At 36.5% G+C, this 275,667-nt stretch overlaps 6 protein-coding genes across 8 annotated transcripts in view; 4 read left to right on the forward strand and 2 right to left on the reverse strand.

The window, feature by feature from the left end:
- LOC126811235 (vacuolar protein sorting-associated protein VTA1 homolog) overlaps nucleotides 1-1,338 on the forward strand; it is a 13,267-nt gene extending 11,929 nt beyond the window's left edge. The window contains exon 7 of one of the 2 annotated variants that reach the window (XM_050536811.2): nucleotides 1-1,338. This exon is cut by the window's left edge and continues 1,423 nt beyond it. The gene's annotated coding sequence lies outside the window, so the exon portion shown is untranslated. The other variant, XM_050536812.2, reaches the window with a different exon arrangement.
- Nucleotides 1,339-6,427: 5,089 nt separating this feature from the next.
- On the forward strand, nucleotides 6,428-25,283 carry LOC126811197 (uncharacterized). Its single transcript, XM_050536762.2, has 7 exons — nucleotides 6,428-7,266; nucleotides 18,029-18,140; nucleotides 20,033-20,419; nucleotides 21,460-21,516; nucleotides 21,737-21,811; nucleotides 22,120-22,207; nucleotides 23,421-25,283. Exons 1-7 carry the CDS (start codon nucleotides 7,204-7,206, stop codon nucleotides 24,151-24,153), a joined length of 1,515 nt encoding a protein of 504 aa, XP_050392719.1. The 5' UTR covers nucleotides 6,428-7,203; the 3' UTR covers nucleotides 24,154-25,283.
- A 23,489-nt stretch (nucleotides 25,284-48,772) lies between these two features.
- On the forward strand, nucleotides 48,773-108,519 carry LOC126811187 (snake venom 5'-nucleotidase). Of its 2 annotated transcripts, none has more exons than XM_050536749.1 (10): nucleotides 48,773-48,889; nucleotides 87,581-87,913; nucleotides 89,580-89,796; nucleotides 94,225-94,416; nucleotides 94,943-95,140; nucleotides 95,783-95,914; nucleotides 97,139-97,258; nucleotides 99,403-99,555; nucleotides 102,624-102,827; nucleotides 106,874-108,519. In XM_050536749.1, the coding sequence occupies exons 1-10, from the start codon at nucleotides 48,839-48,841 to the stop codon at nucleotides 107,062-107,064; spliced, it is 1,791 nt and encodes a 596-aa protein (XP_050392706.1). In that variant the 5' UTR covers nucleotides 48,773-48,838; the 3' UTR covers nucleotides 107,065-108,519. The 2 variants fall into 2 exon arrangements, with proteins under 2 accessions (XP_050392706.1, XP_050392707.1); XM_050536750.2 differs by lacking the exon at nucleotides 48,773-48,889 and adding an exon at nucleotides 49,058-49,288.
- A 5,821-nt stretch (nucleotides 108,520-114,340) lies between these two features.
- Nucleotides 114,341-202,921, reverse strand: LOC126811207 (sulfotransferase 1B1). The gene is made up of 6 exons (XM_050536779.1): nucleotides 202,330-202,921; nucleotides 160,462-160,673; nucleotides 160,007-160,133; nucleotides 144,267-144,361; nucleotides 143,990-144,167; nucleotides 114,341-114,524 (listed from the first exon to the last, which is right to left on the reverse strand). Exons 1-6 carry the CDS (start codon nucleotides 202,892-202,894, stop codon nucleotides 114,415-114,417), a joined length of 1,287 nt encoding a protein of 428 aa, XP_050392736.1. The 5' UTR covers nucleotides 202,895-202,921; the 3' UTR covers nucleotides 114,341-114,414.
- Nucleotides 202,922-203,194: 273 nt separating this feature from the next.
- On the forward strand, nucleotides 203,195-243,579 carry LOC126809471 (chromatin assembly factor 1 subunit B). The gene is made up of 9 exons (XM_050534079.1): nucleotides 203,195-203,394; nucleotides 213,024-213,153; nucleotides 221,236-221,341; nucleotides 221,989-222,015; nucleotides 239,134-239,245; nucleotides 240,300-240,403; nucleotides 241,864-241,960; nucleotides 242,868-243,134; nucleotides 243,420-243,579. Exons 2-9 carry the CDS (start codon nucleotides 213,031-213,033, stop codon nucleotides 243,577-243,579), a joined length of 996 nt encoding a protein of 331 aa, XP_050390036.1. The 5' UTR covers nucleotides 203,195-203,394; nucleotides 213,024-213,030.
- A 28,264-nt stretch (nucleotides 243,580-271,843) lies between these two features.
- Nucleotides 271,844-273,929, reverse strand: LOC130010710 (uncharacterized). The gene is made up of 2 exons (XM_056098660.1): nucleotides 272,186-273,929; nucleotides 271,844-272,040 (listed from the first exon to the last, which is right to left on the reverse strand). The coding sequence occupies exon 1, from the start codon at nucleotides 273,816-273,818 to the stop codon at nucleotides 272,898-272,900; it is 921 nt and encodes a 306-aa protein (XP_055954635.1). The 5' UTR covers nucleotides 273,819-273,929; the 3' UTR covers nucleotides 271,844-272,040; nucleotides 272,186-272,897.
- Between the last annotated feature and the right edge of the window lie 1,738 nt (nucleotides 273,930-275,667).

Here is a 275,667-nt window from a genome sequence, read left to right on the forward strand (position 1 = left end):
GATCATCATTACTAAAGTTGGTACGATAAGATACATAGTCTCGTTTATCCATTTCTTGATTTAATCATGAATGAGCATAATCGAGTACATATCGCAGGCTGGCGATGACATCGAGAGTTGGTTATGGTCTGGATAAGTTAATTAATGTCAAATGGAAAGACCTGCAGTAGGCAGATTTAGCTCTTGCATAATGTATGTTTAAATTATATATCTTGCAATTAGATAAATCAGCCAAATCGGTGGTCGTTAAATGACCTCTGAAATATTTTGAATATTAACTCGTTAGAATAAACTGGATGGAGGCAAACCACCATATATATAGCAATTCTCTCTCTCCAATTTCTCCCCTTTTGAATGGCAATTTTTGTTGAATTTTGGGTCTAGAATTAAAGAGAGTTTGAATTCACATTTTCTGCTAGGGTTTGGTCAATATTCATGGTTTAGAGGTTGAAGGGTAACCAAGTTCATATATACAGCAGATATATATAATATGCTACTTCAAGTATGTGTAACTCAAAATTTCAGTGGTCAACCCTATACACTTTTGAGCAAAGACAATTCCATTCATTGCTATGTCTGTAGTGGAGAGACTTCAGCCCAACAAAAATTTGGGCAATAGTTAGAGCCGGGCAAAGAGACCAGAATTGCCATTAAATTTAATGAGGAAATTAATGGTGGTCTGCCTCCAGATGTATAATTATAGTTATCTCCCTTTGTTCCTAGTTATTTTATAATAGTACTGTCAGCTTTGATAAATGTTTTTATACTATTTTGTTATTGATATGTCACTGTTTGTTTTTGTATTATTAAGATGTAAATATATGAAATATTAATATACTGATGTTATATTGCAGATACGCTTTCCTGGATATTTCTTACAGCCTTCAAACTGACAAGGATCAGACCGAAAAAACAAAAGGTACAGAATGAACATAAGCTATTCCTAGAATTCTATTAATCTTGCATGGAATATTAAATAACATCCTTGTTTTATAGATAATCAATACAAGTAGCAGGTACAAGTAAGAAAGAAAACTTGTTGTAATTTGTGAGTGTGAAAATAGTGTTATCCATTAAGTTTTTCTATTATGTTAGAATCTATACAATAATGATTTTATGTTGAATGTATAGTTAATCAGTTAATGTACATTATTGGTCAATATATATATATACATATATATATGTATTTAAAAAATACATTATTAACATCTAATTTTATTGTTTGTGCTTATTATACAAATATCATGGCAAGGGGAAGTCAGCATTTTGTCGAGATTTCCCATATTAGTTGCGTTAGGGCTTTTCACTTAAATTTGAAAAATTAAATTATGAAACAAATTAGACAGTATGTATTTTGTAATTTAATCTAAGTAATGGTAAAATTTAAATCACCAAGTTCTTGTACCCGTTTTTGTTCGAAGGATCCCATGCAGACAACAAGGTGTTTTCTACAGGCCAATGGTCGGGAAACTATGCTCTAGATGCTACCCCACACTATGATTATTTCTATCTCTACAGTAAGGCGAGTTGTATTCAGGCCTACATCTATCTCTTCCTCTGTGAAACATACATGTATCTTAATATTGATATGAATTCTATTTGGGACTTTACTGGTCTGTATTTCAATGACAAACTGAACAAGCCATCGCTGAAGCTGATGTCCGGCCAATTGAAAAAGTGATTAATATAGATAACACAAAATTTTTAATTACATATTTATCTTTTAATAAAGCATCGATAATTTTGCTTATCAGTGCCCAATGTGAGCATTCTCACTCAATTAGTATCAAAGTTGTCGAGCTCAAAAGTCTCGACCAATCAAATTGCTCATCAATGAACTTAGTCATGGTAATGATGTACTGAAACTATACTCTGAGTTTGATGTAATGAAACTATACACCAAGTTTCACCATTCTCAATCAATTAGAATCAAAGTTTAATGTCCCAAAACAGCCAGGCAGGAATTGTTCATTATTGAACTTAGTCAAGGTACTGATGTAATGAAACTATAGCTAATGCGCATTATTGAACTTAGTCCAGGTATTGATGTAATGATATACAGCAAGTCTCACTCAATTAGAATCAAAGTTGTAGAGTTCCAAAGTCTCGACCAATTTAATTGCCTATCACTCAGCTTAACCTGAGCCGAAAATGCTCATTATCGAAATTAGTCAAGGCATTTTAACTCAATTTTGCACCATTCCGGGCAGTTGCTGCAATGGAATTAATGCCGACCACGGTTTATGGTAGGTCTAGACGTATATTATTATCACCCCCAAAAAAAGTTAGTCCGATATCCGTACCCAAATGGTTCAAATTGGCAAAAATCCAAAATGGCCGCCAGTTTTGACTGGAAAATGCCAATTTTTATCCACTTATTATAATATTATCGAGTTTTGTATCAAAATATGTCCTTTCGGGGTAGCTGAATCAATTTTGGTCTTCCTACATTTAATTGAAGGCCCTAGGACGCCCTTGGATCATTGTCGGACTTAGTCTATATATAACACTGTCACAATTTTTTCCTCATTTGTAAAAGTATGCTTGATAACGACCAGTGAATACTTGTCGATATAGTGATTGTTATCCATAGAACTGTGTTGTGTTATATTATGTTCAATCGCTAAATGCCATTCAAAGATTATAAGTTTTACTCTGTCCTAAATTCTCTGCCATTAAAATTGATATATCCGATCCTTATTGAACTTAGGCCAGGGATCTTAATTGGGTCATTATTCTCAGCCTCCAATACCCTTTATCTCTCCATCATTTTCGGAATGATGGTGGGCAGTTCATTATCAAATGGTTCACTGCATATCTGACAAAGAGGCGATACTGTATCCATCTGTCTCAACATTTGAATCATTTTGTGAAATAAATTTGCCACGTATGGAAATGGATTCAGTTACCCCGAAAACGTATATTTTGATACCAAACTGGATTATGTTATGATAATTGGGTGGAAATCGGAATTTACAAGCCAAAACCAGCGGCCGTTTGGGATTTTGGTCAATTTGACCCATTTGGGCACGGATTTCGGACTGTGACTTTTTGGGGGGATGATATTATACTTCTAGTCCGACCATAAACCGTGGTCAGCATTTCTATTGCAGCTACTTCTCACACTTATGCTATCTTGCCTGGACTATTTAATAGTTCCCTGCTTTCTTCGAAGGATATGGTGGCTGATTAGTATCATGTCGTTATGTCACACGACATCACAACATTTTAACCCGACATCACTACATTTTAACCCAATACGACATTTTCACCCAACTACACGACATTAAAAATGTATTGTCGCTTAAAAATGTACTGGCCGGTTAAAATGTCGTGATGCCGGGTTGTCTGCCATGCTCCTCTCAATAAGAAACACTGATCCTGGTGTTGGTCAAGGCAGTTCCCCGGGATTTCGCAGCATGGTTTCTTCCTGTCGGTAGTGCAGGATGGAGGACCATGTCTAGCTGTGTAGATGGGGCAAAAACACAAGCTCCCGTGTACACATTGGCGTGCACATAAAGAACCCTTCACATTTGGATTTCGATGAAGAAATGCCGCTGTCCATAGACAATTTCTGTCATCTATGCATTCAGTTTGAATCAATATTGATTTTATTATCTATTCGTGAAATTATGAGATCCTAATATCCAGTATTTAGCTAAGACACAGTGAACATTTTAAAATCAGTACACGGGTTGTGTACTCTCTGGTTTCGGGCGCCATTTGTATAGAACAAAAAAACAAACCATATACTAAGACAATGGGGAAGTAATTAGTAATGGCTGATTAACAAACGACAAAATAACAATAAAAGAACTTAGAATGGACTAAACAGTCGTAAACGACTGTCGTTCAATTTGGATTATTCACGTATTTCACCGAACATAATTGATTAGAAATGACAATAATTTTTCGAAAAATTGAATGGAAATCACTTTATATACACTCATATTACAATAATATTATGCATTTAGACCATTTTTATACGCCCACATTTTCATGTGGACGTATATTGTCGTCGCCCCTGTCCGTCCGGACGTCCGTATGTCTGTCCGTCCGTCCGTCAGTCCATCCACAATTGTTTGTGGACTCTCTACAGGTCACAATTCTTATCCGATTTTGACGAAACTTGAAATATAGGTTTATCCCCAAAAGATCTCGGTTCCTTCGATATTTGCGCATATCGAATCGTAATTTCCTGAATTATGGCCCTTGATTGTAGGAAAAATCACTTTCTTTTTAGCTTGTTCTCTATTCATCTCTCGAAAATGTGGGCGTATCCTGCCTGGCAGCCGCTGGTTATTGATTCTTACAATTTACTTGTGATTTAGAGGGGTTTTTTTTATACAGGTGGAATCACATAATTGATTTTCTTTCAAGATGAATGTACTCCTGTTTCGTTATATTGTAAACGCGTAATCACTTTTAGACTGAATTGTAAACTATCCCAATGTTTATTCAAGCAACCCATTGCGTAGGTTTAGAAAGATACATCTTTAAGGCAAGGCTTGTACACCTGTCACTTAAAGTATGATAAATTGAGAGTAGTTATTAATTTATAATTTTTAAATAATCTATTGTTGCCAAGGGCGTCAAGATTATCTGACACGCATTCTTTCTACAGGGCGAGGTGGTTAATTAAATCAGCAACTATAACAGTTAATATCGCACATGCTGTTCAAGTTTTTATAGAGGAAATCTGAGTTTCGGAACTTTTTTAAATTGATGAAAATTTTGATGGAAACGCAATGGTTTTATTAGAAATGGTTCCACTACTGATGTCTTCCGCCTTACTCCAGCCACAGTAGTGGCTCGTCCTACAGAGTTCCTTTGCGCAATTTTTTAGTGAAATGACTACAAAAAGGTTACTGGCGTATAGCTCCCTTAATTTACACATAAACTGACCCAAAACAGTACTGCACGTATGTGTTGACAATTGTGCGTTTGAACCTATTTGAACTTGCGTAAGGAGTCTTAGACTGTATCAATTGTAACTTTAAACACACAGTTTAACGTTACAAGTATAGTAACTATGGTTTTATGTAAAGAAACAATATTGTTATAATTCATTGCTTACTCTAACCAGGAGCACTCGGGTTCGCTCCCGGTGTTCATTCGGATTTTCGGCGCAGTTTTCCCAGTGATGCTGGACGAGGGGCTTTGCAAGGACAGTGTCTAGTCGTTCAAATGGGACTGAAAATCGGGGGTTTGTGTACACATTGGTCTGCACTCAAAAGAACCATTGACAGTTGGAATTCGAAATATAAGTTATAAGGCTGTAATCCGGGCAAAATTTTCACCATAGCCCAACGTATGGCATAAGCTCGTATATTTAGCATGGCACGTACTGTGCTACAAGCTCTCACTCTCTCAAATAAACCATTTAAAACCGGTAATTCGTCAGTTTGTTGATACTGGACAGTAAGTGGTGTTAACGGGAGGTGAACAATAAGCATTATTGGAAAATATTGCGAAAATCAGAACTGAAACTATATTATATAGTTCGTTCGATTAAAGGCTGATTATAGACTCTTTGTTAATCTGTTTTTAGAAATGAAAATCTGTCTTAGTTAAAATAATCTGTCTATGGTAAAATGAATGTTTAGATATAACTATACTATTTTGTTGCCAACAGTTTCCGTTGGAGTCAGACCATATTACCCTCTATTAAACTTCATAAACTTCTACTAAACGGAAAATGTAACAGTGCAGAAACTGACTAACCAAACATACCTCCTTACTTCATGAACACGCCCTGAAATCTTTCTATAATTACCCAACAACGTCTAGCTTCTTAAGATTCCAAAGTCCTAAGATAACTACAGATCTTTCTGAACTTGCTGTCGGAAATTTAAACAAAACCGGTTCAGAATAAACTGTTTGATAAAATACTCTCATTGTTACCAGTAGGCCTACATCCACGTCGCTGTTATAAATTGACATGTACCTACTGATTATTCTAAATCTGAAAGGATAAATGCTTTAATACTTTTAATCCAAATTAATACCTAAATGCAGTTTTCGAGTTTCTCATGTTTTTAGATTGACAAGGTTATATGCCGCTGGCATGTCTTCCAATAACTAAAAGTTTAGAGTTAGTCAACTTCCTGATTTTAGTATGTCTGCATGTTTAGTGATTTGATTGATAGGGATGAAGTTAAATGAATCATGACTAAATTAAATCCAATTAGCAGATGTACAGAGGATATTTGACATATCAGACATCGGCTATCAGTGATGTACTAACAACATTTTATAAAAACGAGGATACTATGGATCAAAGAATGTGGAACCATTCTTCTCTTGGAGTAAACTTTATATTGTTTAGCTTTATATTCCTTACTATATTCACAGGTTAGTAAACACATACAAAACTTCTTTTTTTTTCCTTTTTTGTTTGAGTGAAGCGACCGGGACTGTACAACGCAATGGACGCTTAGGATCTATTCACTTGATTTGCTATTTGTTGTTCATTTCTTGCAATGTCCGTTTTGTTTGTCTTCTCCTCCTGCACTTACTGTTACATGTCGTATAAATGAAGTTTTATTTTTATCTTTTGGGTTTTTTTTAAAACTGTAGGACGGATTCTTCCCGAATGACTACATTATACTTTCCAAACAAAGTTGGTGACTTATTACTGTCATTTAACTAAATTTCCTCTCTATTATTTGGGGAGTGGGGGGGGGCGAATGGTTAGCGCGTGCGCGTTGTATCATTGAGTCCACTGGTGTGGTTTCGGTTCCCCGGTTGTACAAGACAAGGAGTAGGGTTCCCTTGTCCAACCTCGTGGGTTTTCTCAGAGTTCCCCGGTTTCATCCCACTGCTAAAGACCCCTACGCGCAAGTGAATTATTGAAATAAAATCGAACCATATGTTAGTACCAAAATGACCTAGTTTTTGTCGAGTGGACGTTAATCTCTCTCTCTCTCTCTCTCTCTCTCTCTCTTATTTGATGTGCTTTTACGATTTGTTGTCTCTTCTTTCCTATTTATAGGTTTGCGTTGCTTTATTTTGGAGAAAACCGTTAGTGCCTGTAACGGACCGTGTGCGTCTGTCAACTTAAAATGTCCTGGAAAACATAAAATAGCTATCAGGGAAGCCTTATTTGGTGTTCATCCTTTAGGTCCAATTTGTCCAACAGGCACAGACTGTGAACGAGCCCAGAGTGATATATGTTGTGAGAAGACACCTAGTTCAGATTGTATGATACCCTATCCCGTTGACCGGTTAGAACCACTTCATAAACGTTGTTCAGGAAAGCACACGGTAAATATAAATTTAAACAATCTGTTTTAGAATTATGGCCATAGACTAAATCAACAGATCTCTATTTCAATACAAATAGCACAGGGTCCTTTCTCACAATACCTAGGTAAAGTTATGTTAAAATGTTTTACATGCGCTTTGTGAAACCGGATCCTGATATACTGAATTACCTTTCTCGGTTGTAAATAGTACTTTGTATTATTTATAATATGAGTAATTGACGCTAAATCATCCCCCCCCAACACACACCTACAATATTTTAAAGGGGAGTGTCCCTTAATCTTTTGTTTAATAATCAAATATCAATGAATTAAACAAGATAATAATTTAACAGTATTAACTTAAAAGTAATTTATAACAGTGATGCATGCGGTGCAAATTACTGAACCATTTACTTTAAACGAGGTGGGCAACTCCACCAATATGGTTACGGATCAAATATACATTTTGTAGGTTCAAAGATGTTGAACAAAGTTGTTTTATCGTGTATGGTGGCTGATAGTGGCCATATTAAATCTCGCCCTATTCATAACCGACATCACGACAGTATTGACGCAATCACACGACACTTTATTCTGTCGTAACATCGAGATGGCGACAAAAATATAGCTGTGGATACTTATTACATCATATAAGTAGCAGATTAGAAAAATATAAATAAGACTCGTGCAAAAGAGATAACAGGAAAACGTTGATAATTATTTGTTTGCTCAAAATAATGAAACATTTTGCTTCCAGAAGTGAATTATATTTGGTATTATATTCAAAAAATCTAGAATCACAATAGTAGGACCAAAGTGAGTTAGCTATGTAAATTCTTTGAATAAAAAGTGGTGCCTGGAGGTATCGACCCAGTAAGCATACATTGCCTCGTATGCAACACCCACCGATACTTATAGATGACTGGAGCGATAGTTTAGAAGGGATTTCAGAAGATTTCACATTTGTTTTATTACAGGATGGGAAGGGAATTGTAGAAAGCCTCAAATCGGGTCACAATCTTTAAAATCGCCGCATTGGTGTGGAACGCCACCCCAATAGTTGAAGGAGAGGTTTGGTTTTTTTTCATGAGGTGCGGAAAACGATTCGCAGCTGTTATTGGCCTTATCGCATATTGATCCATTTGGCATCACTAATGGGATCGAGGCCTAGATGATTAAAAATAGGCTCAGTATTGCCTTCAACTATGAACACACACCAGTCATCTATAAGTATTGGTGATTCTAGATTTTTTGAATATAATACCAAATATAATTCACTTTTTGGACGCAAGATGTTTCATTATTTTGAGAAAACAAACAATTAATCAACGTTTTCCTTTTATATCTTTTGCACGAGTCTTATTTATATTTATCTAATCTACTACTTAGGTAAGGTTTTCGAGAAGTGTATTTATAAGTTTTTTTATAGCTTTGTTCTCATTCATGATATATTAGGCTGTCAGAATTAGGCCTGCATCTCACGTTTGTGGCAGAAATGTACGGTGGCTGATAAGGGACATGAAAAATAATATAATTTGTTTATTCACCCAAGTCAATTTTAATATAATTTGTTTTTTATAATTTTCACCCAAGTCAATTTTAATTTTCACCCAAGTCAATTTTAATTTCCACCCAAGTCATTTGTAATTTAATTTGTTTTTTATAATTTTCACCCAAGTCAATTTTAATTTCCACCCAAGTCAATTTTAATTTTTACCCAAGTCATTTGCAATATAATTTCAATTCTGTTGAATTTTTACCCAGCGCGTGATGTCATCTCAATTAGCCTCGTTTCCAAAACACTAATTTTCGCCTGCCATTGGGAAAAAAAACGTGCAGGGGTCGACACAATCTTAGTCGGGATCTGACAGTGATACGTATTGAAATAAAATGAAATGAGGGTTTAACGTCCTACTCCGACTGGGTTACTGAATACAGTATGCCAGAAGGGAAATGTTCCTCTGTCAGCGGCACGACATGAAATTTCAACTGTCAAGAGTTATTTTATATGCTCGCCAATGTACTAGGGGCCTGGGTATTGATATAAGCATGCACCCATAATAGACAACGCTACCGAACATCCAGACATAGAATTTAGCGCAGTTTGTTGGAAAGAGATAACAAAAAACAACTTGGCCTATGTGCACTAATGAATGATGGGTCACACGCATGGCTCTTGACCTTACTACTGGAAACAAACACAGATAGCTTTGCCATGAAATCAAAGGGCCTCTTTTCTTACAGGACACAGAGGGTCTCTTTTCTTGGATTTGGGGCACTTCAACTGGATTTGGTGTTTTCCTTTCAGTTTAATTTTTGGATATTTTCAAATAAAAAGTTTATTACACTTTCCAATATAGGCCTATTTATATAGCAAATCTCCCCAGGGAAGTTCTCGCAAGATACTTGAATCGATATTTAGGTGCGTAACATCCACTCGACACAAATTAGGTCATTTCTGGACTATAACTCATTCATTTCAATAGTCAGTTTGTGTGTAGTGGTCTTTAGTAATGGAAGGAAACTGGAGTACTGGACGAACAACCCTACTCCTTGCCACGTACGAGCGGGAAATCGAAACCACGCCACTTGAATTGTGATGTAATGCACACACGTTAACTATTCGCCCCCCCCCCCTTTCAATTCTGAACATTTAATGAAAGTCAAGATTTCTTCCCTTTGATTTAGAGATCTTGTGATAATTTCAGTCCATAAAGTATAAATCAAATGTAATTACAGGCCTCATTTCTGGCTCTGATACGTTGACAGGCCTGCTTGTGTTCACCTAAAAAGTCATCATGTTATAATATCAAAAATCTTTATTACACTAGTAATGGCTTTTCTGGTGACATATATAATTTAAACAAGAACTAATAATAAAAGTATGAGAAAAATAAATATTTGATATAAAGTAAATCATAATCTATTACAATCTGATACATGTAATTACAGAATGAGAAAAATATCTCTTTAATATAAGGTAAAACATAATATATTGCAGTATGAGAACCAGCGGTTGCCAGGCAAGATATGCCCATATTTTGCAAGAGGTGGATTGAGAACAAGCAATAAAAAAAAGCTATTTTTCATACAATCAGGGGCCATAATCCATGAAGTTATGGTCTGTAATGCGCGAATATCGACATGGACTGAGATATTTGGGATATATATTTTAAGTTTCATCAAAGTTTGCGTCCAACCTCGTGGGGTTTCTCCGGGTCCTCCGGTGTCCTCCCACTGCTAAAGACACCTACGCGCAAGCGAATTATTGAAATAAAATTAAATCATATGTTAGTTCCGAAATGACATAGTTTGTGTCGAGTGGACGTTAAACCCCATTTCTCTCTCTCTCTCTCTCTCTCTCTCTCTCTCTCTCAAAGTTTGCGTACGAGGGGCGACCATTTTGTCCGGCAGTTTCGATCAGATTTTCAGAAAATTCGAACTCAATCATCATTAGGGCGTAACGGTGATATATTCAAACGTTTTTAAATCGGATACAAATTGTGACCTCTAGAGGGACCACAAGCCAATATCGAAAGGAACCTAGATCTTTTGGAGATAAACCTATATTTCAAGTCTCTTCAAAATCGGATAAGAATTGTGACCTGTATAGTGTCCACAAACAAATTATGGATGGACGTCCGGACGGACAGGGGTGACGACAATATACGTCCATATGAAAATGTGGGCGTATAAAAATATCTATTTGATATACGGTAAAACATAATACATTGCAATCTGCTAATTACAGTATGAGAACCATATAAGATAAAACATAATACATTACATTGGAAACGAGGCTAATTGAGATGACGTCACGTGCTGGGTGGAAATTCAACAGAATTGAAATTATATTACAAATGACTTGGGTGAAAATTAAAACTGACTTGGGTGGAAATTATAAAAAACAAATTATATTAAAATTGACTTGGGTGGTAATTAAAATTGACTTGGGTGGAAATTAAAATTGACTTGGGTGAAAATTATAAAAATCAAATTATATTAAAATTGACTTGGGTGAAAATTATAAAAAAAACAAATTATATTAAAATTGACTTGGGTGAAAATTATAAAAAACAAATTATATTAAAATTGACTTCGGAGAAAATTAAAATTGACTTGGGGGAAAATTATAAAAAAACAAATTATATTATTTTTCATGTCCCTTATCAGCCACCGTAGAAATGTGCAAACTAAGCTTTCTCGGTTTTAAATGATAGATTGCACCCAGTAGTGTTACAGAAAAAAACGACCAATCAATTGGCCCAAGGGATTTTTTTTAGAGGCCTCGATGTTTTCCGACGGTCGAATTGGAAGGGTACCAGCCAACTCACTGATTTACCTGGTATCAGACCTGCGTTGTTTTCTTTAGTTTCGTGGAAAATTCGAAATAGAAAGAACGGAAATGGCAACTTCAGATAATTCAGAGAAAAAATGCGTCATTTGTGGTGAAGGGGAGGATAGGGGGAACTATCTCGTGTTCTGTCCATCATGACTGTAGACATAAGTTTAGGCATTTTAACTCAATTTCCCACCATTCCGGACAGTTGCTGCAATAGAAATGCCGACCACGGTTTATGCTTGATCTACACATATATTATCACCAAAATAAAGTCCCAGTCCGAAATCCATGTCCAAATGGGTCAAATTGGCAAAAATCCAAAATATGATCGAGTTTGGTATCAAAATATATCCTTTCGGGATAGCTGAATCCATTTCCATACACATTTTGGTGATTAGTCATACCGCGGAGTCAATATTGGGAAATAATTCCAGAGGCGGTCAGTTTTGGCGGAAGAATTCGAATTTTACAAAATGCCCACATTTGGTGTCAAAATATACGTTTTGGAGGCAGCTGATTCCATTATCGAAACATTTTCTCATCTTGGTAATTAACTAGGTCAAAATATGTGGAAATCCCATTGGAGATTTGGGGATTAAGAGTAGTCGAGTCTGCCTCAGATCCAATACTATGGCATTCATCAAGCATCAGCTAAATTTCATTTAGACACTTCAAATGATGAGACGGAAAGATAACGGGTATTGGATGCCGACAATAATGAGCTGTTTAAGATCCCTGGCCTTAATGAGCGGAGATAACAATTTCAATGACAGAAAATTTAGGACAGAATAAAACTTGGTGTAAAGTCATGACTAAGTTCGACAATGAGTCAAGGGCGTGCTAGGGCCTCCGAATGAGCGTAGGCAGACCAAAGTTAGAGCACTTTAGGAGAGGAGGGAGCAGGATGGTAGAATCGATTTGACATCTATGTGAGCCATGACATACCATACATTGACACTTGGTTAAGGGATTATGATTATCATTAAGTCCTAAAGATCTGAACATGAACATAGTTAGCTGCTATCAAGAACTAAACGACCCGAGAGTAAAGAAAACAGGACTGGTACTCCTGCAGCAAAAAAAAGGGACACAGTGTCTTCATTGAGGTGGGCAATTCCTTAAATATTTAAGGCAACTCTGTCGAAATTCGAGGGCACATTTTCGGAAGGGAGGGCACAGCTACCCTCGCTCCCTCCCCTAAACCAGGTAGCGTTATCAACCATTTCCAGTTTCTGTTGTTTTTGCATTTATGATTGACTACCTGCCCAGCATGACTGCAATGAGATTTTTTGTTTAGGTTACACAGAGTGATGAACAATTTCAATACTAGATGCTTTATAATTATGTTACATGTGCAAGTAATTAATGAGACCAGCCTCAGTGTTGATTTGTAAAATACAACTAGATTAATGTTCAGTCGTCAATTGTCCTGTCTTGGCATGTCTAACAAAATAGGTGTTAACAGCGGTCACCGATTATATCTGTAGTAATGGACCGTCTGCTAGGCTTTCCAACAGACCGTGTAAGGGACGTTGGTCCGCAAAAATGAATTTTAGTACTACGGACCGTCTAACGATGTAGACCTTGATACAGGCTCCTCCACTTCAATATCGTTACACCATTGTGCAATAGTGAAAGTTGCGACATTCCACATGTTATTTTTCACTGAGCTTAAAATCACGACCATAATTTCTCAGCTTAGCGGCCTTATTAAAACCTCCAATACCCGTTATTTTCGGAATAACGATGGGCTGTTCATTATCAAATGGTTCACTGCACATCTGACAAACAGGCGATACTGCATCTATTTGAGTTTCAACATTTGAACCATTTTGTGAATTAAATTCGCCACGTGCTTCAATAGGCATGACCAGCTTCCGTAGTGACCTGGGAATGGCCCCAATCGACATACCCCTACGCCGCTACCGCAGTGAGACATTCCAAATGAAATTTATTTGATACTGGATGAATGTCATTGTATTAGGCCTAAGGTCGGAGTATCATTAATCTCCAATCCCTAATCGGAATCTAAATCCCTAATTTGAACTTCTCCTATATTGACACAGGTGAATCGCTTAATCACTAAATTGTGTACAAATGTGGATAGAGCTACCTCGAAAACGTAAATTTTGACACCAAATTTGACCCTTAAGTAAAATTCGAATTTTCCCGCCAAAACTGACCGTCATTTTGAATAACTCTCAATAATGATTCAGCGGTACCACCTATCACAAAAGTATGTATGGAAATTGATTCAGTTACCCCGAAAACGTATATTATGATACCAAACTCGATCATATTATGATAATTGGGTGGAAATTGGAATTTACAAGCCAAAACCAGCGGCCATTTTGGATTTTGGCCAATATGACCCATTTGGGCACGGATTTCGGACTGGGTCTTTTTTGGGGGGTGATAATGTAAGTCTAGACCGCCGACCATAAACGGTATTTACATTGAAAAAGTTATTTGAAACTTTTTTGCAAACCAGGCAAATTCGGGATTTGGCTGGTACCTATCCAATTCGACTGTCGGAAAACTTCGAGGCCTCTCAAAATTTTTACCTTTGGCCAATTGATCGGGAGTTTTTTTCCAAGAAAGCTTCGTTTGCACATTTCTGCCCCAATCTGGATTTAGACTCAACGACTCCACAGTCTACCAACTTTTAGATATTTATGATCAAATTTCGAAGTCCCTTGACCAAGGTACTGAAGTCAAAGTAATATTTGTTTACATCAGCAAGGCGTTTGATCGCGTATGGCATAAAGGTCTACTACATAAACTAAATGCCATTGGCATAAGGGGTAAACTACTTTCACTTATCGAAAACTATTTACAAAAACGAAAACAGGCAGTTGTACTTAAAGGTGAATATTCCAAGTTAAAAACTGTATCTTCAGGAGTTCCCCTGGGCTCAGCCATGGGACCCCTTCTTTTATCCAAATCGGATAAAAACTGTGGCCTCCAGAGGGTCCACAACCTTGATATACCATATTTTTACACTACCTGCGTACAATTTTTGCCCGATTTTCACGAAATTCGAACTCAACCATCATTAGTGTATAACTGTGATGTATTCACACGTTTTTTTTTAAATCGGATAAAAATTGTGATCTCTATAGGGACCACAAGCTCAAAACGCGATTTTTCGTACAATCAAGGGCCATAAATCAGGAAGTTACGATCCGATATGTGAGAATGTCGAAAGGAACCAAGATCTTTGGGTTATAAATATACATTTCAAGTTTCATCAAAATCGAATCAAAATTGTGCCCTCTAGGAGGTCCACAACTTTGATATACCAGATGTTCACACTATTTGTGTACAAGGGGCGGCCATTTTGTCCGACAGTTGTAGACCGATTTTGACGAAATTCGAACTCAACCATCATTAGGACGTAACGGTGATATATTAAAACGTTTTTTAAAATCGGATAAAAATTATGACCTAAGGAGGGACCACAAATTAAAAGCGTGATTTTTCGTACAATCAGGGGCCATAAATCAGGAAGTTACGATCCGATATGCGCGAATATCGAAAGGAACCAAGATCTTTGGAATACAAACACGCATTCCAAGTTTCATAAAAATCGGATGAAAATTGTGACCTCTAGAGGGTTCACAACCTTGATATACCATATTTTATACTATTTGCGTACAAGGGGCGGCCATTTTGTCTGGCAGTTTTGGTCCGATTTTCACGAAATTCGAACTCAATTATCATTAGGGTGTAACGGTGATATATTAAAACGGTGTTTTAAATCGGATAAAAATTGTGACCTCTATAGGGACCACAAACTCAAAACACAATATTGGTACAATCAAGGGCCATAAATCAGGAAGTTGCGATCCGATATGCGCGAATATCAAAAGGAACCAAGGTCTTTGGGTTATAAACATGCATTTCAAGTTTCATCAAAATCAAATCAAAATTGTGACCTCTAGGAGGTCCACAACCTTGATATACCAGATGTTCACACTATTTGCGTACAAGGGGCGGCCATTTTTTCCGACAGTTTTGGTCCGATTTTCACGAAATTCGAACTCAACCATCATTACGGTCTAACGGTAATATATTCACACGATTTTTTAAAATCGGAATCGGATAATAATTGTGACCCATAGAGGAACCACAAGCTAAAAACGCAATTTTTCGTACACTCAAGGGCCATAATTCAGGAAGTTACGATCCGATATGCGCAAATATCGAAAGGAACCAAGATCCTTGGGTTATATAAACATGTATTTCAAGTTTCATCAAAATTGGATCAAAATTGTGAGCTCTACAGGGTCCACACCCTTGATATACCATATTTCTACACTATCCGCGTACGAGGGGCGGCCATTTTGTCCGACAGTTTTGGTCAGGGGCCATAATTCAGGAAGTCATGGTCCGATATGCGCCAATATCCAAAGTAACCGAGATCTTAGGTGATAAACCTATATTTCAAGTTTCATTGAAATCGGATAAAAATTGTGACCTGTAGAGTGTTTACAAAATTGTGGACGGACGGACGGACAGGGGCGTATAAAAACTACTTGGACGCATTACGTACTATTACAGGCCTTGTTAGAGGCACTTCGCACAAACAACTCTATGCCGAATCTGGCCTTCCATCTCTCAAAGATAGAAGGTATATGCATAAGCTTGTCTTATTTCATAAAATGTCAAAAAATCAAACCTCCGGATATTTAAAGGCCCAATACCACTCTTGTTGTAACTGGATAATATGTCCTAATCTTTATTCCGGTCAACAAATTGTACTACAGTAGAATCTGTATGAGCAGCCACTCCTATTCAGCGACATCTCCTTGTAAGCGTTCCCGTTAAGTTATGTCCGAGATTTGAGTAAAGAATTTTCGTTCGGCGCAAGATTCAACGACGGCCAAATATACCGCTTCCAATGCATCCAACCGTAATATTTAATTTATGTCGGCACAAAAAGCAACGAGATTTTATTAAGAGGCCACTCCCGTTAAGCGGTCAGTTGTGAAAATTCCTTTGGGTGGCTGCTTAATGCAGATTCTACTGTATTTTACAATATTGCAATTAATTGATGATACAAACTTCATCTTAACACACCAAATTTAAAAAATTGGAAAATTCAACTTAATGATTTGAAAAGTCTGACGTAAAGCTTTTCAAATGTGACTTGGATTTAAAAATATTTTTGAACCCTTTGGACAAGTAAAATAGGATTAAATGGATAATTTACACAACAGGTAGGACACTAACACACCTAGTACTTGGCGAAAGTCAGTACAAACTAATCCATTGCAGGATTCGTAACAACAAAAGTACATGTAATTTAAACTTCCATAAATTCCTTATGAATATCAGTGATAACCCAAAGTGCTCATGTGGCCATCAAATAGAGAATGCCGAACATTATTTTCTCTACTGTAATAATTATTCAGCTATCCGCAATGCAACTATTAATAAACTGTCATATGATCAACGGTCTATCATTTGTTTACTTAAAAGTAACAATGATCTTGTTGATGATGTAAACGAAAATATATTCCAGATAGTGCATGATTATTTAAAACTAACAAAACGTTTTGACACATGGAAAATCATCTTTGCGAACGACTGGAATACGTCTCTAGATAAATAAATAATTAATAATTATTCTTCAACATTAACTGTATATCTAATGTAATCTAGTTAGTTGGCGTGGTGGTTAGAATGGCCTGTTACTCATTTATTTATCTTTCTTTATTTATATTGTTGAATTGAACATTCATCGTCAAGAAACAAGTACATTATCATATTCTTGAAATATCACAAGTAAGTAACATAACCATATATGAAGCAAATTTATATAAGCTTTTAGCTTGTTTTTGTACCATATCTTTAAAACTGTAATGTATTTTATGATATTTTATGAATAAATATTGTTTAAACCATATAATGTAATGAGTACAGCTATATTTTTGTGATTTGTAGAAAGAGACTAAGTCGACAAGTCGACATCTCGACGTTACGACAAAAATAACACGATGTTACAACAGAATAAAATGTCGCGTGATTGCGTCAATACTGTCGTGATGTCGTGTTGTCGCGTTATGAAAAGGGCGAAATTTAACATGGCCACTATCAGCCACCATAATCATACCATGTTTACACCTTCAAATTTGCATTTGGTTACTCCAAATTCGAGACATAACAACATTCCAGATAAAATACTATTTTTTAACAAGGAGAACTTATAGAAGTCATAGTAACATTCAGTAACATTGCGTTTGACCTGACTTTATCTAGCTTGATTTTGCTCTCTATTTCCAGTTTGTTTTTAATCTCTCGTTGTCTAGCTTGCTTTATAATTCTACCGCCCGCACCCCCCCCCCCCCCCTTGTTTGTTCTGATTTTACACTCTCTTTGTTTGGCCTGATTTTGTCCCCCTGTTTTTTTACCTGATTGTATCCTATATTTGTAGTGTAAAGTAAATATAGTAGGAAATGAAGATTTAGCTACTGTGTGTCCAGCAACTGGTCCACCAAATCAACATAATACAACATATACTATATTAGATTATGTCTGTGTTAATGGTATGTATAATTGTAAGATGCTTAAGGGCGAATCTTGTGTTTTGATTGGTCAATTAGACACTGTCGATTGGACAATAACACCTCTCTGTTTTAGCAAGGCAATTAACTGCGTATAATTATCACAAAGTAATTTCTTTTTTCATTTTTGTCTGCGATATCACCTCGGTGGAAGCGGACGTAAAATACAACTAACTCACACAAATTTTTTTCATTTTTGTGGTCAATGAACTTCCTGAACTCAAATCTTTATTGACAAATCTTTAAGAAATTCTGCACAAATGACCATCACACATGTTTTATCCAAACACATCCCCGAAAATCAGTCATAAATTAATTAAAACCGTTTTCAGGCATCCTAAATTAATCGTAACTAAGGAGTGTGGACAATTTTGTTTTCTTTTTTACACTCAACAATGTTTACTTAATAAAGTGGAAGTTTTTAAATCACGGTTTGATCAAATTCTTACTACCATGATCTGCTTAATGATAGGCCAATACAAGACATCGCTTAAAAATATAATAAGAGAGCTAGAAAAATGATCTTAGGATATGGGTATTACACAATAACACCCCTCTAAATGCGAAACAGGAAGTGTTTATCTCCTAATTATCACCTCTAATTGACATTAGACCATACTTGTCTTCCTTCTCTTTATTTACAGTAAGTTTTATAATTTTAAAATGTGTTTCTTTCAAATAACGTCCACTCGACACAAACTAGGTCATTTCGGGACTAACATATGGTTCAATTTTATTTCAATAGTTCGCTTGCGCGTACGGATAGGTTGGATAGGCGATCCTACTCCTTGTCACGTGGGCCTGGACGAAATAAATATAAGATTTTAATTAGATTGTATTTATATTATTGATTATCATCAGCTGGAATCTGGTTTAAACCTAGATAACAAACCTTAATCTCTCAACCCTCCGTGTTTCGAGATAAGAGATGAGGCCATTGCCTTCAATGTAGCACATGCGGGAGCGATTCGCACCCGGCATTTGTAAACAAAATTGACAATATTTTTAATCAAAACAACGATTGGTTATTGTTATTTATAATATTTCTGCCACACCCAACTACAATTAAGTATATAATCCTACCTGAAACGGGTACAAATCCCCTCTTTTTAAATCAAAGCGACAGTAGATTGCTTTTTCCGACATTTTAAATTTACGTCTGTAACACATAAAGGTGGGGCCTCGTGTGCAATAGCCAATCAAAGTACCCATTTGATCAGAGTTGCGCAGTAGGTATTACGGCGTAATTATGAACGTCCGAATCAATTTTGATAAAAACAACGCTTGATTTACTTTATTGTCAATATTTGCTGATAAATGAATGTTGTTTCAGAAGATTGGACTGTGTATGTGTAATAAGTACTAATTAATAATACATTAATAAAGAAATTGAGTTTGCCATTTGGAACTAAAGGCATCCAATCGTAGGTAAAAACAAGCACATCAGCATATCTCAGCGTTTTTAGTTACGTTCCCGTAGCTAGTTTGAACCATCCATCTGGTACGACAATTCATTCCCGAAGGCCTGTAGTATTAGTAAACCTTTGGGAAAACGGCTCATAATCTCTATCAACCTATTTCATAATGTTGATTTAACTAAGAAATTGAGAGATGAAATATTACCCTCCTTTCCTGACCTCAATGCTTCCCACCAAATTTGAAAAAAAAACCCTTTAAAACTGCATCCTAAGTCACAAGCCAATTGAGGACGGGCCGGCGGATAGGGTGACGGTATAATACGTCCACACCGAAATGTTGACGTATAAAATGAATTGATTGTAGTGAATAATGTGGAACTTCCATTCAAACTATGTACTATTGGTATATATTTGCTTGGATAACTATTCAGCTTTTACCCTTTACATATATTTCAGATACGTTCATAGCTGATTTCTGTAGTGATAATATCATCACAGTATCTGGTAGAACAGTATTTGCTGCGTATGATGCTAAAAGGGCCCAAACTTGGAAAGATGGAAAACTCTGTACATGTGTGGCACATTCTACAACTTTTCCGGTGGAAAATCCTATATCTGTATTTGTAGTTGATATCAGATTGAATCAAGCCGAGTCTACACAATGTTCTGATTCTATGGTATCAATATCAGCTGGTAAAACTATTAAAGACATTACTTGTAAAAGTGTACACGATCCTGGTTTTCCCTATCCATTTGTTTCCGTATTGAATTCTACAACAGTTGCTTTAGCTCAGTTGGTGTTGAAGAAAGATGTGCCAGATTTTGTTTGGTTGGGTTTTGAAGGTACGTCATGTATACACATATGCGTTGAAGTTCCGATAGGGTTAAAAAAATGTTCCCCACTCGATTTCTTTTTTATCGGAGACTTGGCAATTTATCTAATACCAAAATAGAAAAAATAAAAATTTTCATCGAGCCCTTTCTATAAAAACAGTAAATATTCATTTTTTCAATGTGACTTATCGAATCAATCCAGTATTTCAGATATAACAATCCGTAGAGCAAGTCCTGTCAGTTCGCAGTTTATGTATGCCTTGAACAATATGTTACAACACATTTTAACAGTTTTTTTTAGCGTATTCCGGATGTCTCATGTCGCGCTTATACCCCCCACTTTCCCACGATTTGCTGAAATCAGAGTGAACAGACTCCGATGGCTGGTTACTCCAAAATCCGAGCCCGCGATTGAAGGATTGCCTCTCCGTAGCTGGTAATCGACTCTGGTTCTGATCATACACACACAGAAAAAAAGAGTTAAGCACCCTATGTATTTTCCACAATAATGGTATAGTTTATTGCTTGCCCAATCACTATCTACGTAACACATAAGATCAATACTATATTTAAACCGAAATCAGAGAAGCAACACCTTTGATTTTGTTCTATAGTATACAAAACAAATCAATCACATATAAAATCCAGTGAAGTCGACAGGTTTTTAGATCCCAATCAAAGAAGCTGATTTATTTTAACCTTGGTTGAATAGTGAATTGGGCGGACACACCTGTATAAATATTAGAAATGACTACGCATACATGTTCTTATACAGAACAAAGAATCTGTAACCACAGAAAAAGACAACCCCACAAAACTTTATATAATTCTCCTAACAACTGTTGTCATTCGGGTTTACAATATTTCAGGAGTTTGAACGTAGAGACAATTTGCCATTGAACACGTTTGAATTTAACAGGGTTCTTGTTTATGCCTGAATAAACTATCCCATCGGGTTAAAATTATATTTCCTTTATCATATTCACAAACTTAAAATATGCTACATAAAACATTGCCACAAAGGTTCATTAGTGTTTTATGTTTTACAGCATCCCTTGATGAAGAAATAAGAGTTAGTTGTGGTGTACATGGTTGGAAAAAATCTGGTTTGTATGACTATAAGTAAATAAATAATTAAAAGCTAGCAATTGAATTTTCCCCGAATCTAGTCCTGAAAGTATGCAAGAAAATATGGAACAGATAAACGTTGGCTGCGATAACATACGATCACATTATAATAGTATGTGCAGGAGGACGCATCACACAGTAGTTGAGAAATGTGTATTTTTGTAATTACTATTAAAAGCGTGGAATATATTTTTACAGAAAAATTGGAAGAAATGGTACCAGCAACTAAAGGAGAGGGCTTATCTTTAACTAATAATGATGTTAAGACTAACGGTAGGTAATAATGTACCCCATAAACTATTATTTTATACTTGTTTAAAGGCATGTCTTTTCTATATATCTGGAATTATTATGAGAAGATAAAAATATAAAACCCACGTACTTCCCGGATAGCCTAATAATCGAACTTTTCTCTCACGTTATTTATTCCGATCGGCAATTTTGCGCCGGGGGTGGGGGTGGGAGGCGTTTGTAGAGGTACCGTTTGCTACTCTCCATTAGCATCATATGGGGGTAAATTTGGCTTCTATTTGAACCGAGGAGTTGTTGTAGGATAGTTGAATAGATTCTCTTTTTTGTAGGTCTACCAATAGCAGCCATTATAGGAGGTTTTATTGGAGGTGTTGTACTAACAGCCATCATAGCAGCTATAATTGTATTAGCAATAAAGTTAGTATATAAGTTTAAACATACATTATGCAAGAGCTAAATCTGCCTAATACAGGTCTTTCTTTAGGCCTGAAATGTTATCTGAATTATTAATTGGAAATTAATTAACCTATGCAGACCATAATCAACTCTCGATGTCAACTCAAGGTTGTGATATTTACTGGGTTAGAACCCCATTTGCTGTTCAACTTTTAATTTATTCATGATTTAATCACGAAATGGATAATGGAAACTATGTGTTTTTTTATCGCACCGACTTTAGTAATGATGATCGAGGCTAGGCCGAAAATTCAATCGCTAAAATCTTAGTTCAGAGTGGATCAATTTGACTGAAAGTTACAGCAAATTCCATTTACATTATCTAGTTTTTAACTATTATAGCGAGAACTGCCAGCTCTATCATAATCTCCTATAATGTATCTTTAATTGTTATGTATATGGTATAGTTAATGAAATTAGCGTCTGTCTGTTTCAATTTATAACTTATTCTGATTGCGTTTATGAGAAATACACATTAAAAATTAATCCCTTTGTATTGTCATGGTCGTTGGTTCGTTAGTGGGAGTTGACGTCCTCTTCTAAAGAGGGTGATATCGAAGACAATTATTTCCCAAGAAACTTGCCAGAAGAACCAGTTATGATTGGGTTGGTAGGGACGAGAGTACTTAAACGCACGGTCGTTCCCTTTGAGATACAGTGTCTAATAGGACATTACCAGGACCATTCGCTCCAGTTTAACACGTTGAAAACTAAAGTAACCTTATCAGGACCGCTGTCATGTTGGCTGTCCGCTGGCTGACAATAGGACGACAGGGCTAAATTGTAAAACGTCGCGAAGTTCAGCCTTTGTTTTGCTACCGCCGGCCCCTTCCCCATTAAAATACCCCAAAACAAAGGCACTTTCCAGGGCCACGACTGGGTGGTGTAACGCGTGCGTAACATCATCAGGTTTGTCATTCAATCGCATCTTTGACCCGACGAGTGGGGTCGCCAGCTTCACATCGCAGGTCCCTCCCCCCTCTGCCAAAGAACCTTGCACACAAGCAAATTATTTAAATACAAATACACCCTATGTCAATCCTGAATTGACCAATAGTTTATGTTGAGTAGCTGTTAAACCTCATTCTCTCTGTAAATTTTATATTTAGTATATTCCTTCGGGTTGATTGTACTATTTGATATTTTTGAAATGCATTGATATCTGATATTCCAGGAAGAAAAAGAGAGGGGGGAATCCTGAAACAGATCTGATGGAACCGTATGCCACGATTGATTCAAGTCCTACATCTAGTAACAAGAAGGAACCAAGAGGATCCGTTAAACACGATGAGTTAATGGTATTTGAGGCACCTGCCTGTAATTATTCTCCGCCTTGGGACGTTAAAGGCAATATTGTGAATATAAATAGCGAAGAATGTGCTAATGATTCAGCAGCCTACGTAGATGCGGCGGCGGTGCGCAAAAAGAAGAAAATTGACAAACAGAAGAGTCGTGAATTACCGTTAAGTCCAGCTCAGCAGACGATTGCTAAAGATGTAGAATACGTTGATGTCGGCACTGTTAGGAAAAAGAAATTAGCTGATAGGAAAAGTGCAGCAGCGGCAAAGGAAGCCAAAAACAATCCAAAGAGACAGAACGCCATTGATAGAAAAAAAGCCTCGGAGTATGATCGTTTGAGTAGGGAAACGCCAAGAGAATGCCCTACACCGCCGGGATATAGTCATTTAAGTCGTGAATATATGGATATTGAACCATTCACCTTAGTAAATGAGAATTATATAGAGGATGAAAGTATATATGAAAATAGTGAAAACGTAAACCAAGAACAAACTAACACAAAGAAACTAGTCCCGTCCAAAAACAAAGACTCAGACGGTCGATCGGATTCTTCATTTAAACGTAGTCCTTCACCAGTATCACCTTATGAACTAGAGAAAAACAGTTGAATACCCAATAGTTAGTTTATATACATTACACTTCTCATATTGAGATCATTATTAACTACACAGAAACCAATAAAAACCTCGAAACTAAATCGCCTTATAAACGTTTGAGAAAGTACATTGTATAGGCCAGCAACAAGAGAATCAAATGAGATTTATTATCTCACGTTTTTATTTTATATTTACTATATGACTGCGAGTGCAAATGGAATGATAAGTTGGGTTTTTTCCGCCAACTTTCTCTGTTGTCAAGGATTTATACATGTACATTTAATATGCACAAGAAACGTAATTTTCCCTCCATATTTGTATAATATTTGAGTTGGGTGTTAATACGACTTATGGTTCGCGTTATTTGACATCCGGTCTTTATGTTTTGAAAGATATTGGTAACAGTAACGGATCATGGCGAGAGCAACAGAGGCAAAGTAGGGGTGTACGACTTTGGGGACTCTATAGTCTTGTGGGTAGACCAAGTGTTTCCTATGGGTCACATTCCCCACTCAACGTTACCCGCTCGCTCTGATAAACTAAGAATCGAGGTGTCATCACACTTGTCAAGCTGGTTTGGCAGGAGTCCAGCCAATTGGCGTATGATTCCCCCACAGAGAGACACCTGCGCCGCGCCGTGCAAAAGTGTTTTCGCGATGTTTTTGAAGATTTTTATTCTGAAATCGGCTCTAAAGGTCGTTATGCCTAAACATAAACGCTCATAGTTCTATAACTACATGATTCCTACTGCCCGAGCCACCCACTTTTCAAACCTTCCTGCGGGAGAATCCCTCCTCAGCGACGGTCGCCTTTGGCTGCCCGTGGCCCGGCGACCCCATGATCAACAACTGGTTGGTCGGCCTGTAAAATTAGTCCTGTACGTTATATCACAAAAGTAAGCACAACCAATTGTTGCCAATGAAGAGTTGTAAAGAAATTGAGTTGATATAATAGTAAATGGGTACTGCAGAAATTAAGAGTTTCGTAACACTGCGAGTAAAAAAATACTTGTACAAAAAAATAATTGAAAATGTCCACTATCCAATTCGGCAATAAAATCAGCATTACTGAATCCACCAGCTCATACATTATGTCACGAAGTAAAGGTAGAGTAGCTTGAAATAAATACTTTTATAAATCGTCAACACACATAGTATGTAGTGAATAAACTCTTTATTTAATGAAAAGTCTTCATTGTATTCTGTCAATTCGATTATATAGAAATAATTATTTATTGAATATACACTGTATATATACTATTCAAAAAAAGTAGGGGATATTTGATTTTGGGGGCATAATACTAAAATATGCAAATGACTACGAAAAAAGTCACTATAGAACCTAACAGAAGAAACATTTCCAGTTACATGTGACGCCCAAACGCACCAATAGCTACCGCATGGAATGCAGGTGATGCTTGGGATCATCATGGGGGTCCAACCCAAGATTTGCACGACTCTGACTTTGAATGTTACAGTCATTGTGGCATTGAATTCCAGGGTGGAAACATCAGTTTAATTGTTTTAGTGACCAGAAAACAAATTTTGATATGCGTCGGCTTACCCAAAATGAAAGGTTACGTGCCCTTGGCATGCTACAGATCGGCACAACACAGGCGGTTGTGGCGCGGACGATGAATGTTTCTCAGTCTGTCATAAGCAGGCTATGGTCCAGATACCGTGATACACAATCTGTACAGGACAGACCACGCTCAGGTCGACCAAGGGCGACAACTCAAGCCCAGGATCGATTTATCCGTACCTTGGCCTTGAGAAATCGTGTCATCACAGCAAATCAGATCAGCGCTCGTCTTCAAACAAACACTGGTTTGAGAGTGAGTGGCCAGACGATTCGGAATCGACTGCATAGGGGTCACCTTCGCGCCCGACGTCCTGGCGTGATCCCTTGTTTGAGAGATCATCACATTCAGGCAAGACGTCGTTGGTGTAGGGATCGTCAATACTGGGATAATCGACGCTGGAGCAATGTGATGTTTTCAGATGAGTCAAGGTTCACTGTTGATTTTTTGGACAGACGTAGGAGGGTGTGGCGTCGTCGAAACGAGCGCTTCCAAGACGTTAACGTCATCAGACATGATCGATTTGGGGGTGGTTCTGTTATGGTGTGGGGAGGCATCACTGTTGCTGGAAGAACGGCTTTACATGTTGTTGCAGGGCGTGTTACAGGCCAGTACTACCGGGACAACATCTTGGCAGTCCATGTTGTGCCGTTCGCACGACGTCATGGCCGCCGTTTCATCTTCCAGGATGACAACGCAAGATGTCACAGGGCCAGGATCGTTACAGGTTACCTCCAACAACAGAACATCACCACATTACCTTGGCCAGCACTGAGTCCCGACCTCTCCCCCATCGAGCATGTCTGGGATATGCTTGGACAGAGGTTACGTCAACGTCAACAACGTCCTCCCAATGTCCAAGAACTTGCTGCTGCGTTGCAACAGGAATGGGACAATCTGGACCAAAATGACCTCAGACGTCTCATTAGGAGTATGCCACGTCGGATCAATGCTTGTTTGGCAAACAGAGGAGGGTTTACCCTTTACTGACTTGGTTGTGATGCTGTGGTAACTTTGCTGTTTGACCCCGGGTATCATTTTACCCTTATAATGGTCAGTCTGTGCCTTACTTAGTCTAACGATCATTTGGAATAAATCGATGAATGTGAACTTCATTTCATTTTGTCATTTGTTTCTTCGTCAGTTTCATTAGGTGACTTTAATAACACTTAAAAATCAAATATCCCCTACTTTTTTTTAATAGTATATATCAAGAGTGGAATGCTGAATGAATATTTTTACCGGAGTTACCAACTAAAAAAGGATGCATTTCCTGTACGTCAAGCGGAGCGAGCCAAATTTGGGACGTTATTAGAATAGCAAAATTGTTCATTAAATAACAAAAATAATAAGTGATGTATATCACAAACATCTGATCAAAGCTTTCATAAACTGTGTTTTACAAATTCTGTCATTATAATATATCTGTAATGTGCTGGATAAATGCCTTTCTGTAAGGTACCATAGAGAAGATGAATTTATATAAGATCCCATAAATTAAATGTTGTATGTTTGTATTATGCTAATATTTAAACATACATTATGCAAGAGCTAAATCTGCCAATTGCAGGTCTTTCTTTAGGCCTGAAATGTTATCTAAATTATTAATTAGACATTAATTAACTTATCCAGACGATAATCAACTCTCGATAGCATCGTAAGCCTGCGATATTTACTGGATTAGAACCCGGTCTGCTGCTTCTGATTAAATCAAAATCAGGATAATCGAGACTGGTTTTTTTTATCGTACTGACTTTAGTAATGATGATCGAGGCTAGGCCCAAAATTCGATCGCTAAATACTCTGTTTAGGGTGGATCAATCTGACTGAAATTTTCAGCAAATTTCCTTTACATTATCTAGTTTTATAACTACCAGCTCTTTATCTAATTTCACATAATGTATCTTTAAGGAATAAATATTTTTAGGAAAAGAAATATACCATCCATCGGATATGGCAGGTGGTGTGCATGTTCGTGCGTAGTTTTTCGGCTTTTAGTACAGCAGCTAACTGCCTAAAAAAAACCAGGGAAATCGTTCAAGTTTGGATACAGATATTAAAATTGTGATACATACTTCTTGGAAACTATTTTTTTGAAAAAGCCCATTAGCCATTCGAAAATCAAAGATGGCGACTATTTTCAAGATGCTCGACTTTCAGACAACGAAATAAAGTCACCGAAAATTGCCCTATTTGATTGATCCTTAACATACATTTTAAGTTTGATCTAAATGGGACAAAATTTGAGGGTTCCATAAACTTTGTACAATTCACATTTTGCGTAATAGGCAAGGTCCATAACTCCAGAACAAAAGGTCCTATGCGCACCAAAATCGAACTCCCATAAGATCTTAAAGCCCATCTAAGTTGGACCAATAATTGCGTAAAAGGTAAGGGTTGTGATGAGGTCCTGATAATTCATCGAAATCTATCATTTATTACCATTTTAGGCGATCGCACTTTCTACAATCGTCATTTGGAAACTTATAGAAACCGGGGAAACGTCTGGAAACAATGTTTAGAAATAATTGGAAGGCTCTTTACGGGTTCTATAAAAAGTTAGGGAAAGTTGTGGAGAATGTCTCCACTATATAAGTCGGACCAGACCAGTAGTTCTGCCCTCGCACAGAACTCAACGTTTGTCGCATGTTTCTGTTTGACCCATGTGGTGTGACAAAGTGCTCCATAAATTTCTTCAAATTTTCTGTCATATAAAAGAGAAACGTATTGAACCCCCAGCTGTTTTTGATAATATACGATATTGGCTATTCCCCTCTACAAACTCCTTCATAAGCACGTATTCGCGGTCCTTTTAATGCACGCTACTGGGTCTTGACCGATCTGTAGAATATCTGTCAGTGTTTATACCCACAATTCTAACCCTAACCCTTCAGAATAGTTTTAGCCACAATCCACCGTTGTTACAGCTTCAATTTGTACGTTTGACATGTAATTTATAAACCTAACCCGAACCCTAACCCTAACCCTTAGAGAAGATATTCTCCAGATGACACAATGATCTAGTATTATTCCCTTTTAATTATAGACTTAAAAAATCTCACATGTTATTGACAATGCAATGTAGATATAACCTGTGTACATTTATAAAAGTCAGCGAAATTCATACGATAACTTGTAATCTCCAGATATAATGATGACCGTGTGTGTGAAAACCCAGTTCCTTATAAGATGTGAATATCCATTTTCTCACCTGTTTGAAGGTATATAAGACCCTGTGTTTTCTGTAGTTAAAGAGACTGGGTTAGGAGAGCGGAGACGGGAGTATGGACCCACCCGAGTTCAGCCGCTGCCGTGGCAGAGGGGCGAAATGGTTGTCGTAATATTGTCATCTACCGTGTTAATGTTATTGTTTATGTTCCTGTTCCTGGTGTATTTAAATCCCTGTTAAGTTTATGTTCCTGGTATACTTAAGTTGCTTTTTGACTTATGTTCCCGTTCCCGATGTATATAAATGCTATATTTACTAAACCGATCTTCTGTTATCACTAATGGTGTTGCAGTGGTCTATGTTCTTGATTTATTGCAATTTCGTGCTGTTGCACTAATTGTGCTGTTTTGGGAGAAATTATTTCTCTGTTTTACATTGTTGTTTTGAGAGGCTTGATCTCTCTGTTGTAATCCAAGTTTATGATTACTGTTGCGGATTATACCGATTTAAGGATTATTCATCCTGTCAGTTTTGGATCTTCAAGATTCTGTGTAATTCTGCCAACTTTGGAATTACTACGGCAACGCAGAGAAGACATTTGTAAAGGACTGTCTACAAACTACTGCTTCAAAGCAGTAGAAGCACCGAGAGTAAAGGAGGCCTCAACCGAATACGGGTAAAATCGGACTGAATGCTGTGAGTAATTCTTTACCTTGATTCTGATCAACGCTTTTATACTCGTACTTATACTCATTTGTCCCAATATCATTTTATCATTTGTATATACTATTAAATCGGCTGTTGTGTAGATTTGTCTGATCGAGGTATTGGTTTGCACGTGAATCTGTAAACCACAATAGATAATCGGAGAGTGTAACAATTAATTGTGGGCTTGTCCGGGATGACACCAAATAGCTAACTATCAGATATATCGTCATTTCTCATTTCAAGAAAGTTTTTTGATTAATTTGAACTAAATTCTGGTTCAGTAGATAGGGACATGGCAGGTAAATGTAACCCCGCTGGGTTTTTGAAAGTGGATATTTCTAAGGAAAAACTTGAGATGTTAAAGAAAGATGATGTGGGGGTAGTATGTGAACACAACCCTGAGGTTTCACCCAGTTTGTCGCCCTGGAAATAGAAAAACTGAAACTTGAAGGTGAATTACAAATTGAAGATGATTTGAGAAGAATGGAAATAGAGGAAAAACGACGGGAAAGGAAATAGAGGAAAAAAGACGGGAAATGGAAATGGCACACGAGTTGGAGATGAAGAGACAAGAATTGGATAGTAATATTGCAAGGCAGTGCGTGCATAAATTCATTGAGCATGATGTGAAAAATTCTTCCTAAACTTTGAGAAAATGGCCAAACGCTTAGATTGGCCAACCGAATTCTGGACAATTTTAATTCGGGATGTTTTCGCGGCCTTTTTATTTGAAAATTCCTGCGATTATGAGAAAATGAAAGAGGTTATCTTAGCCGCGTAAGAATTGGTGCCCGATACGTAACTCAAAAAGTTCCGTGACATCCTACGCGACTCTCGCCAGACATATGTCGAATTCGCTCATTCGCTGGAGAAAATATTTGTCAAATGGTATAGATCCCCGAGAGAGGAAAAATCATTTGAAAATCTCAGAATGGCAAGTTTGACGGAGCAATTCAAAAAGCTGGGACTAGAAATAGTCGATGTGCTAAATGTTCCATAATAGACCATTTAACCGTCCTCCGAACTGTAGTTGCACACCTTATTCCGGTGTCAAAAGGGAACCTAGCGGAGAAGGTCCAAAGAAACCGCCCTCAGACGCGCCCAATTGGCGGTCACGTGACACACATTCGCCTCCTAAAATACGGCGATTATCATGACCTCATCATACCTGACGCTCCTTAAAAAGGAGAAAGGTTCAAAATTTAACAGTGAACATTTTACGATAATGAATTCTTTGAGATCCTGAATCATAAACACGAATGATATGCAGTTATTCAAGTTAGTTTTCAGAATAATTAAACCTGTTATTTACATGATTTACCAGTGTCAACAAATGATATAATCCCATTTACACTTAAATTATACTTTAGACAGATAGTCTACAATAATATTGTCTCTTTCTTTTACGTGCTGAATATTCAGACTGTAATGTTGCCAGGCCCCATCGAAAGAATTTTTGGTTTTGATTCTTGACTTTCTCTAGGAACGCCAGTAGCGGAGTTTTTGCTGGTGTATGTTTGGCTTCTGATGTAAATAGTTCTGTCCATCTTCTTGCATCAGCACGGCCCCTTCCTCATTAACGAGGCGACCCGGTGGTCGCCATTTCCTCACCAGGACACCAGATTTTAGATAGTATCCTGATGGGACATTTTCAATCTCTCGTTCTGATAAGCCTGCATCTCAGGGCATTGATTTCATAATCTCGACATTGATGCTCAATAATTCAGATCACCAAAGCCAACAACATCTAATGCCTCATCAACCATCATGAACGTTTCAGACAGCCACACTTCCATTTCAACAGGTATCCACTTAAGCTTTAGCTTTCCTTGACTGAGCACGTATCGTGACAAAGCAAGGATAGATATCGAAATTTCTCACCAGCATCCATCACTGGTTTCAATATGACAATATCATCGGGAGATGGCAGCAGTGTCGACAACACCAATTTCAACTTCTACCGTCACGAGTGGACAGTGACTTCAACCCAGTGACTGATTAGACAATTAGATGGGTACAACCATTATCGTACGAGATCTTACTGGTTGAAATGAACCTCTCTTGTTTTCTGGTAGCGTGACGCCCTCTGGGCAACAGATTCGTAGCTCCGGTCGGCTTAAAACCCTCTCTAGGGAGTTTCCAAGAATCAGTCTTGGCGTGGCCTAACTTACCAAACTTTATCAAAATATGTCGTTTATTAACATTTTAAGCGATCGAACATTCTAGAATGGTCATTAGGAAACTTCTAGAAGCCATAGAAACTTCTGGAAACAGTGTTTATAAATAATTGGAAAGTTCTGGAGGGCTCTAGAAATAATTGGAAAGGCCTAGAATCTTAAAACTATATAAGCCGGACCAGACGAGTCCGAGGGTAGAACTTTCTTAGCACTTCGTACAGAAGTTTCTATTTGACCCACTTGGTCTGTGCTCTCGATTTATTGCCATTTTGTGTTGTTGCACTTATTTTGCTGTTTTGAGAGAAATTATGTCTCTGTTTTACATTGTGCTGTTTTGAAAGACTTGATCTCTCTTTTGTAATCCAAGTTTAGGATTACTGTTGTGGATTATTACCACGTAGGATTATACCGGTTCAAGGATTATTAATCCTGTTAATTTATTTTGGATCTTTAAGATCTTGCCAACTTTGGAATTACTACGGCAATGCCAAGAAGACATCTGTAAAGGACTGTAAACAAATTACTACTTCAAAGCAGTAGAAGCATTGAGAGCAAAGACTTCAACTGAATACTGGTAAAATTGGTCTGAATACTGTGAGTAATCCTGTATATTGATTCTGATCAACGTTGTTATACTCGTACTAATATTCATTTGTCCCAGTATCATTTTATCATTTGTATATATTATTTACTCGGCTGTTGTGTAGATTTGTCTGATCGAGGTATTGGCTGGATCGGAAATCTGTAAACTATAATCGACAATCCTCTCAATCAGCCCAATGGTTAAGTTTCTGTGAAAGAAAGGCCAAAAAATGGCGGCCATTTTAAAAATTTAAGTGTATAACACATTATTCTTATTAAATGACATTTTTTACTCTTAGCTGTCCCACTATTTCCACCAAGCGTCTTTGATTCACGTTGGCTCAGTGAAAACGCAATGCCCCGCTAACCAAGATGTCCTGGGTTGCCCCCGGTGTTGGCCGAGATAGTTCCTCAGGATGGTTTCCCCCTTGTTACTGGTGCAGAGCGAGCACCTGACAAGAAAGAACCTCTAGTCGTTCGGGTGGTACATAAAAACCGAGGTACTGTGTAAACTCCTGACAGTTGGAATTTAAAATAAGAGTGTAGTAGTTCCGCTACCCGGGCAAAATGTCCCTCATAGCTCAATGCATGGCTTGATTTCTAGCAGCAAGCAAATAGTTGGGATTTTATATACATGTACCTTTTGTCATCGATTGGTCAACTTTCGGGTAGTCAAAATCTAGTAAACTACATAACTATATAATTACTTACTTCAACCAAATTTAGAGCGATTTCGTGGTAGTCGTGTCCCGGGCACTGTCTACGGTACTCTTTGATTGAGATCCGGGTATAGGCCAGATCCACTCAAAGGTATGCCAAAATTAAAAAAAAACATCCTCGCTCTCGGAGGGAGACCTCCATGGAACCCCCTTATACCCAAGTACTTTAGGTTTCTTTTTAAAAAAAAGTTCCATGGTTAAAATCAAGCGATTCAGTAGGAAAATTATCGCAAAGTTTACTTTGTCAACTAATTAATTCGAATAGTAAACGTTTTTACAGGTATTGGTGAAAATTTTGTTTTGTTGGTTTGTCCCAATTTGGTTTCCTGTACACACAAAACATTAGAGAACCTGTTGCGAGGAGAGTGTTTATCACAGGAAGGCTGATATTGAAATTTCCAACATTATTACGTACTGATCGATGGGCACCCATTACAAAACTCACTAATTATTATTAAACACAATGCGAAATCTGCACCTTTGACAGTACTTGTGTGTTACACATTTTTTGTAGTACTTGAGGCGAATGAATATATACTCTAGGTTTTATTTGGTTAGAAACCAGGTCCTTCCCTTAAATATGTATCAAGTCTAACATGAGCCATTACGTATTTAGACATAGAGTTATGGTAAATCCCAAGTCTGCCATTGACGCTTTGGTGGAAAGGCAGCAATGATCTCGGAACAAACCCCCCCCCCCCCGAAAAAGAAAACAAACAAACAAAAAAAAACCAAATCATGGACCCTAAATAATACATTACAAAAGTGCAAAACAAATATGCAATCTTCTCAAATGGGAATTGGTATCAGCTGGTCTAGAAAAAAGAAATACCCATAGCCTGTTTGTCACCTGTCACTACTTATAACTTATAGCTAGCTGAAGCTAGATTTCAGATACTACTGGGTAGAAGGAAGCAAAATGTCTGTTTAAGATCAATTACCTACTCAATTATTACAGTCGAATGTGGGGTTCCACAAGGGTCGATCCTGGTTCCTCTCCTATTCCTTATTTTTATAAATGATCCCCCACTTAATATTGAATCAAGTCAGATAGGTTGTTTGCTGATGACAGTACCCTTCATTGTTCACACAAAGATATTTTATCCATCGCCAATAATCTCCAAAATGATCTCTATTTGGTTGCTAAATGGTGTGAAAACAATGGGACGGTAATCAATCCTTCGAAAACAAAATCAATGCTGATTTCATCAAAAGACAAAAGAAATCAGAAAATTCTAACTTTATCATTTCATGGTGAGAAAATTGAGACGGTTACTACCGCAAAATTACTTGGAATTCCAATTGACCAAGGCCTTAATTGGGAAACACAGATATTACATATGTCTAAAAAAAACTTGCATCAAAAGTATTTCCTCTAAATAAGATAAAAGATCATTTACCTTACGAGACAAGAATTTTGTTTTATAATAGTTACATACTACCAATATTTGACTATTGCTCTAATATTTGGGGGAATTCTACCAAAAGTAGATTAGACATCTTTTAAAATTACAAAACAGAGCAGCCAGAAGTGTTCTTGATGCACCAATTGAAACCCCGTCCATCTCTTTATTTACACAGAGGATTTTTTATAATAAAATTGTCTTATCATTCAAAATTATTAAATTTAATACTCCACTTTATCTAAACTCCTATTTTATTGAAAAATCTCTTGTTTCCAAAACTGATATCTTGTTCCTTTCACAGACCAGTAAATCTCTTTTCCTTCCGAAATGCAAAACGGAATCCATGAAACGTACTTTTCATTATTCTGCATGTCTTTTATGGAACAATCTGCCTTTTGATATAAAGATGTGTAAAAATGTTGAAAATCTTAAGATTAAACTGAAAACTCATTTATATTGAACACTGAAGAAATCATAATATTCAACTGATGACATACATATTAGTTTTCGTGTATATTTAACATGCAACTGAATTCTATCTTATTTTGTGTGTAATTATAGTGCTCTTCCTATATTTTACGTGTATATGTTTTGTAGTTTAGGAGTGACTTACTAACGTAAACTTCTCACTTTAAACTGCTATTGCATTTCAAATGATTTTGAATTTATCCTGATATTACATGTATATATGTCTTTGTGGCATGGGGGGGGGGGGATTTATGGAAGATTAGATTTCTTTGCAAACTAAATAAGTTGCCTCATTAAATAAAATTTGTATTATTAGGGTTTGACACAGCGTAGCTTGAGTGAAACACTATTGTTTTTCTTCGGATTATTATTAGGGTTTCACACTGCGTAGCTTGTGTGAAACACTATAGTTTTTGTTAAGATTATTATTCTTCTTATTATTTTTTTTCTTCTTCACTTGACTATATCTCAGAAATTATTTGTCGGATCGATTCGATGTCTTCGGTTTTACTGGGAAAGGGACTAAACGTTTAAAGCTATTTCGAACTTTCTGCGACAATGTTGTCGTTTTTTGAAATATTGGCGTAATATTAACAATAATCATCAGATTTTAAGATTTGATACATTTTGACATAGCCTGAAACAAGGCAAATAGCCACGGTCCTTTAGATATTTTATTTTCGACGAATCTTCGGAGATATTAGGCGCCAAAATTTGAAAATTTAAATTTTAACAAAAAACTTTTTTATTTATGAATACTTTTTTATGGCGTTTTACCCAGAATTAAAGGGACTTGTTCAGTTGCGGAGAAATAAGCGATTTTCAACAGGTCACTTTTCAAGGTTTTTGGTCCATAAAAGTGTCGTCTATTATTTGATTTTCATAAAAAATTTACTGAGGGATACCTAATGCCATTTACGATATCATACAGGTAATTTCAGATTTTCATTATCGCAGGAAGTAACGTCATTTTGGCAAAAACTGTATTTTTAGCCTCTAAAACAAATACTTGTTTGAAGTAAGCGATATTCATTATTCGTGTAAAATTATGATATTTCATTCGTATGGACAGATAGTATTAATCAATACGATCATATTGATATCACAAAATTGTTTCTAACATCTTCCTTTGCCGAGAAATAACCAATTTTGTCAGGATCACTTTTTAAGATTTTTCGCTTTTTAATTTCAGTTTATGGGTTCTGGGTTAATTATTTATTGCCTGATTTGTGTAAAAGAAAAACCCATATGCTCCGTGATGCAAATTCGACCGATAAAAGTTTTTGTCGGCACCGGAAGTGACGTAATTTTACCCAAAACTTAAATCGGCAATTTTGCATGAGTCACTTTTCACGTTATTTTTCCTGTAAAAGAGTCAATTATCGTTCGATTTTCAATTTTCTTTTTAACATTTGATGCCTAATGCCAATTTTGACTAGGTAAAACCAATTTAACATCTCCACTTTTACCTGAAATGACGTGATTTGGACAAAATTATGATATTTGATTCCAATCAACAAATAGAATGAACCCATACGATCATACAGATACCAGAAAATGGTTTCTAACTTGTTCGGTTGTAGAGAAATAGACGATTTTCTATACGTCATTTTTCAAGGTTTTGGGTCTATAAAAGTGTCAATTATTATTCGATTTTAATAAATTTCCACCATGTGATCCTTTATGCCATTTATGATTTCATAGAACTAACTTAACATTTTCATTATCACCAGAAGTAATGTCATTTTGGCAAAAACTGTATTTTTAGGCTCCAAAACATTTTTTTTTAAGTAAGTGATATTCATTATTCGTATAATCTTATGATTTTTTATGATAGTGGACAAATAGAATGAATCAGTGCGATCATTTAGATGTCAAATAATGTTTTCTACCATCTTCCCTTGCTGAGAAATAACCAATTTTGTCCGGATTTACTTTATAAGATTTTCTCGCATTTAAATTTCGGTTTATGAATTCTAGGTTTATTATTTATTGTATAAAAGAAAAGCTAGTATTTCATTTTGGTAAAAACTGTATTTTAAGTCTTCAACACATGTTATTTTGAAGTGAGGTATATTTATTATTCGTTTAACATTATGATATTTGATTCCAATGGACATAACGATTGGATCAATACGATCATATAAATGTCCAACAATTGCTTCTAGCATCTTCCCTTGTCGAGAAATAACCATTTTTGTGAGGATCACTTTTTAAGATTTTTTTTCGCGTTTTAATTTCCCATCAGAAAGTCAGCTAACTTAGCGGTAAGTTAGTAACAAATTTTGTCAGGATCACTTTTTTGACATATGTAACACATGGTAACATATGTATGAATGGAATGATATTGATGGATTTGATTGATTCTGCGTCTATTTTATAGCACGTGTGCAATGCTTATGTGGAAATCTGTTTAACGGTTTCATTGGTATCGGATGTGACATAGGTTCAAGGGTAACGTGGCACCGGAAGTGACATAAGTTCAAGGGTAACGTGGTACCGGTGAAACCCGTCATTACTGCGCGGTAGTTCTAGTTATTCTTATCATTAGGGTTTCACACATAAGTGACAGAAGTTCAAGGGTAACGTGATACCGGCGAAACCCGTCATTACTGCGTCGCAGTTCTAGTAAGGGTTTCACACTGCGTATCTTGTGTGAAACACTATTGTTTTTGTTAAAATTATTCTTATTATTATTTTCATTTTCCCCACTCTTCAGAAACTACTTGTCGGATTGATTCGATGTCTTCGGATTTACTGGGAAAGTGGGTGTGACTTAGAGATTAATGTCATTTCGAACGTTCTGCGACAATGCGAAATGTCCGAAATCGTCGAAGTTGTTGTTTTTTGAAATATTGCCGTAATATTAACAATAATCGTCGGATTTAAATATTTGATACATTTTGACATAAGCCAGAGACAAGGCACATAGCTATGGTTCTTTAGCATGTAATTCTCTTTTCATTGGTGTAAAAATCATCATCCTTACTCATTTCCAAATATCTTAAAATCACCCAATTATTTTTATGCTCTATGCTCAATTATAATAATACTTAGTGCTAAAGTCAGACTTAACATTTCTATGCACTACATAAATATAATATTGAGTGCAATAACATGAGAAGTCATGAGACGGCCACTTCAAATATTGTACAATACAAATAATCAAATATCTGCAGAAACCTTTAACCAGATCAAAATTTGTGACAAATCCAATTTAAGACAGTCCGCATGTTCAAATTATCATAGGCTACACCACAACCTCGCTATATATACGCATAAAATAATCAGCCAGATCGTGGCTGAAAGCGAGTAGTAAGAGCATGGTGGGGTCATGGTAGGAACATGGAAGGCGTAATAGGCAGTGTGGAGAATGAAGTGTACCCGCGTAGCAAAGTCGTGGGGGAAGCGTAGTGAGAGTGGGAGAATGTAGCGGCAGCGAAGGGCTTGCTTCAATGAGCGTCCCTCGGTCGGCAAGAAATAAACCACGCACCCATCACACTCTTGCTACAACTTCAACCTGCGCTCACTACGTTCAGCACGTTCCAATCAAGTTCATACTACGCCCATGGATCATTGCGCGCACCGCATCCTGGCCACACACCCTCCCTGCGACCAGTCAGACGGCGCTACCCGCTCCTAAGTTTTTCGTAAAGCCTCATTCACAAATAATAAAGACTTTCCTATGCGCTCACCACGCGCAAATTCGTCTCAAGTATAAAGGCAACTACGCTCTGAGTACGCGCAAAATCGAGAAATGTTCCCTCTTTTCAAGTCCACACTACGCCCTGAACGAGAAGTCAATTTCTTGCCAACAGAACCACGCCAAGCTCAGCAGCTCCCCTGCCCCCAGCTATTCTAGGGCTTGGCTGCAAGTGATGGAGCTCTGTCGGGACATAACTGAGTGTCGTGCGGGCGTACAGGAAGCCTGGCAAGAGCGTAACGAGGACGTATGGAGCTTGGTTTACGTGTAGTGACAACTTAACATGGAAACAGGTCACAATTTTCGGCGATTATGCGAGTACTTAGAGCAAAGTTGCCGTTGCACTTTAGGTAGTGCGTTGTGAGGTCGTGGCTGGGACGTGATGGCCGAGAAATCACTTTCTAGCCTATTGAGCCACACCAAGCTCAGAGGTCCTTCCCCCACCCCCGTATTCTAGGGTGTGGTGGAAAATGGTGAAGCATGGTGAGAGCATAGCGAGGTCGTATGGGGCATGGTTTACGTGTGGTGGCAACATCGAACAGGGTGAAAATTTCTGCGATTATGCGCGTACTTAGAGTGTAGTTTTCTTCACAGTTGAGGGAGTTTTCTGCATTTCACCGCGGGTTCGCCATGATCTACATAATATGTGCATAGCGAGGTCTTCATTATGTTTGAATATGTTTTACAAGAACCTTCCCTCATCTGCTCGAACCGATGTTTGTATCTCTATATGGTTGCTTGGAAGAGAATTGAACGCGTGGACAGCCGTTAGTTGTTGTCAAAAAGGAATCAACAACCTGTGTGTCTTTAGATAAAGATAGACAGCAAGTTAAACAAAGATTTAATTAATTTGTTAAAGAATAAACGTTATTTAATAAATGGTTTCAAGTTCTTGTTCAGGTTAAAGTTTATATTGTGAAAGTGATACATGCATTTCTTCCTGGATAAATAAAAGATATCTAATAATGCACTGTTTGATTTATTTTGAAGGGTGGGTTTTTTTTGGTAGAATAACAGTTTGGTTACTCCTTATTAAATTCACAATCATTCAGATAACAAATAAGACCCTCTTTTTGCAGGAAAAGTGGTTATCAATGAACAGGGTTAGGCTTAAATTTGACGATTATTTGCCATTTCTCCTTTTTAAACATTTGCTCCCATCACACAAATCCTAAAATATGCATTTCAAGCAGGGGAAAAGAAAGATATATGGAGAAATAGAAAGAAGGATGTGGAGATAGGGTTTTAACTTCACTTAACTCAGACTAGGTCATTTTAGGACTAACTTACGCCACCGTTTTAATTCAATAATTTGCTTGTCAGTAAGGGTCTTTAGCAGTGGGGATGCCGCAGAGAAAACCCATGAGGTTGGACAGTTGACCTTACTCCTTGGAAACTGAATCTAAACACATAATACTTTTAATATGATTTAATTAAGGTTAACAATTTTTTTCAAATGAAAAAAAAAAAAAAAAAATGTACATTTATGAAACATCAAATTGTAAGAAATTAAATTTTGTTTCTAATGCAACTGAATTGTTATACCAATACCTGAAAATAGATATAAAATAGTAAAATTACAACAAGGCTTTTAAGATTTATTCCTACGAAATATTCAATTCAATTCAATAGTAAGTGCAGTGGGGCTGCACCACACAAAATTTACACAAAAACAAATACACGGACAGGACATCATACACAGGAAAAACAAACATAATGACAATTCTTAATAAATAAATAAAATAAATAGATTTTGGTTATTTATATGAAATAATAATAATACATGGTATATATATAATAATAAATAAATACATAAATAAAAATATATTGGTTATTTATATAAAATAATAACAATATATGGTATTATATAATAATATTTGGAAGGTTTCAAACAATAATTGTTTTTGACAAGCTGTATCTTTTTGTTTATCAACTAGTTGGGGTAACAATTTTTGATATGACAGACAGTCTGGTCACTGAACGCATGAAGCTTCTGCATCAGAGTCTATCGTAGACAGCTTGCATAGAAAAAATAAATAAAATGAAATAAACTAAACAAACAAGTGCAAAGGATTAGTTTTCATACCCACCTATAATCTGATACTACTAGTGACAAACATTATTTTTACAATTTAAAAAAGACAGCCTATGTCATATATCAGTGATAATAAATTGGCCCAACATTTCACTTTAGTTTCTATTTGATTTATTCTTTGTTCATACAATATATATAATTCTGCTTTTAAAAAACGTGCGTTCATACGGTTTTATTTATGTCTGTCAAGAATGCCGTTTCTTCGGGTCGGTTTCGGTCCATTTTCTACAGATCAAATAATATCGGCTAAAATTTAATCATTAATATATTATAAACATGAGTAGTTTTATTTTCTAAGTCAAGTTGTAATCGATCTATGTAAAAAAAAAGAATAAGCACATTTTTACGGAATGAAAAGAAATAGCTACAGCGCTCGCCATAGGCGCCCATAATGGATATTCAATTTTCGGTTTATCGCCATGTACCGTTATTTGCTGTATTTTTACTTAATTCTCAATTTAACGCATGATTACGTCCATGACAATTCGGTTTTTAATTTTTTACGAATAGAATATTCTCTAAAATGTCATAAAATCGTAAAATTATGTTGGAATATTCCTACGTAGAGAAATGGAAAATATTTTTAAAATTCTAGAAAAAATCGTTCCACTCACCTGATACGGGACCAATTGTCATATTCCACAGGCCCAACATTCTCCCGAACATCTCCCGCCAAATTACACCATCCGCCAATAAAAATAAAGGTACGGTCAAACCTAGTTTTTGGACCAAATATACTATTCCAAAAAAGTAGGGGATATTTGATTTTGGGGGCATAATACTAAAATATGCAAATGACTACGAAAAAAGTCACTATAGAACCTAACAGAAGAAACATTTCCAGTTACATTTGACGCCCAAACGCACCAATAGCTACCGCATGGAATGCAGGTGATGCTTGGGATCATCATGGGTGTCCAACCCAAGATTTGCACGACTCTGACTTTGAATGTTACAGTCATTGTGGCATTGAATTCCAGGGTGGAAACATCAGTTTAATTGTTTTAGTGACCAGAAAACAAATTTTGATATGCGTCGGCTTACCCAAAATGAAAGGTTACGTGCCCTTGGCATGCTACAGATCGGCACAACACAGGCGGTTGTGGCGCGGACGATGAATGTTTCTCAGTCTGTCATAAGCAGGCTATGGTCCAGATACCGTGATACACAATCTGTACAGGACAGACCACGCTCAGGTCGACCAAGGGCGACAACTCAAGCCCAGGATCGATTTATCCGTACCTTGGCCTTGAGAAATCGTGTCATCACAGCAAATCAGATCAGCGCTCGTCTTCAAACAGACACTGGTGTGAGAGTGAGTGGCCAGACGATTCGGAATCGACTGCATAGGGGTCACCTTCGCGCCCGACGTCCTCGCGTGATCCCTTGTTTGAGAGATCATCACATTCAGGCAAGACGTCGTTTGTGTAGGGATCGTCAACACTGGGATAATCGACGCTGGAGCAATGTGATGTTTTCAGATGAGTCAAGGTTCACTGTTGATTTTTTGGACAGACGTACGAGGGTGTGGCGTCGTCGAAACGAGCGCTTCCAAGACGTTAACGTCATCAGACATGATCGAATTGGGGGTGGTTCTGTTATGGTGTGGGGAGGCATCACTGTTGCTGGAAGAACGGCTTTACATGTTGTTGCAGGGCGTGTTACAGGCCAGTACTACCGGGACAACATCTTGGCAGTCCATGTTGTGCCGTTCGCACGACGTCATGGCCGCCGTTTCATCTTCCAGGATGACAACGCAAGATGTCACAGGGACAGGTTCGTTACAGGTTACCTCCAACAACAGAACATCACCACATTACCTTGGCCAGCACTGAGTCCCGACCTCTCCCCCATCGAGCATGTCTGGGACATGCTTGGACAGAGGTTACGTCAACGTCAACAACGTCCTGCCAATGTCCAAGAACTTGCTGCTGCGTTGCAACAGGAATGGGACAATCTGGACCAAAATGACCTTAGACGTCTCATTAGGAGTATGCCACGTCGGATCAATGCTTGTTTGGCAAACAGAGGAGGATTTACCCGTTACTGACTTGGTTGTGATGCTGTGGTAACTTTGCTGTTTGACCCCGTGTATCATTTTACCCTTATAATGGTCAGTCTGTGCCTTACTTAGTCTAACGATCATTTGGAATAAATCGATGAATGTGAACTTCATTTCATTTTGTCATTTGTTTCTTCGTCAGTTTCATTAGGTGACTTTAATAACACTTAAAAATCAAATATCCCCTACTTTTTTTGAATAGTATATTAAGCCAAACAGTGTTAACTGGCCTCGAGCTTGGTACACGCTACTATGGGCATAGTTGAGATGCAGGGAGGTGTGCAGGGAATTGGATGGACTTCAGTTTTTGTGGTTTTAAGTCTGGTAACTTCATTAAATATAATTTTTTTTTTCATCTGTAAACAAGAGTGAGCAGATTCACAATGGCGGCCGTTTGTTTACATTCACGCTATGGTTGCAAGGTTGAAAACTTTACAAGGCAAATTCAGAATTAAAGACACTTTCTCTTCAATACTGGACCCTAATAACATGTTTCATCCTCCTATGTGGTGATATTCAGCAAAATCCTGGCCCTTTTCAAGATAAAACTCTCAGTAACGCTGTCAACCCAAGAAAACCTACAGGTAAAAGGACACTCCAAATATCCTCATCATGTCAATGCAGTAATGACCACTCCATTTGTAATTTGTGTACACTTCAATCCTTGGCTTTTTTGAATTCTGGAGTTTTAGAAGTTAATTCCAGGCATTCCTGTAGTGATGTAAAGGCTTGCCGTTTATACATCTAAATGCACGTTCACTCCTACCTAAACTCTCTGAACTCCGACTCATTGCTTTGAAAGCAAATGCAGCGGTCATAGTTGTTAGTGAAACTTGGTTGGACGATAGTATTACAAATGAAGAAATTTACACCCAGAACTACAACATCAATAGAAAGGACAGAAACCGGCATGGCGGTGGTGTGTGTTTATATGTCCGATCTCTCAAAAATTATGATCGGGATGAATTTATAGAAAAGCCAACTTTTGCAAATTGGGAAACTTGTTTCAATTTAGGCAATGTTAATGAAGTGTGGTTTGGCTTTAAAAGTACTTTTTTGGAAATCTTAAATTCGGTTGCTCCAGTGAAAGAGGTTAGACTAAAACAGAGGACTGAGCCATGGATGTCATCCACCATTTTGGAATTAATTTCTAAAAGGGATTCGCCTTTGGCACGTTTTAAATAAATCTAAAAATGAATTTGATTACAAAAGTTTTTGTAAAGTAAGAAATAATACACAGAGAGCCATTAAAAGGGAAAATGTACATATTTGAGTAATAAACTGAAAGAACACAAAAATAACCCCAAAAATTTATGGAAAAGTTTAAAAGAATTTGGCTATAAGAAAGGCAAAAAGACAAATAGTAATATTGTAATATCCAATCACTTAACATTGTCAAAAGTACATGTCTAGATGACATTCCAGCTCGCTTTTTAAAAGACGGTGCTGGTGTCCTTAAAATACCCATTACATTTTTGATCAATTTATCCATTTCAGAGAATTCAGTTCCGGATGAGCTGAAATTGGCTAGGGTCAAACCATTATATAAAAAAAACAATTTTCTTCTTGTGATCAACTATAGGCCTGTGAGCTTTCTCAGTATTGTGTCAAAGATTCTGGAAAAGGCTGTTTATATACAACTGGAGACTCAACTGACACATGTTTGATCAGTTTGCTGGATCATCTCAAGGATCAAAATGTTAAAAGGAATTTTACCGGTATGGTCCTATTGGACCTGCAAAAAGTGTTTGACACAGTGGACCATGATATCTTGTGTAAAAAAACTTGAAATGATCGGCGTCCGATCCACAGGATGGTTTCCTTCATATCTTTCCAACAGGAAACAAGTTGTCAACGTTGGTAAAACTCTCTCAGACCCCTTGGACATTTCTTGTGGTGTTCCACAGGGCAGCATCCCTGTTGTTTCTCTGTTATGTGAATGACATGATCATTAGCATACCTGCCCCTTGTAAATTAATCTTCTATGCTGACGACAGTGCAATCATGTTTTCTATTCCAAATCCTGAAATAGTATCTGTAAAACTTAGCGGAGCCTTGCCTTAAAGGCTTGTTTGGTTAGTAGACAATTATCCCTTCATTTAAGTAAAACTGAATGTATGTTATTTGGCCCAAGTAGAAAACTAAAGAAAACTAGTAGTTTTGAAATAGTGTGTAATGATTAAGTCATTCAAGCAACAGATAGTGTAAAATATTTGGGTCTATATATTGATCATTATCTCTCTGGTGAATTAATAGTTAATAATATTAATAAAAAGGTCAATACCAGATTGAAATTTTTATTTAGATATAACAAGTCTTTAACAAAGTATACTAGGAAATTATTAACCAATGCTCTTATACAATGCCGCTTAGACTATGCATGCTCAGCTTGGTTCTCAGGCTTAAACAAATAGCTGAAGAACAAACTGCAAATTATTCACAACAAAGTTATCCGATTCAAACACGGCTTAGGTCCCAGAGATTCAATTACCCCAAATTTGTATAAAGATTTAAATAGTTTAAATCTTGATAATAAATAGAGTCAAGCAAATGAAATTGAGCCATGTTCACAAAATCCTTCATAATGGGTCTCCGGTGTACATGAAAGCCAATTTTCGCTTAGTCAGGGATGCTCATCTACATAGTACTAGATCAAGCATTTATAATTATGTTGTACCAAAATTCAAAAATAATACCCAATACTCAACTTACTACTATTCAAGTATTCAGACCTGGAATGAACTTCCAAACCAACTGAAATCAATAGAGAACATTGCCACTTTTAAGAAAAATGTTAAACAACACATGCTAGCAAAACAAATACAAATGTTTTAGTTTATGTATGTATACTCCAATGTCGTTCATACCTCTTTGTACTTCACATCCCTTATGGTAGACACACATTTCAATATTTATTGTCATATTCCATCCCTCTATGATAACATAACCTGATCCTCCTCCAAGGACCCCATTGGAAATAAACCTAGTTTTAATTTAAGCAGGTTTTTATGGGTTATCCTCAAGAGGCTGGTCATTCATGACATCATTACCTTTTCTCTCATCAAAACTTTCTCATCTTATTACCACGTAACTTATATTACCACCTCTATTGTTATGTTTGATATTTCTCTTGGAAAAATAAATAAATAAATTAAAAAAACACACACAGAGGAAAAAAAACACCCCTTGGCAGCCATTTTGAATAAAAGGCCGGCACCATGTGAAAAATACATTTTTAAAAATTGGTTTTGTCAAATTTGTTATTTTCGAAACATTTCGCTTCTAACACCAGCTTGTATTGTAAGATTTAAAAAAAACCCAAAAAAACCCTATTTATTGTCCCACCACTGAAACGCACTGGTTACAAGATATATCGCTCTCAGAATCTTCCTAGAGACCGCCATATATTGAATTATGTTAATTACGTCATTTCGCTTTGACTGAACCCAACTGCATTGGTTTCTTTTGCAATTTGTTTCGGGTAGAGCTGGGTGATATTTCGGTTTTTCGATATAAAACCACCACAGAAATTAAAACCGTCGAAAATACCGTCTTCAGAAAAATATCGAAAACCGAACATAGGCTATCGCGATATATCGCGATTTTGATTTTTGTGGATGGTGTTTAACATAAATATTTAAAAACATTCTTCCTTTTTATGTTATTTACGACATTTTATGGCTTAATGGTGAATAAATACTATTATAATCTCCAGAGTGTTCATTTCACGAAGTTTGCAAAACCCACTAAATAAAGAGCTTTGTTTTCGTCACATGACTTCTCGCTCACTTTTCCACCTGACCGATACCGTAAGGATTATCCAAGCTTCTGTTAAATTTCTATGCATCTTGATGAATTGTTTATACCGATACTTTGATTTTCCAAAGGAATCATTGATTTTCTGATTGAAATACATTTTAATAAAACTGAAATGTCAATAATGCCAACTACCGGTAGATTGTTTATCATTCAGCGTCAGAAGTGTCATGGAGGTCCATGATCCGAAAAATTTCTATTTGATATTTGACTAAATCAATCGATACTTTTTGACACACTACTTCTGTTTTATAGTTTAATTTAGCATTCTTGTATTGTAAATTAATGCATTTTCAAGAAGGCATACTTTTAATGCGAAAACACAAATTTTCAAGGGTAAATGAATAGCATCCAATCGTACCCGTGGCTATTTTTTACTTTATTTTTGTGCCTCCTTCACATGTAAATATTTTTTTAATTTAAATAAAATATCATAATTAATGTATTGGAAATCAAAATTTTATAAACAACAACATTTGTAAATTCGGTACTGAATTTATGCTAAGAACTTTTAATAATATTGAAAAGAAAGTGTCAAGTGAATACTCCGGGGGTATTTCCAACTATTTATGCATGTTTATTTATATTTAAAAGGATATAAACTGAAAATATCGAGACAGCTGATTCCAGGGAGATCTCCCAGCTCTAGTTTCGGGTTACTTCACTTTTGGCATTAACTTGCCCAGCCTAATAGAATGCACGACTCGATTGGTGATTGCGGGGGGGGGGGGCAAATGGTTAGCACGTGTGCGCTGTATCATAAGGTCTAACTTTGAGTCAACTGGCGTGGTTTCGATTCCCCAGTTGTACGTGACAAGAAGTAGGGTTTCCTGTCCAACCTCGTGGGTTTTCTTGTGGTCCTCTGGTTTCCTCCCACTGCTAAAGACCCCTACGCGCAAGCGAATTATTGAAATAAAATTGAACCATGTGTTAGTCCCGAAATGACCTAGTTTGTGTCGAGTAGACGTTAAACCCAACCTCTCTCTCTCTCTCTCCCTCTCTCTCTCTCTCTCTCTCTCTCTCTCTCTCTCGATTGGTGATTATTAAATGACCATTGTGTCTTTAATATTGGGTATTTGGATTCCATATTTTCACGGCAAGATAATAATAATAATAATAATAATAATAAAAACTTTATTTAATGAGGCAACGTATTTAGTTTGCAAAAAAAAAACTAATCTTCCATAGGTCCCTCCTAAACTACAAAGACATATATACATAACAACATTAACATTGATTGAAATGGAAAATACTGAGTTGGGAGTTTAGCGCCTTTAACATAATATTCTAATTCTGTTTGTTGTTTTAGGTGGAATTAAGCATTGGTGAGGAAATAAATAATTTAAAAAATGAAAAGTTATTTAATTGTTTTCTATAGTATTGACATATCGTAAAAATATCGTAAATTTATCAAATATAATTTATACAACTACAAAATAATAAGATTTAAATTAAGAAAAAGGGATATAATATATTATAACTAAATACTCCTTTTTTACGACCAATACACCGAGAGGGTCTAAGCATGATGGCATATAATAAAGTGCCTTATTAATGATGCATTATATACGATTTAGATAAAGAGCTGTCCGTTCTTGCTATAATGAAAAAGACATAATGAAAAGTGAATAAATTGAAAATGTCATTGAAATTACTTTGTTCTGAGCGAAGTTATGAGTGTTGGAAGAGGTAGCGCAGATTGTTTATTATCATAGTAACGGTACTAGACAAACGAGACGAAGTCTCAATTATCCATTTTATGGTACTTTCAATCTCGCAATCGTTCTAATCCATTTTAATCTCTGTCATCCGATAGTCTAGAGAGTTAATTATGGGCTTGCCGTGCTATTAAATGTCTAAATAATAGTTTTTATACAGACATGTTAACTATATTTGACACATTATAGCTTAGATAACCAAGGTAATCGTCATACTCTGATAAAATAGACGTCTTCATTAGTCCAGTTGGAGTCAACAGTAGATCGTTAAACCCTATTCACTTTCATTTCATTTCTGATCCAATGGAAATTCGTTAACGGTAAACATTGGCGTGTATGTAATCTAATGCAGAAATACTATTGAGAAAAAGCCACGCACGACGCGTGAAGTTTTCGACGAGCGACGTTTTCAGGTTGACATACATTGGCCGAAATGGTACACCATAGAAAGTTAAACATTATGTCACAGAGTAAAAATATTTTTACTCTGTGATTATGTACTGCGCCTGCACCGGGATTCTCATTTCATTTGCACGGATGTTACAAGTAAGTACACTATCAATTTTTGTATAATTCACATGAACGTCTGTATATATATTTACTGGGAGATATTTACTAGATATTTACCGTTGTTTTGATTATGTACTATCGATACTGGGAGATGTTTACTAGATATTTACCATGTGACAAGGACTAAGATCCGGCCCGCGCTCGACATTCTTTCAGTTATACCTGGCCCACTATGAAAAAAGTTTGGTGACCCCTGATCATACTATATAAGTTATACCCATTCGGTTTCAACGCAACAAAAACACTCTGCAGGTGCAAAATAACGACCCGTCAACAGTGAATTGTAATCGGTGCGTTGCTTTCGTTGTGTGAAGTTGAGTATAGCAGCTGGACCTGATATTATAGTCGTGTACATGAAAAATATACATCTCTTTGGTAAGTTAAAGTTGAATATATTAATTATATGCATTAATAAACTGGGATTGGCAGATATAGTGTCATGAATTGAGAAATTTTAAAATAGCATATCTGTACTTAAAGGAGCTAAATCGCTAATATTTGGAACTCAGAAATTGAAATGAAATGAAATGAAATGGGGTTTAACGTCCTACTGTTCTGCTCCGAACTGGGCTAATGAAGACGGGCATACGCCATACAGTGTGGTACGAGAGAAATTTTGCCCGGACAGCGGCACTATGGCCTACTCTTATATCGAATTCTATCTGTCAAGGGATTTTTTACGTGCACGCCAATGTGTACACGGGACCTCGGTATTTCGTCTCATCCGAACGACTAGACAGCTGTCCTTGTCAGGCCCTCCGTCCTGCATCACTGACAAGGGGAACCACGCCAGAAAATCGGGATGAACTTTCTCGGCCAATGCAGGGATCGAACACCCGACCTCCAGGCTAGCGAGCCAGCGACTTACCCACTTAGCCACCTTGATCCCCACTTAGAAATTGACACAAACGCATGTAATAATGTAATATGAATGTATATAAACTGATTTACATTCAGTCCTTTCCATTTTTACTCTAATTTCAAATCAGTTATGTTCGGTGAAATACGCCAGAAGTCTCAATCGAATGGCAGTCTCTAGCGTATGGTTATTCCAGTCTGCATATGAAGCATTCATTGCGCTTATGTCTAGCCTCGTTCTTCGAGTCTCATGTTACAAATAGCGCTGAAGTGCATTATGGTACACGATTCGTGTACCAGTGGTGAAATGTTTATTTTGTCTTAAAGATACTTTCCCAGAAAAGTATTTATCGGGTGGTTATTTTCAATAAAAGTATGTCAAATTTGGTATATATGAAAAATATAGACACCCATTCTTACTAGAAAAACACAGGATTACCCGAAAAACGCCCATGGGGCAAGCACTGGGCAAAATTGTCAGGATATCACTAACTGGCAACCCGACGACTGTTATCTGCCACCTTCTTGTGTGCCAGCTTAAGTGAGGGAGCGGTTGTTATTTCTTGATCAAATGGTTAGGCGGTTTGGGGAACATTGATGGGTATCAACGTACAAAAGACTCTGCAATTAAACGGCGGAAAAAGAAGTTGACAGAAATAATTAAGAATTTACCTTGGCCTTAATATGTATGGTAAATGTACAGTAAGTAATGATAAATACATTCTGAAAAATGGACCCTCCCACAATGAAGCTAAGTTGACAGACATTGCGTCTAACAAAAGCTTACTTATAGCTATAGGTATCCCCGGCGAATACAAAGTTTTGAAAGGGAATTGAAGCAAATTTTTTATAGATTGGTTACTTTGAATATGTTTTTAGTCCAAATATATCATCAAATCACAAAGTTTATATGCGGGAATGTATCTTAAAATATTGGATACCAGAAGCCCATCTTTTACCGGCAAGATCACAACATCAATATTGATTTAAATTGACAAATAATTCGTATCTTCAATGTGGAAAGCTTTGGATGATATTGGTTTAGAGACTTAGCTACTTTAAACAATAAAATAACATATTGTTGTGTTGTGTGATAATTGTGAGATGATAATAAATCTAATTTGTATCTATTCAGCCACAATAACACTTTTGTACTATTTAGAGTTGGTATGGCTCGTCCAAACTCAACTGCATTCATTGAACATTTAAAGTCAACAATATTTATTGGTTGCCCAAACAAAGATACACGTGATAAAGAATGTGTTATCTAGATATAATTTGTGGGGCAAATTCTTTTCTATGGAGTACCATTTGCAACACATCATATTTTTCAATCAATCATTCAAATGGACATTTCCACATTCTGACATACATTAAATCATATAAGCTAGCTGTCTGCCCTCTATAGGCGTCTTCAGATTATATATGTGCTAAATAATATTATCACAACCGTAAAGCTGTACTACTTTGTTTCACGGTAAACGATTAGAAGATAAAATATATGCTGACGGAAATTGATTTCAACACTGGCTTAATAACATTTTAACATTTTAAAGTACTTTTCGTCCGTCTTGGGACTATTCATAAATAATGTTATATATATATATATAATATATACATATATATATATTAATCTAAAACGGAGAAATACAGGCATAGGTTTTATTTTTGTCTTAAAATTATTATTACAGGACCTGGTGTCATATGGTAATTTATACCATGAAACTCGGTATCTGAACACTAAAATATATTTGAACGAAAGTTAAAAGCTTTGAATGTTTGGACTTACAGGAACAATTATCATCTGAAGAATGTAAACATCGCCCTGGGTCCGTATTCAAAGGATATCTCAAGTCTAAGATAGTCATTTAATTACTAGATTTCACTTAAATATACATAACTTCCTGTAAGTTAAGGGTAAGTGGTATTCAATGGCAATGTTAAGCATCAAATTTTCCCTTAAAGTTAAGCTGGGTCCGTATTCAAAGGATATCTTAAGTCTAAGATAGTCACTTAACTACTAGATTTCACTTAAATATACGTAACTTCCTGTAAGTTAAGGGTAAGTGGTATTCAATGGCAATGTTAAGTATCAAATTTTCTCTTAAAGTTAAGCTGCCTTAACTTTTAAGTGTTAGTCTTTAAGTGGTATTCAAAGGCCAGCTTAAGTGAGAAAAATCCACTTAACTTTAAATAACCTATGGGAGGTACCTTAAAGTTAAGTGAGATTATGGTGACTTCTTTTGACCGGAGGACAAATGTAGTAGCAGGGACGTAATGGCGATGTTAACAGTTTTTTTCATCGCCAGCTTTGATGTTGTAGTGCCATAATAATGTACATGGTTAATACCACCGAGATGGTCAAGGATATTTATCATGTTCATTTTGCTTAATCATGTTTTCCACGACAGTCATATAATATAATAAAGTTTAATGCTTTAAATTCATTTGTAAAATTTGACATTGTGATGACATTTCGTTGTAGATTTCAGAAAATATTTATATTACCGCGAAAAGCAAGGCATGATTTATTTTTTACAATTTACAATTCATTCCCACATATACATATTTGAAGTTAGCTGCGGGTGGGCAGTAATATTGATTATAACATGTTCTTGTCTTCGTTTGTATTTACAAATTATATGTAAACCAGTGGTTTACAATTAATTACTTGTGTTACCTATTGCGTTTTAATTGGTAGTATTTATTCGGGTAAAAAATAATGCTACATGCATCTTTCGTACACGCAATGTACCGTCAACGCCAGGCCTTTGAGAAACTAAAGTGTACGTACTTAAACAATGTCTATGAATTTCTGAAATGATGGATTTATAAAAAACACTGAATGATTTGTTCAGTCTAACTTCAGTCAAAGGTATGGTGGCTGTTAGCAGCGATTCTACATTCTCGACTTGCTGGGTTGTAAAAGCGACAAGTTGACAAAATCAACCCGGCAATCGTCGCATTCATTTTGTCGACTTGTCGGGTCAATTCTGTTGACTTGTCGCCTTCGAATTATTCACAACCCACAAATCGACAAAATACTATTCTTTTGCTTTGTCGACTTGTCGACCTGTCGCATCGGAATTCAATCAGTGCGCATGAGCATTCTTCGATTAAGCGTGGCAGCGTGTTATGGCCATTTCATAATCTTTACGAGACGTCAAGGCGAGGGAGCTAGAGTGCGAAAGCGTGAAGGTTCTTAAGTTCAATTCACATGTGTTTTCCGGCGTGTTTTCCCCATGTCAGTGGTGCAGGAAGGAGGGCCAGACAAGGACAGCTATTTAGTCGTTCGGATGGTACGAAAAACCGAGGTCCCGTGTTGGTACATTGGCGTTGGAATTCGATATAAAAGTAGGCCGTAGCGCCGCTGTCCGGACGACATTTTCCTCATAGCACACTGTATGGCGTATGCCCGTCTTCATTAGCCCAGTTAGAGCAGAACAAATGAACGTTAAACCCCATTTCATTTTCAATCACATATCATTTATATGTCGTTATTTGAACGTGTCTGGTGATAATACGTTATTTTGTTAATTAGAAACTATATTGTTTTTATTAGAAATTATATACTTTTTATAAACAAAAACAAACATTTTGGAGATAGACCACGTTTATTTAAACAAGGGCTTAGTTTATCAAGCAAGGTACTTTTTCTGCATCAATGAAGACGGGCATACGCTATGCAGTGTAGGTCTACCATGAGGTAAATTTTGCCCAGGCTGCGGCGATACGGCCTACTCTTATTTCAAACTCCATCTAGGGTTCCATTACGTGTACGCTTACACGGGACGACGGTTTTCCGTAACATCAGAAAGACTAGACACTGTTCACTTCCATCACTTCCATCCCCACTCGCGTCCTGCACCACTGACAAGGTGAAATCACGCTGGAAAAGTCTGGGGTAATTTTTTAGCCAGTATGGCGACAAAAATAAACTTCGGCATAGTTTATCAAGCAAGCTACTTTTCTGCACCAATGCAGTGTGCTATGAGGGAAATTTTGTCCAGACAGCGGCTCCACGGCCTACTCTTATTTAAAATTCCAACTGACAAAGGTTTCATTACGTGCACACCACCGTACATTGGACATTGGGGAAGCCATGCTGGACGCAGACCTGCCGGTTAGAAAACCAGCGATACAGTAAGTTACTCCTAATTTTTGGCAAAAGTCAGGGAGATTTGAAACTGGGATGTGGCCAAGAAAGAGCTTTAGTGTATTCCGTAAAAGTAACTTGCCTAGAAACATCCTAAGAAAAGGGGATTTAAGCTAGCATAGTGTATTCTCAATTATGATAGATGTATTAAAAGCATACATTAGAATACGTCATATCAACATATATAACTGACTCTTCTAAAATATAGATTCCTAATTTTATGGGTCGTTAGCTGCAAATTTAACAAGTCGACAGAATTGACACGACAAGTCGACAAAATGAAGGCGACGATAGTCGGGTTAGTTTGTCGCGTTGTAGGGTTGATTTTGTCGACTTGTCGAGTTGTCGCCTTCACAACCCGACAAGACGACAAAATATAATTATTTCGACTTATCGTGCCGCGACTTGTCGCCTTCACAACCCGACAAGTCGAGAATGTAGAATCGCCGCTAACAGCCATCATACAAAGGTCCTTTATGGAACGCCATTACTGCCTTGTGTGACTATACTTTAGATGATTATGTAGTTTTGTCATTATGAAGTGAATCTATCGTTAAGTGCCCTGATTTTGACATTATATGCGGTCGTTTTGGCATTACATTTCGTGGTTCTGTTATTACAGGTAGTGATTTTGTCATAACATGCCGTGATGTTGACATTACATGCCGTGATGTTGACATTACATGAAATGGTTATTTCATTACATTATCTGCATATTTCATTGCGTGTTGTTGGTTAATTGAGCCAAATGACGTCGAAACCCACCCTTATAACTTATATGGTAATGGAAATTTACTGGAGAAACTTCCCATGAGATATCTGTATTATCAAGGAAGGTTCCATCAAGGGAAGTAATAAGCTCCAGATTTGATTGACTTCCTGTTCTAAGAATAGCTCTTCATGATGTCATCATCGGGATATCCCACGCGGTACCGATTCCCGAATAATAATAAATACATAAGATCAGCGGAAAGGGGGGTTTAAATGACTTGGATTACCACATAATAAATTCAAGTTGATTAATGACATTCTATACACAGTCCGTCCGCGGATAATCTGCTTGTATTGTTTACAGATATATATTATAGCCTATAACACGCTGGTGTCAATTATTCAATATCATCTACACGACTACAGACTCGAGTTCGACATTGATTGACAAGTGTTGATTTTTTCCGTCGATTGACAAGTCGAAAGTAATATTTATATTTTAAGTCACGCGTGTAATTATATGCCTATTGATTCGACTAAGACGCTCAAACAAGTAGGATATCAGAGAGATAGTCGTTAACAAATGTGAAGCTGAACATAGAAAACCTTAAAGAATTGGCAACCAGACAAAGTTGTTTTTATATATAATAATACGGGTAATTTGCAAAAAAAATATGTTATCAGTGAAAACCAAATTCAACCTATTCTTATAAGCTTATTTTTATTATTTGCCATGGGAAAACATCATTTTTTTTTTAAAAAACAGTAATTTTTTTTAAAAAAACGCAAAATATTGTTTCTATTTTCTATTCTTTCGCAATTCAAGGGCTGAGATGACTGGAAATAGCATTTCCAGACTTCTAGTTTTCGAAATTTTCTGGGGGAGGCCACCTGGTCTTTATACTCGCAAAGTCTGACTTTGTCGTTCCTGTCCACCCTTTATTCATGGTCTCTTGAATCCGCCTTTGTAATTTTCCATTTTTATTTCTTATTGTTGACTTTCTTTTAATCAAGTTGGTTAAATAGATCATTTGGGCTAATGTTAATATAAGTAACCTGCATTTAAACTATGACAGGATGAGGCTGATAACCCAAGGTTTGTCAGTTTGTTTGACGATCATCATCACTCCAGTTTGCAAATATCTCAGCAATAACTGAAAACAGGGCTTTTACTTGTTTTTCTAAGGACTGTTAAGCATGTCGTACAATAATTAAGCCCCAAAACAATAACTTTTTCACAATTTCAATCTTTCAGGTACCACAGAAAATATTTTTAAGAATTATGGCTCCATGTTATGCTTGCTATATAATATGGTGAAGCCCCTGGGCCCAGATGCCAGTCAAATCTACAAACCTTAGACGCTACCCTGCAAAAGGCAATGTGTCTTTATTTAAGGAAACAAAATTGAATAGGCCTACTAATTATTGATCTCACATCTCCTACCCATACTGGTCTAAGCCTTTGTGGCTTCTCTGGCAAATTCTAAGGAAACACTTGTCTGCGATATCACCCTATGTGGAAATAGGCATTAAACTTACCCCCTCCCCCACTCCCCATTTAGGATTGAGCATAAAGGCACATCATGAAGGAAAAAAATCACTGGGTGGGGCTGACATCTGAAAGGTTGCTAGCTACAACCAAGTCCGAACCAGATTTTAATGTAAGATTTTTTAAATTTTTCATAATAGTCTTCTTGGATTAAAACCAGTATACTGTCCGTATCTTCAGGACACAACATGAGGGTATTAGACTATTAGAACTCTATTCCCTGTAGTACCTGTCACATCACAAACTGCCTGTAAGCCATGTGTCGTCTCTGTGATTTACATCTTCGTCCTTACCAATTTCTAGGACATCGGTTCGGTACACATTGGCAACAATCTGAATAAAATACAAATCTATATATATATATTTCATTTTGTTCTTTTATACTTTCGATGGCCTACACTACATGAATATCTGACCATTTGTAGTGGAAGGTTGCGTCAGAGGTCATACAAGCGGCTAGTGACTCTATGACATCAGACATTTGATTAACCAAACAGCGTTGATGTTTCTAGCGGGTTACCCACAGTTCCGTGAAATTCACGCCAAAAACTTGCCGTAACACATCACATCACCCAGAACGTGGGTTATATATAACAACTTTTCCAGATCCTAGTGTAGTACTAGTAAAGACAAGTAAAACGAAATTTTGAACTATGAAAAATGAAACGAAATATGATCTGTGTTTTAATCAGATTGCATTGACAAGATCCAGAACTCCTGGCTCTAAACCATACTCTTCAAACCCCTGAAAAAATTAAATTAAACATAAATTATGCAAGACCTAAATCTGCCTACTGCAGGTCTTTCTTTAGGCTTGAAATGTTATGTAAATTATTAAACATACATTATGCAAGAGCTAGATCTGCCTTTTGCAGGTTTTTCTTTAGGCCTGAAACGTTATCTAAATTATTAATTAGACATTAATTAACTTATCCAGACCATAATCAACTCTCGATGTCATCGCTAGTCTGCGATAGTTACTGGATTGGAATCCGATCTGCTCCTCAATACTCGTTGATGATTAAATCAAAAAAATGGATAATCGAGACTATGATTTTTATCGTACCGACATTATTTATTATGATCGAGGTTAAGCCTAAAATTCAATTGCTAAATTCTCGGTTCAGAGTTGGTCAATTTGACTAAAATTTTCAGAAATTTCTCTTTACATTATCTACTTTTTAACAATTATAGTGAGAACTCACAGCTTTTTATCTAATTTCCCATAATGCTATCATTAATTATAAGAGCAAAAATTCTACCAATATTAATACATTCGTCCCTCTGTTAAAGACTTATTGTTCGATATTAGGTAGAGTTATAGAAGTATTCATAAATGTAGCAGAAATCTCGAAAATCGACATAATATATTATCACCTCCCTCTCTTCTAACATTTATGCGAAATGAAGAGGTAGGAGACTCTTAAAAACTTTCATATACTAAACCCTATAATTATTCATGCAACATGCACATATATATGATTACTTTATGATTAACATACAAGATTACATATGATCACAATCTGCATCAATCTGTTCTAAAAACATAAATATCAATAAAAACGCAAATTGAAAATAAAAAAATCGCATGCAAAAGTCCTATGAAAATTCACTAAGCCTAAACACAGAAAACACAATTTATCTTTTTTAAATATTCATGTGTCCTAATTTCAAAACACTATAACACATCACTTCTATTTATAAAGTTCAGGTTTAACTTTAAATTCTGTCACTGGAAATCTCAATTTGGTAAATTGGTAAACCTTTTCCTCTTCTTGGATTTCTTTTGGTCTTTTTCAGCTACCATAGTCTCAAGTTGAAAACTTTCTTTTTCGTTTAAGTATCATTGGTTTGAGACAAAATACAAATTTTATCCGTCAATCAAACATGTCATTGTCATATGACCAAGAATTAATTATTCCTACATCTTATCATTAACTTTTACTATTAATTAAAATTAAGCTTCATTTGATTATTAAATAAACTTCGATGTGTTTCTTTAATTATAAATCTGCAAACTAACTTTGACCTCACCTCTGGACCTTAACTCAGTAATGGACAATTTTATAATTGCGTTTCTGTTTTATAATTCCGGAAAAACAATTACATTATTATTTTATATTTCTCCGTCAGTAATGTGACCTTTTGACCTATTCATTTAGAATTTAGTATTTCGTTTTTTATAAACACTAGCCACTATTACATAAACATTCCTATCAGACTAACACTGACAAAAGTTGAGCTCAAACTTATGACAATACCAGACTATAATTTATTTAGAATAGAACTATGTCCCAAGCAAATGTCTGCCGTTTCATTCACCCGGACATCAGTCTATATTGTATAAACATGACAAAAGCATTTAGCAAATATATATTTAACATTTATTTTACGTTTCTAAAGTGAAATTTAATTACACAAAATTATATACGGATAAAATTTACCGTATATCCTACCCACTTTTCTAAAAACTATTAAACTCATATTAATGAATTTGTGATAATCTCACAATTTCGACGAGCCTAGCTTTAAATACATGGGATTTTAGCATAACCTAACTTTTTATTCAAAAGTTAAATTCGCCATAATTTTGAAACTTGGACTAAGGGTCTCAAAATTACATTAGCTCTACTTAGCTAAACACATATACGAACGACTCTAAAACACAAATGTTAGCAATCTAACCTTTTATTCAAAAACTAAATTACCTAAATTAGTCTTTACTCGACTAATTCCATAATTTTGAAACTATTTAAACACATATATAAACGACACAATAACACGAATTTAACGAATCTCAGTAGAAACCACGGCCAACTTTATCCTTAGTTCTACCGTCTTCCTACTGTGATCCGAAGACAACACCAATTCTTTATTTTCTTACCTATTCCGGTTCCTTATTTTAATTCCTTAGTTATACCCAAAAAAATAATCTTTTTTAACCTACCCCCTTGACCCACTTTAATTTAATTAATAACTCAGGTTTACTATACTTACTACAGGACATGTTAACCTGATAATATACATCCCTAACCAGTGATATTATGTTTATAAACCTGCCAATCAAAACTTATGAAAGACCATATTTTATTCTCCACAGTTGAATTTAAAACACTTATTGTATTTTAATCTTATATTACTATTATTTGATCTGTTAAACAGCTTAACACATTCAATTAACCCAATTTTGCGAATATTTCGACCATTTTTTTTTTCTCCACCAGATTATATTCCACCAAATTTCTTTTTCCCCAAAATTTCTTTTTCCACCAATTTTTTTTCCACCAGATTTCTTTGAAGTACTGGTTCTACGGGTTTTCTTCTTCCAAAATAGCTGCTTACCCTAAAGGTCGAAACTGAGATACGGCACCAAATCAAATATGTAGATTCCCTTGAAAGTTCGATCCTGGCCACGGCACCAAATCAAATATGTAGCACCAAGGGTCTTTTGCCAGACGTGGAGAGCGTACCACGCCAAACCGGTCGCTATATCCTACATATGACCCATGCATCTTTTCTTACTACATAACTTAGCAGCCTTGTGATCGTCCTGTATTTTCACTTGTCGTCTTTGCTTCCCCTTCACGTTGTGTATTTACTTCTTACTGTTTCCTCAGTTAGTTAAGACTTTTGTCTTACCAGGAATAACAATGCAACAGTTCGTTTTTACATTTTATATATCATAGCCCGGATACATAGATACAAGCATAGTACAATAACAGTAAAGTCATTCTCTCAAACCCCATCCAGCAAGACTCGCTGGGGCAAGTCTGCTGATAGAAATTGTTACATATTGTTTCCTTCCAGAATCAAATTGCTGTCTGACGAATTCTCACAAATATGATAGTTTTGTAGCTTTGGGTTTTGGACCTTCAATTATCTAATTGGTCAAATATTATGTAAATAATTATAGAGATTGGTTACTCAAGCCAAATGATGCAATTGGTAAATTTCCATATACATGATATTCTCATTCCCACCTAACCAGCTAATGTTTACCAAATTATAAATCTTTTCTATATACCAATCTGGCATTCAGTCGCTCATTTTGATATAAGTACATATATGTGAATCTAATAATTTGCAAAGATATTAATTAATTCAATGCTACTAATTTAAAGAACAAAAATTCTACAAAAGTCTTACGTTTAGTACAAATAAGGCAAGAACATAATACTAGCAGTAGTTTCATTTTACGTTCACAGGGTTCTTAAAACAATTATTGAGTTGGCTGACGTGCGTGTTTCTAAATTCAATTTCTTGTTCCAGCTTTCTGTTTCGTAAAAAAGTAGCCTTGATTATCCCGGCCTGTCAATCAGACGTAGAATGGTCGGTAGACTGGTTAAACATGCATTATGCAAGAGCTAAATCTGATTATTGCAAGTCTTAATTTAGGCTTCAGATGTTAGAGAAATTATAAATTAGATCTTTATTTAAATAACAAGACCAAAATCAACTCTGTAGACCCACGGATGGCTCGGCTACAGCTCGGATTTAAATAGGATTTCACTAATTGATTAAATCAAATAAGGGGTAACCTGATGAAAATACGTCAGTTAGATCGAGGCTAAATGATAGAGTGTACTTAGCGAGGCCGCTGTAAAGCATTTCCGAATACATTGAAAACTTTACTTGATAATCGAGATATGTAGGTGGAGTTAACGCCTGTCAATCAAACGATCGGCGAAGGTGAAGACACATTTCGCTACCATTTCTAGGCAAATATTACAACGATGATAACTATGTTCAGAAGAAAGTAATTTGACTGAATTTTTTAATATATTCTTCTTTCATCATCTACTTTTGAACTGTTATAGCAAGAATGGTCAACTCTCTATAAAAATCTCCCATAATGTATCTTTAAGCGAGACTAATTTCAAAACAAGGGCACGTAACCTATTTTCTACTCAAAAGTGCCCGGGTGTTATGGCCAACATTTGTAACCATCTTTCAGTCTATTATTTATGAATGGTTAAATGGTCATAGCTTATTAAGTACAGCATGACCGTTTTTTTAGTGACTATAAATGTGCGAAACTGATTTAAGGCTTTGTATATATATATTAATATTGTGGTGTAATTGTCGAGATATTTGGAGATATTTATTTATGCTGGGGCACCCTATCTATTGTATAATGAATCAGGGTTCACTTCGCTTGAAATTAGTCGATATCACCATAAACTAACCCAGTTTAACAAAATGGTGAATTAACTGATTCCATTTGTCTATTCTAGTTCCTCCCAAATACCCGGATATAAACATTCCTGCAAATGCTACATTTTATAAAAATTCTTCCTTACCGCGCGTAATAAGTGACGGGAATAATTTACCCGATCATATGAGATCGTCTATTACGATTAAACATCTTTTAAAGGCCAGTTAACTAATGATGATATTTTATTACCTAAATCTAAAATAATCCATTCTAAACTGCGTCACAATAAAAGTAAATTAAACTACCTGTTCCGGCCGTCAATATATAGAGGGGGCGGGACATTAATTTGTTACACTGTCCATACTAGTTAAATCAATTACTTTCTCTGTTTCTATGTATCTGACACCTCCAAAACATCACACAAAAGCAAGGTAATGCATTAAAAGTGACAACAACTATTAAATTTACTTTCATAGACGATTAATAGCCAATATAAAAATATCGTACTGCTAAATGAATTTTGAAGTGGACATATTATAATTGTATATTACTTATTTTATTAATCAAATTGAAGATGCGTGAGATTTCCATTTCATCTAAAATAAAATTATGCTCCTTTTTCCCAATGAGTGTTTCAATATTTTAAATAAAAGAAACTGTTAATATTAGACCCATATCAAGACAAACCAATCCGCTAGCTAATACGTGACGGTCAATTGAAGTCAAGCTAAAAACGTGATTTTTCGTACACTCAGGGGCCATAATCCATTAAGTTACGGTCCGATATGCCCGAATATCGACAGGAACCAAGATCTTTGGGATATACACATATATTTTAAGTTTCATCAAAATAGGATGAAAATTGTGACCTCTAGAGGGTCCACAATCTAAAAAAAGGGTGATTTTTCGTAGAATCAGGAGTCATAATCCAGGAAGTTATGGTCCGATATGCGCGAATATCGACAGGAACCAAGATCTTTGGGATATTCACATATATTTTAAGTTTCATCAAAATCGGATCAAGATTGTGACCTCTAAGAGTGTCCACAAGCTAAAAACGTGATTTTTTCGTAGAATTAGTGGCCATAATCTGTGAAGTTACGGTCAGATACATGCTAATATCCAAAGGAACCGTGATCTTTGGGATATAAAATGTTACACAATTGACATTATTTAGGAAAATATCACTTAAACATACATTATGCAAGAGCTAAATCTGATTATTGCCCACAGTAAAGAAAACAGTCAAAGACAGAATAGTGCGAGTATAGAAACGGGACTTTGGATCATCAGAAATTAGAAATAATCAGATTTTTTATATAGTTAACTACCACAGCTACGATTTCCTCAAGTCATATTAGATCAATCCCACACTAAGGATGCCAACTGAATGATTGTCGATAAAGTCACTGGTGATTTAAACATAGTCCAGAATAAAAAGTTACGTGAGATTTTGTCCAAAGGACCCAAATACCGGGAACCGCAACCATTTTCATGGGATCAAAATTTCAAACTTATTATGGATGCCGTAGAGGACTACGCCAGATCATGGGCCAAGAGGGAAGATGTTATCTCTGATACTCTCTCAGATTGGACTAAGTCTATCAGTCATTTACTTAAAGATACATTATGGGAGATTTTAATAGAGAGTTGGCCATTCTTGCTATAACAGTTCAAAAATAGATGATGAAAGAAGAATATATTGAAAATTTCAGTCCAATTACTTTATTCTGAACAAAGTTATCACTATTGTAATTTTTGACTAGAAATGGGAGTCAACTTTCTCTTCACCGTCTCCGAGAATAAACAATCGTTTGATTGACAGGCGTTAACTCCGCCTACATAATCTCGATTATCAAGTAACGCTTTCAATGGCTGTGGTTTCAGACGGGGTTGCAATTCAATTCGTATCACATTTATTTTTACTACAAATTAAAAATAAGACTTTTAATATATAGATAAGAAGCGAAAGTTTGAAAGGTATGGACCAAATCAATGAGGCATAATTATAGCCGACTTCTTGTTAGCCTGCGCGTACTCTTGTACTGTAACTGGTAGGCCTGCGTAACTCCCGAGCAGTGATCCAATGGAGCTGCAATTCAACTGGGGTGATGTTAGCTGCGATGTTTATCAATTTCTATAATTTTTCTGTAAACGCAAGTGACAAAAGAGCGTAGCGTATAATATCGACATCCAAACTCTCACTTTAACCACAACTAAACATAATATCAAGGCCGTATACATGTATATCGAACTTTCAATCAAATTGACTGACATGCGGCCTCGCTCAACAGCGGCCTCGCTTCGTACAATCTATCATTTAGCCTCGATCTAAAATTATTTCCGGGAGTATGACGTCAACGTAACGGTTTATCTCCGCTTACGACGCCATTTAAAAATTTAATCAATCAACGAAATCCTGTTTAAATCCAAGCCGAATCCAAGCCATCCGTGGGTCTACAGAGTTGATTTTGTGCTTGTTGTGTAAATAAAGATCTAATTTATAATTTCTATGACATCTGAAGCCTAAATAAAGACATGCAATAATCAGATTTAGCTCTTGCATAATCTATGTTTAAACGAAGAATTTTTTTGCAACGTTTGTTAGTTGATACTAGGCCTAAATCTATTTTCAATGATGTTAGCATTGTCGAAAATCTCAACGCCTTACATGACAATTATGTCATTGTACCGGCTGACAAAGCGTCCAATAACTTAGTGTTTATATGTAAACGATAGGCTATTATTATTATGACTGCCTGTTCAAAGAAATTAATTTCGGGAAATCAATCGACAGTGCTACGTATAAACGCTCTACGCTTAGTAAGGATGAAATTATATCCAATCACAGATCTGTACTCACTTCATTTGGTACTCCATGTGGAGATACCTATACAGATCTGCCCTTGTTATATTGGATACCTAAACTACATAAAAATCCCTACAAGCAACGTTTTATAGCATGTTCATCCCGTTATTTCACAAAACCACTTTCAAAAGTATTGACATCCATACTAACGGCAGTGAAAGGGTATTCAAAAATACTGCGACAAAATATACTCTCGTAGGGGTTTTAATCAAATGTGGATATTAAAAAATTCCAAAGAATTACTTGATGGTTTACAATCTAGATCACTTGCTTCAATCTCATCTATACAAACGTTTGACTTTTCCACTTTGTACACTAAAATTCCCCATAGTAAATTAAAAGCTCGGTTAAAAGACATTATTCACAGTGTCTTTTCATCTAAATCAGGAAATGTTAGATATCAATATTTAGTTGTTAATTACAATTCCACATATTTTGTCAAGAACCATAGTGATTCCAAAAGTAAATTCACCGCCAACAAGATAATCAGATGTTGGATTTTTTAATTGATAATATCTTTGTTGAATTTGGAGGGGAAATTTATCAGCAAGTTGTAGGTATCCCCATGGACACCAACTGTGCACCTTTGCTTGCTGATTTGTTTCTCTATTCCTACGAAGCCGATTACATACAGGCACTTGTAAAATCAAATAAACGATTAGTCAAGCATTTTAATTTCACTTATCGATATATCGATGATGTTCTATCACTGAATAATCCAAAATTTAGTGATTATGTAGAATTCATATATCCTGATGAGCTCGAAATTAAAAACACTACTGACGGTGACAATTGCGCTTCCTACTTGGATTTGCGTCTCGATTTTGACAATTGCCATAAACTTAGTGTTAAATTGTACGATAAACGTGATAATAGCGCCTAACAGGCAGCTGTGTTTAATTATGTTCTCCTGATTTTGATTGTTTCTGTGTGTTTGAAGTATATGTTTGTGATATGCGCTTAGAAACACTTCACGTGTAATGAAGCGCTATATAAATCGAACAATAATAATAATAACTAGATCTGCATAGCAGATATCAAAGCTTTCATATAAACTTCAAAAGGGGTTATTAGAATCTATGAATCATCAACCACTCTGACGGATGTAGAAAGGAATATATTGTTACTAAATCTGTTGTACTGTTTCTTGTTATGGTAAAGAAAACATGAATACAACTATGAGATTTGTATAGAATTGGCATTAATCAATATATTTATTGTTTAATACTACATGTATATTATAGATACAAAGTGAATTAAATGAACCCAATTACATGTACTTTATATAAGCAATGTTTTTTTATTCATCGTTACTTTGAAATCACATTATTTTCATTGATGATAAAAAGGTTGTATTTGTACCGAATCCAAAAAGTATGTTGTATGACATTGCATTATCTGTACCAATTATTTATTTGCAAACCAATATACAATGTTTATTTCTACTCCAATATATTTGTTTCAACCCATGATAGTTTATTCACTCTTCTCACTTAAATACAAGAATAACACACGATTAAATTACTGAAACAAGTAATGCTGGTAGATTATAATTTGATATTGTATACCATTTACTCTCTGTTAGATAAGGCGACGTGGTAATCTGTTAGATAAACATACATGGAAGTATATGTTAGATAACTACAATTTATGATATATTTTAAACCAAGGAAGTGGCCTTTCTAAAAATAAAAAAAAATAAAGGAAAATATATTTCATACAATTGTTATACTGTTACTGTTATCGTGAAGAAACATGATTGTTTATTTAATGTTGTTTATGACAAACATGTAATCATGTACATTTTTTAAATAAGAACAATTATGCTACATGTATGAATAACTCTCAAAAATTATGTTTTCATCAATCCAAGTATTTTTTTATTTGTATTACTTGATTTATACTGAATAAAGATTACACAAACATACAAAATGGTGTTGGCTGTGTGACTGAATTCCTCGTTGAGAAGTGGTATCGGGTGTCCCATAGAGAAGAAGCAAACCCTCCTTGTGATACACTTGTGAACATTTTAAAAGACCCATTTCGCTGTGTTCCAGAAAAATCCCCATTATAGCTAGTGCATTACATGGTTGTTGTTGGGGGAAAGGTGGGTCTTTTCTATTGGCAATGATTTACTTTTTATAGGCCCACATTGAAATGTGGTCGTATATTGTCGTCGCCCCCCTTTTGCTGTTAATATCCGATTGACTTTAAATTTATACGCAGTGTTTAAGGTCATAAGACGAAGAAGCCTTTGATTTGCTCTGCCCAGGCAACGTTCCTGTGCTCCGATTGCCTTCAAATATGCACAGAATGTACCTTGGGATTCTAGCTATCACATATTAAAAATAGAAGAGTGTTGGATTCCGAGAACGTTCAAAATAAATTCAAAACCCGCCCCCAACAATCAAAGGTTTTTTGCTTAAAAAATTGCCGTATTTTATCGAATTTTTATTGTTCTTGATATCTGAGGATTTTTCTCAATTTAGTATGTGATAAATATCACCGGAATGATGCCTCAGCAGTCAAAAAAGGTCAAAATAGGCGATTTCGATTTCTAGTGTCGATACATCGTTACGGTCATTTTAAAAAATTGTCTTTTAAGGATAATGTGTATAGTACCAGTACCTATCACATACGGAAGAGGCGATAAAATCTCTTTGCATTTGCAATTTCAAAATTAATTAAAACCAATATTAAATTCCGAAAATCGTTTTTTTGCTAAAACTTTTTTTTTTTAATCGGATCGAAATGGGAGTAAGGCACAGAGTCCGGGGTGGTAATGGGCGTATTGTGTCCAAATTTCATGGTTTTCGGACAATCGGTGCCGGTGTCACGGCGAAATTCCACTTTTTTCCCCTCATGGAAGCCGTAAATTGACTTGAAGCCAGGGTCCTTGAAGTTGTACAGCTGCACCCGGTGACCGATATTTATTTAACGGGGAATAAGTGATAATTCATATTATAGCAGTAAATAATTAAAATATTTCATAGGGATTATAATAATATCTATATCTTGTCTGGGTACAGGGTTAAAACCAATATTAAATTCCGAAAATCGTTTTTTTGCTAAAACTCTTTTTTTTAATGGGATCAAAATGGGGGTAAGGCACAGAGTCCGGGGTGGTAATGGACGTATTGTGTCCAAATTTCATGGTTTTCGGACAATCGGTGCCGGTGTCACGGCGAAATTCCACTTTTTTCCCCTCATGGAAGCCGTAAATGGACTTGAAGCCAGGGTCCTTGAAGTTGTACAGCTGCACCCGGTGACCGATATTTATTTAACGGGGAATAAGTGATAATTCATATTATAGCAGTAAATAATTCCACTTTTTTCCCCTCATGGAAGCCGTAAATGGACTTAGAAAAAAAACGACGAAAGGCAGGTGACAAGAACAAACGACTTGAACGAATGCAGGTATCACCTTGAAATTTTCAGGGTACCTAGGTACCAACGTGAAAAGTTGCTCGCCGGAATTTAGTACTCATGGTACTTTTGGTTCCAGCGTAGCGCATGCGCGAAGTCAAATCCAGCTAAACTCGAAAACAACCTTGTCGGCACGGAAAACATCAAAGGAGAAATTCGAATACAAAATGATACAATGATTTCACACAACAGGCCAGCTATTAGCCTCTCGATTGACAAGAGTTTCATCGCCCTCCATTCATTATAACCAATGTCATCGTGCCCTAAAGAATCAACAAATCAGCTTGCTTATCTCTGCTTACCCTAGGCAAAAAATGCTCATCTTTGAACTCAATCATGACATTGACCTAGTGAACGCCTACACCAAGTTTGAACATTCTAGCTTAATTAGAAGGAGAGTTCTTGTGTTCCAAAGTCCCGGCCCTTCAAATTGCTTCTATTTTTCATTTTCAATTCAAAATGGTGACCATCACGTGACCGAAATCAAAATTCTGATCCGATAGATTTTTAGGTATTCCTTCCAGGATTCCGAAAATATGACGCCCGAGTCTGTAAGTAAAATAGCAAAAAAGCCTTTTTGATTTTTCACGTTTAAAGATGGTGGCACTTCTGGTTCGATCGACAAACTCCATATTTTGTGTACGAATCAGTAATTACTTGTCTAGTATCGAATTTTTTTTTTAGGTCATTCTGACCTATATTTCGACGATTTTTTTGAAAACTTTGATCCTTAATTTCACCAAGGGGAGATAATTTAGAAAATTTCCAAGGACATCATTGAAGTCGCATTAGCAAGATCTACTAATATTCTAAATTTCACGAAAATCGCACAACTATTAAAGAAGTTGTCAAATTGGTAATAACTTCCGGTTCGAAATGACAGCGACGAATTTTCGAAATGAAAAATCCGAAATTGCAGATTTGAAGTAAATGTTTCAAGATACTCAAAGAAAAAAGAATTAGTAAAATAGGTCAAATAGTCACAGAGTTACAGCATTGTAGGTCAAATGCATTCCTTCGTAAAATTCGGTGATTTCGGATTCGTAAAACGTTTTGAAAATATATTTAATCAACAGCCACCACCCATTTTTGGGGGGATAGGTAAAAGTTTCAGAACGATCCTATGGTTAGATTCTGAGAAATCCGATTTGTGGACAAAACACACAAAAAAAATAACAACTAGATCTGCATAGCAGATATCAAAGCTTTCATATAAACTTCAAAAGGGGTTATTAGAATCTATGAATCAACAACCACTCTGACGGAAGATATTCTCTGGGCTAAAAAATCTTTTTTCTCTCAGCTACGAGAGATACGTAGAATTAAACCGGCCCAGAGCCGACCGTGTTGATACGAAGCCGCTTATTTGACATTGACACATAACTGAAGGTGAATAGGCCTACCCGTCCAGTTAATACAATGGGCAATCTCACATCGGTCCACTAAAGAGAGGCACATGCTAGTCGCCCCCTACTTCCCCAAGACATTTAGTCCAAACCTTGACTCTCATACATATAAACCATTTGGTACTACATGTACATGTATTTCGTACTTATATCATATTAAACCCCTCGGCCGCCATGTTGAATCACACAGTATTTAACGTTCTATATCCTAACATCTTTATGAAATCAACGACAAATCTAAACTTGGGCACTCCAACCATTTTTATTTTTACATCATTCAGTTTTTTTTAAAACAGTAATTCTATCACAAATTATAGTGAAGACTGGACCACTAAACTAGTTACCCATCAGTTTTTCTTTGTGTTAATGCGTTCTACATTTTCAAAGCAATGATTCTTATAATGTGCGAGCCGCCATGACACCGGCGGATATTATAACTTCGATAGGCGAGAAACTTCAGGTAGCAGTTGGGTTTCATCAAATCATATAATTATGCGGTACGGCTTCACCTTTATTTCAATGGGAATTGGTTTATTATATGTGCAGTGCAGTTTTAGGTCAGTTTATGTGTAAATTAAGGGAGCTATACATAGGCCAGTAACCTTTTTGTAGTCATTTGACTAAAAAAAACTTGCGGAAAGGAACTCCGTAGGACAAGCCACTACTGTGGCAGGAGTAAGGCGGAAGACATCAGTAGTGGAACCATTTCTAAGTTAATCCCGAAGTGCGTTGCTATTGTAAGAATGTTTCCGATCCGCTTTTTTTTTGCTGTAGTTTGAGTAATGAGTTAGAGCGTATATTTTGTAGTCAAAAAATCATTGCAAATAGAAGACCTCATCCCCACCACCACCAACCTGTAATACACTAGCTAGCTTGTGTATTTCCATATTCCATTTCCGAGAGATAGATAGAGAACACGCGAAATATAAAGTGATTTTTCTTACAATCAGGGACCATAATTCATGAAGTTACGATTCGATATGCGCAAATATCGAAAGGAACCATATCTTTGGGTTATAAACATGCATGTCAAGTTTCATCAAAATCTTTCACTGTGAAAAACCGGGGCTAAGTCATCTGAAATCAAACAAATTTTACAATGTAGGTAGTGAAAACAAAATGTTATGTTAAGCGTTGTTCGAGGGTGGGGTGGGTGCATAAAATTCCAAATGCAAAGGGTTATTTTTCGTGCACGCCAATATGCACACAGGATTTCGATTTTTCGTCCTACCTAAAAAACTGCACGCAAAGTTAGTTGTCGGGCCTTCGGTCAAGAACCACAGACAAAGGGAGAGAACGGGGACCTCTGTTTTGCATGCCATCCAAGCGACTAGGCACTAATCCTTGTACCATGGACGAGGGGACGGGCGTTTTTCGTCCCATCGAAACGACTAGACACAGGTCCTTGCTAGGCCTTCCATACTTCACCACTGCCAACGGGGAACCACTTTGACCTCGGGTTTTCGTACCATCCAAACGACTAGACACTAATCCTTGCAAGGCCTTCCGTTCTGCAGCAAATGAGCCACGCTGGCCTCGTTTTGTCGTAACATACAAACGACTAGACAATGTTTCATAATTTAGTCATGTTCGCGTGGGTGGGTTGGCAGCAGAATTGATATGTACATGATAGTGACACGAGGAGGGGGGGGGGAGCGGGGTGTACACAAATCACACAAATCAGAGCTTTGTAATACACGCATATACTTGATATACTAAATACACAAATGGCTGAATTTCGAGACATTTCTGGCACTCTTTTATCACATAATGAGAACACTGCATTAATTTCTATATATCAATAAAATATGCCTCAGACCCATTGTTTATTTTTAAATTTGAATTAGACTCGTAACAAAATATATTTTCTGGCAACAAATAGCATATAAATAAAACTAGATTTACTTTCTGATTATTTTTTTTAAATGAAATCATTCCAGGGCTTTTATTGACATTTCAGAAAATGTAGAGTTGGTCCCATGCACTTGAGGCCAAGGTCCTTGAAGTTGTACAGCTGCACCCGGTGACCGATATTTATTTAACGGGGAATAAGTGATAATTCATATTATAACAGTAAATAATTAAAATATCCCATAGGGATTATAATAATATGTATATCATGTAGGTGTGCATGTAGGTTAAAATTGTGACCTCTGTAAATAGGCCCGTTCCTTGCATTTAGTTTTAGAGTTAGGAGTGCTAAAATTGAGAGAGCGAAATGGGGTTGATCGACCACTCGACACAAACTAGGTCATTTCGGGACTAACGTATGGTTCAATTTTATTTCAATAATTCGCTTGCGCGTAGGGGTCTAGCAGTGGGGGGAAACCGGGTGATCCTGAAAAAATACACAGGTTGGACGGGCGACCTACTCCTTGTCACGTACGGAAAGATACCCCAGCAGTCAAAATAGGTCAAAATAGGCGATTTCGGTTTCTAGTGTCGATGCATCGTTACGGTCAGTTTAAAAAATTGTCTTTTAAGGATAATGTGTATAGTACCAATACCTATCACATACGGAAGAGGCGATAAAATCTCTTTGCATTTCCAATTTCAAAATTAATTAAAACCAATATTAAATTCCGAAAATCGTTTTTTTGCTAAAACTCTTTTCTTTTTAATGTGATCAAAATGGGGGTAAAGCACAGAGTCAGGGGTGGTAATGGGCGTATTGTGTCCTAATTTCATGGTTTTCGGACAATCGGTGCCGGTGTCACGGCGAAATTCCACTTTTTTCCCCTCATGGAAGCCGTAAATTGACGCAAGGAGTAGGGTCGCCTGTCCAACCTTGTGGGTTTTCTCCGGGTCCTCCCACTGCTAAAGACCCCTACGCGCAAGCGAATTATTGAAATAAAATTAAACCATATGTTGGTCCCGAAATGACCTAGTTTGTGTCGAGTGGACGTTAAACCCCATTTCTCTCTCTCTCTCTCCGTAAATTGACTTGAGGCCAGTGTCCTTTAAGTTGTACAGCGGCACCAGGTGACCGATATTTATTGAACGGGGAATAAGTGATAATTCATATTATAGCAGTAAATAATTAAAATATTTCATAGGGATTATAATAATATATCATGTCTGGGTATTACAGGGTTAAAACCAATATTAAATTCCGAAAATCGTTTTTTTGCTAAAACTCTTTTTTTTTAATGGGATCAAAATGGGGGTAAAGCACAGAGTCCGGGGTGGTAATGGGCGTATTGTGTCCAAATTTCATGGTTTTCGGACAATCGGTGCCGGTGTCACGGCGAAATTCCACTTTTTTCCCCTCATGGAAGCCGTAAATTGACTTAGAAAAAAAAAACGACGAAAGGCAGGTGACAAGAACAAACGACTTGAACGAATGCAGGTATCACCTTGAAATTTTCAGGGTGCCTAGGTACCAACGTGAAAAGTTGCTCACCGGAATTTAGTACTCATGGTACCGTTGGTTCCTGTGTAGCGCATGCGCGAAATCAAAACCAGCTAAACTCGAAAACAACCTTGTCGGCACGGAAAACATCAAAGGAGAAATTCGAATTTTTGAAATATTCAAATACCAAACATTCGACCATGATCCAGGCTATCCTCAAATGTATTAATTTCGGTAATAGGAGACAGATTCTCTAAGCCACGACCAATTGTGTATGTTTTCAAGCCCATAAATGTGGATTTTTCACTAATTTTCATTTTCATTTCAAAATGGCGTCCATCAGTTGACCTAAATCAAAATTCTAAACCGATAGATTTTTAGGCTTTCCTTCAAGCATTCAGAAAATGTAACTCTTATGTCTTTAAGTAAAATATTGCAAAAGCCGTATGGTCTTTTCACATTTTGAGATGGTGGCACTTCCGGTTTGCTCGACAAACTCCATATTTTGTGTACTCATCAGTACTGTCTTAGCTAGTACAGAAAAAAAATTTCAAGGCAATCTGACCTATATTTCGTCGATTTTTTTGAAAACTTTGATCCTTAATTTCACCCAGGGGAGATAATTTAGAAAATTTCCAAGGACATCATTGAAGTCGCATTGGCAAGATCTACTAACATTCTAAATTTCACGAAAATCGCACAACTATTAAAGAAGTTGTCAAATTGGTAATAACTTCCGGTTCGAAATGACAGCGACGAATTTTCGAAATGCCAAAATCCGAAATTGCAGATTTGAAGTAAATGTTTCAAGATACTCAAAGAAAAAAGAATTAGTAAAATAGGTCAAATAGTCACAGAGTTACAGCATTGTAGGTCAAATGCATTCCTTCGTAAAATTCGGTGATTTCGGATTCGTAAAACGTTTTGAAAATATATTTAATCAACAGCCACCACCCATTTTTGGGGGGATAGGTAAAAGTTTCAGAACGATCCTATGGTTAGATTCTGAGAAATCCGATTTGTGGACAAAACACAAAAAAAAAATAACAATAACTAGATCTGCATAGCAGATATCAAAGCTTTCATATAAACTTCAAAAGGGGTTATTAGAATCTATGAATCATCAACCTCTCTGACGGATGTAGAAAGGAATATATTGTTACTAAATCTGTTGTACTGTTTCTTGTTATGGTAAAGAAAACATGAATACAACTATGAGATTTGTATAGAATTGGCATTAATCAATATATTTATTGTTTAATACTACATGTATATTATAGATACAAAGTGAATTAAATGAACCCAATTACATGTACTTTATATAAGCAATGTTTTTTTATTCATCGTTACTTTGAAATCACATTATTTTCATTGATGATAAAAAGGTTGTATTTGTACCGAATCCAAAAAGTATGTTGTATGACATTGCATTATCTGTACCAATTATTTATTTGCAAACCAATATACAATGTTTATTTCTACTCCAATATATTTGTTTCAACCCATGATAGTTTATTCACTCTTCTCACTTAAATACAAGAATAACACACGATTAAATTACTGAAACAAGTAATGCTGGTAGATTATAATTTGATATTGTATACCATTTACTCTCTGTTAGATAAGGCGACGTGGTAATCTGTTAGATAAACATACATGGAAGTATATGTTAGATAACTACAATTTATGATATATTTTAAACCAAGGAAGTGGCCTTTCTAAAAATAAAAAAAAATAAAGGAAAATATATTTCATACAATTGTTATACTGTTACTGTTATCGTGAAGAAACATGATTGTTTATTTAATGTTGTTTATGACAAACATGTAATCATGTACATTTTTTAAATAAGAACAATTATGCTACATGTATGAATAACTCTCAAAAATTATGTTTTCATCAATCCAAGTATTTTTTTATTTGTATTACTTGATTTATACTGAATAAAGATTACACAAACATACAAAATGGTGTTGGCTGTGTGACGGAATTCCTCGTTGAGAAGTGGTATCGGGTGTCACATAGAGAAGAAGCAAACCCTCCTTGTGATACACTTGTGAACATTTTAAAAGACCCATTTCGCTGTGTTCCAGAAAAATCCCCATTATAGCTAGTGCATTACATGGTTGTTGTTGGGGGAAAGGTGGGTCTTTTCTATTGGCAATGATTTACTTTTTATAGGCCCACATTGAAATGTGGTCGTATATTGTCGTCGCCCCCCTTTTACTGTTAATATCCGATTGACTTTAAATTTATACGCAGTGTTTAAGGTCATAAGACGAAGAAGCCTTTGATTTGCTCTGCCCAGGCAACGTTCCTGTGCTCCGATTGCCTTCAAATATGCACAGAATGTACCTTGGGATTCTAGCTATCACATATTAAAAATAGAAGAGTGTTGGATTCCGAGAACGTTCAAAATAAATTCAAAACCCGCCCCCAACAATCAAAGGTTTTTTGCTTAAAAAATTGCCGTATTTTATCGAATTTTTATTGTTCTTGATATCTGATGATTTTTCTCAATTTAGTATGTGATAAATATCATCGCGGCGCAGCCAACCGCTAGAAATTCCAGAGATTTGGACCACCGGAATGATGCCTCAGCAGTCCAAAAAGGTCAAAATAGGCGATTTCGGTTTCTAGTGTCGATACATCGTTACGGTCATTTTAAAAAATTGTCTTTTAAGGATAATGTGTATAGTACCAGTACCTATCACATACGGAAGAGGCGATAAAATCTCTTTGCATTTGCAATTTCAAAATTAATTAAAACCAATATTAAATTCCGAAAATCGTTTTTTTGCTAAAACTTTTTTTTTTTTAATCGGATCAAAATGGGAGTAAGGCACAGAGTCCGGGGTGGTAATGGGCGTATTGTGTCCAAATTTCATGGTTTTCGGACAATCGGTGCCGGTGTCACGGCGAAATTCCACTTTTTCCCCTCATGGAAGCCGTAAATTGACTTGAAGCCAGGGTCCTTGAAGTTGTACAGCTGCACCCGGTGACCGATATTTATTTAACGGGGAATAAGTGATAATTCATATTATAGCAGTAAATAATTAAAATATTTCATAGGGATTATAATAATATCTATATCTTGTCTGGGTACAGGGTTAAAACCAATATTAAATTCCGAAAATCGTTTTTTTGCTAAAACCTCTTTTTTTAATGGGATCAAAATGGGGGTAAGGCACAGAGTCCGGGGTGGTAATGGACGTATTGTGTCCAAATTTCATGGTTTTCGGACAATCGGTGCCGGTGTCACGGCGAAATTCCACTTTTTTCCCCTCATGGAAGCCGTAAATTGACTTAGAAAAAAAACGACGAAAGGCAGGTGACAAGAACAAACGACTTGAACGAATGCAGGTATCACCTTGAAATTTTCAGGGTACCTAGGTACCAACGTGAAAAGTTGCTCGCCGGAATTTAGTACTCATGGTACCTTTGGTTCCAGCGTAGCGCATGCGCGAAGTCAAATCCAGCTAAACTCGAAAACAACCTTGTCGGCACGGAAAACATCAAAGAAGAAATTCGAATAAAAAATGATACAATGATTTCACACAACAGGCCAGCTATTAGCCTCTCGATTGACAAGAGTTTCATCGCCCTCCATTCATTATAACCAATGTCATCGTGCCCTAAAGAATCAACAAATCAGCTTGCTTATCTCTGCTTACCCTATGCAAAAAATGCTCATCTTTGAACTCAATCATGACATTGACCTAGTGAACGCCTACACCAAGTTTGAACATTCTAGCTTAATTAGAAGGAGAGTTCTTGTGTTCCAAAGTCCCGGCCCTTCAAATTGCTTCTATTTTTCATTTTCAATTCAAAATGGTGACCATCACGTGACCGAAATCAAAATTCTGATCCGATAGATTTTTAGGTATTCCTTCCAGGATTCCGAAAATATGACGCCCGAGTCTGTAAGTAAAATAGCAAAAAAGCCTTTTTGATTTTTCACGTTTAAAGATGGTGGCACTTCCGGTTCGATCGACAAACTCCATATTTTGTGTACGAATCAGTAATTACTTGTCTAGTATCGAATTTTTTTTTTAGGTCATTCTGACCTATATTTCGACGATTTTTTTGAAAACTTTGATCCTTAATTTCACCAAGGGGAGATAATTTAGAAAATTTCCAAGGACATCATTGAAGTCGCATTGGCAAGATCTACTAACATTCTAAATTTCACGAAAATCGCACAACTATTAAAGAAGTTGTCAAATTGGTAATAACTTCCGGTTCGAAATGACAGCGACGAATTTTCGAAATGAAAAAATCCGAAATTGCAGATTTGAAGTAAATGTTTCAAGATACTCAAAGAAAAAAGAATTAGTAAAATAGGTCAAATAGTCACAGAGTTACAGCATTGTAGGTCAAATGCATTCCTTCGTAAAATTCGGTGATTTCGGATTCGTAAAACGTTTTGAAAATATATTTAATCAACAGCCACCACCAATTTTTGGGGGGATAGGTAAAAGTTTCAGAACGATCCTATGGTTAGATTCTGAGAAATCCGATTTGTGGACAAAACACAAAAAAAAAATAACAATAATAATCTTAACAGAAACAATAAGCTTTCATATGTAATATGAAAGCTTAATAATCTTAACAGAAACAATAAGCTTTCATATGTAATATGAAAGCTTAACTAGATCTGCTAAGCAGATATTAAAGCTTTCATATTCACAGTCACTGTCACATGTCATAGAAATAATATGAACAGAAAAAAAAAATCATTATAATGAGTAAAAATTTGGTGAAGTTAATTCGATTTTTCACTGGTAAATAATTAAATAGACACGTGGCATAACTTGACCCGCATCCCATCAGCTATCCTGAAAAATGCTGGAAAAAATAAACAAGTAAATTGTGTTTAGTACTGGGTTAATTAAGACAGGCATATGCCTTTGCTATACAGGATGACATGAGGGAAATTTAGCTTGGGAGGTGTAGGCCTGCAGCCAAAATTTCTAGCTAGCTTAGAAACACAACTCCGCTACACGGTCTTCCATAAAAGAAAAACTATACATTTTTGGAAAGCTTATGATGCCAGGAAGACAAAATCTGGGAGTTCCAAGCAAAATGTTTGCAATTTATTGATTTAGGGCCAGATTAAATTCGTCAAAATTGTCAAATAAATGCTATTTGTGTACTAACAATTCTGAAGTTGACATAAAATTAAATAGTTGGTAAAACACCTCATGCCTTCATCCTTGGCAATGAACAGTTTATTGGACAGATTTTGATGTAAATAAAAATGCTCAAAACACAAATGTCATGGGTGAATAAAGAATTGTGGAAATCCATTAACGGTAAAAAAGAATTATCTCCCTTTCTGTCAAATGCCTGTAATTGATAGACTATCAGGTCTTGTATGAATCATAAGACCAGGTGTGGGCAAACAAGCCCAATAATTATTTTGTTTGTTGGATCTCAAGGGCCTGTTAGGGTTGGTTGTTGGATGTTTGCTCAGAAATTATCGCTTGTATGGAACATGCTAGAGTCGATTTGTAGCATATTCTAGCCAGGGGATATGTTTGACAGTAGTTGAGTGATATGCTTTTGAAATAATGGAGATCAGTAGCACTTTATAAGCATTGAACCACATGATTTTTTTCTACTAAGATAAACATTCTAAACCCACATACATGTTCCCTTTCAATTAGCCACTACAGTATTTTTACAACTGTACATGTAGCTGTGAACTACTATTTCGGATATGATTAATGGTCAAATTACAAACATACATGTAGATATAAGTTATGATTTGAAACATCTTGTATGTCATTGTTCTATTTGTTATATAAGACTACATGATATAAACTTTTTGATAAGCCTCTTTTATCATATTTTGAACCAGTGGAATAAAGAGCAAAGACCTAGAATACATTGTAAATATAATCAGGTTTTTGATCAACTGATCAAAGGAAAATATTGCGAATAAATTTGTTGTACTGCTATTGTAAAGAAATCATCATTGTTTTATTTGATATTTAGAATACACATAATCGTGTATATATTTGAAGTTAAGAGCAATTATGATTAGTGATACCTGTATGACCAACTCTCAAAAGATAATCTCATTAAACCAAGTACTTTTTTTCATTTGTATTAGTTGATTTATACTGAATAAAGATAACACAATCAAACAAAAATGAGTTGGCTGTGTGAACACCTCAATGACAAGTGGTATCGGATGCCTCAGAGAGAATATTCAAATGCTCCTTGTGATACGTTTGTAACACAATTATAACCTAATGTATTACACGGGAGTGGAGTGGGTGGGTCGGGGGGCTTTTCGATTGGCAGGGGACTATTAAAATGGGTAAGCAGAGATAAGCAATTTGATGAAACTTTGTGTATAGTTTCATTACATTAGTACCTTGACCATATTACCTTGACCAAGTTCGACAATGAGCATTCTCTTAGTCAGGATAAGCAAAGCAACTTGATTGGCCGGGACTTTGAATTGGTTGATGCTTTGGGGTATGATAACTTTGGTTATAATGAAGTACTGGAACATAACAACCCAGCTTTTAATTGAGCTAGAATGTTTAAACTTGGTGTAGATGTTCATCAGGTCTTGACTGAACATTTTGAGCTACAGCTTGGCAATTTCATTGGTCGATGCTTTGGGACAAGATAACCTTGATTTCTATCTGACAGAGAGTGATGAAATTTACAGTATAGTTTGATTGCTCGATACTTTTGAAAAAAATATGAAAGTGCGATTAATTAATGTGTCATCTTTTACTTTGGGGTTTTGGCGGGAGACATCAGCCATACTGTTTGCTTGTTTAATATCCCATATACAATATACGCTCGACCTCATTACCCGAACTGGGGTAGAAAAGTGGGATCTTTGACAATGAGGCAATGAACTTGTACATTCTTTTGCAGCTGCACAAGAGGGAACATCAACGCCGGATTAACCATGGTGGTGGGGAGGGGGGCTGATACCGACCGTGAAGCCCCGCAAGGGGGTCGGGTCAGGGGGTTCTCCCGCTAAGAAATTTTAATTGGAGGCCGAAAACGTGATTTCATGGCATTTCAGGCACTTGTGTCGGAGCCATTTAGAAATACCTCCCCCAGAAAAATAAAATTCTGCCACAAAATTAGCCACAATCCATGCGGGTGCTGTGAAATTTCTAGAGGAGGGAGCTGGAACCCATGAGCCCGTTAAATTCGCCACTGTAAATGAGCAGAGCTACATCAAACCTAATTTTGAGTCCCTCAGTGATAAATAACTTGATTCAAAATCGTATTATAGCCCCAACGACGATTTGATGAATGGAGACCGTAACGTTACGACAAAGTCTAACACTGTAAGTACCAAATAGTCATACGAGATATGTGCATCTCATCAAATTCAGCTTATACCATACCCACAATAATGTTACGGAGTCAGTGAGTATAAGTTAGACAATACGCTGACCTTCCACTGACCATGCTTATAATATAAAATCTGTCAATGACAGCTGATTCATTGTTTAGTTTTTTATATGATATATTTAATATCAATAATATATGTATATGCATGCTTTATTTTACTTTACACGACCTCTAAAAATGCCCCAAATCGTAAAAATACGACTTTTTGGATTTCGATCTCCTTTTTTCGGCTACCCCGGACATTTTCAAAAAATGATACAATGATTTCACACAACAGGCCAGCTATTAGCCTCTCGATTGACAAGAGTTTCATCGCCCTCCATTCATTATAACCAATGTCATCGTGCCCTAAAGAATCAACAAATCAGCTTGCTTATCTCTGCTTACCCTAAGCAAAAAATGCTCATCTTTGAACTCAATCATGACATTGACCTAGTGAACGCCTACACCAAGTTTGAACATTCTAGCTTAATTAGAAGGAGAGTTCTTGTGTTCCAAAGTCCCGGCCCTTCAAATTGCTTCTATTTTTCATTTTCAATTCAAAATGGTGACCATCACGTGACCGAAATCAAAATTCTGATCCGATAGATTTTTAGGCATTCCTTCCAGGATTCCGAAAATATGACGCCCGAGTCTGTAAGTAAAATAGCAAAAAAGCCTTTTTGATTTTTCACGTTTAAAGATGGTGGCACTTCCGGTTCGATCGACAAACTCCATATTTTGTGTACGAATCAGTAATTACTTGTCTAGTATCGAATTTTTTTTTTAAGTCATTCTGACCTATATTTCGACGATTTTTTTGAAAACTTTGATCCTTAATTTCACCAAGGGGAGATAATTTAGAAAATTTCCAAGGACATCATTGAAGTCGCATTGGCAAGATCTACTAACATTCTAAATTTCACGAAAATCGCACAACTATTAAAGAAGTTGTCAAATTTGTAATAACTTCCGGTTCGAAATGACAGCGACGAATTTTCGAAATGCCAAAATCCGAAATTGCAGATTTGAAGTAAATGTTTCAAGATACTCAAAGAAAAAAGAATTAGTAAAATAGGTCAAATAGTCACAAAGTTACAGCATTGTAGGTCAAATGCATTCCTTCGTAAAATTCGGTGATTTCGGATTCGTAAAACGTTTTGAAAATATATTTAATCAACAGCCACCACCCATTTTTGGGGGGATAGGTAAAAGTTTCAGAACGATCCTATGGTTAGATTCTGAGAAATCCGATTTGTGGACAAAACACAAAAAAAAAATAACAATAATAATCTTAACAGAAACAATAAGCTTTCATATGTAATATGAAAGCTTAATAATAATCTTAACAGAAACAATAAGCTTTCATATGTAATATGAAAGCTTAATAATGACTTTGACTTTCCAATTGTTAACTTTCCATTTACTAGTAGTAACATTCGAATATCACCAGCTTATGGAGTGTTTGTGTCTCAACTAATTCGTTACGCGAGAGCTTGTTCATTTTATTCTGATTTTTTTTTAAGTAGATCGAGGCATTTGTCATCTGAGCTTCAACTACAGGGATACTTGCGAACTAAACTTATTAAAACCTTTAAAAAGTTTTATGGCCGTCATATTGACTTGATTGGTAAATATAACATGTCTCTCTCGGCTATTATTCTAGATATATTTAATTGACGCGTATACTATCTCCTTGATAATGTCTGTCTACTACATCGTTAACACTGTTCATCACGTGCATTTTGCATACCGATAGTTAATTGGCCAATCACGCTATTTTACCGAGATTTCGCCTAATAGTTTGGATGCAGCTATGGCGGGTGTGGCGCCAGGCAGTGTAAGCTTACTCTTCCGGACACCTGTTACCACTGTTTGTCGTGTATTTTGTACACGGTGAACAGTCCATATGCTGATTACACTGTTTTGCCTTATTACACTATTTTGCCTATACCGTTTTTTTTGTTGTTGTTTTTTTTTTTTTTTTTAGGACTTCGGGTATTGTCTAATGGTTTGGATTGTTCGTACTTGGTTTTATTTTATTTTACTCAACTGAGCGCTAAACATTAATTTAAAATAAAGAAATGAATATGGCGTTGATTTACTTTGCTTTATTAAAGATGCATTATGTAAGATTTAGATAAAGAACTGATAGTTCTCGCTATGATAGTTAAAAAAATAGACAATGACAAATAAATATATTGAAAATTTCAGTCAAACTTCTTTATTCTGAACGAAGTTATAACTGTTTGGATAATATCGGAGTCTCGATTGTCATTGCTACCGTTGTTGCGATAGTATTAGTAAACAGAGTCGCGAGTATCCATTTTTTTAAAATCAAATTATTAAATGACGGCCTTGTTTCAATACATTGAAAATCGCGAGCATCCGATGGTCTGGAGAGGGGATTGTGATCTTGTCATGTGAATAAGTGTTTATATAACAGTTTAGGCCAAAAGAAATACCAGCAATAGGCAGATTTAGCTCTTACATAATGTATCTTTAAAGTGAAGCAGCTTGCCTACAGTCAAATGACCGAAACGTGAAATGAAATGAAATGGGGTTTAACGTCCTACTGTTCTGCTCCTAACCTGGGCTAATGAAGACGGGCATTCGCCATACAGTGTGCTATGAGGGAAATTTTGCCCGGGCAGCGGGGCTGTGGCCTACTCTTATATCGAATTCCAACTGCCAAGGGATATTTTACGTGCACGCCAATGTGTACACGGGACCTCGGTTTTTCGTCCCATCCGAACGACTAGACAGCTGTTTGTCAGGCCCTCCATCCTGCATCACTGATAAGGGGAAACCACGCCTGAAAATCTGAATGAACTTTCTCGGCCAATGCAGGGATCGAACAACCGACCTCCAGGCTAGCGAGGCAGCGTCTTACCCACTTAGCCACGTGATCCCCCTGACCGAAACGTGAAACGTAAAACTACTGGGTCTACAGGATTTCGTTTAATGTACAGTGACAATTGTCAAATACTTAAGTTTTAAAATGAGTGGGTGGGGTAGATGGCTGAACGGTTTAACGCACATATTCTCTGTAATTAAGTCAGTAGTGTGGCTTATGTTCCCCGCTTGTATGTGACAAGGAGTAGGATCGCCTGTCCAACTGGTGTGTTTTCCCCTGTTCCTCCGGCCCCCCCCCCCCACCCCTACCCAGTGTCAAGACCCATACGCGCAGCAATACAGCGAAGTATTGAAATAGAGTTGAACTATCGTACTCCTGGAATGGCCTGGTTTGTGTCGAGTTGACGTTAAATAGAGAATCTGCTACACGTCTTTTTTAACGACACGTTAACATGGAGTTAATGGATCGTTATCTTTAACGGAGAGAAAGTATGTTGCCGTTAAATTTAATGGGGGTGTTGTGCTCCGTTATCTGTTTAACGATGGCATTACTCGCCTGTCAGTCGAAGTATACCCTTAGCAAAAGGTCATAGATTACCAGTGTAATTTTCTATAGAACATTCTAGAGGGTTGGGCGATGGGGGGCTATTCCAATTTCTAAAGGATGAAATTCTATAGTATTTTACAGAATTTGGGGGGCCTGTAGGAAATAATGGCCCCAAATATTCTGCAGTTTCTGTAGTGCAAATCCCATAAATTTTCCAACAGATTTATGCTAAAATTTCTAAAGGAAAAAATAATGTATTCTATAGTTTTTTTTATAGTGTTTTCTGTAGTAAATTCTACAGTTATCTTTTTGTCCTTAATCAAGTTTTGTGAACAGACTGCAAGGGAAAGGGATGTATTTGAACATAGTTTAAAATATCGTGCTGGATCATGTTGGTCAATATCGGACATGCTTTGAACGAGTACATTTTCATTCCAAGCGAAAGTCTGCGGGTATACAAACTTCAGTTTAACTGTGTAGGATAAAGCAGAAAATAACCCGAGAAAAAAAAACCGAGGCCGGCAGGTCGACATTTTTCTTTCGAGTGTTTTTTTCTCAAGTCTTTCTTCCCCAGCATAACCGAAGTCGGGGACGTTATCTTGCTTATAAACCGTCTGTGTTTACATGTACGTAAAGTGAGAGAAAAAAACTTATATCATGTTTTCTTATGAAAAAAACCCCTGGAAGAATAGCCTGTTACGGGTTTAAAGAAAAACTTTCAAAAGAATAACCCCAAATTCCCCTGTATATATTCAAAGCCGCCCCCGACTTTCAGATCGCAAGTTATTCCGGGCATAGAATGGGGACACCTCACTTTCCCTACATCTATTGTTTAGAGTCTAGGTCCACCCAGCCATGACTAATTAACCAACAAAGAGGGTTTAAGGGGATTTAAAGTATAGTCTGTAACAAGTTTGTAACACTTCAACATAGTAAATAAATAAATACATTTTCGTAGTATAGATATTTATAAACAGTTTGATATATAATAAGTACAGATAAATAAATAAATACATTTTTATGATATAAATAGTTATAAACAGTTTGATAAACATGACAATTCACTGTCCAACAAAATTCATAACAGTGTTAAGGTATTCAATGGGCGTCTTGTCACCAGTTATTAATAAATTCTTCTCTTCTACGATTCTCTCATCAAGGCGACGGTACTTTCTTCTTTTGGGAGCAAGTCTGCCCCCAGATTCTATTTGTCTGATGGTTAGTTCTACATCTTCCTGTTCAGTCTTAATCGAGTCTAGGAACTTGTATATATTTGGATGGCCCGGACCAAGCTTCTTTAGTTTACTGATAGTGGGAAGTGTTACCAGTAACATTAATTAGAGTGAGAAGTTTACACCAGTGATACTAATTAATTAAAACAGACTATAGTTCTACACCCACGGTCTGCTAACCTCCTAATCCTTTATCAAAACAATCAAATGTGGGGAAAGTGAGGTGAAACCCATAGAATATGGTTTAATCTCACTGTGCCCCCCAATCAACTGGTGTTATAGGGTAGTGGTGTGAAAATTTAAGTAAACAAAGGATTATAGACTGTATCCTTATTAGTACTGTTCACCTAGTTAAAATTTAATTATTTTAATGATTAAAATATATAAGTTAAGTTCACGTGTTATCGGTTAACGAGTATCTAAATATTATTCACCTACCTTTCATTCAGACAGTACTCATAAATCAATCAAATATATGATTAGAAACTCACTATCATTATATAAGGATAGTTGTCACCCCCAATTACATTATATCTTTTAAAATGGCTCAAGTTCGCATAGGGTTTATTCCTAACTCTCAAGGAGGTCAAAATTTAGTTAATTTGGGGTATAAGTACAGAGTAAAATATACGAAACCCAATAGCACCAGCAGACTTTTACTGAAAATACAATAGTTCAATTGGATAACGGGGGACGATTGCCCCCTAAAAGACGAAAATATAAAAGAGTAGAAGAATCTATTAATGATCTAAAAATCAAACTGTTAAATGGAGTAAAAAGTGCAATTGAATATACTGACGCCATATCACATTTAGTAGGGTTATGATTTATGTTGATACATGTATTTGTTGTTACTTTTATTAAATTTATTGTGAATAAATTTGTTAATTAGTTTAAACCTAGTAGTTTAAAAAAACAGACTATACTTTTAACACCATTGTATTCGATAATCCCCTTGCTTGATTAATCCCCCCATGAGAACAATAGCAGGGGGCACAGTGAGATGTCCCCATAGAATATACCCCAAAGATCAAAGAGTTATACCGTTATAGGTTTATTAGAAATGAAAACAATCACTTAGAGGCATATGTAACTCGATAGACTAATAAACTATAACATTTAATGATGCAATCAGCTTCTGATATTTGGCCGAAGTTTCGAAGGGTATTCTCTCAAGCTCATACAGTATGTGAGTGCTCTGAATTTGTGCCCGTCCATATATTTTTGTACTTCTATTTAACACTTTGTATATTGGGTGAGGTCAAATGTAGTGTTGGAGTAAATAGTCATGACGTAATGCAACGCTAGTATAACTATTTTCCTAACTTTTGACCTCAAATATTGACAGAGGAATTTCGCCATTCGGATGGCAAAGAGGTATTCGCCATTCGTTTTCGTTATTTGCCTTTCATTTTCGTTATTTGCCATTCATTTTCATTATTTGCCATTCTTTTCTTACAATCGAAATTCTCTGTCGTATCACGATATCTGGTCGAGTGGTAATGCTACCAAGCACTTAAAATAGTTTAACTTCGTCCTACAAAGTGAACACACAACATTTTCGTTGTAGTAAAAATGCGAAAATAACTGCTACAACAAACTCTGTTTAACGCAGTGCCACTATGGAGGTCTATCTATAGTCTAGCGGTGACTACCCGAAAAAGTACCAGAATTTATGACCTGTCTACAAAGGGTGTGAAATAAGACAAAATATTTTTATTCAAATATATGGATTGGAAATAAACAGTTCCGGGTCTGCATTTTGAATAAAAGCACAAACAATTTACAAGAATGTTAAGTTTATTATATAAAACGAATGGCGAATAACCATCCTTATCGTTCTAGGATTCGCCATTCGAATGGCGAATATCCACTCCGCAAATAAAGTGTTAAGCCAAAAACGGAGATAAATTACAGCTTTATTTTCATTCAACTGTGGATAAAATTACAAGGTGGTCTCCAGACAACACTAGTGTTACCCGCAACAAATTCAAACATGGCTTCCGCTTATCCTGCTTCGATAATTTCTTGGCTTATTTCTAAGAATTGACACCAACAAATATCAGATTTTGTGTGTTTTGTGTAAATATTGAAGGACTTTTAATATTGAATAATGACATAAGACGAAAAAATAATAACATTTTATGAAAATTAGATAACACTTTACATCTCACTTTTGAACTCGATAAAATGTTAAACCCAAGGGGATAGAGGTAGCGTCCCATCCAGGTGCGGGCGCCCCCCCCCCTCCAATTATTTTGCGGTGGCGAACAATTTGCGGGAAAGGAGAACAAAATATTTTAAAAAGGTAGTGATCCCCGTCGTAATTTACTCCGAAACAAGCCGGTTGGTTGATTGCCCGTCAGTTTGCCCCCCCCCCCCACTTTATGAAAATCCTGGATCCGCCCCTGCCATTGGAGCCCTTGTTGAAAAAAAGGAAAACTTCCATGAGCTGAGATTGGGGAAACACTTGAGTGATACTAGTGTTGGATTCACTTCACTTCAATAATTAAAAGTGAATATAATGTTACATATTTGGTTATGGTCAAAACAGTGAGTCAGTGTTATATTTAGAGGTAAAAAATAAAGTGCTTCCCTAATCTCAGCTATGGAAGTTTTCCTAACATGGGCTCCAATAGGACACTGCCTCTATCCCCGAGAAATTAACACGTTATCGGGGTCTAAAGTAAGATGTGAAGTGTTATCTGAAATGAAATGAGGTTTACCGTCCTACTGAAGACGAGCATACGCCATACAGTGTCCTATGAGGCCAATTTTGCGCGGACAGTGGCGCTACAGCCTACTCCTATATCGAATTCCAACTGCCAAGGGATCTCTTACGTGCACGCCAATGTGTACACAGGGCCTCGGTTTTTCGTCCATCCGAACGACTAGACGACTGTCATTGACAGGCCCTCCGTCCTGCACCACTGACAAGGGGAAAGCACGCCGGAAAATCCCGATGAACTTTCTTGGTCAACACCGGGATCGAACCTGCGACCTCCAGACTAGCGAGCCAGCACCTTGCCCACTTAGCAACCGTGACTCCCTTTGTATAACAACTGTTAGTATCCCCCATACCTACAAAAGAATAAATATGTGACAACCTCTGTGGGCTCGCGACCGTATATTTTGTTTCCTTGCAACCACTGTGGGTTTTTTTTTATTATTTACAGATGAATCCAAGTAACATGGACTTGTTGATATTGTTATTAGTGGTTCCTGTAATCTCTGCTTTTAATCTAACTATCCTTCATACCAATGATGTTCATGCTCGTTTTGAAGAGACTAATAAATACAGTGGACCATGTACAGAAAAAGATCTGAACAAAGACGATTGTTTCGGTGGATATCCTCGCATTATAAGTAAAATAAAAGACTTGAAATCTCGATATCCAAATACACTGGTCCTTGATGGTGGAGATCAGTATCAGGGAACTACATGGTTTTACCACTTTGGCGGAAATGTTACCTCGTATTTCATGAATTATCTTGAATACGATGCCATGGTAAGTCAACTTCTATTTCTTCTTGGTATATATGTATATTATACCCGAAACGCGTATTCCGGAAGTATGGGGTAGATAATTCAAAACGGAGAAAATATATTGTGTCGATCACCAGTTCGACCTGTATGTGAGAGGGTGGTGGTGGGGATATATCCCCAAGGACATTTATGAAATTAGGACGCCCCCCCCCCCCCAACGCGTTTTCCTGCAATTTGAGCCTGTGAATACAGCAACCTAAAAGTGGTCCAATGTAGCCCATCTGAAAAACAATCAACCAATCAATCGATCAGACTGTTGCGTTGCGTTGACATGCATCCAGAAATTTCACTGATGAAACAAATTTAATGATGATGCCCGAAAAACATGTCACGCTTAGAGCATATATATATAGTGACTACTCTATAGAGTAGCACTGGACACTGTTTATTACATTGATATGTTTTATCCATTTGTCAATTTATAGATCTCGATTCCCGAAAAATTTATGACACAAATAATGATCGATGTCGCATAATGCACAGCAGCTTCAGACCAAAATATCATAGGATTTCAGGCACTTTATTTGGCCGACAAAGTTGGACGCTTTAAGGGTTAACTGCATAAAGTTATGAGTTTCCACCACGAAAGTGCTCCTTTCGGATAAGAGTTGCCTCTTTTACCTTTGATATATTCTACGTTTTTATAGATTGCATTTTGAACCTGATACCCATTTATAACTCCAGGGTACGAAAATAGCATTTATCGTGTCCAAACATGTTGAAGCTTTATGATACATACATTTTATATTCCCCTCCCCGCCCCCTCTGTATCCGCACTTGCTATGTTTGACGATAGTATAATGGTATTTAATCTATGTACTTGTACATGTACTACATGAATCATCAAAAGAATAATATTCAAAGTCCATTTTTTGAAAATACTGATTATATAATGAAGACGGCTATAAGCAAATATTTACCAGGGTGTTTTCATAAACTGAGATATAATATCAATTCTTTATCATGTGATCAGCGGTAGACGGAGCCTGTTTTCCCCGCCATGATAGGCCGAGTATTACTCAGATATCTAATTGCATTTTATTTATTACCAATAGTCAATTAAATAAACTTTCATTCTACGCATTTGAACTGTTACCCAATGCATTACGGCGCTAAAATTATTGTGTTTTAGCTTATTTTTTTCCAGACCTTATTGCCGAGAAAGTTCATCTGGATTTTCCGACTTGATTTCCCCTTGTCATTGGCGCAGGACATAGTGTCTGACAAGGACAGCTGTCTAGTCGTTCGAATGGGGCGAAAAACCAAGGTCCTGTGTACACATTGGCGTGCGCGTAAAAGATCCCTTGGCAGTTGGAATTCGATATAAGAGTAGGCAGTGGTGCCGCTGTCCGGGCAAAATTTCCCTCACAGCACACTACATGTATGGCGTATGCCCGTCTTCATTATCCCAACCGGAGCAGAACAGTAGGACGTTAAACCCCATTTCATTTCATTTCCCTGACCTTATTGTGGCTATTTTGAGGGTGGGGGGGGGGAGAAAGGTAAGACCGAGTTTGGGGGTTTCCGGAACTACGGAGACTTTGAGAATTTTGACACGGTTTACCCAGTACCACCATACCCATAAACTCGCCGAAAGGTTAATTAATAATATTGAACTTTTCTTTAAGGCAATAGGTAATCATGAGTTTGACAATGCAGTATCGGGTCTGGTGGCTCCCTTCCTGGAAAAAGTCAATTTCCCTGTGCTGAGTGCTAACATAGATGCTTCTCAAGAACCAACAATGCAGAATAAGTTTAACAAGAGTGTGATATTAACTGTTGCGGGTGAGAAGATAGCTGTTATAGGTTATACAACAACAGATACACCCAGTATCTCTAGTACAGGTAAATAGACTCAAATACGTATACATTATTTCCGTCTTCATTAAAGGGACAGTAACACTCTTGCTGGCTTGAAAGCTCCAGAAAATAAATAATATCTCTATCTAAGTACTAGATGTTTAAGTGTCCTAACTGTTGTGTAAATTATCCATTACACCCTATTTTACTTGTCCAGTGGGTTCGAAAATATTTTTAAATCGAAGTTTCATTTGAAAAGGTTTACGTTAGACGTTTCAAACCATTATGTTGAATTTTTCAAAAATTTTAAATAAGGTGTGTTAAGATGAAATTTGTATCATCAATTAATTGAAATATTCTAAAATAGTCGATTTGTTGACCAGAATAAAGATTGGGACATATTATTCAGTTACAACAAGAGTGGTATTGAGCCTTTAACCCAATCGGAGCAGAACAGTAGGACGGCAAACACCACTCCATTTTATTTATACATTTTTATGCGTATGAATGTGGACGTATTATGCCGTCGCCCCTGTCTGTGGGTGTGTGTGTGGGGGGGGGGGGTATGTGTGTGTGTCTGTGGGTCGCCTACAGTGCGCAATTCTTACTCAATTTTCTTCAAACTTTGTATACTTATTCCTTATACCCTAAGGATGGTCCCTATTGTTTTTGGTGCATGTCAGACCCCCAGGGACAGAGCCACCCCCATTTTTTGTATTTGTTTGTTTGTCGTCTACAGACCGCATTTCTTAACGTACCCTAAGGAACATCCCTATCGTTTGGGGCGCATACCCAACCCCCAGGGGCAGAGCCACGCCCTTTTTCTTTTTGTGTGTCTGTGTGTCGCCTACAGGCCACTATTCTTAAGTGATCATCTTGAATCTTTACATACTTATTCCTTATACGCTAAGGATGATCCTTATTGTTTTGGTACATGCCCGATCCCCGGGGGTAGAACCACGCCCATTTCTTGTATTTGTTTGTTTGTCGTTTAAAGGCCGCATTTCTTAACGTATCATCTCGAAACTTTGCATACTTATTCTTTGTACCCTAAGGAACACCATTATCGTTTCGGGTGCATGCCCAACCCCCAGTGGCACAGCCACACCCATTTTCTATTTGTGTGTCTGTGTGTCACCTACAGGTGACAATTCTTAATCGATCGTCTTGAAAAAATTTCATATGAATACCTTATACCCTAAGGATGGTCCCTATTGTTTTTGGTGCATGCCCAACCCCCATTGGCAGAGCCACGCCCATTTCTTGTATTTATTTGTTTGTCATCTACGGATTTTTTAACGTATCACCTTGAAACTTTGCATACTTACTCCTTCTATCCTAAGGAACATCACTATTGTTTGTGGTAAATGCCCAGCCCCCAGGGACAGAGCCACGCCATTTTCTTTTTGTGTATCTGTATGTTACTTACAGCCTGCAATGCTTAATCGATCATCTTGAAAACTTTTTTATACTTATTCCTTATGCCCTAAGGCTGACCTCTATTATTTTTGGTGCATGCCCGACCCCCTGGGACAGAACCACGGCCAATGTTTGGTTGCCTTTTGTGTCACCTACAGGCCGCAATTCTTAACAGATCCCTTTGAAACTTTGCATACCTATTCCTTATACCCTAAGGATTCCCCCTGTGTTTTTTGGTGATTGCCAAACCCTGAGGGGCCCATTGTCTTTGTGTTTCTGGCAGTTGCTTACAGGCCACGATTCTTAATGAATTGTCTTTGAACTTGGGATATGTATTCCTTATAGCCTAAGGACGATAACTACATGTCCGGACCCGCAGGGGCAGAGCCTTGCCCAATTTTTGTGTTTATCGTTTACTGGTCGGAATTCTGAATGGATCAACTTGGTACTTGGAATATGTATTCCTTATAGCCTAAGGGCATCAACTATTGATTTTGGTGAATGCCCCCCCCCCCCGGGACAGAGCCACGTCCAATCTTTGCCTTTATCGCCCAAAGGCTACAATTCTGAATGGATTATCTTGGAACTTGGTATACTTATTCCTTATACCCTAAGGACGGCAGCTATTGATGTTGTCATTTCAATAACAGGGTGATACCTATTTATATTGGTTCCATATCCAACCCCCCTACGGGCAGAGCCACGCCCATTTTTTATATTTATCGTCTACATGCTGCAATTCTGAATGGATCATCTTGGAACTTTGCATATTTATTCCTTATACCGTAAATACAGCAACTACCTGGGGAAGTGTCACACCCGCTTTTTTATTAGTATTTTGTCTGTAAATTTGGCAAAACAAACCCAACGCCTAGCCTTCTTTGCCTCTGATCATATTACAGGCATTTCATATTTCATTCCCCTCATTTTAAAAAGTACCATATCAATCAAAGCTGGAAAGTGGACGTATATTGCAGCGTTAGCGATGCTTTCGTTTATCTTGAACTTGAGGTATCCACTGATCTTTACAATTGTCATCTTTTCCCCCAAAAAATATCAGTTTAAAAATTAAGGTATAGGATACACCCCCTACCCCGCAATTACACATAAAGCTATAGACACCCTCCATCTTCTCGAGACATGGATTAAAGTTGCCACACTACTCGCCTTTTCTTCTATCTAGTCCTTGGGGTTTGAATCCCGTTAAATATGGTGACATACCCATTACACTGAGAGAAGTTAAGCCTTACTATACTTTAAAGTTGCAATTGCAAATTTTTAAGTTATATTTTTAAAATGTATTAAAATAAAGCCTTAAAGGAGCTTAATCGCTAACATTTGGGACCTAGAAATTGACATAAGTGGGTCGCAACTCATATAATACTGTAATATGAATGTATATAAACTGATATACATTCAATGGTTTCCGTTTTTACTCTAATTTCAAATCAGTTATGTTCCGCGAAATAAGCCAGTAGTCTCAATCGAATGCAAATTTCTAGCGCCTGGTTATTCCAGTTTACATACGCCGTTTGGTTTGGTGCAATATGTCTAGCCTCGTTCCTCAAGTCTCTTGCTAGAATTGGGGCTGAAACGCATTATGGTACACGATTCGTGTACCCATGGTAAAATGTTTATTTTGTCTTAAATATTGGATATCAGAAGCCCATCTTTTTCCGGTAAGATCACAGCATCATTGTTGATTTAAATTGACAAATAATTTGTGTTTTCAATGTTGAAGATTTTGGATTATATTGAGTTAGAGACTTAGCTACTTTAAAATAGATGGTATCCATAAACAGTCCTACCTTGTTAAAGAATAATCCTATTAATCCTATAATTCGCTATTGCCAGCTGAGAAATTGGCAAAAATATCATTTTTAACTTCAAATTCCAACGTTGGAAAATGGCTGCCCCATGTTTTCAATAGCAAAACAGGGGAGGTAATTGTGTTGTTATTTCCTGTGTCATAGATTTTTAAGGGTGGGAAATAATGCCCATGATCGTATAATAGTGATTTGATAACCTATTGAGCTAAAGACATAGAAATAATTATGTTTTGACATTCTTAGAAAATTTGAAATTCTCGCTTTAATGCAATTCACGAACAGTTTCAATAATGCGCGATATTTACGGCAATAATTTGTAGTGCATGCTTTCATTTGTTCGCACAAAAGTTTCGCCAGCCAGTCGACCAGTAGTAGAATGTTTCCTTTATAAATTATGTTGGAAAATGTTTGATAGTCTAGGTTATGGCACGTCATCTAGTAATGATTTATTTCTTGTTACCATGTTTTATTTGACTAAGTTTCTTCTTTCTTTGGATTTTACAATCCCTTGTTCCTTTAAACACCACCCGCCTCCTTCTTCCTGTCTCTCCTTATGTCCATCTTATTTCCCAGTTTTATGTTCATCTTTAAATTAATTGATGATCTGAAGGCAGTATCGGATCTAGAAGCTGTGAATAGGGTGGGGGTGGGGGTCCCAAATCTACGGCGCCACCCACAATCCCACCCCACAATGAATGTTAACAAAATACTGGCTATAATATTAAGCGTTCCGGTAGAACATAGATCGTATTGCCTATATAGTTGTTCGCTAGTCGTTATCCCGCCGGAAAGCAGTTTTATTTAAGTTGATTGTTATTGATTTTGTTATTAAATTTATGTGAACCTTAGGGGCAGTGGCTATAACACTAGGCAATTCAGATATGCAACTGAGCTTTTAATTTTTTTGGACTGGGCCTGAGGGGACTTTGTCTCACGGGGGCGCTCACTTGGTCTCATGGTGGGGGGGGGGGCTTAAATCCACGCTTGTCTGAAGGTGATTAATAACTGAAATAAGTAACCCGTTCCGTCAAGCTTATAATGTAATCCTTATAAGTTTCGAAATACTGTATAGGAATTTAATACGAACAATTAAGTATATTCCATTAGCTATTTATTTCTCAAATGACTACTTTAATCTTTTACATAAGTGAAAGGAATAGTGTTTTTCAAAATTAGAATTGTAACCCAAATATTTTATACCTATACATATGCCTTTTCTTCTCAGGAAAATTGATATTTAACGATGAAGTTGAGTCTGTGAGAAATGAAGTGGCGACTATTAAAGGAAGTCACCCAACTGTGAATAAATTTATAGCTTTAGGACATGCGGGTTTTACAAAAGATAAACGTATAGCGGAGGAAGTAGAAGATATTGATATTGTTGTTGGTGGACATACTAATACTTTCTTGTATTCAGGTAAACCTCCATTGTGGTTACAGTGTCAAACATGTAAAATTTGACCCTTTAAAACAGTATTTATGGAAAATATAGGTCATCAATTAATATCGTTCATACAGGTCAGTTAGACTTTATGATAATGCAGCTCAGAATAGACTTTTATCTATTGCGAGTGTACGTCATATTTCCCAAAATTCCCCACTGACTGATAATCCCAGGCGTAAGATCAGGCGCGTGTCCAGAACGGGGTGGAGGGGGGCAGGGCCCCAAGGCAAAAGCTTCAGTGACGCCCCCCCCCCCCAATCAATGCATACTGTAACTGTTTTGCGAAGCATTGCCGCAATTTTGTTCTCACTCGACTCTTCTCCTATACATGTATGCACCTAAATGAGCAAAAATATTGTCTCGGACCTTCTGATTCTAAATGATTTTTATTTTATTGTTTGGCAGTGGTGGCGGGAAGGGGGGCACATTTCTCAATTCTTGCCCGATATATCGGACAAACCGCTGCTTTCATATTAAGCCTCTATTTTTGTTTTTTTAGGTGAAGAACCGTCAAATGAGAAAAAAGATGGGGATTACCCATTTGTCGTAACTAAAACCAGTGGTAAAAAGGCTGTATGTGTACAAGATTATGCTTATGGAAAATATTTGGGATTTCTTCATGTAGAATTTGATGATGATGGAAACGTGAATACATGGATGGGAAACCCTATTCTTTTAAACTCCTCCATACCAAAAGGTAACCGTTACAAATTACTTTTATTCTAACTTATGTTGGGGTAACCAGCCAAAACCAAGAATATTAAACTACAGGGTGACCCTCCAAAAAAAACAGAACCCATAAAAAAATTCTTGTTACTGGACTTAAACTTCAGTCTGTGTACGTTCATTCCCTAAAGTTTCAGTTTTCTTGATCGCTTTGCATAAAAGTCATCTTCTGTGGCGTTGGAGGCAAACTTTGCACACGTCGCGCAAAATTGTCAATTTTCACCAATCTTTAGAGGGTTGTTCTGGTACACATTATCCTTGAGATAATCTGGTAAATCCCCAAAGAGGAATGTGTTGAGTAATTGACAATTTTGTGCGACATAAGCAAGTTTGCCCCCGAACGCCACGGAGGCCATTTGGAGCATATTTTGGAAAGAGCATGGCTTTTATGCAAAGCGACCAAGAAAATTGAAACTTTGGGGAATGATTGTAAACAGACTGAAGTTTAAGTCCAGCAAATTTCTGGAAATGTTGTATTTGCCTCATACCTGTTTTACTGTATTAACTTGATAACGTTGAGAGAATATTCTACGAAACGTCGCCTTAAATACACTAGTAGCTGTTTTCCATAAGTATGTGTTTTGTTGTTAATTTTTCTATTGTTTCTTGACAGATAATGCCACTCTTGTTGAAATGCGGCCATGGAAACAAGAGATTCAACATTTTAAAAAATCGGTTGTTGGTGAAACAAGGGTTTTATTACAAGGAGATTCTAAAGTTTGTCGTAAAGACGAATGTAATCTAGGTAAGATAAGATAAGATAAGATATTTATTACATCAAGGTGTCCACTGCTAGGACTACAGGAAAAATTAGATAAAAAACATTGATAAACAGTCAATGAAATCAGCACTTTCTCACATTGGTCATTGGCCACAGTTTACTCGCATGTCGTCCAGAGCTCGATCAATGATGCAGCATGATGTGACGGAATTCAGTGGAAGGGAAGGGGTCCGGTCAGGTTCACGAGTTTGGTATCCAGCCTAATCAATGAGTTACTGGCGGTTTCAAAGTTGTGTCGCAAATTTCGTGCAAAAATACTTTATTTTCAAACCATGCCGCGGAGCAGGGTAGAAAATGTAAAATAATGGAAATGGACAGTTTTCTGATTACAACTCCCAGGAATCCAAAAGCACCAGAAACAACCCGAAAAAGGATCAAAATATCAATTCATAAGCCCTGACAACAGGAAATCGCACTGGAAAATCCCGGTTAACTTTCTCGGCCAACACCGGGGCGAACCACGGATCTGCTGGTTAGGTAGCCAGTGCCTTACTCAATGAGTCGCCGTCACCCGCCTATAGTTTATCTATAAAACAAAAGTCGACCACATGAACATCGTTAGCTTGGGTTTGTAGGTTATTTCATTTAGAGGTCAAATAAGGGTTATACAGATACTAACCTTTTACCGTCAATTAGATATTGTGTGGAATGAAATAGGCACGAACAAATTATTTGAAATGTTCCTCATAATAACCCAAATCGATATGGAATGAAATAGGCGCGAACAAATTATTTGAAATGTCCCATATAATAACCCAAATCGATATGGAATGACATTAACTGTATACTATACATCTTTTCTAATATAGAGCAATTTGAATGATCTCTGAAATGAAATGAAATGGGGTTTAACGTCCTACTGTTCTGCTCCTATCTGGGCTAATGAAGACGAGCATACGCAATACAGTGTGCTATGAGGGAAATTTTGCCCGGGCAGTGGCGCTACGGCTTACTCTTATATCGAATTCCAACTGCCAAGGGATCTTTTACGTGCACGCCAATGTGTGAATGATCTCTAATTATTTAATTTACATAATTGCCCATTAAACAGGCAGTCCAATTAATGGAAGGCTAAAGGGCACAAGGTGGACAATTTTTCTGTAATCTTTATAGATATTGCCTACACACACACTACGTAATGCTACAACTGATTGTATATTTGTTTCACTGTATATAAATATCTTATAGGTAATGCTATAACTGATGGCATATTAAGATATAATTTAAATGAGCGGGCGAATGGTACGTGGAATAATGTATCAATAGTATTGATGAATAGTGGTGGTATCCGATCACCAATAGAACAAGGTAAGGTGCTTTTCGTATGATAAGAACATTTATGCCGATCCCAACTAAAAGGTGTTCGCCATACGATTGTAAATTATGTATTTGCGTGTTAGAAGGTACAAAAAGTATTGTGCAGATTTGTATTATAATGCAAATAAATTGTAGCTGTTACAAGGATAAAGTGCCGGGCGCAGGACCGCCGGATGTGGTCAAGGTGAATCAATCTGGTTTTGTTTTCTCGTAATGTAACGTATTCTTCACGGCGATGGAGTGAGGCCCCAAGGAAACTATAGTTGATCCGAGAGCCAAGAGCTACCCAATCCGCCCCTGACCCAGCGCACTCTCAGCCTTATTTGTCTACGTGGCTGATAGATCTTCATTGACAAATGACTGAGGCTATTGAAGCATGTACGTTTGTTTTGTTTTGTTTTTTCGTGGACCATTTCACAGTCTTTCCACCTGTTTAAAGACACATTATGTAAGTTTTAGATAAAGAGCCAATCTGATTCAAATACAGATCTATATTTCGTTTTGTTTTTTTTACTTTCGATGGCCTACACTACATGAAGATCTGACCAGGTGTACTGGGAGGTCGCGTCAGGGGTCATACGAGCGGCTCTTGACCCGATGGCGTCAAACATTGATCAATCAACCAGCGTTGACGTTTCTAGAGGTTTACCCACAGTTCCATGCAAAGCACGCCAAGAACTCGCCGTAACAGACCGTGTCATTGACTAATTCCTAACATCAACTAGAACGTCTGTTATATAACAAGTCTTCCAGGTCCTAGTGTTGTGAAGACAAGTAAAACGAAATTTTGAACTATAAAAAACGAAACGAAATAGGATCTGTGTTTTATTTTAATCAGATTGAAAGAGCTGGTCGTTGTTGCGATAATAGTTCCAAAATAATGCAAAATGAATATATTGAAAATTTCATTCAAATTACTTTATTCTGAGCCAAGTTATCACTGTTTGTAGTTTTGACAAGAGGTGTGCATTGATTGTTTATTGTCGTAACCACGGTACTGGTTTATTCGAGGCTTAGCCTCGCTTCCCTATTTCTAAATTAAATTATTAAATGACCAGACCGTTCTAATCTACTTACGAGCGGTTGTTATGCAAGGTACGCCCATATTTTGCAAGAGTTGGACACAGAACGAGCTAAAAAAAATAATGTGATTTTTTTGTACAATCAGGGGCCATAATCCAGGAAGATATGGTCCGATATGCGCGAATATCGAAAGGAACATTTTAAGTTTCATCAAAATCGGATAAAAATTGTGACCTCTAGAGGGTTCACAACCTTCGTATTACATACTTTTACACAATTTGCGTACAAAGAGCGGCCATTTTATTTGTTGGGCAGTTTCATTTCAATTTTCCCGAAATTCGAATTCAACCTTCATTATGGTGGAATGGTGATATATTTAAACGGTTTTTAAAATCGGAAAAAAAATTGTGACCTCTAGGGAATCCACAAGCTAAAAATGCTATTTTTTGAACAATCAGGGGCCATAATCAAGGAAGTTACGTTCAGATATGCACAATTATCAAAAGGAACCAAGATCTTAGTGTGTAACGGTGATATATTCACATGTTTCTTTTTAAATCGGATAAAAATTGTGACCTCTAAATTTTGTACAATCAAGGGCCATGTTTCAGTAAGTTACGATCCGATATGCGCAAATATTGAAAGGAACCAAGATCTGTGGGTTATAAACACGCATTTCAAGTTCCATCAAAATCGGATCAAAATTGTGACCTCTTGAGGGTCCACAACCTTGATATACCAGATGTTTACACTATTTGCGTACGAGGGGTGGGGTGGCCATTTTGTCCGAGAGTTTTGATCCGATTTTCACGAATTTCGAACTCAACGAACATTACGGTGTGACGGTGATATATTCGATTGTTTTTGTAAATCAGATAATAATTGTGACCTCTAAAGGGACCAAAAGCTAAAAGCATGATCTTTCGTACAATCAGGGGCGCAAATATCGAAAGCAAACAAGATCTTTGGGTTATAAACATGCCTTTCAAGTTTCATCAAAATTGGATCAAAATGTAAGTGTATCCTAATACATCATAATAGGAAAGCCTTTGGTGCTTATCTGGACAGCCTAACAATATAATGTTAATTGGTTTGGGGTTTTGTTTTTGCAGGAGACATCACAATTGAACAAGTTTTGACTGTTATGCCCTTTAGAAACACGATTGATCGACTAGATATGAAAGGTGTCCATCTTAAAGCTACTTTAGAACATAGTGTGTCACTATATGGACCTGATTTAGCGGGGCGATTTCTTCAGTTCTCGGGTAAGTAATAAAATATTGTGCAAACTTCCTTTAAGAGTGGTAGCATACATGTTTTGTCAATTAGATTGATTTTAACATAGCTTAAAATCCTAACAGGTGTAACACTTTGGTCCTTGAGACAATTTTGGTTCTTTGCAAAATTGTTGCTTCACTCTGTCTATAAAGCCAAATCACATGTACTTAATGAACATGAATATATAGTTATATATAAAAAGCAGTGATATTTTGGTAAAATCATAACCATTGACAAGATATCCATCAAATTCTGGCTGTTTATTGACCTATGGTTGGTAGACCAAATAAGGTAATGTCTCCTCCTTAGTCGTGTGAAATAAAGAGGTTTATTCCATATATGGGATGGAAATTAACGTCAAGGTTATCGAAGACCTGCAGAAATTAGGGGGTATAAATTAGGGTGTAGAGCAAGTTGGATCAGAGCTCATTCAGAAATTCCTAGCAGCCATTATTATTGGGAAACCTTCAAAGCCATTACAACTTGGCAATAAAGTTGTAGTCTTGTTACGATCACGAAGAAACAAACACAACAATAAAAGAAGTCCGATAGTACTACACAGGCAACAATGGTACACTCATCATTTGTTTCCTTCAAAATTATAAGGCTTATGACATATGCTTGGCCGCTAGTTTGACCAAATTTGGAAGGATGTGCTTTATTAGGGTTATTTTTATACGCCCACATTTTCATGTGGACGTATATTGTCGTCGCCCCTATCCGCCCGGACGTCCGTCTGTCCACAATTGTTTGTGAACACTCTACAGGTCACAATTTTTATCCAATTTCAACGAAACTTGAAAATAGGTTTATCTCCCCAAGATCTCGGTTCCTTTCGGTATTGGCATGTATCGGACCGTAGCTTCATGGATTATGGCCCCTGATTGTACGAAAAATCAGGTTTTTAGCTTGTGGACCCAATAGAGGTCGCAATTTATATCTGATTTTGTTGAAATTTGAAATGTTAGTTAATAGCCCAAAGATCTTGGTTTCTTTCGATATTCCCTCATATCAGGCCGTAACTTCCTGAATTATTGCCCCTGATTGTACGAAAAATCACGTTTTCATACGCCCACATTTTCATGTAGACGTATATTGTCGTCGCCCCTGTCCGTCTGGACTTCCGGACATCCGTCCACAATTGTTTGTGGACACTCTACAGGTCAGATCTCGGTTCCGTTCGATATTGGCATGTATCGGACCGTAACTTCATGGATTAGGGCCCAAAGTTTATAACCCAAAGATCTTGGTTCCTTTCGATATTCACGCGCATATCGGACTGTAACTTCCTGAATTATGGCCCCTGATTGTACGAAAAATCATGTACAAAAATCTGACCAAAACTGACGGACAAAATAGCCGCTTCCTGAATTATGGCCCCTGATTGTACGAAAAATCAGATTTTTAGCTTGTGGTCCCTCTAGATGTCACAAAAATCGTGTGTTTAGCTTGTGGTTCCCCTAGAAGTTACAATTATTATCTGATTTACAAAAATCGCTGTTACACCGTAATGTTGGTAAAGTTCGAATTTCGTGAAAATCGGACCAAAACTGCCGGACAAAATGGCCACCCCTGTGGACCCTCTAGAGGACACAATTTTGATCCGATTTTGATGAAACTTGAAATACATGTTTATAACCCACAGATATTTGCGCATATCGGATCATAACTTCCTGAATTATGGCCCTTGATTGTACAAAATTTAGAGGTCACAATTTTTATCCAATTTAAAAAAAAACGTATGAATATATCACCGTTACACACTAAGATCTTGGTTCCTTTTGATAATCGCGCATATCTGAACGTAACTTCCTGGATTATGGCCCCTGATTGTTCGAAAAATCGCATTTTTAGCTTGCGGATTCTCTATAGGTCACAATTTTTTTCCGATTTTAAAAACCATTTAAATATTATCTTCAAAAAAAGTTGGGGATATGATAAATAGTCATGGACACTTGACATGCTTTGAGAGTATGTTCACAGATGAAGAACTTATCGCCCCAACAGAACCACTGAGCTGCATGTTCGACACGCAATAGCGCCATACACGTGGGAGGAGTTCATTGTCAAATTTGACACTTCAAGGAAGGGTTGATGAAAACTGACGTTTGTTGGTTTATCCTATCCATGTTTGCTTACCTATCGGTTCTTGCATAAGATTTACTGTTTAGCGTATCATTGCTTTAGTGTGTTACGTTTAAGTTGATCAGGAGACGTGTTCGTCGAAGTCAACGTCAACCGACAACACTGCAAGAATTGGCCGTGGCACTACAAGAGGAGTGGGTCAGATTGCCCCAAATCGTGATTGGACGGTTGATTAGGAGCATGCCACAACGAATTGCTGAATATCTGAGGAATTGTGGAGCAATTACTCATTATTAAGACAAAAATCAAAAATGTCCATTTTCACTTTTGACAGTGTATCTCTTTGCGAGTGAAATAGGGCCGTCAGATAAGTCGCCCATATGAACTGTTTATGTTCATGTGTAGGCAATTGGCATGTTATTAACATACACTGGTTACCTGTAATAAAAACAGCAGTGCATTTCCGCAGTTTTGTATTGTTTCTGATTATCCCCTACTTTTTTTGAAGAGTATATATCACCATTCCACCATAATGAAGGTTGAATTCGAATTTCGGGAAAAATGAAATGAAACTGCCCAACAAAATGGCCGCTCTTTATACGCACATTGTGTAAAAGTATGTAATACGAAGGTTGTGGACCCTCTAGAGGTCACAATTTTTATCCGATGTTCCTTTCGATATTCGCGCATATCGGACCATATCTTCCTGCATTATGGCACCTGATTGTACAAAAAATCACATTATTGGAACATACGTCGTTTGATAAATGGTTATTAAAAATATTTTGGTGCATAATATATTGAAATCGATGGATTTCAACCAAATTTTAATATGGTCTTATTCAGACTTTTTTTCAAATGAGGTTGTTTGGTTTCATAGCGCTGCCCAGTCAATCAAGTATGAAATTCTGGGGGAGTGGCTATATATTGGTATTGAAGCTGATTGAGCTAGTTTGTATTAATATTTCAGGTCTAAGAGTAAAATATAATGTATATAAACCTGTAGGACAACGTGTTATTAGTGTTAAAGTCCAGTGCATAGAATGTGACGTTCCAGAATTTGAAGATCTTAATGAAGACAAAGTCTACAGCATACTTATTCCGGCTTTTGTGGCAAATGGCGGCGATGCTTACGACGTAATTGTAAAAAATAAAATGAATCACATTGAAAAGGGTAGATACAATTTTCAATTATTCCACTTGAATATTTCGGATGTGTTCTCCTACATGTTATCACTCTTTATCCATTCTGGGGGTGTTTCACTGAGCATATGTTTACTGGTACCTACAGCTAGACAGGACCAATTTTAACGTACATATAGGCACGAACTAGCTACGAGAACGTAACTAAAAACGCTGAGATATACTGATGTACTTGTTTTTAGCTACGATTGGATGCCTTTAGTTCCAAGTGCCAAACTCAATTTCTTTATTAATGCATGCACCATCTTAAAAATAAGTTAATTTTATACTATTAGTACTTATTACACGTAGGCAGTCCAATCTACTGAAACAACATTCATTTATCAGCAAATATTGACAATAAAGTAAATCAAAATTGATTCGGATGTTCATAATTACGGCATATTACTACTGCGCAACTCTGGTCAGATTAGTACTTTGATTGGCTATTGCACATGAGGCCCCGCCTTTATGTGTTACAGACGAAAATTTAAAATGTCGGAAAAATCAATCTAGTGTCGTCTTGATTTAAAAAGAGGGGATTTGTACCCGTGTCAGGTAGGATTATATGCTTAATTGTAGTTGGGTGTGGCAGAAATATTATAAATAACAATAATCAATCGTTGTTTTGATGAAAAATTTTGTCAATTTTGTTTACTAATGCCGGATGCGAATCGCTCCCGCATTTGCTACGTTGGAGTTAATAGGGCCAACTCTTATCTGGAAACACGGAGGGTTGAGAGATGAGGTTTGTTACCTAGGCACGGACGTGCTTCGAGAATCATAAATTCGTGCTTTGAAAAGATGGTATGTATTCCTGTGAATCTGAAAAGATTGCATGAAGATATTTAAAGCATGTGTCAATTTGCAATCATTGTTATCATCAGTCAGTCAGTCACTGCGTTTGATTTCGTTTAAATTTCGTGTTTTGTATGAAAATGACTAAAAATAAAGCTGTTGATGACGTAAGTAGTCAGCTGCAGATTACAGTAACGGTTCATCTGCTTTTGGACTGCCAATGATACCGATAGGCTACGCAGCTATAAATTCAAATCTGTAAAATATGTAAATTTTTATACAGCCACAGCTTCACATTAATTTGTGCCTCTATTTTACCCGTTTTAGATGTTGAGGATCAAAAGATCTTGGTTGTAATTCGATTTTGGTGCAACTGCTTGGGTTATGGCCTTGCATACACAAAGCGTAACAAAGGTTGTGAGCTTTCTAGTGTGATGAATTGGGAATATGGGAGCACGAATCCTATCGATAATCAGCATTCCCCGACCTTCAGTTCTGGAGTTAAGCACCCTCAATAATCTTGTGGAAGCGATGGAGGCTATCGTTTTAACCGTGTTTTTTTTGTGCAAAATTGGGGTCACGAGACGACAAACCCCATCGATATTCAGCGTTCATGACGTTCCGTTCTAGAGTTACCAAACTTTTGCAAAAACCATGTGAACGCGATATAGGCTACAGGTCCATATTCGATGTAAGGCATGGGTACAATGAGAGGGTGAGCTCTATCGTTTTTCACAGTTCCTTGTTCATCTCGAGGTATCGTATATGGCAATCGCTTGTTTGGTTGTAAATGTAAAAGTGTAAGTGTATTGATAATTCAGGAAGATTTTATTCCACTTTGTGGGCCTTTGTTTTGGTCACGACTAATTGGTCACAATTTCAGCAGGTTTATTCTGACATAATAGAGCTGATAAAGGTGATGGAAGAAGCTAAATTGAGCCTGTGTGGGAAATCGTGAGTCACGTTTTGGAAATTTTGTCGGAATCCAAGGGGGAAATACCCATTTAAAAAAAACAAAAAACAAAAAAAAAACACCTCCGGACACCGTGCTTCGGCAATAAAACCTTAAAATAGGCCCTGCAGCTAGAACATATATAATGGACGTTTCTCATTTTATGGTCGGGGCCTGCAATGGCTCACTAAACCAGCGGCTGCCAGGCAGGATACGCCCGCATTTTGCAAGAGATGGATAGAGAACAAGCTAAAAACAAACAGGATTTTTTGTACAATCAGGGGTAATAATCCAGATGCGCAAATATCAAAAGGGACTGAGATCTTTGGGATATAACGATATATTTTAAGTTTCATCAGAATCGGATAAAAATTGTGACCTCTAGAAGGTCAACAACCTTCGTATTGCAGTTTTACAAAATTTGTGTACAAAGAGCGGCCATTTTGTTGGGCAGTTTCATTTTGATTCGAATTCAACCTTCATTATGGTGGAATGGTGAAATATTTAAAGTAGCTAAGTCTCTAACTCAATATCATCTAAAACCTTTGACAATGAAAACACAAATTATTTGTCAATTTTAATCAACATTAGTGTTGTGATCTTACTGGGAAAAGATAGGCTTCTGATATCCAATATTTAGGACAAAATAAACATTTTACGATTGATACAGCGCAATTTGTAACAAGCGACTCGAAGAACGAGGTTAGACATATTCCACAAGTCATGTCAAACGGTGACCCCATATTCTTATCTGGGGAGCATGCGCAATAAATACTATCCGGGTAGACTGGAATAACCAGACGCTATAGATTGCCATTCGGTTGAGACTTCTGGCGTATTTCGCCGAACATAATTGCTTTGAAATTAGAGTAAAAACGGAAACGATTGAATGTAAATCAGTTTATTTACATTCATATTACATTATTATATACGTTGTGACCCATTTATGTCTATTTGTAATTAGCGATTTAGCTCCTTTAAACGGTTTTTAAAATCGGAAAAAAAAATGTGACCTCTAGAGAATCCGCAAGCTAAAATTGCCATTTTTCGAACAATCAGGGGCCGTAATCCAGGAAGTTAAGTTCGGGTATCTGCGATTATCAAAGGGATCCAAGATCTTAGTGTGTAATGGTGATATATTCACACATTTTTTTTAAATCAGGTAAAAGTTGTGACCTCTAGAGGGACCTCAAGCTAAAAACGCGATTTTTCATACAATCAGGGGCCATAATTCAGGAAGTTACTATCTGATAAGCGCGAATATCGAAAGGAACCAAGATCTTTGGGTTATAAACTTACATTTCAAGTTTCATCAAAATCAAAAGAAAGTTGTGACCTCTAGAGGGTTAACAACATTGATATACCATATTTTTACGCGCTATTTGACTACGAGGCACGGCCATTTTGTCTGTCAGTTTTGGTTCGATTTTTACGAAATTCTAACTTAGGGTGTGATGGTGATATATTCAAATGTTTTTTTCAAATCGGATAAAAATTTTGACCTCTATAGCGTTCACAAGCTAAAAACGCGATTTTTCGTACAATCAGGGACAATAATTCAGGAAGTTATGGTCCGATATGCACGAATATCGAAAGGAATTGAGATCTGTGGCTTATAAACATATATTTCAAGTTAAACCAAATCGGATAAAAATTGTGACCTCTACAGTGTTCACAAGCTAAAAACGTGATTTTTCGTACAATCAAGGGCCATAATCCATGAAGTTACAGTCCGATACATGCCAATATCGAACGGAACCAAGATCTTAGGGTGATAAACCTATATTTCAAGTTTTGTTGAAATCGGATAAAAATTGTGACCTCTAGAGTGTTCACAAACAATTGTGAACGGACGGATGGACAGGGGCGACGACAATATACTACACATGAAAATGTGGGCATATAAAAAGCGGTCCCTGATTGATGGACTGTTGGTTGAAAAAGTTCCCCAGATTTTTGCAGTAGGGTTTCCTCTTGTCAGTCGGTGCAGGACGCAGAGCCTGGTAAGGGCAGTGTCTAGTCATTCGGATGGAATAAAAACCGAGGTCCTGTGTACACACTAACATGTACGTAAAAGTTCCCTTGACAGTTGGAATTCGAAAAAAGTAGGCCGTAGTGCTGCTGTCCAACAAAATTTTCATCATAGCACACTGTAAGGCCTACACCAGTATTCATTGTCCCAGTCGGTGCAGAATGGTAGGACGTTAAACCCATTTCATTTTACTTTCATACTGACATGGACCATATTATGAAGATGATCCAATTGAACTAAGTTCATTTCATTTCAGGTGATTTGGATGCTACTGTATTTAACAAATACTTAGAGAAGTTTTCCCCTATTATACAAGGTCTTGATGGTAGAATAGAGTTTGAAACTGAGAATACTGAAAAACGCTGCCCAACAAATGCTGCTCATAAATCATTGACATATTGCACATTTATTATACTAAGTATTGTTATATCACTATACTTTCTTTAATAAGTCAAACATAATACAAATTTGTGAATTAAGAAGGGACACTTGATGCTCCCATCCCTTCCTGGGATCCAGCCGTATCTTTGTGAATATTGAATTTGATCCATTTGTATTGTTAAACATTTTTATGTTAATCTATGTTACTTAATCAATAGACAATAGTCTATTGTCGAGGAAAACAATACCATTAAATATTTATTTAAAACTGTGTTTAGATATAGATAATAGAGATAAGGAAGATATATAAATAAAAGTAAAACAACAGTAAATGTAATATTATACTACACCTGTATACAATAAGAAATTCAAGCTGCCTTTTCCTACTGTCTGTCATATTATATTGATTTGTAAAATAATAAAGTACATTAAAATATATTTTTATGTCATATCAACTGAAAAGTGTATCCATTATAGGGCTGTAGAAATATACCCTTGAATCAATATATAGCCAACATTTTGCTTAAACAATATATTGTGATACAATTATATGGCAATCTTTAAATGGAAGATAATTGTTTTCATTTCCGCAAATATTCAAGTCTTTTATTTTCAAAATCTCCTTAATTTTGTGAACAATGTCTCTCTGCTGATAAAAGAAAAGAGTCATCATCATTTAAAGATACATTATGGGAGATTTTTATAAGGAGTTAGCCATTCTTGCTATAACATTTCAAAAATAGATGATGAAAGAAGAATATATTGAAAATTTCAGTCAAATTACTTTATTCTGAACATAGTTATCACCAGTGTAATTTTTGACTAGAAATGGGATTGAATTACATCTTCACCGATTCTTAGCATGGCCGATCGTTTGATTGACAGGCGTTAACTCCACCTACATAATCCCTGCTGTCTTTTGTCTGCTGTCATCATATCCGAATTTGTGTTTTACCTTTTTGGATTTTTATAACAATTGGACAAAATGAGTGAGAGGGTAAATTTTCATTCTTACTTTTTAAGTCAATTGAATATAGGACATAATGTTATAATACAATTATGATAAATCTATAGGTATAGGCTACACCAGTGGTGTTGTGCCTATTGCAGTAGTGGGGAAATAAAAATATTTTTATTGATATTATTAAGACAGAAGACCTGTCCGTCTGTATTAGTCATCACACGGTCTCCAGGAATTGTATAATTTGTCATTATCTGTGTTTAGTTTATTGCACTTTAAACAGTTTAGATGTCATTTCTTAAGGCATCGCTCAACAGCGGCCTCGCTTCGTACACTCTATCATTTAGCCTCGATCCGGGAGTATGACGTCAACGTAACGGTTAATCTCCACTCACGATGCCATTTAAAATTAAATCAGTCAATGAAATCCCGTTTAAATCCAAGCTGAATCCAAGCCATCCGTGGGTCTACAGAGTTGATTTTGTGCTTGTTGTGTAAATAAAGATCTAATTTATAATTTCTATGACATCTGAAGCCTAAATAAAGATTTGCAATAATCAGATTTAGCTCTTGCATAATAAGGTATGTTTAACATATTATTGTTTGTTACTGGTGTAATAGGTCGTTTGAAATAACCACAACAATAACCTAAATATGGGTCATCCCATGTCAAGTGGGCCTGGGGTGGGAAATCAACCCGCTCGAAAAAATCTGGAAAAATATATATATTATTGTACATGCAAAAATTTTGAAAAACTAGAAACTGTACAAAACTTGTGGTCTGTAGCCTAGCTTAAAAATTGATTGAGATACGGGCATTTGAGTTTCATGAGTTACCGATAAGTTTTCGAAACAAAATATGTATCAATAATTTACTCGAGTTTCAGATATCCTGTTTTTACCTTTCTAGTCAAGATATACAGTCCAAATTTGGTAGCGTTAGAGAACTTTGTGTGTAGATTACGAATCTGCAATCAGATGACCGATGACTGGTAGGGTTTGCATGCTACTTGGCCATGAAAACCGAAAATAATTTGGTGTAATTTTATATCTTTTGGATTTTGTAGTGCTGTAGGGGCTAGAGGGTAATAGATATAGACCCATATTTTGGCCTTTCCAGAGATTGCCGGTGGTACTACATAAGAAACGTATGAGAACGCACCAGTCTACACTAGATTCCCAAAAAATTGGCCTCGAATAGGGTTTTAGACACAAATTTTCGAAAATTGTCTCGTATTTTCGAGCCAATAGAACCCGTTAGATGCGGGTAGACTAATCACCTGAATTCACTTACAATCACCGGAATTCACATATAATCACCAGAATTCACTTCTAAAATCCCCGATTCCTGTGGAGATATCAAAATAGTAATTCGTTACATTATAATGTATTATACATTTAAAGACCACTTAAGATCAAAAATCTAAATTTCATGTAGGTATAGCCCATGGTTACTATATCAACTTTACGGCAAGTTCACACCAATCTGATTAAAATTAAGTCGGCTGTTAACGTTTAAGTGTCCAACAAGCCAAAACGCTTTTCGATTTTTCAATTACTACCTTAATCCAGTTGATTGGCTGGTGACGTCACAGGCACTACACATAGGATATACATTATCTATACAATATCTCACTGTCTGTACAATATAGCACTATCAATACACACGGCAAGTTGACAAGCGTCGATTGACCGTCCAGTTACCACGTGACTGGCCTAATCATAATCACCGAATTATCATCTTTGATTGGTATAGATTAGACATTTGTGATTGGAATATTTTAGAGTGAATTTAAAATGCCGTATCATGCCGTAGATCAATTTAAGCTGCCTTTGTTTAAATAGGCCACATGTCAAATGAAGATGACTCAAGAAATTAGCGCATTTACCGGTAATTTGGATAACCCCGTAATACTTGATATCCCAAACTTAAGTACAGAAATACAAATGGTGTCAGTCATTTGTTGATATATTCATTATTAGCTATATATAATAATAATAACCATTTCTATACATAAAGAACAGCTTTTATCGTAACTCCATTTGAAATTTACAGTGAATATGGAATTTTCCGATGACTATGCATAACATGTACAATAGATCGCACTGATTTCTCTGCCAATCAACGCTGGGAATCGTATTTCCATTTACCGTTCCATGTACTACGGGTGTAGTAAATGAGGTTAAACTTCGGCGCGAAAATTGCACGGGATCATACGTTGAGTTCCTGGTGCCGTTTGGTGAGTGATTAAACTGTCAATGCAATTGTAAAATACTTTTATTATAAAGATAAACGATGTTAGACATTATAACATAATCATATCAAACGTTTATTCATCCATCAATTAAATGATGTTTAAACGCCAATCAACAAATAATACGAGGCTACTTCATTACAAAAATACCGGTGAGCAATAATTATTGGGTAAATAATAATTATAAACAACTGATGAGTAAAACTTAATTATTTTATTCAATTAATATGTGTGTGTACGATTCTACCATTAATTCGTTCGTGAGGTATTACGCACACGTTCCACTTAGAGTGATGTCTTTGATCTGGCCGGTGTAAAAAAAAAGATAATTACCTAATCAACATTCTTAATCCCACAAACATCCTCTGCTAACACCAACGTGTAAATTAATTTATGACCCATGTCTGTATAACTTTTATAGTCGGATAGATTAATTAAAGACAGATATTAACGACACTACACTTTATGTGGAAAAGCGAAGTGCTCGCAGTAAAAACAACATAGCTGGACCTGTATATTATTTACATATTAAAAGTTTTCGTCCAATAAATTCCATTTTGTAAAAATTTAATTAAGAGTTCAAAGTTTAAAAGTTGTAGGCACTCTAAATTGGATCTTAAATTAAAATGAATTACAAAACAAATTATTCCGCAGTCAATTTTTTAAAATTAAATTAGGGGGATTAAGGAATCCTTCAGGCATTAAAGAATACACACGCCGGTTGTATAAAGGTAATTAAGGTATAAACATTCCGAATATGCATTCGGTCGCTGTGACGTCACTGGCATCTGAGGGGATTAAGAGTGTTTTCGATAATTGGCAAAGTCGTTTTTACGGGAAGTCTATTTTTACGACTTTGAGTGAAGATAGCTGAATTAATTTCCACCAGCTTGGCGTGAACTTTCCGTAAAGAGAATATAGTAACCACTGGCTACACGCATTAAAAAGATTTTCCCCCCATCTTATGTGCACTTTAAAATAAATTAGTTTTGTGGGAGGAATCGGGGGTTTTCGAAGTGAATTCCGGTGATTATATGCGAATTCCGGTGATTGTAAATGAATTCCGGTGAATTCTGGTGATTAGTCAGGCCCGTTAGATGAGCACCTAAACTTCTGAAACTTTGTGTGATTATAGTTTGTACTAATATCTCCAACGTATATTAAAGCCATTCTTGTCCCATGCCGTATATTATTTACATATTAAAAGTTTTCGTCCAATAAATTCCATTTTGTAAAAATTTAATTAAGAGTTCAAAGTTTAAAAGTTGTAGGCACTCTAAATTGGATCTTAAATTAAAATGAATTACAAAACAAATTATTCCGCAGTCAATTTTTTAAAATTAAATTAGGGGGATTAAGGAATCCTTCAGGCATTAAAGAATAGACACGCCGGTTGTATAAAGGTAATTAAGGTATAAACATTCCGAATATGCATTCGGTCGCTGTGACGTCACTGGCATCTGAGGGGATTAAGAGTGTTTTCGATAATTGGCAAAGTCGTTTTTACGGGAAGTCTATTTTGAGTGAAGATAGCTGAATTAATTTCAACCAGCTTGGCGTGAACTTTCCGTAAAGAGAATATAGTAACCACTGGCTACACGCATTAAAAAGATTTTCCCCCCATCTTATGTGCACTTTAAAATAAATTAGTTTTGTGGGAGGAATCGGGGGTTTTCGAAGAGAATTCCGGTGATTATATGCGAATTCCGGTGATTGTAAATGAATTCCGGTGAATTCTGGTGATTAGTCAGGCCCGTTAGATGAGCACCTAAACTTCTGAAACTTTGTGTGATTATAGTTTGTACTAATATCTCCAACGTATATTAAAGCCATTCTTGTCCCATGCCGTCTAGATATTTTTTCGATTTTTTTAAAATCTGTGTTTTGGGTCAATCTATGTCAATTATCACCCAATGAATTAAACAGTAGGCTACCCACTTCGAGTTTGCTAAAATATGGTTTATATGCTTATTAGGGCTGAAAACGCTGATATTCCAAATGTTAGCTTGATCCGACTAACGATTCCAAAGATACGGTCCACCCGTATTTTCGAGCAAATAGAACCCGTTAGATGAGCGCCTACAATTCTGAAACTTTGTGTGATTATAGTTTGTACTAATGTCTCCAACGTATCTTAAAGCCATTCTTGTCCCATGCCGTCTAGATATTTTTCTGATTTTTTCAAATCTGTGTCAATTATCATATTTTCGAGCCGATTGAATTCGGTAGATGAGCAGCTAAAAATCTGAAACTTGGTGGAATTATAGTTTGTACTAATGTCTCTAACATATGTTAAAACCATTCTTGTTAAACCGTATCACTTCGATTTTGCTGAAATTTGGTTTATATGTATATTATGACTGAAAAAGTTGGTATTCCTAATTTTAGCGTGATCCGACAAACAGTTCCCTAGATACGGTCCACTCCATCGGCTGTGTTTGGTCTCGGTACGACATTATTAAGTCTCCTCTGAATTTCATCCCAAATATGTTCAATCGGGTTTAAGTCTGGACTAAGGGTTGGCCAGTGCATAACGTTGACAACGTTCTACTGTAGGAAGTCCCGAGTAACTCTGGCGGTGTGGGCACGGGCATATGTTAAAACCATTCTTGTTAAACCGTATCACTTCGATTTTGCTGAAATTTGGTTTATATGTATATTATGACTGAAAAAGTTGGTATTCCTAATTTTAGCGTGATCCGACAAACAGTTCCCTAGATACGGTCCACTCCATCGGCTGTGTTTGGTCTCGGTACGACATTATTAAGTCTCCTCTGAATTTCATCCCAAATATGTTCAATCGGGTTTAAGTCTGGACTAAGGGTTGGCCAGTGCATAACGTTGACAACGTTCTACTGTAGGAAGTCCCGAGTAACTCTGGCGGTGTGGGCACGGGCGTTGTCATGCTGGAAAACGCCGTTTCGATGACGTGCGAAATGTGGTATGACGTGGGGTCTGAGAGCTTGATCGATGTAGCGCACTGCTGTGATGCCACCACCTCTCCCTGGTCCAAGATTTTGGAACACCACAGGACCCACTCTCTGGTTCAGGCCGATTCCATCCCAAACCATTATGCTTGGACCTGCCCATGAGTCTCGTTCCATGACACATCGGTCAGAATAACTCTGGCCACGTCAACGCCATATTCTGGTCCTATCATCTGCAGTTGATACGCAATACCGACTCATCAGTGAACAGAACAGTTCTCCATTGCCTGTGTCGCCAGTTCTGGTGCTGTTGGGCAAACTGTAGGCGTTCACGTCGATGACGAGGGGTGAGGATCGGTCCAAGGTAAGGTCTACGGCAATGGATGTTCTCTCTGGTGAGACGTCGGCGCACTGTATCGGTACTGATGGGTCTTTCGTGTGTTCCCACTCTCTGACGTGCTGTCTCAAATGCCTGTGTGAAAGGATTCTGCGCGTGCTGTCGCACAACATGGCGGTCTTGTCGCCTTGTGGTAACCCTTGGTCTACCAGTTCGGGAGCGATCATCCGTGGTGTTGGTGGCCCGAAAGCATTGCTGAAGCCTGTAGATGGTCCGAACATTGACCTGGAAATGATTGGCAATGGCTTGGGTCGTGTTGCCAGCGTCGAGTCTTCCAAGAGCCTGGTTCCTCTGAGCTGTTGTGAGTCATGGCATGCTTCAGACGTTGTAGTGTAAATGATTCAACCAGGTATGGGGTGCATTTTATAGGGCTGGAACCAGGTATGGGGTGCATTTTATAGGGCTGGACCCAGTGAACATCACATGCAGCATGAGTTACATGAAAATCACGGAGAACACATTACCATCTCAGAAGTCAGGTTACGTTTTTGAGAACATTTTCTGGGTTCAATTCTGTGTTTGGGTTTGGGAAGGAGCCTTATTGCTCAGGTAAAGTTGAAGATGTGGTCACAAATATACAATAAAAACATTTGGCAAGTTTTATGCAATACATCTATTCAGAGTAACATACCAACCTGACGTATCTTTTGCTGCTAGCATATATTTTTTCCAGATTTTTTCGAGGAGGTTGATTTCCCAAATTTCTGAAAATTGACCCACTTGACATGGAACGACCCATATATTTTTAGCTCATACAATCCTTTTATATCAGAGATTCATGTTCTAAATGTAATAAAACAACAATCATTAAAAAATTTATTTAATAATTCAAACTAAATGTATCTCATTAAAGATTAGAAATTATAAACACCTATATCATTTGTCTTCAAAAACCAAAGATGAATTTCCTAGTTTAGTATCCACCATTTTATCAATGCTTTCAATCTGGTCAGTGGTTAATTCATTTTTCCAATCACCTATTATACCTGTTAATATAAAAAGTATAGGTAATATGTATAATTCCTTTACTAAGTGTCAATTTGTACCATTTGGTTGAATATAAATATTTAATTTGGTGTTTAATAGTCTCATACCCTAATCCAGATCACTCCAAAACAAACAGCCACTATCAAAGCCTTAAACTACTGAATTATTGAAGTAACAACTTTTTAAATTATGTTGAGTTACTAGTTAAGTAATCAATGTTCTACGGGTATACACAATAACTTTACTGAGGGGTAATTTGTTGTATGGCTTGCTATTTTTTTTTTCTTTAGAATCTTTATTCAAATAAACAGTACTAAAAATTACATAAAAAAAATAAAAATCAATCAAAATATCACAGTTTAGATTATATATATATAAATATTGCGTATGATACAAATGATTATAATAAGCAATATTTATAAAAACTTAAATGAGGGGATTGAATTATGGACACTAACAAAGGGGTTCGTCTTAAAGGTATTAATAAACTTATGCCTTTCTTGTATTTTAAGACAATTATGATAAATTATTTTAAGGTGGTCTTTCATGATTTTACTAAACAACAGGCAAATATCAGCATTATATGATTGGCTATTGAGAAGTTGTCTGCTTTTCATTATAGGCAGTCTTGCTACAGAGAACATTAAAATCAAGGAAGTGTTATTTTGTTTTCCTTTTGATCTAGGGAAGTCAAAAATCATCCTGGTTTCGAATTCATTAGTACTGTAGCCGGTATCTTTTAAAGATAGGTTCCCAGAAAGGTATTTATCGGGTGGTTATTTCCAATAAAAGTATGGCAATTTTGGTATACATGTGTATGGAAAGTAGAGATATCTAATCTTACTAGAAAAATACTGGATTCCCTGAAAAACACTCATGGAGCGTATACAGGACAAAAAAGTAAGGGTTCCCCTAATCGACAGCCCGACGATTAGGAATACCTGCACGCGAAGGTTGCACGCGAAGATTGAGCGCTTGGTGTACATGTTGATGATTTTTATGAAGAGTTAGACATACAACACTTTCTGAGGTAAAAATCACGGAAAAAGACGTGGGCAGTGGATAATCCGTATTTAATTAGCATTCGATATTTGTATATGCAATGAATTCTCCTCCGACTTCACCCCCGTTGCTATAGGTACCGAGAGATGTAAGTCACGTGACACAAACATGACTTCTTTTGACCGATTTTTATAGCAGGGTATTCCTTGGCAATTACAATGTTTTGAGAAGGAGTTGAAGCAAAATTATGATAAATTAATTAGTTTGAATATGTTTTTAGTCCAAATATATCATCAAATCACCCAGTTTGTACGCGGGAATGTATCTTTAAGTAATAGGTAAGATTATTGTTCAGAAAGGTTAGTAAAGGACTACAATTAGTATGGCATTTTAATAGACAATGTGCGAGATCTTCAAGGTCTTGTTTGCATAGGTTACACAGAGGACTCAGTATTTTACCTATTTTATACAATTTCGCATTAGTCCATATAATGTTATATATAATTTTATAATCATTATCTATCGACTCGTAGCCTTTCAAATTAAAAAAGACAGACGACCAGATTGTATCCCAATTCACAATAAAAGTAAAACCATCCAGTAAGTGATGCATGTTGGCATTTCATATAAGCTATTTCTCATTAATGATTATGCCACCTTACTTTTAGATTAATAATACCGATTATTTCCATACAATATTAGGTGGTTCTAGCAGATGTCCGTTCCCTTTATGGTGAGTTATGATATTAGTTCATTTATAGGGTATAGATTGCACAATATTCCAAAAATTCAGGACAAATTTATGCCTTTTATTGCGATCAAGACATGTATCAACAATATTACCTACTTGTTCTTCGGATAGAAAATATTATATGAAGGCGAGCATATATCAGAAATCTTTGTCATACCACACTGGATTTTTTTTTTTTTTTTTTTTTAAGAGGGATTTTACTATTGTAAAACAAAGACTGGTTCAATATACAGGGCGCCCCCCCCCCCTCAAAAAAAAACCCCAGAACCCATAAAATTTTTATTAAATCCTACCAAATTTCTTGATTTTATCCAATAGATTTCTTTCTTTTTATTTTAAAAAGGGACTTTACTATTGTAAAACAAAGATTGGTTCAATATACAGGGCGACCCCTCCCAAAAAACAGAACCCATAAAAATTTTATTAAATCCTACCAAATTTCTTGATTTTATACAATAGATTTCTTTTTTTTTTTAAAAAAGGGACTTTACTATTGTAAAACAAAGATTGGTTCAATATACAGGGCGAGCCCCCAAAAAACACCAGATCCCATCAATTTTTTATTAAATCCTACCAAATTTCTTGAAACTTGCTGGACTTAAACTTGAGTCTGTGTACGATCATTCCCCAAAGTTCAGTTATCTTGGTCGCTTTGCATAAAAGTCAGGTTTTTTCCAAAATATGCTCCAAATGGCCTCAGCGGCCCTGGAGGCAAACTTCGGGTTATCTGGTACATATTATACTTTCCAAGCAGGAATGTGTTCGAGTAATTGACAATTTTGTGCGATATATACAAGTTTGCCTCCAGCGCCGTGGAGATCATTTGGGGCATATTTTGGAAAGAACATGACTTTTATGCAAAGCAACCAAGATAACTGAAACTTTGGGTAATGATCGTACACAGACTGACACATCATTAAGTCCAGCATATGCTCGACTTTTGTGGGATTTTTTTTGGGGGGGGGGGGGGGTACCCTGTAGTATTTAGGTTATCACCTACATATACACATATACTAGTATTGTCAGATTTTCTTCTTAGATTTGCCCAAGCCGACAAAATGCCTTTACAAAAGGGAGGCAATTCATTTAATTTTGAATGGAGATTTTGGAGTATAAAACTGCTTAATTTTTATATCAAAAGCCCTTAAAATCTTCTACCTTAGGGCCGAGCAACTAACTCAATATGCGTGATACGTTTTCAAAGAACATAAACCCCTCAGTGTTCATCTGGAAATGGAGACCGGCGTACCAAGCTGTATTATAGGTGTTTGGATAAAACCAGACTTTTATTTTATAAAAATAACGTGTAGGTATAATTTACCTTTCGTTATCAAGTACAGCACATGAGTCATGCACTGTATAGACCTCTAAAGGAACGGCAGCGAAAAAATTGACCCAAAATCTTAAAAGGGTTACATGTCCAGATAAGTGGTTTTGACGTTCATATCCAAAAGCCTCACTATTTTGAGCTGAAATTTTGAGGCAAGGTAAATACACCATTGCTCTACATTTTGGCGCTTAAATTTCATACATACAGACTTTTATTTCTGATATTCTGTTAAAATCTGGATGGTCCCTTTAAATGCCCACACAATTTGAAGAAGTGGATTATGTAATTTTTCCATGTACACTCTAAATTTTATCCGGGTATTTACCTATCCAATACAGTGTAAAGGCACCCTTTTTGCATTTTATGTTCGGAATATTTTACCCGCTTTGTTTAAAATGCCCCATAACAGATCTTTTTTTAATTAGGGGTGTCTTACCATGCCATAAAAATTGGAACAGGGTGCTTTGAATGTGATTTTCAGCCCAGGTTGGGATACTAATAACGTGGATAGAATTAGGGAATTGATAAGAACAGCTTTCCCTTTTGTAGACAAGGTGGTCATGCAGCGTTGTGTCATCAGCGTGTTGAAGTATAAAGGAAGTAAATTTGGATCCCAGAAATGGAATCCCAAGCACCCTTGTATTTAATTTGAGCAATCTATTTAAAAGTTCCACAGAGAGGACATATGAAAGGGCAGATTCACGGACACCCTTGGAACCGATCTATTAACAGAGCAAAATAGAGATAGATGCCCGTTTGTTTTGACACAGCTTTGTATTTTGTTATAAAGTATTTAAATGTTCCCAATGAAGGTGTCACCAAATCCATATCTTTATAATAATTGGATCAAATAATTGTGGTTCACCCAGTCAAAGGTATGGAAGCCTATAACTACCATTCATAATTTCTACTTTTCGCCCCTTCAAAACAGGAAAGTCGAAAAGTAGAACTTACGACAAAATGTGAGGCGACAGCACGCTATACAAGCCAAAATCCACCCGAAAATAAGAAATAATACACTGCGATAATAGCATTTTGGTTTGTGTACCGTCTTGTCGACTTAGTTATATTTTTGTATTTATTGATGTCAGTAAGAAACGCCAACACGCATACCAAGCCATAATGGAAATTGAAAAGTAGAAATTAGGAAATAAACACATGCAATATTGGCGACCTATCATGATGGCTTATTGTAGTACTGTCGACTTTTTCGAGTTTCGCCTTGGAAGTCGTTGTAGTCTCTACATTCCTGGGCACATCTGAATACATGCAATTCGCGTTAACAAAATAGTCTGTATGATAAAGTCTAGTATTGATGGCGTTATCAGCGACCTATGATTTTGGCTTGCTGTCGTGCTGTCGACTTTTCGGGTGAACACTCTTTCGTAGTCACGCAAATGTGACAGGAAATATCAAAGGAAATAATTTGAACGACTGGAGGCAGACCACATTGACTAGCACATAAATGTTAAAACACGTTTTCCTGCTATTCCAGACAATGAGTTTAAAGTAGAACAATATAGCCTTATTTATATCGCTACCTTTGACAACCTGATTTTCACCCATAACGCCATTAATCCCCCACCCCCACATATTCAAAAAGTGAAGAATTTTTCTATATATACCCCCGCCCCAACACACACACATCATATTTATATCTTAGATTGGCTCCCACAGCAGGATTTCCTTTTATTTAGATTGGCCCCAAGACAAGATTTTTTATTCAGATTGGTATCACAGCAGGATTTTCTTCATCGGCCACAACAACAGGATTTTCTTTAGGTTATCCCTCACGGCAGGGCATTTGCTCAGATTACCCCCCAGTGTGATTTTTCTGTAGATTAGCGCTCAAAGCGCGATTTTGTAATGATTGCATGGTCCCGTCTATTTATATTTTTATAATAATATTAGTATTTCTATGGACCCAATGATTTTATATAGATTGCCCCCTCACAGCTGCATTTTTATTTGGCGCTCCCACAACAGGAGTTTTCTTTAGATTATCCATCACATCGGGAGTTTTGTTCAGTTTGGCTTTCACAGCAAGATTTGCTGTGAAAGATTTTTCTTAAGATTGGTGCCCACACCATTATTCTCATAAAACATGCCCTTGAAATCTAAGAACCCCGACCATCAGAGACAAGTTGAACAGGTTTGGCCTTTAAAAGTAGTAAATCTGATGTATGAATGTTTGGCCCAGCAGAATTTTTTGTGAGAATAGCCATCAAAGCAGAATTTGAATTCAGATTGGTTCCCACAGCAGGAATTGTGGTTAGATTACTCATCAGAGCAAGATTTTTCATTAGATTATCCATCATATCAGGAATTTTCCATCACAGCAGAATTATTCAGCAGAATAGCCACCAAAGCACAGCAGAATTTTCTATAGATTGGTCCCAACAGTAGGGATTATTCATCAGAGCATAAATTCTTCTTTAGATTATTCATCAGAGCAGGAATTTTTGTTAGACTATCGTTTAAAGCAGAATTTTTCGTCAAAATAGCCACCACAGCAGACTGGTCCTCACAGTAGAATTTTCTATCGATTGGTCCCAACCAGGGCTCACACTGTCGGTCACCAAAGTTGCAATTTGTGATAAAAATATGCAAGTGGTGATTAAAATTTGATTTTGGCGATAATGTTTTGCGGTACTGGCGATTCTTTTTGGGAATTGGCGGAAAAAAATCTTCAAATTCTAATTGTATTTATCCTGGATTAACCATTATTAAATGTCAATCACATGGCGGGATACTTTAAATTAATCAACTGGCTGATAATCCGGATCCCGTCAATGAAGGGAGGGAAATTCGGTTTAACGTCCACTCGACACAAACTAGGTCATTTCGGGACTAACATATGGTTTAATTTTATTTCAATAATTCGCTTGCGCGTAGGGGTCTTTAGCAGTGGGAGGTAACCGGAGAAAACCCACGAGGTTGGACAGGCGACCCTACTCCTTGTCACGTACAACCGGAGATTCGAAACCATGCCAGTTGACTAAATGACAGGCCTTATGATACAGCACACATATGCTAACCATTCGGCCATCCACCCCCCCCCCCCTCGCGTCAATGAGTAATACTAATCAGTTGTCTTGGATTAATGATTAGTTGATTGATAATTGCCAATGATATATATAAAGCCTATCTAAAGTCATCATTTACTCCTAATGATTAAACCAAGCGGTGATTATTTGATGTTTCGTCTTAAAAAGAATGGTAATACATGTAATCAAAATGGCCGACAGTTCCTTTTGAAGAGAATTAATTATTTTGATAGCTGAATTCCGTTTACAGTGGTTTCATATACGGCATGTAAAATATACAAGCATGCATATTGGATATCATTATTTCAAATTATATTATTACCACTGGTCGAAAACGAAAGAACGAATTGAAAAGTGATGATTTTTGAGCGAGAAAACAGTTCGCCATATTACCGTCGCCAAACAAAATGCTCTAAAAGTTAACGACGGGTGGAATTGTAAGCATCTCTTACAAATATAATTGAAATTTATATCATTCTATCTGGGATTCTGATATCTCTACGGTACCTGAAAATAACAATTTGCCCCATTGTACACGCAACACATACATTTATAGAAAATTAATTGGCAATCCCTGGATGAGATTTGACATGTAAATACTTAAAATACTGAAAATATATTATGCAGACTTGTAATAATATTGCTATAATTTTTGCTCTTGAAATTAATGATGGCGGTATATTTCATTAATTAATATCTTTGGCAAGTTGGTAGATTCCCACATATGTGGAATTGTACTAAATCAACTTAGTCTGTAATTGACATATTGTTACATAAAAAGAGCTATTTAACCAAAACAGGTGTCTATAAAATACCCCGAGATTACACGTGAGTGGAATTATTCTAATTGCATCATTTAGCTTAAAGTAGCCAATCATATCGTTAATTGCACAGGTTCAGGGCCATGAACACGCTTATTTATGGATTCCAGAGAGGTTCCATCTGAGTTCCTAGACAGCCGGGAGGCTGGCTAGGGTTGAGAAATAGTTTTAGCTAGCTAGTATTGTTATATATTATGCTTGTATCCATATATGTATTCGGCTATGCGAACTGTTGCATTGTTATTCCTGGTAAGACAAACGTCTTAAGAAAACCATTAAGAAGTAAATACACAACGTGAAGCAGAAGTAAAGACAGCTAGAGACTAATTCTAGACGATCACAAGGCTCCAGAAAAATGTATGGGTCGTATGTAGGATGTGGCGACCAGTTCCCCTAATCCACTCTCCACGTCAGACAAAAGACCTACGGTGCTACATATTCGATTTGGTGCCGTAACGCAGTTTCGATCTTTAGGGTAAGCAGCAAATTTAGAAGAAGAATACATATTCTATTTGGTGCCGTGCTGAAGTTTCGACCTTTGGGGTAAGAAGTCACTTTAGAAGAAGAATACATATTTGATTTGGAAGACGTTAAGAAGAAAAAAAGATCTGTACAATTCAGCAACAGAGGAAAATTTTTGGTGGAAATAGTCGCAAAAGTCGGTAAATACATTTTGTTTGGTAAATTAAATGTGTTAAATTTGTTTACAGACCAAATAATATTAATTTAAAGTTAAAATCTGATTAGAATCTAAATATTTAAAATTTAACTGTAGGAAATACATTATAGCCATTCATAAGTTTTGATAGAAAGGTTTAGTAAACATATAATATCATGAGTTAGGTATGCATATTATCGGGTTAACATGACCTGTAGTAAATTTGAGTAAAGTTAAAGAGAAAGTTTAGGGAGTAGGTTTTAAAAAAAAATGTTTTGATATAACTAGTAGGAATAATAATGATAAATGATAAAGAAACGGAATAGGGAATAAAATAAGGAACTAATGTTGTCTCCGGATCGCAGTAGAAAGACGGCAGATCTAAGGATGAAGTTGTGAGTGATAAACTCTAGTTTCCTAGTTGGCCGTGGTTTCTACTGAGATTCGTTAATTTTTGTTTTTGTGTTGTTTCGTATATGTGTGTTCAGCTATATAATTTTGAGGCCCTTAGTCCAGGCCTTAGAGTTGTTGTAATTTAACTTTTGATTAAAAAGTTTGGTTATGAAAGAAAAAATCCCATATAATTAAAAATAGGGATGTAGGTTATAGTTTTCCTGGGGAAAAACTAAAAATTAACGGCTCGTTAAATTGTGAGATTATCGCAAAGTCATTAATACGAGTTTAATATGAGGTTAAAGTAAGAATACGACACTTTTTAGAAAAGTGGAGGTATATTTTGTCCGTATATGATTTTGTGTAATTAAATTTTGCTTTAGAAACGTAATATAAACGTTTAATATATTTTCGCTAATTGCTATATTGTATTCATTTATTAAATGTTGCTTTAAATTGTTAACAAAAGATGATTAGAATGTGTAATTTGACATTAGGTCGGATTATTATAAACAATAGGTTCTAACACTGTGTTAAATTTGACTGTGTAAAAGTCACAATATATAGGATAAAATGGGATGTCATTCAGATAGTGGCCATTTCTGTGTGTCATCCTGGCTAATGTAATAATAAAGAGAATGTTTATATAATGTGGAATGTGTTCTAGGTGAATGAAATCCCCCTCTCATCCTAGCGCCCGAAGGGCGTGATGGATGAGAAGGATTATATGAATATATAGCCTGAGGGCTCGAGGATTTATATTGCATATTTCTCATTGTTCTTTCAAACCATGCACAATCGCTCAAACTTTAAAGGCTAAAAAATAGCTCACCGAATCGGCGTGTATAAACACGTGACCACGCTCTATATAAACGATCACAACACTTTCAGTATTGTCTTTTTAAAGATTTGTTGACAGCCGAATATATTTCTCATTGTTCGTTCAAACCATGCACAATCGCTCAAACTTTAAAGGCTAAAAAATAGCTCACCGAATCGGCGTGTATAAACACGTGACCACGCTCTATATAAACGATCACAACACTTTCAGTATTGTCTTTTTAAAGATTTGTTGACAGCCGAATATAGCACAGGGAGGGCTCAAGGGAGGGAAGATAAATCCTCGAGCCCTCGGGCTATATATTCATATAATCCTTACCATCCATCACGCCCGAAGGGCGCTAGGATGAGAGGGGGATTATATTCCATATATGCCCTTCGGGCATCTCAGATTTATATTGCATAGTTTAAAGGGTTGTCAACAAAGGAAATAACAACTAAAACAAATTAGTAGTTCATTTATTATTTATTCCGCAGCCAGCATACAGAATTCTCAAAGATAAATTTTGCAATGGATACAGCGTACCCAAATAATTTACTAATATTGAAGCATTCCAAGTAAACAGATATTTATGGAGTTACAGAGAATCAAATAATGTTTTTTACCCTATAAGGAAATTGTTAGACATATCTCCTAAGAAATTTATAAAACTACAGATGGATGAAATGAATTAATTTGTTGTCCACAACACCAAAAATTTCATCTTCTCCAGCTAGGCCAATGCATACTGTTCGTAGTAGATGGCCGCCAAGAATTAAGGATGATATTAGCAGATTGCTTTGATATTCCTCTATTATAGAAGGATTGCCAGGTATCCTGCATCCTGTTAGATATAGATTTTTCCCTCTAAGAGAATGTAAAGCACCATTGTGGCTTAAACGTAAAAAGGTTCTTGCGAACCGGTAACCGAACTGGGTCGGCTGTGAGCATTGATAGTAAAATTGGATACCATACAGGAGTTGACCAGCCTGGAATGATTATGGCTGCTTGATCTACTGTTTTGAAATACCTTTTCCAGAACCATTGATACATATATAGAAAAAGCATTGCATGCTAGAAAAAAAGGTCTGGATGTCAAGAAACATTTTTCTAAATGTCTATTAAGTCTGGAAGCAAACAGATCAACATCATGTATGAAAAAATGATTACAAATCTTTTATTAAGATATACTCGTTTAGCTTAATTCCGTTGAACTAGAAAATATTCTAGACAAAATGTCAATCACTACATTAGATTTACCAACAACATGTTTGGCTGACAAAAAGATTCCTTTTTTCAAAGATCAAAGCCCAACTTCTTTAGACAATTCAAAATGATTACCAATATAACCACCCTGATTATTTATATAAGTAATACAAAAGTATTATCAGCCTGGATACAAATGTGTATAAAAAACAAATATGACCACAGACAGATCATTGAATATTACTCAAACTCCTAAATAATTTATATAGTTTCCTTGCTCTTAAAGATTTCAACGGCCATTGCTTTGGAATTTACCCTGCGGGCACCCCATCTATATGGGAAAGCATCTGATGTTATGAACCATTTATACATGTATACTAGGTGGATGAATATAAAACCCATTATATATAAACCTTAGATATCCACCATTCTATTTCCAAAAACATTGCCTGAATATGAATGATATCATTATCACAGCTGAATAATGGATAAATATAATGCAAGTATAATAGCAGTTCTACTAAAGGAACACTGACCAATAAATGATGGCTCATATGAATTAATGAATTTGAACTAAACAAAATTTCCTCAGCTATTATTTATTTTAGAAACTCTCTCATATGTCAACAAGCTTGATAACTTTCTGTATTAATTATGAAGCCTAAAATACTTAAAAGCCTGTACATAGCAGATAAAGAATCATCTATAAAGTATGTACATATAATGTTCTGTTTCCTGAGCCAAGCAAACAAAGGTTTGAGAATTTTTGTAAAGATACATGTATGTGTAACTGAAGAAAGACCAAAAGGTAAACATGTAAACACATAAACTTGATCTCGCCATTTGAAACGTAGATATACTATTAAAAAAAAGTGGGGGATATTTGATTTTGGGGGCATAATACTAAAATATGCAAATGACTACGAAAAAAGTCACTATAGAACCTAACAGAAGAAACATTTCCAGTTACATGTGACGCCCAAACGCACCAATAGCTACCGCATGGAATGCAGGTGATGCTTGGGATCATCATGGGGGTCCAACCCAAGATTTGCACGACTCTGACTTTGAATGTTACAGTCATTGTGGCATTGAATTCCAGGGTGGAAACATCAGTTTAATTGTTTTAGTGACCAGAAAACAAATTTTGATATGCGTCGGCTTACCAAAAATGAAAGGTTACGTGCCCTTGGCATGCTACAGATCGGCACAACACAGGCGGTTGTGGCGCGGACGATGAATGTTTCTCAGTCTGTCATAAGCAGGCTATGGTCCAGATACCGTGATACACAATCTGTACAGGACAGACCACGCTCAGGTCGACCAAGGGCGACAACAGGATCGATTTATCCGTACCTTGGCCTTGAGAAATCGTGTCATCACAGCAAATCAGATCAGCGCTCATCTTCAAACAGACACTGGTGTGAGAGTGAGTGGCCAGACGATTCGGAATCGACTGCATAGGGGTCACCTTCGCGCCCGACGTCCTCGCGTGATCCCTTGTTTGAGAGATCATCACATTCAGGCAAGACGTCGTTGGTGTAGGGATCGTCAACACTGGGATAATCGACGCTGGAGCAATGTGATGTTTTCAGATGAGTCAAGGTTCACTGTTGATTTTTTGGACAGACGTAGGAGGGTGTGGCGCCGTCGAAACGAGCGCTTCCAAGACGTTAACGTCATCAGACATGATCGATTTGGGGGTGGTTCTGTTATGGTGTGGGGAGGCATCACTGTTGCTGGAAGAACGGCTTTACATGTTGTTGCAGGGCGTGTTACAGGCCAGTACTACCGGGACAACATCTTGGCAGTCCATGTTGTGCCGTTCGCACGACGTCATGGCCGCCGTTTCATCTTCCAGGATGACAACGCAAGATGTCACAGGGCCAGGATCGTTACAGGTTACCTCCAACAACAGAACATCACCACATTACCTTGGCCAGCACTGAGTCCCGACCTCTCCCCCATCGAGCATGTCTGGGACATGCTTGGACAGAGGTTACGTCAACCTCAACAACGTCCTGCCAATGTCCAAGAACTTGCTGCTGCGTTGCAACAGGAATGGGACAATCTGGACCAAAATGACCTTAGACGGCTCATTAGGAGTATGCCACGTCGGATCAATGCTTGTTTGGCAAACAGAGGAGGATTTACCCGTTACTGACTTGGTTGTGATGCTGTGGTAACTTTGCTGTTTGACCCCGGGTATCATTTTACCCTTATAATGGTCAGTCTGTGCCTTACTTAGTCTAACGATCATTTGGAATAAATCGATGAATGTGAACTTCATTTCATTTTGTCATTTGTTTCTTCGTCAGTTTCATTAGGTGACTTTAATAACACTTAAAAATCAAATATCCCCTACTTTTTTTGAATAGTATATATTCGATGATCAAGACAAACAGGAATCGAAAAATAAGTCTCTTTAATATCAATGGATGTTAAAAAAATCATTCCGTTTAATAGCCTTAGGGCAATTGCCAGTGTTTCCTGCTTAAACAGTTTTTTTTTTTTTTTAATAATAATAATAATAATATAACTGTATGCTGATGATACAGAATTGATGGCTTTCTTAAATATCATTTAAATGACTTCCTCATCCATTAAAGACATCTGTTTATGATTAAAAGGCAGGCTATTTGGAATGAGTTGAATTAAAGTCAATCTTATAACCACTAACAATATTCACTGATCTGAGGTAATAGTGGCCCAGTAATATATAAATTTGTCCAGCATAAAATATTTATTACTTTCCAATGTCTAGTGGTAGTTTTGGCGAGGTAATGTGCCTCTCGCCCTGCTCCAGTTGGAGATGACAGCCATTGAAGGGCCTGACGGAACAATCCAGCCGGACAAAGTGTCAACAACAGGCCTTGTTGTTAAAATTATTGGGTGCTACCTTTTGCTGCGATATTTCCCAAGAAATAATCTATGCTTCAGAGACAACTCTAAATGGGCCTTTCCTAAGGTTATGATAGAATCTACAATAGAGGACTACCTCAGGGTCAAAATTTTTATTTAAAAGAGGTATCAGAGGGCATAAACCCAGACATAACAGTTTTAGAACCTCCTGAAGATAACAATCCTGAGCCGCTTAGGGCAGGGCATGACAAATATCCTGGTCCAACAAAGGTGGCAACAATCTCTTGCATTTAACTGATAGAGGATAGTAGAATGTCAATTACTTTTTCTCGACTCTTTTTATTGGTATCTTGGTTGATCACAGAATCATTAAAGACATCATCACCCTAAAAGATTTTGGGGATGTCAAACTTAGTTTCTTGTGTTTACTCCATGAATTCATCATACAAACTTTGAGGATCCATGATATCTAAACCTGATCCATTATTAGTTACCGGTACTTAAAATGTTATTGTATACTTTTTATCTTCATGATGTACTGATACCGCATCTTCAAAACCATGTCATGCAGGTCTATTAGCCGACCTAACAGACTGATGAACATCAATTACCATCAAGACTTTGATTTTAAGATGGATTGTTATATTAAATTAGTGAAGATTGGACATCAAGGAAACCTAGTTTTGAAGAAACTCAAATTCATTTTTATCTACTAAAATGCCACCACCTGAAAATATTACTTGCATTATGATTTAAGCCTATAGCAGTGGCTGTTGTAAACATCCGGTTTATTCTCGATTGTCCCACTCATGGGGAATATATTATAATCTCTTGTCTAAAAAAGCCGTATAATAATTACGACATTTAAATCTAGCAAGTTTGCGGTTACATTATGATCATTTAAAAGATCTGCCTCGCAGAATCCCTAAAAATCGCTTTCCTCCATATAAAGAGTGAAATTTAAAGTCAACACTTCGTGATGATCGCGACTAAAAACAAACAAAAAAACCGGTGAATCAGCGATTCTACCTCATACCTGTCGATGAAAACGAAGGTAGATAATATAAATGGACCTAAAAATACAGGTCCATGATAAACCATAAATGATCAACACACATTGAACAAAATGGAAAGAAAATTTAAGAACATGATAACAGCGTTATCACGAACACACGAATGTGCACGGTCTAGATCAAAAGAGAAAAAGACAATACTGAAAGTGTTGTGATCGTTTATATAGAGCGTGGTCACGTGTTTATACACGCCGATTCGGTGAGCTATTTTTTAGCCTTTAAAGTTTGAGCGATTGTGCATGGTTTGAAAGAACAATGAGAAATATGCAATATAAATCCGAGATGCCCGAAGGGCATATATGGAATATAACTGCAGTCGTTTATTTGGGACACAGTTCTATTTTGGATAAATTATAGTCTGGTATAGTCATAAATTTGATCTCAGCTTGTGTCAGTGTCAGTCTGATGATAGGAAATGTTTATGTAATAATGGTTAGTGTTTATAAAAAACGAAATACAAAATTGTAAATGATTAGGTCAAAAAGGTCACATTACTGACTGAGAAATATAAAATAACAATGTAGGGATTCTAAAACAGAAATTATAAAACATAAACGTAATTATAAAATTGTCCATTACTGATCGAGTTCAGGTCCAGAGGTCAAAATTAGTTTGAAGATTTATAATTAAAGGGACACATCAAAGTTTATTAATACTTAAATAAAGTTAATTTTAATTAAGAGTAAGATTTACAAATAATTTTTCGAAATAATAACGTTAGATTAATATCAAAATAAAGTTTTAAAAATAAAGATTTAGGAATAGTTAGTTCTTGGTCTGATGGCAATGACATGTTTGATTGACGGATAAAATTGTACAACCCAATCATACTTAGAAGAAAAAAAAAAGAAAGTTTCAACTTGACACTATGGTAGCTGAAACAGACCAATACAAATCCAAGAAGAAGAAATGGTTTACCAGTTTACCAAATTGACATTTCCTGAGACAGAATTTAAAGTGAAACCTGAACTTTATAAATATTACGTGATGTGTTATTAGGACACTTGAAGATTTAAAAAAGACAATTTGTGTTTTCTGTGTTTAGGCTTAGTGAATTTTCATAGGATTTTACAGTGATGAACTTTTTGGAGAACTTTTGCATGCAACTTTAGACTGTTGATTTTTGATTATTTGTGGGGTTTTTTTTTTCATAGCTTTGTTTTATGGTATAGTAATCATTTATATTTGCCTGATGCATGAATAATTATAGGGTTTAGTACATGGCAGTTTTTAAGAGTCTCCTACCTCTTCATTTTGCATAAATCTTAGAAGACGGGGAGGTGATAATTATATATGTCGATTTTCGAGATTTCTGCTACATTTATGAATACTTATATAACTCTACCTAATACCGAGCAAAAAGTCTTTAACAGAGGGACGAATGTAATATTATTGCTAGAATTTTTGCTCTTGAAATTAATGATGGCAGTATATTTCATTAATTAATATTTTTGGCAAGTTGGTAGATTCCCACATATGTGGAATTTTACTAAATCAACTTAGTCTGTAATTGACATATTGTTACATAAAAAGAGCTATTTACCCAAAACAGGTGTCTATAAAATACCCAGAGATTACATGTGAGTGGAATTATTCTAATTGCATCATTTAGCTTAAAGTAACCAATCATATCGTTGATTGCACAGGTTCAGGGCCATGAACACGATTATTTATGCGTGATAAACGTTGGTGCTATATAAGATATCTATTTGAACCTTTCAAGTCAGACTTCCATTGGATTCCAGAGAGGTTCCATCTGAGTTCCTAGACAGCCGGGAGGCTGGCTAGGGTTGAGAAATAGTTTTAGCTAGTATTGTTATATATTATGCTTGTATCCATATATGTATTCGGCTATGCTATATAAAATGCAGAAGCGAACTGTTGCATTGTTATTCCTGGTAAGACAAACGTCTTAAGAAACTGTAAGAAGTAAATACAATGTACACAACGTGAAGCAGAAGTAAAGACAGCTAGAGACAAATTCTAGACGATCACAAGGCTACAGAAATATGTAGTAAGAAAGATGTATGGTTCGTATGTAAGATGTGGCGACCGTTTTTTTGAATTCCCGCTCTCCACGTCAGACAGAAAGACCTATGGTGCTACAGACTGCAGTACGGTTAGGCCGTGGTGTGAAATTTCTAGCTAGTTTGCTTCTGTTTTTCCGTGGCAGCATGTTTTAGGTGAAAAACCAGCGGCTGCCAGACAGAATACGCCCACATTTTGCAAGAGATGGATAGAGAACATGCTAAAAACAAACAGGATTTTTTGTACAATTAGGTGCAATAATCCAGAAAGTTATGGTCTGAAATCAAGGGCCATAATTCAGGAAGTTACGTTCAGATATGCACGGATATCGAAAGGAACCAAGATCTTTGGGTTATAAACTTACATTTCAAGTTTCATCAAAATCAGAAGAATATTGTGACCTCTAGAGGGTCCACAACATTGATATACCATATTTTTACGCCAATTGTGTACGAGGTGCGGCCTTTTTGTCCGGCAGTTTTGGTCCGATTTTCACGAAATTCATACTCAACCAAAATTACAGTGTAACACTAATATATTTGAACGTTTTTTTAAATCGGATAATAATTGTGACATCTAGAGGGACCTCAAGCTAAAAACACCATAATCCAGAAAGTTATGGTCTGAAATCAAGGGACATAATTCAGGAAGTTACGGTCAGATATCGAAAGGAACCAAGATCTTTGGGTTATAAACTTACATTTCAAGTTTCATCAAAATCAAAAGAAAACTGTGACCTCTATAGGGTCCACAACCTTGATATACCCTATTTTTACGCTATTTGAGAACGAACGGCGGCCATTTTGTCTGACAGTTTTGGTCTGATTTTTACGAAATTTGAACTCGGCCGTTCTTAGTGTGTAACGATGATAAACTAAAAGGATTTTTTAAATCGGATAAAAATTATGACCTCTATAGGGTCCACAAGCTAAAAATGCGATTTTTCGTACAATCAGGGGCCATAATTCAGGAAGTTATGATCCGATATGCGCGAACATCAACAACAACCGAGATCTTTGGGTTATAAACTTATATTTCAAGTTTCAACAAAATCGGATAAAAATTGTGACCTCTAGAGGGTCCACAACCTTGATATACCATATTTTTACGCTATTTGAGAACAAGGGGCGGCCATTTTGTCGAACTCAGCTGTCCTTAGGGTGTAACGGTGATATACTAAAACGATTTTTTAAATCGGATAAAAATTATAACCTCTATAGGGTTCACAAGCTAAAAACGTTATTTTTTCATACAATCAGGGGCCATAATTCAGGAAGTTACTGTCCGATATGCGCGAATATCGAAAGGAACCAAGATCTTTGGATTATAAACTTTCATTTCAAGTTTCAACAAAATCGGATAACCAGCGGCTGCCAGGCAGGATAGGCCTACATTTTCGAGAGATGGATAGAGAACACTAAAAAGAAAGTGATTTTTCCTACAATCAAGGGCCATAATTCAGGAAATTACAATTCGATATGCGCAAATATCGAAAGGAACCGAGATCTTTGTGTTATAAACTTACATTTCAAGTTTCAACAAAATCGGATAAAAATTGTGACCTCCATAGGATCCACAACCTTGATATACCATATTTTTACGCTATTTTAGAACGAAGGGCGGCCATTTTGTCTGTCAGTTTTGGGCCGATTTTCACGAAATTCGAACTCAGCGATCCTTATGGTGTAACGGTGACATGATAATACGTTTTTTTAAATCGGATAAAAATTATGACCTCTATAGGGTCCACAAGCTAAGAACGCGATATTTCGTACAATCAGGGGCCATAATTCAGGAAGTTACGGTTCGATATGCGCGAATATCAAAAGGAACCGAGATCTTTGGGTTATAAACTTACATTTCAAGTTTCAACAAAATCGGATAAAAATTGTGACCTCTATAGGGTCCACAACCTTGATATACCATATTTTTATGCTATTTGAGAACGAACGGCGGCCATTTTGTCTGTCAATTTTGGGCCGATTTTCACGAAATTCGAACTCAACCGTCCTGAGGGTGTAACAGTGATACAATAATACGGTTTTTAAAATCGGATAAAAATTATGACCTCTATAGGGTCCACAAGCTGAAAACGCGATTTTTCGTACAATCAGGGGCCATAATTCAGGAAGTTACTGTCCCATATGCGCGAATAAAGAAAGGAACCAAGATCTGTGGGATATAAACTTACATTTCAAGTTTCAACAAAATTGGATTAAAATTGTGGGCGTATAAAAATTGTGACCTCATAGGGTCCACAACCTTGATATACCATATTTTTACGCTATTTGAGAACGAGGGGCGGCCATTTTGTCTGTCAGTTTTAGGCCAGAGATTGCCATTCGATTGAGACTGGTGTATTTCGCCGAACATAGCTAATTTGAAATTAAGAGTAAAAACGGACACGATTTAATGTAAATCAGTTTATATACATTCATATTACATTATTATATACGTTACGACCCATTTTTGTCGAGGTATCGACTTTTGTCTGCATTCAGTAGATTCGGTTTTGGTTTTTCCTTCATTTGTGGGGTGCGGACTTTGTGCAAACCGGTACCTGCATTGTTTCATGCGTAATGACTCTGCCTGCCGTCTGAGTTTTATCTTGCGTGGTCTTGACTGGGTGGAATCCGTTTTAATGTAGTTGTTGAAAGTTACCATGGTACGATAGTCATGGAATCTCGAGATTATATTTAAACTGGTTACTTTGTTTAAAAACATACCTTCATATTCATCTGGTAAACACTGGGATAAAGCTAAACCGTAATCTTGGAACTTGAGGCCCATTTAATTTGTTAGGGATAAACTCCTTCATTCATTCATTTATTCATCTATTTATTTATTTATTCATCTATTATACGGTTGTCAGAGAATACAATTTGTCTAATAAAACTTTTAGAATAATAAATAATCGTTTGTTTTCTCTGAATTGATGTTTGGGGCAAACCATTGAGCATCCAGTATACGAATCCCTGCTTCTTTTGAATAAACCCACAGTTGAAGGTTTTGTGTCTGGTGAAAAGGACGGGACTTTATTTTGCATTTATTTAAAGTAGCTAAGTCCGTAACTCAATATCATCCAAAATCTTCGACATTGGAAACACAAATTTTTTTGCAATTTAAATCAGCATTGGTGTTGTGATCTTACCTGGAAAAGATGGGCTTCTGATATCCAATATTTAAGACAACATTTTACCATTGGTACACGAATAGTGTACCATAATGCGTTTCAGCGCCATTTGTAACAAGGTGCTCAAAGAATGAGGCGAGACATATTCCTCAAGTCATGTCAAACGGTGATATCATGTTCTTATTTGGAGAGCATGCGCAATAAATAATATCGGTGTTGACTGGAATAACCAGACGCTAGAAACTGACTTGCGGTTGAGACTTCTGGCGTATTTCGCCGAACATAACTGATGACAATTCACAGTATAACGGACACGATTGAATGTAAAACAGTTTATATAAATTCATATTACATTATTATATGTGTTGCGACCCATTTGTGCCAATTTCTAGGTCCCAAATATTAGCGATTTAGCTCCTTTAAGCTGAGGGTCGGGAACCTACATTTTTGCTTATAAGTCCCAAGATACTACATTTCTGACGGGCTTGTCCTCATATTTATATGTTGGCGAGTATGGCGGTATATTAGATTCAAAATTTTAACATGCTATCGTCTAATTTCTAACCTCCGTTCATGTAATTTCTAACCTTAATTCATGTAATTTCTAACTTCAATTCGTGTAATTTCTAAATTAAGACAATGTATAATCCAACTTCTTTATTTGTTCAGTGTAAATTTTAATTCTATTTCATCTTATTTCTATTATTTAGACGAAAACATCTTCTTCATTGATGCTTTACACGTTTAGAATTTTTACACTTCTGCCTAGCAACCATCATTATGGTGTCGCCACTGCGTGCTCATTTGGTGATTGCGCACCTGGTAGGGACCATTATGTTTATATAAACGACTCGCTCTTCGCCTGGTTGGTGGTTGGGCGGAGTGTTGAGAGAGAGAGAGGGAGAGAGAGAAAGAGAGAGAGAGGGGGGGGTTAACGACCACTCGGCACAAACTAGGTCATTTCTGGACTAACATATGGTTCAATTTATTTCAACAATTCGCTTGCGCGTAGGGGTCTTTAGCAGTGGGAGGACCCGGAGAAAACCCACGAGGTTGGAAGGGGACCCTACTCTTTGTCACGTACAACCAGGGAATCGATGGTGAAATTGAAAACAACATCGAACGTGAAATGGTTGGTAAATACTACTTCAAATAAAAGCCAAACAGCATTTTTTTAAAAATTTTCTTGGAGACAGTTAAGCCATCAATAATATTTATTTACTGTTAATCTGTATTCTATTACTACTCTAACAAAAATGATAAACTTTTTCTTGATATGGTTCAAGGATATAAATTTAGAAACCTCATATTGTAGGGATGAAACGGCCTTTAAAGGAGACTGGGATAATCTGTTCATGTGGAAAGCGATGAAGTTTTTATTTCTGATTCCTTCATTACACCGACCTGACTAACTTTATGGTAGTTTTTTTCCAAAAATATTTTATTCAAGTTGCATAAAGCAATACCGAAATTCATAGATAGCGGTTTATCGTCCTACTTTTCTACACCATCCAGGCTAATGAAGACGAACTTACAGTGTGCCATGAGTGAAATTTAGCCCGGACAGCGGCGCAACGGTCTACTTTTATTACGAATAACAGCTGCAACGGTTTTCGTCCGACCCGAACTACTAGACATTGTATATGCCTACAATAACGGCAACCTCCGCAAATCACAAGGACAGAACTAATAATGTCAGAAATATAATAAAGCGTAGTTTTGCCAGTGTGTATACTAGCTGACGATGTTATATAACCCATAGACATATATTTTTTTATGATATAACTGATATATTCCGGAGTGGTTCTCTCTCCCTTGTTATTGATACAAGACGAGGGTCTGGCACGGACAGTGGCTAGTCGTTCGGGTAGTATAAAGAGATATTTTTAGAGCATTAAAAGAATAATTTATAGATCAACAGTATATGAATAGTAATTGGCTTAACTGTAAATTAAAAATAAAATAAAATTCTCCAAATCCTGCACTTGTCTTTAAAAAAATTAACAAATACTGTTTAGCTTATATTTAAAACAGTATTTGCAAACCATATCACGTTCGATGTTGTTTTCAATTTTTACACTCCGCCAAACCATTCAACCTGACGAAGAGCGAGTCGTTTGTGGCAACATAATGATACCGCTCAGTGCTCAATCGCCAAATGGAGCACACGGTGGCGACACCAAACGACGTCATAATGACGGTTGCTAGGTAGAGGTATCAAAATTCTAAATTTGCTCGACGTTCATGATTAACATGTAAAGTGACAATGAAGTAGACATTTTTCGTCTTAATAATAGAAATAAGACAAAACAGAATTAAAATTTACACTGAACAAATAAAGAAGTCTTAATTTAGAAATTACATGAATTGAAGTTAGAAATTACATGAATTAAGGTTAGAAATAACATGAACGGAGGTTAGAAATTAGACGATAGCATGTTAGAATTTTGAATCTAATATACCGCCATAGGCGAGCTGCGTAAGATACATTTTTGCCAGTCATAAGCCCCTAGTTACTACACATGTATTTAAAAATATGAAAACCCTGAATGGATTTTAAATTGATAGTTTTTACACCAGTTTTCAACCTTTAATCCAAAAGGTGTGAAAATGAATGTATGATTGGAAAAGACATATCTGTTATGACCTTTGTCTTTTACAAATCAGACAATTAATAATAAATCTAGAACCCCAAAATTTAATTAGCAGTGGGCAGAACAATTTACCCATTACTACCCCATAAGCCAATACCACCCAATACTAATTAAATACCACCACATTATTGTGAAAAACTAACATATATAAAAAAAATTGAGTTAATTCCAGGAAAGCTTGTAAAAAATGTAAAGCAAATTGTGCTGCCAATGTCTCGCTATTCCAGTTATCACCCTTGATCACCCAATACTTACAAACATTAACCCATACTATCAAAGATAGGTTGCCTAGGCAACGAAACATATGCCCATAGCAGCTGTCAACAGGAGTTGTCACATATTTTTACTTTTTTTGGTAATGAAACATTTATAATACACTAAAATCGGATTAAGGGTAACAACTCATTAAGTAATTATCAGAAAATCATTAGAATTTGTTTGGCTTTTATAAAGTTCTGCCTCATGCTAACGTTTAGTATACAAAACATTTAATATCATGGATTTTGCTGTTCAAGTTATCAAAATTCATTGAAAATCAATATACTTGTTCGTCTCAAGACCTTAAACTCTGTGTATCAATCTAAAGTCAATCGGGTGATAACTTTAGCCTCTAGAGCATCCACAACATTTTTCAAAGTGATCAAGGGCCATAACTTTGGCAGTAATAATCGGAAATCGTTGAAAATCAATAGTCTTCTTCAACTCATGCCCTTAAACACTGTGTATAAATCTAAAGTCAATCGGATATTAACTTTAGCCTTTAGACAAAATATTTTGAAGTGATCAAGGGCCATAACTCTGGCAGTAATTATCAGAAATCAGTAAAAATCAATAGGCTCCTTCGTCTCATGACTTTAACCCGTTAACTGCGTAGGGCGTTATGTAACGTCCTGGACAACTGCCACTCACCATGTGTAGGACATAATATAATGCCCTGGAGGTATTTTCCCCAACCTATTCTTCGAACATACGATTGCAGCATGTGTAGGACGTTATATTACGTCTGGTTGAGGAAATCTAATTGAAGGGAGACAACTCTATTTACCGTTAATTTTAATATGGTTTCCGACTACTATAGTTTGTATTCAGGAATACAAAGGTCCAAAAATGACGTTTTTCGTCAAATTAATTACACAAAAGGGGGTAGTTAACGTTTTAAAAACTACACAGTTAAGGGGTTAAACACTGTGTATAAATTTAAAGTCAATTGGATATTAACTTTAGCCTCTAGAGTGTCCATAAGCAATTGTGGATTCCGGCCAAGCGGCCGGAGGCGATGAAAAAATACAACTACATTTTAATGTGGGCGTATAAATGTTAATCTATTTCTGTAAAATATTGGGTCAATACTACAAGTAAATGTGATATTTGAATAACGACATGTTTGTGGAAAATAAAAATGTTTGCAGTTTTTATAGGAATTAACTCATTGTTAAAACATGACGTCACCCTTTGATGTTTTTAACCAGTATATAAGGGAATGTACGCTTTTCTTAAACAATAGTCTATTATTTATAAAACTGTCCAACAGGTTTACCAATAATAGACACCTATCTGAAAAATGAACATGTATTTTGGGATAATTTATTCTCTGAACAAATTAAATTACAGAACTTGAAATTACTTTAGAACCTCATAGTTAACGAAATGTCACATGACCAAATGTTGATTTCACCTGTTTGTCTACATAAAGAATTCCACTTAAATCCGTCCGTTATACATTGTACGCACTTGTCCGTTTAATAGTACATTCGGCACTAGATCGATGATACGTTTTTATACTCCCACATTTTCACACCTTCTTTGTGGACATTCTACAGGTCATAACTTGAAATATAGGTATATATCCCAAAGATCTCGGTTCCTTTCGATATTGGATTGTATGGGACCGTAACTTCATGGATTATGGCCCCTGACTGTACACACTAGAGGTCACAATTATTAGCTCATTTTGATGAAACTGAACATGTGTGTTTATAACCCAAAGATCTTGATTCCTTGCGATATTGGCGCATATTGGACCGTAACTTCCTGGATTATCGATATCTAAATCATTTTCGTGAGCAGCCTTTCCATCACAACTTGGACAGCTATTATTCCCCCATATCAAGAACATCACAATTTTTACGGCTATTATCTTCCATATCAAGTACATTACCAATGTAATCAGTATCCAAATGCTTATCACATATATTCTCATTATTAATATTTGTTTTCGACTGTGTTATAAATGTGTCGTCTCCATGTCAAATATTTTGGATTGTCTGTGTATGCTTGCATTGTATGACTGGAGTGTTTTGTCACATGCATTCATGGTTCATTCCCATATCGCTGACTCACAGAGGTTTAGGGGAAAAATTTTGGTAGACGTTATGGGAATGAGTGGCCAAGAACAATAGACCCAAGCTGAAGGATAAACCTCATTAAGCAGATAATTTTGGGAGCATTTATTTTTTTTTTATTTATAATACATAACATAACACAATTTTAAATTTTTGCACGCAGTCCAACATAGTCGATAAGCAGACTGGAATTTACCGAGCAGTGAGTTTCGAGTGAGATAATCTATTATTTGAGATAAAATGATCTTTTCAAGCAATTTTGCTAAAAATGAAATATTTGACACTGGTCTATAACTTTTGAGTGCATTACGGTCAAGACTTGTTTTTTTAATCAGAGGTCTTACAATGGCCTCCTTACAATCATCCGGAAAAATACCAGAGGAGAGCACATCATTTATAATAATCGTCAAAGCCGGTGCTATTTCATCCAGACACTCTTTTAGTAGTTTTGTAGGAATTGGGTCCAGAGCACATGACTTAGACTTCATTCGACGCACCACTGATATTACATCATCAACATTCAATGGCTCAAAAGCAGAGAAATTACACTGGGGTGGGACATCAATGTCAGTGTAAGGGGGGGGGGGGGGGAGTCAACAACCTTTTCACGAATTTTAATAATTGTTTCTGCAAAAAAGTCAATAAAGGTCTGTGGTAAAAATCAATTTCAGTGAACTATATTAATAATGACTGGTCCCTGCCTCATTAACGCTTTTAATCCGTTTTAATCCAATCAAAGGGTGCCGTGGTCGACTTTCCAAAACTCGGCGAGTCGGCGATATGGGAAGACCCCGCATTCATGAGCATGTGCATGTTGTTTTAAGAATATATCCAATATTTTATGGCTTGTTGTTTTAGAAAACTATCCATTATTTGTATCTCTATGGTGCTATGTTTTAAGTTTGATAATAGCCTCAGACCGTCCATTATGTAAATAGAAAGAACAACTTCGGGGGTATTTACATAATGGACGGTCTCCGGCCATTATCCATCACTTATTGAAGTAATTTTGAAGGATTCCGTGAATTTTGGATAATAATCAGGAGTATATGGTTGTATTTTGTAGTAATGGCTTAGAATTTCAGAGGCTTGACCCTGGTACTGATACTATAAAAATAGTCTTATCCAGTTTATCGTACAAACATTTTGCTAAAACCGTGAATTAACTCAATTTTTTTGAAGAATTCAACCGCTATGTTAGTTTTTCACAATAATGAGGTAGTATTTAATTTGCATTAGGTAGTATCAGGTAAATCGCCCTGCCGACAAATTGTGGCTAAAAAAAGAACAATTGTTCATATTTCTTTTCAGTTAACACTACCATTGAACACTATCTAAATTGCCATTAATATAAAAAAAATGCAAATTTTCAGAATGTGGCATTTAATATATGCAAAGATTTATCAAAAGTCTAAAAACTGAAATACCAAAGTTGTGGGACACATCTTGCTGCGGGTCTTGGCTATGCTAAAATGTATCAATTGTTAAAATCGAAAGATTATTAGTAAAATGACAGCAGTATTTAATAAAAATAACCAGAAAAATTTGGTAATTAGAAAGAGATTAAAACAATCCAACAAGTAGTTCCTGATATAAGCAATCTCTAAAAAAATGATTAAAAAAAACCAATATTTTTTCCATTGACAAAAGGCATGCACCATAATAGACTGATGTTTGTTCAGGCCTTCGTGTGAATAAATTCCTGGAGAGTCAAAAAAAGGCTCTCCTGAAATTGGAACCAGCAACTGTCAGGCAGGATACCCCACATTTTCGAGAGATGGATTGAGAACAAGCTTAAAAGAAAGTGAATTTTCCTACAATCAAGAGCCATAATTCAGGAAATTACAATTCGATATGTGTAAATATCGAAAGGAACCAAGATCTTTGGGTTATAAACTTACATTTCAAGTTTCAACAAAATCGGATAAAAATTGTGACCACTATAGGGTCCACAATCTTGATATACCATATTTTTACGCTAATTGAGAACTAGGGGCGGCCATTTTGTCTGTCAGTTTTGGGCCGATTTTCACGAAATACGAAATCAGCCATCCTTAGGGTATAACGGTGATATAATAATACGTTTTTTAAAATCGGATAAAAATTATGACCTCTATAGCTAAAAACACGATTTTTCGTACAATCAGGGGCCATAATTCAGGAAGTTACGGTCCGATATGAGTGATTATCGAAAGGAACCCAGATCTTTGGGTTATAAACTTACATTTCAAGTTTTAACAAAATCGGATAAAAATTGTGACCTCTATAGTGTCCACAACCTTGATATACCATATTTTTATGCTATTTGAGAACTAACAGTGGCCATTTTGTCTGTCAGTTTTGGGCCGATTTTCACGAAATTCGAACTCAGCCGTCCTTAGGGTTTAACGGTGATATAATAATATGGTTTTTTAAATCAGATAACCAGCGGCTGCCAGGCAGTATACGCCCACATTTTCGAGAGATGGACAGAGAACAAACTAAAAAGAAAGCTATTTTTTGTACAATCAGGGGCCATAATTCAGGAAGTTACAGTCCGATATGCGCGAATATCAACAGGAACCGAGATTTTTGGGTTATAAACTTATATTTCAAGTTTTAACAAAATCGGATAAAAATTGTGACCTCTATAGGGTCCACAAGCTAAAAACGTTATTTTTCGTACAAACTGGTGCCATAATCCATGAAGTTTCGATCCAATACATGCCAATATCGAAAGCAGCCGAGATCTTTTGGGGATAAACCTATATTTAAAGTTTCGTCAAAATCGGATAAGAATTGTGACCTGTAGAGAGTCCACAAACAATTGTGGACGGACGGCCGGACGGACTGACGTTCGGATGTCCAGACATACGGACGTCCGGACGGACATGGGCGACGACAATATACGTCCACATGAAAATGTGGGCGTATAAAAATTATAATGCGATTTTTGTACAATCAGGGGCCATAATTCAGGAAGTTACGGTCCGATATGCGCGAATATCGAAAGGAACCAAGATCTTTGTGTTATAAACTTACATTTCCAGTTTGAACAAAATCGGATAAAAATTGTGACATCTATAGGGTCCACAACCTTGATATACCATATTTTTACGCTATTTGTGAACGAAGGGCGGCCATTTTGTCTGTCAGTTTTGGTCCGATTTTCACGAAATTCGAACTCAGTCGTCCTTGGGGTGTAATGGTGATAATAATGTTTTTTAAATCGTATAAAAATTATGACCTCTATAGGGTCCACAAGCTAAAAACTCGATTTTGCGTACAATCAGGGGCCATAATTCAGGAAGTTACATTCCGATATGCGGAAATATCGAAAGGAACCGAGATCATTGGGTTATAAGCATACATTTCAAGTTTAAATCAAATCGGATAAAAATTGTGACCTCTACGGTGTTCACAAGTTAAAAACGTGATTTTTCGTACAATCAGGGGCCATAATCCATGAAGTTACAGTCTGATACATGCCAATATCATAAGGAACCGAGATCTTAGGGTGATAAACCTATATTTTAAGTTTTGTTGAAATCGGATAAAAGTTGTGACCTGTAGACTGTTCACAAACAATTGTGGACGGACGGACAGGGGCGACGACAATATACGTCCACATGAAAATGTGGGCGTATAAAAAGGGAAAATCGCTCTCCTGAGAAAGCTCTCCTGAATCTCTTGAGAAGAGCTTTGTTAGCATTTGTGATAAAAGTCCCGAGATTTTAATTCATTTTGAAACCAACCAGTCAGAATTGGGTCAAATGAGGTCTTGGTAAGAAATATGGTAATTCAAAGCTCTCGTTTACTTTAATATAACCAGACTTCAACAAGTTCAAGTCAGTAATATTCCTGAATAGATTACTGTCTTCGTTTATTTGATGGATAAACGGATATCATCAGTCAATCGAAATTAGGATTTGGCCAAAATAAACTGATACAACACCACGACATTTCTTCATATTTAAAACACAAATTATTGTTTTTGTCTATCATGTAACTTACAAAGTTTTCATTAATTCGTGGATGAAAGACAAGCGGCACATAATGATCACTTGACAACCATAATTGAAATTGCTTTATATAAAATAAAATTCTGTACGACTCCGCATAGCCTTAAATAATAAGGACAATATTTTTTAAGAATAAGTCCCTGTCAGCATGTGCATAAAATAAAAATGAATAAAACTAAAAAACTATTTAAAACTAAATCTAGCTATGCTGGTTTATTGACCTAATTCCAACCAATGCATGTCACGTGTTATCGGGAATCTGAAAGCATTGAGAGAGAAGAGAAATGGGGTTTAACATCCACTCGACACAAACTAGGTCATTTCGGGACTAACATATGGTTTAATTCTATTTTACATAATTCGCTTGCACGTAGGGGTCTTTAGCAGTGGGAGGACCCGGAGAAAACCCACAAGGTTGGACAGGCGACCCTACTCCTTGTGACAGACAACCGGGGATTCGAAACCATGCCAGTCGACTCAATGACAGACTTTATGATACAGCGTGCGCACGCTAACCATTCAGCTACCCCCCCCCCCTGAAAGCATTGAAGATCTTGATGGAATAATACATATATATTATTAATATCTAACTCTCTGGATATCCCGTGTTCTATCAGGGATTATTCAATGAATATTTAACTTTAACTAACAACAGGTCTGTGAAACCATAAAATGCATTATCCAATTATTATTTTAATATCTACCTAGAATTCGTACGGATCGAGGGTCGAAGACGGGGCACGATGCACGAGATTCATGTCTTCCTTTGCCACGTGGTTTATTATTACAAAGGAAACTTACTGGACCTGTTATGAATAACCAACGAGCTTGTATTTTTTTTTGCAGAATTATCAAAATTACAGTTAAATGTGCTAATTACTCGGATTATGAACCGGATGGCCGACTCTCACTAACGTATGACTGTTATTGTAGCAAATTGATTGTAGATATTGACAGTATTTTTGTTACCGGTATAATTTCCCTGATTATTTTCATTGAGGGGAGTCAATTTAGACATTGAGGAGAGCTTTAAAAAACACACCTTGACTGACATCCAGGCGCGTCCAGGAGAGCGAGAGCGAGAGCGATCGTGCTCCTTTTACGTGAAGGCCTGTGTGTTCAAAGTAAAGGCTCCTGAGATATGGTCCTGAAATAAAAACAAAGGATAGGGAGGGCAGGATCCATTTCAATATCCAACTTCTTAACTTTGTTTGGCATGGACAAAAGAAAAGAATCGTCAGTATGACAGAGTAAATTTTAATTATAAGGATGTGTGTTAGATATGTGATCTCCCAAAATCAAAAGTGGTATCAGATGTTCTGGAAAGTGTATGCATAACCTACCTTTTCTAAGGAATTCTTTATCATCTTTAATACCCCATCCTTTCATCCAGGAGTAATTAGATGCTGGATTATTTTTCATGGCATCAAATTTGGTACATTCAACTATTAGTTTTATTTGTTGATCTGTGAGGGGTCTATTTAAAAATAGGGATAATTGTTGTATCACTGATGAAATATCCTGGAAAATATTTCAACCAGCACGTTGATTATAAAAGATAATCAAGATATACAAAATATACTCTAAAACTGGAAGTGATTATGAAAACTAGTAGCTAACCTTTTTCATGTCTTCATATTTAATAAATAAAATATTTTCCTCGTCTTTAATTTTCCAGGCTTCTAAAACATGTTTTGACCAGGGAGAATATATAACTGTAAATATAATAAAGATCTAAATATACAGATAAATAAAACAATCACAATAGTATCACCCAGGGTTAAATAGACCTGCTTATCAGTCCAACCTTCGATGATGGGTTGTATGTTCAATCTAGTTGGGGATATAAGATTGAACATGCAATAATTGAACAACTCACTTCTTCTTTGTATACTTCTATATATTGGCAACACACAACAATAATAATATAAATATACAATAATGACCCATTGGCTGGGTAAGTTAATAAGGAACAGCATCTAACAAATAACTTATCAGAGACCTGCCCTTCAATATGTCCTCCTGCCTACCACCCCTTTGTTCTCAATAAACAATTTTCAGGACTTTTATACCTTTAGCTTTGTTTCTTATAGCCCGTTCAGACGCTTAAGTTGAATTGGTTTAAAAACCCCGGGGATCGTTAAACCAGTTTAACTTAAGCATCTGAACGCACATGTGGGGCAAATAAACCAGTTTAAAAACTCCAGCTCGCGACCTGTCTTCGAGAAGGCTTTTTATTTTAAACTGGTTCATCTTAGCCGTCTGAACGGGTTGGCTTAAAAAACCCAGCTCCAGCTTGCTTTGAGCATGCGCAGTACGCAGTCAGTTACATTCCTGTGAAAATATCGGGGTCAGACTGTGCCAATGTTATCTAAAGCGTGCGAGAATCGAATAAAGAATATGAAGCTACCCATGAGCAATTAACTCTAACCTCCGACCGAAGAGGTCAGAATAGTTAAACTGGTTTGGCTTATAGTATGTGTGAACGCAACACGATGTTGTCTTAAAAACCCCAGCAATAAGCGTCTGAACGGGCTATTAGTAACCCTACTTTATAATCCTTAATACATTAATGTCTACTGGATTAACTGGACAATAGATAATAATTTATGAAACAATGTCTCTCTAATATAATTACAAAGTTGACTTTGATTAGGCTTCTGGCTGATAAATTGGGTTATTTCACATATCGACCGATAGTATTAGGGTAATATTTGTCTTACACACTGACATCAATGTTAAATCTATCCTAATTGATTTCACCTATAAGACAATTAGACCGGGAGCCAATTTTTTCCTATATGTTATCAATGCATATATATCTGGTATCATCAGAATGTAAATCTGCCGGGTTTCCGGTGGTGGGTGTGGTATTCCACGCCCAAAATGCCATGCACCCCAACTAGGCTAGATTAGCTCAAAAGTGTACCACATGAAAATCGTACAGCAGTGTACCGTACATCTTCAGGTGTTACAAAAACACTCTAACAGACATTTCTAGTGGTGGGTTACCCCTGACAGAGCTATGTAATTGTCAGACATTTGTAGTGGTAGTGTATCCTTGACAAGAGTTATCTAATTTCCAGTCCACAGCTAGGCTAGATTAGTTGAAGTCTGTACCCCTTAAAACAGCTTTGGAGTTGTTCAGTACTACCACAGGAAGCATGAATGACCACTGCCAGACAGTTTGTGCGGTGGGTTACCCCTAATAGACACACCCAAAAATACCACGCCCCCAACTAGGCTAGATTAGCAGGCACTGTTCCCGTGTTCTAAAAAATTAAATTTTTAGCCAGGATGCGTAGAATACTAATACCTAAGAATTATTTAAAGCTAGTCAAAGTGAAGAATTTATGCAGAAAATATTTAACAAGGATTTAATGTACTCGGAAATTTTGGATTGAGAAGAAGAAACAAATGATAAAGGCTTTTCAATTTTGAGTGACAAGACGTCAGTGAATGTGCCAACAATGTCTTGCCCATAAATACCTTACGCAGACATTAGTGGGCTTTGATTTTTTTTTTTTAACAGTTGGTCAGTGTGGCGGAATAATAAATATGATAGTGAGCGAAAAATCCTGTGTGCGCTGAAAGATGAGTATATAAGATGTCTAGATTTGTCTTGGAAGTAAGCAAAATAAAATGATGAATATTACCCATCGAATTCCATATCTAGTTATGGCAAATTTTTCACATTTATGGACTGATGAAGAAACTAAGTAACATGGACTGGCAAAGTTTGTCGTCCTTATCGTTTCACAACAATGTAAAAAAAAGTGAATAAAATGTTAGAAGAAAGAATTTGTGCCCTTTTTCATTAAAGAGCCCATAAACCTGTTTTGACGTCATGAGAGGGTGATATCTGATATCGACCCTAGGGTGTTGGTTACTGCTTTAGTCAAAATATCTCGACACTGTTTTTCTTTGTTTTTAATTTCTTCTTTCACTGTTTGTTCAATTTTGTCTTCATTTAATACACTAGTTGTACCATAGTCAGGCACTTCATCTGGTTCTATATTGATATCATGATGCTCTATCAGCTTTAAGAACAAGTTAACAATTATATTGTTTTCGTCAATATGATCACTGGTTAATCTTGTTGACTCCTCTAGATCATTAGTAGCTTTTGTAGTTCTGTTATTGTCAGTGAGCATCTGATCCATCCAATCCAATATTACCAAATATTTTTCAGCAAAATGAGACAGTTTTTCTAATTCTTGCATGTTTTTTGTGCATGTCCTTCCCATTTGATCTTGTAGTCACGGTTATTGCGATTCTAAGCAGCTTTCCATTTTTTTCATCTCATGAATATATTCTGCTACTGTTTCTTCTCACTGCTGTTTCCTTCTACATACTTCTTGTCTATAATTAACAATAACTTCATGACCATATTCGTCCTTAAAGGCAGTTTTCAATTCTTTAAAATCCATTTTTATCGTTTTAGAAACTGATTGAAACCACACTGATGCTCTGTTTGTCATGAATGAAGAAAAGAATTCAATCTTGCTGTCCTATGTTACATTTAATATTTCACATGCAAATTCAAACTTCTGTAGCCATTTTGTTGGATTTTCATGTCCTTCATCTCCAGAAAAATCCAATTCGACGCCTTCAAACATTATATAGTAAATCATCTGGTGCTCCATTTGAAGTTGCAATTATCTCCTTTGTCTTGATGGGGGTGTAAGACTCAAAGAAACACTCACACAGCTTGAGAGATACTCACAAATCGACTCTGCATCTCCACCATATATCACCCGGGGTTTGATAGACCTGCTTCTGGGTCATTCCATGTCAAGTGGGCCAGGGGTGGGAAATCAACCCCCTCAAAAAAATCTTGAAAAAAATATATGTTATTGTACATGTAACCAGTGGCTGCCAGGCAGGATATGCCCACATTTTCGAGAGATGGATAGAGAACAAGCTAAAATGAAAGTGATTTTTCCTACAATCAAGGGCCATAATTGAGGAAATTACAATTCGATATGCGCGAATATCGAAAGGAACCAAGATCTTTGGGTTATAAACTTACATTTCAAGTTTCAACAAAATCGGATAAAAATTGTGACCTCTATAGGGTCCACAACCTTGATATACCATACTTTTACGCTATTTGAGAAAGAAGGGCGGCCATTTTATCTGTCAGTTTTGGGCCGTTCGTCACGAAATTCGAACTCAGCCGTCCTTAGGGTGTAACGGTGATATGACAAAACGTTTTTTAAATCGGATAAAAATTATGACCTCTATATGGTCCACAAGCTAAAAACGCGATTTGTCATACAATAAGGGGCCATAATTCATGAAGTTACGGTCCGATGTGCGCGAATATCGAAAGGAACCGAGATCTTTGTGTTATAAACTAACATTTCAAGTTTCAACAAAATCAGATAAAAATTGTGACCTCTATACAGGGTTCCCGCGGCTTCGTCAAACATTTTTTCAATGATATTCAAGAATAAATATACGTCAAATTCAAGGATTTTCAAGGACATTTTTTAGCCTAAAAGTTACAATTTTTCATCTTAAAAATAACCAAAACATTACCAACTATCGTTATAATCTCATATTTAAAAGGAATTGAAGACATAAACTTTTTTATTATTATTACAGATCGAATTTCAGCACACTGGACAAACTCCCGCCATTTTTAAAACAGAGTTATTTCCCTTTTCGACTCGGACCACAGTTAACTGATTAAACTAAAGTACGAATAAAAAGTAGTACAGTTTATTGACGTTAATTTGCCGATTATTAATACGTTTATTATTGTTTTAATAGTTTTTCAAGTTTAGCTATTTGTTCATCTATTTCCGTAATTTCGGCCTTTTTGGCTCTTGCTGCCCTGCGAAGGGCGTTCGACTCAATTAAAAGTTTCTTGATGTCACGGCTTTTTTCCGCATTATCTGCCTTCTCGTCCGCCGAAGCTTCCAGCGTAATAATGTCATTTTCAAGGCATTTCTTTTTCTTTTTAAAGTCAGTAAGTTCATCTCCAATATATTTTCGTTTTGAATCTACTGTTGACTTAGCATCCTCTTTCTTTTGGTCATCCAGGTATTGTCTGTATTTTATTCGAGCTGCACTAGCATATTGAAGGCACTGGGGCGTAACTTCAAATTTGTCCACTCCGCCAATTAAATGTACATGATGCACAATATGCCTTCGATTTATTATAGATTTTTCCTGCATATTTTCCGTTAAAATTTTTGCATTAAAAGAAAACCCGCGTTCTACTCCAGCTTGTCCGTGAGATAAGATCAGCAACATCTTGAAAAGTTTTTGCAAATTTTTAAAATGTTCAAGATGTCTCATTAAAAACAAATCTAACGAATCACTGTTAAGAGCGTCATAGTTTTTAAATTCTAATATATCCAATTGAGACAAATTAGACACATAGTTAATAAAATCATCATATTCAGACTTTATCAAATCACTTGTCGCCTCATCTAATTTTTTGGCTGTTATTAATACTGTATTTCAAGGATGTGTTTAAATTGTGTCTTTGCTATATCCGGAAGATTCGCTATCCATTTAGGATGCAGACACCCTAGATTTCTGGCCATGGCATATGTAATAGGTGTTTTTGTCATTAAATGTTTAACTATATGTATTAACTTATTCTTGCACTGGATTCTACAGTCCAAAACGTCCCTTTCGGATACAACTTTTCCACTAATTAGTTTCCGTAGTTTTCCATCAGCCTTAAACCCGATATCGATGTCTTTATACATGATATGATTATCTACTTGTTCAACATCAATTTTAAGTAAATTACTGATATTTGTAGTGGTTTTTAGTACAGACGATTTTACAAAACGCTTCATCAACTGTTTAATCATTGATTCTATGTGAGTGCACAAAAGTGGTACTAAGGGTCGTTCACTCTGAAATATTTGCAAGAACGGGGTCATTAGGCTTATTACAGTCAGGAAAAATGCTAATTTAACAAACATAAGATTATCCTTATTAATACCATAGCGCACAACTTCAAATGATTTACTTTTATATGATTGTGTGGATTTATCTTTTATATATTTTACAACTCCCAATCCTGACTTTTCAACCGAATTTTTAAAAGCATTGTGCACTGTATGCAACCAACAGCTACCTATGTTAATCAGAGAGTCTCCGAAATTCGAATTAAGTAATCTAAAAAGTTTCCAATTAACAGTTGGACCATCCATAGAAAGTTGTAAAAGATTACTTTTGTTAAGCCCGATATCGTCGACACATTTTATTAAAACGGGAAGAAGATCTTCAGCCTTGCCATGTCCAATAAATTCGGAAGTTAAATAATGAGAAACCACGCAATTTGATCCATTATCCCACAAGCGAACATGAACATCAACCTGCTTTTTCTGTAAACTTTCATTATGTGATTCATCAAACATAATGACGTAATTTTCGACACCGCGTACCAATGTTTTTAATTTGTCTTGTATGTAGGGACCAATACCAAAGCAAACGAGATAGCTAATTTTATTTTCGCCACATGTAAATTTCTGGGCAATTAGGCTGTCTGGAAATGCACGTTGAAAAAATTTGTCTATATCTGTGCAACTGTTATAACTATAATGTGACGTAATACATTTTACGGCCCATAAAATTTCAGCAGTTAAAACGGCATTGCCAGTGACATATATTTGTGTCTGGCCACTTGTACCCGCTTGGCCGGTTTCGGCAGGCCGTGTTAAGACAGTATCTATTTGTGGTTGTGCTGTTGCAGGGAGAGAGGTTTTCCTTTCTGTAGCACTAGCAGCAGCTGTCGACTTGCAGCCTGATGCCGATGTGAAACTTATAGTCATATTTAATGACGTAGCTTTCGTTAATTTGATGTGTTTTTCACTCTTTTCGTGTGAACGTACAGCGGATATACCCATTTTCTAGATACTGAAACTCTTCTTGCATATGCAGCATTTCGCTTGATGAATGTTTGTTTCATCGCGACTTAGCCAGTAATAGCTATCAAGCCACGGAGTTTGAAATTTGCAAGACATGTTTTATTTTGATTCGCCCGAATGAAACAGGTTTGATATATTCGGCCGAATATTTATTCAGGCGAATTATATTCGCCTGGTGTGTCCGCTACGCCGAAGCATTCGGCCGAATATAGAATTCATTAGCCAATCACCACTCATATCGAGAAGTCACGTGATAGATTGAAGACATAGACGCCGCCATGTTTAATCATGTGACGTGAAAGGTGATGCAATCGGCAGGTTGAATCGGGCGAAGCATTCGGCTAGTGTGTCCACCCATTCGGCCAAATAAAATTTGGCGCCGATTGATTCGGCTGAACGATTCGGCTAATGTGTCCACTGCTTTACTAGTATTACCAATTTGAAACAAAATTAAGGATCTCAACTGAAATTCAAGGATATTTTCCTATTTCCGTGAAATTCAAGGATATTCAAGACCTTGAAAATGAAATTTTAAATTTAAGGATATTCAAGGATTTTTAAGGACCGCGGGAACCCTGCTCTAGGGTCCACAACCTTGATATACCATATTTTTACGCTATTTGAGAACGAACGGCGGTCATTTTGTGTGTCACTTTTGGGCCGATTTTCACGAAATTCGAACTCGACCGTCCTTAGGGTTTAACGGTGATATAATAATACGTTTTTTTAAATCTGATAAAAATTATGACCTCTTTAGGGTCCACAAGCCAAAAAACGTGTTTTTACGTAATGTCAGGGGCCATAATTCAGGAAGTTACGGTCCGATAACCGCGAATATCGAAAGGAACCGAGATCTTTGGGTTATAAACTTACATTTCAAGTTTCAACAAAATTGGATAAAAATTGTGACCTCTACAGTGTTCACAAGCCAAAAACGTGATTTTTCGTGCAATCAGGGGCCATAATCCATGAAGTTACGGTCCGATAGATGCCAATATCGAAAGGATCCGAGATCTTAGGGTGATAAACCTATATTTCAAGTTTCATTGAAATCAGATAAAAATTGTGACCTGTAGACTGTTCACAAACAATTGTGGACGGTCGGACGGACAGGGGCGATGACAATATGGGTCATTCTACGAATTAGCTCTCCTTTCATGTCACTTCCCTTTTGAAGTGAACATCAGAAATTGGTATAATTTAATCTGTTGTTTTTTTCTTCCACAGCATCATCAAATATATATATAAACATTGCTTGTTAATGACTAGAGAAGCCTAGTGGAAACGTCGATCAGTAATAAGCAGTAATTGTAGTCCATAGAATTGTGACCTGTATATTTAACATTTATTTAAGAAAACAAAATCAAAATACCAACACTAGATAATGTCCCGGCTTAGATTAAATCGGATTTAAAATAGGCTATCATTTCTGTCCACACGCAGCAAAATGGAGGCCGGCTTATTACATTTTAATTCAACATAATATTTGTAAATACTGCGGGGAATTAAATCAATTTTGGACCGATATTCCTTTTTGAGATCGAGCTTTTATAATATTACTGTTGGCAAGGTATTGCTATTAATGTATGACTATGTTGGCATTTTGATTTGTGTTATATATTAAAGACAATTTAAGATAATTCAGTGTTGATCGTCTTGTTTTTTATTACTTTGGTCATTGCTCAGAATAGAAATTATTGAATGACTTGGACCCCAATGCCAAATAAATTTATGTTGTTTGTTGGGGCCTTGTAAAAAAACAATCGAAATGTTCAATGAGCATACGCATTTTAAGTTTCCATATTATAAAATGCAATTTGAACGTCATTGCCGCGAAAAACTTCATTACCGCGAGTCTAAAATAAGACTTTTGTCATTACCGCGAATGACAGTCTCGGGTAGGTTTATTTTAAAGGTATGAAGTGTGATCAATTAAAACGTATAAGTTTGTGTGATTATTGTCACCTTATTCCTGAAAAAAAAAAAAGAAATATAATATCTCTTGTTTTCAACATTTGGGAACGTTTTGAAATTCCTCTATTTTGAAAATGCAGAAGCTCATGTTTTTCGTTTGCTTTTTCTGATTCGTGTATACACTTTTATTTAAATCTTTCACGTTGTTGTGTACCCTTTTTCGATAGTATGCTCATATTCTTTTACATTTTGTCCAAGAGTAACGTTTAATGAAAAAAAAAAATGAAATAAAGAAAGTTCGCGGTAATGATGAAACTCCCCGAGTAGTAATGACTAATAAGCCCAAAACTTGGAAAAGTTGCGTAAATTAACCGTGCCCACATACAAAATTATTCACTCGAATAATAAATCTGTATAATTAATAACAAACATCAACCATTTAAATATATTTTAATTTTACTTTGTCGCCATCAAAAGGAGAGCGAGTTCATAGAATGACCCATATACGTCCACATGAAACTGTGCAAAATTTGTGCTCTGTAGCTTGAAAATTGACTGAGATACAGGCATTTGTGTTTTATGAGTTAGCCATGAGTTTTCGGTCAAAATGGGCGTGGTCGCTATTACTCAAAAGACCATAACCCAGTCACCGATAGGTCAAAATTGCCGGAATAAGTATTTCTGGAATGGGAAATAGGATGTCTTGCTGTTTGAATCATAGTTATCTATCTTTAGGTAAGTCTGCGGCGGGTTACTGTGTATCATCAGAGCTTATCCATGAACATAATCCTGCTTTAAGTGCAAAGACACCGATTTTCAGTCTCAAGTGTGAATATTTAAGTTGATTTTACATGTCACATGATCAAATTCAAAGTCAAAAAACTAAAAAGGTTCTCACTCTTTCAAACACATCTGGGTGTCTAATATATACGTGTAGATTTAGAATCCCTGTGGAATTCCCATTCCAGAAATACTTATTCCAGCACTGGGTACTGGGTTATAGTCATTTGAGTAATGGTGGCCACACCCATTTTGGCCGAAATCCCCAAACTTGGGTGGACCGTATCTCAGGAACTGTTAGTCGAATCAAACTAAAATTAGGAATATCAGCTTTTTCAGCCATAATAAACATATAAACCAAATTTCAGCAAAATCGAAGGGTGTATGGTTTAACTCATTGGGTGATAATTGGCATGACGCAAAACACACATTTTGAAAAAATCAAAAAAATATTGTGATGGCATGGGACAAGAATGGCTTTAACATATATTGGAGACATTAGTACAAACTAAAATTACACCAAGTTTCAGAATATTACATGCTCATCTATCGGGTTCTTTCGGCTCGAAAATACAAGGCAATTTTCGAATTTTTTTGTCTAAAACCAAATTCGAGGCCAATTTTCTAGGAATCTAGTGAAGACTGATGTGTTCTCATATGTTTCTTATGTAATACTACCGGCAATTTCTGGATAGGTCAAAATATGGGTCTATATCTATTGCCTTGTAGTTCCTGGAGCAGTACAAAATCCAGAAAATATACAATTACACAAAATTGTTTTCAGGTTTTCATGGCCAAGTAGCATGCAAATCTGTCACCTGTCATCTAATTATTACATATTTTATTTAGAAAACTTATCGGTAACTCATGAAACTCAAATGCCCGTATCTCAGTCAATTTTTTAAGCTACAGATCACAAATTCTGCACAGTTTCTAGTTTTTGCATGTACAATAACATACATTTTTTCCAGATTTTTTCGAGGGGGGCGATTTCCCAAATTTCTGAAAATTGACCCACTTGACATGGAATGACCTTTATCAGTCCAACCTTCGACAATGGGTTGTATGTTCAATCTAGTTGGGGGTTTAAGATTGAACATACAATAATTGATCACTAACATCTTTGTATAAATGTACTTCTATATATTGGCAACACACAACAATAATAATATATATATACAATAATGACCCATAGGCTAGGTAACTTAAAGATACATTATGGGAGATTTCAATAGAGAGTTGGCCATTCTTGCTATAACAGTTCAAAAATAGATGATGAAAGAAGAATGTATTGAAAATTTCAGTCAAATTACATGTAATTTATTCTGAACAAAGTTATCACCATTGTAATTTTTGACTAGAAATAGGGGTTAACTCTCTCTTCACCGTCTCCAAGAATGGCGATCGTTTGATTGACAGGCGTTAACTCCACCTACACAATCTTGATTATCAAGTAACGTTTTCAATGGCTGTGGTACCGTTAGTCTATTCGGTTTGAGATGTGGTTGCAATTCAATTCCTATCACATTTATTTTTACTACAAATTGAAAATAAGACTTTTAATATATAGATAAGAAGTGAAAGTTTGAAAGGAATGGAACAAATCAATGAGGCATAATTATAGCCGACTTCTTGTTAGCCTGCGTGTACTCTTGTACTGTAACTGGTAGGCCTACGTAACTCCTGAAGCAGACAAATAGGAAACAGTGATCCAATGGGGCTGCAATTTAACTGGGGTGATGTTAGCTGCGATGTTTATCAATTTCCATAATTTTTTCTGTAAACGCAAGTGACAAAAGAACGTATAATACCGATCAACATCCAAACTCTCATTTTAACCACAACTAAACATTATATCAAGGCTGTATATATTGAACTTTCAATCAAATTGACTGACATGCAACCTTGCTCAACAGCGGCCTCGCTTCGTACACTCTTATCATTTAGCCTTGATCTAAAATTTCCGGGAGTATGACGTCAACGTAACGGTTAATCTCCGCTTACGACACCATTTAAAAATTTAATCAATCAATGAAATCCTGTTTAAATCCAAGACGAATCCAAGCCATCCGTGGGTCTACAGAGTTGATTTTGTGCTTGTTGTGTAAATAAAGATCTCAATAATTTATGAAACAATTACAGAGTTGACTTTGATTAGGCTTCTGGCTAATCTATAATGGCTGGGACCTCAAATTAACTATGCTCTAATTCTACCTGGACATACATGTAATGATGGCCAGAGTTAAAAAAATTTAAGCCAACAGTGAGGCTGATGTGTCCCGCCGAAATCCCGAAATAAATAGATGACACATATTAATTAATTGCACGTTTATCTTTTTCAAAAATATCGAGCAATCAAACCGATTATCAACTATACACTAAGTTTCATCACTCTCTATCAGATAGAATCAAAGTCAAAGTTAATCATTGAACTCAGTCAAGACATTCACCTAATGAAAATCAACATCAAATTTAAACATTCTACCTCAATTAAAAGCAGAGTTGCTATGTTCCAAATTCTTGACCAATCAAATTGTTTAATGCTACTTAGCCTAAGCTGAAAATTTTCATCATCAAACTTGGTCAATGTATTGATATAATGAATCTATACTCAGAGTAAGTTTCATCACTCTCACTTAATTAGAAATAAAGTTATCGTGCCCCAAAGCATCAACCAATCAAATTGCTTATCTCTGCTTACCATTAGCAGAAAATTCTCATTTTTGGACTCCATCAAGGCATTCACCTAATAAAGACCTACACCAAGTGTGAACATTGTTGCTCAATTAGGAGTGTTATTGTGTTCAAAAGTTTCGACCAATCAATTTGCTTATCGCTCTGCTTACCCTGAGCAGAAAATATTCATTATCTGACTTAGTTAAGGTATTGCTCTAATGAAACTATTCACCAAGTTTGATCACTCTCACTTTAGGCGGGTATAGATAAAAATGCACCTAGAACAAACTGCAACAGAAATCATTTCTTTGGAAACTGTTCAGTTTTGGCCATTATCGGTCTTGGGGAAATTTGCATAATTAACATAAATCCAAGAGGGTCACCGAAATCTCTGAAACTGACCTATAGGAAATCGATACTCGCGAGTTCAAAAATGCCAACATTTTTTATCTACGACCTAATTATTTCCTCATAACGTCATTTTGATGGCATTACGTCGTTCTCATTGTGACATCATTATCAAAATCTAATGTAACTGCACTCAGAAAACTGCTGGAAACCACAGACTGCTGTACAATTTCTATATAAGAACACATCTTGACCCAAACTGAAACTATACATCATCGTTCATCTATAGCCGGGACCTACGATGGTTCAATGGGTAAGATGTTGGCTCGCTTACCTGGCCTGTAGTGACACAGACTTCACTCAAATTTGAAAACAATCAAGAATATAACCCACAGAAACCATTGTGTAATTCCAGCATGAGTCATGATCTGCTATATATTACAAGAAATATGGATGTAAGCATATTGTAGTAAAATTTAATTATACAAGCAACCACATAGGTGAAATGTATCAAAACCAGCGGCTGCCAGGCAGGATACGCCCACATTTTCGAGAGATGGATAGAGAACAAGCTAACAAGAAAGTGATTTTTCCTACTATCAAGGGCCATAATTCAGGTAATTACATTCGAAAGGAACTGAGATCTTTGTGTTATAAACTTACATTTCAAGTTTCAACAAAATCGGATAAAAATTGTGACCTCTATAGGGTCCACAACCTTGATATACCATATTTTTACGCTACTTGAGAACGAACAGCGGCCATTTTGTCTGTCAATTTTGGGCCGATTTTCACGAAATTCAAACTCAGTCATCCTTAGGGTGTAACGGTGATATAATAATACGTTTTTTTAAATCGGATAAAAATTATGACTTCTATAGGGTCCACAAGCTAAAAAAGCGATTTTTCGTACAATCAGGGACCATAATTCAGGAAGTTATGGTCCGATATGCACGAATATCGAAAGGAACCGTGATTTTTCATACAATCAAGGGCCATCATCCATGAACTTACTGTCCGATACATGCCAATATCGAAAGCAGCCGAGATCTTTTGGAGATAAACCTATATTTCAAGTTTCGTCAAAATCGGATAAGAATTGTTACCTCTAGAGTGTCCACAAACAAATTGTGGACGGACGGATGGACAGGGGCGACGGCATAATACGTCCACATGAAAATGTGGGCGTTTAAAAACAGGTAGTCTAAAACTAAATGCTCTGAGTCAATTAAGAAACGTTTTAGTATTCAATAGAATCGAGGCATATTGATGTAGTACGCCATTAGCTAATGGCGCTGAAACCATTTCTATCACACAGCCGGGCACAAATGGAATAAATAATGCCGCAAAAGCTAAGCAGGCTGATTGCATGTGACAAAATCCTGCTGACATCGATGACATTGGATATGAACTAGTCAGTCACCCAGTTCTCTATTCGATGAGTTTGGTCAAATTCACAACTTGCTGATGCACTAATGCGATGAATATTCACTATTCCATGGCTACGTTAACTGGGAGAAAGATACAACTTTTGGGAAAATTTCTTTGCAATAAATAAGCCACATTCTACAACATACCATCCGGTCGTAGTTTTCGACAGCTATAACTATAATGGCCCCATCCACTAAGGACACCACACACTGTCTTGGAAACAAAGGCAGTATAAGATCCACAGAGGTTATTGGACTTGATTTTTTTTATCAAATGAAGTAAACAAGTCTAATATTAAACTTCTAGCTGAAGTGATGAGGGAACATAATATCGAAGTTAAGGAAGTACGAGCAGATACTGATGTTTTAATACTTACAACAGCAGTAGAATTGGCACGCTACGGGCCAACGCAGGTCCTGGCAGAAGATACAGATGTTTTAATATCGCTATGTCATCACACTGGTAATCTGGAGTCTTGGATTCTAATTATGAAATCTGGTCACCAATCCATAAACATAGTAGCATCATAACCAAGCTTGGAACAGAAATGTGTCAAATCCTTCCCTTCCCTTCCCACTCTTATCATCACAGTTACGTCATTTTGGTCACATATTAACAAAGAGTTCAGCTACAGGATCTGAGATTGTTGATGCAGGTGAGACAGTACTGATTTATGGTAGGAAAGACGATGAAGAAAGTTTAAACATATTGCGTTGAAGGAAGTGGTCAGAGAAAGTTCTTCACCTATACAGGGGGTTGGATAGCCGAATGGTTAGTGCGTGTGTGTTGTATCATAAGGTTTGTCATTGAGGCAACTGGTGTAGTGTCGATTCCCTGGCTGTACGTGACAATCTCATGTGTTTTCTGCGTGTCCTTTGGTTTCCTCCCACTGCTAAAGACCCCTACGCGCAAGCGGATTATTGAAACAAAATTGAATCATATATTATGTTAGTCCCGAAATGACCTAGTTTGTGTCGAGTGGACGTTAAACCCCATCTCTCTCTACTCACCTATACAAATACAGTCTCTACTTCAACTGAAGATGCTGCAGAATATCACAGCTACCGAGTGTACCAGCAGATTCAAACCTGGACTAACGCTGCCACAGAAATACATCCAGAACATTGAGGTTGACAACTTTCGAACGAAAAATACGTTGCAAAGTGCCTGAATCACTGCTGAAAATCATACGTTGTAACTGCAAAGAGGACTGTAATTCCAAGTGATGTAGCTGTTGTAAGCATGGTTTGGCTTGCGCTGCTTAGTGTGGTAAATTTACGGATATGGTGATAAGTGGTGATAAGTTATACCTTTGAAGATGTGGGCGATATTTTCTATTTTTTAAAGTTTTGTTCTCATAAGCTGGCCCTGGAAACATCAGATGTGATTTATTTCATTGATATTTCTATATTCTGGAAATAAATAATAAGCTGCCGATTTTATATATTTTTGTTTTCATATTCTAAGTAGGTAGACTATTCTTATCGGCTTTTATTGGATGGCCATAGATTAAATGAAATGAAATAGGGTTTAACGTCCTACTGTTCTTGCTCCGGCTAATGAAGACTGGCTTAAACCATACAGTGTGCTATATAAGGAAAATTTTGTCCAGACAGCGGCAGTACGGCCTACTTTTATATCAAATTCCAACTGTCCAGGGAACCTTAATGTGCACGCCAATGATAACGATGTCACAAAGACAACGACTTAATGCCGTCAAAATGATGTTACAATAAGATCGCAGGAAAAAAACTGTCAGCATTTTTGAATTCGCGAGTATCAATTTCTTATAGGTCGGTAATACATTTATTTGCACTAAAGTCAACCGTTTCGGAGATTTCGTCGATTTTCTGGTCCACTGGTGGCCATCTTAGATTTATGTTAATTATGCAAATTTCCCCAAGACCGATAATGGCCGCTTTCGTTATGGGAGTACTTGAGACCATACCTGAACAGTTCTCTACCTACCTATTATGTCCAAAAGCATCAACCAATCAAAATGCTTATCACTCTGCTTACCCTTAACAGAAAATGCTCAATATCCAACTTAGTCAAGGTACTGATGTAATGAAACTATGCACCAAGTTTGATCACTCGCTTAATTAGGATCAAAGTTACCATGTCTCAAAGCATCAACCAATAGAAAATGTTCTTCATTAAACTCAGTCAAGATATTCACCTAATCAACACCTACACCAAGCTTGAACATTCCAGCTCAATTGTGTCCCAGAAAGTGTGACATCAGACAGACCCTTTGTAATAGTCCACTGCCCTCTTTGAAAGGCAAGGTACAAAAATAATACTAGTACTTACTTTTGTCATCCAAAAAACCATCAACAAAATCATTGAGATTACCAGAATAATTGATAAGTTTTAGCATCTTAAAGAAATGGTAAAATGATACAACAGTGTCTTTAGCATTTCTTGCAACATAGACAATCTGAAAAGAAAGTCTCAATTCTATGAAAGAGAAAAAACAAACTAGGTCATTTTGGGACTAACATATGGTTCAATTCTATTTTAATAATTCACTTGCACATAGGTTTTTTTTAACAATGTGAGGACCCAGAGAAAATCCATGAGCTTAGGCAGGTGACCCTACTCCTTGTCATGTACAAGTGGGGAATCGAAACCAGAAAGAGATAAGAATATAATTGCTTAAAAATTCTAATAAAGTACATGCATCATTCATCAAATATCTGTAGATTTTTTGAGACTAACAAGGATCACATAATTGAATAAAATATAACCCCAATATGTTAACAAACCTTTGGTTTCTTATCTTTAATCTGTTTGGGTAAAAATGACATAGGCAGATGAGATTTGATAATTCTTGGCGATTCCATAGCAGTCACAGCTTTAAATCCTGGATATGCATATTCAAAAAATGGTATTCTTTCCTCAATAATTTTACTTCTTGCTTTTACTATATCCAAATCATTCATAATCAAGTATACAATTTCTTCCATCCATGTTGTTCCTTAAAAATACAAGATTATTGATAATTACTCACATTTGACAATTCTTTATTGAAAAGTAACTTACTGTTAGAATTACAGCCTTCTTTACATCATAAGTTTTGAAAACAAGAACAGTTCATTGCTTGATTCTTAAGTTCCTTTAATCTAAAAACTATTGGGCCAAACATTATAAGTTTGTGTATTCCCACGATGGCACCGTTACAGAGCGTGACCAAAATTAATCCTTCCCATGAAGGCACAGATATGGACTTGTTGGCTTTCATTTGAAGAGAGGCATGTTGTTATTAGGACCCAATTAAGGGTGTTGAAGATTTTATGAATTTATGTTCACTAATGATGAAAATCATCATATCATCCAAGTATTGAATATGAATCTTATCACCAATTGGCAACTAATGATGAATATCATCATATCATCCAAGTAGTGTTCACATATTCGCTCACTCTCAATCAGATCCAAACATAACTGAATTGGCTGACTGCGTAACAAGCGAGGGTGAATGTGCTACTCATAAGTGGAACCACTACCACACAGAGGAACACAGAACCAACAACATTCTGGAAGGATGGCATTCAAGGATCAAGAAGCTATTTGTTAAAGCTCATTCAAATTTTTTTTTAAATGATCGCATTTTTACAATAAGAGCAAAATATTAATGAAATTAGAATCGTACAGTATGCTAGGGGCCAGGAACCACCTAGGAAGAGACATAAATATGCCCAAAGCCAGCCCCAGGGATTAAAAAGTAGACATGAAGAAGAGGAATTAACTTTAGTCAAGTATTTAGACAGGGTGTCTTATTTAGCGAAATTAACTTAATTTGTTTTTATTTCTTAAAGTCATATGCCAAACATGTTAAAATGTTAGTTAATTAGTCACATGGGGGTTGTGAAAGTGTAAATTCTTATCATAACAATCTATAATTTTTATCCATTTTAATTTTAATGCCTGAAAACTGGATTCCCATGAAGGCATCGAAAACAACATCCTTTAACCCGTTCCGGTCAATAAACCTATAAGTTATTAGTCTACATCAAATAGCAGCCATTTTTATACACCCACATAGAAAAGTGGTCGTATATTGCCATCGCCCCCGTCCATCCGTCTGTTGGTCCATACATCATCCACAATTTCTTGTGAACACTCTACAGGCTACATTTATCATCTGATTGTTTTGAAATTGATATATGTTGTTTACATAGTGAGATGAAGAAGCCTATTTAATTTCCGTTAATTTCTTCTGGAGTTTATGGCCCTTGTTTCATTTGTGTGCTCCTTGTGAAGGACTAAAGTTATCATCCGATCTGTATGAAATCTATATGCATCATTTGAATTAGTGAAGCGAAGAAGATTATTGAATTTCAGCAATTTCTGTTAATTATGTCTAGAGTTATGGCTCTTGTTTTACTTTGTTGAACCATGTGAACGACAAAAGTTATCATCCAAACTGTATGAAGTTTATATGCATAATTTAAATTAGTGAAACGAAGAAGCCTATTGAATTTCAGTAAATTCCAATAATTATTTCTAGAGTTATGGCCCTTGTTTCACTTTGTTGAAACTTGTGAACGCTCTAACGACAAAAGTTATCATCCGATCTGTATGAATATGCATCATTTGAATTAGTGGATTGAAGAAGCCTTTTGAATTTCAGCAATTTCTGTTAATTAAATCTAGAGTTATGGCCCTTGTTTCACTTTGTTGAACCTTGTGAACGACCAAAGTTATCATCTGATCTGTATGAAATTTATATACATAATGTAAATTAGTGAAACAAAGAAGCCTATTGAATTTCAGCAATTTCCGTTAATTACTTCTAGTGTTATGACCCTTGTTTCACTTTGTTGAACCTTGTAAATGCTCGAACCCCAAAAGTTATCATTCAATCTGTATGAAATTTATATACATCATTTAAATTAGTGAAACAAAGAAGCCTATTGAATTTCATCAATTTCCGTCAATTACTTCTAGTGTTATGACCCTTGTTTCACTTTGTTGAACCTTGTAAATGCTCGAACCCCAAAAGTTATCATTCAATCTGTATGAAATTTATATACATCATTTAAATTAGTGAAACAAAGAAGCCTATTGAATTTCATCAATTTCCGTCAATTACTTCTTAAGTTATGACCCTTGTTTCACTTTGTTGAACCTTGTGAACGCTCAAACGACAAAGGTTATTATCAGATCTGTATGAAATTTATATGCATCATTTAAATTAGTGAAACGAAAAATCCTTTGAGAGTTATGGCCCTTGTTTTACTTTGTTGAACCTTGTAAACACTCGAATGACAAAATGAAATGAAATGTGGTTTTATAGCACGTCAGCTCCAACCGGGCTATATTGCGCCAAACATATGGTGAATATTATGAGACAGGCTAAATTATATCACAGAAAAACATTATATGCATAAATAAAAACAATATCACAGTTAGTAAAATTAAAAATAAAATACAACTTTTATGCATATAAATATTAAAGATGGGTTCCCGCGTACAAACTGGGTGATTTAATGGTATATATGGACTAAAAACATATTCAAACTAATTAATTTGTCATAACTTTGCTTCAAATCCTTCTTAAATATTGTAATTGCGAAAGAATGTCCTGCTATAAAAATTTGATCAAACCAGGTCATAATTACGTCACGTGACTTACCTCTCTTGGAAGTCAGAGGAGAATTCATTGCATACATCAGACGATGTTGTCTTTAATCGCTTACTATTTATTACAAATATCGAATCCTAATTAAATTCTCGGATTATCCACTACCCGCGTCTTTTTGCGTCATTTTTATCTCAGAAAGTGTTGTGCATCTAACTCTTCATAAAATTTATCAACTTGTACATCAAGCGCTCAATGTTCGCGTGTGACCTTTGACATCACGCATGCAGAAATTCCTAATCGTCGGGCGGTTGATTAGGGGAACCCTTACATTTTTGTCCTGTATACGCTCCATGAGTGTTTTTCGGGGAATCCAGTATTTTTCTAGTAAGATTGGATATCTCTACTTTCCATATATACCAAAATTACCATATTTTTATTGAAAATAACTACCCGATAAATACTTTTCTGGGAACCCATCTTTAAATACAAAAATGAAATGATATATATATATATACATACAATTAAAATTTATGATAAATTCCTGTCTCTTTTAAAAAGTCTAACACTTTATCGTATAAACCCGGTTGGGCAAACATGTAATGCAATGACTGACAACAGTAAAAATCCAATCATATGTGACCCCCACAGCATACTGAGTCACAATGAGGAAATTTTGAAAATTGAGTTATTGATATTTTCACATTCTCCAACTCATTACCTTCAATTTGATGTATAGTTTGTTTCAATTGGGCAAAAATTGACTGAGCTGTGTCCATTAGAAGCTACCCAACTCACAAAAGTAAGTTTTGAGAAAAAGCAAGTCAAAGATTTGGTATGTTCCAAAACAAAATCCCATAGCAACCAGGCCATTTATCTGCTGTTTTGTCGTTGAATATATCTTTCCATGGGTTTTCAGGGGTGCTGAAGACGAAAATCGTAGTAAAAATTTGATCCGACTATTTCCGCAATTTATTTGCTATATTTTGTCGTTTAATATGTTTTTTATTTAGGATTTCAAGGGTGCTGATGACGAAAATCGTAATAAATGCACTCCTTTCGTAACGAAACATCCACAACACATACAGCATAATATTCACATGATAGTGTTATACTGAAGAACAATCTATACATTAGTAGTCTGTTGTGTATAATATAACTTTAGTAAGATTAACTTAATCTTAATCTCATCAATTAATTAGCACCAGCTAGTGGACGGGAGATTAAGATTGTTGATTGGATAATCATCAAAGAAGCCGCAACAGCTCTATGCGTGTTCATGTAACAGGTGAATTAAAATAAGATATTGCGTGTACGATAGGGTCTATTATTATTTTCAGGTACCGTGACGTTATCAAAATATGAGTCCTTATAGAAATGTCAATTTCATAGTCAATGCTTACGTTCACTTTCGTGCATTTTGGCTTTGATGTAAATATCAACATTATTCAGAGGATACTCAATGGCAGACTCGAGAATCGTCGCATTTCGGCTTGTTGGTTGTTCTCATTTTTTGACCCATTGTGAAAAGAGAATTTTAAACAATAATATCCCAAATGCATTCCATACTTTTCATGCCGAATGAAGAAGCGACGGTAAACAGAATTCAGCTATCAATAAAATTCTTTTCGAAATGAACATTATTGGCCATTTTCTTTATTTCCATTTAAGGCCTATAGATTATTTTTTTAAAGATGATATTAGAAACCAAACAATCAACGCTTGGATTAATTATTCGGAGTAAATAATGAGTTGTCGATGACTTTATCATTGACCCGTGACAGTTGATTAGTAATAGTATTACTCAATGACACACACCCGCTTGTCGATTAATTTACATCATCAGCCACGTAGTTTCGATTAACACTCAACAGCAAAGAAGTTGTGTGGACAGCATGGCAACAGGCGGAGTTTATTTATATTTTTGGAGTGTTTTAAAACTCGATTGTATCTGTTCAAAATAAATTCGACAATATTTTGATCATATTTATAAACTAGAGATGCTCCGCTTTACAACGATGTCAATGGTTATGCAAGAGGAATGACCGGTCGTCCCACTGCGAGCGAAGAAAAAAAACTAATTTCGCAGAGAATTTTAAGAAATAGGACAGATTTAAGAATACGGTACACTTACAAAACGTTCAAATACAGGTGTTTTAAAATGTTTTATTGCTATTTTGATCTTCTGTGTCAATAGATAGTATATTTATAGACTCATTTTTGTGAAAATCTCAATTTCGTTCAAAATCAATATTTTCACTTATTTTGTCTTTATCTCATTATTGATTCTCGCGCATTTCGACTCATTTAGATGCGGCAGGTCACATATATCCTTGAAATGCTTGCACTCAATCAAAATATGGTTAACTGTCAAAGGGATATGAGAGCGTTCACATTCTGGTTGAGGATCTCGCTTTAAAATTAAAATATGAGTTAAAAAAGTATGACCAATGAGAGAGCGACACAAAACAACTTCATCCCTCCTGTTGGTTCTATAGGAGCTTGACCAGTCTCCTAAGAGAGGCTTAATATGATGAAGTTTGTTTGTGTCTGCAAGATTCCAAGACCGTTGCCAGCGGTCCTATATAAAAAAGTTAATGGACGATTTAAAATCGGTGAAAGGTAAAAGAAATTGTGACATGGGAAGATCTAAAGCAGACTTGGCAGCAGCGAAGTCTGCTTGATCATTCCCTTTAATAAAAAACATGACTGGGGGGCCAGCAAAAGACAGTCTCCTTGCTGTTAAACTCGTGTGATCGTAGCAGATGATAAATGTCTGCCACCAAAGGGTGTACAAGCTGCTTATTATTTATTGCCTGTAAAGAGGACAAAGAATCAGTAAATATAATGTGTTTTAAAGATGAAGAGGATTTAAGGAACCCCAAAGCCTAAAAGATGGCCTGGAGTTCAGCAGTAAATATGGAAGCATAGTCAGATTCGGTTTGTTACATAATTCCCATCCTCGGCTTTTCGGGTAGAAATCATGAAATAAGCTATATTTTGTAGGTTTTGATGTTTGATTACAAAAAAACAATGTTGACATTTTTTCTGAGTAGGTCTTCATAGTATGGGACGCCATTATTTGAGGGTAGCCATTTTGCGATAATATTCCAACTTATTTTATTATTTTCACCTTATTTATAATGTTATCGACATATCAACTGTGATTTGGCAATGTATTAATATTGGCATGGTTCATGACTATACTTCAGATTGTTTTCCATCATTTCAGTATGATATTTCCAAGATGGCGACCATTTTTGGCGGGAAAATCGGACGATGTGCTGATTTCGATTAAGTAGTAGTGCTTGGTGTCAAAATATATGTTTTCGGGGCCACAGATTCCATTCCTGACATTTACAACCTTGTAAATTGATCACATGTTCATATACTTAGCATATTTCCAAGATGGCGGTCATTTTTTGGCTGGAAAATAGGACGATGTGCTGATATTGATTAAGTAGTCGCCGTTAGTGTCAAAATATATGTTTTCAAGGGCACAGAATCCATTTCGGTCAGTAACAACTGTGTAAAATGTTTATTTTGCACATTTACAATATGACGGCCATTTTTGGTGGGAAGATGGAATGATGTGCGGATATTGAATAAGTAGTCGTCTATGGCAAAAAGATATATTTTTTGGGGAGCAGATTCCATTTTTGCCATTTACAACTGTGTAAAATTATCACATGTTCACATATTTAGCTTATTTAAAATATGGCTTTCATGTCCGGCGGGAAATGGGACGATGTGCTGATTTTGATTACGTAGTCGCATTTTTGTGTCAATATTTGTTTTTCGGGGGCGCAGATTCGATTTCTGCCATTTACAACTGAGTGAAATGGTGGTATGTTCACACATTCAGCATATTTTTGTTCGTGGCAGGACGTTTTCTAAACACATTACTGTAAAGGTTTCTGAATCCAATTCTGCTATGTATACATGTAAGCTTGTAGCATGTTCCTGGAAGCCAGTGCTGAGTTTACCCATTAGGTATATTATCCAACAATGTAGTAGTTGAACTCCAGCGCAATATCATTCCACATGTTCGTTCTACATTCATCTTGGAAGTCAGTTGATAAGATAATCTATGCTATGAGGGCTTCTTAGCAAGTATTTCATTTACAGCCAAGTCCCCACCACTATCATCCACGTTGCTGCCAGGCTGGAACGAAGCTCCTGGCCATATGCTTGCTACGCTGTTACGACCTTTTTGTATATATAGGGAAGATACTGAGCCGCGTCCATCAGCTCCAGTCTAGCACCCAAAGAGGAAACCTCAAGAAAACTATGAAATGTTCTTGATTGCTTGACTATTGGTTGTTTTCTGCTTTGAATGTGAATGAGGACGGGTGAGCATGGCACAGTCTCTATAGGCGTGAAGAGAGAACGCCTTACGCCTGGTAGGCATGTCACTGGAGTGTGGTGAGAAAGTATCCCGGTCTGACTGGTAACGGTGAGATCATGGTGGGAACACTTTTCGCGCAGCCAGATCTTGGCAATGGGCGTAGAAAGATCTTGAAGTAAGCGCTTGGTGTGGTTGTTGCAGGTGCATGATGGGCACGTGGCGTAAGCACCACGCTGCCGCTATGCTCTTTTTGCCTTCATGCCAGGAATAGGCTTTACTTTCCCAGGAAAATCGATGATAAATAAATGCTAATAATTAGTTTAGAAAACGTTCCACCATCTTGGAAATATGCTAAATTGGTGAACATACGACCATTTTACCTAGTTGTATATGACAGAAATCGAATCTGCCTCCCCGAAAAACATATATATTGTCACCAACGACAACTACTTAATCGAAATCAACCCATCGGCCGATTTTCCCACCACAAGTGGCAGCAATATTGGAAATATATTAAATATGTGAACATGTGATCATTTTACAAGGTTGTAAATGTCAGAGATTGATTCTGCGCCCCCGTAAACATATATATTGTCACCAAACACTACCACTTAATCAAAATCTGCACATCGTCTCATTTTCCTGCCATCTTGGTAATATGCTAAGTATATGAACATGTGATCATTTTACAAGGTTGTAAATGTCAGGAATGGAATTTGTGACCCCGAAAACATATATATTGACACCAAACACTACTACTTAATCGAAAACAGCACATCGACCGATTTTCCCACTAAAAATGGGCGCCATCTTGGAAATATCATCATGAAACGATGGAAAACAATCTGAGATATAGTCATGAATGCCGCCAATATTAATACATAGCCAAATCACAGTTAATATGTCGATAACATTATAAATAAGGTGAAAATAAAAAATAATTTGGAATATTATCGCAAAATGGCTACCCTCAAATAATGGCCTCCCATACTGTGAAGACCTACTCAAAAAAAATGTCAACATTGTTTTTTTGTAATCAAACATCAAAACCTACAAAATAAAGTTTATTCCACGATTTCTACCCGAAAAGCCGACGGATTTACATTAAGATCGGACTAGCAGCGGGAGGAAGACGAACAGAAATGATCTCAGATGGCGTGACAGTAGCCGAAGCTACCCGATCGCCATCTTTGGAACCATCTGTATCAATTGGAGCATAATCACCATAATTAGACCTTAATTCTCTGAAGAGAGACTGAAACACTGCGAACTAGTATCTTTCTTTTTGTTTTTTGTAAGATCGAGATCGATCTTGGGAGGAGATATAGACCATGGAGGTGTCTCAAAAAAAGGGGTCTTCGCAATACTGTCTTGACTGATACCAGCCTGAGACAAAAGGGGTTGAATGCGAATACCGAATGATGGAATAACATTAGTTTTCAGTAAATATAGATGTTCATGATAGGGTCTAAATATGGTGTTAAATGAAATATGATGAGGAAGATATGCAATATTTGTAGCAAACTGCAGTGCAAGTTTATCATGTCTGTCGTGCAATGAGGGCTCGTGTGCCTCGACGTATAAACTCTGCACCGGAGATGTTCAGAATGCTGCTAAACTGATTCTAAGTCCTTGGTTATGTATGGTGTCAAGCTCTCTGAGATAAGACTCGCGGGCTGACCCATACACAATACACCCATAATCAAGTTTAGATCTTATTAATGCTTGATATAATCTGAGCAGGACCTTACGGTCTGCTTCACAGTCAGTGTTTGATAAGACTCTCAATATGTTGAGGACTTTCAGACATTTCTTCTTGAGGCTTTTGATATGGGGGATAAATTTTGTTTCATCTACAACTGGAATGGGGCTTCCATCCAGTGTAAGCTCCGGATCAGGATGTAAACCTCTTTGTTGACAAAAGTGCATACAAACAGTCTTGGATTTCTAAAATCGAAATCCATTGTCAGTTGCCCATGGTTGAACAGAATTCAAGCAAATCTGCAACTGACGTTCGATTGTCTGCATACTTGTCAATCCATAACACATCTGAAAGTCATCAACATATAGGGAGCCATCGACCCCACGTTTAAGGCACGTTGGTATGGTATAGAAAAAAGAGTGCTAGATAATATACTTCCCTGAGGAAATGGGTCAGAGAATATTGATCCCAAACGAACCTTAAACGACCTATCTTCTAAGAAGTTTTTAATAAAGATAGGTAAGCGACTAAGCGACCCCGCTGACGGAGGTTATGCAGGTCGCGCATGATACCATATTTCCATGTGGTATCATAGGCTTTCTTCAGATCAAAAAATATAGCAACTAAGTATTGTTTATGGATGAAAGCATCCCTGACAAATGTTCCAAATCTAACGAGATGATCAAGAGTGCTCCTTTGGGACCGAAATCCGCATTGGAGGTCTGTAATGAGGTTTTTGGACTTAGGTACCAAACAAGCCTTTGATTGATCAATCTCTCCATGGTTTTGCAAATGCAGCTAGTTAAAGGGGCTAAATCGCTAACATTTGGGATCTAGAAATTGACAAAAGTGGGTCGCAACGCATATAATACTGTAATATGAATGTATATAAACTGATTTACATTCAATGGTTTCCGTTTTTACTCCAATTTCAAATCAGTTATGTTCGGCGAAATAAGCCAGCAGTCACAAGCGAGTGCAAATTTCTAGCGTCTGGTTATTCCAGTCTACATACGCCGTTTGATTTGGTGCAATGTGTCTAGCCTCGTCCCTCGAGTCTCTTGATACAAGCGCATTATGGTACACGATTCGTGTACCAATGGTAAAATGTTTATTTTGTCCTCAATATTGGATACCAGAAGGCCATCTTTTCCCGGTAAGATCACAACATGAATGTTGATTTAATTTGACAAATAAATCGTGTTTTCAATGTCGAAGATTTTGAATGATATTGAGTTAGAGACTTAGCTACTTTAAAGCGATCGGAAGATAATTGGTAGGATTCTTAGGATCTTTATCCGGTTTAGTGATTATTATTGTGGCTTCATGCCACGAAGGAGGGAAATTCCTATCAACCCAAATCCGGTTATAATGATCTAATAATATTAAAAGTGTAGAAAAAGGTAAATGTTTTAAAATCTGGTAGTGAATTTCATCTGGACCAGTTGCAGTATCTCGAGTTCGTTTAAGAGAATCACGGAGTTCAGATTAGAAAACTTTTCATTATAACATTCATCATTACGGGACTTAAAATTAAGTCACCTTTTCTCCTGCTGATGTTTAATGCCCTGAAAGGCATCAGAGGAGAAATTTGATGATGAATTGAATGGGAAAGTAGTGGCCAGAGAATTAGCGATAACAGGAAATTTGGAATTATCAACATTTAGATGGTTAACTGATAATGCACTACTTTTACCTTTAATTCTACGAATCCTATCCCATACCGATTTGGAAGTGGTACAGGAATTTATCCTTGAGAAATAACCTTGCCATGAAGACTTCTTTGCTTGGCGTATGGTTCTACGGGCCTTCGCCCGGAAAATTTGGTATGCTGCAATATTTTCCATGGAAGGGTGATTCTCAAGGCGTCTTAAAATACGATCACGCTCTTTAAGAGCAGATTTTCAATCGTTATTATACCATGGTTTATTGAAAAGTTTGGGCTCAGTCGTGGTCTTTGGAATCACCTGCTCAGCTACATCTTGAAGAATTGAAGTGAATAAGGCCATGGGCTCATCTGCATCTTCTAACTCTTTTGCATCAAAGGAGAAGAGACACAAAGATTCAAAAAGAGCCCAATCAGCCTTATGCAACTTCCACCTCTGTGGCCTTTCAATGGTCACATTCACTCTCCATGTAAAATCCTGAAACAGGACCGGAGAGCAAATGGTTAGATCAAGGTAAGAAAAAGAAGCTGTGGCAGGATGTAGATAAGTAGGCGAGTCATCATTTAATAAACACAAATTATTAATGTTAATGAAGTCCGCTATTTGTTTACCTCTGTTATTATCATCTGGACTTCCCCAGAGTGAATGATGACCATTGAAATCTCCCGTAATTATAAACGGGAGGGGAAGTTGTGTAACAAGGTCATCAAGATCTCTGGGGTTCAGATGTAAACTAGGTGGTAAATATACAGAGCAGAGTGTAATAGGAATATGTAGAGTCACCCTCACTGCAACTGCCTGTAAAGGCGAGTTGAGGGCAACTTTACTCTGCAGAATATTTTCATTAAGGAAAATGGAAACACCACCGTGTGCTCTACCATCATCGTTAGGAAAATGATAGTAGGCAACAAAATGTCTGAGTGTTAAGACATCTGAATTCTTTAAACAACAGTGCTTCACGTTTGACGCGAGCGATCGCTCTCGCTCTTCTCGGCTCGCGCAAACATCAAAATAGAAGAGCTTTTTATCACTCTCCTCCGAGGATAAAATCGCTCTCGTCATATTTTACATGTCAAAAAACGAACCCCAAACTGCAAAGAAAGCCCATGTAACCAATCCTCGAATAATTGTCCAATGGGAATTGTGTTTCTGGCCCACAGGAAAATATCGCTAAATTTGATTCAGGGTGCTGGAAATTAGTGGAAACATATGATGCGTCTAGTAAATATTTTTGTTAACGTGAAAATATTCCTTATTTTTATTGTATATAATGGCAAACTCAGTAGCACACTAATAAAAGGTAATACATGTTTGTCGTTGAGGTTACCGATCCAGCCACTATATACTATAAAGCATGCAATATGCAAATAAGATTGTTTGATTCGTGCATGCATGCTGTCAGCCAATAGCAACAGTAAATTTTCCCGCGGTTAGACCCCTCTAACCAATGAAAAAAATAGTTGTGTAGCGAACATTCAGCCATTGTTTTGAAATTTCCTCTTGGTTGAATATGGTCAACAAAACAATGATTTTGTCGAATCAGAAAATAATTATTGAACCTTAAAATAAATACGTACAAAAAAGAAAGAAAATAGATACAGTCAGAACAGTTTTCCAAATGTTCAATTGATCACGTACGCAGTTGCATCGACGATTGCAAGCTTCTCACGCGATTTTCTATAATTTTCAAAAAAGAAAATAATTTACATAAATAGAAATAAATATAGAGTTTAATCAGACAGGCCTCGAAATGTAGCTTTAGTAACTGACCTGTCATTTATAATAATTTTCCACGTCACTCATTATCCATGCACACAAACACGATTAAATGGTTTTGATTCTTATTTTGATCCATGTGAATATCGTTCTTAATTTTCTTCGACATCGGCAGGACTAAAAATACGCGCGAATCGCCGCACTAGCTGTAAGTCTTGATGTGAATTCCGCTTAGTAAAACATGCGTCCCAAATCATGGTTTAAGTTTAAATTAGAGGTCTATGACCCTACCGTTGAGAAATGTGTAGAATTCGGATTCTAAAATATCGGTATAAAATGGAATAACAAACACGTCATTGCACCTGACACTATACTATTATTAATCTCACATTCCGACTTATTTACGCTAAAAATTATATACATGTATGTATAAAATACTCTTTGGACCAAATTGTTTAATTTTCTCAAATTGTCCTGTAAATTATAGTAATTATACATAAACTTCATTTGCGAACATTGTTCTGAATTTTTTCAATGGACACTAAACGGGAAACATCGAATTGTTACGGTGCAGACTTTGTGAAGATCTGACAAGTTATAGCGATAGGTCACGTCAGGGGTCAATAAATGGCTTCATCTGTGGTCAAAGTATAGTATGAAATACATGAATGGTCCTTCTAAATAATGGATTGCTCCTCTATTTTGAGTTGAGAAGTGCTATTTTAGCAGGAGCGATTTTCAGCTGTTGTAATTTTAGAAGAGCTTTTTATGGCTCCTCTATTTTTTTTAAACGTGAAGCACTGAAACAAGCTGTTATTTTTCGTACAATCAGGGGCAATAATTCAGGAAGTTACGATCCGATATGCATGAATATCGAAAGCAACCAAGATCTTTGGGTTATAAACATGCATTTCAAGTTTCATCAAAATCGGATTAAAATTGTGACCTCTACAGGGTTCACAACATTGATATACCATATTTTATACACTATTTGACTACAAGGCTTGGCCATTTTGTCTGTCAACTGAACCATCCTTAGGGTATAACGGTGATATATTAAAACGTTTTTTTAAATCGGATAAATAATTATGACCTCTAGAGGGTTCACAACCTAAAAACGTGATTTTTCGTACAATCAGGGGCCATAATTCAGGAAGTTACGGTCCGATATGCGTGAATATCGAAAGGAACTGAGATCGTTGGGTTATAAACTTACATTTCAAGTTTCAACAAAATCGGATAAAAATTGTGACCTCTATAGGGTCCACAACCTTGATATACCATATTTTTACGCTATTTGAGAACGATGGGCGGCCATTTTGTCAGTCAGTTTTGGTCCGATTTTCACGAAATTCGTACTCAGCCATCCTTAGGGTGTAACGGTGATATACTAAAACGTTTTTTTAAATCAGAGATCTTTGGGTTATAAACTTACATTTCAAGTTTCAACAAAATCGGATAAAAATTATGACCTCTATAGGGTCCACAAGCTAAAAACGTGATTTTTCGTACAATCAGGGGCCATAATTCTGGAAGTTACGGTCCGATATGCGCGAATATCGAAAGGAACTGAGATCTTTGGGTTATAAACATATATTTCAAGTTTAAACCAAATCACATAAAAATTGTGACCTCTACAGTGTTCACAAGCTAAAACGTGATTTTTCGTACAATCAAGGGCCATCATCCATGAACTTACTGTCCGATACATGCCAATATCGAAAGGAACAGAGATCTTAGGGTGATAAACCTATATTTTAAGTTTCGTTGAAATCGGATAAGAATTGTGACCTCTAGAGTGTTTACAAACAATTGTGGACGGAGGGACAGGGGCGACGACAATATACGTCCACATGAAAATGTGGGCGTATAAAAAGTTTATTGTAAACAAATAGCTTAGGGATTAAATTTTTGAAATAAGATTTGAACTTCATTAAAATTTGGTTTAAGACCACAACAATTCCATTGTATACTATTCAAAAAAAGTAGGGGATATTTGATTTTTAAGTGTTATTAAAGTCACCTAATGAAACTGACGAAGAAACAAATGACAAAATGAAATGAAGTTCACATTCATCGATTTATTCCAAATGATCGTTAGACTAAGTAAGGCACAGACTGACCATTATAAGGGTAAAATGATACCCGGGGTCAAACAGCAAAGTTACCACAGCATCACAACCAAGTCAGTAACGGGTAAATCCTCCTCTGTTTGCCAAACAAGCATTGATCCGACGTGGCATACTCCTAATGAGACGTCTAAGGTCATTTTGGTCCAGATTGTCCCATTCCTGTTGCAACGCAGCAGCAAGTTCTTGGACATTGGCAGGACGTTGTTGACGTTGACGTAACCTCTGTCCAAGCATGTCCCAGACATGCTCGATGGGGGAGAGGTCGGGACTCAGTGCTGGCCAAGGTAATGTGGTGATGTTCTGTTGTTGGAGGTAACCTGTAACGATCCTGGCCCTGTGACATCTTGCGTTGTCATCCTGGAAGATGAAACGGCGGCCATGACGTCGTGCGAACGGCACAACATGGACTGCCAAGATGTTGTCCCGGTAGTACTGGCCTGTAACACGCCCTGCAACAACATGTAAAGCCGTTCTTCCAGCAACAGTGATGCCTCCCCACACCATAACAGAACCACCCCCAAATCGATCATGTCTGATGACGTTAACGTCTTGGAAGCGCTCGTTTCGACGACGCCACACCCTCCTACGTCTGTCCAAAAAATCAACAGTGAACCTTGACTCATCTGAAAACATCACATTGCTCCAGCGTCGATTATCCCAGTGTTGACGATCCCTACACCAACAACGTCTTGCCTGAATGTGATGATCTCTCAAACAAGGGATCACGCGAGGACGTCGGGCGCGAAGGTGACCCCTATGCAGTCCATTCCGAATCGTCTGGCCACTCACTCTCACACCAGTGTCTGTTTGAAGACGAGCGCTGATCTGATTTGCTGTGATGACACGATTTCTCAAGGCCAAGGTACGGATAAATCGATCCTGGGCTTGAGTTGTCGCCCTTGGTCGACCTGAGCGTGGTCTGTCCTGTACAGATTGTGTATCACGGTATCTGGACCATAGCCTGCTTATGACAGACTGAGAAACATTCATCGTCCGCGCCACAACCGCCTGTGTTGTGCCGATCTGTAGCATGCCAAGGGCACGTAACCTTTCATTTTGGGTAAGCCGACGCATATCAAAATTTGTTTTCTGGTCACTAAAACAATTAAACTGATGTTTCCACCCTGGAATTCAATGCCACAATGACTGTAACATTCAAAGTCAGAGTCGTGCAAATCTTGGGTTGGACCCCCATGATGATCCCAAGCATCACCTGCATTCCATGCGGTAGCTATTGGTGCGTTTGGGCGTCACATGTAACTGGAAATGTTTCTTCTGTTAGGTTCTATAGTGACGTTTTTCGTAGTCATTTGCATATTTTAGTATTATGCCCCCAAAATCAAATATCCCCTACTTTTTTTGAATAGTATATAATGGAATTGGCCATTTTCAGGGAGGTTTAACAGGACTTCTATGATGTTGTTTGGGTTCATGTACTTAAACAACAACGTCCATAAGATTGTCCTGTATACCGAACCTGTTAAAGGTTCTGACAGGATCCTCGTCACCCTTCCTACTATGTAATTTTGAACCTCTAGGAACGCCTTTATCAGAGCGTTCCTTGTTTTTATCGGTTCTGGGTGGATTTCCACCAACTGGCTGAGGAGTGGGGGGCAAATCTCCTCAATCTCAGACTCCCCAGACTTATTAACAGTCTGGGTGTTGAGAGAAACTTTTACGGGTTTTGGAGGAATGGTAGGTTTCGGTTGTGATAAGGATTCCGTCGCAGCTGGAAATTAGAAGGTGTTTGACAAGCAATGGAAGTAGTCTTCGGCTTGACTGCATTTGCAAAAGACATTGCAAATGTTGGGGTTATAGCCTCAACCAACTTCCTTGCTTCAGGGTAAGGTATGTTTTTTTCCGTTTTCACTTGCTGAACTTGTTTTTCTTTCTTCCATACTGTGCACTCTCTAGAATAAGCAAAATGAGGCCCTTTGCAATTAATACAGTGGTGGTCGAGCTCACAAGATGTACTTTCGTGACCATCTTGTCCACATCGAGCACACACCGCTTTCCCCTTACACATGTTTTTACTGTGTCCAAAGCTTTGACAATGAAAGCAACGCAATGGATTTGGGATGTAAGGGGTAACTGGTATGGCAAGAAAACCAGCTTTGATCATTCTAGGAAGATCTGGTTTATCAAAGGTCAGGATGTAGGTGTTTGTTTAAATAATAATACCATTACGTCTGATAGAAATATATTATGTTTGACGTAGATAACCCATTGTGAGGCGAGATTTTCAAGCATCTCTTCCTCACAGCTGCCTTCTAAATCCTGAGACCATATAACACCTCTTGAAGAATTAAGAGAGTTATGCGGTGCTACTTTGATAGGAATGTTGGCTAAAGTTTTATGATTTTAATAATGACGTAGCGTGTGATTCTTTAGTACATTCCACTAACAAAGAACCATTTCTCATTTTCTTGACGCGTTTGGGCTCACCAGCTAAGCCAGCAAGACCTTTAGCAATCAAAAAAGAAGACGTTTTACTAAGATTTATATCGTTGGTACTTTGTATGACCAGAAATCTAGGCCAGGTTCGGGAAGTTTTGATTGGTACATTACTTGGTTCCAAATCCTCGGTCGACATATGTTTTGTAGCACGTGTCTTTTTTGTTTGGGAAGCCATGAGTGTAATTTTAAAGATTCATCCTTGTCTGCTCTCCAACCACCAAAGGGTTGCAATATCCATACAGGCTACTGCGCTGATATCCTACGAGGACAGACAGGGATATACCTAGACAAAGTAAAGATTTAAAATTTTACTCTACCTTGTTGACCGAATCCGCTGCTTTAGAGTAGGCACGCACCTAGGACAGAATAGTGGAAAAGATGCACTTACTCCTGTCTAGGTGAATTGTGGGCCGAAGCAATGTGTTGCAGAGAAAGGACTTGCAAGCCAAATCTCCACTCCACTCTCCACCGACACAGGTTGCAACGCACTGCAAACACGTTGCCCCATTACAGGGATCCTTTTAGTCGCCTTTTACGAAACGCAGGACATACAAAGGGTATATTCTTATCACCCCCTACAACCCAGGGGGGCTCGAATGACAAATAATATCATCTGATCTGTATGAAATTTATATCCATTATCTAAATTAGTAAAACGAAAAAGTTTGTCGACTTTCAACAATTTCTGTAAATTACTTCCAGAGTCAAGGCCCTTCTTTCAGTTTGTAGAACTTTTTTAACCCTCAAATGACGAACATTACAAACTGATCTGTATGAAATTGTCTTGTAAATTTCCCCCATTACCTACAAAGAATAAATATGCGACAACCCTTGTCGACCGCTCAGACGATTTACCTGCTGTGGGCGTATGTTTCGTTGCGAATACAGTTAAAGATGTATTATGTAAGATTTAGATAAAGTGCTGGCCGTTCTTGCTATAAAAGTTCAAAAATAGATAATTCAAAATTAATTTATAGAAAATTACATTTAAATTACTTTATTCTGAGCGATGTTATCAATGTTTGAAATTTTTACATAGACTGTTTATAATCGAAGCAACGTTACTTGTTAAGCGTCACTCAGTCCTGCTTCTCCATTTTTAAATCAAATCATTAAATGGCGATCGTATTTCAATCAATTTAAATCTGCACCATCCGATGGTCTAGAGAGTTTATTATAGGCTTGTCATGTGAATAAATGTCTACTGTCTGTTCCAGATGACACTACGACACAAAAATCGCTTGCCATTTCTTCAATTTTTAAAAGATAGTGACATAACTGGAATTGCGATTCCATTACTTTCTTACACGAGGGAACTAATTTCAGATCAAGCTATATAAATCGTTGTTTGTTTCATCATGCTACTGAACATCAGAAATGTTTGAGCTAGTCAGTGGCGGTGCCAGCCGTGGGTGATTGGAGGGGCAATGCTGGGGCAAAGTCAAGGTTCAGGGGGCAATGGCACAAGCTTCAACTAGGGGTAGGAGTAGTTACTTTAGTAACGAAAATATGAGAGCCCTACCTGCTCGGGTAGGGGGGCCTCCCCAGAAAATTTTGAAAAACAAGTTGCCGGAAATGCAGCCTGGCAGTATTTCAGGCACTGATCGTTGAGGTTAAGTGTCAAACGAACGGACTTGCGAATCTCGACGAAGCCCACTCACGAGCGTCAAAGTAGGGAGTCCTTACAGAGGGTATGGGGGACCTCCCAAGAAAATTTTGAAAAATAGACTGCCGGAAATGCTGTCTGTCAGTATTCAGTCAGGCACCGATCGTCGAGATAAATAGATCTTACCAGATACCGTCCGTTGCCTGATCACTAGTTTATCCGACCTGAGAACAAAATGTCAAACGAACGGACTTTCGAACCTCTACGAATTCCCCTTGTGAGCGGCAAACTAGCGAGTCCATTGGGGACCTCCCTAAGAAATTTTTTGAAAAATAGACTGTCGGAAATGCTCTACAACATGCAAGTTTATGACTGAGTGGGGATGTGGGATTTATTCACCGTAGAAGGTATTGATTACCGAAACGTATCACAAATCCTTTTTTTTATTTTCTAAAATTATTGGGGGGGCAAACAGAGGGCAGACCAGATTTATGGGGGGGAGCCGCCACTGGAGCTAGTTATCTGGAATAGTCCAAGAGGGCGGGATCGCTGGTTTGGCTTTAGGCCGTTTCTGCCTACTTGGATGTTAAGGAAGTTGTTTCGGCCCAACAGAATATAACTTTTATTTTTCCGGGATCCAAGACCACAGTTGTTTGTCCAACTGACTTGAGTATTTAATTGGCTCCTAGGGCTGTAGTGTTTTGATATTGATATAAACTACATACAAATTTTATCCTGAACTGACCCATAATGAAAATTATGCAGTGGACACATTAGCCAAATCGATCGGCCGAATCGTTCGACCGAATCAATCGGTGCCGAATTTTATTCGGTCGAATGGGTGGACACACTAGCAGAATGCTTCGCCCGATTCAACCTGTCGATTGCATCACCTTTCACGTCACATGATTAAACATGGCGGCGTCTATGGCTTCAATCTATCACGTGACTTCTCGATATGAGTGGTGATTGGCTAATGAATTCTATATTCGGCCGAATGCTTCAGCGAAGCGGACACACTAGGCGAATATAATTCGGCCGAATATATCAAACATGTTTGATTCGGGCGAATCATTCGGCCGAATGACAGTGGACACACTAGGCGAATTTCGTCGCCGATTGATTCGGCCGAATCATTCGGCTAGAGTGTCCACCGCATTAGGAAGGAGGCAATAGGTGTACACAATAATAACTTGGTCCATAATAAACAAATGTATGCAAAAGTCATCGCAGGTTGTATAGATATTCCTTTGCTTAAGACTTTGCCTTGAGTTTAGACTGGAGTGATGATCAGACTAATTGTATATGTAACCTAATTTCTCATCAACAAAAGTAAAATGATATTTAAAAATATTACTTAGACACGTCTTAAATCAAGGACCATAATAATAATGTCAGGCGCATTATCGCCCGGTTGATGCTGACATGCCATTAAAAATCATTTCATTTTATTTCTTCAATCGAGGTTACGATTGCAGAACACAGCATGTGTCTGTAGATGGTCTCTGTTATTATATAATTTTGTCGTTTTCCAGTTTTGTATATGGGTCCTTCTTTAAAGCGGATTTTACAGAAGTATTTAATGCGTAGGCAGTCTCGCTTTTTGAACTTGTATATCGTAAATAATTCTGTTTCTCAAAATAACTACATAATAGTTTTTGATACATTCCTTGACATCTTGCGTAATTTTCATCTTGAAATAAAAAATTGTAGATAACAATAATTAATTATTGTAGGGGTTATATTTTCTAAAATTCGCTTTTTTTTTCTTTTCTAACATAATATCTGAAACATTTCTTGTGTGCCTAAATCATAAAAATAAAATATTCATTACTGTTATGCGAAACTGTTGTCCAATAAATGTTATGTGGGGAACATTTGATACCGATGCAACACTATGAATATCTATGATCCAATGAAATGCGAGGAATATTAATATACCAGCATTTATTTTGCAAAAAAAGGTTTAGAAACAGCTCAGAAAACTATCGAAAACTATAGCTGCGATGCAGCCATGACGGGTTTCACCTGTGCCTGTTATCCTTTAACTGACGTTACTAACATATTCCCATATGAGCATTATACACGCGTTAACAATTTACACAAAAAGGCCATTATGAAAGCATGTTGACATGTGGAACCTTTACAAAGTGACCAATGCGAAATCGGCCATTTCTTGGCAATGGTTAAAGTAAGAAATATTTTGTATCTACACATAATTACGTAAAGGAAGTTAGTAAACTGTAATATTAAAGGGTATCAAATAACACTCTTTAAGTAAAAAAATGTTGGCTTTTTAAGGGTTGAAAATATAGTTTTCTTCAAAATGACTATACATAGATGTGTTGAGCAAAAGAACGTAAAAAGGTACTTTTGGACAATTGCATCAAGTTATAAACTATCTTTTGATGTATGTTCGCATTGATTTGTGCTTTTCAATGACTGGAATTAAAGATTTAAAATTTAAATAAGTAAAGAAACAGGTACATTTGAAATAAAAGTTTGTTTAATAAAGGTTAAAAGTACAAATTTTGCCAAAATGACGTCATTTCTAATGATAACCAGCAGCTGCCAGGCAGGATACGCCCACATTTTGCAAGAGATGGATAGAGAACAAGCTAAATACAAATGGGATTTTTTGTACGTACAATCAGGGGCAATAATCCAGAAAGTTATGGTCTGAAATGCACAAATATCAAAAGGGACTGGGATCTTTGGGATATAAAGATATGTTTTAAGTTTCATCAGAATCAGATAAAAATTGTGACCACAACCTTCGTATTGCATACTTTTACACAATTTGCGTACAAAGAGCGGCCATTTTGTCGAGCAGTGAAATATTTAAACGGTTTTAAAAATCGGAAAAAAAAATTGTGACCTCTAGAGAATCTGCAAGCTAAAAATGCGATTTTTCGAACAATCAGAAGCCATAATCCAGGAAGTTACGTTCAGATATATGCGATTATCAAAAGGAACCCAGATCTTAGTGTTTAATGGTGATATATTCACATGTTTTTTTAAATCATGACCTCTACATGGACGGCAAGCTAAAAACATGATTTTTTTGTACATTCAAGGGCCATAATTCAGGAAGTTACGAGAGAGAAATGGGGTTTAACGTCCACTGGACACAAACTAGGTCATTTCGGGACTAACATATGGTTTATTTTTTTATTTTAATAATTCACATGAGCGTAGGGGTCTTTTAGCAGTGTGAGATATTGAAAGGAACCAAGATCTTTGGGTTTCAACTCTCATCAAAATCGGATCACAATTGTGACCTCTAGAGGGTCCACAAGCTTGATATACCAGATGCTATACACTATTTGCGTACGAGGGGCGGACATTTTGTCCGGCAGTTTTGGCCCGATTTTCACAAAATTCGAACTCAATAAACATTATGGTGTAACAGTGATATATTCGAACGTTTTTCTTAAATCGGATTATAATTGTGACCTCTAGAGGGACCACAAGCTAAAAACATGATTTTTAATAATAATAATGGATAATAATTGTGACCTCTAGAGGGACCACAAGTTAAAAACATGATTTTTAATAATAATAATGTGAGTTTTTATTGAGCGCTCATTCCATTACGTAAAGTAATGCTCATGGCGCATATTTGGCTCTCCACTATCAAACTTTAATCATAGGCTGTTAGAAATAGGTGTGTCTTTAACTGTGACTTAAAACATTCTAGACTTTTTGAGTTCCTAATGTTGTATGGTAACGAGTTCCAGAATTGAGGCGCACAGTGAGCAAAACATCGGTGTCCAAAAGATTTAAGCCTGAAAGTTGAAACTGCAAGTTTTTGTTCATTTTGGGATCTTAAAGATCTGGATGGCGCATAAGGAGAGATGGTTGATGATAGGTAGATAGGCGCAGCTCCTCGTAGACATTTAAAGGTAATACACATTAACGTGAACTGTATCCTGCTCTCGACTGGTAGCCAATGCAGGTCTTTTAAGTGTGGAGTGCTTGGGGAATACCATTCGTCAGTGTTATGGGATCAAAATTGGTATTTAAGACGTGCACAAATTGTGAACGACCAGTGAGATATGTGACAAACCACGAGAGAGCTGTATTTTCAATACCAAATTCTATGTTCAATTTACGGAGAAGTACAGTTGGATCGATAGTGTCAAATGCTGCTGATATGTCGAGGAGTACAAGAGAGCAACAGTTACCCTCATCTATAGCTGATCTGATCCCATTGACAACATGCAGAAGAGCAGTCTCAGTGGAATCATTTTCTCTATAGGCAGACTGAAAATCGTCCAGTAGTGCGTTGTTGAATAGACGCTCTTTTAATCTTCTGTTAACTGCCTTTTCAAGAATTTTAGACACAAATGACAAATTTGAAACGGGTCAATAGTTTTTTAAAATTTCAGAGTCTAATGTTGGTTTTTTAAGTAATGGCTTTACTATTGCTGTTTTAAATACTTCCGGAAAAGATCCTGAAAGTAAACTCTTGTTAATAAGTAGGGTGATAACAGGAAGCAGAACATCAAGGGATTTTAATACAATTGAAGTTGGTATAGGATCTGATGAACATGTAGATGCTTTAGAGGATCGAATGATGTTAGAAACCTCATTCTCTGTGAAGGTTTTTAGCTCACAAAGAGTATCGCCAGTGAATTCAGAAGGCACATCTTTTACAACCCCTGTTTGAGTACTACCAAGTTCTTTCTTGATTTTATCAATCTTTTCAATAAAGAACTGGTTGAAAGAATCGGCAAGATCCTTTGGTGTTTCCATATTCTTACACTCTTTGGGAACGAACGGCGGCCATTTTGTCTGTCAATTTTGGGCCGATTTTCACGAAATTCGAACTCAGCCATCCTTAGGGTGTAACGGTGACATAATAGAACGTTTTTTTAAATCGGATAAAAATTATGACTTCTATAGGGTCCACAAGCTAAAAACGTGATTTTTCGTACAATCAGGGGCCATAATTCCGGAAGTTACTGTCCGATATGCGCGAATATCGAAAGGAACTGAGATCTTTGGGTTATAAACTTACATTTCAAGTTTCAACAAAATCGGATCAAAATTGTGACCTCTATAGGGTCCACAAGCTAAAAACGTGATTTTTCGTACAAACAGGGGCCATAATCCATGAAGTTTCGATCCGATACATGCCAATATCGAAAGCAGCCGAGATCTTTTGGTGATAAACCTATATTTCAAGTTTCGTCAAAATCCGATAAGAATTTTGACCTCTAGAGTGTCCACAAACAAATTGTGGACGGACAGGGGCGACGGCATAATACGTCCACATGAAAATGTGGGAGTATAAAAATGGAATCCGATTTGTTGTGAATGTCGGTAAGCAAGGAAAAGTCGTTTAAAAATGATGAAATAGGTGATTTATTCTTTTTGGATACTGGTGGCCTGTAGATACAGATCAGTGTAAGTGATCTGTTAAGAACTTTGACATTGCAGCTGAACACCACCAAAGAGTTTAAATTAAGCTGTGAACAGTTGGTTTTAACGTTGATTGCAGTTTTGTGAAGAAGCGCAATACCACCACCCCTTGAGGTGTCACGAGGATGATGTATGAAACTTTATGAAGGCGGCCTAAGATATAGTAGCCTCATCACCAGCAGACTTTAACCAGGTTTCGGTCAAGACTAAAATGTCAAGGTCATTATCAATGAGAAGATCATATATCTCAAGAACCTTATTGCGAGCAGATTGGGCATTTAACAGTGCAATTTTAAAAGATGAAATGAGTTTCTGGCTCCTTAATTTCTTAGCTTTTTTCTTTAAACCAGATGAACAGCCACGTCTCACTTTAGGTTGATGTTTTACTATGTGGTTAGTTGAATTATGTAGAAAACTAATCTCATTCTCTGACAAGATAATACAATGTTGTTTAGAAATGAGTTCAGCTCTAGAAATCCTAATCACTGGTGAGCTACAGAAATGTTCATAGTTAAACAATAAACAAGTAGCCAAAGAACAAAAACATTGATCACTCTTATACTATGTACTTATGGTTACTTACTTAAGGTAGATTTCCAGATCAGGTTCTATACGATTCTCTTCTCTGGACTCAAAGTAATTGTATGTTGTTCCGGTCGATTTAACCTTATAGTTATAGTAAGATTCGTGTTTATGTCAAAACTTATCCAGTCGGGATTTAAAAGTGTTGATGTTCGGCGCACTGACCACATCATCTGGCAGGGCATTCCAGGTGGGGGGGACTCTCACAGTGAAGGAATTTTTCCTGACTGTTTTGTTTGCTCTCGGGATAAAAATCTTCTTGGAGTTTCCACGAGCCCCAACCCTTGCCACGTCCTTCCACATTTTTAGGGGAGGTGCCGCCTCTTTATCGTACTTTCCCTGCACTATCTTGTAACATTCAATTAGGTCTCCCCTCAGTCTTCTGTATGTCAGTGTTGGGATTTTTAACTTTTTTAGTCTTTCTGAGCAATTAAGGTCCTTGAGTCCTGGTAGCTGTTTGGTGGCCCTTCTCTGTATGTTTTCTATCAGGTCAATATGCTTCTGTTTATGTGGTGCCCACACAGAGCTAGCGAAGTCCAAGTGTGGCCTGACCAATGTTTTGTATAGTGGCACAAATGTGTCCACGTCTAGGAATTGAAAAGTTCTTCTCAGTAAAGCAAATCTTGAGTTGGCTTTCTTTACCTTTTCACTTATGTGTGTTTCAAATGACAAGTCTGGGTCCAATTCCACTCCTATATCCTTCTCTCTACTGCAACTCGTAATTATCTTATCATGTAGTGTGTATGTTTGTGTGTATTCAGTTTCTTTGGTGTGTTTTCCTCCAATGTGCATATGTTTACATTTGTCTGGATGGAATTTGAGTAGCCAAGTGTTGCTCCAATATTCTAGCGAGTTCAAATCATTCTTGAGTTGTTTTTGATCCTCTTTTGACTTAATTATATTGAACACTTTGGTATGTATCATCAGCGAAAAGGAATGCATCCGAGTGTTGTAGGGGGTCAAATATGAAGTAAATAACCACACCAAGGTTCAGTAAAACAGCAATTTATTACCTTATAATAAAAACCCCATGAAGGGGTTTTTAATAAAGTAACCAGAGTCTGGAACAAGGTGAAGTACCTTATAGCTCTGTCTTTAAACTGTAAACAATAAATCTGTAGATAATAATTCTTCCAATACCAAATACACACAATTGATACGAATAAATGAAACTATTATTATAACTATTGAAACTTTAAATATAAAATCACTACCAAGGTTGAATGAAATATTCAACCTCACACTACAAGATTCTATAAGTAAGTGACCAAGGAGATAGGAAACACAAATCCAAGAAACCTTTGGGTCAAAGGTGAAAATTGAATCCCAGTGACCAGATGATGAACTCGAACTCACTGGTTAGAAGAGTGTACAGAACAGGATAGTTTAAAGATGCATTGATGTGTGACATATTACTTAAAATTACATTAGTATTGTGATCATATTAAAATACCCATAAACTAAATAAAATCACTCTACCACATACTCCGTCCCTTTGGGAAAATGTTGTCCCTAACATTTAAATCTAAACCATCAAACTAGTAAAACACATCCGGGAACAGACTCTTACACAAAGATGGTAATGAATTTAAAACAACTTGTAACCGATCAGGTGACAAACTCATGAAATCCGTTGGTAGAAGAGACTTCGCCAAATCCGCACGAAACTGTGGAGTAGAAGCTACTGGTTGTTGCTGCGACATGACGTAGTCGTTATACCGGGCTGGTTGTCATCTCTCTCTTCCTGATCTTCTAGGAGTAGGATCTTCTGGCAAGTGTGATTCCTCCGATGTCTCTGAATCTGAGGCTGACGCATCAGGCCTGTCTGCATCATCTTGATGTGAATTATCAAGCTCAGATTCCACCACATCCTCTGTGACCTGTAACTCTGGTGGGCTAGCTGGGTGCAGGAAATCTGCACTTTCCACCAGATAAACAAGCTCCTCCTCGTCACTTTCTGCCTCTTCCGGTTCTGTGATTTCTGTCACCTTTGGTGGTTGCAATTTTCTCGGCTTTGGTGTTGGACCACGATGGATTGGTTCGATGGCTGGAAGACTGCTGATTGGCAAAAGGTGGTTACGGTGTAGAGTTCTCTTTCTGTTTCCACCTAATTCCTGCAACTCGTACACCGGAATGTCTTGATTTGGTCTTCTGAGGATCTTGTATGGCTTGTCCTCCCACTTATCAGCTATCTTATGTCTGCCCTCCTTAAATGCTAACCTCTTTACTAAAACGGTATCGCCAGGCTCCAAGGTGTTAGTTCTGGCTCGTAGATTGTAACGCTTCCGTTGTTCCTGCTGTGTATCATCCACAAGGGCTGAAGCGGTTAGGTACGCGTACTCCAGTTTCTCCTTCAGGGATTCTACGTAGGCGTTGTAGCTTTTTATGGCCTCTTTACGCCCCACGAGTCCAAACATCAACTCATACGGAGAATACCCTGTCGAAGAATGCCTGGTACAGTTGTACGCATGCACCATAGGTGCAACGTAAGTTTTCCAATCAGACTTCTGTTCAGGATGCAGGGTACCTAACATGTTGAGCAAAGTCCGATTGAATCGCTCACATTGACCATTCCCTTGTGGATGATATGGTGTGGTTCGCGATTTTTCCATTCCAGTAAGTTGACACAGCTCTCTTATGACACGTCCCTCAAACTGCTGACCCTGATCGCTATGTATCCTTTGGGGAATTCCATAGTGAACGACAAAGTTTTCGAAAAATGCCTTGGCTGTTGTCTTGGCTGTAGTATTTCTTACTGGAACAGCTTGCGTGTACTTGGTGAAGTGATCGGTGATGACGAGAATACTGTCATAGCCTCCACGAGATTCCTCCACACACATGTAATCCATACACACCAGTTCTAGCGGTTGACACGATGTAATGTTAATCAGTGGACAGGTTGATGCAGCGAGAACAGTTCTTTATGTAGGTTTCTATGTCAGATGTCATCTTCGGCCAGTAAAAACGTTCTCGAGCTAGACCAATAGTTCTGTCCCTGCCTTGGTGTCCCATATCGTCATGGATTCCTACCATCGTCAGATTCCTGTAAGCCTTTGGAAGCACCAGCTGAAAAGTCTCGACTCCTGATACATGGCTGCGTCTATATAATACACCAGACTGTAGAACGAAGTGTTCAAAATCCCTGTATATAGCAGATTCTTCAGGTGAGTAGTTACGTCGCTTAGCTGGTCTACCTTCTTGAATATCATGGTTTAACTGGGCTAATAATGGATCTTCCTTCTGTTTCTTCTCCCATTCATCGTCTCTCACAATAGGTGTTGTAGATGCCGTTGTAGCTGGTGTTGCTTGGTGAGACATGCTAATGGTTTGTATAAATCCATCTTCTAGGTCAATGTTCTTCAAAGCACCAATTACATCAGAGTCTATTTCTTCAAAATCTGGTTGTGTCATTCTGCTCAGGGCATCCGCATCTATATTCTTCTTTCCCGCACGGTAATGGATGGTAAAGTTGTAGTTGGTTAAAGCAGCTAACCAACGGTGTCCTGTGGCATCTAACTTCGCCGTGGTCAAGATATAAGTCAGAGGATTGTTGTCTGTGTACACCGTGAAGGTGTTATTGAACAGGTACTGATGAAATTTCTCTGTCACTGCCCACTTTAAAGCAAGAAACTCCAACTTATGTGCAGGATAATTCTTTTCTGATCTTGACAGACTTTTACTGGCGTAGGCAATCACTTTCTCCATGCCATCCTTCTTCTGGTAAAGTATAGCACCTAAACCATGTCTACTAGCGTCAGTGTGAAGAATAAATGGTTTAGAAAAATCTGCATATGCCAGGACTGGTGGTTCCACAAGAGATCTTTTAAGCTGGTCAAATGCTCGTTGTTGTTCTTCTCCCCATTTCCATTTATTGTTCTCTTTGTCCTGAGCTGCTCTCCCCCTCTTCTTTTTAGTTGGACCTCCAACTAGCAATTCGTTAAGTGGTTTTGCTGTCTTGGAAAAATCCTTAATGAACCTCCTGTAGTATCCTACAAAGCCGAGGAAACGTCTCAGTTCATCTGTATTGGTGGGAGTTGGCCAAGAAGTTACCTTGTCTGTCTTCTTCGGGTCAGTACATACACCCTCTGCTGAAACGATGTGACCTAAATACCTTACCTTTTCTTTGAAAAACTCACATTTCTTGGGTAATAGCTTGATTCCATGTTCCGCTAGTTTACCAAATACTTGGGATAACCTCTCGATGTGTTCTTCATAGGTCTTGCTGAAGATGATTAAATCGTCTATGAAAATGGCACAGATCTTCCAATTCAGGTCTCCTAGGCAATCTTGCATAAGTCGTTGGTAAGATGCTGGCGCATTGGTAAGCCCAAAAGGAAGTCTTTTGTACTCATAAAATCCTAATGGTCCCACAGTGAAAGCTGTCTTTGGTATATCTTCTTCCTCTATGCTGACTTGGTGGTAACCAGACTTCATGTCAACTACAGAGAAATACTGCGATCCACCTAAGTTATCCAACATCTCCTCTATGCGCGGTAATGCATAGGCATCACGAACGGTCTTCTTGTTCAGCATCCGGTAGTCTACACACATACGAAGCGATGAGTCTTTCTTCCGGGCTAAAACTATAGGTGACGCATAAGGACTGCAACTTTGTCTTATAATACCAGCTTCCATCAAGTCCTGGAGATGATCTTTAACCTCTTCATACATTGCAGGTGGTATTCGCCGATGAGGTTGCTTGAACGGAACATCGTCAGTAAGATTGATCTTATGTTTCACCAAACTGATGCTACCAATGTCGTTGTCTCCTTGAGAAAATATGTCTGACCAACCAAGAAGATAGTTCTTGAAAGACTTGAGCTGTTCTTCAGTTAAGGCTGATGATGAAAGATCGATGTTATCAAGAAATGTACCAGTACTAGATGTTTCATTGGTAGATGTGGTTGGTAAAATACTGTTAACCGATGCCTTTCTCACCAAGTCAACTATCTGTAACTCACAGAGGATGGTATGAGGATAAATCCTAACTGGTGTCAATGACAGATTGGATAACTGCACAACCACTTCTTTCCCCTCTTCATCAGGATACACCTCTAAAACTGTAGGTGTCACTTCTACTGAAGATGGTATCAGCGAATCAGGTGACCGCTGAAAAAACAAGCGTTGACGACGAGTTATATTCAGGCTGTCAATCTTTCCAATTAGGCAGATGGATCGGTTGCTGCTCAGCACAATTGATGAATCCTCTGTACATTTGACTATTCCTGCACTGTTCTTGTGTTCTTTCTCTTGTACCTGCATACACCTGAATGTCATTGTCCAAATATCTGGTAAATCAGATTGTTGCAGAAAATTATGACCCTCAGCTAGCAGTTGGTTTAGCATAGGCTTCAAAACGTTGGTTCCTACTAGAGCTGGTGTATTGCTGTGGAATGGCGTAACAGGAACAACAAGAAACAAACAATCGATGGTCTTTGACTTTAAACTAGGTATCTGTATTGCTACAGAAACGCATCCTAAATATGGCAAGGTATGTCCTCCTGCACCTTCTATCACTATCAGCTGCTCAAATGGCGTTAAAAAACAATCCTCTGACTTAAGGTGTTTCTCAAAAAATGACAGGCATACTGTAGAGATGGTAGATCCTGTATCTAATAACCCGGAACATACTTTATTGTTTAATTTAATGACTGTGGTATTACTGTGTCCAATAACATTCTTGGGACTTAAAATATTCATGTCTTCTGGCTGTCCCTCGACAGAGACATCTTCTAGTTTAAATCAGGCAGTATCATTCGACAACCTGGCGCGATATGACCCCATTCCCCACATCGGCGACATCTGTAATTGTCAGCTACAGGTGAAGGCTTCTGGCACTGCTTTGACACTGTTGCAGGTTGATGACGTGAAGATGGTTTTGGTGTTGACATCTGAGATGGTGAAAAGAATGATGTTGGTTGTCTTTCCTTATCATTTTTCATCTCTTTCATCTCCTTCTGCAAAGAGTGCACTGATGCAGTCAAATTAGCTACCAGTGTCCGCAAATCATCCTCTGCTGGTTGTTGCGCCATCTTCATGTGGGATCTTAGAGCAGGCTTAGGAGTAGGTGTTGAGGCTATGACAGTATCTCGCTCTATCCGACGCACTTCCTTTAGAAGATCTTCAAAATCAGTTATACGATCATACTTGTTGGCTGATCTGTCCTTTAAGTCCTGATGAAGTCCACTCCAAAACTTTGCACGAAGTTTCGAGTCAAAAGTGTCTACATCAACTTCACCCTCTTCTCTGGCTCTGTCAAGAAGATCCTCAATTCTACAGGCCCACTTGGAAACAGTTTCATCTTGGGCTTGGCTGGTAGAATAAAACTGGTGTGGTTATAAAACTGATAAAACAAATAGCCACACATACCTTTAAACCGTAAACAATAAATCTGTAGATAATAATTCTTCCAATACCAAATACACACAATTGATACGAATAAATGAAACTATTATTATAACTATTGAAACTTTAAATATAAAATCACTACCAAGGTTGAATGAAATATTCAACCTCACACTACAAGATTCTATAAGTAAGTGACCAAGGAGATAGGAAATACAAATCCAAGAAACCTTTGGGTCAAAGGTGAAAATTGAATCCCAGTGACCAGGTGATGAACTCGAACTCACTGGTTAGAAGAGTGTACAGAACAGGATAGTTTAAAGATGCATTGATGTGTGACATATTACTTAAAATTACATTAGTATTGTGATCATATTAAAATACCCATAAACTAAATAAAATCACTCTACCACACGAGTTTACATCGTCCGGCAAGTCGTTGATGAAAATAACAAATAAAACTGGTCCTAGCACCGACCCCTGGGGGATTCTGGATGTCACTGGCGCCCACTTTGAACACTCACCATTTGCTGTAGTCTTCCATTCAAAAAAACTGGCAATCAAACCTTGGATTTGTTCATTGATTCCGTAAGATGTGATTTTGTTTAGCAGTCTTTTATGGGGAACCGTATCAAATGCTTTTTGGTAGTCCATGTAGATGCAGTCAACTTTTAACCCCCTGTCAATTGCTTTTGTCCATTTATCCAACACGTTCAGTAGTTGGAGGGTTGTGGATCTTCCTGATATGAACATATTGCTTTTTCGAAAATAGGTTATTCTCTTTCATGTGTGTTATGATATGCTCCCTCACTATCGATTCCATTAATTTACAAACAATCGAAGTCAGGCTCACTGGGCGGTAGTTCCCTGCCATTTTTTTGCCTCCCTTTTGTATATTGCGCTTATATGCGCTCTTTTCCATGCGTCTGGAACAGTTGTTGTCATCAAAGAGTAGTTAAATAGAATACTCAATGGCCCTGAGACACTTTCCGAAACCTCTTTCCGAAACCTCTACTTTTCTTTTTTAATGTAACTTCCAATACACAAATGATTATAAATACAAATTTGATATACATGTAGAAATGATCACTGTATCCTTATACACACTGTGGTCCAATTTTCACATAGTTAAAAGTCACTAAAACTACTAAAATTTACAATATTGTGGAGAGCTAAAAAAGGAGCAGCCATTACAGCGCATCACTTAAGGGGCCATAATTCAGGTTCCAAGTTACCTTTGGATATGCCCTAATATCGAAAGGAACCAAGATCCTTGGTTTATAAACATGCATTTTAAGTTTGATCAAAATTGTGACCTCTAGAGGGTCCACAACTTTGATATACCAGATATTTACACTAATTGTGTATGAGGGGCGGCCATTTTGTCCAGCAATATTGGTCCGATTTTCACGAAATTCGAACTCAACCAAAATTACGATGTAACGGTAATATATACTATTCAAAAAAAGTAGGGGATATTTGATTTTTAAGTGTTATTAAAGTCACCTAATGAAACTGACGAAGAAACAAATGACAAAATGAAATGAAGTTCACATTCATCGATTTATTCCAAATGATCGTTAGACTAAGTAAGGCACAGACTGACCATTATAAGGGTAAAATGATACCCGGGGTCAAACAGCAAAGTTACCACAGCATCACAACCAAGTCAGTAACGGGTAAATCCTCCTCTGTTTGCCAAACAAGCATTGATCCGACGTGGCATACTCCTAATGAGACATCTAAGGTCATTTTGGTCCAGATTGTCCCATTCCTGTTGCAACGCAGCAGCAAGTTCTTGGACATTGGCAGGACGTTGTTGACGTTGACGTAACCTCTGTCCAAGCATGTCCCAGACATGCTCGATGGGGGAGAGGTCGGGACTCAGTGCTGGCCAAGGTAATGTGGTGATGTTCTGTTGTTGGAGGTAACCTGTAACGATCCTGGCCCTGTGACATCTTGCGTTGTCATCCTGGAAGATGAAACGGCGGCCATGACGTCGTGCGAACGGCACAACATGGACTGCCAAGATGTTGTCCCGGTAGTACTGGCCTGTAACACGCCCTGCAACAACATGTAAAGCCGTTCTTCCAGCAACAGTGATGCCTCCCCACACCATAACAGAACCACCCCCAAATCGATCATGTCTGATGACGTTAACGTCTTGGAAGCGCTCGTTTCGACGACGCCACACCCTCCTACGTCTGTCCAAAAAATCAACAGTGAACCTTGACTCATCTGAAAACATCACATTGCTCCAGCGTCGATTATCCCAGTGTTGACGATCCCTACACCAACGACGTCTTGCCTGAATGTGATGATCTCTCAAACAAGGGATCACGCGAGGACGTCGGGCGCGAAGGTGACCCCTATGCAGTCTGTTTGGAGACGAGCGCTGATCTGATTTGCTGTGATGACACGATTTCTCAAGGCCAAGGTACGGATAAATCGATCCTGGGCTTGAGTTGTCGCCCTTGGTCGACCTGAGCGTGGTCTGTCCTGTACAGATTGTGTATCACGGTATCTGGACCATAGCCTGCTTATGACAGACTGAGAAACATTCATCGTCCGCGCCACAACCGCCTGTGTTGTGCCGATCTGTAGCATGCCAAGGGCACGTAACCTTTCATTTTGGGTAAGCCGACGCATATCAAAATTTGTTTTCTGGTCACTAAAACAATTAAACTGATGTTTCCAACCTGGAATTCAATGCCACAATGACTGTAACATTCAAAGTCAGAGTCGTGCAAATCTTGGGTTGGACCCCCATGATGATCCCAAGCATCACCTGCATTCCATGCGGTACCTATTGGTGCGTTTGGGCGTCACATGTAACTGGAAATGTATCTTCTGTTAGGTTCTATAGTGACTTTTTTCGTAGTCATTTGCATATTTTAGTATTATGCCCCCAAAATCAAATATCCCCTACTTTTTTTGAATAGTATATTTGAAAGTTTTTTTTTAAATTGGATAATAATTGTGACATCTAGAGGGACCTCAAGCTAAAAACGCGATTTTTCTTACAATCAGGGGCCATAATTCGGGAAGTTATGGTCCGATATGCGCGAATATTGAAAGGAACCGAGATCTTTGGGTTATAAACTTACATTTCATGTTTCATCAAAATCAGAAGAAAATTGTGACCTCTAGAGGGTCCACAACCTTGATATACCATATTTTTACGCTATTTGAGAACGAGGGGCAGCCATTTTGTCTGACAGTTTTGGTCTGATTTTACGAAATTCAAACTCTGCCATTCTTAGGGTGTAACGGTGATATACTAAAACGTTTTTTTTAAATCGGATAAAAATTATGACCGCTATAGGGTCCACAAGCTAAAAACACGATTTTTCGTACAATCAGGGACCATAATTCGGGATGTGCGCGAATATCGAAATGAACCAAGATCTTTGGGTTATAAACTTACATTTCAAGTTTCTTAAAAATCAGAAGAAAATTGTGACCTCTAGAGGATCCACAACCTTGATATACCATATTTTTACGCTATTTGAGAACAAGGGGCGGCCATTTTGTCTGTCAGTTTAGATCCGATTTTCACGAAATTCAAACTCAACAATCCTTAGGGTTTAACTTAAACATTGTTTTAAATCGGATAAAAATTATGACCTCTATAGGGTCCAACAAGCTAAAATGCGATTTTTCGTACTATCAGGGGCCATAATTCAGAAAGTTACGGTCCGATATGCGCAAATATCAAAAGGATCCAAGATCTTTGGGTTATAAACTTACTTTTCAAGTTTCAACAAAATCGGATAAAAATTGTGACCTCTATAGGGTCCATAAGCTAAAAACGTGATTTTTCATACAATCAGAGGCCATAATCCATGAAGTTACATTCCGATACATGCCAATATCGAAAGGAACCGAGCAATTGTGGATGCCGGACCGCCGGACGGACGGAAAGGGGCGACGACAATATACGTCCACATGAAAATGTGGGCGTATAAAAATGAACCAGCGGCTGCCAGGCAGGATACGCCCACATTTTCGAGAGATGGATAGAGAACAAGCTAACAAGAAAGTGATTTTTCCTACAATCATGGGCCATAATTCAGGAAATTACAATTCAATATGCGCGAATATCGAAATATACTGAGATCTTTGTGTTATAAACTTACATTTCAAGTTTCAACAAAATCGGATAAAAATTGTGACCTCTACAGGGTCCACAACATTGATATACCATATTTTTACGCTATTTGAGAACGAACGGCGGCCATTTTGTCTGTCAATTTGGGGTTGATTTTCACAAAATTCGAATTCTATCGTCCTTAGGGTGTAACGGTGATATAATAATACAGTTTTTTAAATCGGATAAAAATTATGACCTCTATAGGGTCCACAAGCTAAAAACGCGATTTTTCGTACAATCAGGGGCCAGAATTCAGGAAGTTACAGTCCGATATGCGCGAATATCGAAAGGAACCGAGATCTTTGGGTTATAAACTTACATTTCAAGTTTCAACAAAATCGGATAAAAATTGTGACCTCTATAGGGTCCACGACCTTGATATACCATATTTTTACGCTATTTGAGAACAAACGGCAGCCATTTTGTCTGTCAATTTTGGGCCGATTTTCGAAAAAATTCGAAGTCAGCCATCCTTAGGGTATAACGATGATATAATAATACGTTTTTTTAAATCGCATAAAAATTATGACCTCTATAGGGTCCACAATTTAAAAACATGATTTTTCGTACAAACAGGGGCCATAATCCATGAAAGTTTTGATCCGATACACGCCAATATCGAAAGCAGCCGAGATCTTTTGGAGATAAACGTATATTTCAAGTTTCATCAAAATCGGATAAGAATTGTGACCTGTAGAGTGTCCACAAACAAATTGTGGATGGACGGACGTCCGGATGTCCGGACGGACAGGGGCGACGGCATAATACGTCCACATGAAAATGTGGGCGTATAAAAATTGTGACCTCTATAGGGTCCACAACCTTGATATACCATATTCTTACGCTATTTGAGAACGAACAGCGGCCATTTTGTCTGTCAATTTTGGGCCGATTTTCACGAAATTCGAACTCCGCCATCCTTAGGGTGTAACGGTGATATAATAATACGTTTTTTTTTAAATCGGACAAAAATTATGACCTCTATAGGGTCCACAAGCTAAAAACGCGATTTTTCGTACAATCAGGCGCCATAATTCAGGAAGTTACGGTCCGATATGCGTGAATATCGAAAGGAACCGAGATCTTTAGGTTATAAACCTACATTTCAAGTTTCAACAAAATCGGATAAAAATTGTGACCTCTTTAGGTTATAAACCTACATTTCAAGATTCAACAAAATCGGATAAAAATTGTGACCTCTATAGGGTCCACAAGCTAAAAACGTGACTTTTTGTACAAACAGGGGCCATAATCCATGAAGTTTCAATCCGATACATGCCTATATCGAAAGCAGCCGAGATCTTTTGAAGATAAACCTATATTTCAAGTTTCGTCAAAATCGGATAAGAATTGTGACCTGTAGAGTGTCCACAATGTGTCCACAAAAAAATTGTGGACGGACGATGGACAGGGCCGACGGCATAATACGCCCACATGAAAATGTGGGCGTATAAAAAGTTAAATAAGAATTGCGGGAAATCGGAATTCAAAAATCGATTCCTGCCTGCTCTGCTTATTTATGAGGGCTATCCAGATATATATATCAGCTAAATTAAGATAATAATATATTTGGTATCAATAATTATTATAGATTAGTGCCATTGTGTATACCATGCCATGATTCTGTGTCAATCGGATAATTATTAATTAGTTTATAAGCTAAAAACTGTATCGCCAAAGGGAGATAATTTAGATAAATATATTTTTAATTTTAATTTACAGCTGATCAGAACTTAAGTACTTTGGAAAATTAATAAAGTGTTTATAAAAATGTCACATTTCCACCTTGCTCTCAAAAACTGAGTGGCTTAATCAGCAGTGAAAACAGAACATAATATTAATCCGACCAAAAAACAGTAATGTTTAACACAAGCATAACAGTGTGAAACCCTAATAAGTATTACTGCCGGCAACCAAACGGGCGAATTTTCCTTCACTAAATATTTCTAACCGAATGCACCCGATTTGGAGATGCCTGTCTACTCGTTTCGCGAAATGCAAGTCTCCCACTTTACGCAGACACACTTGTAATGTTTATGTTCTGAGAATGAAGCAATGTCGAAATATGAAATTTACAAGAGAATAGTGGATTTTATCAAACTTCTAGGAGTTAAGGCTCAACGAAAAGAGCAACAGGAAGACAATTTCAGGTATGTCACCAAGTTTTGGCCGTTTAAATTAAAAACTGAAGAAATAGCAAGGAATTTTAGAGTCGGAGTATCTCCTGGAACAGACAGTAAATAATGTAAGCTTATACAGTGTAAGTTATATTTCAAATACACAGTGAAGGTAATTTTTCCTCTCAACCAATCATACCATGGAACTTATAATACATATTATAAGGCCCATGATCATACGAACGAGAAAGCCTACATGTATATATGACTGAGTCTGTATAAAATTTACCTCTGTTTTGTCTAGAGTACATTATTTATAAAATTTTGTTTTACAATCATATGAATGGTCGAAGTCAAGACAATATTATTATTATTACAGCATATTTATAGTGCGCCCTTTCCATATAACATGCTCAGGGGTACTTTACAAAGTGACAATGTAATCATAAATAAACAACAAGATTATGGACATGTTAACGATTGTATACAGAGTCAGTTAAAAGCCTGATTAAATAAATGTGTTTTAAGTTGTTTTTTTAAAAGAATATAGAGATGTACAACATCTTAAACTAAATGGTAGATTATTCCATAAAACAGGTGCTTGATAACTAAAAGACCGCTGACCATAAGAGACTAATTGAACAGTTTTGGGCTTTAAAAGTAGTTTATCTGATGTACGTAATGTTCGGCCAGGTGTATAAAGTTCTAAAAGATCTGAGAGGTAAACAGGAGCTAAATTATTTTAACATTTAAAAGTAAGTAATAAAATCTTAAAATAAATTCGATATTTAACAGGAAACCAGTGTAAACAGGAGTTATGTGGTCACATTTCTCAGTTAAAGTAACAAGTCTAGCTGCAGTATTCTGTACTTTTTGTAATTTATCTATAAGCTTAAAAGGTAAACCAACTAAAAGTGAATTAAATTTATCTAATTGAGAAGTGACCAGAGAATTAACAAGTGACTTAGTGGCCTCTACAGTTACAAATTTACGTATTTTACCTATATTTCTGATATTAAAATAGCACAATTTATCAAAGATTTCGCCAATATTACAAGCAGAATAAGATGAAAATATATCACAATTACCAATTACAACAGGGGGGTTATCATGTGCAAATTTACTTAATTGATGCCTTGAGCCTAATAACAAATATTCGGTTTTATCATCATTCAATTTTAGAAAGTTCTTTGACATCCGTTTTCTAATTTCACTTATACAGTTCTCAAGTTGCAATTTTGATAAATTGAAAGAAGATGGAATATTAGGTGTAAATGAAATATATAACTGAGTATCATCGCCATACAAATGAAAGCTGAGACCATTTTTCTGACAATATCACGTAAAGGTGACGTATAAAGGGTAAATAAAGAACAGAACCTTGGGGAACCCCAGATGAAAAAACAGATTCAGACGACGATTTACAATTAACTAAAATACACTGTTTTCTACCCACAATATACATGTAGCTTTCTAAAAGATTTAATGCAGAGCCACAAATACCAAATTTAAATTGAAGTCTACGTAGAAGAATGGAAGGGTCCACAGTGTCGAAAGCAGCAGATAAATCTAATAAAATTAACAATGACATTTTCTATTATCAATTTCCATTAAAATATCATTTGAAACCTGGGTTAAAGTTGTTTCGATACTGTGAAATTGTTTATAAGCACTTTGAAATGGTTCATACAAACAGCTATCATCTAGATGGGCCTTTATCTGAGAAGCAATACATTTCTCCAATATTTTAGAAATAAAACTTAAGTTAGAGACAGATCTGTAATTTTTAAAAACATTAGGATCCAGTGTAGACTTTTTAATTAAAGGGGTAACATAAGCTTGTTTGAAAATGTTGGGAACAGTAGAGGATGATATACAAGAATTAATAATATTGGTAACAAGCGGTTGCCATGCAAGATACGCCCCCATTTTGCAAGAGATGGACAGAGAACAGGCTCAAAAAAAGAAGTGATTTTTCATACAATCAAGGGCCATAATTCAGGAAGTTACGATCCAATATGCACGAATATGGAAAGGAACCAAGATCTTTGGGTTATAAATATGCATTTCAAGTCCCTACAGGGTCCACAACATTGATATACCATATTTTTACGCTATTTGACTACGAGGCGTGGATATTTTGTCTGTCATTTTGGGTATAACAGTGATATATTCAAACGTTTTTTTAAATTGGATAAGAATTATGACCGCTATTATAGGGTCCACAAGCTAAAAACACAATTTTCTGTACAATCAGGGGCCATAATTCAGGAAGTTACGGTCCGATATGCGTGGATATCGACCGGAACTGAGATCTTTGGGTTATAAACTTACATTTCAAGTTTCAACAAAATCGGATAAAAATTGTGACCTCTACAGGATCCACAACCTTGATATACCATATTTTTACATTCTTCGCGTACAAACGGCTGCCATTTTCTCCGGAAATTTTGGTCCGATTTTCACGAAATTCGAACTCAACCTTCCTTACGGTGTATTAATGATAAGCTATAAAAGGCGATTTTTCGGACAATCAGGGGCCATAATTCAGGAAGTTACGCTCCGATGGGCGCAAATTTCGAAAGGAACCAAGATCTTTGGGTTATAAACATGCATGTCAAGTTTCATAATCCATAAAGTTTTGATCCGATACATGCCAGTATCGAAAGCAGCCGAGATCTTTTGGGGATAAACCTATATTTCAAGTTTCGTCAAAATTGAATAAGAATTGTGACCTGTGGAGAGTCCACAAACAATTGTGGACGGACGTCTGGATGGACAGGGGCGACGACATTACGTCCACATGAAAATGTGGGCGTATAAAAACTGGAATAACTTCGTCAAGACAGTCCTTAAGAACAGGAGTTGGAACAGGATCTAATGAACAAGATTTAGGATCAGACGATTTAATTAGCTTTATTTGAAAGAAATCAGAGAATATATTCGCAAGTTCAGTGTCACTATCATTGTCCGGGAGAATAGTCCGCTCAGCATTATGATTCAAAAGGGAATTCACAACTTTATACAGGTCTTTTTGTCCGTTTTCGCCTTTTTCTATTTTATCAGAGTAAAATTTAAAGATACATTATGGGAGATAAGATAAAGAGATGGCAGTTCTCGCTATAATAGTTAAAAACTAGATAGTGTAAAGGTAATTTGCTGAAAATTTCAGTCAAATTGATCCACTATGAGCCGAGAAAGAAGCGGGTGAAATTTTTGCATAGTCTCGGTCATCATTACTAAAATCATTAATATAAACAGCATAGTCTCGATTATCCACTTTTTCTGATTTAATTATCAACGGCCGTTAGCGGCATATAGGAATCTAATCCAGTCAACATCGAGAGTTTATTATGGTCTGGATAAGTTAATTAAAGATACATTATGGGAGATTCGATAACGAGTTGGCATTTCTCACTATAATAATTAAAAACTAGATAACGAAAAGGCAATTTGCTGAAAATTTCATTCAAATTGATCCACTATGAACCGAGAACTAAGCGAATCAAATTTCTGCCTAGACTCGGTCATCATTACTAAAGTCAATACGATAAACAGCATAGTCTCGATTATCCATTTAATCGTTTAATGGAGAAGGAAAGTTATGCAGTAAATCGGCTCACAATCCACTTAAGATCGAAGGCTAGCGATGCCATCTAGAGTTGATTATGGTCTGGATAGGTTAATTAATGTATAATTGATAATTTAGATAACATTTCAGGCCTAAAGAAAGACTTGTAATATGCAGATTTTGCTCTTGCATAATGCATGTTTAATGTCTAATTGATACTTTAGATAACATTTCAGGCCTAAAGAAAGACTTGTAATAAGCAGATTTTGCTCTTGCATAATGCATGTTTAATTTTAGCGTCTTCAATTAATTTAGTCACATTGTTTTTTAAATATTTTTAAATCTGTTTATGGACATGTAAATTTGTTTTCTGCCACAGATGTTCAGTCTTATTATGGTCCCTTTTGGCTTCTAAAATAGAATCATTAAACCACTGTGTATTGGGACGAATAGTAGATGTTTTCGTTTGAAGAGGCACAAGTGAGTCCAAAATTTCAGCAAGCTTAGAGTGATATTGGGTTACCTTCTCTTTTATATCTTGAATACCAATGTCATTGAAATTTGAGTTCACTATTTCCGCTTTAAATTTATTAGTGTCAAGTGATTTAAACCTTTGATATGTTACAGTCTTTCTTGTTGGTTGTGGTTTCTGGATCTTATTCTTAAGGTTAAAACTTGAGGAGAAATGATTAGATATTAATTTGTCCGAGACAGAGAGATTATACAGCTGAAGGACAACACATTTCTCTTCATTAACATCAGGCTCAAAATGCTATCTAACCAAGGTCTTTTTGCTCTAATCATCTAAATTATTACCATCTAATGACCACTTTTAAATCCTTCTTTTTGTTACATTTAAAAATTTACTTTAACAAACCTCTTATCGTTAACGGTATCAAGCACAAATCACATTTACCATTTAGTAAAATGAAAGAACTATACAGATACATTTATAATGTACATTGTGAAGTCTAATTCAGTAATGGTGTTATGTTTATCATGCATATTGATATAGCCATGTAACATGACATCTGTGACATCACCAAGCAATCTCCTCAGATATTAATGTAATTCAAAAGTGTTCGTAAGCGTGACATGAAAATGGACATATTTATGTTTGAATTAATCTTAGAGTGTATACAATCACAACGACTTCAAGCACATTCCAATTTTTTTTATGTGTTTTTCTGATGTACTACTACTGACAAATTTAATTAAATTCAAACCTGCTTTTGGATAGGACAGAACCCAAACATCATCTTCTCGTATCTGAAAATGATGAATCTTATCAACATGGTCAACAATGTATTCATCATAAATATAACCTCTATACTTGTACAGATATTTACGTCTACCAAGCAATGGTTCTGCTATCTTTTCAATACCGCGTGCTCTTCTTGTCAATTTTTTATACTCCTTTGCACCAACAACTGTCAATAAAACAGCCCCAATTGCACATGAAAAATATGTTGCATAAGTCAAAATTCTTTTCCTATTCTGATCAGTCGTTTGCTGGTGAGATACAAATCTTTTGATATTGACAATAGGAAGATTTGGTAATAACTTTCCAGTTTTATGGTCTAGTAGTAGTAGTGAAGTATTTTGTAGCAGACGACGTTTGATGAAACATTGATTTTTATGTGTCAAATATGTATCATGAATTAAAACATTTCCTTGGTGGAAAGAAGACAGTCGTCGACCAACTGATAGATAACATTTTGATGTCAAAAATCTATTTATAAAACAACCCGGTGATAAGTTTAAAGCTGAAAATAATTTTGTCCGACACATGTCCTCTGTTTACTAGATTCTTTCTTTCTTGACTCCCCGACTGGAGAGTTTTCCGTCACTTTCGATAAAATTCGAGAACGGCGAAAAAAGATAAACGATTTGACGATGTTTCATAATTAGTGGGTACTATCTATGTAAAATAATATAAATTTTGTATTATTTTGCATGAATTTATTATCTGAAAATAAATGTAAAACTTTAACACATGGATATCAAAATAAATGGTTTGTGTTGTCCGTTAAAATGTCCTGGAGTAACTTTTAATATGCTTTAAAAAAAAAAAAAAGAAATTGGCGGGAAAGTAGTGTTTACTATCTTGCGGGAATCGTTGATCTCTGAAGAAAGAAACTGAAAGGTGTTATCTATGACTCCAGGTCTAGTCAAGTTGTTTTGACTAACAAATCTGCAGAGTTTATCTTCTTATTGACTTGTTCTGCTTCCGTTAATTTACTGTAGATACTTACAACTTTATAATAATCTTAACTGGCTGTTGTTATAACGTAAGTCTAACTATAATAATAGAGTAAGAGTAGAGTGGTTCATGCACAGAACAAAAATCAAATAAACGAGCTCAATTTGGGGCTTATTTTAACAAATATGATAAGACTTACCATTAAAATCATCATTCATGAACAATTAAACTATTGCTAAGTTGGATATTTGTGTGATTTAAAGGCTCAATACCACTCTTGTTGTAACTGAATAATATGTCCCAATCTTTATTCTGGTCAACAAATTGTACTATTTTAGAATATTTCAATTAATTGATGATACAAATTTCATCTTAACACACCTTATTTAAAAATTTTGAAAAATTCAACATAATGGTAGGGGTTTCAGGTCATGTGACTTTAGCGTGAAATCGGACAGCCAACAGCTGAAATATAGCCCACTTCAATCTACGATTCTGAATTACTATTTTATGTAAATGTATTACTAGAAATTGTATTGTAATAGTTTAATATCAGTCTCAATATCTGCAAAGATTCAGGCTGAAAAATTATCGAAATGTAACCGAAATTACCAGTTGTTTACACGAGACGCTCGCGGGAAAATACCGCTCTGACGTCACACGGCCGGAGATTTTCCATTGCTACGACTCACTTCATTGGTGAATTCGCTCCTTAGTTTCCGGTGGAATTTGATATAGAACCAATCAAACGATAGATAAAATTTTTGTGCTTATTATGGTCTTTGATACCTTGAGATCGGACAATTACAGCCGTAGAAAACAGGATTTATCTGTTTTGATGACTGAAATTTGCTTAATTTCGACTAAATATAAAATACTTGTGATATCATCCAGATTATAAATATTTGACATATTATCATTCAAATTATTACGGTTTTAATAAATCTTAGCTGACAATAACGTGTAGATTTCAGTTTTAAAATTGGTACTAACTATTCTGAAGGGAAAATACCGCTTATGACGTCACTCAAATATGACGGAAAAGCACTTATTTTGGTGCCATTCCACGCATTAACTGGTATAGAGCATTTTGATTACATTATTGACGTCGATCTCGGATTTTAAAATTCCATAACTTTGGATCTAATTAGAATATTTTGATGAAATAATTACGTCTCGAGCTATATTTGTCAAGTGTAGCCATAATCGGGTGAAAAAATCAAATTCTAAGCCAATCAGAAACCATAAAAGCAAAGATCGTCATAGGTCAAGGGTCAATAGCCATAAATAGACCAGTGAATACCTTTTATGAGACGGAACACGTTGGATTGTTTACATTTGTCTAAGAGAATTTCTCTGCAAATATGCCGGGATTACTGGATAATACCACCTGTTAAATGTTGCATTGACATGGTAAAGACGACTTACCCCTAATCTGTGGCATAAATATGGCCAATAATTGGGAAATAGCACCAATGATTGAATGAATCTTTTATTTTCTGGAAACAAGTATTTCTTCAAAACTATTTCAGTGAATGAAACAATATCCAAGAGAAATATATACTTAATACAGATGAAAATGATTTTGGCATGCTTGAAATACTAGTTCGGTCTTATAATTATATATAATGATAAGAAAAAACAAAAATAATAATACCATGTGATCTGATCGATACAATTAATAATAAATCACCTTCATTAATTTTACTAGTTTTATAAAAAAGAAAACAATAGACTTATTATAAGAGTATAGAGAGAGAGAAATGGGGTTTAACTTCCACTCGACACAAACTAGGTAATTTTGGTTCAATTTTATTCCAATAATTCGCTTGCGTGTAGTGGTCTTTAGCAGTGGGAGGAAACCGGAGGACCCGGAGAAAACCCATGAGGTTGGATAGGCAACCCTTCTCCTTGTCAAGTACAACCGTGGAATCTAAACCACGCCAGTGGACTCAATGACAGACCTTATGATACAGCGCGCATATGCTACCCATTCGGCTACCCAACCCCCTATAAGAGAGTATAAGATTACATTTATTTAAAGAAAGAAATTAAAAAAAATAAACAAATGCAATTGTATAAATTTCCTCGTACACAACAATAACATACACCACTAGTATTAATGAAAAATGTATATAATAATAATAATAACATCATTTTTTAAAGTGTATTAAGGTTCTTATATTCACAGAATACATGTATTTACACAGAGATCAGGTCTTGTGCCCATATACACTGTACAAAATTGAAAGATATATACCAACCAGTAAATAAAAGTACATATAAGAGAAAAACAAACAGTAATTACCTAAGTAAAATGGTTCTAGTAAAATGAATTAGAAATGAAATGGTCTAATGAAGATGGGCATATACGCCATACAGTGTGCTATAAGGCAAATTTTGCCTGGGCACAGCACTATGGCCTACGTTTATATCAAATTACAACTGCCAAAGGATCTTTTTACGTGCACACCAATGTATACACAGGACCTCGACTAGACTGCTGTCCTCGTGCCTTGTCAGCCCCTCCGCCTGCACCACAGACAAGGGAAAACCGTTGGAAATGAATTAGAATAAAAAAAAGTAAAATAAAAACATATAGTAAGCATAAAGTGACAAAATATAATATGAAAATTTATTGACATGTACAGTACATTTAAGTAAAACATATTTAAAATATGTAATATTTAAAAACCGCTTACAAAAATACATGTATACAGGTGTAGGCCTACTCACATAATTTCATCAATATCATCATCACTATTAAAATCAATGTCACTGTCAGCATATGTTTGGCTGTCACTTTTATATTCGAACAATATACACAAAACCATACAAGAAAGTTTTCACTTGTAAGAAGTACATGTACATCTATTACTGATCTATCTGCAAAAGTGTAATGCAGCTTGATTTACATTCACATTGAAAATTTTGTTTGGTGCTTGATCTCTAGTCACCCTAACCCTGTCATTTGTTCAATAGAGTTTAACAAGAGGGGTTTAAATTTCCACAGCTACAATCAGGCAACCAGGGAGGAATGCGCCAGAATATGCCCCCTTTTTAACTGATGATGCAAGGGCAGAAATAATTCTTCATACATATTTTTTTCAAAAAAAGTAAGTGCACTTGTACCAACTCATCTATTTCGGTTCTAATTTTCTCCATAACATGGGGGTTGGATGGCCGAATTGTTAGCACGTGCGCACTGTATCATAAAGCCTGTCATTGAGTCAACAGGTGTGGTTTCGAATCCCCTGTTGTACGTGACCAGGAGTAGGGTTGTCTGTCCAACCTCGTGGGTTTTCTCTGGGTCCTCCCGTTTCCTCCCACTGTTAAAGATCCCTATGAGCAAGTGAATTATTGAAATAAAAAAATTAAACCATATGTTAGTCCCAAAATGACCTAGTTTGTGTCGAGTGGACGTTAAACCCCATTTCTCTCTCTCCATAACAAATTGGGTATGACTACTGCACATTGTATTTCACCTCAATAATGGTGACAGTCTTAACCATAGTGGTCTTTCTGTCTTTGACTGAGTGGACTTCTCTATTGGTCTGAGTGGTCTTGGGCGGAGTAGTCCTTGGTCTGGGTTGTCATGCATTTAGGAGAATATCTTCATCAGCTTGCATTTGCAAGAAAATGGGGAAAATGTTAAGATATGATCCGATCCCCTTAAACAAATTAACCAGACCTATTATTTTATTCTCTTTCTCTTTTTTTTTTTGCTGCTTGTTTCTAAACATCACTTTCTTCAACAATTTAGGAATCGTGATAAGTAGTAGTTATTAGCACCCTTTCCGAGGTGTATCGGTGAATATCAGGACAGTTTTGGTCGAGGGGCCCAGCCGGGGCGAAGCCGAGGATGCCCCCGACCAAAACTGTCCTGATATTCACCGATACACCGAGGAAAGGTGCTAATAAGTTACTTACATCACATTTCTATCGAGTATTGTGAACCAACATGTGAAAAATAGTATTTATCATCGAGTCGTTTCAACCGAAAAGTGACAAATACTTTCTGCTCTTTCATTATTTATCCCTTTCTGAGCCTCACGTTACATTTCATGGTAGAATGATTTCGCTGTGGAGAGACGACCTGAGTAGTATTTACACGTGTGTCTTGCTATGATACTCTGAGCGTAAAACAATCACGTGTTTGTTTAGACCACACCGTCAAAACATCTTATCTATGGCGTAGAGGACTGCGATATTATTAAATGTAGTGTAAAGGAAATGCGAAACGTGTGTCATTCCTGGTGAAAGTATGCATCGGCGGATGGTTCTTCCGTTGAAATTTATTTGTAATAAAGTTTATGACTTTCTAGGCGGTTTTTTCATCCTGCTTATTATCAATGCCTGTGAAGTGTCCAGCAAGAGAACTGCGCCTTCTATCATCACAATTAATTAAAATAATTATTCAATATTCTAATATATATATTTTGCATATTAATATAAATCAAACCAAATTATAAAATAGATGCCAATTGATATGTATAATAATTGATTTTTGTAATATGTTGTTATGTTAATTTAATGTCATTGTATATGTTTTTGAACTGCCATGTAGTTCCCCCCATTTTGTTTTGTTACTATGATTTTGACTAGTTGTTTCATGTACATTGGTTAGAGCCATCGTCTTCATTTGCGATCTGGATCGGACTAAACGTCCGCTACTGATTGCTTGATAGGTATCTAAAACGGTTTAAAAGTATCCGTGTATCAGAAATGAACAGTACTCTTTCTGTACATTACTGATACACGGATACTTTTAAGCATGTATTGCGATTAAACAGGACAGTTTTATCAAAGGTTACCAGTGGCAACAAGTAGAAGTGGGATGTAATGTTTCATACACAGTTTTGTTAACGTTGTTAACGTGGAATGTGAGAAGTAGTAAGTAGCCTCTACCACCATACCCCAGTGAGAGTTTTGTCTTCACATTCCTGCCTGGAGTTCTGATTCAGTTTTGTCCAGCAAATCGGCATTTGTCTCCGGCACATTTCCATCTAATTTGATCCACTGGATAGCACATACCTTAAATTTTTCCCAGCTTGTCGCAGTGAACGGTTTTAGCTCAGAGTTTTAACAAAATGTACACGAAGTATGCAGTTTTACTTGAGCTATCCTTCCGCCATGTACCGTTAATAACAAAATGTAAACAAATAGCAGGTGACCTTTCACCACATGACCTGTTAAACTTTTCGTCGTGTATGTTTGATTGGCCAATTATGTCACGTGATCTGTTTAAACCAGGTCACCGCGAAATTCAAATACCATTGCACATTGACAAGTAAGCCCATATTTAATTTACGTTTTCTATCAAAGGTCAAAGAATTGATAAAAGAAAAGTTGTGTAACAATACAAAGTAATACTAGAAGAATTAGATGATGTAGTTTTTTTTTAACCCGAAAGTGGTCGGGATGGAGAAACAGACGCAAGCTAGCTAGAAATTTCACACCACGGCCTACAAGTAAAATAGGATGTAATGGATAATTTACACAACAAGTAGGACACTTAAACATCTAGTACTTAGATAGAGATATTATTTATTTTCTGGAGCTTTCAAGCCAGCAAGAATGTTATTGTCCCTTTAACCATTTGAATGGGACTTTCTAATATATGGAAAAGTTGATCACCCAAGTAGCGTTACAGCGGTAGATTCTTTCATCAAAAAGAGTTAAGTTTCAAGTTTTGCTCTGAAAAACGAATTCTTAATTTCCGCAGTCGGGATTCTTCGTTTTTTTATATAAGTACAATTAATGGAGTGAATATTTAACCATATACAACTGGCGGTAGTTTTTACTTTGATGTCATAGCAGTTATATCTCTTAACAACCTGTCATGACATCATAGGTTGATATATTCGTTCATATCAACCGCTGATGACGTCATGACAGGTTGATATTTCGTGACGTCATCTCAGGTCAATATATTCGGCTCATGTCAACCGCTGATGACGTAGATGATCGAAATAATACAAAAAGACACAGAAATAAATTTTTATTCTTTTGACAATTAAAATTTGTTATGGTACAGTTTCTAACATTCAGGACCGAAATAGACGGCATACTTATCGACATACATGTATTTAGATTGGTTATCCATGTCTAAGACATCTTTCAGAATTTTCTTTTCGTCCACATTGCGATTATTTCTCCACACACTACAAGACTTGAAAGTATTTATCGCCCAAGAGTTCTTTTGTAAAGTATTTTTGGGTACAGTCCACTTAAAACAGTCGGTCAAATCCTTCTCTGAACATACCGAAAACCTTCAATCATGGTTCACTGTCAGAATTCTTGGAAAAGAATGCCTTTTGGTCCAGATTTTCTGCAGGCTTTGGATAGATCCTCGTCGATGTTTGCATTCACATCTATTCCATCGTCAATATGTTGGCTAAAAAGGATTGATAATTCGTCTGACTTCGTATTACTATCCATTTTGTTTTTGCTTTCAATTCAATAGTCCAAAATGGCGACGTATAAACAAAAACATGCACGTAATTGCACGTGATTACTTCGGTAATTTTCGCTATTTGGCGGAATCTATCAAGCAATTATCCAATCGTTGTTGCCTTTTAATGGAAGAGCCCATTAAATTTAAGGGTGAAATGGCGTTGTATATGTCGGATATAAACCTACTCTCCCTCAGATTGATATGGTCGAGAACGCTTGGGCTTCGCCCGCGCGTTCTCTACCATATCAACCTCGGGTAGGTTAATATCCTATACGTATACGGCAAAGTATCTACTTCCGCTATTTTACCGTACATCGTTTCTGATTGGCTGGAATATAGTGACGTCATCAAGTGTCAGTTCCTGGACTACATGTATTTGACCGTACATGAGATGAATTTAACCGTATACGGCTATCTCAAAAATCAGTATTAATCCCAAAATTTGAAAATATATTAAGAACACACTATTATAATTATTTTAATTTAATTTCCCATTTTGATTGATTAGAAAAATGGGTTAGGGTTCGGGTTCAAATTTATCTTCTATTTTCAGAACATCTGTACTTTCCACCATTTTGAATAAGGTATGACATCATCATACAAATTAGCCAATCAGAAACGATGTACGGTAAAATAGCGGGAGTAGATACTTTGCCGTATACAGTTAAATATCCACATCCTACAATTAACGATTGAATTTAACATTTGTACGCGTGCGCAACCCTTAGATGTTGTCTGTATTTATCAGTTACCTTGAGCTGATTTTTTTTAACGTTTATATGCAATAGACTATAGTTAAAACTTTCTAATAAGGGGAATTTCGTGGTTTACAAACGCAATATGCAGAGAGTGCTTGTCGTACTCATATTGTAGATGTTAAATATCCTTTATGATAATCCTATTTTGTTTCAAATAATTATCATGCACATCAAAAACAGAGCACACGAAAGCATTTTCAAATAGGTTCGGCAGCAGTGGTCCAAATGTCTATCATTGCATCCAGAATTCCGTATAAGAATCTACTTAGAAGTTAAAAATGCGACTCCTACACATTGCGCTCCAAACTGTGTTATAAATTATAGAATAAACCGTAAATCAATTGAACCCATTTCAAGGTGGAACTGCATGCTTTTTGATATGGTTGGGCTATTTGAGGCGCCAGATAATCTAAAAATAGAAGTCGATATCTGACAATGCGTCTCGAAAAATTATTTGATCTGTTATATGACGGAAAAATTCTGTTATTAAAAACAACCGGCATGAAAATGACTGCATAATAAATTGAAAGTTTTACAATAAGGATCTTTTAGTGAAATGTTAGATTAATTCAAGTTTAAATATATCCTTTGTGTTTGAATTACCACTTATGATTGGTTGTGTCGTATTATGTATCAATCTGGGAATTTCTGTTTACTAGCTATTGTTCTTGAAAGTAAGACGCACAATTTACGCATCGTGTCGTGTTTTCATATTTTTAATAATTATGAAACAGTCAATGCACGTCTTTTTAGGTATATTTCAGTTCTAGAAAAATGAGTTGTTGCTGGATTTATAATTGAAACGTTTTGTAACCACCGTCCACCATGTTAGAAATTGCAAATGGAGTTTTTACTCGCGAAAGCATAAGGATACATGTACTAAACATGAATAATGGCATAGCCATAATGGCACATCCTCCTATTGAATTTGACACAAAACCGGAGGCCAAATTCGCAGCGCCCTAAAATAATTAGAATCTGAGTCTTGTTACCAGTACCGTAATTTTATTTTAACCATACACGTCTGGTTAATCAAGACTAGGGAAATTATTTCATTCAATTAATTTCCAGTCTCAAATTTTTTCTGCGTATTTAGAGCTAGCAACAATGTAACTTCTAAACTAACTAAAGTGCCAACTAACAACATAGTTTTATGGTTAAATAAAAGTAACTTTCACAGTCTTGCAGTGTCGGTATGTTGCCGCGAGAGTGGATTTAAAAGATAGAAAAAGGCAGAAACTACACGAGTTGACTCTGAACCGAGAACCGTTACAATATATACGTCATTGGTTACAATCATCGAACTTAGAAATTAAATCGCCTAGTTTTAGCCAAAATTTTAATCCAGTTCGTAACTACTTATTTTTAAAAGTCCAACGAGTAAAGAATAATTTTTGACATGGCTTCATTGATAAATAAGTGAATGAATATTGTCTATTTTGTGCGACTGTTTTCTGCCTACAGTGCACGAGCGAGCCCGTGAGAGCACTTTTCTCATATTATTTTGATCTGCATGACAACATGATGTTAAAACAGGTCAGTTTATATAGTACAGATAATTGAGGCTGTGGGCCACTCTACATGTACTATAACAAGCAGGCCACAATTTCTGAATTTCTTTTCTGTAAATAACTGAATTTAGATCTACTATCTAGATTTACTGTGACTTTTAAAACCACGCAGAACATTTTTAGAGAATATTTTGTTTTCGGCTCTTGGAGTAATATGGATAGATCTAAATAAGTTCGCAGAATTATTTTATTGTTCTGTTTTGAAATGAAGTATTTTAGGTTATTTGACAGTGGCCAATTTTGAACATAATATTGTCTTTACTGGTTGTCTAATTCACTCAATATCTTACCCATCTGATGATCTAGAGAGTTAGTTCAGGATTGGCTTATATAATATGTGAATAAATGGTTAAATAGTAATTTAATATTTATCTATGACATTTGAAACCAGAAATACAATCTGCAATAGGCAGATTTATCTCTTACAGTTAGTAAGTTACATAATACGTAATAATGCATCTTTAATGGACCTTAACAGTGGGAAGAATTTTATATAGTTCCTTTACCCAAATCCACCATTATTTCTACTCAGTCCACAATAATATTTATCAATATTTAATAATATACCATTCTTCATACCAAATTGTCATTTTGGAAATTGGATTTTGGAAATTGCATTTTGATGGGCCTTTTGACACAAAAAACGTTACTATTTTAAATTAAAAATAACAATTTGGTATAAAGAACGATCATCAAATACCAATATTAATTATTGTGAAATGAGTTGAAATAATGTAGGATTGGGTAAATTGTGCTACATGACTGGACTCTAAAGTGTATGGACATATTGTGGTATCTGATTTAGCCATTCTATTTAGTAAAATGGCATAAGCTTGATCTATTCTTATGTTTTAACGTAATGTGTGATAAATGGGAATCATGAAGCTTTACATCTGATATTTATGATACTGGTTTTTTTTGAGGAATGTAGGTAGAAGATGAAGGTAATAACTCCAGAGATATCATGGCATGAAAGAGAACCTATCTACAGTGTTGATTTTCAACCTGGTAATCATAAAATGTGCAGATTAGCAAGTGGTGGAGTTGATAAGACAGTCAGAGTAAGTACAGTGTTCATGTTATGTACAATTGTTAATCTTATTTAGAGGTCCACAAATAGACAGGTGACGAAAAGTTAGTTTAAAGTAGATAAGTCTCTAACTCAATATCATCCAAAGTCTTCGACATTGAAAATATGAATTATTTGTCAATTTAAATCAACATTGATGTTGTGATATAGCGGAAAAAGATCGGCTTCTGATATCCAATATTTAAGACAAAATAAGCATTTTCTTATTGGTACACGAATCATGTACCATAATGTGTTTCAGTCCCATTTGTAAATAGGGACTCAAAGAATGAGACTAGACATATTCCACAAGTCATGTCAAACCGTGACGCCATTCTTATCTGGAGAGCACGCGCAATGAATACTATGTAGACTGGATTAACCAGACGCTAGGAATTGCCATACGATTGAGACTTCTGGTTCTGATTAGAAATAACAGTAAAAACGGAAATGATTGAATGTAAATCAGTTTATATACAGTCATATTACATGCGTTGCGACCCATTTGTGTCAATTTCTAGATCCCAAACATTAGCGATTTAGCTCCTTTAAATGTTCATTTATTCGTTGTTGTTAATTAAGCTTTCATATTACATATGAAAGCTTATTGTTTCTGTTAAGATTATTATTGTTATTTTTTTTTTGTGTTTTGTCCACAAATCGGATTTCTCAGAATCTAACCATAGGATCGTTCTGAAACTTTTACCTATCCCCCCAAAAATGGGTGGTGGCTGTTGATTAAATATATTTTCAAAACGTTTTACGAATCCGAAATCACCGAATTTTACGAAGGAATGCATTTGACCTACAATGCTGTAACTTTGTGACTATTTGACCTATTTTACTATTTCTTTTTTCTTTGAGTATCTTGAAACATTTACTTCAAATCTGCAATTTCGGATTTTGGCATTTCGAAAATTCGTCGCTGTCATTTCGAACCGGAAGTTATTACCAATTTGACAACTTCTTTAATAGTTGTGCGATTTTCGTGAAATTTAGAATGTTAGTAGATCTTGCCAATGCGACTTCAATGATGTCCTTGGAAATTTTCTAAATTATCTCCCCTTGGTGAAATTAAGGATCAAAGTTTTCAAAAAAATCGTCAAAATATAGGTCAGAATGACCTAAAAAAAAAATTCGATACTAGACAAGTAATTACTGATTCGTACACAAAATATGGAGTTTGTCGATCGAACCGGAAGTGCCACCATCTTTAAACGTGAAAAATCAAAAAGGCTTTTTTGCTATTTTACTTACAGACTCGGGCGTCATATTTTCGGAATCCTGGAAGGAATGCCTAAAAATCTATCGGATCAGAATTTTGATTTCGGTCACGTGATGGTCACCATTTTGAATTGAAAATGAAAAATAGAAGCAATTTGAAGGGCCGGGACTTTGGAACACAAGAACTCTCCTTCTAATTAAGCTAGAATGTTCAAACTTGGTGTAGGCGTTCACTGCAAAAGAATGTACAAGTTCATTGCCTCATTGTCAAAGATCCCACTTTTCTACCCCAGTTCGGGTAATGAGGTCGAGCGTATATTGTATAGGGGATATTAAACAAGCAAACAGTATGGCTGATGTCTCCCGCCAAAACCCCAAAGTAAAAGATGACACATTAATTAATCGCACTTTCATATTTTTTTCATAAGTATCGAGCAATCAAACTATACTGTAAATTTCATCACTCTCTGTCAGATAGAAATCAAGGTTATCTTGTCCCAAAGCATCGACCAATGAAATTGCCAAGCTGTAGCTCAAAATGTTCAGTCAAGACCTGATGAACATCTACACCAAGTTTAAACATTCTAGCTCAATTAAAAGCTGGGTTGTTATGTTCCAGTACTTCATTATAACCAAAGTTATCATACCCCAAAGCATCAACCAATTCAAAGTCCCGGCCAATCAAGTTGCTTTGCTTATCCTGACTAAGAGAATGCTCATTGTCGAACTTGGTCAAGGTAATATGGTCAAGGTACTAATGTAATGAAACTATACACAAAGTTTCATCAAATTGCTTATCTCTGCTTACCCATTTTAATAGTCCCCTGCCAATCGAAAAGCCCCCCGACCCACCCACTCCACTCCCGTGTAATACATTAGGTTATAATTGTGTTACAAACGTATCACAAGGAGCATTTGAATATTCTCTCTGAGGCATCTGATACCACTTGTTCCTATTATTATTTTTTTTTTTTTGTGTCATTTCTACAAATCGGATTTCTCAGAATCTAACCATAGGATCAATCTGAAACTTTGACCTACCCCCCCCCAAAAATGGGGTGCGAATATATTTTCAAATCGTTTTTCGAATCCGAAATCACCAAATTTTACGAACAAATTCATTTGACCTACATTACTGTAACTTTGTAACTATTTGACCTATTTTACTAATTCTTTTTTTGAGGGGTGCCTTGAAACATTTACTTAAAATCTGCAATTTTGAATTTTCGAATTTCGAAAATTCGTCGCTGTGATTTTGAACCGGAAGTTGAGATCAATTTGAAAACTTTTTTAATAGTTGCACGATTTTCATGAAATTTAGAATGTAAGTAGATCTTATCAATGCGACTTCAAAAATATCATTAGAAATTTTCTAAATTATCTCCCCTTGATGAAATTAAGGATCAAAGTTTTCAAAAAAATCGACGAATTATAGGTCAGATTGCCTTGATTTTTTTTTCTTTACTAGCTACGACACTACTGATTCGTACACAAAAAATTGAGTTTGTAGCTCAAACCGGAAATGCCACCATCTTGAAATGTGAAAATTACATAAGGCTTTTTTGATATTTTACTTACAGACAAGGCAATTATATTTTCCGAATCCTTGAAGGAAAGCCGAAAAACGGTAGATAACACAATTTTGATTTCCGGCAAATGATGGACGCCATTTTGAATTGAAAATGACAATTAGTGAAAAATCCACATTTATGGGCTTGAAAACATATACAATTGGTCGTGACCTAGAGAATATGTCTCCAAGATAGCCTGGATCATGGTCGAACGTTTGGTATTTGAATATTTCAAAAATTCGAATTTCTCCTTTGATGTTTTCCGTGCCGACAAGGTTGTTTTCGAGTTTAGCTGGATTTGACTTCGCGCATGCGCTACGCTAGAACCAAAGGTACCATGAGTACTAAATTCCGGCGAGCAACTTTTCACGTTGGTACCTAGGTACCCTGAAAATTTCAAGGTGATACCTGCATTCGTTCAAGTCGTTTGTTCTTGTCACCTGCCTTTTGTCGTTTTTTTTCTAAGTCAATTTACGGCTTCCATGAGGGGAAAAAAGTGGAATTTCGCCGTGACACCGGCACCGATTGTCCGAAAACCATGAAATTTGGACACAATACGCCCATTACCACCCCGGACTCTGTGCCGTACCCCCATTTCGATCCCATTAAAAAAAAAAGAGTTTTAGCAAAAAAACGATTTTCGGAATTTAATATTGGTTTTAACCCTGTACCCAGACAAGATATACATATTATTATAATCCCTATGAAATATTTTAATTATTTACTGCTATAATATGAATTATCACTAATTCCCCGTTAAATAAATATCGGTCACCGGGTGCAGCTGTACAACTTCAAGGACCCTGGCTTCAAGTCAATTTACGGCTTTCATGAGGGGAAAAAAGTGGAATTTCGCCGTGACACCGGCACCGATTGTCCGAAAACCATGAAATTTAGACACAATTCGCCCATTACCACCCCGGACTCTGTGCCTTACTCCCATTTTGATCCGATTAAAAAAAAAGAGTTTTAGCAAAAAACCGATTTTCGGAATTTAATATTGGTTTTAATTAATTTTGAAATTGCAAATGCAAAGAGATTTTATCGCCTCTTCCTTATGTGATAGGTATTGGTACTATTCACATTATCCTTAAAAGACAATTTTTTAAAATGACCGTAACGATGTATCAACACTAGAAACCGAAATCGCCTATTTTGACCTTTTTTGACTGCTGAGGCATCCTTCCGGTGGTCCAAATCTCTGGAATTTCTAGCGGTTGGCTGCGCCGCGATGATATTTATCACATATTAAATTGAGAAAATCCTCAGATATCAAGAACAATAAAAATTCGATAAAATACGGCAATTTTTTAAGCAAAAAACCTTTGATTGTTGGGGGTGGGTTTTGAATTTATTTTGAACGTTCTCGGAATCCAACACTCTTCTATTTTTAATATGTGATAGCTAGAATCCCATCGGAATCCAACACTCTTCTATTTTTAATATGTGATAGCTAGAATCCCAAGGTACATTCTGTGCAAATTTGAAGGCAATCGGAGCACAGGAACGTTGCCTGGGTAGAGCAAAACAACCCGGTCGCGAAAATTTACCTATACTTCAAAGTGATTATCATGTTGTGTTATGATCGCCATTTTAGATCAATCTGAGTCCCTGATCCACCGTCATCTACCAAACCACTCCGAAATATAGCCAAAATCCCAAAATCGACCGTAATTTCTTTTTGCTTCGCGCATGTGCCACGCTGGAACCAAAGGTACGTTGACTACCAAATTCCGGCGAGGAACTTTTCACGTTGGTACCTAGGTGCACTGAAAACTTCAAGGCGATACCTGCATTCGTTCAGATCGTTTGTTCTTGACACGGTTCCTGCCGTTCGTTTTTTTCCGCCATTTACGGCTTCTGTAAGGGCGAAAAAAGTGGAATTTCGCCACGAAACCGGCACCGATTGTCCCAAAACCATGAAATTTGGACACAATATGCCAATTACCACTCTGTGACTTACTCCCATTTTGATCAGATTAAAAAAAGGAGTTTCAGCAAAAAATAAACAACCGATTTTCGGAATTTAAATTTGGTTTTAATTAATTTTGAAATTCCAAATGCAAAGGGATCTTATCGCCTCTTCCGTATGTGATTGCTATTAGTACTATACACATTATCCGTAAAAGACATTTTTTTTTAAAATGAGCGCAACACCAAGAACCGAAATCGACTATTTTGTCTTTATCATACATTAAATATTATATGCCATCGGTTAATTTTTATACGCCCACATTGAAATTGAATTTCAGCGATTTCCGATAATTACTGTCAGAGTTATGGCCCTTCATCACTTAAAAAAATTCTTGTGGATGCTCTAGAGGCCAAAGTTAATGTCCGATTGACTTTAAATTTATACACAGTGGTTAAGGTCATGAGACGAAGTAGGCGATTGATTTTCAGCGATATCTGATATTTACTGCCAGAGTTGTGGCCCCTGATCACTTTAAAATATCTTGTGGACGCTCTAGAGGCCAAAGTTAATATCCGATTGACTTTAAATTTATGCGCAGTGTTGTGGCCCCTGATCACTTCAAAATATCTTGTGGACGCTCTAGAGGCCAAAGTTAATATCCGATTGACTCTAAATTTATGGTCATGACACGAAGATGCCTACAGTATTGATTTTCAGCGATATCTGATATTTACTGCCATTTCCGATAATTACCGTGAGAGTTATTGCCCTTGATCACTTTAAAAAATCTTGTGGACGCTCTAGAAGCTAAATTCAATATCCGATTGACCTTAAATTTATACAGTGTTTAAGGTCATGAGATGAAGAAGCCAATTGATTTTCAGCGATTTCCGATTGAATCTTTTGAAAATCACACCTAACTCTAAAACTAAAGGCAAGAAACGGGTCGGTTTACATTGAAGCACAACTAATTCCTGTCCTGCGTACTCTATAAATATAATATACGGTTTTCTAAATATGCCTTGGATGGTAGCCACAAGTCGACAATTTTTGTTTTGTATTTTTCCCATTTTGTTCATAAGGTAAATGTAATTTTTCAGATACCTGATGACATTTATACTTATTGTTTCAATAGATTCTAATAACCCCTTTGCAGTTAATATGAAAGCTTTCATATCTGCTATGCAGATCTAGTTATTTTCCAATCTATACTAAATAGTGGAAGGAATTCTTAATACAGACTCTGGCTGAAACAATATATCAATCCAGTCTCAGTCTCAGATATATTTACAGACTGAAACATTATATACATGCAATCTCAGATATATTTACAGATTGAAACATTATATCAGGGACCGTACAATATAAATACATCTATATTTTCATAAAATTTCTGTCATTTCTCTTCTCATAAAGTTATAATGAGTAGTAGAAGACGACAACAACTCTTGTAAAGTAGGTCTAAAGTTGTAGCTGGAGGCTAGTAATCTAAACTGGGATCTCAGCGATACACAAGGGGTTCAGGAAAAAGATGAAATGAGTAGAAAGGCAACCCCCATAAAAAAATATAAAATTTCACTATTACTCAAAAAATGAGACGAAAATTTTTTTCAAAATATAAAATTAACCATAAATCGCTACTCCCAGTAATAAATTTCTGTACTAATAATTGAGTAATAAATCTGGATGTGAATAAGAAAACTTTCCAGGTATTTCATGACCCCAAGATTGCTACTCTCTTTCATTTGCTATTTGACAGTGTTCAGTCAATGTTATGATGGTATATGAAATGAAATTAAATGCAATTTGGGTTTAATGTCTTACTGTTCTGCTCCAAGTGAGCTAATGAAGAAAGGTATACGCCATACAGTGTGCTATGAGGGAAATTTTGCCCTGACAGCGGTGATAGGGCCTTCTCTTATATCAAATTCCAACTGCCAAGGGATCCTTTACGTACACACTAATGTGTACTGGGGACCCCATTTTTTGTACCATCTGAACGACTAGACAGCTGTCCTTTTCAGGTCCTGCACCACTGACAAGGGTCAAACCTTGTGGGTTTTCTCCAGGTCCTCCAGTTTCCTCCCACTGCTAAAGACCCCTACGCGCAAGGGAATTATTGAAATAAAATTAAACCATATGTTAGTCCCAAAATGACCTAGTTTGTGTCGAGTGGACGTTAAACCCCATTTCTCTCTCTCCACTGACAAGGGGAAACCACACTGGAAAACCTTTATGAAATTTCACGGCCAACACCCGGAGTGAACCCACAACCTCCAGGCTAGCTAGCCAGCATCTTACCCACTTAGCCGCTGTGGCTCCCCATGGGTATACATGTATGAACATAGGAGAAGATGACTGCATCCATTAATACCACCACTGCTACTGGTGGGACGTTCTTATCTGCATAACACTGGCTGAACACTACTTCATGGACCAGAGATAAGTTATTTATTGTTAGTGCAGTTAGGCCTATATATAAACAAAATTCATATTTGATAATGATAAAAACATAAAAAGTCATGAAATGTGATACAAACATTATAAAAATATCATAAAATTTAATAAAAACATCATAAAATTCCACAAGAAACTTTCATAAAAATATAAATTTATGACAAAAATCTATGTATGGTCCCTGTTATATACATATAATATAACAAATAAAACTGGTTGAAAGTATTTTACATGTAGAAACATTTATCCCAGTCCTGTGCAACTACGTACATGTATGTAACATGTATCTGAAGTTCTGTGATACTTTTTCAAAGAAATACAAACTGCTGTTTGCAAAAAGTCCCCAAATTCCACACCAACCATGTCTGTCCTCTTATTAATCATTGCAATGATCATGTCACTTATTCAATGGAACAAACCTCGTGGGTTTTCTCCGGGTCCTCCGATTTCCTCCCACTGCTAAAGACCCCTACGTGCAAGCAAATTATTGAAATAAAAAATTAAACCATATGTTAGTCCCGAAATGACCTAGTTTGTGTCAAGGGACGTTAAACCCCATTTCTCTCTCTCTCAATGGAACAATGAAATGTGTTAAATGAGTTACTGTAACCCAGTTAAGTAAATCTAGTTACAAATAACTATTAGAACCACTCTATTTTATTTATTTGTAAGTTTCAGACAAGGTAACTGGGCTGTTCATATTTTAGCATATGGTTTGCTTAAGCCCACAATCATTTATAGCCTTTTGAAAACTCTTGGTTGGTCGCTTTTTGTAGAAATTCATGCATCATGTTCATTTAGAAATATCTCAGCCATTGCACACTGAATATATTCAACAATAGTGACAGTTTATCTTAACAGTTCTCCATGTTTCATCTATGATATAAATTGTGGACTTTTTCTTCAGATCTGGAGTTTAACAGTAGGTACAGATGGAAAAGGGCAATTAGAATTTTTATGTAATTTACGAAGACACACTAGAGCTGTAAATTGTTGTCGTTTCTCTCCCAGTGGTAAGACCTAGACGTATAAGCATAAATTAAATTGAAACTATCAGTCTCGATTACTGATATGACCTGTAAACTGTATTGGAAAATGATTTGGCAAAATATTTTTTCAAGTTGTACTACTGTTACAAAATTTCCAGGGTCTTTGACTTTTTACTCTGACATCATGCGAGTGAAAAAGTCAACTCAGAAAGTAGAAGAGTGTAAATCACTGAACACTCTACAAGCCAAGGGTGGGTTAACACAATTTATATGGAATACAATCACTGATTTGTTACACATATAGCACAACACGAGAACAAATGTCGAAATGTTTTGCTTTATGTGGAACAAAACCAGTGATTGTATTCTATATCAGTCGCTAATTGCCATCGAAGTATTATATTCATGACATGTCATTTAAAGTTGCAATTTCATACTTTTAAGTTATATTTTTAAAATTTATTAAAATAAAGCCTTAAAATAGATGGTATCTATAAACAGTCCTACCTTGTTAAAGAATAATCCTATTAATCCTATAATTCACTATTGCCAGTTGAGAAATTGGCAAAAATTTTATTTTTATCGACAAATTCAAACGTTTGAAGTTAGCTACTCCATGGTGTAGAATAGAAAACAAGGGAGGTAATTGTGTTATTATGTTATTTTTACAGGAGATTTATTAGCCACAGCAGGTGATGGTAAGTAAAATCTATTCATTTAAAATAGTTATTGTTACTACTGGTATATTTAGTATTTATCAGTTTATGCCTTATTATAATTAGGCAAGTTGTTATTTATAGTTATGAACTACTACAGTAATTGAAGTTTTTCCCAGATATTTGAAACTTTCTTTTGCTAATTTTGTGAAGAGTCGTATTTCGCCATGGATACGTGCATAATTTGCGGAAATAACCTAAATAATGGTGGGGATGTCGTCAAGCTCTTGTGATTGGCTTGGTATCCAGTCTAGGTTTTCCCCAGATATTTGAAACTTTTTTTTGCTAATTTTGTGAAAAGAGTTGTATTTCGCCATGGATACGTGCATAATTGGCGGCAATAACCTAATTAATAGTGGGGATGTTGTTAAGCCAGTGATTCTCAACCAGTGTGCCGCGGCAGACAGGTATGCCGCGAGATCTTCATAAGTGAGCCGCGAAATTTTGAACGACACACTTAAGAAAATGGGAAAAACCATGTGATCCCAAATGAGTATTCACAGTTCATAGCTGTGGTTTTTTTTTGTCCCCTGCCTTTTGTCCGTCTGTCTGTCTGTCCGTCTGTCTGTCACACTTTTTGGGACACAATAACTCTCCTTCTAATTGACCGAGAACGTTCAAACTTGGTGTAGGTGTTTATTAGGTCAATGCCTTGATGAAGTTCGAAGATGAGCATTTTCTGCTTAGGGTAAGCAGAGATAAGCAATTTGATTGGTTGATGCTTTGGGACACGATAACTTTAGTTCTAATAAGTGAGTGATGAAACTTGGTGTATAGTTTCATTACATCAATACCTTGACTAAGTTCGATAATAAGCATTTTCTGCTCAGGGTAAGCAGAGCGATAAGCAATTTGATTGGCCGAGACTTTGGAACACAATAACTCTCCTTCTAATTGAGCTATAATGTTCAAACTTGGTGTAGGTGTTTATTAGACCAATGCCTTGATGGAGTGTGAAGATGAGCATTTTCTGCTTAGGGTAAGTAGAGATAAGCAATTTGATTGGTTGATGCTTTGGGACACGATAACTTTAGTTCCAATTAAGTGAGAGTGATGAAACTTGGTGTATAGTTTCATTACATCAATACCTTGACTAAGTTCGATATTGAGCATTTTCTGCTCAGGGTAAGGAGAGCGATATACAATTTGATTGGCCGATACTTTTCAACACAATAACTCTCCTTCTAATTGAGGTGGAATGTTCAAGCTTGGTGTAGGTGTTTATGAGGTCAATGCCTTGATAGAATGCGAAGATGAGCATTTTCTGCTTATGGTAAGTAGAGATAAGCAATTTAATTGGTTGATGCTTGGTGTATAGTTACATTACATCAATACCTTGACTAAGTTCGATGATGAGATAAATGAAATGGGGTTTAACGTCCTACTTTTCTGCTCCTATACTGGGCTAATGAAGACGGGCATACACCATACAGTGTGCTATGAGGGAAATTTTGCCCGGGCAGCGGCACTATCGCCTACTCTTATATCGAATTCCAACTGCCAGGGGATCTTTTACGTGCATTCCAATATATACACGGGACCTCAGTTTTCCGTCTCATCCGAAGGACTAGACAGCTGTCCTTGTCAGGCCCTCCGTCCTGCATCACTGACAAGGGGCAACCACGCCGGAAAATCTGGATGAACTTGCTCGGCCAATGCAGGGATCGAACACCCGACCTCCAGGCTAGCGAGCCAGCGTCTTACCCACTTAGCCACGTGGTCCCCTCGATGATGAGAATTGTCTGCTTAGGCTAAGGAGCAATAAGCATTTTGATTGGTCAAGACTTTCGAACATAACAACTCTCCTTCTAATTGAGGTAGAATGTTTAAACTTGATGTAGATGTTCTTCTTGACTGAGTTCAAGATTAACATTTCGAGCTAAAGCTAAGCAGAGATAAGCAATTTCCTTGGTCGATGCTTTTGGACAAGATAACTTTGATTCTATCTGATAGAGAGTGATGAAACTTAGTGTATAGTTGATAATCAGTTTGATTGCTCGATACTTTCGAAAAAAATAGATGTGCGATTAATTAATCAGTTTGATTGCTCGATGCTTTTAATTAAGGTAGAATGTTTAAACTTGATGTAGATGTTCATTAGGTGAATGTCTTGACCGAGTTCAATGATAAACATTTCAAGCTTAAGCTAAGCAGAACTAAGAAATTTCATTGGTCAATGCTTTTGGACAAGATAAATTTGATTCTTACTGATAGAGAGTGATGAAACTTAGTGTATAGTTGATAATCAGTTTGATTGCTTAATACTTTTGAAAAAAATAAATGTGCGATTAATTAATGTGTCATCTATTTATTTGGGGATTTCGGCGGGGGACATCATCCTCACTGTTGGCTTGTTTTATTTAATTTGAGTCATTCTATTTGTCTATGACTAGTCTGTGTCTACTGTTGTATGCCGTCTGTGACTTGCCATGTTTCAATTTGAAAAATTCAAATATTTTTGTCCCCCGCCTTTCGAAGAAAGCAGGGGACTATTAAAATGGGTTCGTCCGTCTGTCTGTCTGTCCGTCTGTCTGTCCGTCACACTTTTTGGGACACAATAACTCTCTTCCTAATTGAGCTAGAATGTTCAAACTTGGTGTATGTGTTTATTAGGTCAATGCCTTGATGGAGTTCGAAGATGAGCATTTTCCGCTTAGGGTAAGCAGAGATAAGCAATTTGATTGGTTGATGCTTTGGGACACGATAACTCTCTTCCTAATTGGGCTAGAATGTTCAAACTTGGTGTATGTGTTGATTAGGTCAATGCCTTGATGGAGTTCGAAGATGAGCATTTTCCGCTTAGGGTAAGCAGAGATAAGCAATTTTTATATCATTACCTTGACTAAGGTCCATGGTGAGAATTTTCTGCTTATTCTAAGGAGCGATAAGCAATTTGATTGTTCAAGACTTTGGAACATAACAACTCTGCTTTTAATTGAGGTAGAATGTTTAAACTTGATGTAGATGTTCATTAGGTGAATGTCTTGACTGGGTTCAATGATGAACATTTCGAGCTGAAGCTAAATAGAACTGATCAATTTCGTTGGTTGATGATTTTGGACAATATAATCTTGATTCTATCTGATAGAGAGTGATGAAACTTAGTATATAGTTTGATTGCTTGATACTTTTGAAAAAAATAAATGTGTGATTAATTAATATGTGTCATCTGTTTATTTTGGGATTTCGGCGGGGGACATCAGCCTCACTGTTGGCTTGTTCATATATATTTAGCCAGGTGTGCTGCTATTTTTATACGCCCACATTTTCATGTGGACGTATATTGTCGTCGCCCCTGTCCGTCCGGACGTCTGTCTGTCCACAATTGTTTGTGGACACTCTACAGGTCACAATTCTTATCCGAATTTGACGAAACTTGAAATATAGGTTTATCTTTAAAAGATCTCGGCTGCTTTCGATATTGGCATGTATCTGATCGAAACTTCATGGATGATGGCCCCTGTTTGTACGAAAAATCACATTTTTAGCTTGTGGACCCTATAGAGGTCACAATTTTTATCCGATTTTGTTGACACTTGAAATGTAAGTTTATAACCCAAAGATCACGGTTCCTTTTGATATTCGCGCATATCGGACTGTAACTTCCTGAATTATGGCCCCTGATTGTACGAAAAATCGCGTTTTTAGCTTGTGGACCCTAAAGAGGTCAAAATTTTTATCCGATTTTAAAAAACGTATTATATCACCGTTACACCCTAAGGACGACCGAGTTTGAATTTCGTGAAAATCGGCCCAAAATTGACAGACAAAATGGCCGCCGTTCATTCTCAAATTTTTATGCGCCTACATTTTCATGTGGACGTATATTGTCGCATATCGGACCGTAACTTCCTGAATTATGGCCCCTGATTGTACGAAAATTAACGTTTTTAGCTTGTGGACCCTATAGAGGTCATAATTTTTATTCGATTTAAAAAAACGTATTATTATATCACCGTTACACCCTAAGGATGGCGGAGTTCGAATTTCGTGAAAATAGGCCCAAAATTGACAGACAAAATGGCCGCCGTTTGTTCTCGAATAGTGTAAAAATATGGTATATCAAGGTTGTGGACCCTATAGAGGTCACAATTTTTATCTGATTTTGTTGAAACATGAAATGTAAGTTTATAACCCAAAGATCTCGGTTCCTTTCGATATTCGTAACTTCCTGAATTATGGCCCCTGATTGTACGAAAAATCGTGTTTTTAGCTTGTGGACCCTATAGAGGTCAAAATTTTTATCCAATTTAAAAAAACGTATTATTATATCACCGTTAAACCCTAAGGACGGCCGAGTTCGAATTTCGTGAAAATCGAACCAAAATTGACAGACAAAATGGCCGCCGTTCGTTCTGAAATAGCGTAAAAATATGGTATATCAAGGTTGTGGACCCTATAGAGGTCACAATTTTAATCCGATTTTGTTGAAACTTGAAATATAAGTTTATAACCCAAAGATCTCGGTTCCATTTGATATTCGCGCATATCGGACCGTAATTTCCTGAATTATGGCCCCTGATTGTACGAAAAATCCCATTTTTAGCTTGTGGACCCTACAGAGGTCATAATTTTTATCCGATTTAAAAAAAAATATTATTATATCACCGTTATACCCTAAGGACGGCTGAGTTCGAATTTCGTGAAAATCGACCTTAAACTGACAGACAAAATGGCCGCCCTTCATTCTCAAATAGTGTAAAAATATGGTATTTCAAGGTTGTGGACCCTAAAGAGGTCACAATTGTAGGTCAAAATTTTTATCCAATTTAAAAAAACGTATTATTATATCACCGTTAAACCCTAAGGACGGCCGAGTTCGAATTTCGTGAAAATCGAACCAAAATTGACAGACAAAATGGCCGCCGTTCGTTCTGAAATAGCGTAAAAATATGGTATATCAAGGTTGTGGACCCTATAGAGGTCACAATTTTAATCCGATTTTGTTGAAACTTGAAATGTAAGTTTAAAACCCAAAGATCTCGGTTCCTTTTGATATTCGCGCATATCCTGAATTATGGCCCCTGATTGTACGAAAAATCGCGTTTTTAGCTTGTGGACCCTATAGAGGTCAAAATGTTTATCCGATTTAAAAAAAACGTATTATTATATCACCGTTCGATCCTATAGATGGCTGAGTTCGTATTTGGTGAAAATGGGCCCAAAATTGACAGACAAAATGGCCGCTGTTCGTTCTCAAATAGCGTAAAAATATGGTATATTAAGGTTGTGGACCCTATAGAGGTCACAATTTTTATCTGATTTTGTTGAAACTTGAAATGTAAGTTTATAACCCAAAGATCTCGGTTCCTTTCGATATTCGTGCGTATCGAATAGTAATTTCCTGAATTATGGCCCTTGATTATAGGAAAAATCACTTTCTTTTTAGCTTGTTCTCTATCCATCTCTCGAAAATGTGGGCGTATCCTGCCTGGCAGTTGCTGGTTTCTTTGAATGGGTGATTCCAATGTCAACGGTTGTTTCTTCTTTGATTGATGATTCCATTGTGACGTGATTCTTGTCAGCTTGTTATGGACAAATCGACACCTGAAACACGCTTGAGGCTATAGGTATCCGAAACTGGAAATATATCGTCATCATCCACTTTTAAACCATGTAGTCTTGCAAATCGACACCTGAAACACGCTTGAGGCTATAGGTATCCGAAACTGGAAATATATCGTCATCATCCACTTTTAAACCATGTAGTCTTGCTCCAACGAATGATGCATTCGTATGGAAAGTAAAATTGTCACCACCATGCTATTGTGTGGCATTCACTGGAAGATCGCAATCCACCGGAACTTGATCCCAAACTGTATTGCTGGGTTAAGGAGACTAAATTGAGAACATTACAATTTGTCAAATTGCTCCTGTGACTCATCAAATGCGGTTGCACAAGTGACACCCCAAATAGTATGCTTGCATGTAGCTGCACTAGGGGTGGCTTAGAATGTATAGCATTTTGCACCTGTGAAGTCGCAGGTTGCAAACAGACATACGACTCAAGTATTAAACTGAAAATTACCCCCTGTTAGGCATGTATGTAGTGTTATCGTATCAATGATATGCTTCTATGTCCATAAATATATAGTTTGGTTCAGTGAAATAATTATTGTCCAAACTGCCGCTATCGAGTTAAAGGGCCATATTGTCTTGCATTTTGCTATTACTATCATCTAATCACCCCATAACATAATGGATGATTTTGGTGTATTCCTTGGCCCCAAAAACATACGGTTAGATACCAAAATTATCATCCTAGAAAAAATAGTATGGGGGTTATAGGTGATTATTTGAAATGAAGGCCGTCTTGGACGCCATCTTGGATTTCAAAAAACACTCAAGAATGACTTAGGTTCAATCGGCAGATTCTTAAAGAGGACACCATAGGCTACTAAAATCAATCATAAAAAAATCTTTGTGTACAACTTTCAGGTTCAGCCATACTTCTGCCGGACTAAGTGTTTTGACGTCAAAATAACGTCAGTGTGACGTCATTACATCACAATGCCGTCATGACGTCACACCATGACCTGCTGGCGTCGTGATAACCTTTGTTTCGATTCGTTGATATCACTTTTGTATCTAATGATAATACATTTATTGCTCTAAAACGAGCCGTTTCCAAGATATGGAGGCCAGAAAGTCCAATTGGTGGCCATCTTGGATTTATGCTAATTATGAAAAACGCTACAGGGTTTCAGCGGACAATTGTGAGTTGGGATTCCTTAAGACATCCCTTTACTAGATTCCAGTGAAAGAAATTCTTTTGCAATTTGTTCTCTGTACTTGACAAACAGAAATTATATCTCTCCGTCTATATAACTGAAACAGTAAGGTTATTTACCAAATAACTATAATTTTCAAGTATTAGAAACACACAAACAAACATGATGTCGATTGTTCTTTAATCGCGAACGACGTAAAGGTTGTACTGGATCTTGTGGTGGAAGTTCTTGTTGAACGATGTTTGGTTTGTGAGATGCATGATCATGTATATCAGTCCAATCATTTGGGTCTTCATTGGAATTATTACCATGAAAATTAACAGGATCGGCGAGGTATAGGTGACGACGATTTCTCCTAAATAATCCAAATCTGGTTCTCACCATGTACGATCTCGGTTGATTACATTTACTATGGTCCCTGGCGTTCCACGTTTCTCCCGGTCTAATTTTACAAATACTCTGTCACCTGGTTTCAGTTCTGAGAGATTTCGTGCTGAATAATGTTTATTAAAATTACGTTGTGAGCACTGCTTTCGTTCACTATCTCTTTTTCTTACATCCTGGAGATTCGGCCATCTTGGTGTTAGATTTGTCGAAAGAGTTGGTAATGTGGTTCTGATTTGTCGTCCCATTAATAATTGAGCAGGGCTTGATCCTGTAACTTAAAGAGGAGTAGACCTATATATCAATAATGCTAATGCTGGATCACTCTGTTGTAGTATACTTTTAGCAGTCTTAACAGCTCGCTCTGCTTCTCTGTTAGCTTGTGGGAAATAAGAACTGGAAGTTACGTGCATTATACCGTAATCACTACAAAATGTTACGAACTCGGCTGAAATGAATTGTGGGCCGTTGTCGGTTGTCAGAAGTTCAGGGATGCCAAATCTAGCAAAACAGTCTTTCAACTTATGAATAGTATTACTACTGGTAGTACTACTTAAATATAAAATCTCAAGATATCTCAAAAATAGTCTACGATTACAATATACTGTTTATTATTAAAAGTAAGTAGATCTGCTCCTAAATGTTGCCAAGGACAATCTGGTAGCTGATTTAGAAGTAAAGGTTCTTTTCTTTGATTCAATCTATTTCCTTGACAGCAGGGCTCACACAGTCGGTCGCCAAAGTTGCAATTTGCGATAAAAATATGAAAGTGGCGATTAAAATTTGATTTTGGCGATAATGTTTGGCGGTACTGGCGATTCTTTTTGAGAATTGGCGGAAAAAAATCTTAAAATTCAAATCATATTTATCCTGGATTAACCATTATTGAGTGTCAATCACATGGCGGGATACTATAAATTAATCGCGTCAATGAGTAATACTAATCAGTTGTCTTGAATTAATGATTAGTTGATTGATAATTGCCAATGATGTATATAAAGCCTATCTCAAGTCATTATTTACTCCTAATGAATAATCCAAGCAGTGATTATTTGATGTTTCGTTTCGTCTTTAAAAAATAGCAATACATTGTACACGTAATCAAAATGGCCGACAGTTTCTTTCGAAGAGAATTAAATATTTTGATAGCTGAATTCCGTTTACTGTGGCTTCATATATGGCATGTGAAATATACAAGCATGCCTATCGGATATCATTATTTCAAATTATATTATCGCCACTGGTCGAAAACGTAAGAACGACTTGAATAGTGACGAGTCTTGAGCGAGAAAACAGTTCCTCATTTGTATCATATTGCCGTCGCCAAAATGCTTTAAAAGTGAATGACGGGTATAATTGTAAGTGTTCTTACAAATATAATTGACATTTATATCTTTCTATCAGGGATTCAGATTTTAATACCTTTACGGTACCTGAAAATAACAATAGTCCTATTGTAAACCAACACATAAATCTTTGGAAAATTGGCAATCCTTGGATGAGATTTGACGTATAAATACTGAAAATATATGGTGCAGTATGTTCAAATAGACTTAAGTCACCAAAAATAAAATCTGATCTTATGAAATCCAGATTTTGCTAACATATTTTTTAAAGACGGATTTTTAAAGTTGTTGTATATTGTATTGTATATATCTGTAATTGTTTTATAATCAACCTAGCTGGGGCTTAAAATTGTTAGATGTTGCCTTTTTTATCACACATTTTTGGCGGATAAAATATTCCAGTTGGCGGAAAAAAGTATGAACATTTTTTTTATATAAAAATTATCACCCATTTTGGCGGAAAAAAATTGAAAGCCCTGCTTGACAGAACTCACATGATAAAACTTTATAATCTATGTCCTTGATAATTCCTGGCCACCAAATGATCATGTTACCACGTTCGCAACATTTTGTAATTCCCAAATGCTCTTCATGAATTCTGCCAATCCTCTCCCTCCTCATAGAAACGGGAATAACGATTTGACTTCCAAATGTCAATAATCCATTCATTTCGCTTAAGCGTTCTCGAACTGAGAAATATTCAAATAAATTTTGTCTAACATTACATTTGTATTTAGGCCATCCTTTGCCAACATATCTTATTATTATTATTTATTATTATTAACATTTATAGAGCGCTATCTTCCACAAAACGTGTTCAGATGCGCTGTACAATACAATTCAATAAAATATGTAATAAAAATAAATATACATATAGGAAAACTAAATAAATCTATAGAAGTAAAACATAACATGGTAGCGCAGAATAAAATCTGATATCACAAATAGGTTTTAAAAGAATTATAAGTTAAAAGCTTTCTTAAACAAAAATGTTTTAAGAAGTGACTTAAAAGAGATTAAATTTGTGCAGCATCTTATATTAAAAGGTAAAGAATTCCATAATTTCGGTGCCTGGACGGTAAAAGATCGATCTCCAAAAGATAAAAGTCTTGCTGATTTATTTACAAGTAAAAAATGATCAGATGAAGAGCGTAGAGTGCGACGACTCGGTGTGTACATTTTTAAAAGTGAAGATAAATAAGAAGGTGACATATCATTCATACATTTAAATGTTAAAAGGAGGATTTTAAATTCAATTCTAAAAATAATCGGTAACCAATGGAGTTTCTGTAAAATAGGAGTAATATGGTCATTATAATTACTTCCGGTGATGAGCCTTGCTGCTGAATTTTGAACTTTTTGTAATTTGTTAGTGATGCGTAAAGGAGTACCAATCAGTAAAGAGTTACATTGATCTAGACGAGAGGTGATGAGAGAATGGACAAGAGTTTTAACAGATGAAGTGGGGAGATTCTTCCGGATGTGGGCTATTTGGCGGAGATTAAAATAACATAATTTACAAGTATTATTTACATGAGGCTCCATGGTTACGTATTTATCAAATATAACTCCAATATTTCTAGCAGACGGGACTGGTGATATTACATGGGAACCTATAGATAAAGATACGTTGTAATTGACTTTGCTAATAAGATTATTTGATCCTAACAGAATATATTCAGTTTTATCTTCGTTCAATTTAAGAAAATTATTACTCATCCAACACCGAATTTCTTCAACACAACATTCAAGTTTGGCCTTACAGAAATTAAAACTATTATTTACAGTAGGTTTAAAAGACAAATATAGTTGAGTGTCATCTGCATACAAGTGGAATTCAAGACCATGCCTGCGAACAATTTTGGATAGCGGAGTTGTGTAAATGCTAAATAAAATTGGACCTAACACTGACCCATGCAGCACTCCATACCGAAGACCTTTGTGAGATGATGTTTTATTGTTTACGATGACAGATTGTGACCTATTAGTTTAATATGATTTTAATAGATCTAAAGCTATTTCTGATTTTAACAATTTTAGATTCGAAGTAGTCCGAGAAACGCGTTGGTAGATCATCATTGTCAACTGTAGGTAAAATCTTCACACCATGGTTATTATCTAACCGGGTATTTACCACTTTATACAGCTCTTTTTGGTTATTTTCACTATTCTCGATTTTATTTACATAAAAATCATTTTTCGAGCGTTCAATTAGACGAGTAACTTTTAGTTTGGTACTCTTGTATATTTCTCTGTGAACCGTCAGTCCAGAATTCCTCCACGTACGCTCGGCTTTAGTACGAATCCTCTTGGCTTCAAGAATATCATCGTTTAGCCATGGGACACCAGGTCGAAATCGAAAAGTTTTAGTTTGGATTGGTGAAAGATCATCAATGGTATTTTGAACGCATTTGTTAAAATATGCTGCTTTCGAATTGACGTCATTAATTTGGTATATGCTATCTAGTTTAGAAGAACACAGAGAAGAGCTCAGCTCAGCATCGTTCAGCGATTTGAGTTTTCGAAAAGAAATTTGTCTCGTTTCAAAGTGTTCTTTCCTTATGTTTAGATTCAGAGTTATAGGAAAATGGTCCGATATAAGATTATCTCTAACAGATAAATTATTTATTAAATGTTTTTGTCGGGTTATCACAAGATCTAAAGTATGTCCTCGATTGTGGGTAGGGGTATTAACATGTTGAATTAAAGAATGCACTTGTAACAGCTCGCAAAACTGAAGAGAGAACTTGTCATTAATGTTGTCTACATGGCAATTAAAATCACCCAGTATAACCAGTTCCAGACTGCATTTTGCCAATTGATTGATCAAATCAGAAAATTCATCGATAAACTTTGACTTAGATCCATTGTCAGGGGGTCTGTATAGAACAACAATACGAAACGCTGAACTTAAAGAGCCGACAACACAGTCAAGATATTCAAATGACGAATATGATGTCTGTTTTTGGGTCTGAAGCTTGAATGAGTTTTTGTAGATGAGGGCTATCCCTCCACCATTTCGAGAAAGTCTTGGTTTATGCTGGATAAAGTAGGCATCGGGTACCAACGAGCATAAAACCGCATCATCATTAGCACCTAGCCATGTTTCAGTGACAGCCAAAATATCAAGGTCATGTTCACATATGAAATCATTCAGTTCGATAGTTTTGTTTTTTACCGACCTAGCGTTTAACAAGGAGACCGTGGAATTCAGAAATATCCTTGGAGGCGAGTCATTAACTTGCGTGAGATAAGAAAAGTTTGTAAAATTTACTGTACTACTCTTGGTCCTGAAACAATCATCAGATCTAATAGAAGTCACTGTCTTGATTTTTCTCCTACGATTTCTACCTGAAGAACAGCCCCTTGAAGTTTTCTTACGTTTTGTAATATCACATGTTAGATTTTTAAGGGTATCACAATCTGCTTTACTTAAAATATTGCTGTAACATTTAGATAAAAGTTGATCCCTTTTGTAGGTTATGTGAGTTAACATCATGAGTAGTACAATTTTGTCTGTTAATGTTGACTGGTGAATATTTTCTAATTGCTTATATGATGCTGGCCATGAACTAACAACCGGGCTAATGTAAGCTTTAATTTCTTCTTCTATATCATCATGACTCTTGTCTATTTGAGGACTTCTGGAAAGAGTATCACTAATAATCATCGTTTTTCCTGGCGAATATTGGGCAACTGGGTTATATCGCATCAGACGCATCAACATAGCGTACTGGAATCTGGTCGATATCCTTCCTATTTATCAAGGGAACTAGTGGTTTATGATCAGTTACTAGTGTATACGATTCTAATCCACAGAGGTATCGGTTAAACTTTTCGCAAACCCAAACTAATGATAAACTCTTTTTCTACCTGGGCATATCAAGTTTCTGAACCCGTTAAAGTTCTTGAACAGAATGCAACAAGCCTCCAATTTTGCTCATGTAATTGTAGAATAACTCCCCCGATGCCATATTGACTTGCGCTGTGCTCACCAGCAAAGACAGAACTTGAAGTTGTCAGTTCCTTAATTTGTTGAAATGCGGATTTTTGGTAGTCTCGCCATATCCATACGTCTTTTCTAAGACGATTATTTAACAGTTGCAAAACATCAGATAAATTTGGAATATAACATCCGATGTAGTTTATCATACATGTACCTAAAATCTGATGAAAATCAGCTACTGAATTCAGGGCAAGTAGATTGTTAATTGCGGAAACTGGATGAGGAGCAATACCTTTTTGCGTTAATTTGTGTCCTAAAAAGTTAACTTCAGTTTGTCTAAATAAACATTTACTTTTATTCAATTTGAGACCACTTTCTTTTATTCTCTTTAAAGCTGATTCTAAATTTCTGTCATGTTCTTCTAATGTAGCTCCAAATACAAATATTTCAACCATATAAATAGATATTCCATTTAGATTTGATAACACATCGTTCATTATCCGAGTGAATATTTCAGGTGCACTAGTAATTCCGAAGGGTAGTCTTAAACCTGTAACGACACAGGAAAACTAAATTGTTGATTTTTATGCTCAGTTTCTACAATAAAATATCCCTTACAGACCAAATCCCCTCCTGGGCTACTTTACAAAATATTAGATGGTCTCAATTGTGGCTTAGAAGTAAGTTCATTATAAGTAGATTTATATAAAACTGATGTATCGGCTCCTGAGATGATATTTCCACAAACTTTTAATTGTACTTGCCAAACTGGTTCAAAAAGTCAAAATCATCTGAACAGTGATTAATATCATCAACTGAACCAACCCTCCATACAATTGTTATTTACCACTTTGTCTGCAACATTGTTGCCAATTTGATTGACAGCTGTGAAATCATTTGCCGGATTAGGTGATATCGATGGGCTGACCTGAATTTCTCTAATAAATTTTGACTTACATCTTACTGCAAAATGTCCAACTTTATTACACTTCCTTTTCCTACACCTGGCACCTTCAGCAGGACATCCGTCATTTGGTCTATGACGCCTATTACACTGACTACAGTCCCTATGTGAAGATTTACTATTATTATACTGATATCAGGAATTAATATTATTAGCACCGCTACATGTATATCTGTTTAGGTATCTTGGCTTTATCCTGATAATAATTTGTTCGGTGTCTCCAATGACTTTCACAATAATGTCCCTTGTTTGTTCCTATAGCGTCTAGCGCTTTCTTCATTTCCGATAATTCTATCTGCGACAAATTATTCTGGCTTTTCACTAATTCATGATTTCGCGCAATATCCACAGAGTTAATTGTAAGAGTTAATTGTGCCTCCATTTGTAATTTTTGTGATACAGTTTTGTCTTATAATCCTATTACGAGTTGATCCCAAATTGTCTCCTCCTTTTTACTAAAATCACAATGTTCTGATAACTCGTATATAAATGGCGCAAAAACGATTCAACATTTTCACCAGATTTCTGGACACATTCAGGGGTAGAAACTAACCTGAAATGGTCACTAGCCATTTGGGCTAGTAGCTTTCAGATCTTACTAGCCCAGCCAACATTCTACTAGCCCAGTAAGAAACTGACACGAGACGTTACAATTCTTATTTAGACTGTTGTTTTGTTCATCATTAATTATCCTCAGGGATCATCACCGTCGGCAGCGTTTGATATAGGCTCAAACACACCAGACATGGAGAAGAGTAGACTGGCAAAGTGTGCTCTTCAGTGATGAGGGTCGCTTTCATCTTTTTCACGCTGATGGCCGTCAACGTGTGTGGAGACGTCTTGCAGACTGCTGCGTCTTCAAAACGAATCGATGGGGTGGCGGAAGTGTAATGGTGTGGGGAGGCTTCACATTTCATCACCGGACCGCCCTACACATTTGCAGGGGTCGAGTTAATGCTGTAGCCTACCATGATGATGTCTTGCAACCAATTGTTGTTCCGATGTTTCGAGCGCACCCACAACTTCAGCACTTCCAACAGGATAATGCACGTCCGCATACTGTGCGTTTTAGTATGGACTTCCTGGCTGCTAACAACATCAATGTCTTGGACTGGCGAGCCATGTCTCCGGACATGGCACCGATAGAACATGTCTGGGATGAGATTGGATGCCGTCTGTATCAGAGACCACAGATGCACACCATTGCTGTTTTAGAAGCTGCTCTTGTCCAAGAATGGAACAATTTGCCCCAGGCCTTCTTTCAAACATTGGTTAATTCCATGCGACGTCGCTGCACAGCGTGCGTAATTTTTAAAGATGGGTTCCCAGAAAAGTATTTATTGGGTGGTTATTCCCAATAATAGTATAATTTTGGTATATATGGAAAGTAGAGATATCCAATCTTACTAGAAAAATACAGGATTCCCCGAAAAACACTCATGGAGCGTATACAGGACAAAAATGTAAGGGTTCCCCTAATCAACAGCCGAATGATTAGGAATTACTGCACGTATGATGTCAAAGGTCACATGCTTGTTGATTTTGTAGACTGCGTGTTACAAAATATGTAACACGAAAAAAAATGTGTGTAACATTATTTCGCTTATTGTTACTGAATAACATGATTATTCAATAAAAACAATACACACATATCAGAATTGACCTTTTTTAGTGTTCGACCATCGGTCCTTTCATTATTGTCGTCATATTCCATCAAACAAATTCTGACATCGGTCAAAAATATACGTTATTGGCAAATGGCTTTTCACACTACACAGTTTTAATAGTAAAAAAAAACATGTACCATTTTGATTTTTCTGGATGATATTTAACATAAATATATTAGTAAAAATTGTTTTCCTTTTGATGTTATTTACGATATTTTATTGCTTAATGATAATTAAATACTGTTATATTGTAGTTATAAACTCCTGAGTATTCATTCACGAAGTTTGCAAATGCCGATAAGGTGCTTTGTTTACGTCACATGACTTCTCGCTCACTTTTCCATCCGTTAGCATTATCCCTGTTTCTGTTCAACTTCTATACATCTTGACAAATCGTTTATACTGATACGTTGATTTTCCAAAGTAATCATTGATTTTCAGATTGAAATAAATTTTAATAAAGCAGAAATATAAATAATGACAACATTGTCAACTATATATTTTGAGAGTTCCGGTAGACTGATTTATCATTCACTCAGCGTCAGAAGTGTATGCATAGTGCATAGCGGTCTGTGATCCGAAAAATCGCTTTTTGACATAGTACGTATGTTTTATAGTTTAATTTACTATAATTGTATTATATACGCTTGAGTGAGAAGAAACAAGTTTTCAAGGGTAGCTATAAAAATAAATATGTACGGCCGAAAGAACACAAACTTTTTTTTATTATCTTTTTTTTATTATAATTAATATTTTGGAAAATAAAACTGTAATAAACAACAACTTTTGCAAGTTTGGAAATTTTGTTTGTAAATTCAGTACTGTATGCTAAAAATAATATTGACTAGAAATGATAATATTGACTAGAGAGTGTCAAGTGAATACTCCAGTTCCATCTTTTTATGCATGTTTATTTATATTTAAAAAAAATGATAAACTGAAAGTATTGACATTTCATAAAATATCGCAATATAGTGATTATATCGCAATGTTTTCAGGGATATCGCCCAGCTCTAGTGTTGAGTCTTCATTCTTTTGTTTTATTAGCCATTAGCTTTTTAATGAAATTGTAAGGAATATGTGTACACTCCAATGTATAACATAGCTTGTACATGTAATCCAAAGATCTTCTTTGAGCGGCATTTAGCAATTGACATACATAATACAAAAAACATAATATGGAACACAATTACTGTTTTATTTAAAGCGATGTTTCGTTGAGGGTTCTCTCAACGTTGAGAGAACCCTCAACAAAACGTCGCTTTAAATAAAATAGTAATTGTGTTCCATATTATGTTTTTTGTATTAATCCAAAGATAATAAAAGTATTTTCATTAAAGAAAAAATTGCCCCTTGAATTTCTTCAGAATCCTAGTTTTGCTTGTACATTTGAAATCAACAAGCAAAATTTTGCTTGTGTGTTTTCAAATAAAGTTCTATCCCTGGCTTGATGTACAAGTTGATAAACTTTATGAAGAGTTAGAATGACAACACTTTCTGAGATAAAAATGATGGAAAAAGTCGCGGGTAGTGGATAATCTGAGAATTTAATTAGGATTCGATATTTGTAATAAATAGTAAGCGATTAAAGACAACATCGTCTTATGTATGCAATGAATTCTCCTCTGACTTCCAAGAGAGGTAAGTCACGTGACGTAAACATGTCCTGGTTTGATCGAATTTTTATAGCAGGACATTCCTTTGCAATGACAATGTTAGAGAAGGATTTGAAGCAAAGTTATGACAAATTAATTAGTTTGAATATGTTTTTAGTCCATATATACCATTAAATCACCCAGTTTGTACGCAGAAACCCATCTTTAACACGCTTCTGAATGTGAACACATTTTTATTTGTTATTCACAAAGGCCAAGCCATTCACGGAACATGTATTAATGCCAACTTTTGAAATAGCATCCTTATTAGGATGACTTAATAAGATTTATTTTAAGAAAAGTAATAACTCCTTGTACATCTCTAGTACAATTTGATATAACCTACTGATTTCCGTGTGTTTCTAGTACTGTACTGTAAAATGATAAATTGAATGTTGTTATTACAGATGGAGTAATTATATTATGGAAATTAAGTGACACACCTACACCTGTTAATAATATATTTCAAGATGAAGATGAAGATAACAAAGAAACATGGGTTACTCAGAAAGTACTTAGGTATAAAAACAATAATTTTAATGCTTTTCCAATTTACAAAAAATTGTCCAAACCATGAAAATAGGTCTACCAGGGTTCTTAATCCATTTTGAAATGAACCAGCCACGGGTAGGCCTAAAAGATAGTCGTCTTTTCAACAACAAACATGTTGGTTTATGCATACTCTATTCACGACAGTAATTGCATAATTCACTAATTGCATAACATATTCGGGATAATAATAGCTGAAACTCCGAATAAACAAGGCCTTTGTAATTGCATACTTGTATTCATACATCGCTATAATATCGACATTTATAGTCATATTATTATTTCAGCAACTTGCATTGCATATTCCTACTTTTGCTTTCATCCAACTAAACGGAAGTTATAAATTAGTAAAAACTACAAGTACATACAAATGTTTTTTAAGTTATTTTATTTGTAAACACATGTTAATATAAAAATAACCATGAGTATTCTAGAGTATGCAAAATATTACTTATATTGAAGACTGTAAACTCAGTTGTCAAGAATGCTATTATATAAATTAATCAATAACTGTATAGTTGAGCATTGTTTTGATATCTACAAAAATATTTCCCACAGTAAAGTATCATTGGAGAACAGTACTACTCAAGTTTGTATTTATAATGCAGTGGCAGACAAATTGTTGTTTTGATTGCTGTGCTATACTTCATATTAAATGAAAATATTTTATAAAGTTGGTGAAAAGTGTTCCGGGATAGGAAGTAAACCTTTAAGTTAAAAAAAAAACCCCAAAACAATTAAGAAAAGTGCTGTAGATTTCAACTGGCGCGGTTTCGAATCCCCGGTTGTACGTGACAAGGAGTAGGGTTGCCTGTCCAACCTCGTGGGTTTTCTCCAGGTCCTCCGGTTTCCTCCCACTGCTAAAGACACCTACGCGCAAGCGAATTATTGAAATAAAATTAAAAACTGTATGTAAGTCCCGAAATGACCTAGTCTGTGTCGAGTGGACGTTAAACCCCATTTCGCTCTCTCTCTCTATTTTGATACTAAGAATAGAAGTGACTGAAAGTTCCCATAATTACAGAGGCCATATAGAGGATGTGTATGATTTATCTTGGTCTGCTGATGGTAAATATCTAGCATCTGGTTCTGTCGATAATAGTGCTATAGTATGGGAGGTTGCTAAAGGTTAGTAAACTATTTAATATACATATTTATAATATGTTTCTAAATACACACTTTGTATCTAAATATCAATTTATAACATGTTTCTACACTAAACATCAAAATAAACATCGGGTTGGTATGTTACTCTGAATAGAAGCATTGCATAAAACTTGCCAAATTTAGTTAATGTATATTTGTGACCACATCTCCAACTTTACCCGGGCCCTTATTCACGAAAACTTAAACTAAGATACAATCGAAATTTTAAGAAATACTGCAATTCGATTGGCTGACCAGTTAAATCAATTTACATATATCCAATGAAGTTGCAGTATTTCCTAAAATGCCACTCAAGGATTATAACTATCCTTCTAGTTGAGGTAGAATGTTCAAACTTGGTGTAGGTATTCATTAGGTGAATGCCTTGATGGAGTTTGGTGATGAACATTGTCTGCTTACAGTAAGCAGAGATAAGCAATCTGATTGGTTGATGCTTTGGGGCACGATAACTTTGGTTATAATGAAGTGAGAGCGATGAAACTCTGAATATAGATTCATAATATCATTACCTTGACTAAGTTCGATGGTGAGAATTTTCTGCTTAGGCGAAGGAGCGATAAACAATTTGATTGGTCAAGACTTTGGAACATAACAACTCTGCTTTTAATTGAGGTAGAATGTTTAAACTTGATGTAGATGTTCATTAGGTGAATGTCTTGACCTAGTTCAATGATTAACATTTCGAGCTGAAGCTAAGCAGAGCTAAGCAATTTCATTGGTCGATGCTTTGGGACAAGATAATCTTAATTCTCTCTGTAGAGAGTGATGAAACTTTGAGTATAGTTTGATTGCTCGATACTTTTGAAAAAAATAAATGTGCGATTAATTAATGTGTCATCTAATCTATTTTGTTCGCTGTGTCAGGATTGAGATTTGACCGCATGTGGATGAACCAACCACACGAGTCAAGTAGATTTATTGGAAAATACAAGAATGTAAAAATGCATTCTTTATAAGTTAGTATCGCTAATGTTGATATTTGTACTAAGTTTTAAAAAGTACTCAGAGCTGCGTACATGATTAATTGCATTGGGGAAAATTTCAAAGAAATCACATGTAAAAATGTCTATATATAGAACATAAAGGACATTCAGAAGATTGTAACGGATAGCAAAATGTTATTTTGTATCTGTTAACAGATATCCGCATAGTAGTTTCAACACTAGTATATCCTCAATATTGTTACTTAAGAATTTAGTTTTCCTAGTTATTTCAGTCATGATCCAAAACAGAATAATTATAGTCCATTGTTGGGGTAGCTGTTATAAAATCAACTGTACACATATACATCATCATTGTTAGTAAACAATTTTTGAGAAAGATTAGTTGTAGTGTAAATTGTGAAGTATACTAAATTAGATTACTGACTGAGATAAGATTTATTTAAATATCAAATCTTCAATGTAAACCTTTTATTTCAGATTCTAAAGTTGCTATATTTAATGAACATAAGAGTTTTGTTCAAGGTGTTGCAATGGATCCATTAAATGAATTAGTTGCTACTCTCAGTACTGATAGGTAAGTTGGTCAGTATTTTCTGTCAAGTAGACCTTCATGTCAATGTGATATTGACTTAAAAAGTCCAAAATTTCTAGAGCTAAAATAAAAAACATTTGATGACCCATGTTAAATTCAATTTTATACGCCCACATTTTCATGTGGACGTATATTGTCGTCGCCCCTGTCTGTCCGTCCGTCTGTCCGTCCACAATTGTTTGTGGACACTCTATAGATCACAATTCTTATCCGATTTTGACGAAACTTGAAATATAGGTTTATCTCCAAAAGATCTTGGCTGCTTTCGATATTGGCATGTATCGGATCGAAACTTCATGGAATATGGCCCCTGTTTGTACTAAAAATCACGTTTTTAGCTTGTGGACCCTATAGAGGTCACAATTTTTATCCGATTTTGTTGAAACTTGGAATTAAGTTTATAACCCAAAGATCTCGGTTCCTTTTGATATTCGCGCATATTGGACCGTAACTTCCTGAATTATGGCCCCTGATTGTACGAAAAATTGCGTTTTTAGCTTGTGGACCCTATAGAGGTCATAATTTTTATCCGATTTAAAAAAACGTATTAGTATATCACCGTTACACCCTAAGGACGACTGAGTTCTCAAATAGCGTAAAAATACGGTATATCAATGTTGTGGACCCTCTAGAAGTCACAATTTTTATCCGATTTTGTTGAAACTTGAAATGTAAGTTTATAACACAAAGATCTCGGTTCCTTTCGATATTTGCGCATATCGAATTGTAATTTCCTGAATTATGGCCCTTGATTGTAGGAAAAATCACTTTTTTCTTAGCTTGTTTTCTATCCATCTCTCGAAAATGTGGGTGTATCCTGCCTGGCAGCCACTGGTTTACCAAGTCCTTCAATATGGTATTTTACTTGTTTCGTTTGTTTTATTTGCAGATCTTGTCGTATATTTAACCTGAACAGTAAAAACTGTATGCACAACATAGCCAAGATGTCGTTACCAAATAATTCACCTGCAGAGGAAAATAAAGATAATAAACCAAAGTCTTTTCGTATATTTCATGATGACACAATGAGATCATTTTTTCGTAGATTAAGTTTTACACCTGATGGTCAGTTGTTAATTACACCAGCTGGTTGTATAGAAAGAGGAGAGAAAGTCATAAACTCTACACATATCTTTAGTCGAGCTGCATTTTCCAAGTAAGTGCAGCTATTAATTTAGATGTAATGCAGTTTCTAGTTGGTGCAGTTTTCTGGTGTTAATTTACTTCTTTTGAATAAAGATGTTTGTATTTAAGCAATTGAACCATTTTAGGACTTGATATTATTTAAGATACTTCCACAATGCTATAATTTACAAGGGATTCCAAATCTGAACATATGACAAAAAAATTATTATTCATTGAACACATGATTTATTTAATATTTTTTGAGATTGTTGGCTTGTCAAATAAATCTTGGGTTATTTGGTTTGTTTTTTTTCAGACCAGCAGTTTATTTACCAAGTAAAGAGAAGAGTACTATAGCAGTTAGAGTTTGTCCACTCTTGTTTCAATTACGAAAGATTGGAGCAAAATTAGTAGAAGGTATGTACAAAAATAGAGTTATCTACCTTCTTTCAAGTTGTCTGCATGTCTGCCAATAGAATACTGTCCATTGTATCCCAAAGGTAATCATTATCATACATATAAGTAATAGTTATATACCTTGTTTTCAAGGTGTATGGCCATACACAGAGAAAACAAGGTATATAACTGACTTATACTAAATACTTTTTCGAGAAATAGAGATTTTTTCTATTTTTCCCAATTTCAAAAGCATTTTTCATTTCACAAATTTATCAAAGTTTCCCATTTAGAGCCCCCAAATTATCTTATTGTAAAAGCTTATTTCTACTCAGGTAAATGATGTCAGTACACCGCACGTGCATTTCACGGTTTAAATCAGGTCAGGGAAAATGTTCATAACAGGGATATTGATTGGTTGAGAAAAGCAAACGTCACCCAATCATTTTGTACAATAGCCATTTCTTGGTGTTTGCCAACATCCTGGCTGCGTCGATTGTAGTGGATGGCAGAAATGAATGCGGGAATTCTTCGAAGAATCCTACTTTATAATGTCACAGATATATATTTCTAAGACCGAGCATATCAGTTCTGCAAGAGATTTCAATGATCGCGAAGATTTAGAAGCCTGATCCTTCACAGAACAAGAAATTAAAGCCATGCAGATGAGTCGAATTCCGCCAAACACAAGGAAAAATACCAATTGCACAGGAATATGGTGACACTTCAAGATCAGTACAAAAGATTGGATTTTAACTTTTTTGATAAGCAAGGTACATTTGCTAATTTTCGCACAGATCAATTCATTAACTTCGCAAGGTATTGACATCCACTGACAGACAAAAACAAGAACAGCCATTAAATGAAGACGAGTTGGAATTGTAGAGTTCTCAAGTTTGTAGTGTAGAAAATGCCAGTGGATTAATTTATACTAGTAATTAAATTAAATGAAGACGAGTTGGAATTGTAGAGTTCTCAAGTTTGTAGTGTAGAAAATGCCAGTGGATTAATTTATACTAGTAATTAGTGCTCCTACGACTAGTCGGATAGCCGTAAATGGTTAGAACTGGGCGGTTAAACGGTTCGATTTCAGCGGTACGGTTATTTGGAGATGTCCCCGAATACATAGAGTTGTGTCTGATTATATTCCTCTTTATAACAAAACTTGCCCGTTGTCATTTTGTATTTGATGTTTGAAAATCTTAGAATGTAACAGTCATCATACGATGTTGACTGCTAAAAAATAATACTATTAATAGCACTCGTCGTAGTCATACGGCAAAGTCAACGGACCTTGTTCTGACTTTTGCTATTGTTAATCCAATCTATATACTTCTCGGCATTTCTAACTATATTCTACCTTGTTTATTATTTACTTCAAAACGTAACCACCATTCAAAATATAATCATAAAGGCTAGAAAATGACATTAGACTAGATTTGTTACGACATTCAACACTTTCATATCTCGTAATTTCTCGCAAGATTCTACTTTGGTTTTTAGTTAAATTAACCAATCATAAAAATTCTACTTGCAAGCGAGGAATTATTTCTTTATTGTCCAATCAATAGACGCCTTCCAATTTACTTTATTCTATTCTTAGTAACATTGTGTAATCGTAATATTATCGGCATCTGTCACGTACGAAGGGAACCAGAGTATTGTTTTGTATATTATCGTTATATTGAATTAAAAAATGTTTCAAATGAACCAAGTTAACCAGGTAAATAAATAACTACGGCCTTAGATAGTTTAAATTTTCTTCAAAGAATTGTACATGTCTGAAAAAATTCCTGAAATTTTTGCGCGTGTAATGCCTTTTACTAGGCGAGTATAGCGTGCGCACGAGTAATGACTCGCACCTCCTGACAAGCTCTGTTTTATGTTTAAAATTGATACCATACGGTTAACGGTTACTAACGGTTAATAGCTACGGCTATTCGAATAACAAAAAGTCCTAACCGTAGGAGCACTACTAGTAATATATTTGAATTACGTGCTGCGGATGAGCATAAACCGCGACAAAATGTGAAAGTGTTTAGTGTTGAAAATGCCAAGAGATTAATTTATAATACAGTGCACTCTGTTACATCCGACCTCTGATCACTCCGGCACTCGGTCACATCCGACATCATTTTCATGTCCCGATTTATTTCCTTATTACTTCAGCCAAAAAATCTCTGGGTAATTCGACCTCTGTACGTTCCGGATTACGACATCAATCAGCCGTCCCGTCATACGATTTCCATTGAATCGACACCGTATAATACGGCCTTCAATCAGTGGGTGTGAAGCAAACACTTACCGATCAATTATCTGTGAGGTTATTAAAACTGGATGGGTGTGAAGCCACAAAAGATTAACAAGCAATCACCAATCAATTGTCTGTGAGATTAAAACTCGCTACCGTGGGTCTTTGTTGATTACTTTGATAATTTTAATCTCTTGTACGACAGTTGTGACAAATACTCAAGAATATCCACGAATTTTCCCCCGAATTCACAGTCGTAAAAATTTTCCTAGCACCTGTTGGAAACATTCGTTGCGCTTGCCGATTGAACCTGAATAACCTATAAGTTTGGTCACCCTACGGATCTCTTCGAACCATGTGACGACGACCTGGGATGCTCGATTCACAGTCCGGAATGTCCCGAATTGACAGAATTGCAATCGAGTGACGCGGTATTCAGTCCTGTCACAGTTCTGTCAGTCATGACGACGGAGGTGGTGTGAGTAGAATTGTGATGTAATTAAGCACGACGAACATGTTTCGGCTGCATGGTTGGATGAAATATTTATATATCCAGTCGACCAATGCGTTGTAGCCCGAAGTTCCCATTTTCACCCAATTATCACTATTTTTGGGATTGAGAGAATTCAATTCCGGAACGTACAATCGAGTACGCCCATTATCAATGAACACGTGATAGCAAAGACAGGAGTGCAATCAACTGAAGACAGCGAAGAAGATAAATTAACGACAGGCTTGACCTAGTCACTATTTTTGGGATTGAGAGAATTCAATTCCGGAACGTTCAATCGAGTACGCCCATTATCAATGAAGACGTGATAGCAAAGACAAGAGTTTGATCAACTGAAAACGGCGAAGAAGAAAAATTAACGACAGACTTGACCTATTCAAAATGCCTACGCATGTTAAATGAAATAAAAATTAATGTAATACAATTTTAAATGTACAGAAAGGTTTATCATTTTTAAAGGGAACAACATTCTGGTGATTCGAAGTTCTATGTTCGACGCTACATTATAATAATACTTTTCGGTTTTCGAAGTTATAATTTCCGGTTTTGGGTATTCCGACACTCTGCGTAATCCGACATATTGTAACGATCCCGTCGGATGTGACAGAGTGCACTGTAGTAAAATATTTGGATTATGTGCAGCGGATAAGCATAAGCCGCGACAAAATGTGAAAGTGCGACAAAATGTGAAAGTGCGACTAGATATCAAAATGTAAAGAAATGTGAGACAAAATGTAAGAATATGATTGAGAGTGACGCAAATTTGAAAAGTGCTGACTCTTACCATACGTGTTCAAAACGGGTTGTAGATGTTCAAATAAATATGTAAATCATGATTTTGTTATTTTTGTCCCTTTTCAACTGATACACGGCCACTTTTCAACTGATACACGGCCACTTTTGAAAAGTGGCCGTGTATCGGTGTATACCCTCCCATTTTCATCAAAGAGTCGAGAAAAAGTATGGGTATAAAAAAAAAATTGTAACTAGACCGTAGCTTGGCGTTTCACGGTCGCCTGATGCAAGACAAAGACTATCCCCACACACACCCCAAAAAACACGCACTTGCATAACTCAGATATTGATATGTTCTTTGCATGCGCATTACAATTAGTCCGGGAGCTAGGTAGGTTTTGTTCAACATGAAAGGTGCGGAAGGTTTTTGATGCTGGTGGTGTATGACTGTGTTAGGAGACCCCAGAAACCCAATTCTTAAGTTGCGTCAGTGGTTGGTGTGGTAGGAGGAGCCACCCGTAGTATCCCCCAAAATTGGTTTATTCAAAGTTCCAGTTCAATGGCATTTGATAGAGGAATATGCCCTGAATTAGGAAATATAACTTAAGAATGGAATTTTTGGTGGAAAGGCCACTTAAGAAGAGGTCAAAGATCACTAATTAGCAATTTTTTGATTTTACTCAAAACTATATTTCCATTATCTCGTGGTCTATTCCAGGTATATTACACAAAACTGCATGGATATTTTTGATACTGCTAGGAGCAAAAATTAATGAAGTTTTAGTTAAAAGTATGACATAATCTCAAAAATAACGAAAATATTACCATGACCCCCATCAGTAATTAAAATGTTAATCAACATGAAAGGTGAGAGTGAGAAACCACGCCTAAATTGTACGGAATGATATCAGAAATCATTATCATTTCTGGTGGTCTGTGTACTTAAGAAGAGAATAATGTTGGTTTGCACCGAATGACCCCTAATTAGAAATTTAATTAACATGAAAGATGCGACATTGGAACAAGGTGTAAAATGTAGGGAATGACCATAGGATTCACAACCACTAACTTAAGAATTAATATTTAGGTGGTAAATGAACTTAAGAACAGCAGATGCGACCAATAACCTTTAAAAATCTGTGACAAGCAGTACAATATGCCCACAATGTTTCCTCTTGATCTCTGGTAGTAACAGTGATACATTTATTACCGCCCACTTCCTTCATACTAAGAGTCATTTAAAAGATAGATCTATGTCATGTTATTGCAGATATCAATCAAGACCCAATCAACCCAAACCTAGCTCCCGGACTAGTACAATATGCCCACAATGCTAAGTTTCCTCACGATCTCTGGTAGTAACAGTGATGCAGTAATTACCACCCACTTCCTTCATACTAAAAGTCATTAAAAAGATAGATCTATGTCATGTTATTGCAGATAATCAAGACCAAATCAACCCAAACCTAACTTAGGAAAGGCAACTGTCTTCATCAGAGGAAGCAGCGGTGAAAATCGTCATCAGAGGTATCCTGATCAGATTGCTCAATGTTCTCTTCAACCAATGACTCCCGGAGTTCAAGACCATTAAACCGTATGATTTCATACTGTCCTCCTCTCAACTATCTTCTATCGATAGGTGCTGGTTAATTCCTGATTTATCAGCGCTTCCCAACATATTGGCGACAAAAGAGTGCCCCTTTTGATTTGTAGTGACACTTCTGATTTGCAGGGAAGACTCATGCTATCATCGATGCCCCTTATTTTCTCCAGAAGATTTTTACATCTTGCCTTTGGCGCGGATGTATGGGGCTAAGGGACAAGCAATCTCCTCAGTACACCGCGTTTGAGAAGACGTAATTGGTCTAAGGCAAGGTGTAAAAATCTTCTTGAGAAACAGAAAAGGGCATCGATGGTAGTATGATTTCTCCCTGTGAATTAGAAGTGTCACTACAGATCAAAGGAGCATTTTTGGTCGCAAAGCTATGGGGAAATGCTTATAGATCAGGAATTAACCAGCACCCATCGGTGTTCAGGGAAAGACAGTATGAAATCTTATGGTTTAATGGTCCTAAACTCTGGGCGTCATTGGTTGAGGAAGCCATTGAGGAATGAGGAATCTGATCAGGATACCTCTGATGATGACTTTGACATTGCTTAATCTGATGAAGACAGTTGTCTTTCCTAAGTTAGGCTTGGGTTGATTGGGTCTTGATTGATATCTGCAATAACATGACATAGATTCATGTTTAAATGACTCTTAGTATGAAGGAAGTGGGCGGTAATTAATGTATCACTGTTACTACCAGAGATCAAGAGGAAACATTGTGGGCATATTGTCACTGATTTTTAAAGGTTATTGGTCACCTCTGCTGTTCTTAAGTTCATTTACCACCTAAATATTCATTCTTAAGTTAGTGGTTGTGAATCCTATATGATCATTCCCTACATTTTACACCTTGTTCCAATGTCACACCTTTCATGTTAATTAAATTTCTAATTAAGGGTAATTCGGTGCGAACCAGCATTATTCTCTTCTTAAGTACACTGACCGCCAGCAATTTCATTCTAAAGTTGATGATAATGATTTCTGAAATCATTCCGAACAATTTAGCCAGGTTTCTTACTCTCACCTTTCATGTTGATTAACATTTTAATTACCGATGGGGGTCAAGGTGATATTTTCGTTATTTTTGAGATTATGTCATACTTTTAACTAAAACTTCATTTATTTTAAATCTCATATTTTTGCTGCTAGCAGTATCAAAAATATCCATGCAGTTTTGTGTAATATACCTGAAATAGACCACGAGATAATGGAAATATAGTTTGGAGTAAAATCGAAAAATTGCACCTTCCATGTTGGGGGGGTTGGATGGCCGAATGGTTAGCACGTGCGTGGTTTATCATACGGCCTGTCATTGAGTCAACTGGCGTGGTTTCGAATCCCCGGTTGTACGTGACAAGGAGTAGGGTCGCCTGTCCAATCTCGTGGGTTTTCTCCGGGTCCCCCGGTTTCCTCCCACTGCTAAAGACCCCTACGCGCAAGCAAATTATTGAAATAAAATTAAACCATATGTTAGTCCCGAAATGACCTAGTTTGTGGACGTTAAAACCCATTTCTCTCTCTCTCTCTCCCTTCCATGTTGAATAAACCAATTTTTGGGAGTACTATGGGGTGGCTCTTACCACACGCACCACTGGCTCAACTTAAGAATTGGGTTTCTGGGGTCTCCTAACCCAGCCATACACCACCGGCATCACAAACCTTCCGCACCTTCCATGTTGAACAAAACCTACCTAGCTCCCGGACTAAATAGTAGGGAATTGAAAAATTCACAACATAATAACCTTAGATCGGTAGAATTGGGCAGACGCCGACAATCCAAATACATAATTGGAAACTCAGAATTCCAAGAAATGAAAATTTTGTAAATTTTTATACGCCCACATTTTCATGTGGACGTATATTGTCGTCGCCCCTGTCCGTCCGGCGGTCCGGCATCCACAATTGCTTGTGGACGCTCTATAGGCTAAAGTTAATATCCGATCGACTTTAAATTTATACTCAGTGTTTAAGGTCATGAGACGAAGAAGCCTATTGATTTTCAGTGATTTTGGATAATTACTGTCAGAGTTATGGCCCTTTATCACTTCAAAAAATCTTGTGGCCGCTCTAGAGGTCAAAGTTAATATCCGATTGACTTTAAATACACAGTGTTTAAGGTCATGAGACGAAGAATCCTATTGATTTTCAGCAATTTTTCGATAATTAATGCCAGAGTTATGCCCCTTGATCACTTCAAAAAATCTTGTGGACGCTCTAGAGGTCAAAGTTAATATCCGATTGACATTAAATTTATACACAGTGTTTAAGGTCATGAGACGAAGAATCCTACTGATTTTCAATGATTTTCGATAATTACTGTGTGAATTATGGTCCTTGATCACTTCAAAAAATCTTGTGGACGCTCTAGAGGTCAAAGTTAATATCCGATTGACTTTAAATTTATACACAGCATTGAAGGTCATGAAACGAAGAAGCCTATTGAATTTCAGGGATTTCTGATAATTACTGCCAGAGTTATGGCCCTTGATCACTTTGAAAAATCTTGTGGCAGCTGTAGAGGCTAAAGTTAATATCCGATTGACTTTAAATACACAGTGTTTAAGGTCATGAGACAAAGAATCCTATTGATTTTCAACGATTTACAATAATTACTGCCAAAGTTATGGCCCTTGATCACTTTGAAAAATCTTGTGACGCTTTAGAGGCTAAAGTTATCATCTGATTGACTCCAGATTGATACACAGAGTTTAAGGTCATAATACGAAGAATCCTATTGATTTTCAGTGATTTCTGATAATTTTTGCCAGAGTTATGGCCCTTGCTCACTTTGAAAAATCTTGTGGATGCTCTAGAGGCTATAGTTAATATCTGATTGACTTTAAATTTATACACAGTGTTTAAGGTCATGAGATGAAGACACCTATTGATTTTCAGCGATTTCAGATAATTACTGCCAAAGTTATGGCCCTTGATCACTTTGAAAAATCTTGTGGACGCTACAGAGGCTAAAGTTAATATCAGATTGACTTTAAATTTATACACAGTGTTTGTGGTCATGAGACAAAGAATCCTATTGATTTTCAACGATTTACAATAATTACTGCCAAAGTTATGGCCCTTGATCACTTTGAAAAATCTTGTGACGCTTTAGAGGCTAAAGTTATCATCTGATTGACTCCAGATTGATACACAGAGTTTAAGATCTTGAGACGAACAAGTATATTGATTTTCAATGAATTTTTATGACTTGAACGGCTAAATCCATGATATTAAAAGTTTTGCATACAAAACGTTAGCATGGGGCAGAACTTTATAAAAACCAAACAAATTCTAATGGTTTTCTGATAATTATTTCATGAGTTGTTGCTCTTAATCAGATTTTAGTGTATTATAAATGTTTCATTACCGAAAAAAGTAAAAATATGCGACAACTCTTGTGGGCAACTGCCCTTAAAATCTTCACTTTGTCCACGGCCACTTGTGGCCGTGGTTGCCGGCCATGTTAGCAGGGATGCCCTTTTCTGATCCAGTAAATAAAAAGTCTACCTGAGCCACATATCTGGTCAGTTACATATCCTTTTCGTCCCCCGTTCACATCGCCATACTAATTAACAATGTATAATAATACCCAGGGCTCGAAACGAAAGGCGCGCGAAAGCGCTCGCGCACCTACCACGCACCTAAAGTGAAACCCAGGTACATATTTTTTAGACGCACCCAAATTTTATAAACGTCATGATGAGTAAAACAAATCAAATGATTGTTGCTACGGGACAGTAAATTTAACTGGTTTATTGCAATGTAAGACGTATTAATCTATGTCTGGTAGGACCTTAAAAGCCAGTTTCATTTTATTTAAATGCCCAATATTTTCTGTTAATTTTCTGAGAGTGTGAAGCACTGAAGGACAATTTTAATCCGTAATTTAGTTTTTATGTCTGTTCATGTATTTATTAAATTCATAACAATCCTACATATATAAAACAACATATAAATATAAAAATGCATAATGATGCAGGCTGTTATTGTTTATTTTGATGACTTTAAGAAAATTAAAAATTAATATTTTTGAAATGGATAAACAATTTGTTTCATTTATAATCCACATTTAGTTATACCCCAAGGTGTCGGCCTACCCAAAAACTACTACTAATTGATTCTTCCAAAAGAGTACTTTTTTGGCATTGATGCCCCCAACATTGGCCTTGGTGCCCCTAAATTTGGCCAAAACCCGAGGCCAAAATGGCAGGGCCTTAAAAAGATTAGAATTCGAGGCCTGTGTGGGCGTATGTTTCGTTGCATTGCAACCTATCCTACTATGGAAGTTTTTGTACTGGTAATGCATTAAATCTTTTGATTCAGGAAAAGAAAATTTAAAAGAATGGGAAAAATACTCTACACTGTTCTGGTAAGTAATATTGTGACCCAGTAATATCCACCGGTTTTAGCTAGACAACTATTCTTTTGGCTTGAATAATTTGTCGATCTTTGCTATTCAAAGTGAAACATAAATACATCTTATTAGGTGGTTTACAATGAAGTATAGCATAACATATACATAACTTGTAATCATTTATATTGTTATTATATCTATGCTAAAACTATTGATTTGGTTCATTAAGATAACCTTCAGGGGATTATGCAATGCTGATTGGTAGGAACAATTTTGTTATTCTATGATATTGAATTAGAGAATTTGGACTCAAGAGATTTCTTTTCCTCCACCTGTCTGATAACATCAGCTCTACATATTACATGAATTATTACTTAGCACTAAAGCTGAGCATTTGTAAAGTCACTTGCATGGAAGGAAACTGATATTGTTATATCTATTTTATCTAATTAGCTCTTGTGTAATGATTATTATAGTCTCTTAGCTTTGACAACATAAACAGCTAAAGCACTTCTTTATTTTGGAAACAACCATACATGGATGTGACTTATGTTTAGAAGCTATTTAAAGATGCAATTAGCACTCAGTTGGTTTTTACCATACAGGGTCTAATTGCTACTGGGATTTCTACTCTTCATTACCCCAGTTGGTGCAGAACAGTCGACAGGTAGCATTTATTCATACCTGTCACTTAGGGTGGTCCTTGTTTAAGATAAAAAAAATTTGTTGAACTTTTCACAACTCTCACCCCCAGAATATGTTCTGTTCGGTACAAAAAACAATTCCTGGAAGTTTTCAGTCACTTATTGTTCCCCGCTTTTCGAAGAAAGCAGGGGACTATTAAAATGGGTTCATCCGTCTGTCTGTCCGTCCGTCTGTCTGTCCGTCACACTTTTTGGGACACAATAACTCTTCTTCTAATTGACCTAGAATGTTCAAACTTGGTGTAGGTGTTTATTAGGTCAATGCCTTGATGGAGTTCGAAGATGAGCATTTTCTACTTAGGGTAAGCAGAGATAAGCAACTTGATTGGTTGATGCTTTGGGACACGATAACTTTAGTTCTAATTAAGTGAGAGTGATGAAACTTGGTGTATAGTTTCATTACATCAATACCTTGACTAAGTTCGATAATGAGCATTTACTGCTCAGGGTAAGCAGAGCGATAAGCAATTTGATTGGCCGAGACTTTGGAACACAATAACTCTCTTCTAATTGAGCTAAAATGATCAAACTTGGTGTAGCTGTTTATTAGGTCAATGCCTTGATGGCGTGTGAAGATGAGCATTTTCTGCCTAGGGTAAATAGACATAAGCAATTTGATTGGTTGATGCTTTGGGACACGATAACTTTAGTTCTAATTAAGTGAGAGTGATGAAACTTGGTGTATAGTTTTATCACATCAATACCTTGACCAAGTTCGATAATGAGCATTTTCTGCTCCGGGTAAGCAGAGCGATAAGCAATTTGATTGGCCAAGACTTTGGAACACAATAACTCTCCTTCTAATTGAGCTAGAATGTTCAAACTTGGTGTAGGTGTTTATGAGGTCAATGCCTTGATAGAGTACGAAGATGAGCATTTTCTGCTTATGGTAAGTAGAGATAGGCAATTTGATTGGTTGATGCTTTGGGACATGATAACTTTAGTTCTAATTAAGTGAGAGTGATGAAACTTGGTGTATAGTTTCGTTACATCAATACCTTGACTAAGTTCGATGATGAGAATTGTCTGCTTAGGCTAAGGAGCAATAAGCATTTTGATTGGTCAAGACTTTCGAACATAACAACTCTGCTTCTAATTGAGGTAGAATGTTTAAACTTGATGTAGATGTTCGTCTTGACTGAGTTCAATGATTAACATATCAAGCTAAAGCTAAGCAGAGATAAGCAATTTCCTTGGTCGATGCTTTGGGACAAGATAACTTTGATTCTATCTGATAGAGAGTGATAAAACTTAGTGTATAGTTGATAATCAGTTTGATTGCTCGATACTTTTGAAAAAAATAGATGTGCGATTAATTAATATGTGTCATCTATTTATTTGGAGATTTCATCAGGGGACATTAGCCTCACTGTTGGCTTGTTTAAATATTTAGGGGTAGCTCAAGCCTGGTGAAGTTTTGCCTAATATACATATACAAATAGTATGGGCCATTGTATGTTTTATTGCTATTTCTACACCAATACCGATTTCCTAAAATCAATTGACACTAAATCTGTGCTCATCCAAGATCAACATATATTCTGACAATGAACATAAAACATCTAATGTTTCTAAAGTGACAAAATATCTCTAAAATTTCACAAAATGTCTCTAAAATTTCACAAAATGTCTCTCTTTTACTGCTTCTTCAGAAGAGTCACCTTTTTATTGTCTGGGTACATTTTCCTGTCCTCTTGTACGATTTGCAAAAGATACTGTAGTTGATCTTCATCTTTGGTCAGTGCCAAACTCTGTGCTGTGGCAGTCACAACCATCATCGCTTTCTGGTCGAACATTTTAGTTCTGTCTAGTGCAGCGCTCAGTGTCGGCGTGACCACTGTCATTCACCCTCGTTTGGGAGGTGGAGGAGTTTTGGCATCGGTCACACCTTCACCACCAGTCGACTCATCTGCTGAACTGCTGCTTGAAGCAAGCGTAACGGTTGATGATCGTGCCTGCTGTTCTTGTACTTCATGTTGTTCTTTCTCGGCAACTTTCAGCATCCTCTCAGTCTTACGTTTATTTTTCTTATCTAGCGTCACGTCGATACCTGCCATTATTCCTCTCCTTCCTTTTTCACGTTGGGCGAGGAGAAACTCTGTCTTCTGAGATAGTGATCAACGTTAAGGCATCTGCATGAGCCACATCAAACAAGTCATCAAATGACTCTTTGAAGCTCTCTTCATTTGCCACCTGTGTGCCGGATCGTCTCCTCTCGTTCTTTTTTAAGAGTCGCCACTCTTCAAACAGTTTTTCGACCTTCGTTTGGCAGTGTTGTCTTTCACGTGTTGGTATGTGGGCTCTCTCCCAAAAGGTCAATAATTTGTCAATAGTAGACGCAGATGCCTCTCTTTTTGGTTTCTTTAAGTCCAGAAACTGATGTAGGAAAAATCCCAAGACTTGACAAATAGACAGCAATTTAGATCCAGTTATGTCACTGAGAGACCCTAGCAAATACACTTGCTGCCTCTTGGTAGTTGGTGACGCCATATTTAATCTGTGTGAAGTCAGAATGGTTACAAAGCCTTATAAAACCGGGGCTATGCTACTGATATACGGTGACATGTGAACACTTCACTCAGTGAGTGCAAACCGGCAGGGTGATATTGTAGTGCTATCGTAAAGGCCACCTACCGTTGCTCACATGTTACCGTACACCAGTAGTAGTACCCCAGTGTATAAGTGCTGATGAATATAAAGTAGAACAAATCAACAATGGTATGTGACAATACCTTTTCCCCGAGACTATAAGATCATTTTCACCGAGGGTCCCCAATGCCTCAAAACAATATCATTAATAGTATGCCGCTTCAGATAGTGGTAGGTAATTAACCTAATTGCCTGTCAGTGTCTATGACAATGATAACATCACTTAATCGTGACATAATCATCGGGAATAGATGACGTCAGAGTGAAAACCCTATATTGACGCCATGTGAAAAATGGTAAAAGTTCAGCAGGCTTGAGCTTCCCCTAATAGGTGCTTATTATAGGTGTAAATTTAGACAATTCGTTTTTTGGAGTGATAATGCCTGAAACTAGAATATGAATATGGAAAAAATCAAGCCAATGTAGCTATTTTTTATACGCCCACATTTTCATGTGGACGTATATTGTCGTCACCCCTGTCTGTCCGTCCGTCCGTCCACCCTCTATTGTTTGTGGACACTCTACAGGTCACAATTTTTATCTGATTTCAACGAAACTTGAAATATAGGTTTATCTCCCAAAATCTCTGTTCCTTTCAATATTGACATGTATCGGACCGTAACTTCATGGATTATGGTCCCTGATTGTACGAAAAATCACATTTTTAGCTTGTGGACCCTATAGAGGTCACAATTTTTATCCAATTTTGTTGAAACTTGAAATGTAAGTTTATAACCCAAAGATCTCGTATCGGACCGTAACCTCCTGAATTGTGGACCCTATAGAGGTCATAATTTTTATCCGATTTAAAAAACTGATTTAGTATATCACCGTTACACCCTAAGGATGGTTGAGTTAGAATTTCGTAAAAATCGGACCAAAACTGACAGACAAAATGGCCGCCCATCGTACTCAAATAGCTTAAAAATATGGTATATCAAGGTTGTCAATCCGATTAAAATACAGATCCCATTTCGTTTCGTTTTTATAGTCTTTACTTGTCTTTACTACACTTGGATCTGGAAGCGCTGTTATTTAACTGGCAGGGCTGGAGCCATTACATTACCATTACTTTTTAAATGTAATCATTACAATTACTTTCTCATTTTTAGCAATGTAATTAATTACCATTACCCATTACATTGAAAGTAATTAATTACCATTACCCATTACATTATGACTACATAAATAAAAAACATTTTTCATAGAAATTAAAAAGACAACCTTATTTTTCTGCCATGATGCACCTACAAAATCAAACTCAAAATAATCCTTGATACACTTAATAGATATTTGTTATGAATTGTCATTTCTAGCAACTATAACATCAAGGCAAATTTTATAGTGATGGGCAGTGGTGAAAAAAACTGACATTTTCACTGTATGACTTGAAAAATTAATCAAAAGAATAGTTAATTAACTGTATTTTCTTTTAAGTAATTTTTTAAATTTTTTAATCAATCCAAATAATTTGTCTATAATATATTGTATAACTGGTAAATTATTCAGCATGACTCTAAAACAAAATATATATTAGTTTTAAGTAACCATAAAATGATGAGATATTTGAAGGTCATTGTTTGGTTTGTCACTTGTTACCTAGAGATTAAGATTAAAGTGTAATAAGACTATTTATTGTCTTTTAATCTAACTGATTGATTGAGTGAGTGATTGGCTGTAAATTAGTACTAATCTTTGATTACAATATACATCTTTTCAGAAATCCGAAGTCTTAAAAAAGAGTCCTACATAAAAATTAGTAAAACAAAATGTTTAATGCCTTCTTATTCTTCTTATAATTTGTTAAATCTGATTTAAATCTTTTTTAAAAATTATAATGAATTGGATTTGTGTCCGATACACTTAATTATTTCTTTGGTGCTATAAAATTGAGGCTTCTCATATTGGAAATATTATATTTATATGTGCCATAAAATGTAATTGAAAAGTAATTGAAATGTAATTGACCATTACATGGTTTTTGGAATGTAATTAATTACATTTCCATTACTCATTACTTTTGAAATCTTCCATTACTCATTACATGGCCATTACTTAAAAAATGTAATGATTACATTTCATTACCATTACCCATTACCCCAGCCCTGTTAACTCGTGTTCTGCTTGAAATGAGGGGTCAGCCAATCAAATGGTTTGTTGAATCGACTGCTTGGCCTTTTTTGCGCAGAACTGTGGGTAGTAGATATTATTATTAGGAAAGCCTATTGAGATTACTAAAATTATTATTATTATTATTATTATTATTATTTACAGCGGGATCGAAAACAGATATCGATCTGGGGTTCAATTTTCTCTTGGGAAACCATGTGGTGGTTACTGGATAAAGTATTTTTGAAACTTCTGCGCAGACCGGAAGTGGCCGAATTTTGAATGGTAGCAATAAATCAAAAATCGGCCGTGGTTTCGTCAATTCTTTACCTATTTTAAAACAATTCACATTTTTGGAAACCCTGAATCTTTTCCAAGACAATGGCTATCTCATATTTTTCAATTTCGAACATTCATCTATGGCTTTTGTCGTTCGAAATTTGAAATTACGTTGTTTAGGAGACAATTTTTGTAATTTTTCAAAATTTACAAATTTGACCTACATTTTTGGATGCCTGAAGGCAATCCGATTCCAGTAATATAACTTTCATTTAGAGTTATCACACTTTATTTTTCGAATTTTTTCGAATTTTCTGCCCATTTTATGAGCCCAAGTTTCGTTTTACGGCCGAATTGACTATCATATGATACCAATTTCACACGAATCCTATGAGAAGGCAGCAAAATATGACATGCTGAAAATCAAGTATTTTCTGATTTGAGCGTTTTTGGACGCCTGTATCTCGAAAACTACTCCAAGGAATTTTTAAACTTTCCCTATCGAGAGAGAGACCCTCCGATAGTCGTGTGCATGAATCCATCCAATAAGACATTGAAGTTTCTGGAATAGGTAAAATAACGTACTGAAAATCGAAAAAAGTTGAAAAATCGTGAAATTTTAGAAAATGCTCTGTTACTTTATTATTTAAACAAATTTTTACAAAAAAGTTACACATTCAGATAGCTGACCTAATTACAATTCTAGCCATGTATAATATGTATTGAAATATTTAAATTTAATTTTCGATATATTGACATTTGCATTTTTGGCACTATTGAACATAGGATTTCCCAGGGCCATTTTATCTGATTAGACAATGTAATATATCATTACATAGCCCTGTGGCTATTTTATAAGACAATCCGGTTATTAAAACTTATCATGTGGACGTATATTGTCGTCGCCCCTTTCCGTCCGTCCGGCGGTCCGGCATCCACAATTGCTTGTGGACGCTCTATAGGCTAAAGTTAATATCCGATTGACTTTAAATTTATATACAGTGTTTAAGGCCATGAGACGAAGAAGCCTATTGATTTTCAGCCATTTCCGATAATTACTACCAGAGTTATGGCCCTTGATCACTTTAAAAATCTTGTGGATGCTCTAGAGGCTAAAGTTAATGTCCGATTGACTTTGAATTTATACACAGTGTTTAAGGTCATGAGACGAAAAAGCCTATTGATTTTCAACGATTTTCGATAATTACTGCCAGATTTATGGCCCTTGATCACTTCAAAAAATCTTGTGGATGCTCTAGAGGCTAAAGTTAATATCCGATTGACTTTAAATTTATACACAGTGTTTGAGGTCAGGAGACGAACAATCCTATTGATTTTCAGCGATTTCCGATTACCGCCAAAGTTATGGCCCTTGATCACATTGAAAAATCTTGTGACTCTCGAGAGGCTAAAGTTAATATCCGATTGACTTTAAATTTATACACAGTGTTTAAGGTCATGAGACGAAGAAGCCTTTTGATTTTCAGCGATTTCTGATAATTACTACCAGAGTTATGACCCTTGATCACTTTGAAAAATTTTGCTGAGTCTCTAGAGGCTAAATTTTATATCCAATTGACTTTAAATTGATACACAGTGTTTAAAGTGATGAGACAAAGAATCCTATTGATTTTCAGCGATTTCCGATAATTTTTGCCACAGTTATGGCCCTTGATCACTTTGAAAAGTCTTGTGGACGGTCTTAATTTTTATACGCCCATATTGAAATGTGGACTTATATTGTTGTCGCCCCCGTCCGTCCGTCGGTCCAGTGTCCACAATTGCTTGTGGACGCTCTATAGGCTAAAGTTAATATCCAATTGATACACGGTGTTTAAGGTCATGAGACAAAGAATCCTATTGATTTTCAGCGATTTCCGATAATTTTTGCCACAGTTATGGCCCTTGATCACTTTGAAAAATCTTGTGGACGCTCCAGAGGCTAAAGTTAATATCCGATTGACTTCAAATTTATACACATTGTTTAAGTTCTTGAGACGAACCAGTATATTGATTTTCAATGAATCTTTATGACTTGAACAGCTAAATCCCTGATGTTAAAAGTTTTGTATACTAAACGTTAGCATGGGACAGAACTTTATAAAAACCAAACAAATTCTAAAGTTTTTCTGATAATTACTTGTTACTCTTAATTAGATTTTAATGTATTATAAATGTTTCATTACCGAAAAAAGTAAAAATATGCGACAACTCTTGTTGACTGCCCGGACGATATAGCTGCTGTGTGCGTATGTTTCGTTGCCTGGCAACCTATCTTTTCTTTTTCTGTAGAAACTTGTCGCTTTAGTGCCATCTAGTAGACGATTCATTGGGCTTTCTAATGATATAATACTTTAACTGTGCAATAAATAGCAAATTTATGCATCGCAATTTTAGCATGTGAACCCATTTTCCAGAATTTTGTGACAAAGTTGGGGTCTTTATCTGATTTTAAAAAAAACGTTTTAGTATATCACTGTTACACCCTAAGACTGGTTGAGTTCGAATTTCGTAAAAATCGGACCAAAACTGACAGATAAAATGGCCGCCCCTCGTACTCAAATAGCGTAAAAATATGGTATATCTATGTTGTGGACCATCTAGAGGTCACAATTTTCTTCTAATTTTGATGAAACTTGAAATGTAAATTTATAACCCAAAGATCTTCGTTCCTGTCGATATTCGCGCATATCAGATAGTAACTTCCTGAATTATGGCCCCTGATTAAACGAAAAATCGTGTTTTTAGCTTGAGGTCCCTCTAGATGTCACAATTATTATCCGATTTAAAAAAACATTCAAATATATCACCATTACACCCTAATTTTGGTTGAGTTCGAATTTCGTGAAAATCGGACCAAAACCCGGACAAAATGGATGCCCCTCACTAGTGTAAATATCTGGTGGACCCTCTAGAGCTCACAATTTTGATCTGATTTTGATGAAACATGAAATGCATGATTATAACCCAAAGGTCTTGGTTCCTTTCGATATTCAGGCATATCGGATCGTAACTTCCTGAATTATGGCCCTTGAATGTACAAAAAATCATGTTTTTAGCTTGCCGTCCATGTGAAGGTCACAATTTTTATCCGATTTAAAAAAAATCCTGTGAATATATCATCATTACACACTAAGATCTTGGTTCCTTTTGATAATCGCATATATCCGAACGTAACTTCCTGGATATCCGAACGTAACTTCCTGGATTATGGCTCCTGATTGTTCGAAAAATCGCATTTTTAGCTTGCGGATTCTTTAGAGGTCACATTTTTTTTTTCCGATTTTAAAAACCATTTAAATATTTCACCATTCCACCATAATGAAGGTTGAATTCGAATTTTGGGAAAATCGAAATGAAACTGCCCGACAAAATGACCGCTCTTTGTACGCAAATTGTTTAAAAGTATGCATACTTTTACACAATTTGGACCCTCTAGAGGTCACAATTTTTTAGCTGATTCTGATGAAACTTAAAACATATCTTTATACCCCAAAGATCTCGGTCCCTTTTGATATATGCGCATTTCAGACCATAACTTTCTGGATTATGGCCCCTGATTGTACAAAAAATCATTTTTATACGCCCACATTTTCATGTGGACACAGATCATCAAATATTCCTACGCCGTCACCCACGAAACAAGGGCCAAAGCTATTTTTAGTCTTCCTCTCCCTTTTCCTTTTTCCCCCTTTTGCATGGCGATTTTTGTTGACTTTTTGGTGTAGAATTGAGGAAAAGGGTTTGAAAATACATTTTCTGCCAGGTTTTGGTGAATATTCATAATTTTGATGCGGAAGGATACAAGAGTTGAGAGGTTGGTTACGTTGAAATGTAGGGCCTGAAATTGCATGTTTACTTGTCTCTACTTCCAGCTTGTGTATCTCAAGTTTTTCATGAAGAACCTCATACGTGCTTTTGGGCAAGTGGTTGCCACATGTTGCTCCATCTGTGGTAGAAAGCGTTCTACCCAACGAAAATTTGGGAAAAAGTTAGAGCCGGTCTAAGATACGAGAGTTAACATTGGAGTCAATGGGGAAATCTTTAGTGATCTGTGTCCTGTCTGTGTGTGATAAGGCTGTCACTGATATGCCTTAGTTTTGAAAATATGAAGATTAAATTCTCAGAAAATATGAATAAAATAGTTTGGCTACAGAAAAACTAAAAAAAGTTAATGAAAAAAAAAAAAAATAAAAGTTTTGAAGAAAAATTGTAATTTTACTGCAAATTTCTCAATTTTCAATTTTTATTGAATTTTTAACAGTAAGTAAAATATTTTAATGCCCAATGTTGGCTTATTCAGTCCCAGAAAGCACAGATAAAGTGAACAGTATTGAAATTTCACCAAATTTTGTCTAAATATCAGGAATATTCACAAAAAATCTTGAGATTCCCCCCATTTGGATGTAGAAATTAATATTTTCATGACTACTAAAATGAGTCAAAATGTCTAAAAATGCCCATATTTTCTTTGCTAATATAACTTAGATGGGATCTACATGTTTCTCAGGTTTAGAAATAGCTCCAGCTTTCCTACAGAAAATTTAAAATTGGTAACACTGAGTTAATAATGTACAGCAGATGGGTTTGTACAAAATGTTCAAAACAGGGGTTGGCTCAATTTTGCCACTATTTTACCCAGAATAAGCATTTTTTTCTCCTTTGAAACATTAAATTCTTGCATTTCCTTCATGTAGGAAGCAATATCCCAGCCTTTCTAGACATTTTTTACTCCATCATTCTGTTTAGAGAGGCAATAAATGCCCCACCCCACCCTTTTCTATTAATGTGTTTTGAGGGATTTAAATGCACCTGTATTGACATGAAAATGATCTTAATTGGAATTTGTGGTTGAATTACAGCTAAGAATGTTATTTTTCACCCAAAAATATTTTTTGTGTGCATTTCAAGGATTTCTAACCCTTATTTGTTCAGAGTCAAACGTAGAACCCTGAGGCATTTCAGGCCAATGAGACCAGACCCAGATATAAAACTGGTGTAGATGTGTAAATGTCAGTTTAATGTTCAATATTTTCTTATCAAAATCCAGCATTTGTGGTGTTTGCTGCATTTATGTTGCCTATAAAACAATAAAATGTTAATTTTTCTCCTTTTCAGACCTCTTTTTATGTTGTCAAGTCTGTCATGACTACTTTTTTGACTTCATTTTTTCAGGAAATTAATGTAAAGTTCCAGACATCTTGCTTCAGCACAAGGATTGCAATACAAATTTGTAACATGCCTCTGAGGTTTGAGATGTTGGAAACATTGAAATATTCCCAAATTTGTGAACATTGTGTATTCTGTGACCCTTCTGTTAGAGAGGGGTGATCATAGACCAAATATGGCACTTTTTTCATTCATCAAGGCCTATTTTTAACCATAATTCATATTTATTGCACCTATTTTAGTTTATATGTGCATATGTTAGCCAGGGATGGTAAAACATAGCTGTTAGACAGATTCCTTTGGTAATGTAAGTTCTGCAACCATAGATTAGATTAATTCAATCAGTGGCATGTTCAGGGGATAGGCATACATGTTTCAGTATAGATCTCTAATATTACAATCATTGCAACTGGTTTGCATTTTTTCTGTTTGCATATTGTCCACAGATTCTAAAAATATATTTCTTGTCCGTCCGGATATTTAAAAAAGTGGAAAATTATTGGTATTTTGAGAGATGCTACATGTAAATTTTGTACATTTTTCATCACATGGCAGTAAAAAATTATATTTTTGAAAAAAATTCCAAATTATGAGTGTTTTCTATGTAGTTTCTTAACTTGTCTAATTTTTTCACAGAACTCAGATACTGCCTTTAATAAGAAAGATTTTTAAATTTTAGCACAAAAGGCCTATGGACCTGAGATGCACCAGTGTACATAAAGCAGCATGTGTTCTTAAAGGGCCATCATTTTTACAGTTATTCTTTGATTTTGATTTTCTTTCACCGGCATGTTGCCAGAACACATGGGAAGGAAATAAAAAAGGCCTTTTGGTGATACCTGAAGTTTCACCCCTATATAGGACACAGATCACCAAATATTCCTACGCCGTCACCCACGAAACAAGGGCCAAAGCTATTTTTAGTCTTCCTCTCCCTTTTCCTTTTTCCCCCTTTTGCATGGCGATTTTTGTTGACTTTTTGGTGTAGAATTGAGGAAAAGGGTTTGAAAATACATTTTCTGCCAGGTTTTGGTGAATATTCATAATTTTGATGCGGAAGGATACAAGAGTTGAGAGGTTGGTTACGTTGAAATGTAGGGCCTGAAATTGCATGTTTACTTGTCTCTACTTCCAGCTTGTGTATCTCAAGTTTTTCATGAAGAACCTCATACGTGCTTTTGGGCAAGTGGTTGCCACATGTTGCTCCATCTGTGGTAGAAAGCGTTCTACCCAATGAAAATTTGGGAAAAAGTTAGAGCCGGTCTAAGATACGAGAATTAACATTGGAGTCAATGGGGAAATCTTTAGTGATCTGTGTCCATGTGGACGTATATTGTCGTCGCCCCTGTCTGTTTGTGTATGTCTGTGGATCGCCTACAGAGCGCAATTCTTACTGGATTTTCTTCAAACTTTATATACTTATTCCTTATACCCTAAGAAGATCCCTATTGTTTTTGGTGCATGCCCGACCCCCTGGGCAGAGCCACGCCCTTTTCTTGTATTTGTTTGTCCTTTACAGGCCGCATTTCTTAACGTATCATATTGAAATTTTACATACTTATTCTTTGTACCCTATTGCACATCCCTATGGTTTGGGGTGCATGCCCACCTCCAGGGACAGAGCCACGCCCTTTTCTTGTATTTGTTTGTCCTTTACAGGCCGCATTTCTTAACGTATCATATTGAAATTTTACATACTTATTCTTTGTACCCTAAGTCACATCCCTATGGTTTGGGGTGCATGCCCGCCCCCAGGGGCAGAGCCAAGCCCATTTTGTTTTTGTGTGTCTGTATGTAGCCTACAGGCCACAATTCTTAAGTGATCACCCTGAAACTTTACATACAACTTCCTTATACCCTAAGGATGATCCCTATTGTTTTTGGTGCATTCCCAACCCCTAGGGATAGAGCCACGCCCTTTTCTTTGTCGTCTACAGGCCGCATTTCTTAACCTATCAATTTGAAACTTTGCATACTTACATGTATTCTTTGTACTCTAAGGAACATCCCTATCATTTAGGGTGCATGCCCAACACCCAGGGACAGTGCCACACCCATTTTCTTTTTGTGTCTGTGTGTCGCCTACAGCCCACAATTCTTAAGGGATCGTCTTGAAAACTTTTTTTTATACTTATACCCTAAGACTGACCTCTATTATTTTTGGTGCATGCCCGATCCCCTGGGACAGAGCCACATCCAATGTTTGTGTGTCTTGTGTTTTGCCTACAGGCCGCAATTCTTTGCATACTTATTGCTTATACCCTATAGAATGACCCCTATTGTTTTTTGGTGATTGCCCAACCCCCAGGGTCACAGCCATACCCATATTTTCTTTGTGTCTGTGTGTTTTACCTACAGGCCACGAATCTTAATGGATCATCTTTGAACTTGGGATGTGTATTCCTTATAGCCTAAGGACGACAACTGCATGTCCCGACCCCAGGGGCAGAGCCACGCCCAATTTTTGTGTTTGTCGTTTACAGGCCGCAATTCTGAATGGATCAGCTTGGTACTTTGCATATGTATTCCTTATAGCCTAAGGACGTCAACTAATGATTTTGGTGAATGCCGCGACTCCCAGGGCTGGAGCCATGCCCAATTTTTGCCTTAGCGCCCGAAAGCCACAATTCTGAATGGATTATCCAGGCCTTCACGTCTAAAAAATCATGGAGAGCTAAAAAAAAAAAGCTCTCCTGTGATTGGAAAAAACTGAAAATCGCGGAAGTGTCTGTTGTCATGACGAAGCTGTAGTCTTCATAGCCAGGTATGCATGTGTAGATATATAAATATTATCCAATGAAATTACTCTGTACAGGGCTAATTAATCGGAAGCGTTTAAAAAGTAAACATGAATGACACTCGCTGAGGCCGACCGATTTTTGTCAATTTCTGACATTTTTTTGTGGAAATAAAATACGCAGCTGGGAAGAGCGATTATGAAGGACTTAGGAGCGCAATAAAAAATGCACCTGGATTGGGATTTAGGTGAGCGATGGAGCGTGAGAGCGACAGCGCGCCTCAAACGTGAAGGCCTGATTATCTTGGTATACTTATTCCTTATACTCTAAGGACGGCAACTATTGATGTTGATGCACCCCCCCCTCCTCCAAACCCCCTGCGCCCCTGGGGCAGTGTCACACCCACTATTAAAATGTGTTCGTCCGTTTGTCTGTCCTTCACACTTTTTGGGAGACAATAACTCTTTCTAATTGAGCTAGAATAATCAAACTTGGTGTAGCTGTTTATTAGGTTAATACCTTGATGGAGTTTGAAGATGAGCATTTTCCGCTTAGGGTAAGCGGAGATAAGCAATTTGATTGGTTGATGCTTTGGGACACGATAACTTTAGTTCTAATTAAGCGGAGATAAGAAATTTGATTGGTTGGTGCTTTGGGACACGATAACTTTAGTTCTAATTATGTGAGAATGATGAAACTTGGTGTATAGTTTCATTCATTACATCAATACCTTGGCTAAGTTCAATAATGAACATTTTCTGCTCAGGGTAAGCAGAGCAATAAGCAATTTGATTGGCCAAGATTTTGGAACACAATAACTCTCCTTTTAATTGAGCTAGACTATTCATACTTGGTGTAGGTGTTTATTGGGTCAATGCCTTGATGAAGTTTGAAGATGAGCATTTTCTGCTTAGGGTAAGCAGAGATAAGCAATTTGATTTGTTGATGCTTTGGGACACGATAACTTAAGTTCTAATTAAGTGAGAGTGAGGACACTTGGTGTATAGCTTTGTTTCATCAATACCTTGACTAAGTTCGATAATGAACATTTTCTGCTGAGTTAAAATGTTCAAACTTGGTGTAGGCATTCATTAGGTGAATCCCTTGATGGAGTTCGATGATCAACGCATTGTCTGCTTATGGTAGGCAGAGATAAGCAATCTGATTGGTTGATGCTTTAAGGGCACGATAACTTTGGTTATAATGAATTGAGAGCGATGAAACTCAGAATCTAGATTCATTATTTCATTACCTTGACTAAGTTCGATTGTGCAAATTTTCTGCCTGGGCTAAGGAGCGATAAACAATTTGTTTGGTCAAGACTTTGGAACATAAAAACTCTGCTTTTAATTGAGGTAGAACGTTTAAAGCTGATGTAGATGTTCATTAGGTGAATGTCTTGACTGATTTCAATGATTAACATTTCAAGCTAAAGCTAAGATGAGCTAATCAATTTCATTGGTGGATACTTTGAGACAAGATAATCTTGATTCTATCTGATAGAGAGTGATGAAACTTAGTGTGTAGTTTGTTTCCTCGATACTTTTGAAAAAAGAAATGTGCGATTAATTAATATGTGTCATTTATTTATTTTGGGATTTCAGCGGGGGACATCAGCCTCACTGTTGACTTGTGTTAATCAATATTCAGGAGAGTACACATATATTTATTCATTGGTGTTGTACAAAATCCCATCTCATAAAAATGGAGGGAAACTACATCCACAAAAACCAGAACAGGAAATGATATATATTTTTGTTCTCTAAACATTAGAGTCAATCAAGGGAGACAACAGAACATATTTACTCTTTGACAAAGGGAGACAATAATACAGAACATAACATAACCATGATATCTAAATAATTACAAGTCAGACTTAACAATCAAATCCTTCTCTCTTTTATATTAAACAAAAAGAAAATCTTACTCAAGAAACAAACATGTAAGTATGCTTAATATACAAGTCTATCTAGAATGCACCATTTTGTAATGATTGGATTAACGTAGCTGGGGAAGCACCATTTTTGGTTAATGTATCAGCCAACTGATTACTGCCAGATGTCCAATTGATTTTGTTAACAGTATGGTTGATCATCATCTCTTTAAGTGAACTAATCTCTAAACGTAATCGTTTTTCTGTCACCAGTTTATTAGAATATAGAGCAGCATGCAGATCTTTGTTGTCAACATAACAGTTTATAGGTATATTCTGATGAGGATTGTCAAACAATAATTCACCAAGTAATGTTCTAAGGAAAATACTATTATCTATAGCATCTGCTAGAGCTAATGTTTCTGATGCTAAAGTGCTTCTAACTATCCTTCGAATCTTCTTTGACTGCCAGCACAGAGGGTTAAACTTCTCATCCCTTCCACATAACAAAATAATATGACCCCCTTGACTGGCTCCATCTGGTAGATTTCCAAAAGAAGCATCACTAAATACACATATGTTGAGTTCCCCAACCAAATGTTGAAATTTCAAGTCAACATTTTCTGATAAAGCTCGACGAATCACTTTATTACAATCATAAAGTGTCTGTACAGTACCATTCTTAACTTGAGTAGCAAGCTGACAAACATCAAAGTTTAAATCGGGGCGACTCTGATTCGCAAGCCATAATAACTGTCCTACTTTACTCCGGAGAGTTGTTTTTTCAGGTTCTGTGAGTAGAGCTTGACGTGGGGTATTCCTATCAATCTGTATTGGCTTCAAGTTCATAATATAATCATGTTGATTCATAGCAATGCCATTCTTGTTATGTGATATATTCAGTCCTACATACCTAAAACAATCAGTTTCCTCTTTACCAACATTAAATTCTGTTCGTATCTTATCTATAACTCTTCTTTCAAATTCAGTGGTTCCTGCCCAGAGAAAGTCATCAACATGTACAGCAAGTAAACCAAGAAGTGTACCATTCTGGTACCAATAAAATACAGCTGGATCCACCTGGGATATCTTGCCTCCAGATTTAAGAAGGGTTGTCTTAACTTTTTCATACCACTTTAAGGAGGCATCTGAAAGCCCATAAACACACTTGTTTAGTCGCCATAACATTCCTTTTACCAGGGCCTCCTTAGGCGGTTTTAAGTATATTTCCCTAGATACAGTATTGCCCTGTAAAAATGCAGTTTTAATATCCATACTTCGTACATCCCACTTCTTTTGTACATTTGGATGTCTATCATTCTGTCTATTATCAGGTTGTCTATCTTCATCAAGTTGTTGACCGTTAACAACATCTTCATCAAGTTGTTGACCGTTAACAACATCTTCATCAAGTTGTTGACCGTTAACATCTTCTGTAGTATTGTCATCGTCAAATGAAACTACCGGTTTAGTTTTCTCAGTATTTTGTCGCATATTTTCCCAATCTTCAACATATTTTCTTAATTCATTTCTTCGCTCATCTTGGGTATTGGAATTGGTTGAATGCTGATTTTGAGGTGTAAAAGTTGCTATCTTTTCATCTGTGGCTTTTCTCAATCTGGAAGAATGAACCCTCACACATGCACCTCCATGACCAACAAAGATAACTACACCATCTTGTCCAATTACCCATCCAGGTCCTTTCCATTCTTGATCTCGTAGGTAATAAACTTTGTCTCTGGAAACGTAATTCCCTCCATAAGGTCTAACTTGTTTTCGTAAGGCTCGTCTGATCTTTTCACTAGATTCAGCTGAAATAAAAGCTTGTCTGGCTGCATGTAATGCTGAAAGATGATCACTCATTATTTGTGTCATTGTTCTTCCTGTTAGAGCTGGCGGTTCATCTATAAGGACATGGCAAATTTGGATTCTTTCCAAATACTATCTGATATGAGCTGTAACCATAGACATTGTGCAGACAATTTTTAGCAGAAACGGCCCAAGATAATGCTGTCTCCCAGGATAATGACGTATCCTCTTGTATTTTCATCAAATTTTCTGTTAAAGTGGCATTATTTCTCTCCAAAACACCGTTCGACCAGGGCGAGTATGCAGCAGTACACTTTACAGTCATATTTAATAGTTCCGCCATATTACGAAAAGCTTCATTGTTGAACTCTCCACCATTGTCTGAATAAACACCAATAGATGGAACTCCATATATGCTAACCCAATGCTGCATAAATTTATCAATAATAACTTTTGGTTCTTTACTTCTGATGATAGCGGCAGCACTCAGTCGACTGAATACATCAATAATATGTAGATACCATAAACCATTACTCAGCTGATGTAAATCTAAGGAAACAATTTCATTAAAATTAGAGGCTAACGAAAAACCAACAGCTGGTTTATAGTTAGGTCGCTTACGATTTTGACAAATAGTGCACTCTATACAAACTTTTGACAAAATATCTTTTACATTAGAGGAAACTTTACCAGTACATTTTAACAATCTATCAAAAGACCCATGTCCAAATTGTTTATGGAGTTTCAAAAGAATTTTATATTGATCTTCCTTTGAAAAATCATCAGTAACAATTAAAACAGTATCTTCAGTACAAACTGAATCATTATCATATAAAGGTTGATTAGAATGAGGTTTAATATTTAAGCTTATACAATAATGTCCGCTAGACGTCAAATTTACATCAACTTCTTTACCAAACATAATTACTTTATCATTATTTAAATCAATTACAGTTTTAGCTCGCTTTAGCGAAGTTTTACTTAACAATAAAGGAAGATCTTTATCAATAATCTCAATTTCAATATCTAGAAATTTATCATTGATTCTTGCAGGTACAGTGACAAGTTCATGTGACTTAATAGTTTCACCATCACCAAATTTGAATGGAGTATTACTAGGTTGTCTTTTAACCTGACCAATATATTTACTATCAAGTGTCTTAAGGTACTGTTTTAGCGAATCCTAGCGTATTCATTAGCAGGCTAATTCATTACCGGTAAAATCGGCGTATTCATGACCAGTATATTATAGGGTTGATTGGTCGGTATATAAAGGTGCTAATTAGTAATCATCAGTGCCAATGTCTATGGGTGTTAATTAATCAATTAAGACAAGACAATAGAAGGATTAACAAGGTATTTATTATATAATTTAAATAGTCATAAAACAAACAACAGTTGAAATATTTCATATTCGAAGACTATATTTACATATAAAACATCGTATTCAGTTGATGCGATTAATAATAGCCATAGTTTCGTAGTCATCTTTGAACTGAGTATTGCGTATAACTTAAGATGTTAGGCCCTACACATAAGAATATTGAAGTTGACTAAATTAAAACATCAAATACGGTGGTAAGAATATTAAATACGGTAAAAATATGAAAGATGTTTCGTTGCTTATAGAAATTGATGTTTCGGTTCTGTTGATTTTTTAAAAGTTACTTACGGCTTTATACAAGGAGTACATGTCCATTTAATCTCTTCTAACCCTTTCACCGCTCTTCTATATGCTGCCTGAGATATATCTAAAGAGAATAAAATTATTTAAAATTTAGTGAATGGGTTAAATATTTTATGAATATAAGTTCGAGTAAGTAATTATTTCAATACTTATGATTTATTTCAATACTAATGAAAGCAAGCAAAATCTGTGAAATTATAAATACATACCTATACATTTTCTATGCTGCCATAGATTACACTCTTCACACTGAAGACCTTCTTGTCTGGGACGCACGGTGGAGAGAGAGAGAGAGAAATGGGGTTTAACGTCCACTCGACACAATTAGGTCATTTCGGGACTAACATATGGTTTAATTTTATTTCAATAATTCGCTTGCGCGTAGGGGTCTTTAGCAGTGGGAGGAAACCGGAGGACCCGTAGAGAAAACCCACGAGGTTGGACAGGCGACCCTACTCCTTGTCACGTACAACCGGGGATTCGAAACCACGCCAGTCGACTCAATGACAGACTTTATGATACAGCGCGCGCACGCTAACCATTCAGCCATCCAACCCCCCTGACGCACGGTGGAACGGCAAGCGATACAAGGATACATTGGAATTAGGCTATAGTTAACTTGATATGTATCTGAGATATCGATATCAAATGGTGATAGTTTCTGATTTTATTCGAAATATATACAAATTCCAAGCTTGCATCGGAATTGGTTTGAAGTTTAAAATACAAAATAACAAAGCCGGGATTTATAATCTCAAGCTTAAGATTAAATAATTTAAACAACTCAATAATAAAAAAAAACAATTTTAATACATCAAACACCAATAATTAATTAATAATTATCGTATAGGCTTCTATCCACACTGATGAGTACTAATTAGCACCTTTATACACCGACCAATCAACCCTATAATATACTGGTCATGAATACGCAGTATCGATGATAGCAGAGTTAGCCGCTTCACATATTAAAATTTCACCGGGAGTCAAATCAGTATCTGCACCAGTATATAAAGTGATGTGGGCATTTTCTTCAGCTGCATCTGGATTATCAGTATTGTTAATGTGTTGTATTCGAGTAGGGCATTCTTTCATCCAGTGATAACGAGAATCACAAATTCTGCATCTCGAAACAGCTCCACTAATCATCGGATTCAATTTCTGGGATACTCTCAAGCTGTCAGTAGATGATTTAAATCTGTATCTAGATCTAGGCCTATCTTCATATTTTAATCTACTGCTATTGACTCTAAATGCAGACTCTGTGACATTAACATCTAGGAATGAATCTTCTTCTTGTTTGGAATTTAATGTACCGGTACTATCACCAAATATTCGATTTAAGGCCGATTTCATCTCCTCAAACTGGATTGTGGGACATGCTGTTAGGGCGAGTTGCCTTTCTCTCTTTGATAAATTGGCGCCGTCAAGAAGCTTAAAGGCTAAAACAGCCTGTGGCAATGTCATATCAAACTTCTTCATTTGGGTGTACTTCTGTTCATATTCCATAATATAAACAGACATTGATTCTTCTTTTCTTTTAAACTGATCAAATGCTGTGTATGCTGAATAGGCCCTGTCAATCTTGTCTTTCTCAAAGACTTTATCCAGCTCTGTCAATAAAATTTGAACACCACCATCTACATTCAGGTCTGCAGCAGGAATATCTTGTGCTTTCTGTCTGGCTTTCCTCCCTACTTCTAGAGATAAAGCAATGGCTATAGCTCTCTTCTTTTTGTCAAGGTCTGTTAAAATTTGCCACATGGCAATCTCATTCTTCAATTGCTCATAAGTCTTCCCTTTCATATCAGGGGGATTCTTCACATTAATATTGGCTGCCATCCTCAAATTATGCAGGTACACGCTCTGCTACTATTTGTTAATCAATATTCAGGAGAGTACACATATATTTATTCATTGGTGTTGTAAAAAATCACATCTCATAAAAATGGAGGGAAACTACATCCACAAAAACCAGAACAGGAAATGATATATATTTTTGTTCTCTAAACATTAGAGTCAATCAAGGGAGACAACAGAACATATTTGGACACAGATCACTAAAGATTTCCCCATTGACTCCAATGTTAATTCTCGTATCTTAGACCGGCTCTAACTTTTTCCCAAATTTTCGTTGGGTAGAACGCTTTCTACCACAGATGGAGCAACATGTGGCAACCCCTTGCCCAAAAGCACGTATGAGGTTCTTCATGAAAAACTTAAGATACACAAGCTGGAAGTAGAGACAAGTAAACATGCAATTTCAGGCCCTACATTTCAACGTAACCAACCTCTCAACTCTTGTATCCTTCCGCATCAAAATTATGAATATTCACCAAAACCTGGCAGAAAATGTATTTTCAAACCCTTTTCCTCAATTCTACACCAAAAAGTCAACAAAAATCGCCATGCAAAAGGGGGAAAAAGGAAAAGGGAGAGGAAGACTAAAAATAGCTTTGGCCCTTGTTTCGTGGGTGACGGCGTAGGAATATTTGGTGATCTGTGTCCTATATAGGGATGAAACTTCAGGTATCACCAAAAGGCCTTTTTTATTTCCTTCCCATGTGTTCTGGCAACATGCCGGTGAAAGAAAATCAAAATCAAAGAATAACTGTAAAAATGATGGCCCTTTAAGTACACATGCTGCTTTATGTACACTGGTGCATCTCAGGTCCATAGGCCTTTTGTGCTAAAATTTAAAAATCTTTCTTATTAAAGGCAGTATCTGAGTTCTGTGAAAAAATTAGACAAGTTAAGAAACTACATAGAAAACACTCATAATTTGGAATTTTTTTCAAAAATACAATTTTTTACTGCCATGTGATGAAAAATGTACAAAATTTACATGTAGCATCTCTCAAAATACCAATAATTTTCCACTTTTTTAAATATCCGGACGGACAAGAAATATATTTTTAGAATCTGTGGACAATATGCAAACAGAAAAAATGCAAACCAGTTGCAATGATTGTAATATTAGAGATCTATACTGAAACATGTATGCCTACCCCCTGAACATGCCACTGATTGAATTAATCTAATCTATGGTTGCAGAACTTACATTACCAAAGGAATCTGTCTAACAGCTATGTTTTACCATCCCTGGCTAACATATGCACATATAAACTAAAATAGGTGCAATAAATATGAATTATGGTTAAAAATAGGCCTTGATGAATGAAAAAAAATGCCATATTTGGTCTATGATCACCCCTCTCTAACAGAAGGGTCACAGAATACACAATGTTCACAAATTTGGGAATATTTCAATGTTTCCAACATCTCAAACCTCAGAGGCATGTTACAAATTTGTATTGCAATCCTTGTGCTGAAGCAAGATGTCTGGAACTTTACATTAATTTCCTGAAAAAATGAAGTCAAAAAAGTAGTCATGACAGACTTGACAACATAAAAAGAGACCTGAAAAGGAGAAAAATTAACATTTTATTGTTTTATAGGCAACATAAATGCAGCAAACACCACAAATGCTGGATTTTGATAAGAAAATATTGAACATTAAACTGACATTTACACATCTACACCAGTTTTATATCTGGGTCTGGTCTCATTGGCCTGAAATGCCTCAGGGTTCTACGTTTGACTCTGAACAAATAAGGGTTAGAAATCCTTGAAATGCACAAAAAAATATTTTTGGGTGAAAAATAACATTCTTAGCTGTAATTCAACCACA

This window comes from Patella vulgata, chromosome 2, assembly GCF_932274485.2.
Source record: "Patella vulgata chromosome 2, xgPatVulg1.2, whole genome shotgun sequence".
In the NCBI taxonomy this organism is placed as follows: domain Eukaryota; kingdom Metazoa; phylum Mollusca; class Gastropoda; family Patellidae; genus Patella; species Patella vulgata.

Bases quoted from the DNA above. Each gene is read 5' to 3' on its own strand.
- LOC126811197 (XM_050536762.2), top strand. From the start codon at position 7,204: ATGATACCCTATCCCGTTGACCGGTTAGAACCACTTCATAAACGTTGT. The intron at 7,267-18,028 runs GTAAATATAAAT...CTATATTTGTAG, and splicing joins GTTGTTCAGGAAAGCACACG to TGTAAAGTAAATATAGTAGG. The intron at 21,812-22,119 runs GTAGGTAATAAT...TCTTTTTTGTAG, and splicing joins TAATGATGTTAAGACTAACG to GTCTACCAATAGCAGCCATT.
- LOC126811187 (XM_050536749.1), top strand. From the start codon at position 48,839: ATGTACTGCGCCTGCACCGGGATTCTCATTTCATTTGCACGGATGTTA. The intron at 95,141-95,782 runs GTAACCGTTACA...GTTTCTTGACAG, and splicing joins AAACTCCTCCATACCAAAAG to ATAATGCCACTCTTGTTGAA. The intron at 102,828-106,873 runs GTAGATACAATT...ATTTCATTTCAG, and splicing joins AATGAATCACATTGAAAAGG to GTGATTTGGATGCTACTGTA.
- LOC126811207 (XM_050536779.1), bottom strand. From the start codon at position 202,894: ATGTGTCGGACAAAATTATTTTCAGCTTTAAACTTATCACCGGGTTGT. The intron at 160,134-160,461 runs GTTTGTTAACAT...CTTTCTTTTCAG, and splicing joins TTAAAGATAAGAAACCAAAG to ATTGTCTATGTTGCAAGAAA. The intron at 114,525-143,989 runs GTAGGTTATGCA...TTATATTAACAG, and splicing joins TAAAGAATTCCTTAGAAAAG to GTATAATAGGTGATTGGAAA.
- LOC126809471 (XM_050534079.1), top strand. From the start codon at position 213,031: ATGAAGGTAATAACTCCAGAGATATCATGGCATGAAAGAGAACCTATC. The intron at 239,246-240,299 runs GTATAAAAACAA...CCATAATTACAG, and splicing joins GTTACTCAGAAAGTACTTAG to AGGCCATATAGAGGATGTGT. The intron at 241,961-242,867 runs GTAAGTTGGTCA...TTTTATTTGCAG, and splicing joins GCTACTCTCAGTACTGATAG to ATCTTGTCGTATATTTAACC.
- LOC130010710 (XM_056098660.1), bottom strand. From the start codon at position 273,818: ATGGCAGCCAATATTAATGTGAAGAATCCCCCTGATATGAAAGGGAAG.